Source organism: Caenorhabditis remanei, chromosome II (genome assembly GCF_010183535.1).
Source record: "Caenorhabditis remanei strain PX506 chromosome II, whole genome shotgun sequence".
NCBI classification, from domain to species: domain Eukaryota; kingdom Metazoa; phylum Nematoda; class Chromadorea; order Rhabditida; family Rhabditidae; genus Caenorhabditis; species Caenorhabditis remanei.
Genome location: NC_071329.1, coordinates 14,805,692 through 15,019,624, shown reverse-complemented (window position 1 = coordinate 15,019,624; position 213,933 = coordinate 14,805,692). Strand labels below are relative to the sequence as shown.

At 38.2% G+C, this 213,933-nt stretch overlaps 51 protein-coding genes across 51 annotated transcripts; 22 read left to right on the top strand and 29 right to left on the bottom strand.

Annotated features, from left to right (window-relative positions):
- Positions 1-2,340: 2,340 nt before the first annotated feature.
- GCK72_007052 (uncharacterized protein) lies at positions 2,341-5,762 on the bottom strand (the record flags this gene model as incomplete). Its single annotated transcript, XM_003110055.2, has 14 exons — positions 2,341-2,484; positions 2,801-2,886; positions 2,935-3,048; positions 3,098-3,622; positions 3,910-3,987; positions 4,081-4,164; positions 4,271-4,354; positions 4,446-4,547; positions 4,721-4,822; positions 4,876-4,935; positions 4,985-5,140; positions 5,198-5,287; positions 5,568-5,681; positions 5,729-5,762. The coding sequence occupies 14 exons, from the start codon at positions 5,760-5,762 to the stop codon at positions 2,341-2,343; spliced, it is 1,773 nt and encodes a 590-aa protein (XP_003110103.2).
- Positions 5,763-13,519: 7,757 nt separating this feature from the next.
- On the top strand, positions 13,520-14,083 carry GCK72_007051 (uncharacterized protein; the record flags this gene model as incomplete). The annotated part of the gene is made up of 4 exons (XM_003109946.2): positions 13,520-13,583; positions 13,764-13,814; positions 13,863-13,959; positions 14,017-14,083. The coding sequence occupies 4 exons, from the start codon at positions 13,520-13,522 to the stop codon at positions 14,081-14,083; spliced, it is 279 nt and encodes a 92-aa protein (XP_003109994.2).
- Positions 14,084-16,117: 2,034 nt separating this feature from the next.
- Positions 16,118-17,588, top strand: GCK72_007050 (uncharacterized protein; the record flags this gene model as incomplete). The annotated part of the gene is made up of 7 exons (XM_003110161.2): positions 16,118-16,178; positions 16,223-16,312; positions 16,360-16,548; positions 16,805-16,897; positions 16,950-17,204; positions 17,262-17,381; positions 17,428-17,588. The coding sequence occupies 7 exons, from the start codon at positions 16,118-16,120 to the stop codon at positions 17,586-17,588; spliced, it is 969 nt and encodes a 322-aa protein (XP_003110209.2).
- Positions 17,589-18,730: 1,142 nt separating this feature from the next.
- GCK72_007049 (uncharacterized protein) lies at positions 18,731-20,690 on the bottom strand (the record flags this gene model as incomplete). The annotated part of the gene is made up of 5 exons (XM_053725956.1): positions 18,731-18,963; positions 19,011-19,139; positions 19,185-19,433; positions 19,511-20,533; positions 20,591-20,690. 5 exons carry the CDS (start codon positions 20,688-20,690, stop codon positions 18,731-18,733), a joined length of 1,734 nt encoding a protein of 577 aa, XP_053590150.1.
- A 3,264-nt stretch (positions 20,691-23,954) lies between these two features.
- On the bottom strand, positions 23,955-25,115 carry GCK72_007048 (uncharacterized protein; the record flags this gene model as incomplete). Its single annotated transcript, XM_053725955.1, has 6 exons — positions 23,955-24,088; positions 24,154-24,291; positions 24,342-24,494; positions 24,546-24,686; positions 24,734-24,886; positions 25,046-25,115. The coding sequence occupies 6 exons, from the start codon at positions 25,113-25,115 to the stop codon at positions 23,955-23,957; spliced, it is 789 nt and encodes a 262-aa protein (XP_053590149.1).
- A 2,174-nt stretch (positions 25,116-27,289) lies between these two features.
- On the bottom strand, positions 27,290-28,084 carry GCK72_007047 (uncharacterized protein; the record flags this gene model as incomplete). The annotated part of the gene is made up of 4 exons (XM_053725954.1): positions 27,290-27,420; positions 27,473-27,601; positions 27,647-27,940; positions 27,985-28,084. The coding sequence occupies 4 exons, from the start codon at positions 28,082-28,084 to the stop codon at positions 27,290-27,292; spliced, it is 654 nt and encodes a 217-aa protein (XP_053590148.1).
- A 5,131-nt stretch (positions 28,085-33,215) lies between these two features.
- GCK72_007046 (uncharacterized protein) lies at positions 33,216-37,515 on the top strand (the record flags this gene model as incomplete). Its single annotated transcript, XM_053725953.1, has 21 exons — positions 33,216-33,297; positions 33,341-33,445; positions 33,493-33,633; positions 33,693-33,788; positions 33,837-33,908; positions 33,962-34,027; positions 34,075-34,179; positions 34,317-34,481; positions 34,594-34,689; positions 34,749-34,844; positions 35,143-35,238; positions 35,293-35,388; positions 35,455-35,547; positions 35,636-35,707; positions 35,820-35,912; positions 36,004-36,132; positions 36,464-36,577; positions 36,671-36,748; positions 36,799-36,987; positions 37,037-37,168; positions 37,220-37,515. The coding sequence occupies 21 exons, from the start codon at positions 33,216-33,218 to the stop codon at positions 37,513-37,515; spliced, it is 2,412 nt and encodes an 803-aa protein (XP_053590147.1).
- A 2,277-nt stretch (positions 37,516-39,792) lies between these two features.
- GCK72_007045 (uncharacterized protein) lies at positions 39,793-41,311 on the top strand (the record flags this gene model as incomplete). Its single annotated transcript, XM_003109995.2, has 8 exons — positions 39,793-39,859; positions 39,903-40,106; positions 40,164-40,256; positions 40,316-40,447; positions 40,492-40,626; positions 40,679-40,903; positions 40,955-41,092; positions 41,145-41,311. 8 exons carry the CDS (start codon positions 39,793-39,795, stop codon positions 41,309-41,311), a joined length of 1,161 nt encoding a protein of 386 aa, XP_003110043.2.
- Positions 41,312-52,814: 11,503 nt separating this feature from the next.
- On the top strand, positions 52,815-55,100 carry GCK72_007044 (uncharacterized protein; the record flags this gene model as incomplete). Its single annotated transcript, XM_053725952.1, has 11 exons — positions 52,815-52,890; positions 53,058-53,159; positions 53,212-53,295; positions 53,344-53,493; positions 53,543-53,644; positions 53,692-53,835; positions 54,158-54,298; positions 54,347-54,412; positions 54,489-54,701; positions 54,748-54,873; positions 54,922-55,100. 11 exons carry the CDS (start codon positions 52,815-52,817, stop codon positions 55,098-55,100), a joined length of 1,383 nt encoding a protein of 460 aa, XP_053590146.1.
- Positions 55,101-56,708: 1,608 nt separating this feature from the next.
- Positions 56,709-58,125, top strand: GCK72_007043 (uncharacterized protein; the record flags this gene model as incomplete). The annotated part of the gene is made up of 3 exons (XM_003109844.2): positions 56,709-56,772; positions 56,820-56,930; positions 57,950-58,125. 3 exons carry the CDS (start codon positions 56,709-56,711, stop codon positions 58,123-58,125), a joined length of 351 nt encoding a protein of 116 aa, XP_003109892.2.
- An 82-nt stretch (positions 58,126-58,207) lies between these two features.
- On the bottom strand, positions 58,208-59,493 carry GCK72_007042 (uncharacterized protein; the record flags this gene model as incomplete). Its single annotated transcript, XM_053725951.1, has 7 exons — positions 58,208-58,365; positions 58,422-58,535; positions 58,584-58,847; positions 58,891-59,004; positions 59,050-59,250; positions 59,300-59,377; positions 59,427-59,493. 7 exons carry the CDS (start codon positions 59,491-59,493, stop codon positions 58,208-58,210), a joined length of 996 nt encoding a protein of 331 aa, XP_053590145.1.
- A 2,651-nt stretch (positions 59,494-62,144) lies between these two features.
- Positions 62,145-63,083, bottom strand: GCK72_007041 (uncharacterized protein; the record flags this gene model as incomplete). Its single annotated transcript, XM_003110167.2, has 5 exons — positions 62,145-62,341; positions 62,388-62,501; positions 62,548-62,715; positions 62,766-62,951; positions 62,996-63,083. 5 exons carry the CDS (start codon positions 63,081-63,083, stop codon positions 62,145-62,147), a joined length of 753 nt encoding a protein of 250 aa, XP_003110215.2.
- A 4,640-nt stretch (positions 63,084-67,723) lies between these two features.
- Positions 67,724-68,084, bottom strand: GCK72_007040 (uncharacterized protein; the record flags this gene model as incomplete). Its single annotated transcript, XM_003109989.2, has 3 exons — positions 67,724-67,846; positions 67,889-67,963; positions 68,016-68,084. The coding sequence occupies 3 exons, from the start codon at positions 68,082-68,084 to the stop codon at positions 67,724-67,726; spliced, it is 267 nt and encodes an 88-aa protein (XP_003110037.2).
- A 3,751-nt stretch (positions 68,085-71,835) lies between these two features.
- Positions 71,836-72,610, top strand: GCK72_007039 (uncharacterized protein; the record flags this gene model as incomplete). Its single annotated transcript, XM_003110024.1, has 5 exons — positions 71,836-71,950; positions 71,999-72,094; positions 72,147-72,275; positions 72,320-72,400; positions 72,459-72,610. 5 exons carry the CDS (start codon positions 71,836-71,838, stop codon positions 72,608-72,610), a joined length of 573 nt encoding a protein of 190 aa, XP_003110072.1.
- A 2,381-nt stretch (positions 72,611-74,991) lies between these two features.
- GCK72_007038 (uncharacterized protein) lies at positions 74,992-75,785 on the bottom strand (the record flags this gene model as incomplete). Its single annotated transcript, XM_053725950.1, has 5 exons — positions 74,992-75,004; positions 75,056-75,272; positions 75,323-75,454; positions 75,518-75,679; positions 75,728-75,785. The coding sequence occupies 5 exons, from the start codon at positions 75,783-75,785 to the stop codon at positions 74,992-74,994; spliced, it is 582 nt and encodes a 193-aa protein (XP_053590144.1).
- Positions 75,786-77,083: 1,298 nt separating this feature from the next.
- GCK72_007037 (uncharacterized protein) lies at positions 77,084-77,401 on the top strand (the record flags this gene model as incomplete). Its single annotated transcript, XM_003110154.2, has 2 exons — positions 77,084-77,137; positions 77,216-77,401. 2 exons carry the CDS (start codon positions 77,084-77,086, stop codon positions 77,399-77,401), a joined length of 240 nt encoding a protein of 79 aa, XP_003110202.2.
- A 2,425-nt stretch (positions 77,402-79,826) lies between these two features.
- On the bottom strand, positions 79,827-80,166 carry GCK72_007036 (uncharacterized protein; the record flags this gene model as incomplete). The annotated part of the gene is made up of 2 exons (XM_053725949.1): positions 79,827-80,005; positions 80,052-80,166. 2 exons carry the CDS (start codon positions 80,164-80,166, stop codon positions 79,827-79,829), a joined length of 294 nt encoding a protein of 97 aa, XP_053590143.1.
- Positions 80,167-83,610: 3,444 nt separating this feature from the next.
- GCK72_007035 (uncharacterized protein) lies at positions 83,611-86,594 on the top strand (the record flags this gene model as incomplete). Its single annotated transcript, XM_003109931.2, has 8 exons — positions 83,611-83,749; positions 83,802-83,924; positions 83,978-84,091; positions 84,738-85,241; positions 85,287-85,361; positions 85,853-86,101; positions 86,148-86,282; positions 86,329-86,594. 8 exons carry the CDS (start codon positions 83,611-83,613, stop codon positions 86,592-86,594), a joined length of 1,605 nt encoding a protein of 534 aa, XP_003109979.2.
- Positions 86,595-88,353: 1,759 nt separating this feature from the next.
- On the top strand, positions 88,354-90,083 carry GCK72_007034 (uncharacterized protein; the record flags this gene model as incomplete). Its single annotated transcript, XM_003109962.2, has 6 exons — positions 88,354-88,447; positions 88,710-88,766; positions 88,814-89,146; positions 89,196-89,693; positions 89,742-89,879; positions 89,935-90,083. The coding sequence occupies 6 exons, from the start codon at positions 88,354-88,356 to the stop codon at positions 90,081-90,083; spliced, it is 1,269 nt and encodes a 422-aa protein (XP_003110010.2).
- Positions 90,084-91,240: 1,157 nt separating this feature from the next.
- Positions 91,241-92,499, top strand: GCK72_007033 (uncharacterized protein; the record flags this gene model as incomplete). The annotated part of the gene is made up of 7 exons (XM_053725948.1): positions 91,241-91,378; positions 91,428-91,526; positions 91,574-91,684; positions 91,866-91,952; positions 92,005-92,085; positions 92,133-92,360; positions 92,407-92,499. The coding sequence occupies 7 exons, from the start codon at positions 91,241-91,243 to the stop codon at positions 92,497-92,499; spliced, it is 837 nt and encodes a 278-aa protein (XP_053590142.1).
- Positions 92,500-92,585: 86 nt separating this feature from the next.
- GCK72_007032 (uncharacterized protein) lies at positions 92,586-95,015 on the bottom strand (the record flags this gene model as incomplete). The annotated part of the gene is made up of 5 exons (XM_003110138.2): positions 92,586-92,960; positions 93,009-93,123; positions 93,174-93,613; positions 94,494-94,889; positions 94,944-95,015. 5 exons carry the CDS (start codon positions 95,013-95,015, stop codon positions 92,586-92,588), a joined length of 1,398 nt encoding a protein of 465 aa, XP_003110186.2.
- Positions 94,608-95,027, top strand: GCK72_007031 (uncharacterized protein; the record flags this gene model as incomplete). The annotated part of the gene is made up of 2 exons (XM_053725947.1): positions 94,608-94,792; positions 94,958-95,027. The coding sequence occupies 2 exons, from the start codon at positions 94,608-94,610 to the stop codon at positions 95,025-95,027; spliced, it is 255 nt and encodes an 84-aa protein (XP_053590141.1).
- A 776-nt stretch (positions 95,028-95,803) lies between these two features.
- GCK72_007030 (uncharacterized protein) lies at positions 95,804-97,309 on the top strand (the record flags this gene model as incomplete). Its single annotated transcript, XM_053725946.1, has 6 exons — positions 95,804-95,860; positions 95,911-96,065; positions 96,110-96,183; positions 96,666-96,821; positions 96,887-97,056; positions 97,106-97,309. The coding sequence occupies 6 exons, from the start codon at positions 95,804-95,806 to the stop codon at positions 97,307-97,309; spliced, it is 816 nt and encodes a 271-aa protein (XP_053590140.1).
- A 1,841-nt stretch (positions 97,310-99,150) lies between these two features.
- GCK72_007029 (uncharacterized protein) lies at positions 99,151-99,713 on the top strand (the record flags this gene model as incomplete). The annotated part of the gene is made up of 4 exons (XM_003109959.2): positions 99,151-99,216; positions 99,268-99,366; positions 99,412-99,480; positions 99,525-99,713. The coding sequence occupies 4 exons, from the start codon at positions 99,151-99,153 to the stop codon at positions 99,711-99,713; spliced, it is 423 nt and encodes a 140-aa protein (XP_003110007.2).
- A 2,420-nt stretch (positions 99,714-102,133) lies between these two features.
- GCK72_007028 (uncharacterized protein) lies at positions 102,134-103,746 on the bottom strand (the record flags this gene model as incomplete). Its single annotated transcript, XM_053725945.1, has 9 exons — positions 102,134-102,327; positions 102,375-102,653; positions 102,702-102,779; positions 102,835-103,128; positions 103,178-103,264; positions 103,315-103,407; positions 103,461-103,532; positions 103,581-103,676; positions 103,722-103,746. 9 exons carry the CDS (start codon positions 103,744-103,746, stop codon positions 102,134-102,136), a joined length of 1,218 nt encoding a protein of 405 aa, XP_053590139.1.
- Positions 103,747-103,988: 242 nt separating this feature from the next.
- Positions 103,989-107,685, bottom strand: GCK72_007027 (uncharacterized protein; the record flags this gene model as incomplete). The annotated part of the gene is made up of 16 exons (XM_053725944.1): positions 103,989-104,030; positions 104,099-104,289; positions 104,338-104,481; positions 104,747-104,905; positions 105,045-105,233; positions 105,278-105,412; positions 105,458-105,574; positions 105,625-105,711; positions 105,966-106,061; positions 106,112-106,141; positions 106,617-106,775; positions 106,820-106,960; positions 107,013-107,153; positions 107,204-107,254; positions 107,515-107,580; positions 107,631-107,685. The coding sequence occupies 16 exons, from the start codon at positions 107,683-107,685 to the stop codon at positions 103,989-103,991; spliced, it is 1,803 nt and encodes a 600-aa protein (XP_053590138.1).
- Positions 107,686-110,617: 2,932 nt separating this feature from the next.
- On the top strand, positions 110,618-110,976 carry GCK72_007026 (uncharacterized protein; the record flags this gene model as incomplete). Its single annotated transcript, XM_053725943.1, has 2 exons — positions 110,618-110,741; positions 110,804-110,976. 2 exons carry the CDS (start codon positions 110,618-110,620, stop codon positions 110,974-110,976), a joined length of 297 nt encoding a protein of 98 aa, XP_053590137.1.
- Positions 110,977-112,672: 1,696 nt separating this feature from the next.
- GCK72_007025 (uncharacterized protein) lies at positions 112,673-113,379 on the top strand (the record flags this gene model as incomplete). The annotated part of the gene is made up of 4 exons (XM_053725942.1): positions 112,673-112,763; positions 112,818-112,940; positions 112,989-113,138; positions 113,195-113,379. 4 exons carry the CDS (start codon positions 112,673-112,675, stop codon positions 113,377-113,379), a joined length of 549 nt encoding a protein of 182 aa, XP_053590136.1.
- A 407-nt stretch (positions 113,380-113,786) lies between these two features.
- Positions 113,787-115,413, bottom strand: GCK72_007024 (uncharacterized protein; the record flags this gene model as incomplete). Its single annotated transcript, XM_053725941.1, has 8 exons — positions 113,787-113,997; positions 114,049-114,128; positions 114,225-114,327; positions 114,385-114,526; positions 114,595-114,697; positions 114,925-115,089; positions 115,139-115,291; positions 115,336-115,413. The coding sequence occupies 8 exons, from the start codon at positions 115,411-115,413 to the stop codon at positions 113,787-113,789; spliced, it is 1,035 nt and encodes a 344-aa protein (XP_053590135.1).
- Positions 115,414-118,306: 2,893 nt separating this feature from the next.
- Positions 118,307-121,024, top strand: GCK72_007023 (uncharacterized protein; the record flags this gene model as incomplete). The annotated part of the gene is made up of 5 exons (XM_003109833.2): positions 118,307-118,406; positions 118,504-120,393; positions 120,441-120,626; positions 120,671-120,844; positions 120,888-121,024. 5 exons carry the CDS (start codon positions 118,307-118,309, stop codon positions 121,022-121,024), a joined length of 2,487 nt encoding a protein of 828 aa, XP_003109881.2.
- A 1,648-nt stretch (positions 121,025-122,672) lies between these two features.
- GCK72_007022 (uncharacterized protein) lies at positions 122,673-123,892 on the top strand (the record flags this gene model as incomplete). The annotated part of the gene is made up of 6 exons (XM_003110020.2): positions 122,673-122,723; positions 122,773-122,927; positions 123,163-123,236; positions 123,282-123,437; positions 123,482-123,639; positions 123,686-123,892. 6 exons carry the CDS (start codon positions 122,673-122,675, stop codon positions 123,890-123,892), a joined length of 801 nt encoding a protein of 266 aa, XP_003110068.2.
- A 1,152-nt stretch (positions 123,893-125,044) lies between these two features.
- Positions 125,045-127,345, bottom strand: GCK72_007021 (uncharacterized protein; the record flags this gene model as incomplete). The annotated part of the gene is made up of 6 exons (XM_003109799.2): positions 125,045-125,156; positions 125,202-125,401; positions 125,456-125,613; positions 126,166-126,392; positions 127,114-127,268; positions 127,325-127,345. The coding sequence occupies 6 exons, from the start codon at positions 127,343-127,345 to the stop codon at positions 125,045-125,047; spliced, it is 873 nt and encodes a 290-aa protein (XP_003109847.2).
- Positions 127,346-132,478: 5,133 nt separating this feature from the next.
- GCK72_007020 (uncharacterized protein) lies at positions 132,479-132,904 on the bottom strand (the record flags this gene model as incomplete). Its single annotated transcript, XM_053725940.1, has 1 exon — positions 132,479-132,904. The coding sequence occupies one exon, from the start codon at positions 132,902-132,904 to the stop codon at positions 132,479-132,481; it is 426 nt and encodes a 141-aa protein (XP_053590134.1).
- A 7,621-nt stretch (positions 132,905-140,525) lies between these two features.
- On the top strand, positions 140,526-141,177 carry GCK72_007019 (uncharacterized protein; the record flags this gene model as incomplete). The annotated part of the gene is made up of 2 exons (XM_053725939.1): positions 140,526-141,010; positions 141,054-141,177. 2 exons carry the CDS (start codon positions 140,526-140,528, stop codon positions 141,175-141,177), a joined length of 609 nt encoding a protein of 202 aa, XP_053590133.1.
- A 2,040-nt stretch (positions 141,178-143,217) lies between these two features.
- On the bottom strand, positions 143,218-143,977 carry GCK72_007018 (uncharacterized protein; the record flags this gene model as incomplete). Its single annotated transcript, XM_003110096.2, has 4 exons — positions 143,218-143,348; positions 143,397-143,564; positions 143,789-143,848; positions 143,902-143,977. 4 exons carry the CDS (start codon positions 143,975-143,977, stop codon positions 143,218-143,220), a joined length of 435 nt encoding a protein of 144 aa, XP_003110144.2.
- Positions 143,978-144,791: 814 nt separating this feature from the next.
- GCK72_007017 (uncharacterized protein) lies at positions 144,792-147,517 on the bottom strand (the record flags this gene model as incomplete). The annotated part of the gene is made up of 5 exons (XM_003109874.2): positions 144,792-144,928; positions 144,979-145,152; positions 145,197-145,382; positions 145,430-147,322; positions 147,418-147,517. 5 exons carry the CDS (start codon positions 147,515-147,517, stop codon positions 144,792-144,794), a joined length of 2,490 nt encoding a protein of 829 aa, XP_003109922.2.
- A 1,378-nt stretch (positions 147,518-148,895) lies between these two features.
- GCK72_007016 (uncharacterized protein) lies at positions 148,896-150,101 on the top strand (the record flags this gene model as incomplete). The annotated part of the gene is made up of 3 exons (XM_053725938.1): positions 148,896-149,315; positions 149,535-149,737; positions 149,993-150,101. 3 exons carry the CDS (start codon positions 148,896-148,898, stop codon positions 150,099-150,101), a joined length of 732 nt encoding a protein of 243 aa, XP_053590132.1.
- Positions 150,102-159,684: 9,583 nt separating this feature from the next.
- GCK72_007015 (uncharacterized protein) lies at positions 159,685-161,413 on the top strand (the record flags this gene model as incomplete). Its single annotated transcript, XM_003109919.2, has 8 exons — positions 159,685-159,792; positions 159,835-159,863; positions 160,045-160,118; positions 160,615-160,709; positions 160,762-160,819; positions 160,867-161,027; positions 161,071-161,270; positions 161,320-161,413. The coding sequence occupies 8 exons, from the start codon at positions 159,685-159,687 to the stop codon at positions 161,411-161,413; spliced, it is 819 nt and encodes a 272-aa protein (XP_003109967.2).
- A 1,189-nt stretch (positions 161,414-162,602) lies between these two features.
- On the bottom strand, positions 162,603-162,944 carry GCK72_007014 (uncharacterized protein; the record flags this gene model as incomplete). Its single annotated transcript, XM_003110185.2, has 1 exon — positions 162,603-162,944. The coding sequence occupies one exon, from the start codon at positions 162,942-162,944 to the stop codon at positions 162,603-162,605; it is 342 nt and encodes a 113-aa protein (XP_003110233.2).
- Positions 162,945-163,910: 966 nt separating this feature from the next.
- Positions 163,911-165,396, bottom strand: GCK72_007013 (uncharacterized protein; the record flags this gene model as incomplete). Its single annotated transcript, XM_053725937.1, has 6 exons — positions 163,911-164,071; positions 164,133-164,264; positions 164,313-164,486; positions 164,852-165,055; positions 165,109-165,273; positions 165,327-165,396. The coding sequence occupies 6 exons, from the start codon at positions 165,394-165,396 to the stop codon at positions 163,911-163,913; spliced, it is 906 nt and encodes a 301-aa protein (XP_053590131.1).
- A 2,885-nt stretch (positions 165,397-168,281) lies between these two features.
- Positions 168,282-170,937, bottom strand: GCK72_007012 (uncharacterized protein; the record flags this gene model as incomplete). Its single annotated transcript, XM_053725936.1, has 9 exons — positions 168,282-168,487; positions 168,545-168,658; positions 168,797-168,985; positions 169,042-169,116; positions 169,725-169,874; positions 169,917-170,003; positions 170,056-170,118; positions 170,569-170,679; positions 170,835-170,937. 9 exons carry the CDS (start codon positions 170,935-170,937, stop codon positions 168,282-168,284), a joined length of 1,098 nt encoding a protein of 365 aa, XP_053590130.1.
- A 1,689-nt stretch (positions 170,938-172,626) lies between these two features.
- On the bottom strand, positions 172,627-173,571 carry GCK72_007011 (uncharacterized protein; the record flags this gene model as incomplete). Its single annotated transcript, XM_003109957.2, has 5 exons — positions 172,627-172,742; positions 172,787-172,897; positions 172,946-173,284; positions 173,332-173,454; positions 173,502-173,571. 5 exons carry the CDS (start codon positions 173,569-173,571, stop codon positions 172,627-172,629), a joined length of 759 nt encoding a protein of 252 aa, XP_003110005.2.
- A 2,230-nt stretch (positions 173,572-175,801) lies between these two features.
- GCK72_007010 (uncharacterized protein) lies at positions 175,802-177,076 on the bottom strand (the record flags this gene model as incomplete). The annotated part of the gene is made up of 5 exons (XM_003109817.2): positions 175,802-175,953; positions 176,003-176,128; positions 176,462-176,599; positions 176,646-176,810; positions 176,860-177,076. The coding sequence occupies 5 exons, from the start codon at positions 177,074-177,076 to the stop codon at positions 175,802-175,804; spliced, it is 798 nt and encodes a 265-aa protein (XP_003109865.2).
- Positions 177,077-178,211: 1,135 nt separating this feature from the next.
- On the bottom strand, positions 178,212-179,350 carry GCK72_007009 (uncharacterized protein; the record flags this gene model as incomplete). The annotated part of the gene is made up of 6 exons (XM_053725935.1): positions 178,212-178,423; positions 178,495-178,626; positions 178,674-178,820; positions 178,865-179,098; positions 179,149-179,223; positions 179,278-179,350. The coding sequence occupies 6 exons, from the start codon at positions 179,348-179,350 to the stop codon at positions 178,212-178,214; spliced, it is 873 nt and encodes a 290-aa protein (XP_053590129.1).
- Positions 179,351-180,680: 1,330 nt separating this feature from the next.
- On the top strand, positions 180,681-181,849 carry GCK72_007008 (uncharacterized protein; the record flags this gene model as incomplete). Its single annotated transcript, XM_003109810.2, has 4 exons — positions 180,681-180,846; positions 180,897-181,412; positions 181,458-181,571; positions 181,617-181,849. 4 exons carry the CDS (start codon positions 180,681-180,683, stop codon positions 181,847-181,849), a joined length of 1,029 nt encoding a protein of 342 aa, XP_003109858.2.
- A 656-nt stretch (positions 181,850-182,505) lies between these two features.
- On the bottom strand, positions 182,506-183,863 carry GCK72_007007 (uncharacterized protein; the record flags this gene model as incomplete). Its single annotated transcript, XM_003110051.2, has 6 exons — positions 182,506-182,592; positions 182,636-182,853; positions 182,908-183,018; positions 183,072-183,587; positions 183,637-183,777; positions 183,824-183,863. The coding sequence occupies 6 exons, from the start codon at positions 183,861-183,863 to the stop codon at positions 182,506-182,508; spliced, it is 1,113 nt and encodes a 370-aa protein (XP_003110099.2).
- Positions 183,864-184,865: 1,002 nt separating this feature from the next.
- Positions 184,866-185,207, bottom strand: GCK72_007006 (uncharacterized protein; the record flags this gene model as incomplete). Its single annotated transcript, XM_053725934.1, has 2 exons — positions 184,866-185,065; positions 185,108-185,207. The coding sequence occupies 2 exons, from the start codon at positions 185,205-185,207 to the stop codon at positions 184,866-184,868; spliced, it is 300 nt and encodes a 99-aa protein (XP_053590128.1).
- A 611-nt stretch (positions 185,208-185,818) lies between these two features.
- On the bottom strand, positions 185,819-187,345 carry GCK72_007005 (uncharacterized protein; the record flags this gene model as incomplete). Its single annotated transcript, XM_003109797.2, has 3 exons — positions 185,819-185,972; positions 186,022-186,564; positions 187,308-187,345. The coding sequence occupies 3 exons, from the start codon at positions 187,343-187,345 to the stop codon at positions 185,819-185,821; spliced, it is 735 nt and encodes a 244-aa protein (XP_003109845.2).
- A 2,938-nt stretch (positions 187,346-190,283) lies between these two features.
- On the bottom strand, positions 190,284-193,061 carry GCK72_007004 (uncharacterized protein; the record flags this gene model as incomplete). Its single annotated transcript, XM_053725933.1, has 5 exons — positions 190,284-190,295; positions 190,982-191,112; positions 191,173-192,003; positions 192,351-192,662; positions 192,713-193,061. 5 exons carry the CDS (start codon positions 193,059-193,061, stop codon positions 190,284-190,286), a joined length of 1,635 nt encoding a protein of 544 aa, XP_053590127.1.
- Positions 193,062-196,199: 3,138 nt separating this feature from the next.
- GCK72_007003 (uncharacterized protein) lies at positions 196,200-199,841 on the bottom strand (the record flags this gene model as incomplete). Its single annotated transcript, XM_053725932.1, has 12 exons — positions 196,200-196,211; positions 196,260-196,390; positions 196,442-197,440; positions 197,492-197,548; positions 198,208-198,342; positions 198,390-198,491; positions 198,952-199,113; positions 199,159-199,317; positions 199,364-199,414; positions 199,460-199,564; positions 199,612-199,707; positions 199,760-199,841. 12 exons carry the CDS (start codon positions 199,839-199,841, stop codon positions 196,200-196,202), a joined length of 2,091 nt encoding a protein of 696 aa, XP_053590126.1.
- An 8,083-nt stretch (positions 199,842-207,924) lies between these two features.
- GCK72_007002 (uncharacterized protein) lies at positions 207,925-213,575 on the bottom strand (the record flags this gene model as incomplete). Its single annotated transcript, XM_053725931.1, has 17 exons — positions 207,925-207,942; positions 208,001-208,125; positions 208,171-208,272; positions 208,319-209,404; positions 209,493-210,341; positions 210,389-210,454; positions 210,917-210,989; positions 211,660-211,856; positions 211,904-212,134; positions 212,181-212,237; positions 212,288-212,365; positions 212,783-212,932; positions 212,980-213,063; positions 213,114-213,245; positions 213,294-213,341; positions 213,386-213,481; positions 213,530-213,575. 17 exons carry the CDS (start codon positions 213,573-213,575, stop codon positions 207,925-207,927), a joined length of 3,438 nt encoding a protein of 1,145 aa, XP_053590125.1.
- Between the last annotated feature and the right edge of the window lie 358 nt (positions 213,576-213,933).

Below are 213,933 nucleotides of genomic sequence, written 5' to 3'. Positions count from 1 at the left end.
TATATAGTGTGCGAAAATCTGGAGACAAGATGAGTACAGGTTGTAAACATTTTGAGACGGAACAAAATTTGGAAACGTAAAAGAGTTATGAAAACTTTGCCACATTGGAAATTATTGTTATACGTCACCAATAGTATACTACAGAATTAGGCTGAGGTTGTTGAAAAGCAACACGTATATTTACATTCTCAATTCGGAAATTGAGTATGCCACCGGAAGATGAGATTGTTTATGAGTTTCTGATTGTGACTCATAGTTTCGAAATGTTATGAAACAATTTCGTTTGAATGAAAAGGTTTATCTGGCAAACGCTTTTTATTAAAAACAATATTGGAGGTTTAAGGAAAACTAAAAATATTCCAATATAAAATACAAATGGAACTACATATTTCGTCAAACAGCATGTTGAAGAATGAAAGAACGAAAAAGACGAAAAAGAACATAAATTTTTTGGAGTAAGGCTTAGCGACGCCTAGAAACAGAGACATAAATCTTTAGTTTTTTGAATTTAGGAATTGGAAAAAGAGATTTCGCTCCAAAAGGGCTCTCATATAATTAATGAGCCACAATTCCCTGCTCCCCGTGACTACATAAAACACGTTGTCGACAGAGAAAATGACTCCAATTCAAATTTATGTCTTTTCTCCTTTTTCGAGGAAAGGAGTCGGCGGTAAAAAAAAGAACGAAATAAGAAAATGGAAAAGAAAAAGGGAATGTGGCAGGAAATAGCATGAACCCGCTTATTACCTCTTTGATGAATACTCCTTCTCCTTTTTCGTTTAACGGAAATGAATTCTCGTGGGCCGCTAGCGATTCAGAGAACGAAATCATATGTTTCTATGATTATATGTTGCTGTTTGGGAGTAGGTGATGAAAGGATTATGAAACAAGGAAATGGGAAAAATGAGTTTGTATAAATGTATGAAATGTTAGAGTCAAAAACTAAAAATGGAAGCCGTGATATCCGGGAAATGTGGTTGAACAAGAAAACTACTTCTGTGCTGAAGTTTGACAATGAATATACACAAAAAATAAAAACAAAAATTGTATAATAATATTTGACATATGGAACGGGCACACAAAGATAACCTCAAAAAATTTGCATCATTTATCTTTTACAAAATTTGTTTTGAGAGCGCGTCACGAAGCTCAAACTGTTTTCAGCAAATAAAAAATAATATGACTGTATAGAACATGTCCAGAGCTCCATTTTTTTAGTTGACAACTTTTTGATAGCTCCGCCCACTTTTGAGGTATGCTCTTTAAACTCCATTGCTCCTCTGCGCTCTCTTTCCCTCTCACACGCCTAAAGGGGCATGCCTCAAAAGTGGGCGGAGCTATCTGAAAACTGTCAACTACAAAAATGGAGACCTTGACTTGCTAAACACGGATATGACAAAATGTGAGAAAAAAAGTTCCTGAAACTTTGTTTGCAGCTCAAGTATATGCTGTAATTCAAAATACCACTTTTTTTGAGAATTCAAGTCAGAATCTGAAAACAAATTGAAATACTAATATTCACTATTCATCTCGAGTTTTTGCCTGATTTGTATATATCCATTTCACGAGTGGAAAAGTATGACCAGAACATTAATTTTCCACTCAAATGTACATTCTTTTTTATTCCCATTTTTAATAGTATATTTTTAGTTATCCCATTTCATAGTATCTCCACGCTCTAGCACGAAGGAACCACGTGCATTACGTGACCAGTGATTATCGAATACAATCGTGAGTACATTCTTGGCCGTTCTGCTATTTTAGTGTCTACGTACACCATGTGCTTACTTCGTTTGTAATTCCGCAAAAGAGCATCAGAACACCTTTGGAATGGTCAGTCTAAGACTTGTGCCTATGTCTCGCTGTCTCGTTGCGTTGTCTTCTGGCAGTTTGCCAAGTGAATGACGAGATAGATGAGACGCGGAAAAGACTCGGGTAATATAGAGCGAACAAACAGTTTTGGTGTTCAGAAAGTGTTTAATGATGAATGATCCCCCTTCTTTTGTATTCAAAGAGACATGTATTGGGTTACTGTAGGCTATTGGAATTTTTCGAATGTTATAGTCTAGAAAGAATTTTTGACTGAAAAAAACCGAAAATAACCTGACATTGACCATTTTGGAGCTGAAATTGCCCTAAAATCGGCTAAAATAGCGTTAGAGTACTGATTACGGTAGATTGGGTTACTGCAACTTATGTTAGTTGTTTTTCAGTCTGAAAATCGCCCCGAAATTCTTTCAAAAAAGGACAGAAAATAAGCGATTTTTTGGATTTTGGCGTAGAATAATTGCTGAAATTGGCCTAAAATCCTCTAAAAACGCGCTCAAATCCATTTCTGGACTACTGCAGTTTTGGTGTAGGTTGGGTTACTGTAGCCTCTTGAAACTGTAGGATTACTGTAGGCTTTTCCGCCAAACTTCTGTTTGGGAGGGCAGTCGAGGCGTTCTGCATAACATCAAGTCTTTCAAATAGATCTTTTAGTAGCTGAATCCAAAATCGTGGTGATTCTGAAGTATAGAAATCACCTGAAATATCTGAAACATTGCTCTTCTTTTTTGTTGTGCTAGAAAGTTAAAAAATAGTTTTCGAAAAAAAAAACCATTCATTCGAAACGAATAAAAAACCAACAAAAAACATAACAAGAACAAAAGCCCGTAATATTCAATAGAAATAAAAAGAAAACTATTTAACAACTACAAAAATATGTACATAACCCGTAATTTAATTAATTCGCTACCTGCTCCATTTTGACCCGTCCTGCCTCCACGTCCGCCCGAAAGACGATGAGGCCGCTCCTCACCTGGAGGTCTTGCTGCTTTCGGACCTCCATCCACATCTCTAACCACCTTTTCTTGGATCTTGTTGACTTGGTCGTCCAGTTTGGGTCTGAAATTAAAGTAATTAGATACAATTGTTTTTCATTTTGACACTTACATCCTCTCCTTGCCGGCCTTTGATTCTGGTAAAAATTGGCCGAATTACAAGGTTTTTTCACCACCTGCGGCGTGGCCTCTCCTCCTTCCGGGTTGAACAGATATTCATTTAAGTCTGAAAATTAAAACAAAAGATGAAATTACTTTTCTTGAATGAAACTTACTCAGTGCCCTGTTCCTCTCCACTCCTGGGTTCTGCCACCCGCCAAAGTTGGCCTCCCAAAATTGGACGGCTTCGCGGTGGCTTACGAAGCGCCGACGTTCCTCTGGGAGCACCACGGCACATCCGACGACCACCACTTCCATCGTGTCCTTGTCTGGCGGAGGGAGGATCCTGTCGACGATGATCTCCCCTTCTTCGATGACCACCTCTGGCTCCTCTTGTTTGATATGAATCGGAGAGCGGGGCGGTGGTGGTGGTGAGACGGAAGAGGTTGATGGGAGGAATGTGGAGGGAGGTGGCGAGGTGGTTTGGGTCGGCGTCGACGTGGAGAGAAGAGTTGGTGGTGGTGACATTTCGGTGCCGACGGTATTGGTGGCAGGTGGGATGATCCTCGCGTGTTCCATTTTGAGCCTTCCCACTTCTGCAGACAACTCCTTGATGTATTCATCCTTTCTTTTCATTATTTGGTCCGAAATTAGTTTATCCGCCTCATATTTGACCAGTTTGTTACTCATTTCTCTCATCTCTGAAAAAAGTTTCTATAACCTCGAGAGTTTCATGGGGGAGACGAAATTCCAATACTAAACCTATTATCTTATACAAAATACTAGTGTGAATCTATAAACTCTAAGCCGGCATTAACTCAAAAAGTTTAAAATTAAAGCTAAAAATAGTTCTCGGAGCATGAAAAGGAGCCTTATGATGGCCGGTTAGATAGGACTGCAGTGTTTCGGTTAAACTTTAGTATGAGACTATCAGAAACCCATTCTATTAACAGAGAATCTTAGCTTGCCGTTTTCCAAAACAACTTACCGGCATTCATTATTTGGAGTCTCTTGAGCAGGTCATCGTCGATGGCGTTCTGCGGGGACGGCGTGTGGGATGGGAGGGCTGAAAAGTTATTTTGATTAAGGTGTAATTAAACGCCAATAAAGATATCCTTACTACTCTGGAAGAAACCCCAACGATTTCTAAGAAACGTACCAGGTTGATGAGGGGTAAGAGGCTGTGGTTGCTGTTGTTGTGGGAGCGGTTGGTTCTGTTGTGGGTGGTGGAAGACAGCATGATCTGAAATAACTATTTATAGACTCTAGTTCAATTTTTGAGTGTGCATAGATTCTATAATTGCTTAGCTACTTTGACCTCAGCTCAAAAGTAAGTGTGAAGAACATACCCAAATCGTTTCTTGCCATTGCTTGGGCGTGTGGAAGCGGTTGTTGTTGTTGCTGTTGTTGGTTGAAGTATTGCGGGAAGGGAGCTGAAAAAACTTTTTTGAATATTTCAGGTTCCGGTCAGACTACAAAAGGGATAGAGCGGGAATTGTCTGAAAGTGCAACTAAAAAAAGTACTTTGTTGGTGTTGGCGGATATCTGGCTGCTGGTGTTGTGGTTGATAACGCTGGGGATGATGTTGTTGATTGAAGACAAAGCCGGCTTGAGGAGGGTAGTGAGCTGAAAAAGTTCATGAGAGGTCGTACTTTCAGAAGACATAAAGTATTCAAAACTAAAATGTTTTAAATTTTCCGATCTATTTTATCATGTTAACTAATCAGATGTTTTTAAAAACCAAACTTAACTGACCAATATTCAGAAGTTTTTTATAAAATCTATTTTAAAGAACGTACGTTGAGGAACTTGTTGCTGAATTTGTTGCTGCTGCCGATGATGTTGTTGTTGTTGCTGTTGGGGTGGCTGCTGTGGAGCACCGGCCTGAGGCGGGAGTTGAACTGTAATAACAATTGAGTATGTTTCTGATGATAGTTCTCTGGTACAAAATTACCTTCTCTCTCCCCGACAAGCGCATGGCGGAGCAGTGGAGCAGCGAGTTGCCCTGCACCGGCTGAAAAAATATGATTAGAGAACTTGCTGGTACAAATGTTAGAAATTACCTTCTTGGCCTTGTGCTCCCTGGCGGGGAAAGATTTGCTCCTCTCTTTGATTCATCTGAGGGTTTCCAATTCGAGCCATCTGCTCTTGATGTTGCCGAGCAATGGCGCGGTGCTGGGCCTCCCTCTCACGCATAATGCGGTTGTTTTGGCGCCAGACTGGAAAAAAGATATCCAATCACTTAATATGAGAAAAAGAGTTTATTTGAAACTCACTTGCGAAATCTTCAGCCGTTGGTTGATGAGGTGGTTGGTATGGAGCCCAGGCCCGTCCAGCTTGAAGTCTTCCACCATGGTCGTTGCGAGCTGGAAAATGAAAAATTAAGTGATGAAAGAAGTAATGACTCATCAGGATTATAATTTGGTGCTAAGGATAAAGACCACAACGGTGACGAAATGATACATTTTAGTTTCAACAGTACCAAGACAATTTCAAATTTACATGTAGCCACAAAAACGCTGTCCTATACTACAGATATGAAGAGAGTTCTGAATGAATATCACTGAGTACGAAATACGACTTAATTGAGCATTTCGTACACCATTACTAGAGTCATTACAATCCTTGTAGACCCAAAAAACATACCATGACCTCCTCCTTCATGGCGAACGGCGCCTTGATCTGGAATCGCTCCTTGAGCTGGCATGGCTTGCCAATCCATTCCATTGACTCCAGCCTGGCCCTGGTGAACCTGGTTGGCTGAAAACACTGTTTGAAAACTGATAGATCAACGAAATTAAGCTCACCTTCACCATATCCTTCCTGAGCGAAATGTTGCATAATGTTGCGCGCTGAGAGATAAAGTATCGATCTGGAATCTATTTTGTTTAGAGGAGAAAAATGACCGGTGTGTGAAAAAGATAGAAGCGATAAAAGTAATGATAGTTTAGAATCATACGAGGAATCAAACAACTGAAGTATTCTTCCTTGTTTACAGATTTCGAAAAAGTAAAGCAGGAACTAAATACTACTAATTGAGGGTGACAGACAACGTGAGGTAAAGAGAGCTATGGAAAGGAGAGGGGATTAGTAGAACGAACTTGTTGGCACGGGATTTCAATACTCAAAAATCGGAATGAATTCGAAAAGATGATTTGAAAGGAGTAGAGTAAGCTCGTATGTATGTAGCATCAGAACACTAGAGTTCAAGGTTTTTTGAAAGAAAACAGATGTTGTGATAGCTTAGAGTTCTAAAAATAGATATGCACATATACAATGCCATTGAAACATAGCGGGATTGGTTTCACGGTCATAATTTTGGTAGTTTATTATGTTTTTCTAATTTCATGTGTACAGTAGCGATCATAGGTGAGTACACCTGCATACTTTCATGTGTAACTCAGCTGAATCGTGTCCGTTTTGGATAAACTTTTTTTTGAAAGATAGCTGAAATATCCAGTAACAAGAAAACAAGTTTTTTGATTTTCAGTTCTGATTTTTTTCAATAATTGATTTTTCCAGATCGTAATTTGAAAATTTAAAAAAAAACTTTTTATTTTTCTCTTGGAGTTATTGAGTTTTTGATGTCAAAATGATGGAAAACACTCAAATAAACAAAAAAAAAGTTGAATCAACATTCTACTTTCTGAGCATCGTGCCACAGCTCCAGAAGTCAAAAGTGGCGCTCTCGGGAAAATCATCATAACTCATCACAAAATGTTCCAAATTAGTTAAAAAATGTACCAAACGATGTATCTTGAGCTTTTCTACAAACAAAAATAAAAAAGTTAAAATTTTAGACAAATTAATTTTTCAAACTTTTTCACTCAAAAATTTTTTGATTCCCATTTTTTCCTAATTTCCGATATTTTTTGGCTGTAAAACAAAGAAAGAATGCAGAAATGTGTTTGAATATGTGTGAAAAAAAAACACTTTATATCCAATTTGTGAGAGGCATGCTCGTTTTACAGCCAGAAAACATCGAAAATTAGGAAAAATGGGAATTAAAAAAAGTTGAGTGAAAAAAATTAGAAAAATAATTTTTTCTAAAATTGAAACTTTTTGATTTTTTTTGTAGAAAAGCTCAACACACATTGTTTGGTACATTTTTGACTAATTTGGAGCATTTTTTGATGAGTTATGATGATTTTCCCGAGAGCGCCACTTTTGACTTCTGGAGCTGTGGCACGGTGCTCAGAAAGTAGAATGCCAATTCAACATATTTTTTTGTTTATTTGAGTGTTTTCCATCATTTTGACATCAAAAACTCAATAACTCCAAGAGAAAAATAAAAAGTTTTTTTTCGAATTTTCAAATCACCATCTGGAAAAATCAATTATTGAAAAAAATCAGAATTGAAACTGTTTCAAAAAACTTGTTTTCTTGTTACTGGATATTTCAGCTATCTTTCAAAAAAAGTTTATGCAAAACGGACTCATTTCAGCTGAGATACAAATGAAAGTATGCAGGTGTACTCACCTATGATCGCTACTGTATTTGTAGCATAAAATAAGACGCACTGGAGTTCAAGGACTTTTGAAAGACAACAGATGTTGTGATAGCTTAGATTTCTAAAAATAGATATATACTAATACAATGTCATTGAAATAAAGCGGGAGAGTATCTGCTAAAACTGAAAATAAAATTGAATTTCTTAGATTTTATACTCTCATCCAGACCACTTCCAAAGTCAGAAACGACTACTCTGTCTGATTTTACTTCTAGAAAAGCTGGAGTGATTTGTATTTTGAAAAGTCAGAAGAGTTTTCTGCCTGATATTAGCAAAACGAGTGACGACTGCCAAATGTCAGTCGAGATTCAAAAAAATGTTATCCAAACTCACAAAAACTGAAACCTAAGTAGCGCATCTATATGGTTTTTTCTTTCATTATCTAATAAAAAAAATCTAATTGTAATTGGGAGTCCAGACTCTCCCATAACCTTTCGCTAGATTCAAAAAAACTCATTCGATGATTATTGCGTCATAAAATGTGGTTGGGAACCAAGTTTGAAAAGTGTGCAAAAAGTGCAAATGACTGTGTCGACCACCCTGTCGGTCGCCCTTTATGTCTTTGTACCTCCCTTGATCATTTGAAAATTGAGAAGAGGACGTCCTGCCAGCAAAAAGTAGAAATATTTGAATATTGTCAGGGCGGAAAGTTCTATGTGGGGGGTATGTTTTCATTTTCGATAGGGAATAAGTTTCTCTGTGTCTCGCTGTTTTTGACACAGGCGGGAAGATAAAGAGAGACATGTGGTTAGAAAAAGTCTTGTTGATTTGAAATGTATTTGAGAAAGTTGATTGAGAAATGGGGGAGTAATGAAAGAGAGACTTTAGCAAGGTGGACAAACAGGTGCACAGACAGAAATCGGATTGGAGTGTCGGTTTTGAGGATACATTTGAAGAATTCAAAATGAACACAACATGGAAAAAAAGGTTCTATGTTGTTGCTCAATCTGACCGAGTCCGGTTACGAAGTTGAAAATCTTAATAGTTAGAACATAAGCGGTCTATCAAAATAAAATCTTTCGAAATAAGTAGTGGGTAATGGCGGAGAAGTTGAAAAGGTCGTCGTTTTTAGAAAGGTGTGTCTCACCTCTCACTAGACCCGAGCATAAAATTGATGATCAAAGTCTTTGTTGAGTTTGCTCACATTCCTTCCTCAGACAAAAAATGGGTTTCTCAGTTCTTGTGTGGCGGTTGTAAACTGTTAGTCAGTCTGCCAAAGTCAGGTTACGAAAAAAACGCTTGAATGATCATTCAACTAAAATGAATTTATAACATGTTGGGAATGGCGGTGAAATTGAAAAGGTGGCCGCTTTTGAGCAAGGTGTGATAGAGGCAATCTCACCCTAAAATATCGCTATAAGACCCAAGCATAAAATTGATGATGACTACGCGCACATCTCTTCATCACATTTTTTGTGTTGACTTTAAGTTTGATTAGATATTCCTTTTCTTTTCCCTAGGCGAAGTTTATTAAAGGAGGACTGAAGTCATATTTTTTTATTTCAGATTCTGATACTTCAGAAAATTCTGAACAACTTTCATCATTGGACCATGTGCTAAAAATCGCTCTAAATGCCCTAAAATCACGTTTTCCCGGCTCAAATTGAGCTTTCGTGGAAGAGTTTTCCCACGCGAATTTTTGCCCGTGTAGTCCTCTCGGACAAAATTATTTCTTTTTATTTCTCGATTTCTCCTTTTCTTGCTTTTTTCAACAAAATTCCGTGTTTTTTTCAATTTATATCGTAAAAAAAGAAGAAAAAACACGGAATTTTGTTAAAAAAAAGCAAGAAAACGAAAAATCGAGAAATAAAAAGATATAATTTTGTCCGAGAGGACTACACGGGGGCAAAAATTCGCGTGGGAAAACTCTTCCACGAAAGCTCAATTTGAGCCGGGAAAACGTGATTTTAGGGCATTTAGAGCGATTTTTAGCACATGCTCCAATGATGAAAGTTGTTCAGAATTTTCTGAAGTATCAGAATCTGAAATAAAAAATATGACTTCAGTCCTCCTTTAAGTAGGTTTTATGAGACTCCCGTTAGTACGATCATCGTTGGGCAAACAACAACATTGGATAGGAGGCGTTAACCATTGAACGTCTTCTTTTGAGGTCTGTACTGAGGAGAAACGAGCGGTTGAGAGTTGGGCAAAGTGCGGAGTGGTTTGCTCAGATATGGTCTTTCTTTCCCATAGACTAAAATTGCTAAGATGTTCACTATCTTCCCCCTAAGGTTTTCTAGTTCTTGGGTATATTGAGGTGTTTTATAAGATTGACACACACAAGGAGGTGAATGACTCCCGTTAGTAACTGACCATTGTTACACAAACAACAACATTGGATGGGGGGCGTTAGCCATTGAACGTCTTCTTTTGAGGTCTGTACGAAGGAGAGAGCAGTGCGGAATGGTTTCTATTTTTTTGATGTGTGAGGATTAGAGCTGGTAATGAAATTCGAACGACCTGCCATCAAAGTGTGTGCAGAAACTCATACATAATAACTCTAATCAACTAATGATAAATTCAAATTTTATGCAGTAGTGCAGCCTAATTTTTGGTTAATTAGGTGGTCAGAACGATTGTCTATTAGAAATTGGTGTGTGATTACGACGCTCACGCTTTATACTGTTAAAACTTTGCTGTTGAAGTTCCGTTTTGTAGAAAAAATATAAAATAGATTTTCCTTGGTTTCCGTAAATATATCGAGAAGATGGGGGCAGCGATCGAACATAAAATGTACATATGAAGTGCGACTTTTACGAGGAGGCGACCGTTTCGATAAAGCTGATGGGGGAAGCTTTTTCTGTACACCAAAATAGTTGCCTACGTCAAAGTGCTCGTCGTGACTGATGAAAAGGGAACACGGACCATTCGATGTCTTCTGATGGACGTGATGAAAGGTGGCGGGGCGTATACACAAACGGTAGGATATGGGTGAGCAGTATTTAGAAACGACGGATTAGGCGGGTCCAAAGAGCCATCATTTGATAATTAGAACATCATAACAAGATTCTTGATAACTCAGTTCCCACATTGATGCAGTGACAACACCGAGTCAACTAAGAAGAAAAGGAAAATAAAAATGATTTGAAATATCAAAAGATTGTATAGAAACTAGCGAGAATGTTTTCAGACAAGACTAGAAATCTTCCAGACAGGTTGTATGGTTACGAAAGAATACAAGCATGTGTTTGAAAGATTCAAGGCGACAAAAAGTAAAAATTTTAGACGAAATTTGTGTGTTTATTTAAAACCTGGTTCAACACTGCAAAAAATCTAAAAATACACTTTTAAAAGGTTGGTTTATCAGCAGAGCGCACTTGTACTTTTTGGACCTCTCGGTTAACTTATATAGCAACATACTTATGATGAAATAAATTAAATACGCTAACATTTTAAAAAAAAGTGACACAAACTAAAAAAATGAGGAGGAAAATAAAAAGAAGAAAAACCAAATGAAGGCTCAAAAACATGTAATAAAAATGGGAAAGAGTTTGACCTCGTTATGTGAGAAAAGACATCGAAGTACATGAGTTCAAAAAAGGAAAGTATATGAGATGGGTTAAAAAGTATAAACGAGCAGGTGGTGGTTTGGGTCGAATAACAACGAGGCGTTGAAAAAAGTTTATAAAAAGTGAAAGTGACCTTGGAGAATAGTGACAGGTGCAGGAGGGAAAACTAAAAAAGTATGAAAAGGAAACATGTATGGGTTTGAACTCACTCATTTTGTTAGATAATCTAATGCTAAAAGTTAAAAAAAAACCAATTCGTATCATTCATTCCTGTACTTTAATGTATGCAAAAACCGTACAATATTGTTCGAAAATTCCGGAGCGAGCACTATTGAATGCTAGATGAGATTCCCACGTTTTATCATGCACTCGTGTTCGATGCCCCTCGCTGCTTCCCCAACCACCGTGTTGGGAGGTGAGTTGTCAAATAACACTTTCATTTTTCATGAATGTGAAAAATATATGAATGTTGGGGGTGTATACTGTATTTCTGAAAAAACTGCAAATTTGAATGCCGTAGGTGGCCCGCCAGGAAAAAGTAACAATGGAGACAAAGTTTCTAGTCCACTTTTGACTCAAATGAGTTTGATGTGAAATCAGCTACGACCAATTCTGTCTTCTTGAGTTGGCAATGACCTCTGCCCCGCGTCATTTGTTGTGGAGTCTCCTTCTCTGGCACTTTGCCGAAAAGGAAAAGCGATTTTAGAAGCAAAGGGAATACTTTTCGATGGGTCGGTGTGTATATCCGGAGTGATACAATGTGAACGGGATATACCGTACTGTATTATGACGGCACCTCCTACATGCTCAATATTCGTCATTAGCATTCTCCTGGGTATGTATTACCATGATTCTGATTGAAATCACCGTGTTAGCATAGCAATAGCAAACAGAATTTCCAAAAACGTTTTTTTAGTGAACTTTTAAGAATCTCAATAAACCCCCAAACTTCTCTGGAAGGCAGTTGAAAAATATAATTGCATGCCGTTATAATAAAGATTTTATGTAGTTCGTAGACTTGAACGGACTGGAATTTATGGTTGCTTCTCTGGAACACAGTGATTTCTATTTAATCCCCATGATAGCCTAATGTTGGAAATTCCCTCCACATAAATCTTTTGAATATCCATGACATCACGGACAAAACCAGAGATCATCTTTTTCACGTCTGTTGGCCTGCATATGTATATTCTGGCAGAAGAAAGATTGCGCAACACCATCATCAGTACATCTTTTAGAAAGGTCACTTCGCACCTGGGCTGCCGAGTTGTCTGTTTTGGCAGCGTGCCAGCAGGCGACGAATCGAATGTGTGAGGAGGTAACATGATACATATGTATTGGTGTTTATAAAACAAAATGCAACGTGTGGAACAGAAGAATTGGGAGGAGGAAAAAGTAAGACACAGAAAATACAGATGAACAGACTTTCCATAAGAATGATATTTCGTTCGAGAGCACGTTGAACAAGAACGGAAATGTTCGGTTAAGTGTCCTCTAGAAACAACATGGCCTTTTTTCGATGTTGAAATAGGAAATTGTTCACTTTCATTGTTTCGTTCCAAAATGTCAAGCTGGTTCTCATAAAATAAAGGAGCCTCGATTTCTTGCTTCCTGAGACTACATACAACACGTTCTCGACAAAGATAATGACTCGAATTCAAATTTATGTTTTTTTTCCATTTTCGAAGAATGAATTCGGTAAAAATGAACAAGTGTGGCAGGACATTACCCCTTTGATGAGTATTCCTTCTCCTCGTTCGTTTAACAGAAATGAATTCTCGTGTGCCGGTTGCAATTCATAGAACGAAATCATATGTTTCAAATACATACCCAGGAGAATGCTAATGGTGAATTTTGAGCATGTAGGAGGTGCCGTTATATCACAATTTTCATGGTATATGGGAAATGTGGTTACTGTTTTCTGAAACTTTGACTGCAGTTTCATTTGCTGGAAATCAAAATGTAAATTTTCTTTTGAAGATTCCAGCCAGAGACTGATTCTAGTTTCGAACACTAATCGTCACTACTTATTCTTTTCAGAAGTTTTGAAACGTGTGCTCGAGGATTCGTCAGATTTGTATTTTTGTTCATTTTACGAGTTTTTTTTCGACTAAATTTTACATTCTTTATCACATTTTTAAACCCGGAACTAGTCTCTTTTTCAGAAGTTCCTCAAGTCTTTGTCAATCAAACCTATCTTCCCATCTTTTCCATTTTGGTATCTCAGACCCCTTCCTTCTCTATGCCCCCACGAAGGAACCCGTTGGTGTGTTTACCCGAGACCTACCATCCTTTTCTGTGTATCTCTTCTTCTTCCTCAATGCATCGGCACCTCCAAAAAGAGTGAAACGATCATAACTCTGATTTGATGGACATAAAACGCGAGTTATCACCTTTGTGTGTCATCCGACTAAGAAAGCTGGAGACCGAGCTTATCAGTGCCCACTTTGACACACAAGATGATTTTAAGCACATCCTCGTTTTCTTTTATAATACGTTTGAATGCCTGATTCAGTTGTGTCGGTCTTTAAAACACTATTGGATTTCAGAAACTAATTACAAAAGAAGCATCAGCTACCATGTCCACTCTCCAGAAAGAAGCCGCCACCCAGACTTCTGGAAAAGGAATGGAAGAGATAATCAGTGAGTTCTAACTTACATATTAATTTGTTGGGTCTGAAATACGCGGTGGATTCTGAAAAACCGCAGAAAAAAAGTTTTTAATTTTTAGTGGACAAACACTTCTCAAAATAAGGACGTAGACTATGTGTATTATTTTTGTACATTAAAATGTGTGTAATTTCTAATTTTACCAAATTTCAGAACGAATGAAATCGATGGCTCCGTACAAATGCTTGGAAAAAGCTGTTCCCGGTAATATGCTCCAAGATTCATTCTTATCAAAACTGATTCATTTTTCAGGAAGAAGCAAACAACCAAAGATGCCACCAAAGCCCCTTCCGAAACAGCCTTCAAATGCAGCTTCCGTCACCAAAATTTTGGGAAATAGAGATAAAAAGTATGTTGTTTAAAAAAAAAATAAAATCGTGGATAAACTTGAAAATTTTCATTTCAGAATGAAAACGCTCAAGAGGAAAAAAGTAACCTTTCAAGAAGACAAAGGGAAGATAGTCAACGAATGAAAGGTTGTATCCTGGTGCACATCAAAAAACCGTTATGTGGTTACTCAGGTCATGTAAAAATGTGTTTTACTACACAACTTACCTTATTCACGAGCGGTGGAAAATTTACATTTTCACCCTTTTTTTAAACAGTTTTTCTACATAAGCATGACGAAAAATGCTGTTAGACCAATGCTAAACTGATATTTGTAAAAATGGTTTCTCGACGCTCTTGAATAAGGAAAAAATGTATTAAAATACACTTTTACATGTCAGGAATAATCCCATTACTAAAGTTCATCTGTTTCTCTACCACTTTCACTTTCTCCTCCCAAAATTGTTCTCTTTTTTTTTGTATCGTTTTTGTATTTGGTTTAGCTTTTTAATAAGCTATAATATTTACCTGTTAAAAATTCCTTCCATTTTATTATTCTACCGATTATCCTGTTTTTCCGTCACTATTTATACCATGTATTCTATACCATATGACCAGAGATTACAATCGTTCCTAGCCATGCTGCTCGTTTAGTGTCTTTCTGCTCGTTTAGTATACTACGTGACCAGACGGCAAAAGTTGCTTCCTTCGTTTGTTATTGCGCAACAGATCATCAGAATATCTTTTGGAATGGTGCATATGACTCGCCGTCTCGTTGCGTTGTCTTCTGGCAGTTTGCCAAGTGAATGAAGAGACTCGGCGGGATAGAAGAGACGCGGAAAAGACTCGGGTAATATAGAGGGGGAAAAGATTCTTGGTGTTGAGGAAGAAACTCAGAACAGAATGTTTTTTGAGAAATAGAAAATATGTGTGTTGAAATGTGTAAGCTAAGAATAAGTTAAGAATGTCAGCCCACCTCTCGGTAGACCTTTTTCTTCCAAAAATTTAGAGTTCGAGTTCTCACACCGTTACATTACTAGTTTACATGTGTTTTTACCCGTATACATGACTGCCTACACTGACAAACCATAGTTGTACAGCATACACTGTGTACCGACATTTTTCGACTTCCGCCGTTCACTATGTTGAGAGTGGGCGATGGCGCGGGGGGCACCGACTTCTTATAGGTGTTTGCTTGAGAAAGGAAGAGGGGAAGAATGATGAAGAAGAATCACGATTTCAAAAAAAAATCTTGTCGAACACTTGTTTGTGAGAGATCCGTTATGTGCATCCAAATGTTACTTTTTCCTCACATCACCACCTGCTATTTTTCGATAATCCGTTTTGAAATTCGCTACAATCCACACTACCCAAATGTCTGCGCACATGACAAGGGAAAACAGACAGACAAACTCAATTTGGCACTGAAGCAGAAGAAAATGCGCAGGTGGAGGTGTGCAAGGAGACTTCTCTTGAAATTGTTGTCATTTTTTGGAACGCAGAAAAAAATGTGCATGTAGCCCTGGATGTCCAAATGTCCGATTCATTACAATTTATATATGTTTAAAAGTCTGACGTCATGTCGATTCTAAATCTATTTTCAGATGTTCAGTATGCCAAAAATGAACTGAGATATGTACACATATTTTAGTGTGGGGAACGCTTGTATCTTGATTAATCTTTTACCTACCAAAAATTCAAAATTTTTAGATTCGGAATGCTCATTGTTCTAGTCATATAAAGTTTGAGCACCCTGGACATCCGGACAAACGGAGACACAGAAAGACAGACTTGAGAGCAAGTTGTCCTCTAGATATGATAGAAAAATATTGAGGTTTCGATTTTCTCGAAAATTGAAAATTTCAGAAAGGTGAACACAAATTTTCTTTATAAATCCAGAATCCAGAATAAAATAATTTTTCTCGGCCATTTCTACAGTATCCTTGAACATTTTATAGAATGATAGAAAATGATAGTTTTTAGACCTGCAATATACATGTTTTGATGAGAAGAGTTATTTTCTCTCTAGTAGATCACAGGGTTGTCTTTCGTTTTGCACTCTCCCGCGCGATGATCTTTCTCGTCTTTTTCGTCATGCAATATTTCCGATTTCTCACTTTTTCTTTCGCCTTTTCATAATTTAAAGTTTTCAGCTATTATCAAAACATATTTGTTTCAGAATGAATCATCCAAACAACGACTACAATTTCTTCCGGTTCCCGCCAAACACACAACAAGACGGTAAGAGAATTTTCCAAAGACTTTTCCATAGAGTTTTTTTTCAGATTCTCGACTAGCTGCACTTGAGAAAAGAGCCGACAGTCTCACCACCACCTACTATGTTCAAGTGATAAAGATCCACGATTTGACCGAAGGTATGCACCCAAAACGTGTCTCTATACAAAAAAATCCAATTTTCCAGAGAATCACAAACTGAAAACATACATCCATTCTCTACGAGCTCATTGCGAGACAACGCAGTCTCAAAAAACGGAATTGGAGAAAAAGGTGGAAGATTGTGAGTCCAAGTGCACGATTCTTGAATGTGAGGCTCGGGGGAAAGATGACGAGATTCAGAAGCTCAGGGATGAAGTGAAGAAGTTGCAAGAAGGTGAGATTTTGTTGGATTAAATACTTAACACTGTTAAACCTCTAATAGAGGAGCCCTCAGAAGTTTGGAGCACAATATCTCAACTGCCTTGAGAGCTATCAAAAATTTTCCAACTAAAGAAATATTTTATAAGTATTTAGCTATATTTTGTCTGTTGAGAACTTTTTGGTATCTCTTTTGAGAAAAAAGATATACATAAATAGACTTTGCTGAGGGGCACCTCTATTAGAGGTTTTACGGTACCTTATTTATTCAGAGAATGCAGCAGCATGTCTCGATTCTCAATCCAAATCATTTTTCCACGCCGGTGCTCACCCTGGTCATGAGCCCGTACTAATGATGGAAGCTGGCGAGTGTTCACAGCTCTTCAAGTGTCCAAAAAATAATCTAAAAAATTTCAGAACAACTTCAGATCCATCTTCTTTCAACAAGCCCAGACATCCCACCTTTCAACTTCACTCCGTCTCCTCCAAATCTCACTCCACTTGTCATAGAAGACACGATTCAACATTCGGATATCGAATCCTTTGTTCCAGAAGCCATTCGAGAAGAAATCGTTGAACAAGATGAGAATATTGACGATCAAATGAAGGAATTCAGAGATGCGATCAAGTTTTGTCGCGAAAATTTCTATTCAGAGGAGCTTATGGATTATGGTATGTAGCCCTCGATTATCATATTTATTTATTGGAAATTTCAAATTTGTATCTCAGATCTCAGCTCGTACCTGTTCAATCCCGATGGAAAGAAGATGATTCCTCAACTCGTTTTGGATCTCGAAACAGGAACACACTCGGATTTCTACAAAACGGTGAATAAAGATGTGATGAATTGTGAGTCCTCATTTTTGTGACAATTGAATAAAGCTTCTTATTTCAGGCTCTAAATGGGAAGATCTCAGTTCAACGGTACAAAGAAATTGGAGGAACAAGTTGAAAAAGACGAAGGAGATGCAGAAGAAACAGGAGAAGGCTGGGATGATCAAAGTGCAAAAACAACAGCAAATCAAGACACGGACGTTGAGAAGAAGGAAGAATTAGGAGGATTATTAACTTGTTTTTAACTTATTAATTTAACATGTGTATTTGATATTTTAATTATAGTCAGTTGTATTATAATTAATAATAAAGTGAGAGTTTTAGTTTATGACATGTAACTCCGCTCAAAGTTGAAATTTTACCGTTTTGCAGCTGTAAAATAGTTCGGTGGAAATCGGCTAACTTTGAGATCCCGTCACGGCTTTTTGGGTCACTGTAGAAATTTCATTGTAACACGGTTCTACAGATCATACCTAATTCTCTTTTTTTCCAATTTACCACTTTTTGATAGGACCGCCCACTTTTAAGATATGCGCCTTTAATGGTTGGATACTGTAGTCGCGTGTGTCATAGAGGCTAACAGTGAAAGACGCATATCTCAAAAGTGGGTGGAGTTATCAAAAAGTTGTCAACTACAAAGATGTAGAGCTAGATCTAATCTACAAGATTGTATAAAGATTTTTGACAAAATATCAAATATTACATCTTTGAAGCAGAAAAAAGAGGGATCATCTACTCTTTTTTTTTCGCAATAACTCCATCTTGACTTGTTGCACCAATATCTTTCTCCCCGCTAATCCCTTACAGCATCTGCGTGTGTAGAGGTTGGCCTCGTATACGCAAGTTTGTATACTCGCCTCGATGATAACGCTTCGGCCCATCTGAATTCTAGGTGTGCCTCGGCCCCGAACAAAGCATATCTGACTCTTGTTAGTATGGACATGTTCAAGCTGAAAACGTGTTGAAGGGATATTGCTTGGTCCCAGTGAGACTTTTGGAGGGTTTTCATATTGAGTTTATTTTATCATCGAAGGAAGCAAGATAATTGGTAAGCGGGATTTAAAAAAAAACAAGAATAGAAAAACATGTAGAAGAGGGATAGAAATTCAAACCAGAAAAAAGAGAAGGAAAACAGGGTAATTAAAAACGTCACAGGTAGATATGTCAAACAGTAAATCAGAGATGTATAGGCAATATAGAAAGGGAGAAATAGTAAAAAGAGTTTCTTTGGGTAGATGTGTGAACCGATAATGAAAGGAAACTATTAAAGCGAACAGATCGAGAAGAAAGAAAGTGAGATTTGATGTGGAAGAAGGCACAATGAAATTTGAAAAAAACGGAACAATAACTTGAAAGCAGAATAATTACGAATCAAGGTCATCATCTTCCTCCTTGTCCTCTTCGTCCGATTCCTCCTTATCAGCTTCATTTCTCTTGAATCGTCTCTCAACCTTTTTCTTTTTTCCATCCACCGACTTCAGCACAATATACCCGGCCCTCAACTGGGCATAGTGCTCATTGAGGAGGTTCGATGCTCGAACGACCCACTCTTTCTTTTCCGCTCCATTTTCTCTTTTAATGACCTCCCACTCTTTTTCTGAAAGTATGCACCCAGTTTTTCAGCATTGTATTGTTTGAACTCACTGATTTCATCCAATTTGACGTTTTGACTGCGCCTCCAACTTCTATAACAGACAAATGACCCCATGGGGTACTTCACCTGTTGAGGGAGAGTTGCCGCGCTGTTCGGATCGAAGATGGACGAACGGAGTGCTGAAATAAGGAAACTGTGTTTTAGTGACAACAGAATAAACTCACTCATCTTCGGATCCTTATAAACTGCCGACTCTCCAGCATTCTTCATTGCGGCGAGGTACAATCGATAGTACTCCGGAGTACCTGGGAGCAGTGGAGCCGGGATTTGAATTTTCCCAGCTGCCCTCATCCGCTTAGTGCGGTACGTTCGGAGCTCTCTTAGGCACTTATAGTCCGGTGTTGGCTCGATGAGGGGAATGGTGTCAGGAATGCCAGATCCTGACCAGTTCATCGATGGATCCAGAGGGAAGGCTGAAAAGTTTCACTTTTAGGTCTTCAGTTTGAAAAGAGATCCGATTTCAAATGTAGCCACTGGAAACTGAACTTACCTTGGGTTACAACCGGAAGAACCATATGTCCAGTTGCAATGGCTTGAGCAGTCTGGTCTGGTCTGGAGTCAAGAGTCTGGAATGTCTGGAGTGTCTGGAGTAGTCTGGAGTGTGATATAGACCCAGCAGACAAAACGTTGATGTTGCTGGTGGATGGAGCTGGGTGTGGTGAACTGAGAGCGTTAGTAGTTGGGGGTGAAGTCTGCGGAACCGAGGATGTGCGAGATGGAGAAGAACTGCGTGCAACTTTTACTGGCAGTTGATTTGGCGGGGGAGAAGAAAACCGTTTTATTCCCGTGGCTCCAGTGTTCACTGCTGGGCTAGCTCCTGGGCTAGCTTCCGAGGGCATCGTGGTGGCCAACATGTGATGGGGTGAGGCTGTAGAATCTGCTGCTAGCGAAGGGCTCGGTGAAGTTGCAGCTGAAGATGATATTTGAGATCCCACCGGTGATTGAAGACTGGACGATTCCTTTTCTGTTGTTTGAGTATTACTCACAATTAGCCGGTTTAACATGACGGCAGACGTAAATGGAGTGGTTCTTGAGCACTCTGTTGTAGTATCTGGCTGACTTGCTGACTGGCTTCTAATTCTCGGTTCGTCTCTAGAATGCATTGGTGCAGTCATTGTCAAACCAATTTGCGATTCTTGAAATGAAATCTGTGGAGACGACAAAATGGATGAGTTCGAAAGTGTCAAAGAAGAGCTAGTCAAATGTTCTGACACCAATGAAGACGACGACAAAGGTATGAGTGGTGGAACCGGCGACTCCATTGAAGCTTCAGAAACATCTTCCGAAAATGAGCCATAACATGACTCTGGTATCCTCGCGTGTGGACGTCGGACTTCGTACGAACAGAATACTTGCTTTTGCAGGATTGCTAAAGGAGGGTCCGGAGTTGTTGGTGTTTGCACTGTCACTGTCGTTGTAGTGGCTGGCAGTGAGCTTGCAGTTCGAGTGAGAGTTAGTACTGGTCTTCTAGGTACGAGGCAACTCGGCAACGGCGCAGCGAGAGAGACAAGCGCTGAATGTTAAGAAAAAATTGACTTTTAGTTCATGAAAATTCAAATTTCAAACTCACAAGGCACCGAGTTCGATGAGTTCGCCCGTCCTCCAAGTCCCGATCCACTCAACATCTTCAAATAATCTTCCCATGATGGAAACGGCGGTGTTGAATTCATTATTCTGAAAAAATAGGCTACTTTAAGATGATAGCGTCAGTCAAAAAAGATATAAAAGATGTCATTGAGGCCAAAAGCAGAGAGTGCCAAAAAGAAAGAAAACGAAAAATGTATGATGATGAATAAAAGCGAGATACGAATCATGATAAACGTACTTTGTTTCGTATAAAGCAAGAATTCGGAAGGTGAAATGTACAAATACAAGTAGATTTGGAAAATGTAGAAACGTAAGTACACTAGTCTTTTCTATTTCTCTCTCCATCATAAAATTCTTCCTCCTTGATTTTTTCTGTTACAGACCTTGATTTCTTACATATAAACAAAATCTATATTTTCTCATACCTATCCGTTCTATTTGCGTTCTCCCTCTTCATTCACTCTCTCATTCTCAAGGCCATCTGCTCAAAAGTTAAAAAGGAACCCGCCACGATTTCCCGCTCATCGTTTTCATCACCGTAGTAATGAGGATTAGTACTTACAGTAGCCCAGGTACAATCCGGGAAATCTTAAAAGGAACATGCAGATTACAATGCACAGTGGGGTGCCATGAGAATGGTTCTGACGGAGGTTTGAAGAAAAAAGTATAACACAATTCTATTTCGAGGGACCGAGGTTATGAAATTATTATTTTAATTATTATTAATTATTAATCTCATACTTTTTTCTTATGATAATCGTGTCAAGGACAAATGAACATAAGTTTTTCGTAACATTTCGAAACTAAGCAAAAACTGCAAAGTATAAAAAAAGGACGGTTGAGAGGAAATAGAAAAAAGCGAACAGTATACCCTGGTGGTAATAGAAATAAAAAATAGACACATCGAACAACCGGTCGTGAGAAAACATATGCGATTTGCATTCAAAAGGTGGTTGGTGGTGCCAGGATGTGAGGGAGTACAAGCCACCCGTTCACAGTATTTGACATGTTTTTGCCTAGAGAGAGAGCGGACGTTTTCTGTTATGAGACCTCGTGACTGGCCCCTCCACAGGACAACTTTATAAATTTCAAGAAGAGTCATCGGAAGACTTATGTACAAAAGCTGAAGTGTTACCACAAAACTGAAAATAAATCGGTACACTTCATATTGTTGAACAGTACCTTGAAATTATAAAATATATCATTTTTACAGGTACAGTAGCGAGCATAAGTGAGTACCCCTAGGTACTTTCATGTGTAACTCAGCTGAATCATGTCCGTTTTGCCTAAACTTTTTTTTGAAAGGAAGCCAAAATATTCAGCAATACGAATATAGTTTTTTTGAAAAACTTCCATCACTGATTTTTTCGATAATCGATTTTTCCTGATCTTGTTTTGAAAATCCGAAAAAAAACTTTTTATTTTTCTCTTGGAGTTATTGAGTTTTTGATGTCAAAATGATGGAACATGTTCAGATAAACAAAAAATTATGTTGAATTGGCTTCTCAACTCCTGAGCATCGTGCTAGAGCTCCAGAAGTCAAAAGTAATGTCCACGGAAAAATCTTCATAACTCATCAAAAGAGGTTTCAAATTAGCCAAAACATGCACCAAAAGACGTGTCTTGAGTTTTTCTACAAACCAACATCAAAAAATTACAGATTTAAAAAAAATAATTTTTCTAGTTTTTTCACAAAAAATTTTTTAAATTCCTATTTTTCTCAATTTCTGGTATTTTGTGACTTCAACACGAACAAGGAACACATAAATGTGTTTTATTATGTGTGAGAAAGCATCTTGCATGCAGTATTTGAAAGTTATGTTTGTTTTTCATCCAGAAAATACCAGAAATTGAGAAAAAATAGGAATTAAAAAAAATTGTTAGTGAAAAAACTAGAAAAATTATTTTTTCTTAATTTGTAATTTTTTAATGTTGGTTTGTAGAAAAACTCAAGACACGTCTTTTGGTGCATGTTTCGGCTAATTTGAAGCCTTTTTTGAGGAGTTATGAAGATTTTTTCGAATGCATTACTTTTGACTTCTGGAGCTCTAGCACGATGCTCAGGAGTTAAGAAGTCAATTCAACATAATTTTTTGTTTATTTGAACATGTTCCATCATTTTGACATCAAAAACTCAATAACTCCAAGAGAAAAATAAAAAGTTTTTTTTCGGATTTTCAAATCAAGATCAGGAAAAATCGATTATCGAAAAAATCAGTGATGGAAGTTTTTAAAAAAACATATATTCGTATTGCTGAATATTTTGGCTTCCTTTCAAAAAAAAGTTTAGGCAAAACGGACATGATTCAGCTGAGTTACACATGAAAGTACCAAGGGGTACTCACTTATGCTCGCTACTGTAGAAATCTGATATCGATTACAAGTCAGTAGACACAATTCTCGTATTAAAACCGATAATTAATAAACCGTTCCCTGCTTCATTCTCATCCTTAATCTTATGTTACCTTGCACCTGTTGAGCAAATGGAACTCGCAGAACGCTGTTTTACAAGCAGCTTAGCGAATAGGGAGAAGATCAGTAGCTTCGAAAGGGGAAGTCACAACGAAGGGGTTGAATGCGAAATGTAGAAAATGTTCAAATTCCAATTTTAAAACAGAAGTGTTGTGTGACTAGGGAAGATCGCCAAGTGACCATGGAGTTATCGGACGTGACCTATATCATTACAAAGCTGAGAAAATCCTGATTCCAAAAATATATTCAGTTTTTGCCACCGAGGCCTGGTATTCGAGAGAAATGAGGTCAAAGTTTGGACCGACAACGTGTGTGAAAAATATCTGACTTGTCAGCGGCCCAAACGTTGACCTAATTTTTCTCGAGGGCAAAAACTGAACATATATTCGAAATCAGCGTTTTCTCAGCCTTCCAATGATATAGGTCACGTTCCATAACTCCAAGGTCACACGGTGACCTTCTCTAGTGAGTCATTGAAAGATTTGCATAAAACTGAGTGAATCTAATGTCGCAAGTACTCAGGATATGTTTTCTAATTTTTTTTGAATTTATAGGTTTATTTGTAACTGTTAAGATACATATGAATCAATTTAAAGAACAAAACATTCAGAAGAAAAATTCAGAAGATTCAGAAGAAAATTTGGGTCAACAATGCGCACAATGAAAAGAAAAACACAGACACGAGCGAATACAAGTATGAAGAAGAAAAAAAGAAGAATGAGGAGGGTGGCATAAAACACATAGTGGGGAAGGCAAGAGAAAAAGTGATTTGCAAAAAAGATGGGAAATGGAAATGGCGGCAGCAGAATTTCTGTATTGATACGGAGAAGATTGTGTTATCAGAGGGCTCCACTCAATCACCTTTCAGTCCATCCCTATTTCAGAGAATCGGCGCGGATGAATCCTTTCCGCAGTTGAACGACAAACTCATCATGGAGTTGAATCTCTCGTCCGATCCATTCCCAGTAGACGGTTCCCTTCTCTTTCTTGATATCTTCCCATTCCTTGTCTAAAACACAATTATTTTGTCAGTACGGGAAAGAAACTTATTGTGAGTAGGGAAAATAAACTCACCTAATGTTTTTCTTTCAAATCCAATTGCAGTTGATCTTCTCCAGAACCAGTACAGAGTTTTCGCATTTATCATCATCATGCCAACTTTCTGAGGGATAGAATTCGTGACCCGTGGATTGAAGAGGTTTGCCCGGTTGCCTGAAACTTTTGGGTATGCATTTGTGTTGAAAAAATTTAAATAAACTCACAGAAGAACGGATCTAAATAGACCACGCTAGTACTAAAATGTTGCTTAGCTTCCTCAAATCTTTCCTTGAACTCAGAAGTTCCCTCCGTAAGTGGAGGGAACTGTTTTACTTCATTCTTCTCGCGTGCTCGGACTTTCCTGTTTCGGCGACTTTCTGGATTTGAAGAATGTATTCAGAAGAGGTACTTTGAACTGGATCACAGACTGAAATGACAAAAAAGAATATTATTTGATTCCTCATTTGAATTACATGGAATTTCACCGGTTTCCGGGTCAGCAATGTCTAAAGTTGGGCTTGTGGATATTGTCTGCTCATTCAATGAACTAGTCGAAGCCACATTCGGCGCTGTAAAAGTAAAAATCAGCAATCCCGAGAACCTTAACAAAACCAACCTTGTTCTGAACCTTGTATTGCTTGCACCAAGTCGTTTATTGCTGATGCAATAGCCGAAGAGTCTTCAGTTACCGAAAAATTATTTGGAAACATAGCAGACAAGGGACGATTGTCTGGCGGCTTGCAAACAAATACGAATTGGTTCTGACCTTCTGTAAGAATCGGAAATTTATATGTACATACGCTTGTTCTAATAAAATCTCACCTTGGTCTTCAAAAGATTCCACTTCTCCAGATGGATGTCATGCAAGAAGTTGGTGCAGTTCTCCTGAAATTTTTTTGTTTGAAAGTGAATTTTAGTGTGAACTTACTCTGGTTGTGGTTGATCAAAGCTTGACGTAGAGTTTGGTAGAGTGGGAAGAGATTGATGGAATTCGGCATACTTGTCTTTAATGAAATTTTAAGCTTAATGGAATCAATCGTACCAATTGTAAGGGTGAGAGAATAATTGGCACACAAAAGTGTGAATAGTTAGTAATCAAAAACAAAGTAACCAAGCAATGAAGGGGTCAGTCGGCTAACCCTAAAACTATCAAGTTACAATGAGGGTGTCAGCCGATGTATATAAGTCAAAAGAGGTGTGAAAGAGAAAAAGAATAACTAGTTGGTCGTTAAGGAAGTTTGAGAGAAGGATTTGGACTTTTGTAGTTTTAAGCCGTTGTTAATAATTACTTTGTCAGAAATAATATTCAGGTATGAATCTGACGAAAAAATTGCGAAGAAGTTGGAAAACGACCTGCGTTATTTGTCAGTTCTAAATAACTTGTACCCCAATGTTTAATAATAGCTTGGTTCGATATTCAAATGACAATTATATGTAGTTAGAGAATTTTCCTGACATTTTCAGGACTCTGATGTGATAGACGGAGTCGGTTGAGCAGTTGGAGAAGAATTTGGACGACGCTTTCGATAGTCGAAATTCGGAAATTACAGCGGGGTATCTTGATGTTTCTTCATTATCTTTTTCATCGATGACATTGGATGACTGAAATTATTCGCGTTAACAGTGCCGTCCCACAACTTGATAAATTTATTCTCAAATCTGAAAATTAGCTCACACGTTCAATCAAATTCTTTTTTCAACTTGTCCGTTCTCTGCATCACACATTGTTTCATTCCCCCTTCTCTTTTTTCCTCCTAGATGTAAAAATAGTCCGAAAATTCTTTTGAGGCGCTTCTCTTGCAAGTATATAAGGGAAGCTCAATGCCTGTGCCCAGTACGACGTTCCATTATTCCGGATCCAGTACGACACTCCATTGAATCCTACGGTGAGGGACCGCTCTGCGTCTCGGGGCGTTCCGGGCAGCTTGAATAAATGAAGAAGTACTCAATTTCTTGGCGTTACTGATAAGAAAAGACAGTTTTCCAGACAATTTTATTACACCAAGAAGTGTGTTGACAATTCATTGTTGTTATAGAAAAGAAATAGAGAGGGAAAGCTTGGAAGAACCTCTAAGAGGATACACAGGTGGTTCGCGATGGATGCTATATGGGGCATATTCAAAATGGAAGCATATAACCTCCCATGTGCTCGCATAAAACGATGTGCTTCGCGCGCGGAAGTGATATGCTTCGAGGCGTGATGCTTGTGGCACGGATCCTGCGTGCTTCCATATAGCTCGCATATAGGATCCATGTTTTCACCGTAAACCTGAAACTTGCAACGACACTCCGCCATTACACCATGGCGTGTTGTTTATCGTAATTGAAACTGCATTTTTTTTCAAAGACATTTTTATAATTTTCTCCGTTTTCGAAGGTTTTCATGCACTTTTTGTCAAATTTTGCTGAAAACAAATTACGACTAAATAAAAATTAATTTTTAATTAATGTCCGAAAAGTATAATTTTAATTTTCAAGCTGAATCGCGATTTTTTAGGGAAAGCTCAATGAAATGAAATGATAAAGTTATCTTATTCCATGAAAGTAAGGGCGTCTTTATTTTTCTTACTTCGGATTGGCTATAATAATTATTTTTAGATGGAAAAAGGTAAGACGGTAAGTTTTTGTCAAGACGAAGTGAGAGAAGTAAGAAGCTCATCACTGTGTTATACGGTTTTCGGAAAACATTCATTTCGTTGATTAGGTGATTTAAACTTTTTTGATTCATTTCTGTTTTTTTGGTAAGAAATGGAATGAAAGAAAAGGAACGGGAAAATAAGTTATAGCTTTCTCTAAAACTATTTGTGTTTTTGTTACTGAAAGTATGGTCGTAATTTGTTTTCAATGAAAACTGAAAACGGAGAAAATGAATATGTTATAAAGAATAGAGCTGAACAGACTCGGAATGGAATAGCAAAGTAACAACACATTATAATGGGTGGAATTAGTGGGCGAGGGCATCGTACGAGGTGACGGTAGACATGATAAACGGCAAAAATAACATGGATCGCGCGTGGGTCATATATGCTTCCCGCTGCAGAACATGCTTCCATATACCAGGCATATAACTAGCACATAAGTTTCCTATGACTCCCATATTCGACACCGCGCGAACGCACAATGCTTCCGTCGCGAACCACCTGTGTACATGAAAGGAAAAAATTACATAAACTCATTTGCTAACAATGATGTATCCCAGCTTCACTTGGTCATCTTGCTCGACTTGGAGCATTTTGTAGCGCAGTGTCCATTCTGCGTGAAGAATTCCATGTTGATCCCTTTTCCCCTTTCTCCATTTATGAACTAAAATAGGCATAATAAAGAACTGTATTTTCACTTTCCCAAAAATACCAACCCGCATCATGACAATCTCCTTTTCCTGCCGTGACATACCAGTCAACAAATAGGGAGGGAGGGTTCCGTGGCTTTGAGACGTGTTGAGGGATTTCGGGCTTCAGTTGGTTGAAAAGACACCCGAAGTCTTCTGAAATTGAAACATCATTAACGGTTATCCGAAATCTGAACTTACTAATTTTTTGGTCTAGGTAGACCGGACGGGTGTTGCAGTACTCCATTGCTTCCAGAAGAAATGAATAGTTGACAGGTGGCGTCGGCAATGATGGAAGCGCAGCGGCGACCGGTAGGTTCAGGGGAACAATTGGAAGAGACGCAGGGATTGGTGAGTTCACAGGAACTCCAGGAAGTGATGTCGTTGAACTTTGAGGTAGACCAACTGAACTGGGAAAGTTGAAGATCAGTGGGTTGACCGCTCCAAAAGATGCAGCATTCGATTGAGACGAAGGAGCAGAATCAGCTTTTTTGGCTGTAAAATAATAATAATAAGAATTTCTGCAAATTGAAACATACCACTTTCATTTTCTTCCAGCAGCTTTTCGGTGTATTGAACAAATTGCTCTGCAGTCATTATCCAGGGAAGTGTGCTCATTCTGGAAAGCAGGTACTCCATTGCGTTTAAACAAGAAAGTACTAGCAGCAAATACGTTTCAAATACTAGAATTTGTAGTCTCCTAACCAGACATATACTAATTTTCTAATTACAAAAGACGGATAAGAGTTCAAAATAGAATGTGTAGACATGTTATTGACTAGTGTCACGTAGTCATAATTATCAATGAACATTTTGGAAATCCCAGATGGATAATGATTTCTGACAAAAGAAAGCTATTTTTAGTGAATCATTCTTCCTTACTTTCTGACCTATTTTGTACTTTATTTAGTTTTCATGATATTTCTTATGTATGGTTACTAATTAATGTCTAATGTTTGACATTGCATTCATCTTGCTCTGAACATTAGAGCTGAATTTATTTCCCATACCAAAAATCGACTAATGTGAAAAATGATGAGATTGGCCAAGACTTACGAAAACGTGAGCGCCAGGACAGTATACGGTCTCAAAACATTTGAAACAACATGAAACAACAACAACATACAAAGGTCACACCTGTCAGTAGTGTACAAGATAAAACTAAACAAAAAAATTAATTCGCTCATATCTTGGAGAAGGTCTGCAATTACTTGATATTTCGGATTTATTTTTGATTCCAGCGATGTTAAAAATAGTGGTAAACAACTGACGGTTTTGAAAGGTTAACCTTCGAATTCTTTAGAAGGGTTAATAGTTCAAGAACTGATAAAACGTTCAAACCAAGACAAATCTAAACGTATGATGATCACGTTCACTGTGAGCCGGAGGAACAAAGGAATGCGATTTTCCATTTGAATTTCCACTTACGATCAATTGCACATCGTTTTGAAATGATTTGAATCAGAATGGAAAGTTCAAACTAATATGAATTAATGCCTTTTTTAAAGATTAGTGCAGTCTACTCATTGTTCTTTCCATCTCGTTCCCTCGTTCACTCCGAACTCTTCGTTTTTTGTTCATAGCGTAAGGGGTTTTGTCTCTGGGAGCCTCCTTATGGATATTCATATTTTTATTGTTATATGTTATCTTATGCTCATGGTATACCTATAATTGCCTACGTAGCACAGGCAGTGCCGAAAGACATATCACGTATTTAATGACGATCGTACCAAAAGGATAAAATGAACTAGGCAGCTGGGTGGACTCGATTGAATAGTAAGAAAATGGATTGTAATTAATTACCTTTAGGAATTGACACACTTATTTTGAAGGTCTTAATCAAAGTTTTAACGCTGATAACTTCAAAATTGTACATATCTCTTCTTTTTATCTTGGCGTTCATTTTGAAATTTCATTCTACCGTAGGCTCCATTCTGTTCCAATTGTAATTGTATCGTCAATCCTGGTTACTCGACTCGTTTAGGAGTTATGGGACGTGACCTATATCATTGGAAAGCTGAGAAAACGCTGATTCCAAATATACTGAATATACATTTTGAATCAGAGTTTTCTCTGCTATCCTATAAAATATGTCACGTCCTATAACTCGGAACTGACTCCATGACTTTCCCTCGTCAATGTTTCTACTTTTTTTCAAGATGCATTGTATAAAATCTGTTCCGTCTCTGAAAATTGGTGGACTTCACAAACCCATAATGAAATTTGCTGGAAAATGAAACACCCTGAACACAGACTATCATATTTCATATAAACATTCAACTCATTTAATTTCAATTTGATCTTCTTTTTATATAAATTGTCTGTTACGTGTCTGCTCTTTCTTTTTTTACTCTCCAATTTATTCTCTTTCTCTTTCCCATATCAACTTGCTCATAGCTCCCCTCTCTCTCTCTATCTCTCTCTATCTCCATTCGAATCCCAGCCACCTCTAATATGTCATCATTTCGTTTTCGACCCCTTTCCACAGCGTGGTCGGTGTGTGTGTGTTTCTCGTCGCGAGAGGGCAAAAGAAGAGATAACGAAAAACGAGGAGTGTGTACAAAGACGAATAGCGTAAAGGGGAGGTGCTGAAAAGAGAAAAAGAGGCGGAAAAGAAAAAGAAAAAAAAATGGAGGGCTACGGTAGGTGTCTCGACGCCCCTCGACGCGGAGAGAACAAAATGAAATGTAGTGCAACACTTGCTGGAAATGAATGGGAATGGAAATTGGTGGTTGATAAGAAAAAAGTGGACAATGTGGGGACAGCGAGGACATGGGTAATTGCAAAGGTCCCTGAACATCTTCTCTCTCAATATCTAATGCGGGGGGGGGCTGTCGCGCCTTTGACGCACAACAACCTGAATCCGCTCGGAATGAGAATGATCTGAAAAATTTAAGATTTTTCAGGGCGTGAGAGTTACATATAATGAGAATTGCTCAAAATTGTCTGTTTTCTGCCAAACTTACTAGGGAAGGCCTCCGGTGACCGTGAACCTCGTTGTTCTCGATTACCAGACCTCGAAGACAAAAACTGAATATAAATTTGGAATCAGCGTTTTCTTAGCTTTCCACTGATATAGGTCCCATATCTCCACAGTTTTGCCCTCGCTACATTCGCTTTTTTCTGTCGTTGTGTCGTTTGTGTTTCAATTCGCAGATGAGTGACAAATTGCGAATGTGCATTGCTTTGAGTTCTCTATCTCACCTGAAACTTATCCGATTGACTTCTAATTTTGAGAGTGGCTAGCTCTTAAGTTGTTGAATCCAATGGTATAGACTTTGTTAAGAAAAATTTCAGAACTTGTCTCAAAAATTGGGTTTTCTCGTTTGGGTTTAGAATCATGGCCTAGTATTCGAAAAAACCGAGGTCAAAGTTCGGAAAAATAACAAATTATTACTTTTCTGAAAACCCTCATTCTAAATTTTCCCGAACTTTGACCTTGTTTTTCTCGACTACCATACCTTGAGGGTAAAAATTGAACATATATTTGGAATCAGTGTGTTCTCAGCTTTCCAATGATATAGGTCACGTCCTATAACTCCATGGTCACTCGGAGGCGTCCCAATAAAAACACTGTAAACTTTATCGACATACTATTTGTTTCCAAGGGCCCATAAAAAAGAAACCAATCTGAACTTCTGCATATACATAATATAGAATGCTATGTACCTCCCATAATAATTGCACACCTTTGCACCTCTGTTTCAATCCTAGACGTGCTTGAGCATCAGTTGAAACTGCCAATTATCTTTCGTTCCAAATTTTCCTTTTCTTTCGGATTTATGTTGTGATATGTATGTCTCTTCGTGCATAAGTACATATGTATATTTCAAATCTATTTTGTACCTTTTCCTGTCTAGTTGTTACTTTGATAACGCGCAGACTTACTTATTACGCTCGAAGGCTTAGGTTTTGCATTCGTTTGTTTTGAAACAACATTTTGCAACATAATCATGCTTTCGAGGTTTCGATGACTCACTTTTCTCCAAGGATCTATATTTAAATTGAAATTTACACTATTTGTTGGCGTCCTTGTCGTTTTTTCTTTGTTTTTTTTCATGTCTTTCCATTTTGTTCTTCTTTCATACTGAATTGCTTGGTGTGAATCATTGGCTTCTAGTTTTTAGGATCCCTCATCGAATAACTTCTCATTTTTGGAATTCAGAATCTCCGGTCCCTCATCCATCTAGAAAGTTCTTATTCCTATTCGCTCCCACCTCGTAAAACTCCTAGCTCCCCCTTCGCAAACATTCGTCCTCCATTTCCCCATTAGAATATTTTTTATTGCCATTCCTCTCTTTCTGTCTTCGAAATGGTTTGTACAATGTCGCTCGCTCCCATACTTTTTGGCGACATTTACTCGGTCGTCCACTCGTGCATCGAAAAAACTAATGGGAGTTTGCAATTGGAGAGCATATCATATTCATCAAGTGCTCATAATAAGTGGGATCCTGTAATAGTTTCTTATCACCATTCAACTTTTTCGACTTTTGTAAACATGTTTTTTTTGTAGATTGAACCTCAAAACAATCTACTTTGAACTGTCTTTCTGGCCAGATGGTGCAACCTTGCAACTTGCAAGGCCATTCCATACAGACATATGTTTCTCTCGTCTTCTACACCGCTTCTCCTTATATCTCTTATTTCATCATTATTACACTTTTCTGATCCTAAATGTTCTTTCACTCATATCACTCTTTTGCAATTTGCATAAGACTTGTAGTTTAGCAAGGTTTTCATTTTACAACTTTACGTTCTTAGAACTGTCTCTGCGTCAGTATACCGCGAAAACTGTAATGGCACCTGTGTTATAACGACATCCCATTTATACTCAGAATTCATGAATATGATTATCCCGGTGTTTTTTCTTGGTTATGATTAGAAGCAGCGTGATTAGTAACTTTTAGATCAACAAATAGAATGTCCAAAAAAGTTTTTTCGTTTAATTTTCAAGAGTTTCTGAAACCACATAATTTTTCATGGAGGCAGTTGAAAAGTATACCGACATGCCGTGATAATACAGTTTTTACGGTAAGTACTCCCTTTCCATTCATCTCCACCGCCTCGGTTCCTTCCAACTCTGTCCTTTCTCTCCTCCACTATTCATTACCATCTTTTTCCTATTTCTCGTGCCGACACACCGACTTTTTCCAAGCTAGATTCGCTCAAAGTTTATATCGGTGTCTTCCTAACCTAACGCGCCGCGCATCCACGGTTTACAACCTTTGCGGGTCATCGCGGAGCTCCTCTCAGTGACACACTTCATTGTCTAACACATACCGACATTAGCGTAAAATTTATGGGGTAGTTAATCAAGTAGTATTGGCCTAGAACCAACATTAACAAAAATTGACAAATAGAATTTTTCTTCGTAAAAATGGGCTCAACTAATCTTCAAACTGTTACCGTAAAACCTGAAATAAAGGCGCATCTAGAGGTAGCAAAAGTTTGGAGCATCTTATCTCGGCTGTCTTAATAGATATGAAACATTTTTCAACTGATTAAATATTCAATGATTATTATGCTATATTTTGACAGTTAGTAGTTTTTTGATATTTCCTTGGGGAATCGAGATATACCGCTGCAAACAGGCATCGCTAGATACTCCTATATTACAAGTTTTACGGTATTTTTCTTAAAACTCACCGTTCTCTTCCATTCAACACAACCTCTTCTGCAGTTTAAAAAAATATTCTTGCGCCATCCCAATCCGTTTCATATTCTCTTCAGTCTTGTCTTTTAAATCCAATATTTTCTAATTTAAGTCAACATGGACAACAACGCGTTCACCCCCACCAATGTATTCTTCCTCTTCCTAATGCTTTATCAACTGCTTGTGAATGCCAATAGAAGTGAGTTTCAAAACTATTTTCTTCAAGAAAAACTTGTTTTCAGGAAGAGAGCGTGAGGAGTTCTACCGGCTCCTCCCAAGACCAGCCGGTCGGGAACTCGGCCCAGAAGGCCCCACTGCCTTCACGAGAGTCCCCACCAGCAACCCGGGTAAGTTAAACGTGTCATTGAAGTGTTCAATAAGTTTTTATTTTTAGATCCGCCCGTCCTCTTTGTCTGTGAAGCCCCAGTCGGAACTTGGTACCCGACTAGGGAAGTCCCCGGGAGCACCGCAGCTGGGGACTCCCAGATCATCTCCCAGTTGCTGACTTACTTGAATTGCCTTCTCCCGCCACCAGGTGCATATATTTAATAGAATATTAGTTTGAATGTGAATAATAAATATTTTCTTTTTCAGGAATCGCCGTCGTTGGCGCCGAGGGAAGCGATGGTCCTGCTCCTGGCCCCTCTGGATCTGGCCCCGATACATCACTCGACGGAGAAGATGGAAACGGTATGGTCTTTTTCGTTTCGATTTACAAAAACTCAGTTTCCTTTTCAGACGATCAACCAGGGCCATCACGCCGTCGCTCCGAGCCGGACACGAGAGACGTTGGAACCGAAACAACGGAAGGTGGGCTTTAAAACCAAAAATTATATGTGTATGTGCATTTGTATTTTTTGCAGAGGACCTCCGTCTGGCTCAACTGATGGAGGAAAACGAGAAACTGAAAAAGGAGAATGAGGAGAAAGGTTAGCGAGTGGTTATTCTATTTTCCTAAAATTTCTTTCGTTTTCAGACCAAAAACTGAAAAAGGCCTGCCAAGGGGATGATCAGCTCAGCGCTCGCGTTGATTTGCTGGAAAAACGAATGGAGAAAGTAGAGAAAGAAAATAAAGATAAAGGTGAGTAAAGTCTGGGTAAAACGAAAAAAATCATACTAAAAAATTGAATACATGGCAAAAACAATTTGAAAACAATCGGTTCATTTTTTAAAGTAACACCGCACTTATTCAACAAAAAATAGAAACTATCGTTTCAGAGATTGAAATAATGAAGAAGGATATGGAAAAAATGAAGAAAGATATGGAATCGAAGTTGGAGGAGAAGGAAGCGGAAAACAATAAATTGAAGAAAGAATTGAAGAAGGCAGAGGAGGAAAAGAAGACGGCCCAGGACGCAATTAATGCTATGGGAGAAATGGATAGTGAGTAATTTTGAGATGTTGAGAAAAACGACTTTTTTTTTCTTAGAAAGAAGACGATATTAAACCTAGATAAGAAAAAAAGAAGACTTTCAAAATTCAAAATAATTTTCAGACGAGGAGATCAAGAAGTTGGACGCGGATTTGAAGAAGAAGACCGAAGAAAAGAATGATTTGGAGGCAAAAATGAAAGAGAAATTGGAGGAGGAAAGTGAGTAATGCACAAATAGTGTTAGAAATATCTAAAAATTTAATTTATCTACTTTTCAGAGAAAAAGACCGAATCTGCCAAAGCAAAAATGGAGGAAGAGAGGAAAAAGAAAGAAGCAGCAGAGAGGGAGTTGAAGGAAATTGAGAACACAGAAAGTGAGTATTGTTAGATTATCTATTTACATTTTAAAAAACCATCTAACAGAGGGGCCCCCAGTAGCAAGAGTTTGGAGAACAATATCTCAATTGCCTTGAGAACTATCAAACTTATTTCAACAAAAGAAATATTTCACAAATATTCAGCTATAATTTGTCTGTTAGCAACTTTTCGATATCTCCTTTGATGAAAAATATATACCGCGTTAAATAGACTTTGCTCTGGGGGCACTTCTATTAGAGTCTTCAATTTTAACGGTCACAAAAAGAAGGCATTCACAATTTAAAAAACTTTCAGATGAGGAGATCAACAAATTGAAGACTGCGTTGAAAAGAAGCGAGGATGCGAGGGAGAAGCAGGTCATGATGATGAAAAGGATACTAGACGAAGAAAGTGAGTAATGGACAATCCTAGAAATTAGCAGAGCATAACTGATATATTTTTCAGGGAGGAAAACCGAGTCCGCCATCGAAAAAATGGAGGAAGAAAGGAAAAAGAAAGAAGCAGCAGAGAGGGAGTTGAAGGAAGTTGAGAAGACAGAAAGTGAGTACTGTTAGACTACTTATTCCCACAAAATGACTTTCATTTGTAAACTCGACATGTTTTCAGACGAGGAAATTAAAAAACTGATGGCTGCGCTTGAAGAGGAGAGGAAAAAGAATCAATTTCTCCAGGATCAATTGGATGAAGCCCACAGAAAAAGTAAGCATGAAAAATTCTTATATAAGTTGATAGGTTTATTTGGAAATAACAGAAAAGGCAGAATTTCATAATTTTCGTCAATTTTCAGAAGTCCCAATTGGAACGAGCGACATGAAAATCCAGGCATCAGTTGAGCAATTGGATGAAGAAAGCCAGGCAGGTAAGTTATACCGAGATGAAGTTTACTTCTCGGAAAAATTCTCAGAATTCTGTTATCTTTGCGATGTTTTTCTACTCTCGCGAATTCTTGCACTTTTCACATCAATTTTCAGATATAGAAGAAGTCATCCAGCCGGTCACCTTCGCCAACTACCGGAGCCAGCCACAACTACAGCTGCAACTCCCAAGAGACTCTCCAGTGGAAGGTCTGTCGTTTTCTTTCATATATCTGAGCGAACACAAGAATTTCAATAGTCAAAGTCACAAGATGTTTACACCAAGACCATATAGTTTCAGATGTCACTCTTCCTGGAGAACCTGAGGAACGAACGGCTGAGGAGCTCATGATGGAGGAAAGCGGACCGGTGGACCCAAATCGCCCAGAAGAACAGGACACTGAAGATCTTGAGGGTGCTGAGAACACAAGTGTGTCATTTTATCCAAAAGTTGCGTGGTTTAGTTGTCAGAAATGAGTTGTCCCACATGAAATTTTCAGCTTACTTAAAGCCAGACTTGCAAAGTTTCAGCCCGGTACGGATTCAAAAATGCGCACAATTTTTTCACAAATTTACTCAAAATTTTTGAAATTTTTATCAAAAATAGTCAAAAATCTCCCGCACGCTTGGATTTTTATCGATATTCAAAAACATAGTCGAAAATTTGACTGATTCGAAAAATTCGAAAAATTTCTATTTTGTTATCTTTGAGATTTTTTTCTACTCTCACGAATTCTTTCACTTTTCACATCAAATTTCAGATACTGGAATAGTCCATCATGTCCAGCCGGACAACTTCTACAATTATAGGAACCAGTTTCAATTTCGATCTCCACCACAGGCCTCAGGACTCACTCCAGTGGATCCAGTCGAAGGTATTTATTTTTCTTTTATAGAAGCCATCATCATTCTGAGCATTCCAATAGTCAGAAGTCCCAAGACGTTTACACCAAAGCATATAATTTCAGATGCGGCTCTTCCTGGAGGTAGTGAGGAGCTCTTGGCTGAGGAGAGCGGACCACAAGAGGCACCAAAGCAACGTCGTGGTAAGTTACATACTGATTAAAGTTTTGAAATGAAAATGAATTGTTTACAGGAACATATCGGCGTAAGAAGACAGGAGCTGTGGAGCCATGGAAGCCAACTCGGACAGAATCGGACAACGTTCGGAAAATTAAACAACACACGACTCCGCTCGACCCGAACTCTTTCGAGTTTTTGCAAGCTTTTGGAGCAGCCCAAAAGAACTGCCAAGATTGTCCGCTGTACAGCGACGAATTCCTTCGTGAGTGATCAATCAGAACAATTCGATTCGACTTTTTGAACACTTTCAGCAGATCGGAGAAACCTGTTCAACCCGCAATTCACTTCCCAAATTCCCCAAAAAGTGAGCATGAAACGGGTGACTGCAAAGCGGCTCTTCTTCAATTATCGGAAATCTCAGAAGCACGACATCAAGAAGACAAGTGAGTTAATAAAATATCAGGCTTCTCAATTACCTGTTTACGTTCCTTCAGAAGAGGAGTGGAAGCAAATCGAAAGGGAGGAGGGACAAGAGTTCTTCGATTGGTGCGAAAGAGACAGGATGCTTTTTGAAGAATTCAAGCACCAATTGGAGAGAGGCTTCATCCGCACCAGAGAAACGGATGAGTTGGGTGCAGGTGAGGAAGAAGAAGATGAGGAGGAGGAGGAAAGAGAAGAGAAGAAAACGAGGAAGAGAGGAAGGCCACGCAAGGACAAGAACAATGACAATGAGGGCGAACCGGATGGAAAGAAGTCGAAGAAGGACGAAGCAGGACCATCGTCTCAATAATCGGGTACGTTTCGGTACTTGTTTTCCAATCATTTATGCTACTCTGTCTCTTTCTCTTTTCATCTGGTCTCTAAGTTGTTCTCTTCTCCTTACTGTTCCTCCTCTTTCTTGTTTCTCCCCCTCCTTGTCCCAACTTCATTGAGCCCCCTCAACTCATCTCCACCTTCCCGCTCCACTTCCAGATTGAAAATCACATCTGTAAATTCTGGCTTCTCTTCTCCTTATTTCCCCCGGTTGAATCTTCTCCATTTCTCGGTTAGTTCAACGGTCATCTGCTTCTCCTTGTTCCACAAATCTCTCCCAATCCATGACAATTTTGACTATTCTTTCTCCTTCCCCTAATCAGTTAAATTCTTCTGAATACGCCTATCATTTCATAATGTTGTCCTCCTCATACTCCTTATATTTTGTTAGAAATATGTGTCCTTCTCCTCCTCCCGCTGTGTCTCATCCACTTGTTCTTTCACCATTGTCCGTGATTCCTCATTTCCTTCATACAAATACTGACCTCAATCCAAAACGCTCACCGTCTTTTCCCATATCCACGTGTCCCTCCATGACCCATGAACCCATCATCTTTCTCTCTCACATGTACATATCGAGCCCCAACTGGTTTTTTTCTGTCTCCTCCCATATCCCATTATTTCTTTCATCTTTACGGGTTGTTTCATTATTCTGTTAAAATAAACAGTTTTTTTTTCGAAAAATCTTGTGTTCTTTTGTTATTTTTTCTTCAAAATGAAGAAGAGTCATGAAATCTAATACGCTAGTCGTGAAGAGTCATCATCGTCAAAGGAAGAAAGGAGTTAGGTCATTGCAATTTCTGGCCAATGAACAACATTAGCAGCAAAAAAGTCACAAGAATTATTAAGATCAAACGAAAGCATTGTAGAGGTTGTCTGTCGAAAATCATCAGATTGGGAGTGATTTCTAGAATTCATCGGTTGTCGTTGGGGATCGTGAAAATGGTCGAATTAGAAAGGATAATAATGAATAGCTATGATTTTAAAGGACATGAGAAGACTAGAATATTAAATGGAAGAAAATTTAAGGTTTCAGTGATTGATTAAACAAAAACAATATATACATATACTGCAAAAACATCGATTAAAACACGAATTTTTCTTAAAATTCATTGTTACTCGTTAAAAAATCAGCTGGAATTTCAATTGCCCCGCTTGCACTTTAAGCTCCGCCCATAACTCCCTGCCGATCATGCGTTTCAGCCCGCAAAATTTTTCTTGAAAATCCTAGGCCTAACTTTATTTTTTACACAGAATAAAGGTGGCTTTATTGTAAAAACAACTATCGGTTGTAAAGTGATGAAAATGGGCGGAGTCTACGGAATAAATGAATACTAGGATGAAAATGAGAGAGAAACGGAGCGCCGACGGCTTCTGATGAAAAGAACGACGATAATGAGTTACGACTGTGAAAAACATAAATCACAAAACTCACACGACCATGTATAAGTTCGCTATTAGAGATCACACTCGATATCTCCAGTATTATGTCAAATGCAGACTTTGAATACGAAACTACATTGTACCTCATTTCCTTCTAAACCTCGTCGCTCTTTCAAAGCTTTCTCCACGGTGTCCTCGCTGTTAACATTTTCATGCGCACACACGACGCACACATGCTGGGCGAGAGGAGGGTGGTTATACATGCTACCAGGGACATATTGATTACACTTGCGTTGGTCGTGAGAATTGAGACATGGAGACACTGAAATGTCATGAAAAAGATAAAGTGAGGGTAAAGAATGGAGAGGAGGTCTGTCTACGTGCAGAGATGTCGTAAAAGAAAACATGTGAAAATGAGAATTTCTGAAAGCGACGTGAACACTATATAAATAGTTTTCGAAATGAATCAGATGTAAAAAAAAAACTTTATGAAGTTGAGATAAGAAGATAAAGAGTTACTAATCAAAAAATGAAAAGAGAACTGTTTTCAGATTATTAGAACTTTCATAGAGTTTGATAATTGTATTATGCACTTCATATTCTTCTTCTCTACTCATTTTCTGACTCAACATCTGGTTTCTGACCAGATTCAGTAACACGATGAAAAGTCTCTGTGGAGTTTGTCGTGACCCGTTGTCCCTTGCGACTATTTTCGAAAAGTTGTCTGGAAAAAACTCGTGATTTATGTATAATTTTATCCCCGTTTATGATCTCATTCTCTGTTCATCCAAACGACAAGACATCTCTGAGTTGCGTCACAAAATCTGATTCTAATTTTAGTTTTCGACAAAGTTTTTTAAACGTTTTCAGAATGAACTTGTCTTCAACTGTTGACCAGTCTCTCCTTGACCTTTTGAATATGCTTCAAGGAAATTGTGGTGAGATACTAAATCAGGGAAACAATTTCTTGGAAATTTTCAGCCAATCCAGCAAATACCAGTTTTCCTATAAACCCTCCAGGAAGCCTTCTTCTTCCGCATGCAAACTCGACTGCAAGCATTCCAATCGATTTATCCATGCCAAGTTCTCCAATCAACCGGGTAATCGAAAGATTTGATATCAACCCCACCATTCCTGCTCCTACCGTACCTTTCCCAATCAATTCGGCCTCCATCACCTGGCAAAGTGAGTTTGACCGAAATTTGAAACCTGTCATTTCAGTAGCTTGATAAACTGTTTCAGACCAGTTCTTTGGAGCCAGAAGACCACTTGCTCAAACTGTCCCGAGTGCAACTTTCCTCGAAATGCCTAAATCATTTCCACCAAACCCTCTTGGTTAGTGTTTTTCTAAATCCCAATTATAACAGTGCAATTACCTCGAATACTTGTTACAGATAACTTCTTGGCGGCAAAAACTCAAATGAGTAGCACTCTTCAGAATACGGGTACTACTACCCATCTTCCAACAAGTTCGGTGCCAGGGCTCTTGCAGCCATTCAATATGCTTCCACAAGCAGATTTTCTTGGTGAGTATTTCATTGAATGCCAACTGTATCGCTCACTTTTTCAGGAGTTCAAACGCTGAATTCGAATTTTGCAGCATCTTCCCTAGGAAGTCTTTCAACTGCACTGGATTCAGTTCGTCCAGGATTATGCATGCCATCTGGAAGCACCCTTCCTTCATCACTACAAAATTCGACACGAGGTATATTAAGCCGACATGGTTCCAGTTGTTCGAAATAATAATTTCATTTCAGATTCCCCATCACCTCCATCATTGACGCCAAATCTGTCGTTTATGACAGAACGTGAAATGGAGAAAATATTGAATTCACCATTCTCGGGTGACTGCTCTCCTCAGGATTTTGCTAGACAGGCCTATGCAATTCTTGCGCGTGGATCGCCCGATGACCAAAAAAAGAAGACGCTTGAAGTCTTGGAGCACGTCATAAAGTCTCCGATTTATGAGGATTGGATTAATGGTAAGTATATAGATTTTAATAACTTTTGAAACTTTTTATCTAATATTTCAGTCCGCACAATGAACATTTACGACCCGAGTGATGTTGAAGCTATTTGGAAGCCTCAAGAAGTGAGGAAACCATCGGAGACAAAGAATATGTTTTACAGATGGTTTATAAAAACGGGCCGTGGAAATTCGGAAGAAGCACGTGAGTTTTTTGAGCTAGTTTTTTTCAATTTTTTATACGAAAATCTTTTCAGGTGAAGCATGGCTACGAATGCCTCCAGCAACAAAACAGGAAGGGATAGAGAGAAAGAAATGGTATGAAAGGAGTAAGGCAATTAAAGCAGAACACCAATTTCAACTATCTAAAGGATATATAGTTGTGAAAGAAGAAACAAGGAGACTAATGATTCGTCCATACTAATTTCTTTTCATTATCAAAAATGTTTGTTGGTTTTTTGTAATGATTTCAAATGTCAATTATATTTTTGTCCTCTGATTGTTTGCTAATGAAACTTATTATTCAGTACTAGAATAAAAACTCTTACTAGAATAAAAAATAGAGAAGATGGGATAGAATAGAATTACAGATGAACATAAACAAAAAACGATGGTTAAGATGCGCGTTACACCGGAGTCATATTAGTTCGAATACACTATCGTTTGATCATGTTTCAGAAACAAAAATTGTTGTATAAAATGAGTTCTGACCTAGTACACTGTTCATAAGCTATACATTTTTCTTTTTTCTAAACGTTTCCAGTGGATCACAAAAAAGGTATCAAAATCTGCGTGCTCAATGGCAAGAACATATGTTGCCGTCCAAATTCAAAACTCAAATGTTTCCAATTTTTCGAAAATTTTTGAGTTTGTTTCACGAAAAGCCAAAATTTCGAATCTGATACAGAATTAAAAGAAATTCTGAAAAACCATGAAAAAATTGAAAAAATGGGCTTTGAAGACAACGCATTTAATAATCCATCTTCTACTAAAGCTCTGTGAAGGACGAGGATGCAAAGATACACTCCAAAAGTCCATATTCTCTTGCAACCTTACGTATTAAATACCTCCTTTCCTTATCCGTAGCCCGCACCTGCCGTTTCCTCTCTTTGCTGCTGCGCACATCATATTAGTCTAGATACATACTAGTTTAGTATTTCGTTAGCAACCGCCGTTACGTTAAAGGGTACGCGTGTTGTTCGACAAGAGGGGACAAGAAGAACACAAGATGAAGAAGAAGAGGGCTTTCCATGGAAACAAGGCGAGGGGCGGAATTTGATTGAAAATTTATATATGGAGGGAGAAATGGGGTATTTTGAAAGCTATTTCAAAGCTGAAAACGAATCTGATAAAATTTTTTATGAAGTTATTGATAAAATAACAAAAAACTATAGTCTTATGTTTTCCGGAAAGTATCACGGGAGGTTTATTTGTTTGCAATGAACTTTTTGGGTTTTCAACACTTTCTCGCTAGATAATTTCCTATTAGAAATTCTTTCTAATCCCAAGAAATCCCAAGATATCATAATCTTCGTTATAGTTAATTATACTCATCATCCGTTACCTATGTTTAATGAGAACCAAAAATAGGTAGTACCATACCTAATTACACGGTATTACTGCTCTTTCGATAGAAAATTCTGTTCTGGTGTTATTCAGGACATGTAAAAATGTATTTTAATACAAATTTTATTTTATTCAGCAACGGTGAAACCTGTATTTTTACATACTTTTTCCCTTTTCTGCATAAGCATGTCAAAAATGCGAAAAGGGGAAATATGATGTTAGACCAACTCTAAACTGAGATGTGTAAAAAATAGATTTTTGACGGTTGTGAATAAGGAAAAAATGTATTAAAACATGACCTAAAAAACCCAAATAAAGTTAAAATGAACTTATTAGTAATCTATCAGTTCTGGAACATAAAATTAAAGAGAAAACATAAAATACAGCTCGGAAATCGTATTCAAAAAGTGACGAGGATTTTGAAAAGTGCACTTCATTTTGTACCTCCCCTTGTTGTCCTATATCGCCCATAAGATGTTTTGTAGTTCGTATTCATTTTTTATTTCTACGCATACACCCTCCTCTGTTTTTGAATTGTTATTTTTCCGTCTCCTACTTTACTCAATGTTTATCCTGAATTAGGCTTGGCTCTACTTTTTACAACTTTCCTGAATCATTGTTCATTTATCAATTTCGTCATCCCCTATTCATCTAGAAAAGTTATATTTTTTCTCAGCTCTACTACAATACTCATAAACCCATCAAAAAACATTTTCCAAACGATCGTCGCTCCTCTTTTTCTTTTTCTCTTTTTTCCCAAGCCCTTCTTTTTTCTTTTTTATTAAATGTTTTATTTCCTTTCTTTTTTGCAGCCATCTATAATGTTTCTACCCCCAAAAAAGTGCTCGTTCGCTCCCTTTTTTATGTGATTAATGACATTTGCTTGGAGAGAATTAATGTGCAGAGGAGCACATTGAATGCAATAAGTACTAATAATGAGTGGGAAAGGGTGTCGAGAATTTGATTAGGTCATGAAATTCACATCGAATGAGAGTCGTTTTTTTGTCAAAGGAAGACGGTTCATAAAAAAGGAAAAAGAAATAAAAGAACATGAAGGATTGAGACTAAATTCTTATGGCAACTCGACCTCAAGAATTATATTTTTGGATTTGGAAATCTGCTAAATTTCTGCTAAATTCTGCAAAATTTTCTCAGTGTTATATGTCAGGACTTACGTAATTTTTTGTTAAAAATGATAACATCGTATTAGATGTTCAATTTTTTCAATTAGGAAAGTTTCATTTTTTCAATAGGTGTCATCAAAATGCTCACAAATGCTAACTAGGGAAGGCCTCTGAGTCCGTGGAGTTTTGGGATGTGTCTTATATCATTGGAAAGCTGAAATCCCCCTGATTCCAAATATATATTCAGTTTTTGCCTTCGAAGCCTACTATTCGAGAAAAACGAGGTCAAAGTCGCTGCCGATATTTTCACACATCTTGAGGGTAATGTCAGTGGTCCAAACTTTTGCCTCATTTTTCTCGAATACCAGACCTCGAGAGCAAAAACTGAATTTATATTTGGAATTCGCGTGATTTCAGCTTTCCAACCATATAGGTCACCTCCCATAACTCCACGGCCTTCCCTAGTTGACTCCCTTTTTTCGTTTATGGTCTCATCTTTCCGGACCCATAACTGTGTCCTTAAGATAATTCATCTTACAGAAATTGAACCCTCAAACTAACATCTTATTAATTGTTTGCCAAAATCGATTTCGATACCTTGCAGCATTCATTTTAAGGTCACGTCTGTTTTGTCCACTAACTCTTTCATCTGTTTCATCTTCTTCTACTCTCCACAAGAATTTCATAATATCTGTCTGATTTCAAGGTCATTCCATTCCAACAGAACCTTCTACACTTTACATTCTCCTCGCATTCGTTCCATCCAACTCTCTTTCTCTCTGTCTCTCACTCTCTCTTCCTTGTTCCAAAACCGTGCCCCTTGATCAAGTTACTACATAGATTCGGTGACCAGTGACCAATCAACAGTATCCTTCCTTCTCTTCACTTTCGACAACGCCCCGCCTGTTTCGTTTGGTTTCTCTGGTACTCTCTCGTTTATATTTTCTAAGGGGGGTGTGTGCGGGACATCTGGAAAGAGAAGAGAACGATGGGAATGTGTGAATATCAGCACTTTTTCTTTTTGGAAGTTTTCTTTTGTTTTTAATCACTTTGAGGTTGAGAAATATGTGTTTCGATAAGTTCGCAATTAGAAATCAAATAGTTTTAAACTGGACGGTCATATCTTTGTACTCAAATTTACCCAAACTTTGAAACTGAATTTCTCAAAACTGGGAGGGCCACTGCAAAAACTGAATATAGATTTGGAATCAGGGAAACGTCAGCTTTCCGGCGATATATACCATGTTGTGTTTCTCCAAACATTGGGCGAGTCATTCCCTAGTGAGACTAAACGGACCTACCATAAGATATGTGCCACAACTGTGTGATCGCAATGACTTATTCAAAACACTTTTTTTCTAATCAAAAACGGGGAGTTCTGAGAATCATAAAAGTGATTACCGATTAATGAGTATACCTAATACCGATCATAGAATCCTTAAATACGAAAAAATTGATTCGAACAACATTTTGCCGCAATCCAAAACATACCCTTTTCTTTTCAAATCAAAGTTCTGATGACCTGTTGTTTGGCACCAAACCAAGTTTTCATTTTCCAATCGATCTCCATATGTCTTCCACCGTCCTCTCCCTGCTACCCCCCCCCTCTTACCAATTTCTAACTTTCTGTGCCCGCCGGTACCAGCCGCCAGGCCTTTCCTCCCCCACAATTCAAAAAGACTCGACCGCCGCCATTTTCCCATTAACACACCTTTCAAGCAAACATCCCGACTTTTTGATAGTCGTGATTCTTTCACTAGCATGATCTCATAATTTAAGTTTTTATGTGATCGGGAAAGCTTTTTGATGCTCTATTTGATAATGCAATCGTTCCAATTCCATTCGCTTTGATATTAACTCGACTTTTTTGTCTTAAAATCTGTCAAATACCACCTTTTTTTGCTTAAAATTCGTCTAATTTTGAGTTTTTTTGGTTTACAATCCATCAAACTCCACCTTTTTTGGCTGAGAATCTATTAAAATCTAAATTATTTGGCTTAAAATCCGTAAAATATCAACTGTTTTGGCTCGGAATCCGTCAGATTTCCACTTTTTCCGTCTTAAAATCCGTCACATTTCCGTTTTTCATTTAAAACCTCTCAATTCATTGTCTGCTCACCTGTAACGGTACCGGAGTGGAAGCACGTCAATAAGGCTTAAAATTGTTTTCTCTTTTTTCAAATCTCAAAACTCAAAATGTCTTCAATTACTTTGTCCACGTTCAAACGTGTTTGATTCTCGACGCTTTCTCTGTTTTAAAAACTTGTAACTTCCAGAAAACAATAATGGAGAACACCATCACCACCATAAACTTCTGGGCCATTTATGATGTGGTCCAAACGGTCTTCGCGAACTACCGGAGACGTGAGTTGAAATATGTAGAGAATAAAAACACGTTTTTTTTTGTTTAGGCGAATCGAATGAGATCGAAGCAGCCAAAGAGTTGGGAGAGAGGGGCTCGGAACCAGCCACACCTCTCCAGGATGGACGCGGATCGGCCTTCAAGCCGGTGACGACCAAGAGGCGTAAGTAACCGGCGCACTGTTTCTTTGACATATTCCGTTTTTTGCAGATGTATTCAAACTGGAGTGGAAGGCACCGGCAGCGGACCCTCCGGTCAAACCGGTGAGCGGAGTGTCGGAAGAGGAGGACATCCGGAAGCTCCTCTTGGCCGCACAATCCCTCCTGTTTCAAGTGGGACTGCCAGGTGAGTATTTTTAAAGAATAAAAAAAGTTTTGGATTCAAAAACTTTCGATAGCAAGCATACTTGTCATGGGTCGGGTCGTGCCGATTTCCAAATTTTCACCGGCTTTTTCCGAAAACATGTTTTTTCAGAAGTAATTCTGGAAAAGTAGTTTTTGGAGCATTTTGTGCAAAAACTCGAATGAATTGATGAATTTATGTAATTCTACAGTGGATTTAGTGATAAAAAGTGCTTGCTTTCCACCTGGTGCTGGCTAGCAAAAATCTTTCTCTCGGCCCGGGCCGTGAAATGAGAAGTATGATAGCAAGTAAAACCTGTAAAATCCAATTTGCAGTCATCCCAGTCGTGTTGAAGCTAGTGGAGAATCAAATGGAGGTCGTGGCTGGTGCAGCTCCTACAGCTGAAGGTATTTTCTCGTAACTTTTCTCAATGAAAATTTTAATTTTAATTTTAGGAAATGTTGAAAAGTCCACACAAACGGACAATACAGAGGAGGAGGAAATCAAAAGGCTGAAGAAGAGGAACGAGGAGTTGGAAAGGCTTCTAGAGGACCAAAGTGAGTGTCTAATGTCTCATCAATTTGGAATTTAAGTTATAAAGTTAGTCATTTTCAGAAGAAGTGAGCCAGCGCCTCAGAGAAGCGGAGTTGTCTCCAAACACGGACCGAGGTGAGATGAGCCCAGCATCAAAAGTCTCTTCGACGCCATCAGCGCCAGTCCCACAAGCCGAAGAAAGAGGAGAGGAACAAAAGGAAGAGGGCGTTGAAGGTAATGTTGCTATCCTTTCAAAATTGTTGAATATTTCTAGTTCTGGATGAGAAGAAAATAATTTTCCTGAAATCACATGTTTCTATTTCCAGACGCGGAAATGCAAGGAGAGCAGTTGTCTCCAAACTACAACCAAGGAGAGATGAGCCCAGTAGCCCCGCCCCGCCGAGCCTCTCCGATTGCATCAGGACCAGCCGCTCCATCTTCGCCATCTGCTCCACAATCTCCCACGCCAACTCCATCAGCTCCATCGGCTCCACCAGCATCGTTAACCTCTTCCGCTCCACAGTCTTCCCCTGATCCCTCCTATGCCCAGCCACCAGCTGCTCCTTCTTCGCCCGTTGCTCCGAAATGTCCCACGCCAACTGCAACCCTTCCGCCAACCTCCTCTGTCCAGCCATCGTTGGGACCATCTACCTCATCGCCACCACAATCTTGCTCTGCTCCCACGTTCCCACCTCACATTTTGGAGATTCAGAGGAAAGCAGCGGAGAAAGACGGCAGGAAGAGGGCGGAAGAAAAGCAGAAGGCCTGTAGAGCTCCGAACCCGCCACTGGTGAGAGACTCGGAGCTCTACAATAGAAGAGTCCAGGAAGTATTGGCCTACATCGATAGGAGCCTGGTCTACATTGATGACCACTTTCGTAAGTTGAAATTATTAGAAAATAGATTGAAGTTAGTATCTCCATTTTTTTCAGAAAAACGACGGAATCTCTTCGATGCCTCCAACATCGGAGAAATTCCTCAGCCGGTCTGCATCAAGGCCATCGCCGCCAAGGAGTTGTATGCTGCTTGGTTCAAAGTGAATGGAAAAGGAAAAAGTGAGTTTTCAAGTTTTTGATCACTCATAATCAAAAGTTTTGTAGGTGGCGACTGGGAGGCAATCAAAGAAGAAAATGGAGTCGACTACTGGGAGTGGATTGGAAGAGAGTTTGAGATCCACGATGAGTTCGTGCGCCAAGTGAAGATGGGATTCATTTCCGCGAAGCCGATGAAACGAAAAAGAAGAGCTCCACAACAAGATAAAGATGACGGCCTGGAGCGAGAGGACCCTGAGGATGAAGAGGAAGGGGAAGATGAGCCTGGACCCAGTACTTTAAGACCGTCAGATGGAACTGGTAACTCACTACGGAAGAAGAGAAAAGGAAAGGAAAGTGGGGACGAGCCCGAGGAAGATGAAGAATGGTCGAGGCAGAAGGAGTTGCACAAGAAGAAGAAGACCAAAGTTGGCAAGAAGCCGATGTGGAGCAAACGGCCGAAGAAGGACAGTGAGGAGGAAGATATGGATGACTCCCATCAGGATACATATATAAGAAGATGAAAGAGATCGGACAACAATCGAGTTCGGTGCTCTAGGTATGTAATTTCTTTTTTCTTACATAATTCCGAAAGTACTTGTTTGCAAATCCTTTTCTTCTATCCTTCTCAATCACACACTTTCATTTTCAGGACCATAACTTCTCACTCCACTATCACTTCTGCTCCAATCGATTGATAGCCGTTTTTTAGCCGTTTTTTTCCAACCTCCTTCTCCCTGTCTTGAATTGTCTTACAATTCCTCTGCCCCTTTCCCTATTCCCACTCAAACCTCCGTCAATATCTTTTTCTAATTTCTGATGGTCTTCTCCCCTTGTCCCAATTCATCCCGTTCCCAAAATATTCCGATTTTTCATAGAGTTCACTTCAATTGTTCTTTTCTCATGCTCTTCCCCATCATAATAATTCCAGCTAAATTCATCCAAAACTCCCTCCTCCCCCACCTCCAAATCTCCATTTGTTCCCCAGAATATATTGCTTCCTTTTTCCAGCCGGTCCTTCTCTTTTTCTACTGGTTCCTAAAAATCCCCGCATTTCATTTTTTCCGATCATCATCCCCCCTCACTTTCGGTTCTTTCTTTCTACGGGTCTCAGCCAATATTATGTATTTACTATCATCTTCTCCGATTATCTCCACCAATGCATATTGTTATCACGGGTTCTGATTATTTCAATGAAATAAACAGTTTTTTTTGGAACACTGTGTTTTTTCTTCTTTTATTTCAGACGTGTCTCAGAACAAAACATATGATATGTAGATTTGGCAAATGGCTAGAAGAAATGGAATAGACTCGATGGGTGAAAGAGAGAGAGAGAGAGAGAAAGAGTGATCAACGCAATATGATGAGGAGAAGGGATGAGTTGCATGGTATAAAGTAGCAGACACCAACAGAGGCCACAATGACGTAACATCAATTGATGCCAGGAGTGACAAAACGCGTGGAAAGGAACAGGGTCATCAAGCAGGTGTGCGTGTGCATTGCACAAAACATACCGAGGAGAACCACGGGGTATGAAGTTGAGTATTGGAATAAATGTGGGGGAAAATACTGATTCGGCTACGAGGATTTCGTTTTTGATGTCAAATTTATATGAATGCTGACAAGAACGACAGCAAAGTGTGTCGTTTTCTTAGGGTAGACGGAAAGACAAGAACATTGTGGGAATTGGAAAAACATCACAACTATGAGAAATTGTGCAGCATGCAAAATGGTATTTTCATCTTGCGTTCAGGAATTTTTCTTACGGAATGCAATACCGGTCTTTTCATTTTAATCGATGCAAGAAACTTGCAGGAAACGAAATGTTTATTCGAACAGAACAGTTTTTTCTCGTTTTAAATCAGTTCTTATATTTTTCGCACTGAATATGCAGTATTTTCAGGTTTTCAGGTTTTCAGACGTCGCAATGGATGAAAAAAGTCCCATTCATCAGAACTGTAGAAAATAAAATTCTCTAGCTTATAAGTCCAAAAACGTAAATTTTTGTCAACATTTGTGAACAGAAATTGGACAGCATGTACTTGAAAGTACTCAGAAATTGTTACAGTTTTTAGAAAATGAAATATTAGCTGAAATAGCTGAAAATTTCATCTATCAGAAAATTTGTTTTTCTGAATCAAAAAAGTCAATTTCTGACCAAAATTCATGTTTTCTGGCTCATAAGATAGAGAATTTTATATTCTACATCTTGGATGATTTCTACAGTATTTTGAATTCTTCACGTCTACTAATACTAGTTCACTTTCTTCCTGCTACTCACTTTCTTATTTTATACTCTTCAGCCCGGACACTGACACTCTGACTAGCTTGAGATCTTATTTGAAATCCGACGTCATTTGAAAAGCCATTCGTGGTCCGCCCCCTTCAACACCTTCCCGCCGTCTCCTCTTCCCATACGTTGTGTTGTTCTCAACTTAATAAAGGTCTCCTCCTGTTTCCTCGTTCTTTCCCAGTCTCTCTTCTTTTTTTTTACTATCGTTGTGACTTGTTGTTTCGCAATACAACAATTCCATAGATGCCTTCATGTTCTTCCTTTTTCGTGTGAGACGTGTCAAACACCACACATTTGAAATTCCAACTTAATTGGGTTCAGAAATATCAAAAATTCTGGGTGTGTGTCCCGCCCGCACACCAATCTATCCCTAACACTTTCGTAGAAAAATTCATAATTTTTGAAAAAAAAGAGCACATAAAAAGAAACGAGGCGTGAATGTGTTAACACACCCTACAATTTCGTGTCTACATTTTTTTCGTATCATGGAAACGAGGTATCACTTTTTTAGTAGTGTGTCGAAGGTTTTCCATCATAAGATACCTTTCTTTTCTTTTTTTGAAATTGAAAGTTCAGGTGAGATTCCGCCGTGGGAATATACTAGGAAACTAACAAATTTTGAAGGAAGAAAATACATAGTTTCTTGTAATTTCCTAAATTTTCTAGAAACCACGTAAGGCAAAAAGGCTACTGTAAGGCTACTGAAATGACCAGCGGATTTTTTTTGTTTGAGTTTGCTCTTGTCTCGACACACATTCTCAAATATTTTTGTTTTAGAATTCTTTTCATCTCAAAAATCAATTTTACATTTGATCTTTATATTGGAGCATTCATTTTGGGTGTCTGTGGCGCGGCTGGAGTGTCGGTGGCGCGTTTTTTTTTGCTTACAGTTGCGATTTTTGAGCCCAAAATCAAACTTTTATACGCTTTCTCATCGATTTTCTGTGTAATTTTTAGCAAATTGCAGCGATGGTCTGGGGTGGCGTTGGCGCGTTTTTTAGAAGAAATTTGTAACGATAATTTTTTAGCTCAAAATTTGAATTTAAGGCGTTTTCCGATTTTTTGAATGAATTGAGACAGTTATCAGCTGTTATTTGTGACAATACCAAATCGTCTGTAATGCCTTTGACGCGGAGGTGAAAAATGTGCTTTGAGATTAATTTTGGGGTTTTTGTAACTATTTTCAGCAGTTTTTTTTTTAAATTTTCAAGAAAAACGACCTACATTGGTCGTTTTCTTTCAAAGTGGGCGGCCAAAAAAGTTATTCAGAGCAAGAATTGCTACAAAAGTCAGTCAAAATCGTGCTCTTTTTTGTACTCTTCGTGATCGATAGCTCCGTGACCATAAATTTCTCTAAAATCTAAAAATTTTTGTATTCTTTTGCTTCCTAACGAACAATTTTGTGGTAGATCACTTTTCTGCACCATCCCTTCTCAGGCTGTTATAATGTTGAAAACTGAGAATCCCTTTACATATTTCTTGCGATAACATCAAAATCGTGAATTTCTTTTCTTTCTGTGGAATGTAAGATCTCATGACGCATTTCCCAACTAGGTAGTATCAAGAGCAAAAACTTTTTCAGCCCAGCACACAATTTTCCATTTCCATAATTTCGAATCAGCTTGATAAAACACGAAATCACATACCTATTCGTCCGTGTATCACAAAGAATTGGACTTGGACTTGCTACATTATGACTTTGAAATACTCGTCATCACTCTCTTCGCCCCTTTTTCCAAGAATTCTTTTGCCCTCTTCGCTCTATTTGTTTTTTCTGTCGTTGTGTCGTTTGTGTCGCAATTCGCAAAAAAGGGTGAGAAATTGCGAATGCGCATTGCTTTGCGTTCTCTATCTCTGCTGAAACTTATCTGATTGATTTGAAATTTTGAGAGTGGGTAGCTCTTAAGTTGAGGAATCCAATGATATAGATTTTGTTTTGAAAATTCAAAACAGTGGTCTCAAAACCTTTATTTTTCGTGAAACTGCATCAAGAAATCTTTTTTTGGAGTTCAGAGTGACCAGATGATATATTTTCACAAATAACTTTTCAAATTCTTATATTTTTCTTAGTGAAATCTAACTAGGGAAAGCCATGGAGTCAGTTTGGAGTTGTGGGACGTGACCTATACCATTGGAAAGCTGAAAAAACGCTGATTTCAAATATATACTCAGTTTTTGCCTCGAGGCCTGGTATTCGAAAAAAAAAAAACGTTCGGAAAAGTGACAAATCATTACTTTTCTACACGCTAATTCTCTATTTTTCCAAACTTTTACCTCATTTTTCTCGAATACCAGGCCTCGAGGACAAAAACTGAATATATGTATATATGGAATCAGCGTTTTCCCGGTTTTCCAATGATATACATCACGTCCCATAACTCGAAACTGACTCCATGACCTACCCTAGTAAATTGCAATACCATGTTCCTGTCAAAATGAAAATCATATTCTATTCAAACTTCGTATCATTTTCTTCCTCAATATTTCATCTGTCTTGTGCAAAAAAAGTGAACTCAAAACTCATTCCGGTAAGTCCAATCGAAGATACAAACGACAGAACAAAAGTGTACTCTTCGACTACATTTACATTTTCTTCCTCTTTTCCTCTTCTGACTTTTTGCTGTTTTGGTTGGATTCCCATGAGCAGTTATAACTCAACTAGTACTTTCAGAACCATGGATTCATCTATTCGTTCTGAAAATGAAATGAAGGAAGGGCTGATTAAAGAGATTATGATGGAATACGGCAAACGTAAGTTGCTTTTTCTATCGTCATGATATAAAAACGATGAGCTTTTAGGGAAACTTCTTGTATCTGCCAATGCCGGAGTGGAGTTCGACAATTTCGTATTGGAGACATCGGCAAATAAAAAAATAGGTAATATAGTTTATAAAATGTTTGTCATTGTAGTTTTCCAGCTCTAATGCAATCGTTGAATCTTCCCATGCCTGAAGCAGTAAAAGGGGAACATCATGCGATGAAAGAATTTGAAAAAGAATGGAATCGCGATTCGGTGAAACGTAAGTTATTGCTAGCAACTCTGCAGAGAAATATTCAAGAAATTTCTTTCAGAGAATGAACTCATTTCTTCGACTACCGGAGTCTCTCTGCAAATCATGAAGTTGAAAAGTTCTATTAACGAGATACTTAATTCTCGTAAGTTTATCCCATTTTAATTTTAAGCCTTGTAGTGCCATTTTCCAGGTGCACGACCATCTGATTCTCCTTCGGTCATATCGATGGAGGGCCCACTCTTCTCTCCATTTGTGAAGACTACGGATCGATTCGACACAGCCATTGAAGAAAAAATTAAGAAGCACATGATTCAAGAAATTCTAAAGGAAACGGGCAAACGTGAGTTTCATTTCATTTATTTCGAATCTCACAGAATATCATCTTTCAGAGAGCAGTCTCCTGGATACCTTCTCTCAGGTAGAGTCCGAAGTCAAAGAATTGGAAAGCAGTGTCATGGAAGCCATCATGCAAACCACAATCACAGACCCTGGTGAGTTAAGTTTAGTTTTCAAAAGTACCTGGTTATAACATTTTCAGCTCTTCTGATGGAAATCATTGTAAGCCTGAGCACTCAAACTCCGGAAAGAGAGCCAGTCTTATTGGCTCCTGGCCCCTCATCTTGTGGATCATTGTTCTTATCAGCTGAACCATCTGGAGTACAATCACAAACGTCGATACAGAGTGAGTTATTTTTTTGTTTGATTTACTAGGGACCAGTTTGGAGTTATGGGACGTGACCAATATCATTGAAAAGCTGAGAAAACTCTGATTCCGAAGATATACTCAGTTTTTGACTTTAAACCATAGTATTCGAGAAAAACGAGGTCAAAGTTTCCTAAAGTGACAAATTATTTTCTAAAAAAGTTTTGCGTGTCAAAAAGGTAATAGTTTGTCTTTTTTCCAAACTTTAACCTTTTTTCTTAAATACCAGACTTTGAGTGCAAAAACTGAATATATATTTGGAATTTGCGTATTCTCAGCTTACCAAAAATGTCTGTTACAGACTCACCAGTGATCCCTGGAATGTTGAGTGTCATCCCCGACTTCTCGCCCGGCAATTCAATGGGATCATCTTCCGGAATGTCTTCGGGTCAAGCTAGTGACGCTGGCTATTCCTCGATGGGACAAATCTCGATGGGACAAGGTAAGCACCAAAGTTTGGGAACGATATCCATTGTTTACATAGTTTCAGATGCAGTTGGACCTTCAAGACGACCAAAAGCTAGAAGACAACGAGCAGAACGTCCACTTCTTCAAGGTAAACAGTTGTATTTTTTCTGAATTCCAGATCACCTCTGAAATTCTAGTATTTACTAACTGAAACTAACTTGCAGCTGTTGGAAATCGAATCCCACCAGCATTCCCTCCCACGCCCGACTTTCAGTCAATCACGGAGCTAAGTTCGTATCGGAACTTCCGTGGAAAAGCTCTCAAAAAACTGAGGAACGCTGCTCCAGTTGCTCCGGGAACGGCGGAACACAAAGCTCGGTTGGAGATGGCGATGTGGAACGCCAAAGAGGCACCATGCTATACTGATCGGAAGCTGGGTATGTGAACTGATAAGATTACTAATTCCAAAAATAATATTTTCAGTAAAATTGACGTCTCTGTTCGACCCATCAAAGGAAGCACTACCCCAAGAGGTGCATAACCCCGTTTCCTCCCTCCACCTCTTTCGGAGCTACACCGCGCTCCTCGGCTACGATAGAGACAAGTCCCGTGAGTTGATCCGAACGAAAATTAAGTATATAAGATATGGCATTTCAGATGAGGAATGGAAAATCATCAAGAAGGAAAAATGGGAGGAATATAAAGAATGGACCACCCGGGCGTCGGAGCTCTACAATGAGCATTATGCTCAGGTGCAGGCAGGACTCATCACGGTGGTACCCGTGGCAAAAGCGAAGAAGAGGAAAATTGAGGAGGATGAAGATGAAGAGTTCTGATTTTTTTGTAATTCTCATTGTTTGATGCTGGTATTTTCATTTCTTTTCTACCTTCTCTACTCTACCCTCGACTTCTTCCCACCTCGTTTTGTTTTTGTACCCCGTGCACCGTCCCCTGCCTGTAATTTCTTGCTTTCAATGTTCATCTGGAGCCGCTACATTTCTTTCAACCTCAATTCTTATCACATTCTTCGTACTCGCCTATCTATTCCTCAGCTGAAATGTTGTAATTTCTTGTTCTCAATGTTCAAACTCAAATTCCATCACATTCTTCATGCTCGCCTATCTATTCCTCAGCTCAAAAGTTATACGTTCTGAATTTTTCCTCCCAAAAATGTTTACTATGTATCTCACAAGTTACAGTTTCTACTGAGTTTCTCTTCCGAAATTCTTTGTTTCTTGAAACTCCATAGTATGCAAATAAATGAATTTGTCTTTCAAAGCTCATTCGAGTATTTCCAGAACTACATATTAAACAACTATGTATTTGTGTTTGGCCTTGAACAACCTAAATGTGATCGAGGCTTGAAGCATTTTTCAGTTTTTTGAGAATTCAGGTATGTACACTGACCAAAATGGTCACTGTAAAACCTTCTGAGCTATGTTTCTTGGGTATTGTTTTTACTAGTTTGTGATTTTTAAAATGGTTGGAAAGGCTCCCCTGTTTTCTCTCTGATGTGTATCGAGTCCACATTTCCTGTTATCACTTGAGTCTTTGTTCCCACGTCAAACACGTAATTAGCATGCTCTGAAGTGGGTCTCGTGTGAATATGTGCACACATCAAATGTTAACTTTCTCTTTCTTCTTTCCCATGACATTTCTCACATAATGTTCATTTTTTTCTATAATAACCTTGTCAAAGATTTGTTATATTCAGTGGCAAGAATAAAAAGGAAAATGTATCAATGGAACCCTTAATCCCTTTCAATACTGGCAACATAACAATCCGGAAAACAATAAGAATTCAAATTTCTTTCTAAATACGTTGGCGCGCAAATACTCTCGAAAATACAAAAGTTATGAGTCATTCTTTTCGATATGACATTGAACACAGAACACTTCATTTGCGGAAAACGAAATAGTAATCTCTTTATACAAATTGTGTTTCTGATAAGCTCAAAATAACCTTTAGAGCGTATAGTTATTGTGACGAAAAGAACTTGTTCTTAACCTTTTTTGGATTATTCGGGTAATGGAAACAAAAAAAGTTTAAATCTCATTTCGTTCTTTTGCATTTGGATCAGTGTTTTGATCCCGTAAAACCTGTAATAGAGGTGCACCCTTGGCAAGAGTTTGGAGCATTCTGTCTCTGCTGTCTTTAAAGATATGAAAAATTTGTCAATTGAAGAAATATTCTATGAATACTAAGCTATATTTTGTAAGTCTCCATCTTTTTGATATTCCCTTTGGGAACCGAGATATACTGCTGCGAACAAGCACTGCTCGATGCGCTTCTATTTGATACGGATGCATTAAAAAATTCTCAGAATCTCAAAACCTCCTGTACTATTTTAATCACATGTTTCTTCTTTACATTCTCTTCCTTCCACTATTACTCAATTTTTCTCCCCTCCTTTCAAATATTTATTTCCAGTTTTTTGGAGACGATGAACCCAGCCAACGCCCAGGACCAAACTGCCGCCGCCGTGATCCAAAAGGAGCTTGAGAAAAGTGAGTTTGACTACAATTCAGAAAGTACCCAATTTATTTGTTTCTAGGAAGGGAGATAGAGCTCTTGTGGAGAGTTGCCCACAAAAAAAACGAGGTCGTCAAGTTGCACGACGATGGACCGTCCGCCTTCAAGCCGGTTGCCTCGAAGGAGAAACCAGGTGGGTTAGACACAAAATGTTATTGACACCTGGTTTTCGTTATGATGAATCGTTTGTGTCGAAAACAAGTTAGATAGTTAGAAAGTCTCGGGGGTAAAAAGTCATTAAGATTTGTTATGAGAGTTACTAAACAAGAATCAGAAATACCCCAAATTGTAGTTGATATGGAATAAGAGTGTAGAAATGAGGGATGAACTTACTAACTAGAGAAGGTCACAGAGCCCGTTTGAAGTTATGGGTCTTGACATACATCATTAGAAAGCTGAGAAAACGTTGATTCCAAATATATATTTAGTTTTTGCCCTCGAGACCTGATATTCGAGAAAAAAGAGGTCAAAGTTTGTCATTCCCTCAAAACAAGTGAAAAACAGGAAAGTTTGACCTCGTTTTTCTTGAACACCAGGCCTCAAAGAAAAAAACGAAGTATATAATTGGAATCAGCGATTTCTCAGCCTTTAAATGATATAGGTCACGATCCACATCTCCAGACGGACTCCATGACATTCCTTAGTCAGATTTCAATGAAAAAATTGAAGAATTTGAAAAGTTTTCGGAAAAATATATCATCTGGTCACTCTGAACTCCACAAAAAAGATTTTTTGATGAAGTTTCACGGCGAGATTGGGAAAACCCAATTTTTTAAACCAGTGTTAAAAATTTTCAAAACAAAATCTATATCATTGTATTCCTCAACTTAAGAGCTACCCACTCTTAAAATTTCAAGTCAATCGGATAAGTTTCAGCTGAGATAGAGACGGAAAAGCAATGCGCATTCGCAATTTCTCACTTCCTTTGCGAATTGTGACACAAACGACACAACGACAGAAAAAAACAAATAGAGCGAGGAGGGCAAAAGAATTCTTGGGAAAAGAGGCAAAGAGGGTGATGACGAGTATTTTGATGTCATAATGTAGCTCTCCAAATCTTCGTGATATGATATAGGTCACAGCTCATATCTCTACACTGCCTACATAACCTTCCCTAGTAAATCAATAAAAATTTATGTACCCTTATTTCAGCCGCCCAAGCCGATCTTCTCGACATGTTCGAGCTCGTAGGTTGCAACGAAAAGCCTGCTCCTTGTCCATCAACTTTTGAGGAGCCCGAGCGCCAGGAGGCGGAGCTCTCGCCTTCGTGGAGCTATTCGATTTCCTCCCCAAGCTCGGAGGACAATGGAATTAAGAAGCGAATTTGAATATAAGTTTATATATTTTTTAATTCTCAAATCTTGATATACTAGTGATTATAAATAAAGTTAATAGAATAAAAAGTTAAATTTAAAAACTGATATTGCCGGCGCTTCTCTTCCTCTTTTTAGGCGGCTCAAACCTGATCAATCCATGCCACGCCTGCTTCGTTTGAATACATCTCATCTTCCGCCATTTGCCCGCCCAACTTTCTTGCTCGGAGTGGGATAGGGCGCTCCATTGACCGGCTGAAAAAAAGAGTATATAGCAATAGTTTCAGCCAATTTATGTAGATTCAACTCACGGTTTTCGGTTCCTTTTATTTGGTTCATGTAGAAACAATAAGGGTTTCTGGAATTCATGACCACTTGAGGAGGACCATTGGGGACGAATGGATTAAAGAGGAAGGGTTTTAGGTCTGGAATTTCTGATTATTTACTTCTCGACTTCCACAATAAAAACTAACTTAATCCTTTTAGTTCTCCCAGCTCCACATTGTTTTTACTGCAAAACTCAATCGCCTCTTTCATTGTCGTGATTGGTGGCGGTCGGTTTTCAGTGTCTTCATCTTCTTCTCCTATTATTTCTTCACGGACAGCCTTTGGGACAATCTGCTCCGTTTCTGGAACATCCAAGGGTTCCGTTTTGATACGGAATGGTTGGATGAAGGGTAGACGGTTGCTGGCATTTGGTTTTGAAGGCTCAAGGAGAAGAGAGAGGCGAGATTGAGCTGTAAATAACAAATGAGTTGTTACAGTATGAAAGGGGCTTACATGGTCCTGGAGCAATTGTGGCAACTGGTGAAGAGGTGTCGTCATGTTCAAGAGGCTCTGATTTGATTTTGGCCTGTTGATGGAGCAATGGGACGAATGGGTTGCGAGGTGGGCCTGGAAATGAATTCGCTGAGTTTTCAGATTCAAAATAATAATTACCTTTCTTCAACAACTTTATTTCCATTTCAAGTTCTTTTATACGATTGTCCCTGTTTTTCAAGTCATTTGCTATCATGTTACAGCTGTTTTGATAAAAAAGAACTTTCATGTTCAACTCTGCTTTCTCAGCATTCCACGCTCTGTAGCTGTTGTCAATATAAGTTCTCAATGACAAATTTTCATTTTTCAGTTTGTGATTCTCTGAAATGCAAACGTATAGAGTAGATCAAGACAGAGATAACATACATACCCTCACTCATTTCTTGGATGGTGACAACGTGCGTATAGTAGTGATTGGTGAGATTTTCGATCTTTTTGTGAAGAGATTCTGGAAAACGTAAAAGAAACGCGTTTAGTTAAATACATTAGAGACAAACCTGCTGTAGGATTGTTGGCAGGAGGAGCCAGTGGAGATTTGAAAACGACGTCTCCGGTGTTTTGCATTTTTGAAGAAATGACTGAAGAATCTGAAAAACTATATTTGGAATTTGAGAGGTACAAGAGCCAGGTGACACAAGAGAGGAAGTTCCAAAAAAGAAACAAAGAAAGAGAACATTTTACCGGTTTTGATGACAGAAATGGACTCCCCGTAGTCGAAAGTACCTGTGACCAAATTAAAGAAGTCATATTTTTTTATTTCAGATTCTGATACTTTAGAAAATTCTGAACAACTTTCATCGTTGGAGCATGTGCTAAAAATCGCTCTAAACGCCCTAAATTCACGTTTTCCCGGCTCAAATTGAGCTTTCGTGGAAGAGTTTTCCCACACGAATTTTTGGCCCCGTGTAGTCCTCTCGGACAAAATTATTTCTTTTTATTTCTCGACCAGCCTGGCTGCCGCGCCTTCGGCGCTTCATCCGGCTGGCCTCTCCTTATTTACGTGTTCACATTCTCAGAAATGTGTCAGCGTGGCCGAGTGGTCCAAGGCGGCGGTCTCTGCGCAAAGAGCGCAAGTTCGATTTTGGGCCCGGCCGTCTTTCTTTCTCATTTCTCAAAATTTGCGGACATTGGGACAGATGGACAAACCCCACATGCGTTTTATATATAAGAATGATTTTTAGTTTTCTTGCTTTTTTCAACAAAAATTTCGTGTTTCTTCTTCATTTTTTTACGATATAAATTGAAAAAAAACACGAAATTTTGTTGAAAAATGCAAGAAAACGAAAAATTGAGAAATAAAAAGAAATAATTTTGTCCGAGAGGACTACACGGGGGCAAAAATTCGCGTGGGAAAACTCTTCCACGAAAGCTCAATTTGAGCCGGGAAAACGTAAATTTAGGGCATTTAGAGCGATTTTTAGCACATGCTCCAACGATGAAAGTTGTTCAGAATTTTCTGAAGTATCAGAATCTGAAATAAAAAAATATGACTTCAGTCCTCCTTTAATAGATAATTTGAAAGCCGCGTCACCAAAGACTTCGCTTGTGAGAGGAAGACTACTTTGGAGCCAGGTGACACACAAAAGGGCGAAAAGGGGAAGTTTCAAAAAAGAACCAGGTAGCATATCGCTAATTAAAAACCACTAATTACCCATGTACCCTTCATATTACACCTTGCCGAAAACATATGGCATATGTTCAGTCATTTCCTGCTTATCTCATCGCCAATTATCCGCTCCTCTTTTTGATGAGCCACGCTTATCTACTTCATCTTTTGTTGCGTTGATTTGTTTCATGAGCCATGCCGGCTAATTGCTCTGTATCTCTCTTCAATGAAGTCTCAATGGGATTACGTATGAAAGAAAGAGATACCAATTTGTTTTGATGAGGATAAACTTACCGCCTAAATTAGAAGGTTGCGGGGTTAATATTCCAGCAGCACGGCCTCAAGCGGAGGCCCTCTCAAAGTACTGCCCGTACAGTAAGAGTTGCTCATTAGAGCATGATGTCTTTCCAATGAGATAATCTTCAGACGAAGAAAAATGAAGAAACCTGAGTTTGTCGTGAGAAAGAGATTAAGATAGTGACAAGAGAGCACCAATTTAGCAGAAAAAACATTGGTTTCCGCATCTTGAAATACCAATTTTGCATGACATTCTTCCATTTCTCATCTTTCCCAGATCCATGTATTGCAGCCCACCTTGCGGTGAGCATTTTCCAAAAATTATGATGTTTCCAATTATATCCTCCAGATACATTTCAACCAGTTTGATCAGACCCGTAAAAGCACCGGGTTTGGAGACCCGTATTCAACTTGTTCGTTGTTTCGAACCGCATTCAAGGCGCTCAATGTCTCGACAGTTCCCGGGTTCCGCCGCTTGCTATGTTTTAGGCGTTTGGGGGCGGAGTTTCGAGGGATAAAGGAAAGTGGAGAGAGTACAATGACGAGGTTTTCAAATGGGCTTGTTGACAGGTGGACTTTCGTCGTCGGGTGTCTCGCACATTAATGGCGGAGAATCGAAAATGTAGCAAACATGGACAATTGAGAATCTAAGCTCTCAAGAAATAAGATGTTCAGACAGGGATTGAGACTTATCGGAACCGACAGAATTCCTTATCACACAAGAAAATCCCAATTTTTTAAATGATAATTTTAGGATATCGGAAATTAGAATATAATTTCTGCTTCATTCAAATGAGTTGTTTTGAAATGTCTTAGAAATCTCCCATATGTCTCCAGATGGAAAATCTACTTTTCGAATACTCATTCTTCACCAAATCAACCTTTTCTAATTTCAGTGACCAGCGTTTTCAGCGCACCTCTCGGTGAGAATTGTTCCAAAAATTAAGTCATATGTCATGTAAAGTTCATCCGATGCAATACCTTACATTCTGAATGTACTACCCGTATTCAGTGTAACCCGAAATGGTATGACTGACATATCGATAGAGACCAAGGATATTGTGATGGCCAATGTATCGACGATTCACGGGTTCCGCGCCTCGCTATGTTTTAACAAGGCTATGCGCCCCTCGCTTGGAATGGCTGGGTGCCTAAGAGGGTGCAGAGTACGATTGAAGAATTGTGAAAATAAATCAAATACGAACGAATACAATTCAAGAATAGTTTTGGATAATTACAATATTCAAGTTAAATTTAAAGGTTTCAAATTATCGGATACCACCTTAGGCTGATGACATGTTAAAATTGCAAATCAGTTATCATTTTTCATCAAATCGAACTTCATCTTCCGCGCCTTCCTCTTCTCCTTCGATCTTCTATGCTTCTCACTTATATCTCTCGTTTTGATCAATCCTAATTCCAACTGTTTCTTCTGAATATCCTTCATCTGTTTGCATGCAGTCGCCCATTCGTCCTGCTCGTCTTCACTCAATTGTGTCCATGATGGGTCTGAAAAGATATGATAGAACTTTAATTCAAGAATGTGTAAACTTACTTCCTTTGGTCACTGGGCAAACACTTTGATAGAAATCTCGTTGAGTCATTGCCTGCTTTATAATTTGTGGGGCTATTTTCTCCCCATCCGGGTTGAATAGATAGCATGTGAGATCTGAAAAACAAATGCCTTATGAACAGATTTTATAGAAGAAAAATACCCTTATCGACTCGATAACCAGGGTCAGTTGGGAAATGTTTATTCCATAATTCGAGAGCCTCTTCAAATGTTTCTGGCGGTTTCTGGTTCGAGCTACCGCTCGCGCTACCTTCCCAATCAGAATTTATGGGAGGAGGTTGACGGATTCCTTGTTGAGCACAGAAATAATCTGAAAGACAAAATTGAAATCCTGGAAACCAGACAGAAAAGTCGACTTACGTTGTTCCCATTGTTTCACCTGTGTTCCCAGATTTTCCAACATCTTCATATGGTCCTCCAAATGTTTTTCGACAATGATTGACCCGATTTTGGTGTCCACGATTTCTTTTGGGTCCGGAATGGATTCTTCATGCTTTTGTATGTGATTCTTTAGCATTGCCAAACCATTTTGGAGATGATGAACGTCTAAAAACTACAAATTATCGTTTTTGAAGAAGATTAGTACTTACATCTGCCCAAGTCGTGGATTTGAACCAGACAGTCATGGTAGAATCGAGAACCATTAGTGGCTATAGGAACCATTGGTGGCTCTGACATCTCAGGACCTTGTTTTGATTATGAAAAAACCAAAAACTAGTCACCTTCTGGTCAAAAGTGGTTCTGACCAATTGAAATGTAGTCGGGTAGCTGTGTCGAATGACTCTTTGGCCGTGTGCCAAAACAGAAATATATTTTGATGCTCACATTTGATTTAAACCAGCTTTAATTGTATGTTGCTTCACCGTTTAGTAGGATGACTGCTCGATTTTATGGTGCAGATGATATTGTTTTGTATGGTGGACTGTTTTGCAGGTGTGCGATTTGGAAGGTGACGAGAGGGGGGAGCAAAGAACCATTGTTGCAGGCAAAGGATTTTCGAACAGGAAGGAAACAACATGATGTTCTACATGTATGTCGCTGAAAATATCTGGAGAAAACATCTGAAAATGTGAAAACATCTGAAAATGTTTTCAAGACGTCACTTGTATTTCTTGAATTTGGAGTTTGTTTTCATTTCGACTCATATGAGAATCTTAGAATCTGCACAATATCTTCATTGACTACTCTGTCACGCTTCCTTTCTCTACACCCTCTCTGGCGCCCTCCCATTCCAAGCGAGGGGCGCATAGCCTTGTTAAAACATAGCGAGGTGCGGAACCCGTGAATCGTCGGGACACTGGCCATTAGAATATCCTTGGTCTCTATCGATATGTCAGTCATACCATTGCGGGTTACACGGAATACGGGTAGTACAATGCATAGTGTAATGTAACGTTGAAATGCATAAGGTTACTAGATATATGACTAAATTTTTGGAAAAATGCTCACCGAAAGGTGGGCTGAAATCGCAGGAAACTAAGATAAGGTTGATCTGGTGAACAAAACAAACATGGATTTTTCAAGCTCGATTGATTACGCAAAAAACGTTACAGAGCCGAATTATAAAATGTCGATTATTTAGAATAGGGTTAACAAAATTGGAATTTTTAAAATAATCTGGTTTTCGATGTTTCTTCTTATGCGATCCTCAATAGTTTCAAATTCTTGCACAATCCCAATCTGTAAATCACATTTCTTATTTTCCAAGCCAGGTCTTATTTTCCAAACCACGGATTTTTTAATGAGCGTGTTTGCTACATTTTGGATTCCATCCCATCATTCGTCAAACCTTCGAGAGACACCCGACGACGAAAGCCCACCTGTCAACAAGCCCATTCGAAAACCTTGTCATCGTACTCTCTCCACTTTTCTTTATCCCTCGAAACTCCGCCCCCAGATGCCTAAAACATAGCAAGCGGCGGAATCCGGGAACTGTCCAGACATTGGGCGCCTTGAATGCGGTTCGAAACAATGAACAAGTTGAATACGGGTCTCCAAACCCGGTGCTATATACGGGCGTGCTTACTGGGAGAAATGTATCTGGAGGATATTCGAGAAGATATCATAATTTTTGGAAAATGCTCACCGCAAGGTGGGCTGCAATATGTGGATATAGGAATTTGAAAAAGATGAGAAACGTCTGAAATTATCAATCGTGTGGAATACCATCATGTTGTCATGAGAAACTCTTACTGTAGGAGTACGGTAGGAATAGATTCCGCAAAAACCAGGAATAATCCTATTGCAATCAATGTATCATCTTACAATATTTTGATGTCTCTTCTCAATGGCGTTTCCTCAGAACCTTTCAAGTCTAATTGCTATTTTTGCACTTAAAACGAGTAATGGTTCTAATTGTGTTTTGTGTTTGACTATTCTCAAATACGTATCAATTTTAGTCCATTCTCCAGAAAATTAGTACTATTATCAATTTCAGCTCTCTTTTCTTGTCCTCTTTTATACAAGTCCTAAAATTTCTCCCAAGTTTTCTCAGAATCATCTCTACAAAACTGATAGTGAGACCACCCATTGGTGTGAAAGGTGAGGCATGACAGGGAGAGACATAGAGAAGTGTGCAAACACTTTCACGCAAAGTTACGTACAAATGCTTATGCCTGTGAATAAGAAGAGGAGTCCTATATTTCCAGGAACAGATTTTTTTAAAGTTACAATAAATAGATAACATTTTTTCGGAAGAGCGTTGCTCATGTTGGTGAGTTTTTGAAGTTGTTTTGTCCTTTTTCAGGATTTCCCGGAGTTTCAAGTGGGAAATATCACAGAAGATGCCCAAAGTAGGATGGTTTCGGTCATTCAGTACCGCAACGCAATCGTGCTGACTCGAGGAGCAAGATGTTACAGTTTTTGGGCAATTCTGAAAGATAGCAGAAGCAGTTTGGTTACTGGAGCTCAGTGAATTCAGAGTTTTGAAGATTGTGACTATGAATTGGATACGTTATCAAATATAGACACTGAAGCTGGACTTGGAAAAGGAATAGAAGAAATCTATTATGTGAAACTGGGGACAGAGACAGTTTTATCAAATTTTGGTGCTGATCGAGTTCACTGTTGAAAAATTATGACCAAAATAAAGAAAAGACGTTCAAAAATTGTCGTTGGAGCTGAATACCCAGTAATTATAGCAGATTTTAGCATGAGTCGATGAAAAATAGCACGGACAGAGACAGGAACAACAAAAACTGAACTTTGAACATCGAGAAGAATATTCAGAAGAACAAGACTAGTCAGAGAAAGGTTTTTCAAGTTTTTCTGCAGAATTTGGTTGTGGTTCAAACGTTCAATGGGAAACCATGCTGAAAATGATACATGAGCTGTTCAAAATGAAACTAAATAGGAGTGGAGTGTTGCGAACCACCTTTCTGTCGAAATTCTTGAAGACTTTGAGGGCATCCTGGCTCCAAGAGGTAGAGAAGAGGGGATTTCAGTAAGCTATGATCATAAATTGGGTGACTGGGCCAAGTGAAATCAAATTTGAATTCTGAAAAATGATAGAAGGAGTCTGGGTTCTGGAACTGATGAATGGTAGATTTTTTCAGATTGTCGTTTGATTTTCAACCGAGAGCGGACAATGTGAACAATGGTTTGGAAAATGTGTGAGCAATAAATAAAAAATCAAATCAACAGAGTGTTTTAGAGCCCGAAATTCAGAAAAACTCAAAATGCTATTGAAAAATCGAAAGCTTTTTGTTTTCTCAAACCGGATACTGTCTGATCATGACGCACTCTATGAGGTGGGCTGTTAAACCAGGTACAAATTTCTACGGAACAGATGGAATACGGTTTTCAATTTTGAGGTTATTCGAGACAAAAGATTGGAGTATTTATTGATTCAGTGAAAAACGTTTAGTGCAGAATTATGATAACTTAGAAGAGGGTTGACGAAATAAGAATTGTCTTAATATTCTGGTTTCCAATTTTCCTTCTTATGCGATCCTCAATATTTTAAAATTATTTCACAATTCCAATCTAAACATCGAATTTCTTATTTTCCAAGTCAGCCAGGTCACGATTCCTCTATCATTACTGTCACAAACAGATCTCCATTGTCCATGTTTACTGCATTTTGGATTCCATTCCATCATTTTTCGAACATTCGAGAGACACCCGACACCCACCAACAAGCCCATTCGAAAACCTTGTCATCGTACTCTCTCCACTCATCTTTATCCCTCGAAACTCCGCCCCCAGACGCCTAAAACATAGCAAGCGGCGGAACCCGGGAACTGTCGAGACATTGGGCGCCTTGTATGCGGTTCGAAACAATGAACAAGTTGAATACGGGTCTCCAAACCCGGTGCTTCATACGGGTATGATCAAACTGGCTGAAATGTATCTGGAGGATATAATTGGAAACATCATGTTTTTTGGAAAATGCTCACCGCAAGGTGGGCTGCAATACGTGGATACAGGAAAATATTTGTAATGGAAAAAAAAATCACCCAACATTGGTGTTCCTACACACGGACGATAATTTGAAATATATTTTAATCAGCGTAAACTCTTGTTGACGTGAAAACTTTTTCGATGATAATTTATATTTTTTGGAATTGAAAATATAATGCAGACATCTAGCTTTGTTTCAATTAAAAAATCATATCCAACCTCCTGCATAGTTTTTTTTTCTCCTTTGATCTTGAAACGGAACACCGGTATTAGAAAAATAACACTTTTTGTATATGAATCTATTCAGAATTTTGGGTTAGAAGGAAAAGTCTCTTGGAGTCGGGTCAGAAATTTTCTCCGAAACGAGTTATTAGACCTCAAAGTGTCCTCCAATCCTCCCACCCCACACATCACCGATCGCTCATCGTTCATTGGCGAAAACGTAAGCAAAGAAACAGTATGTCAAACGAGGAGGGCACATATACAACATCTTTGTAATGCTGTGTCTTTCTCAAATTCCAACATAGTTGCAACTATTTCTCTCGCGCCACCCCCAGCCGTTCGAAACATAGCAAGCGGCGGAACCCGGGGAATGTCCGATCATGGCGCCATGTATAAGGCGGGTTGTTAAACCAGAATTACGGGTTAAAAGTTCTATACGGGTCTATGGTAATGGTAAGTGAACTTGAACTTGAGAATGTATTGTCGGTTGTACCGTCGGTATTAAAATTTTTGGAATGTCCACCGCGAGGTGGGCAAGACAAGTGGATTATTATCAAAATGGATAAATGGGGTCCAGCTTGAAAAGTTTTTATTGATCATTCAAAACTTTCTGTGAAATTCCTTATAGTCATTGTTCCCAAATAAAAAAACCAGGTTAATTTAATAGAACCACTCCAAAAAATCCCAAAAAAAAATTATTTGAAGACACGAAGAGAAAATTCTCCTGGTGGCAAGTAGATTGGCTGTCCCGTGAATCTTGAATTATTGTAATTGTAGTGCTGCGGTGCGCTATTACCGATATGTAGAGAAAGGACATGCTGAAAAACTAAACTTTGAATTTTTGTTAAAATCTCAGAAACCTGTTGATAGTTGGAGAACGCAATGTATCGGAAAAAGTAGTCATTTGATGGGCGAATGATTGAACCATATTTTTGCTGAAAATCAATATTTTCATGCATTTCCAGATTCAGCCATTCAGCAACTTACATGATGCTGAACGGTAGGAGGTTTGGGCTGAGGAATGACGTGATTGAATTTCTTCACCTCCGCCGGCATCTCCTGAAAATAGAACAAATAAAACAAAGAAATATCACAACACATTTTTTTTCGAAAACTCACACTTTTCTTCTCATTTTTCCATTTCGTGAAAGGAATCTCTCGTTGCATTTTGCAGTTCGACTCGTGGGAAGAGAAATGAAGAAGACACCGTTGTTCTTCCTTCCTTTTTGTTTGCCTGGGAATCGTTTATGGACATTTGGTAGAAGAAGGAAAGCAAGTTTTTGGTTTTATGACCACGTTTTTAATCGTTTTGATATGATTTGCATACCGTTAAACCTGTAACCGTTAGCAAGAGTTTGGAGCATCCTATCTGGGCTGTCTTTAAAGATATGAAAATGTTTTCAACCGAAAAAATGTTCTATGATTATTAACCTATACTTTGTCAGTTTACAGTTTTTTGATATTTCCTTTGGGAACCGAGATATATTGCTGCGAATATGCACCGATAGGTGCGCCTCCAATACAGGTTTGACGGTATGGGAACATCAAGGCACCAACGGGAATGAAATAATAAAAGGAATTTTCCCAAAGTTATCATCCAGAGTGAATGATTATGCCACAATAGTTTGGGAACCGACTATACAAGTGGAACTCTATTCCATCTCTCCTAATCGTTTTGCTGCTGCGGCTCGTCTTCGATTGACAACTACTTGGTAGCGCGGAGGTGATGACAGATGGCGGTAGCTATTCACAAGACGGTCAGATTTTATCATATGTTTCCTTATGTATGTACATTTCCCTATTTGCACTGGTATCATACCCTTCTTCCGTCCCTCAAACTCATGATCTACCCCAAAAGAATCAATCTAGTATTACAAATCGGTGTGAAAGTACCCTACTATATTGCTTGTTACGTAACAACCCGTGCAACCGAATACGCAGAGTCGATGACAACAGGTGAGCCGTTGCGCATGCGTCCGATTACGCAACGTCGGGAGGAGACAGCGTGAAGGAAGAACAGAAGGAGGGGAGATGAGCAGATAACTATGGCGGCTAATGATGAACTAATTTGTGCTCGATCGTTTTTTTTTGGGGTATGGATAATTTGAGGACAAGAAAATAAGGTTCAATGAGGGAGAAGTCTAATTTCTGAAAAAATCTTACTGAGAGGCAGGCTCAAAAGATACAATGCGCCGACGGCTTAGCTGGTTAAAATACATTTCAAACTATGGTCAGCGCTTGGAAAACACCTATTTCGTATGATTTTTTTCATTTTCATCTTTCCCAGATCCACGTATTGCCGCTCACCTTGCGGTGAGCATTTTCCAAAAATTATGATATGCGTACTATCCCAGTACCATCCTCCAGATACATTTCCAGATTTGTCAGTATTCAGACCCGTAAAAGCACCGGGTTTGTAGACCCGTATTCAACTTGTTGATTGTTTTGAACCGCATTCAAGGCGCCCAATGTCTCGACAGTTCCCGGGTTCCGCCGCTTGCTATGTTTTAGACGTCTGGGGGCGGAGTTTCGAGGGATGAAGCCAAGTGGAGAGAGTAGATGACAAGGTTTTCGAATGGGCTTTCGCCGTCGGTGTCTCTCCAGGTTTATAACATTAATGATAAAGGAATCGTGACCTGGGCCGAAACATATTTCTTCAGATCTGAGCATCTAACTTTGTATTTCTCAAAGCATTGTCAAAAACTTTAATTCAAACACTCGCTTCAATTTCATATCAAACATTTCCTAATTTCCACAAACCTTCTTTTCCTTCTGCTCTCTCTTTTTCCTCAAATCTTGCTAGCTTTAATCCTCCTCTAATTTCTACGTGTCTCCTTCTTTTTCTTCTTCTTTTTCATGTCAGCCGACTAGACGTGCAACGTTCAGAAATAATAAGGGGCAGGTGCAAGCTATCATCGGATTATGGGAAGAAAGCGGTGTTGGAAAAGATTTTTTGGTTGGAGAAACGCTTTACTATTTTTAGATTTAATTATTGTTACGGGGGCAACTTTTTAGTCCGGATTAATCAAATGTCAACTATTGCAAAAAATCCAATTCATCATCTCACAATCACGAAATCCCGTTGCAGCAAACAAACTTCAATTTTTCTTATTTTCTCGTTTAATTTACAAACGCTTTATTGGAGAAGGCAGCTGCCGTGTGTGTCTATGTGCATCTATGTCTCCGTGTCTCAAAAAATCTGACCAAGAAAACATAATTCGGATTTGGAAAAGGGGGACATGAGGTGCTTGTTTTATTTTAAGCTTTTTTTTAGTTCGAAATGAAAAAAAAATTTAATGATTTTCTTACGGAATAGTACCTACTTTTAAATGATTTTCAAAAAAAACTCTGTATAGTTTGTGCTATAAATTCTTCACAAGTTTTCACTATTTCCCTCGTAAATTCTGATGCCGTAAATCAACACAACAATTTCTTATTTTTCTTCTCAGTTTCCCCCTCCTAAAATAGCCCTAAAACATACTCATCTTTCATCACGACTCCCCCCTTTTTCCCCTTTTCTCATAATTATAATACACATAAGAATTCATCAGTCTCCCCCTTTTTTCTCGTCTCACTACATATATTTTCATAAAACTTATTACTTATTCACGTTATGTTTCAAACATACTCTTAGGTTGAGACACGTGTTTATTAGTTTTTTGACACCATTGAGTATAGCAATTTGTCTGTTTGGTGGGAATGAGGAATTGAGAATACGTTATGTCATACTTGTCAAGGCCCCAAATTTTTGACTATGAGAATTAGAATAAATTCTGAAAAATCATAAAAATGTTTTAAAAATTGTTTTAAAAAATAGGTTCATTATTTGAAGTCGGGTATTCGGGCCTTACCGGGCCGGGTCTTATTAAGTATGCGTTATGGTACTGCCTTGTATTCTAAAATTTTTGTCTCTGAAACTATATTACTAGTAGAAACACGTTTTTCTGTTTTTAATCCAAAAACTTATAAAATTCCCTTTTCCTAACCTCCTTCACTACATTCTTGTTAATCCTGTCAGCGTTTTCTTTTTTCTTGTAACTATTTTTTTCGCTATCCAATTCATTCCAATTAATATATCAGCCCAAATATCAAGAAACTTCGAAAATCCCAAAAAATCACAATTTGCTCACTTTCTTATAAAATCCCATAGCTCCTCTCCTCTTCCCACTACCTACTGCCTGCGAGAGGGGGAAAGAATGTGTGTGCGCGTCTTTTTTTGCGTCTATATGCAAGTGTCCTCACTTCTGTTTCTATGATTGTTGCGTGTGAACATCGATAGAGAAGCGTTGGAATAGATTACGGAATGAGGACACTTTGAGCATGACTCTTTTTTGGCCTTCTCTTGACTTTTGTTGATGGAAATGATATTGTATCATGTACATATTTTGTTTTTATCAAAAGTAGTCAAAAAAGTACGCTTGCGTGAGACCCGGATACATATGTACTAATACAAGAGACCCGATGAACCGATATCCCACATAGTTCACGGCTAGAAATTCATTTCCTTTCACTGTTTGAACTCCAATTCCAAATTGTCCCCTACATCGCGATTATTTTTACATTTCGAAACACTTGTGACGTTTCACTCCCTCCTTCCCCTCATGATTAGAATCAGTCCTAAAAAAGAGGAGATAAAAGAAAAAGGCAACAAATCCCTTCTTATCACTCCATTTTTTAAATAAGATATTTCTCCTCGAAACTCCATTTCCCATACGTGTGTGAGATTTCATTCAGTGCACCTCTTATCCACTACGGATTATAGCTTCTCTTCTTTTTCATCAATTTATTTCTTATTTTCAGTATCATCATGGTTTCCCTTCCCTACAACCCGTTCCTGATTGAGAAAATGAAGGCGACACTCCCTGGAGAACCTTCTGGATTCCAGAAAATCGTCTCTCAGGAAATCAAGAGAATGGAAGAAAGTAAGTTTTATTTTTTAAACTACAAATAGAGAATTATATAAATTTCAGAGACTTTCAACGTCCCCATCCATCCATTCAGTATGGATGCGCTCCTGGGATCCCAAATCGTGGAAAATGGAAGGCTTGGCCAAGTTGTTGCCGATCGTAAGTTGGATTTTCTTCTGGATCTTCTCTTAACAAAAATAAAAGATTTCAGGGAAAATTGGCAAAATAAGAAGAATGCGAAGAGCACCAAAAAGTGAAGCTCTCCACATCCTGGCTGCCATCGCCAAGATTGGAGAGATGGAGGAGAATCCACTGGCACTGGAGGCCTCAGCCAGACTAGGTAAGTCTTATTCACAGTAGATTTTGAAAAATAAGAACTTCTAGAAATCCCTGGCCTCACACCAAGAACAGAAAGCAACAATTGGAAATCGGGAGCAAGAACAATCCCGTATGACGGACCTCCAAGTGAGTTTACTTATACACTTTGAACCAAAAATTGATCATCTGAATCCCAATTATTCAGTCAGAAGAGGATGGAACCGCCTAACTACCGACGAGAAGGATCGGCGAATCAAGAAATTTCTGGAGTCGAGGAGATTGATGAAGAAATTGGAAATGGCTGCAGGAGAAGTTGATGGTGAGAAAAAAGAGATAATTTGTATCACTTTAGAATAAATTTTGGTTCTCTAACTTATTATTCTTGTTTTCATGTCCCTTCACCCTACTTTTTGTTCCTTTTGTTGTCTGTTGCTCCTGTTTTTCTCATTTTATGCTTATTGGTTTAGATTTTTAGATTAATAAATATATAATTTTATCAAAACTATGTTGCTGACTTTTTGAGGATCCCCTAGTTGAAATCGATGCATTTCTTTAAATTTTTAAGTTTTTTTTCTAAAAACTTTCAGATTTTCCAGGTAAATCTGTCTGAATACACACCGAAACCATACCCAACAATATTTGAACTTCCCTCCGATTTGGTACTCTCGCCTATCCTGCATTGATTTACTATTTCTCTGGTCACTCACCAGACACTTGCTTCCTTCCTCTTCCGACGCAACTTTTCAATCGATGCGTCCGCTCTGTGTGTACGAGAGAGTGAGAAAAGAGAATGAGTATTATACAGTGTCTGTGGTCTTGCATCGATTTGGGCCAGTTTGTGTAAAATCCGATACGCGTGCTCTCTTTGTGATGACACCTGCTCGTTTAGTGAGATCTTCCCATGTCATTATTTGGAAAACACTACGCTCAAGATCATGTTTGTATTTTGAAGGTAAGTGTGAAATTAGAAGTTCTTTGGATCAATTGACTGCGAAAATGTTCATCAAAGAACATGGATTTTAAAATATAATAACAAAGTTATCTTTAAATTAAGAATTTCGTTTAAAACCGCCGATACATTTTTTCCAGCGCACCCCTATCAAGATGTAATCACCACATTCATCACCCCACTACATAAGCAAGTCTCGTCGTCTTAGCGCCAGGAAGTTCTCTAAAAGGTTGTTGGTTGGCATGGTAACTGCAGCAAATATGGCTTCCACGTTGCTGAGAACTCCGGATTGGATGCAGGTAAATTTTTTTGAATTTTTTAGATTTCAGAACACTTGGATGCCAATGCAGACCGTTGTCTCGAAGTTGAGTGAGAACTACACCTGGTGAATTGAAAATAGATGAAATATAGAAGGTAGTAGAATGCAATTTTTGCCGGTGGATACTACTTGCTGGTGCTGAGAAGAAAAAATAACGGATTTTGATCTACTTAAAGACAAAATGTCAGTTGAAGAAGAAAAAAGAAAAAACTCAACTCCTACAATCCGAAGCTGCCCAGATTTTACCAACTAGCAGTGTGAATTGACAGTAAGTTGGAAAAACATGTTATTTACCGTTATTTTCCACTAACATATTTTATTCCAGACGCAACTAATCGCCTATCAACTGACGAGCACTCGAGAAACGAAGAAACTGATGGGAAAAGGAAGAAAAGGAAGGAAGAAAGGGAAAAGGACAGTCGAGTGCTTCGATATGTAAGTTTTACTGATTTTTCTTGAAAAGGCCAAGAAATCGACTGCAGTTTGTCAACAAAGCAAAAAGAAAGAAGGTTCTTGAATGCTGAATCAGACTGAAATTCAAGTAGTCCATCCTTGATGGGACTGAAACACTCTCAGCAGGGACTTGAAGCTTCTTAAAGACAAAAGCCGATGTGAAAACCACTGGAAGGTCTGAAACGGATTCTCAATGGCTAAAACTCGTAGTTAAGGAAGATTCTGTTAAACCACTATCTTTTTTAAGTTATTTTATTTCAGGACACTGTGTTCCCAATGAAGAAAGTTGATTTACATTGGAGTTGACGAGGATAAAAGTTGTAATAAACGTGCAGCGATGGAGCGTAGAAGAAAGTAGAAGAAATGGTTCCAGTCCAGTATAGCCAATCCATTTTAGGGGTCACAAATTCTCGATATCAACAGGACCTGATTGAGACTTGTAAGATTTTTAATAATTTCAAGTAGGAAACCAGCTAAAAACTGGTGATTGAACAAGTGGAGAAGATAGACGTGTTCTTTATATGTTTTATTTTCAGATAGCAGAGTAAAACCAGCAACACATTCACGATAAAGACATATATAAAAGCTTGAACAAGGAAAGTAGAGACACAAGCCATGGATTTGGAAAAAAGTGAACACAGCCGGGAAACTGAGTGGAAATGAGGAAATGTTGAGGATAAAGATAAGAAAAGAGGCAGCAACATGAAACAGGGGAAGGGATAAATAAGAAGTTTTGGAAGGAATGAAGGGGAAGAGAACAGTGGAAAGTGGAATGATTTTCGGGACCATAAGGAAAAAAGATTCGGGGGGAAGAGGTACATAACAAAACGGAGGAAAACTTCATTTACCGCGACGCTGGAGGAAGAGTGAGCATTGATGACATGATTGGTTGGGTGGATGAGCATTGGATGATGATAACTGAAATAAAATTTACATTTGAATACTGATTTGTGGAACTAAACTAACCTTATGAATGGATTCAATTGGAAGCACTGCTGAACTCCAGAAGATTGATGATTATTCCTCCGTCCTGAAATTTTCTAGTTTTTATGTTATCAAATATCAAAAAGTACTCACTCACTTCATTTTCTTGGACGCTGGTTCATCCTCTTCTCCTGAGCATGTCTTCCAGCATTTTTTGAGTGCTGTCTCCAGCTTCTCATGGCGTTCGTTCGCTGCTTTTACGTCTTTCTTACTGGCCTCCAGGAGCTCGGTCCGGAGACACTGAACTCCGTTCTTAAAGTTCTCAGTGAGCTCTCTGTTTTTCTTTTCCAGGGCTTCACTCTTTTTGAAAAGATCTGGAAACTGTGAAATTCGTTTGGAATAAAATATGAAGATGGAATCTTACCCGTGTGTTTCTCCCTCAATTTTTCGTTCTCGACGAGAACCAACTTTTTCTCTTCTTCCACGACAATTGTTTTGTTGATTGCAGTGTTTACGAGGCTGCATGCCTCTTCATCGGCTTGCTGCTTGAAGACCACTAAAACATGAATACTTTGAAAAATTCTAGATCAAAGTTTCAAAAGCTTCTCCAAAAACTTACACATATTAACCAGATTCTCTTGAGTCTTCTGGACGAATTTTCTCATGTCTTCGAATGAAGACCCATTCACACAACTCTGAAGCATCTGCTTCGTCGCTTGCTTGAGAAGCGAATCGAACACCTCTTGTTTAGCTTTAAGCTGAGCCTTCAGAGACGGCAATCCTGAGAAATGGAAGTTAAGGAAATTTTCAACAAAAAAACTGGAATTACCTGGAATTTGTGGTGTTTCGGTAACTTGATCATCGATCTGTGGTTGCTCGTGACTCATTTCGAAAAGTAGTTAACTTTCTAAAAATTTTACAGATAATATCAAAAGCGAGAAAAACGAATTATTAGAGAAAATAATACGGAAATGGATGACTGTGTGGATGACTCATTTATGTCCCCCCTGCGGACAGGGTCTCGCCACGGTATTTCATACGGTAAAGTGAGAGGGGGCGGAGACAGCCGGGTGGCAGGAACTCTCTGCGAGACTTGGATGAAGTTTAGTGGTCGGGGTAAATTGACGTTTCAAAAAGCTTTGACTGTAATTTAAAAATAAGAAAAAAAGTGAAGGAAAGTTGAGATGAACTATTTCTATGAGGCAATTCATGAGGTTATTTCTAGTAATGTTTCAGATAGTTTCCGACAATCATCCGGAGAACGCAAAATCTCGGATCTATCGGTCAAAATACGCTATGCGCTATGTGTGGTACGTCTTACAAGTGAGAGGATCAGCGACCATCATACAGATGTCTGTCCCAACCGGGCGGTCTATCTAACACTTCTTTGAACACCAATGTGTTTATTACAACCCCATTTCCTGCTCTTATTCGGATAAGGCTTTTTGCAACAAGAAATGCATCTGATTCGATACTTGTAAAGCAGATGTGTGAATGGTAGAAACATTTTCGGAAAATGACCGAAGATCGATGTCATCTTTCAATACGAAAACGTCAGTGTCCTTTTGATTTTTTCTAATCGAAAATAATCCACTTTGAACCTTACTGTCAATTCATCAGCTCTAGGTTTTTCATCATCCCAATCCAGTTAAAGATGTTTATTTCTTAAATGAAACTTTTTTTGATCTGAAAAGGAGTTTTTCCATAATTTTCAAGCGTTGTTTTAGTTATAGTATAATGTTGCAATATGTAAGTCCTTCTCATCATCCAAAAGTGTCTGTTACGACTAGACAAGCCTTTGAAATCAACTATCATCACCGCCTGTATTCAAACTTCCGCCAATTTGGGTCTGCGTCTCCCTGCGACGCAGCACTATTTCTCTGATCACAGACTACGCACCTTCACTCACGAATATAGATGCGAACACCATAAAGTTGACGCGCAATCTGCAGACACACTTGACTTGACGCACAATCACACATTTAAATGTTTCTAACGAATAAGTTATTATGAAGTTTGAACAAATCTTTCTAGGTTTAGCTGTTCTTTTTTTCCTCAAACCTCTTTAATTGTTTTATGTTTTCTTTCTTTCAAAAATAATATATTTATTTCAGTATAGACGTCTGACCACATCTTGTGCCAACACTATAATTAAAATGCAGCAACACATCATGGAACAAGACACATGCTCATTTGCTCAACGTCTCCCGATTTATTTCTAATGGAAATAGAGGAGCAGGTATGTTCTCATGGCAACAACTCGTCGAAAACCCTGCATGTTGGTGAGTTTTTAGTCTCCTCTAGTTATTTTTTCCAGGTTTCATCATGGTATGCAAATGAGACGATTTGTAGAACTGCGACGCCGAAAGAAGATCGATCATATTTTATTTGTAAACAAAGTCGCAGTTTGCTAGAAGAAGGATCGGTAGAAATATGGATGAAGTCAATCGTAAATGACTGGAATCACTACGAACTCGTCATCATACCTAAGCTGAAGACGTAGAGGACGGCTATGGATATCTCACCAGCAACAAGGCTTACTTTTTTCTGAATGACAACACCGGAGGCATAATTACCTACGGTTTCAAGAAAATAATCGCGACTGGACGATGCCGGTAAGTTCCTTTGTGCGTCTTCCGTCTCTAAAATTTTGATTTCTTTCAGAACAACTCATCATCTATGACAACGACTCTTGGTGGTAATAGTGTACATTCATATTGTTTTCAGACCTTCTCGATTGTGCAAAAGGGCAAAATGAACAGAAATGTGTGCGGACATTATATTGTCCTATTGGTAAGTTTTGCAGTTAGCTTAATTTGACAGGATGATTGCAATATTCGTATTCAGAGTGTCGTATGTAGAACATTGTGACGATAAAATCAGCAGCAAGCAAACGAGAGAAGAGAATTGAAGAAAGGACACCCTGCAACAGAAAACAAAGGAACAATGTACCTGGAAGCTCTGTACTGAATTCTGAATTAACAATTGAAGGAGTTATGATGTTACCAAGATTATAGGAAATGGTGGGTCTTTGTTTTCTCCATTATGTTTTTAGAAGGCAGAAAATAAGTTTTATCTTCAAAAAAGGCATGCCAAACGACAATTTTTGCAGAACGTGAACCGCTAATGTGTGATGGTCTGCAGAATAGAGGAATAGAGGGCTGTTGTTTCGAGAAGACGAGAAATTATTGAAGAATCACAAAAAGAAGCATGTGAACCAGAAAAATAGGTTGAAAGAACGTGCAATTGTTCTGTCTTTTGGATTCATCGAATTGACATTTTGCAGAAATGCGTAGCAATACTCGGTGATGGAATTCAAACTGATGAAAGATAAAATGAAGCTGCTAAAACAAAACGAGCTCGAATATAACAATAAGGCAGAAAAGAAGCAATGTGTTCGAAGAACACATGTAAATTTCCTCTTGTTGTTGATTACAGCTGGACGTTGGTGGAAGAGAAGCTCACCTCTCCAGCAATAGAAATTTAATAGGGAATCAAGAGAAAGAAGAAGAATCGTTATTCCCGTCTCCCACAGTGGAGTTGCTGTAAATCTGCTCCCAAACGGTTGCACAGCTCACCGGAAATTCGGAATTCCAATTGAAGTGTCCGATGTGAGGAAGTTTCTAATTTCTCCAGATTCAGCAGAAGGTAAGTTTCTTTATGAAACATCAAGATTAAAACAAATTCTACTTTTTTCGGAAATCGCTTTGGCGTCTGTCGACTACGTGATCTGGGAAGAAATATCCATGTGCGACAAGAGGAGGATTGTCTAAAATACAATGACTTTCCTTTCGGAGGAATTCTGATTATTTTCGATGGAGATTGGACACAAATTCTTCCAATTGTGGAAGGCGTCAAATTGTCAAAAAAATCAAAGATCTGAGGAGGATTCTGAATACGCGAAGTTGGTTCTCAGCATTGAAAATGGAGCAAATTACGTGAACTCCAAAAGACATATGGTCGCGATTCCTGAGAAATACGTCTAGAGAGGAAAGGAAAAAGATCTAATCAACTGGGTGTTCCCTGATGTGAATGATATCAACTTGACGGAATCTTCACAACTGCTCTTCGTGTTAACAACGAAGCCATCGATCGGTTGGATGGAGAATACATAGAGTTTTTGTCAAATGACACATGTAAGTTTGCATATAGCTTTTCCTTTATCAAAATTATTTTTTTCAGATAATTTATTGTACAGGGAACAACGTCAGTGTTCTCGCATGGTCAGCTTTACGTTGCCATGCCGAGGGTGGAGAGTCCAGCATTAAAGATTCAACAGGGAATGACAGGGGAAAATGATGTTTGGAGAAAAATTATGAATGAAATGAGCAAATCAACAGACAGGGGACCTGAGAATAATGCAAAGAGTTGATCGAATCACGAGATAAAGGAAGGTAGTAAAGGGAGATGGGGATAAGTGAATGAAGTGGGAAAAGAAAACAGTTTTAAAAGGGGAAATGGTGATGATGTGAAAAAATAAAAACCAAATTTAAAAGAGAATGAGAACAATTGAAAGAAACAGGAAACGATATTTTTAGATACGGAGCGGATTCGGGTGTTTTGCTCATCTAGATCAGTTTGTAAAGCTGAAATTTGAAATGAAGATAAACTGTATATTGGCTAGAAAGGACATGAAGCAGTTTTAATTGAATTTTGCTGAAAAGGAGGGAAAAGACAATAAAGAGGAATAAAATCACAAAACAGTTTTTTGAAGTATCAGAGGCCTATTTGTGAGACAAACAAAGGACGGATAGAATAATTGGAAATTGAAGAAATTCTGGAAGATGCACGACAGTAGAAGGGAGCAAATGCTGGTTGGAGTTTTCTTCTGAAAGTAAAATAGTTAAATTTAAAAAATATTTATAAGAAAATTAAGGTTGATCTCAAAAAGAGGACATGTTTTAAAGAAAATCTCACCTTCTTCCTTTTTATTTCTTCTCTTCGACGTTGTCGCACTCTGTCTTTTTTTGGCAGATTAGTCTCACACATCCGATTTTTTTGATGATGTCTAGTGCGGACTTCTTTTTTTGGTTCTCGATGACTTTCTCCTCACCTCCTTCATGCTCTTTGTCGAGATTCAATTCAGCACGGATTTGAAGTGCCAATCCTGAAATGTTATGAGTTTTCAGAGATACAAAATCTTGATCAATTACCGTAAGGGGTTGTGTCGAATGCGGACTGCTTGGAGGCTCCAATTATGAAACTTGTGCACGTTCTTGGATACTTTTTGTTGTATTCTTCGACGGACAACTTGTCGAGGACGTCCATTTTCTGAAAGATGTTCACTTTTGGCAAAAATCGAAGAATATATTCGAAAATAACGAAAAATTTATATGTAGCAAGCACCCAAAGAAGAGAAAAGAGAAAAGAAAAGATAGGGAGAGGGAAACCGTGAGGCATACTTGGCAGCGAGCCAGGTGTTGGGAGAGAGGAAAAAGATGGAGAAGCGGAATAAGAAGATATTTTGGAATGACTTTCAAATCATTTGGAGAAGGTGTACAAGAGAGAAATGAGAAACCTTGAGTAAAGCATGCTACTTCTATTCAACTCTATGCGAAGGGTCTCACCACGATTTGGGTGTACGGTAGGTGAGGGAGGAGGAGGCATATGGGTGGCAGGAGTTTATCTCTCAAATGAAATAACGCGGATTATCATGGTGAAGCGTAAATTTGAAATTTCTTGGGGAAAAATGGAAATCTGTCAAAAAAGCCCATAGTTTTCTAGGTACCTCTAAAACTTTTTTGCGCCAAAAAAGGAATTTTCTTTTACATCACATTGTTTACATAGATTAACACCATTTTCCGTTCTCGCCGACAAACGTGTCTCCTGACATCCAATATCTTACTTTATCTGATGACCTTCGCCGACGGCTTCTGCCTGGTTCGAAACTTGTAAAACAGATGTATAGTGTAAACTTTTGAAGAGTGAGCAATGATCGGTTGAATAAGAACAGGAAAGGACGAAGAATATGCAAAGGGCGTATGATCAAAACCTGCTGAATGTCTCTGCTAGCCAAGTTATAAGCTCTCAAATTCTTCAAATGGTTAACCTTGTACATGTGAAAATTCAAATCGGCAAATTGTATACGCAAATGATGTTTTCCTTTTTTACCGTACAAACACAGGTGAACCGCTGGGGAACACAAATGAAACCGGGCGGTGGTGTATTCGGAATTCCATGTGAAAAAGCTAAACCATATGAAAAGTTTGAGAGCTCATAACTCGGTCCACAGAAGCATTTCGCCAAACTTGAAACGAACTCCGCGTAGTCGAAAGTCAAATTAGTATCTTCTCCCACATTTATTCCCAATACTCAACTCCAGTCCATTCTCTCATTTTGCTTGTATTGTGCAATGCACACGCATACCTGCTCGATGACCCTGTTCCTTTCCACGCGTTTCGTCACTCCTGACATCAATCCGATATTGATGTTACGTCATTGTGGCCTCACCGTTCTGTGGGTGTCTGCTACTTTGCACCATGCAACTCATCCCTTCTCCTCATCCTATTGCGTTGATCACTCTTTCTCACACGGAATTTCATATCGGCCGCATATACGCCACCGCACGGTTCACCACTGCTCGTACGTTGGAAAAATGAGAACAACTTTGCGTTTATACCAAGGCTGTCAAAAAGGCCGTGGGGCGATTTTATATCTCAGTTCCCAGCCATGGAAAATTTTCGCTTCTTCAGGCGGCCTTGTAGAGGACCAAAAGATTAGTCGATATGCAAAAATTCAGCCCATTTGGTTAATCCGCGGCCGCGACGGCCCTGAAAGCCGAGGGCCGCGGCCGGCCGCGGCCGGCCGTGCGACAGCCTTGGTTTATACTATTTTCCGACTCGGATTCTCACATGAAAAAAGTTAACCATTCGAAAAGTTTTAGAGCTCATAACTCGGCTCGCTGAGACATTTAGCCGGTTTTGATGGCAGAAATGGACTCCCCGTAGTCGAAAGTACCTATGACCAAATTTATGGATCGTTTGAAAGCCGAGTCTCCAAAGATCTAAAGACATTCCTTGTTAGCAGAGTGAGTGAAGACGTCCTTTACTCTTTATGAAATGTTTTCATCTGAAACTATTTATCAGAATTCATGTTCATCTTATGCACATCTTTTCTGAACCCAGGAATATCAAAAACTATCGTCATCAAGATTTTCCTTCATTTCACTGATTCACCCAATTCATGATCACTTCAAACAAAAAATTGCTAAAATTCTTCCCAAGTCAATAGTCCCACACATTTATACTTTAGTTCACGTCACATTTATATATTCTCCAAATTCATTTTCCTCCTTGTCTTCAAACCCGAAAAGCTCATACCCAGAACGATGTAGGCGCCCCCTTCCTTGTTCGTAAAAAAGTAAGACGAATGACATTTGACACGCAATAATCACCCAACAAATTGAATGTGTATATACCCATGTAGTGTACACCACTTTTATCCTTTAATTTCTTTCTGGAATTGGAATTTTAGTGCACGCGATCTAAGGGGTATATATATACAGCTCGTTTTGAGAAAGAGTACGGATTTTTGCTTTTTTCTTTTTGTGTTGGTGAATTGAACGTCATTCCTCTTTTCGTGGTTTTTCGAGTCGGTTTAAGTTCTGGCCGAGTCTTCCTTTGGCTCTGTTCGGCTTGAGTAGTCTAAGGGGAAGTTCTCAATAGTTTTAGCAGTCGATGTAAAAGAGTTTTTATAGACTTAAGCAGTTTATCTGTTCTTATATGTTTCCTGGAATGCCGGATCATTTTTCGGGTTACTGTAGTTACAGTAGTAACCACTGTATCTCGGGTACTGTATTTTAATATTTATGCGCTATGACAAAAACATCTTTACGCATTGTCCAATTTCTAGATTGGTAATATGTACAGTCGAAAAATTTCTTTTTATCGATACTAAGGTAAGTTATCAAAGTCGGCTAATAATTTTCTGAAAACGTTTGATCTTAATGTGAGAGCGACCGCTACTGTCCTGTATTTCAAAGTACAGTAATCCAAATCTATCAGATGATTTTCCTGCTTTTTGCTTCAGTGGAACTACTCTCTCAAAAAGATCATCAAGCTCATTCCCATATCCAAAAAAACTTTCCGACTTGTGATTCCATTCCTAGAAATCCCACCTCATGACTTTACATAACTGTCACGCAACATTCTCGGAAAAGGATCTCAAAAATGAACCAAATTCAGATCTAGAAAAGTAATCAGTGTGCCAGGATTATAATCACCTTGTTTATCAGTTGAGTGTGAAACGATTGGCCGTAGTTTTGATAACTTTAGAGTCACATACATCTTATGAAGTATGAAGCCTGACACTCAGTATGAGCCTGAGGGTCTAAACATAAAAATACTGGGACATATAGCCACATCTAACTAGCAACAAGGCTCTTACTAGAATTCAGATTTTAAATTTTGTTTGAATTTCCCTTTTCTTTTTTAATTGGTCCCCTCTTTTCTCATTCTTCATCCTTCCTGTTCTTTTTTCCCAATTTTCTTTCTCATTTCACACTCCATAAAAACCTTTGCCTTTTCCAATTTACCATTTGTCAATTTCGTCAGTGACGTCTCTCCTCCCCCAATTTCTTTTACATGGGCTCGTTTCATTATGCAGATTTTTTATTGGCCCCCTCTTTTCGTCTTTTTCTTTTTGGGCTCATTCACCACGTCATCAATTCAACTGAACATTTTGTCGGGACCCATAAATCCCTTTTTCAGTGGAATGGGATCCATTCAATCGTGTGACACTAGTCAACCAAATGAATCAGAACCAAGTACAAGTCTCGGTCCTCCACCACCACCACTTTCTGACCAATCGGTGGAGCAACTCATCAAATATATCGAAAAACAGTTGGAGAGAAGTGAGTTATCTGCTAGTCACTGTCATTTTGTGTTATGCATGTTCTTTTTCAGAAAAACATGTTGACTTCCTGGAGTTGGCTGAGAAATTGAAACCAAGAATGAATTCGTTTCTGGTCCCGTTAGGTGATGAGCATTGTTCAGCATTCAAGAAAGTCGAGCAAAGGCAAAGTGCTCGTAAGTTTTAATGGTGTTGTATCAGAATGTAGCCGAGTAATTTTAATTTCCAGCAGATCCACAACCACAAAGTCTTCTCATGTTCAAACCATTCACACTAGCGGATAACCCAGAAAACCTTCAGAGACCCATAACCATTGTTTCGCAATCGGTTGAGCAGATGGACGGTGAGTTGAGTTGAGAACTATAACTACTATAACAGTCAAACCGGGACGAAACGGGCCGATACTGGCGTAACTCGCTTTAAACTCAATATTATGAGCTGATAAATATACCAAAATATAGATCTCGGTGAATTCTATATCCTTGTCTTACCACGGCCGGGATGGCTGGTTGTTCATGTAACATACTCCGGCATAAAATGCTAAAATATAGATCACGAAGAGTTCTATGCCTGTGACCTACTACGGGCCGGATGGCGGATCGGTAATGTGCTGCGGGCTGGGAAAATGGCCAAAAACGCAAAAATGGTCAAAAATCTATTCTAGCCCGGCCCGGCCAAAAAACGCGAAACTAGCCTAAAAACCATTTTAGACGCTGGAAGTACAGTGACCAAGTTACACAGCACTCCGCTCAATCATGTTTGTCAGTGTAACTTTGCCAGTGTAGTTTGGGTTTAGCACTTTATGCCGGCGTGCGGTACATGAACGACTAGCCATCCTGGCCGTAGTAGGCCAAGGATATAGAATTCACCGAGATCTACATTTCGGTATATTTATCAGTTCATAATATTAGGTTTTAAACGAGCTACGCGCCTGCCCGTTTGCAAGTAGGTAATAAAGTGGGCAGTATCAAATTATCCTTATTTTTCAGCTCCACCCAAACTAACTGCCGAAGTTCTGAAAGAGGTTGACAACTTCACCTCATCGACCCAGAGTGAAATCCCCGGATGCTCAGACTCAGCCATGCCAAAACTTGTTGCCATGGTCAATAAATTCAATTTCAATTTCAATCGTATCAACAGCTCGGAGTCTTTTGTTACCACTCCAAATGGAAAAATGGTAGTTCCAAACTCTATGATCAGTAAGTCCCCTATGCGGAACTTTCCTAGTCAATTTTTAGGATCTGAAATGAAACGTTGTCAAGCTTCTTCTCCGGACGCATTCAAATTCTTGTATCCAAGTGAAGAAAACGAGAAGAAAGTTGAGCATCTTGAGAAGAAAGTTGAAGACCTCGAGAAGTTATTGGAAGAGGAGAAACTGAAGCAAGTTGGGATACTGGAGAGAACCAATGCGTGGCATGCACACAACTGTACTTATGAGTGGTTTTGGGGAAGAGAGCTTGCTCGGATGTACCATAAATATAAACATTTTGAGAGTGAGTTGAAGGGATTATGGTATAAATTGATGACTGTCTATTCAGAGGTGGCGAAAACTTTGATGGAAAAACAACAGCTAGGAGAAAGTAGTGGAGAAATGCCTCGTGATTTGCTCAAAGGTTCGTTTATTTGAAATTTGTGAACATCAGTACCGCTCAAAAGGTGTTCAACTTTAGCTGTTTTCAGTGGAAAATGACTAACTTTGACACTGCATTTTGGTGTCCCCTAAAACCCCCCGATAAACTCAATTTTGTATGAGTTGGACAGAACAAAAATAGCACATCATTTTTGTAATTGACAATTTTTTGTAGAGACAATACCTTGAAAGTTATCAAAGTGAAAGCCTTCAAAATTTCGCTAATATGCACTCAAATTAGTCGATTTCAGTGATAAATAACTTTGATGACCTATAACTTTCAAGATAGTGTCCCTACAAAAAAAGTGGTCAACTACAAAAATGATGCGCTATTTTTGCTCTCTCCAGCCCATACAAAATAAAATTTATCGGACAATCAGGTGACACCGAAATACACTGTCAAAGTTGGCCATTTTCTGAGAAACTGAAAAAGTTGATAACCTTTCGAGCGGTACTGTACACCAACTATTCCAGCACCTTCCCCAATCATCCCACTACCCCCAATGCGTCCACCTGACTTGTATGCCACCGAGACTATACCACCTCCAGTTACTCTCGTTGAGGAAAACTTCCTCAGAGCACATTATGACGCTCGTGCTAAAATCAAGAAAGATCACGGACACCCAGAAAAACTTGACCCCAAATCAGACGCATACAAGGAACTTTTGGCGAAAGCAATTGAGAACTGCGCTACTTGCTCACTGTATAAAGATCCTAAATTAAGTGAGAGCCTTTTGAAAATAATATTAGTTAATTTTTGTTGTTTCAGAGATCCGTACTGCTTTGTTCAGTGCAATTAGCACTGAGGAAATGCCACAACTTGTCAAAAATCCGCCAGGCGCCTACTTGTTGTACAGAAAATGGAGGGATACGAATAACGGATGGCTCACTAACCTGGATATCTGTAAATCAACTTCTACTCCCTGGAAATTAAAAATTGACTGTTTCAGCTAAAGACTGGACAGCAATTCGAACCGCCAAAGGACCAGAGTTCTGGGAATGGAGAAACAGGGCTAACACATTGTATGATGAACATGTGGACCAGTTGGTTAAGGGATACATAAGAGTTGAAGAACGGAGAGGAAGACGGAGAAAGAGATCGATGTGGGATACCAAGAGACGAACCAAGAAATCGAATGATGCAAGTAGCGGTGGGAAGAAGAAAGCAGTGGTGGGAAGTGAAGAAGCTTCAGAACCGATTGAGATTGATTCCTAAATAACTTTGACACTTTCAGTTTTATGATTTCTTCATCTTTCCCGTCCTATCTTAAATCTTTTTCTCCAAAATGTTTTATCGACTTTTTTTAAATGTCTTGAATATTCCACTACCTAGGTATATTAGTTCCCCCCCCCCTGGCTATTCTGATCCCAATTCTGCTACGATCTTATGAATTCATTTTTTAGAATACACCAACCAATAATTTTCCTGTTTCTGTATCCTTCCAAACTTTTATGTTTATGAATGGTCCCTTCGTGATGTACTCACTGTTGTCGTCATTATTTCATGACACTAACTGGCCCTCGAATATTTGTTCTTAGCTACATAAGCTTAATACCAAGACTCCAAATCGCCTTTTTCTTATTTATCATTGTAAGCTTGCCTGTTATTTGTAATGATCTTATGTCTCTTTATTCGCCATCCCTCTTCAATTTCCTCTTTTCTGTTTGAAACACAATGAAGCTTTTTTCTGTGTCAGTTATTGTTTAATCACCGATTAAAGCAGTGACGTTTTCAGAAAAAAACTACTTCTCGAAAAACCTGATTTAAGAAAACAATTATATTTTATAGACATGTGAAGCAAGAAAAGTAAGACCTAAAAATTCTTCATTTTTCTCTTTCAATTGTTCCCAAGTCAGTCCAAAAATGTTCAGTGCTTCCGCTCACCAACCTGCTGCGTACTCAACGCTGCCAAATACTCATGCAGCCAAAGAAAGAGCATCTGTTTCCCGACGGGTGTAGTTACCACGAGAACAAACCGAACCCTCTATTTCCACGGAAGTTGGAAGATGACCAATGTTTTGAAGTGTGCCGCCTTTTAATTAGGTCGTTGGTGAGGAATATATTCAAAACTACATACTAATTGAAATTTTTGTAGTAGGAATCTGAGAAACTTCCTAAGTTTATATCTATTAGAATTCAAAGCCACAAAGAAAGCAGCTAGAACTCATTAGAGAGAATGCACGTCAAATTCAACACAAAGAAACTTGATATCGTTTGCGTCTGTGTGTGATTTTTACCGTAAAAAACCGTAAAACCTATAATAGAGGCCCCCACTAGCAAGAGTTTGGAACGTCGTATCTCGGCTCTCTTTAAAGATATTAAAAAGTTTCAACTGAAGAAATATTCTATGAATATCAAGCTATATTTTATCATTTCACAATTTTTTGATATTTCCTTTAGGAACCGAGATATACCGCTGCGAACAGGCACGTCTAAGTGCGCCTCTATCACATTTTTTACGGTTTTTTTTTCGGAAATCTGTGAAAGTGAACGCTAGACGTTCCCAATCATACTACCTTTTAATACTTTTCGTTTTCTTTCTCCATGTACAATTTGACCTTTAAAAATATATTTTGACATTCGATTTTTAAAAAAAGTATGTACAATTGTGTCCTTCAGTTCGGTTCGCTCACTTGGATCAACTAGACCCAGGGTTTTTTGTAAAGGTTGCGTCTGAGAACTGCAACGGTTTTCTGTCCCATCTCTCTCCTCTCTCTTTCGTTGACTCTTGCTTATGGGAACACATGCAACGACACCTCCTCCCTCCGCTCACTTTCCCGTCACCCTTCTCTTTTTGTTTCTCAATTTTGATGCATTGATGCATAACCACGAAGAGAGACGCTTCCACTTTCTTTTTCTTTTTTTCTGCAGGTGTTTGGTACTTGTAACTAAGTCGAATGACTTCTATTGTAACTTGACAACTTAGGGTTGCTATAATGACTAATATATAGTTTCAGATTGAGGTGAATTCAAGATGAGCTACAATGGTTTCGATTCGCCGTTTGGATTTGTGGGAATGCATGGAACTGGAGGAGCTGGACCGTCTAGTGGAGGATATGGGAGTTCAGGTGAGCTGACTGGGAAACTTTTTTCATTTTCTGGGATAAAAACCAATAGCAAATCCTTTTCTATAATTTCGTTCCGTTAACTACATGTGTAAATGAGAAGAGGCGAGTGGTCGGTGATGGTGTGCATAATGTGTCCTTGCATGCCACCTTTCTACTTTCCTTCTTCTGTTGCATCACTTCAAAAAAGAGAACATAGAGGGGGCTAGCAGAGTAGAAATGATTTGGTGACTCAAAAAGTTTCAAGATACCGTTTCATTTTCAGCTAACCAAAATCCCTACGGCCACTCTGAAGACAACTGGCAAAAAACCTATGTGAAAGGTAAATTTCCTTCCTAGATCTTTCAAAATATAAACATCACTTTTCAGAATTCAACGCTGCGAATTTGGAGATGAGAACGGTGTCCCGTGAATACGACGACGTCTGTTCACTCGAGAGACAGTGCAAGAGAGAATTGAAGGCTCTTCCTGGGAAACAAGAAGAGAGAAGAGTTTTGAGAGAGGAATGGTTGATGACGGAGAAGGAAAAGAAGGAGAAACAGGCGGAAGAGGAGATTAAGGAGGTCAGGAGGAAGATAAAGGAGCAGGAGAAGAAGATGAGATATGGAAATAATGTGCCTGCTGGAAATGTGGACAGAGCGAGAAAGTACATCAGGGAACAAAGTGCTCAGGTCTATGCGGAAATCCTCATGTTGAGAAATCGTGAGTTTTTGAGAGGAGGAATATATTTGCAAACAAGTTGATTTTGCAGGCCAACAAACCGCCTCAGAGACTGCTCCAGTCGTCGAACCCATCCTCATTCCAGCTACCCATCAACCAGATTCCGATGAATTTCTGCTTTCATCAGAAGATTTCGTGGTAGATCACGAGGAAGTTTTGATGGTAAATGATGAATCGACGGAAATGGAGCAAGACCAAGCGGATGGATCTGGGTCAGAAGTTTCTTCAAGTTGTGAGACATCTGGAGGCCTCCACGACGAAGAGATGATTGTTGAAGAAATATCAGGAGATTCGGAAAACCAGGACAACCAGGTTGAAATGAACGTCGAGGACTCTGCTGGAACCACCAACCAGGATGATGAGGAGCCAGTTAGAGACCAAGAAATTAAGTTGGACAATCAAGAGCCTGCTTCACATCCATTGACAATCGACCAAATTCTCGCGGAGGTTGGCGACTCTGAGTTCGGAGATGCTATTCGGAAATGGCAACAACACGAAGAATGGCAGAACTTTGCTATCAGTGGGATTGGTGGGTTATCTAATTATCAATTTTTATTATATGCACAATAATTTTCAGATTTAAAGCTGCATCTCTTCAATCCCTTTGGCTGCCAAATCGAGTATCAGCCAGTAAGAAAACCAGCGTCAGGCAGAGACTTGTTCCTCTTCCAAATCGAAGCAAACAACAAAATAAAGCTCACCGAAGAAGTCAAGGGTGAGTTTCAGATTGGGAAGTAGAGTCACGTGTATAAAAACAGAATTTTCTTCAGCGTCACTGTGGGAATCAATGGGAGAGGATAGAAGGAATGAATGGAAGGGGCATAGAGCAAACATTGTCAAGTTGCAGAAGGAGCAGCAGACGCTTCGACTAGTCGAGGCACTTCAATCGAAAGACTATAAGAGTGCGATGGTGGAGTGATGAGTTTCGATGTATTGTGTGTTTTTATACTTTTTGTGTCTATCAGATATTTCAATTGTTTCACATTCCTTAATTCTAACTGTATTCCTCAAGCCTTTCATGTATATTTTCAAGAAACTTCTGATGTAGCTTCTCCCAGTTCGTTTTGTTGTAATCTCCTACTTCTCATTTCAATTGTTAGGACCGTTCCATTTCCAAATTCAGCTCAAACTAACCTGGTACACTCTTTAAATTTGGACATCTAGATCGACAGACACACAGACCGCCCGATGTTTCGTGTTTGTTTTGTGGAAAATACTCGAATTGTGCTCGAGTTGATCAGTAATTGAGTTTTGAAGCGGAAAATCATCAGTAATCGATGTTTTCATTCGTTTTTAGAAATGTTTCACTCAAAAATTGTCAAATTTGATCCGAACCAGGCTCCGTTCTTTTTCCCACTGTTTCAAAGGAAAAATAACTCAAAATTCCAGCATCTCCAGTAATTTCAACAGGAAAGTCAGTTTAGGTTGGAATGTAAATTGTTAGGACCATTCCATTTCCAATACCAAACTTATCTTGTACACTCTTTAAAGTTTACTCTCCTGATGACACATTTTTCTTCCTTTTTATGAATTTTTAAATTTTCAGCCAATTCGACTTTTCCTGATCCTCATCTTCCCATACAATCATCCGTTTCCAATTTCAAACAATTTTTTGTTCGTATTCCTTTCCTTTAGGCATCAAATGTGTACACTGAACTATTTCCCTCACAAGCCTCTCTCTTTCAAAAACGTATCACATCATAAATCGGTATGATCTCCACCATGGCACGAAACCCAACCTAATATGCACCTCCAGTCCTCCCTGGTCTATAATTTTATTCGAAATGTCTCAGGTATACTATCATAATTGCCGATGTTGTTCTTGTTTCTCCTAGGGCTCTTATTTCTATTAACTGATCTCACTCGTGTCTTTTAATCTTTTTATTTTCCTAAACACATTTGAATCATTATCATTTTCACAAAGAGTCGCTTAGCAACGACATCCGTGCATTAGATAGCTGGGCTGCTAATTAGCATATTAGCCAAGGAGTTAGAAGACAACAAATGCCCACCACATTTCTTTTTTTGCTATACAAAACGTTTTGATAGTTTTTAAGTTTTTAGCCTCTCCCTGGAATGGAGTCCAAGAATTCGAAATCTCCTGACTCAGGGAGTCCTGAGCAACTTCGTCAGCCGAAGGAGGAACCCTGCGAGTTGCCAGAATATTCTATTCCAACAGATTACGAAACTTTCAAACAACAACAGTGGGAACAGGTTCTGGTTAACTATTTCATTTGACAATTCTGAAAAAAAATTCATTCAGGAAAAGCAAAAAAGGACTAACATGTGTTTGGAGCAGTGGTCTAATTACCAAAGCTTTCCTACTCAGAGATGGGAAGGAGAGAGAGTTGAGCCACAGCTGGTAGGCAACAAAAATAGAGTTTAAATGACAAAAATGATATTTTTGAGGTTCCACAACCAACCACCCAACCGACATACTTTTTGGATCCAAATTTCGGAAATCCTCTAACTGGCTTGAGAGGATGTCTGACATCCGTCTATCAACCTCTCTTGGCATCGGTACATTCAGTATACTGTAAAATCAGTTACCTTTGATATTCTAGGAATCTCCTTTGGCTTGTCACGAGTCTTGGTTGCAATATCCCTCTCAATTCCATACTCATATTATGTCTGAAGCTGTGTATTCAGCTCGGTGGATGGTTTGTTTTTTTTTTTTTTTTAAGTGAGCTTAAAGTTTCAGAATCCAGGGGCAAATGAATTCGACCCCAGATACCCGTTTGGACAATACCTTTATTGTCCACCTCCAAGAAGTGATGCTGAAACTTCAGTGTGTTGCAAACGACATAACTTCACTTTTTTGTCTTTTTTCAAAATTTCAGACGGTTTCGATGACTGGTGAATCCTCAAATCAATATCTATGCTTCTACGAAAACCCAACTGATGAGGAGTTTGAAAAATTGGTAATCAAACTGTTCAACTGTCATCCTCTGTCGTTTTTTTTTTTCAGAAAGTCTTCAACTCACCGCTGTTCGGAGTCGACAACGATCAATTCCCGGATCGCAACCATAAGTGGAAACGTCGGAGGTTGTACAACCAATTCATGGAGAAACTCTACAAGAAGAACGCAGAAACAATTGACGTAGTATACAAAAATTGTTTGAAAAAACACCCAACACTCGATTTTTTCAAAAATGAGATCCAAGTCAAGAAAATAATTTTAAGTCAAATATTTGAGGTTTGAACTGTTGGGTTATGCTTCAAAAAACCATTTGATGTTTCAGATCGGCATCAAATTCTACGAATCTCGACAGACGCGGATACTCACCACTACTTCAGACGAAAAGGACCAGACGAAGAGTCCCCGGGTGAATTGAGAATGTTGACTAGGAATTTAAACCTATTTATAAATTTAATTTCGAAAAATAGCCAAACATCAAATATTATTAAAGTTTGCATACAATCACTCGCTAAAATCCCAAAAATCGTTCTCGACTCCTTCCTCACAATGATCCAAAAGAGCCTTGCGACGTTGATCCACGTACCGACTCAAATCCTGCACCTTCTGCCTCAATGTCTTCAAATCCTTCGTCTCCAATTCTCTCTCCAAATATCCCGAAATGTTCTCGGTGGCCATTTCGAGATCCCTCTGGTTCGATTCGAAGATTTCCGAATTGTTGTTTTTCTTGAGATAGAATGCAAACGCATATGTATACATAAGAGTACGACGACATTCGGAAAGAGCACTAACACTTTTAGAGAGAAATTGAACGTCCACCCAGGTCATCGTCGAATTTTTCTGCAGTTCTTCCTCTTTAGCGGACACTTTTACTTTCAGCTGTAAATTTCATTTGAGATTGCTGAAATCTAGAAATAGAGGACCTACCTTCTCTTCCAACTGCAAACTCTGCAAATGATTCATATATCTGTTATAATAGAAGAGCCAGCGCTCCAAAAGTGCTCGTGTCTCTGACCGACTTTTTTCCTTGGACTCATCGAATCTGAAATTTCCTACTTGAATTTCTATCACCCCGACCCTGGCACTGCTTACATATTACATTTATAACCATTTTCCTTGTGATATTGCCATGCTTTCATACACAGCCAACAAAACTCATGTTTGCATTTATTGTTCGTACATCTCATGTGATTGCATCCACCGTTCTTCTCGATTGGCACTGAGCATTTCGGACAGTCTTTCGTATTTGTATTCATCCAATTGCTCGTCTCACTATCGTCGGAACACTTTTTAAGCCATTTCTTCATCAGTCGACAGTCGATTGGATCATGAAATTCCAGACAGCAATTGAAGCAGAATCGGGTTTCACATTTACACATGATCAGACGGGTTTCTGCGTCGGGTATCTTGACAATGCGTCCACAATCGTTTCCTGGGCACCATTTCAAACGACTGCTGGCGGCCACATAACCGTTGATACTTTGGTAACGATATTTGGCGAGGATGAATGAGTTGGTGGTGTAGTTGGCGATCTGAAAGAACATAATTTGTATATGAAAGTCATGCACAGTAAGAAAATGTCATATGAGAGCGCTACGTCTGATCAGAACTGCTCGAAATAGAACCGCCCAAATCTGAACCAGTACAAAAAATTTTTGAAGTTATAGCATTCAAACTTAGATTTAACGGTTCTGATTTGTACCAATTCTAATCCAGATGGTTCTTATTAGGGGTTGACCCGTTACGGTACCCCTCAAAAGAAGATCCACTTTAGCTGTTTTCAGTGAAAAAGGGCCAACTTTGATAGTGTATTTAGGTGTCACCTGATTGTCCGACAAATTTCATTTTGTATGTGCTAAACAGAGCCAAAATAGCAGATCATTTTCGTAGTTGAACATTTTTTTGTAGGGACACTATCTTGAAAGTTATAGGTCATCAAATTAATTTATCCCTATAATCAACTAATTTCAGTGCACATTAGCGAAATATCTTAAAAGTTATAGGTTGTCAAAGTGAAAAGCTCCAAAATTTTGCTAATGTGCACTAATATTACTCGGTTTCAGAGAAAAATAACTTTGACTACCTGTAAATTTCATGGTAGTGTCCCTACAAAAAAATGATCAACTACAAAAATTATGTGCTATTTTTGCTCTGTTCAACCAATACAAAATTGAAATTATCGGATAATTAAGGGACACCGAAATACACTGTCAAAGTTGGTCATTTTCCACTGAAAACAGCCAAATTTAAAAACGTTTTGAGCGGTACTGTAGCATTTAGATCTATAATAGATTTAACGGTTCTAATTCGTGACAATTTTAATTTTGATGGCTCTGATTAAAAGCACAGCCTTTATGCGAGCAAATCTGACCACTCACTACTCAAATCTGTGCTCCCTTCACCACCCCTAACCTTGCTCTCCTCCATCAACAAATTGCAATCCGGCACCATGCACTCAATCTCACAAATCCCATTATCCACGATTTTCTCCTTCAAGTACTTATTCCAGCACTCTTTACAAGCCATATGGTTGCAGTCGAGTCCAATCAACACGCCAGACGAACAACAAATGTCACAATCGCCTTCTTTCGATTCTTCAACTTTATCATCGCATTTCGCCACGACTTGAGAATCGATCAGAAATTGTTGAGTGTCCCCACTCTCGTACATTTTGTTCAGAAGCGCCTCTTTGTTCCATTTGAATTTGTGGAGTAGGTTACGACACATTCCCGCATTCACTTCGACAATCGATTCGACATCAGATATCAATGTTTTCATCTCCAGTTCGACGTCTTCTCGATTCAGGAACTGCAAATTTTGAAAATAAGAAAATGAGAATGATGATCAAGTTTTAAAACCTACCTCTATCTTTTCAGCTTCTTCTATTTCTTCTCCAATGTCACTGTCGTACAACTCCAACTCGTCGGAACTCATTGTGCTATCTGAAAAAAACAAAAAATCATCATAAAAGAGGAAAGGGAAGGAAAAAATACACCGAATAATAAAGAGAATGAAGGGACTGAATTCTGTCGAAACGATTGTTCCCGCCTACCATGAAAATAACAATACCAATTTGATCTACGCTTATGTTGCAGGTCTGAATACATTTTTAAAAAGAATTTTTAATTTTGAAAAAGTAGGTAGATCAAAAGTTTTAAATAACTTCTCTTAAAAATCAAAACACATTCTGAGGTTTCTTGAAGCTTCCTAGATTTTAACGTCAAAAATGGAACCTTCCGGTTTTTTCGATGTTAAAGTCTCAATTTGGCTTAAAAATGACAATTACTTCATCTCTAACTTTAAAGGCGCATATCTCAAAAGTGGGTGGAGCTCTCAAAAAAGTGTCAACTGAAAACATGTAGAACGAGATGTGATCTACAAAATGAATGTATATTTGGCACGGTGGAAAAAAGGAAAAACCGTGACGAGATCTTAAAGTTGGCAGATTTTAGGCGATTTTAGCCGATTTCCACCGATTTCAGCCGATTTTAATAGTTTCCAAACTCTCAAATATAACTAGAAATAATAGAATGATAGATTTCCTGAAATCACATTTCACTTCCTTGCGGAAACATTAAAAGTCTGAAAATCAAAGAATCGTTAGATCGGTCATCATAAAGTGAGCAACACAACAATATGACTCGTTAGCCGAGTAATCTATTTAATCTGCACATGTCTGTCGCCTTCTTTTTCCTTTGCCGTTCAATTTCATTCCTTCGAAAATGTTGGCTTCTGTGGACTTCTTCACCGCTCAAATCGGAGGAGTTTTGATGATTTTTGTGAGTTTTTTGTGATTTCCAAGAAGATTCTGAATATTTTTCGGTTTCAGATGTCTCTTATCGGTTTGCTCTTCAATGTTTCTGCGTTCTACCAATATATTTCTTTGGAAAAGACAAGTTTTCATATAATGTGTATTTCGAAGACTATTTCAAATTCATTGCATCTTTTGGTCTATCTGGTTTACAATGGACCTTCAGCATTACTGTAATTAAGAAATGTAGTTAAAGTTTAAAATTACCGATTTTCAGGTATACACAAATTGGGCCAGAACTGCTGAATAGATATCTGAATCAAGCGATTGCATATGGGTTGTATTGTCAAGGTGAGATAATTTTGGAACCGGTGAAACATCAACTTTGGTTGTTTTCAGTGGAAAATGACAAACTTTGATAGTGTATTTCGGTGGCACCTGGTTTTCTGATAAACTCAATTTTGTATGGGTTGAACAGAACAAAAATAGCACATAATTTTTGTAGTTGACCATGTTTTTGTAGGTACACTATCTTGCAAGTTACAGGTCATCAAAGTCATTTCTCCCTGAAATCGACAAATTTCTGTGCAAATTAGCGAAATTTGGGAGCTTTTCACTTTGACAACCAATAACTTTCAAGATAGTGGTTCCACAGAAAAATCGTCAACTACAAAAATGATGTGCTATTTTTGTTCTGTTTAGCACATACAAAATGAAATTCGTCGGATAATCAGTCATACCGTAACACCATCTCAAAATTGATCATTTTCTACTGAAAACAGCCAAACTTTTGAGGGGTACTGTAACTACAAAACCTTCCCGTTCTTTTCCAGGACCTCTCACGCAAGCCCTTATAACAATCAACCGCTTCCTAATTGTCTACTTCTCCCCAATTATCATCCCATGGTACAGCAAATGGATCACTTTCGGATCTCTATCAGCTTGCTGGATTATTGCATTATATTTCTCGACTCTTATTGGATTTCCAGGTAAATCAGATCAAATATGAATTCAATTTAGTAAATACGTTCCTCCTTTTTTTTGCTCTTTTTAGACTCATGCCTACTCAGATTCAGTCACCAGACTCTCACTTGGATTCACGATGACTGCCCGTATTTTATACATTACATCTTGCAAAGCGACTTCCTCTACCTTATTCTTCCACTGGGAGTCTTCTCTAATTGCATGAACTTTTTCATCGCTTTCAAGCTGTTCTTGTTATCGGTCAGCGTTTATAGCTAATAGTTTCATCTCAGTATCTATTAGTTTCCAGAAAAATCAAAGTCTATCAACAGAGGCGAGTCGTCAGAGACGGAACACTACGATTCGGTTATTTATTCAAAATTGTTTTGAGGACTGGATTTACGTATTGGATACCGTGAATAGTCTGTTCATTAGAGACAAGGTCAACGATGGTTTTGTCATTTTCTTGGTCACACTGGGCTCAAATTTGATTACTCAAGTGGCAGATGGGTGAGTTGTCTCATAACTAGTTTTGTCATGATATTTTAACTGATGGGCTTGAAATTTAGCATGGATGCTTGTAGGTCTGGAATTTCAGGCCTCACATCTCTCCATTCAAGTTTTGCTCTATCTGTTTTCCAGACTATTTCATATCAGAACTGTCTAGAACTAGAATTCAGGTAGATCAGAATTGTACATAACGTTAAGGTTTGAAGCTAGACATGAGTATTGAGTAGATTCAGATTCAGGAAAGTTCTGACCAGGGTTGGGAAATTCCGGGCCGGGCCGACTGAGAAATTTTCCTCGGCCCGGCCCGACCCGGCCCGGCTCCTGTAGAAATTTGAAATTTTTTGAAAAAATCTTGAATTTTTTTTTGATTTTTTTTGCAAAAAAGTGGATTTTTCGACTGTGTTTTAGAATATCGGTAAAATCATTAGCGTAGGAGAAATTTTGAGAATTTTGACTTTTTTTAAATGAAAATTTTGCAGAAATTTGTGAAAAAATGGTGCACATTTTTTGAATCCGGGCCGACAGGGCCGGGCCGGGCCGGGCCAGCCCGGAATTTCCCAACCCTGGTTCTGACTCGATTGCACCCTGATTTCAAATTTCAATTAATTTCAGATCCGTCATGTTCATCTCCAACTACCACCACACCCGGAAGCAGCGCGTCAACTCTGCGAAAATAAGACATTTGAGTCCAATCGTACCTAATAAATTCATCAATTAATTATCATTGTATTACCAAAAGAAATCATTTTTAATGTATATACCTTCTCATCTCAAGTAAACTATGTTCGTGCTCCCCCTTTCTTTATGAAGCCTTTGTTGCATATGCCGACTATTTCGTTATTTAGAGGTCATCTTGTAGCAATATGAAATTGAGAAACGAGAGAGAAAACTCTGTTACGCCATTAATTTCATGGGAAACGAACAGCTTCGCACCATTCCATAATTTCCGTAACAGTTTAGACCTGCCCCGTCGCCATTCGCATGTGTCAACGAAGTAGCTACCATTTTTTCTTTTTCTTTTTTGTAGTTTTTAATTCTTCTTTCAACGATTTGTTCCGTCAGTTCTTTTTAAACGAAATGTATTTTTTCCAGCCAATTCAAACTTGCTGCAACTATTGATAAGTACTAATGAGTGGAATGGGCAGCCCAACTGATAGTGATGTAAACAATGAAAAAAATCATGGTAATTCTGATTATCACACCTCTCTAGGGAGTGTCCGTACAAAAAAGTTGTCAACTACAAAAATGAAGGTCTACCTTTGTTCTGTATGAATCATTAAAAACCTACTGGGTTCGACAAACAGAATTACCATGACACACTCTCAAAGTTTAACAATTTCAACTGAAAACGGCCAAAGTCCATAACCTTTTGACCTGTAAATAAAATTTAAGCAAGACATAAATTTAGGATTAACAAAACCTTATTCCGGTCATCAAACGAAAGATCACGCGTTTCACTGCCGAGCAGTTAGCAATTCTGGAGGAGGCAATCAAAATTAACCCAAAAACTTATGCCACTGACAGCCTGGTAGAGAAGACAAAACTCACTAGGGCACAGGTTTGTACCCGAATAAGAACGATTTAATATACATAAATTTTGTTTCTTTTTCAGATCTGTCGCTGGCTGGTAAGAAAAAGAGATTTGTTGAGAAAGGGTGAGGTGAACCAAAATTCCACACGCTTTACCAAAACTCAACACAACACCCTCGACCAGTTCTTTTCGAAGGATAAATATCCTTCTAAAGAAGAATATGAGAAGTTATCCGAAGAGACTGGACTCAAAGTTAAACAGGTTGTTATTATTGAATATAACAAGTATTGTACAAACAATGATTACAGCTCAGAATGTCATTCCGATACAAGAGATTCGTGATGAGGAATAAGATTAGAGATATGAATCAAACTAATCAAGTACATATGGTTCAGAACCGTAAAATCAAAAAGAAAATTTAATTATTTCAGATTCCAACAGCTTCCTCTTGTCAAGTTCTTCCATCTTCTACTCAGCCTCCTCTTCAATTTCCCATTCCCCACGTGTTGCCAACCCAGATGGTCAATCAGGTAAAAGGAACCTTGAGTTCAGATGACCTATCTAAATAATTTTAGACCGTCTCCCATCCACTTTCTTCTCTTCAACAGTCCCTTCCAATCTGCCACAGTGGTCTGGCCAATCAGGTAAAACGAAGACTGCCGAGCTCACAGAACTTACTCATTTTCAGATCCCAGTGACCGGTATGTTCCCGAAGTACCCAATGGTCCATGGAAACACTATGCCTCTGTTTCCCCTCCTCCAATTTGTCCAAATCCAGCAGCTGCAACAGGTACTGGCTTCTCATATTCCGGGACTTCCTCCGGTGGCCAACCAACTTCCAGAAGGGCTCAATGGGCAAAACCAGCAGTTGCAGTAATCAAAATTTATGAGTTTATTCCTAGTTGTTTTATTTTGTGGTTTGTTCTATTTGTTGTATTTCAATTCTGGGATAAATTCTGAATTCTTCTGTTCATTCCTAGTTATTTTACTATATTTTTTGTTGTTTCTTCTATCTGTTGTACAGTGCGTCCAATAATCTTAAGACACCCCCTTAAAATGAAGATTCCGAGAGAATGGGATATGATCTGAAAAAACTGTGAATGCAGTTCGATTCAGAATCTTTGAAAACCCCTTCAAACAAATTTCTAGAAAAAAATAGCTATTTCTGAGCACGTGACCTCAAAAAAACACTTTTTTGGTCGTCCAAAAATGATAAGACACCCTCGATTTTTTCGATTTTTCACGCATATCTCTAGTAAGAAAGAGCTCCAAAACATTATTGATTATTCAAAAACACAAAAAAACCATGCGCAATTCAATAACTGGTCTTTCCTTCATTATTCTGAACAACTTCAGTCATCCTATTTTTCAAGCTTCCAACGACACTTGCAGTTTTTTAGTGAAAATGGTCAACTTTGTGACTGTGACACTGCTTTCCTGAAAGTCTCACAATATTGATTGTTTATGGACTATACAGATCACAAGTAGAGCTTCATTTTTGTAGTTGACAACTTTTTTGTACGGGCTCATCCTGAGAAGTTACAGACAGCCTATGTAGACAGCTCAAAAATCTCCTCTTTTAGCACTGAAAAAGGGCAACAATTGCGAGCAATTGCTTTGGCGATTGATAACTTCTCAGGATGAGCCCGTACAAAAAAGTTGTCAACTACAAAAATGAAGCTCTACTTGTGATCTGTATAGTCCATAAACAATCAATATTGTGAGACTGTCAGGAAAGCAGTGTCACAGTCACAAAGTTGACCATTTTCACTAAAAAACTGCAAGTGTCGTTGGAAGCTTGAAAAATAGGATGACTGAAGTTGTTCAGAATAATGAAGGAAAGACCAATTATTGAATTGCGCATGGTTTTTTTGTGTTTTGAATAATCAATAATGTTTTGGAGCTCTTTCTTACTAGTGATATGCGTGAAAAATCGAAAAAATCGAGGGTGTCTTATCATTTTTGGACGACCAAAAAAGTGTTTTTTTGAGGTCACGTGCTCAGAAATAGGTATTTTTTTCTGAAAATTTGTTTGTAGGGGTTTTCAAAGATTCTGAATCGAACTGCATTCACAGTTTTTTCAGATCATATCCCATTCTCTCGGAATCTTCATTTTAAGGGGGTGTCTTAAGATTATTGGACGCACTGTATTCTGATTTCGGAGTTAAACATTATTACCCTTTTCTAATTTTCCTAACTTTTACTTTATCACATGAATGAAGCAAAACTAATTAATTTATTGACAGCCGTATGAAGGTTGAACTGCGATGATGTCACCATTTGCGTCCAACCATCTGGCCAGATGTCCGTGTCCATTTGATGAATACGCGATCAGCGCCGGGGTCGCACTCGCTCTCTTTCTCCTACATACAAAGTTAGAAAGTCCCACTTTCTACCAAGAGAAGCAGTGTCTGCGTCGTTTCGATCACTCTCTCGTTTCAATCGTCATTTGTTGCAAGCATATACTCGTACACAGTCAGCGCGAAAGAGCGAGAGGGATACATCACCCTCACACTCACCATAGAAATTTCGTTCACTGGTGTCTAACTGTCTGCGTTGAATCTCTCAAAGAAACACACAACAGGGCTATCGAATAGCGTGGATGTGTATAAATAGTGAATGGGTGTATGTAGAAGATTGCTGGCGGATCGCTTTGAGCATGTAAAGTTGATGGAACAGCAGATAAGAAGTTATGTATTTCAATAGTGAATTAGAGAATCAAATACAATCGAGTATAGTTCAGAATATTTTGGATAAATGTAGTATCATGACAATAAATTTACAATAGAAGAATGCTGTTGTAGTGGACCTTATAAAAATGAGATTTATGATTCCAGTAAAGTGAAAGGAGGGATGGATAAGGATAGTTGATAGAGAATATTCAGTTTTGTGAAAACTGTTCTAGAAATCTAGTTTTTAGAAATTTAAAGTAGAGTGGAATAAATTATTTGAATGGATAAAAGAATTTAGACTGACATTTGAAAGATAGGGACTGGTGCATGTAAAGGGAAAAAACAGGGAATTTAAATGTTTGTCTACAGAGAAAAATGACAAAAAAGAAATTTCGTAAAATCTGAAATAGAGGCGGACCCGCTAGCTAGAGTTTAGAGCATCCTATCTCGGCTGTCTGTAATTATATGAAATTTTTTTCAACTGAAGAAATATTCTATGAACATTAAGCTATATTTTGTCAGTTAGAAACTTTTGGATATTTCTATCGGGAACCGAGATATACCGCTGCGAACAGGCACCCCTAGCTGCGCCTCTATTACAGGTTTTACGATAAGAAGAGGTACCTCATACGGTATCCATCGTCTCCTCCTCCTCTTCTCTCATTTTCTCCGCCATTGTCTCCCCCATCTCCTTCACAACTGCACTCATTGGAAGGACCAACCCACGGACCTCCTGTTCCGCTTGGAACGCTTGGATGTAAGCTGCACGTCGGTTCCATTCACATTTGACTCGTGAGGTGAGATCGGTCCAGGGAGATTCTGTAAATAATTAGTCAGATTCTGTAATTTTTGATTTAAATACTCACTCTCTGGTCTGTCTTTTCTGAGTGTCTCATACGCCTCCTCTCCATTTTTTGGGGCAGTCATCACGATTTGTGGGATGACAGTGAGACCCTTTACGTTGAAGAGCCAAGGGGTAAGGTCTGAATTTCCAATTCCTCCAAGTCTGTGACCCAAAGAGCCACAAATCTCCACGCCTTGCTCGAAACTGGTGGCCTCCTCCACATTTTGCTCTTCAGTCTTCGAAAAAGCTGCAATGGCTTTGCGGAGTTCCTCCAAGTCTTGGGTCATTTTGGTTCCGAATCCTGAATCCGATTTCAATCATTTTTCAAATTGAAGTTTGCTCAACTCACCAAACTTGTTCATAGTTTGACGGATTTGCTTGGCATCATGAGCCTTCGAATCTGGAGCTGGTTCCTCGAAGTGTGGATCTGCAATTAGAACATTTTGGTAATTAGCGCCGTAGTTAACTCCAAATCAACTCACTTTCAGCCAGCATCTTTCTTAACTTTTGGAGGCGTTCCAACTCCTTCAACTCCCTCTTTAATCCCTCCTGGTTCTCAGCTTCAGCAATTTTTCCATCCAACTCCTTATATTCTCTCTTGATGGATTCTTCAAGTTTTTCTGAGTGAGATTTCAAGATTTTATTGTAGTTCCCGCGTAGAAATTTATCTTTTTCAATGTCCTGCACAAATTTCTCGTTGTAATCATCAACTCTTTCTTGGACCTCCACAATCTTCGGCTTGAATTTCAGAATTTCTTGTCTGCAGTGAGCCGTGTCTAATAATAAGAAGGAGAGTTTCTTTCACTGTTATGTATTTCCAGTTACCTTCTTCACATTGACGTCTCAATGCTGCCTCTTGAGTCTGGCAAGTTTGAGCAGCTTGAATAGCTGCATAGTTGTATGGTGCCATTCCTGAAAAAATGAGATTTTACGGTTTTATTATGGTTTTCTTTTTAGCCTACCAGGTGTTTGGCGATTAACAGTAGTTGATGACTTAGTTCCAATAATTTCAGGGGTTCTAAGATTCTGACTGACTGATCTATTTTGAGAACTTGCTGAAAAATATCAAATTTTTTAAGATGATCGCAATATGATCAAGAAAACTTACTGGCTCCACGAGCTCTTGGTAATGGGTAAGGGGATGGCCTACCTTGAGGAGCTGGATTAAAACGGCCTCTACCTGAAACCATCAAAATATTTTTCAATTATTTTTTAAAGTACAGTATACCGATATTAGAGCGGATGGGTCCCATAGGAACAACAAATGTTCCTTGAGCACTTGGTGCTGCTGGTACCTCGCCGATGATTATAACGTCTGTGTCGACTGAAACGATAGAGATTTTTTTCAGTTATGCAAGCTAAAACTAACCATTGGAATTTGTTGACTGGCTCATTTTAGCTGAAGTTTTTAATTTCTAAAACATGGGATTGGTACAAAGTGAAATCATTGAATGGAAAAGTCGAAATAGAGTGGAAATGAGATGAAACAACCAATGAAACAAAACAAAGTAGTTAACTTTACTATAAACATTTATTAACCACGACAAACGTATCACAATCGGTAAAGAAATCACAAAAAAAATCACAGTTAGTTTAAATATTAAGCAAAGTTATCAAAAAACCCAAAATAACTAGATTATGTCATGTCGGAAGATGTTCCAGGACTGTCCTCGTCGACCTGTAATTGAGATTATTATTGGTTTCTTTCTCGGAAAATCTCTGAAATCTCGGAATAAAATAACTCACCTCCATCGTCGAATCCGCCTCCCTTATCAACGGCTTCCGAGACTTCTGTTGCTTTTTCCGTTCAATTTTCCATTCCATCCACGGAATCGTCTCAATCCATCCCCGCTTTCTCTGTTTTCTGTGCTCGACTGCCAACTTGTGCGCGAGACTAATGAACTCGATCTTCTCTCTCCCGGTGATAGTTTCCAGGCCTAAATAAATATTTCTTGTGTGTTTCATGTGGCAAAATGAAAACTCACTATCTCCAATACTCTTTTTCCATGCTCTCAATAGTTGATAACCTTTAGGGTATCTCGGAACAAATTGGGGAAACTGTCGTGGACCCTCGATGTTGAAGAGGCAAGGATGGCTGACCCTTTTCCCAGTAGTCTTGTCGAGCAAACCTGGAAAGGCATGGCTACCGTGAAACCTGTAATAGAGGCGCATCTAGCGGTGCCTGTTCGCAGCGGTATATCTCAGTTCCCAAAAGAAACAAAAAACTGTTAACTGACAAAATATAGCTTAATTTTTATAGAATATGTTATCAGTTAAAAATTTTTTAATATCTTCAAAGAAAGCCGAGATAGGATGCTCCACACTCTTGCTAGTGGGTGCGCCTCTATTACAGGGTTTACGGTATTCGGTTTTCAATAGTTTTTGATCACTCACTTAATTTCGGGTTCAAGTAAACTTCTTCTTGTCCTGCATTGATTTTCGCCAGTTCCCAGTTTATCTCATCCTTTGTCATTACCTTCGTTGGAGGATCTACCTCATCCTTCCCCAATTTAGTCAATGGAGGCAGCGGTATATGCTCAATAAAGCTAACACCTGAAATTTATGTATGTGTAAAATTCAGTAACTTTACAGTAGCTCACCTGGTGGATAACATAGCTCGGTTAAAACTCTCTCGTTATGTTTCAGAAGATCTGAATGTTCATAATAATTTTAAGAATCTAATTAAACTTACAGCTCTGAAAGCCTTCCCAGTGCTCTTCTGGTGCTGAAGACGACTTTTCGCTTGGTTCCTGCGTTTTTATAGTTTTGACAACTTCTGGGATCGGCCTACTTTCCCTAGATACATTATCGCATCCAGGAGGGGAATCTGATGACGTTCCGTACTCTTCGAGAGTCATGAATTCCATAGACGAGGGAAGGGCTGGAATATTGTAAATTTTGAGAACTGTTTAAAAAAATACTCACTTTTCAGGAGGTCACTGAGCGATTTGACTTCAATATTTGGCACATTGATTCTCGGGATGGTGCTTGGAAAATAAAATTGGCTCTCATTGGACAGAGTTGGCTTCTGATAGTGAGAAGAACTATTTAAGTCAAAATCTACAAGTTTTACCTCTTGAATTTACAAAAAATTTTAATTCAAACCTATTAAAAAAGACTGCTCTGGTGCATTGCTCACACCGGAAAGAAGTCTTCTCAGATACTGCGGGGTCGCAAAATCAGCTGGAAAAAATGATGACACATAGCGGTCGTAGTGAAACTCTATAAACGTTCTTCGAGATTTACTTGACATTTTTTGAAAAAACACTCACGATTCTGAAAGTAATTGAAATCTAGGACACTGTCGCTTGAAGTTGGCGGAAAAGGTTCACTTGAAGTTAGTGGAAATGGCGCTTTAGCTGAAAATTGATATTTTTCAGATTGGCAAAATATCGGCGCGGCCCTGTCGGCTCAAAGTTTTTGAAATTTTTTGAAATTTTTATCAAAAATCCTATGCACTCTTGAGTTTTTATCGATATTTAAAACATAGTTGAAAATTCATCGAAAAAATTCTTATTTTCCAATTTTGTACTGTGACCCAAGCCTGGCCGGTGAAAATTCCCAAATTGGCAGCGCGTTTTATATTTTTGTGACCAGATATAGAATGGAATACCAGAATTGTTTCCAGAGCCAAGTTCTTCTGAATCCGGTGTCTTCAAATCGACCACATGTGAGGATTGCAGTATTTTGGTGTCCAAAGAGCCCGGATCTGAAATAAATTATTTCAATAACTAGTTGAAAACTGACAAATATATTTACCTTTTGGTTCATCAGCCATGTTCGGCCAGTCTGCAGATGGAAAGGATATATGAAAAAAGAGAAACTGAGATATCAACATGGTCCAGGGAAACCAATGAAGTGAAAAAGAAAAAAACATTGAAGTTTTTAAACAAGAAGAAATAACTTTATTGGGTTATACGTTGCTTGATTGAAAACAAATCGATTGAAAAAACTGGGAACCGGAATTGCTTTTCATTCAGCTATTTTGATGAGTCGTCGGTCTTTCCTAAACGATTTTTGTTTCGAAACTACAGTGAAACCTGTAATAGAGGCGTACTTGCTACCAAGAGTTTTGGATCCTCCTATCTCGGCTGTCTTTAAAGATATGAAAAATTTTTTAACTGAAGACATATTCTATGAATTCTAAGCTATATTTTGTCAGTTAGCACCTTTTTGATATTTTCTCTGGGAACCGAGATACACGTCTGTGAACAGGCGCCTCTATTACAGGTTTCACAGTAGATTAAGAACTTCTAAGACTCACTTTTTCCTGCTCTCTCCATCTTTTTCAGCTCGATTTGCTTCGTCATCGGAATGGCTTCGATGAAACCGAGTCTCGCCTGCTTCCCGAATTCTTCAATCACTTTGGTGTAGAGACGTCGTGCCTCCTCTACTTCCTCATTGCTCAGCTCATTTGCAGATACTGAAATCACTTTTTAAAAATTTGTTGTGAATCTCGCATCCCACCTCCTTGAGTTCTCTTCCATTTCCGGTAATATCGATTACCATCCGTTGGATTCAACACGGTTTGTGGAATCTTTTTGGGCTTGTTGGGGTTGAAGAGGCAGCCTGGTGGATTGAAGCGTTTTGTTTTTGGATCCCAGATATCTGATAATTATGGAATCAGTCTCTCAAAAGTTTAGGATAAAATCCAACTCACTTAACTTGGGCTCCTTGTAAACTTCCGCCACTTTAGTGTTCATCACGGCCAGTTCCCACAGGCAATCCTCTTGAGACATAAGGCGGACTGGGACTGATTCAGGAAAGAATCGGGGTGGTGGATGGAGGATGAAGGTTTCATCTGAAATATGTTTTAAAACTATAAATGAAGTGAGTAACTGCTGATCTTACTCGGCAACGCGCCTCGGGCTCGAATTAATTCATGATTGGACTGGAGAAGATCTGGAAATAGAAACATGGTACCGTAAAACCTGTAGAGGCGCACCCGCTTAAAAGATTTTGGAGCATCATATCTCGGCAGTCTTTAAAGATATGATAATTTTTTCAACTGAAGAAGAATTCTATGAATATTAAGCTATATTTTTTGTTTACAGCTTTTTGATATTTCTTTTGGGAACCGAGATATACCGCTGCGAACAAGCACGGTGCGCCTCTATTGCAGGTTTTAGTGTTGATTATGAACATTCCTAAAAAAAACTTACAGCTTTGGAATGAGGGTTGAGGCGGTGTCAAGGTACCAGAAGACGACGTAGAGTTGGTCATATCTTCTGAAATAGTCATGGCGCCGATGGAACGCCAGCGTGCAAAACCAACTCACCATCAAAAAGGCTGCCAGAGTCGTCTAGTCTTGGTTTTTTGATTTCAGAATCCATTGGAGAGTCTGAAAATAGTTTTTTCATCTTGGGGTTTATAAGAACTATGAACAAATATACCGTAAATACTGTATTATAACGGCATGCCGTTATATTTTTCAACTGCCTCCGAGAGAAATTTTGTGGTTTCAGAAACTCATTAAAATTGAACGAAAAAACTTCTTTGGACTTTCTATTTGCTGATCTAGAAGTGATCAAACACATTGCTTCTAATCAGAACCGAGAAAAAATCCCCTGATAAACATTTTAAGGGATTCTGAGTAGAGATGGGGTGCCGTTATAATACAGGTGCCGTTCTATTACAGGTGCCGTTATAATACAGTATTTACGGTATGTTATCAATGACCATTACATCGCGAAGAAGAAGTTGAGATTCTCACGCGAACAATAGAAGCGGTCAGGAGATGCGTTTTGTTATGTGGTGTAGAGCTAAACTATATAAAAAGTTATCACAAGTAAATATATTATCTTCGAAAAAACCCTAACTTCAAACAAGAGACCAGAGAAGAGTCAAAATTCGAAATCCATGCGACCGCCCGGAAAGAGAAACTGTCGGCGAAGATGAAGGAGGTTCCCATTGGAGTCGTACCGACGGAAAAATCAAAATAAAAAAGCAAAGAGAGGGCATTTGAATAATGTTTACAATAAAAGATTTTGGGGGAGGGGGGGTACAAGCAAGAAAAATGAGATTTAAATGAACAAGGGGACGGCGGGAACGAGAACATGAAATAGAGAAATGAAGGAGAGATAGAGAAAAGAAAATTTGAATCAAGGTTGATAGGTTTAGTTGGCATAGCCAACTTACTAGAGAAGTGACCGTAGAGTTATAAAACGTGGCATATATCATCGGAAAGCTGAGAAAACACTGATTCCAAATATATATTCAGTTTTTGCCCTCGTGGCTTGGTATTCAATAAAAACGAGGTCAAAGTCTCCGCCTCACTACCACCCACACCACGCTGCTGCTATTTTCCACACGTCAAGAAAGTAATGACTTGTCGGCGGTACAAAATGTGACCTCGTTTTTTTTGAATACCAGGCCTCGACCGTTGTCTCAGCATTCCAATGATATAGGCCACGTCCCATAACTCTGAGGTCACTTGAGCAGAAAACAAAAACAAAAATTTGTCTTAATGACATCTGTGGGGTCTCATAGTAAACAGTCAGGATCTACACCTACATTAGTGAAATCTCTAGAATTCAGACCCAAACTTATTCTTAAACTCTGCAAAAAGCAATCATCCTTATAACCAATGAGTCAACATGGCACTATTGTATCGAAAAGATATTGAATGCGAGCACAACAAGTACGCAACGAACAGTGTGCCGGTCAAGCGAAAGGGCGTCTGGTGAGTGAGGACAAGACATGGACACGGTAAGAGGATACTCTATGGAAGAAATGAGCAGAAGTATGAAGAAAACAGAAAACGAGGTGTGGATATAGACAGGGCAGAGTGTATGAGGTTGATGACTGACCTTTAGCTCTCTTCTGGTCTCGTTTCGTCAGGAAACATAGAAAAAGAAGGTGATGACGAAAAGATGAAAGGGAAAGAAAATGATTCGTTTGTGAACAAAACTAAAAAAGAAATGGAGATCGATGGGAGCGAAGACATAAAATGGGCTTTTTATCATCTTTATTTGCATTTTCTGTTAATATTAGGGAGCGGGGGAAGCTGGAAAAAGGAGTTTATCGCTTGTTTGAAAGATGAAAACGTTCTGTTACAGATAGCATTATTATTATCTATAAACTTGTAAGTCTGAAAACAATTCTGACTTGCCATTTTTTTCCTTATTTCACATTCCCACCGGTTCTTTCATTCTCTTCTTTTTTCTCACTTTCCCATTCCATTCCCCCATTCCCATTATACTCTACAGCTACGTGTGCCAAAAAACAAACTCATCAAATTGTGTCATTGAATATCAGGCCAGAGAGCACGAATGACTATCTCTCTCCGTTTCTTGGGTAACGATGATGAGGGTGTGGGCATGAGTGTAGGGAGGAATATCAGTCAGTGACCGGAGGCACCGTCAATCTTTTTGTGCGTTTTCTGACGATTTTAAAGTTTTGGGATCCGCCGATATTCACATGCAAATAATGACTCTTTCTTTTTGGTATTCAACTGAAAATTATGTTTTTCTTAGAGTCCGATAGCTATTCCTAGGCTCCTAGGCTGCTATCTTTAATGGCGCGTACCTCAAAAGTGGGCGGAGCTACCAAAAAGTTGTCAACTGCAAAAATGTAGCGCTATGTTTGATATACAAGAAAATGTTTTTAAATTTTAATTTTAAACTAAAAAAATGACATATTAAAAGCTGTCAAAGTTGGTCAATTTTTCAACACTTCTTCTTTTTAATCCGATTTATTTCCCCGTTAGTTCTTTTTATTCTTCTTTTTTCCCTTTAAACTTTTATCTCAAGTATCCTTGATGACACATAGCTCATGTCCCTCCCACCATCAGCAACATTAACGCAACAACTTCTTCGCCCTCTCTTTTCGTTTTCTCTCCTTCTGTGCGAAATACTGTGTGATTCGGAGAGACGTCCGAGCTAAAAGAAGTTGGTAATAAGCAGCTGGACGATCGGCAAGTGTGGTTGTGTATATGAAACAAATGGACAGGGAACCGTGATACTTAGGGACTGAGATTTTGAAACATTATAAGAATTGTGATTGATACCTTACTATAATCATGAACTCATACAGAATTTCTTTATTGTGACCTTTTTGAAGTCTAGTGTTTGAGAATTTTCATGATTTTCAGAAATTCACAGTATGCGCATAAGTTTTCTTTCTTTAACATTTCCTATTACAATGTGCTCATCTTCTTTTTACTTTTCCTCGCCCCTTTTAATTCTTCAGTCCCGTAAAAATGAATTTGTTTGAGACAGCAATCCCAACCACCCCGTTCTCAAACTAATCATTCCTTATTTCAGAATGAGCCATCGCCCCATCACGACTCTCCAAGAGAAGTACTACAGGGATCCGACGCGTCCGGAGCCGAGACGAACGCAATGTAAATGTTGCAACAAGCTTTTTGTCCGTCAAGCCGGGCAAAAACGTTAGTGGGGGAAATGGGTTATTAATTTCAATTAATAAATCATAAAATATTGTCTGTTTTAGCTGGAATCAACATCACAGCCGCCATACAATGGATCGGTGAGAGAATGGCCGAACGCGGACGTCTGGCACACATGAAGGCGAAGTTTCTCTTCAATCGAATGGAGAGAGGGAATGTTTCTGAGAACTCCAAAGAGTTGCTCCGCCTCTTGGATCGCTGCTCATTGGAGAAGTGAAGAGATATTAATTATTGTTCCCTTTTCCTTTAATTTCTTATCTTAAAATTCATATCCGGTTCAATAAAAGAAACCCATCAAAACAATTTTCGCTCCGGTCCAGTCCTACCGTAATCCTCCTTCTCCTCCTCCCTCTTTTTTCTCCGCCACCAATTCGAAGGTCGTGTTGACAGCTGGGGGTGGTCGGACTGTGTCGGGACTCTCTCGAATACTCACACTATTTTCTTTTTTGCTATGATTCACTCGGCACACAACGTTTTTGTCAGTGGAAAGAAGTGAATGAACAGAAAAAAAACGAAGAGGGTCTGGGGGTCGAACATTCAGAGAACATTATGGGGGTTTCTGTGTATATTCATTGGAGAATGGATATGCGAATAATGAGTTAAGAAATTTTATAAGGAAGGAATAAGACAAATAAGTCGTAAACAAGAAGATATGCAGTCGCTTTAATGTCTTCAATATTTTCAAAAAAGCGAATACTTGAAAAGATATAAGGATTTTTATAGAATGTGGAATATTAAGTCTATCAGGTTTCGAGTTTTTTTCAGACTTTCCAAGGTTCTGTCTGTATACTCCAATGTCCGGATGTCCAGGCTCCTGAACTTTTGCTCTTTGACCATCTATCCAGTTTACTCTTTCCGTCTTTCTCTCCGCCTAGATGGCTGTCCAAATGGAGTTCTCAAGTTCATAACCTCAGATGAGAAAAGTCCCATAGTTGGAGCAGTCTGGAAATGAAATATCAGGACTGACTAGGAAAGGTCATGGATTCAGTTTGGTGTTATGTGTCGCGACCTATATCATTGGAAAGCTGAGAACACGCTGATTTCAAATATATAGTTAGTTTTTGCTCTCGACGCCTGCTATAGGAGAAAATCGGCTCCGGGACATTTCGCCACCAGACGTTTCGCCACCAAAAAATGGTGAATTTCCAAAGCTTTATAGGGAAAAAAGCACATCACTTCAATTAGCCTAATCAATGCGTACTAGTGGTATGTTTTTTTCCCTATAAAGCTTCGGAAATTCTCGACTTTTTGGTGGCGAAACGTCTGGTTGCGAAATGTCTGGTGGCGAAATGTCCGGTGGCGAAATGTCTGGTGGCGAAACATCCGGTGGCGAAACGTCCACACATGAAGATTGCTAAATTTCCGGATTCGGTGAATTGGGCTGCCTGAAGTGCCCTCGATGCCAAAACTGGGTCTGATAATTTTCGCACTTCAAGAGGGTAATGACTTGTCAGCGGTCCAAACTTTGACCTTATTTTTCTCGTATACCAGGTCTCGAGAGCAAACACTGAATAAGAATTTCTAATCAGCGTTTTCTCAGCTTTCCAATGGTATAAGTCACGTTCCATATCTCCAAACTGACTCCATGACCTATATATCATCCAGACATTATGAATCCATCATCCCCAAGGCCGTACCCTTTCCCCTTTTTTCCTCCAGATCTCCATTTGGTTTATCAAAAAATGACTCCTCCAACTTCTGAATCACCGTTCATCACCGATTCACTCTCCAAAAACCCATTAATACACGAAAAAGCATGAGGAGAAATGCAATGATTCATCTCGTACCACAAGTCAATGACCACCAAGAATGTACAGTACCCGTTGCTCCGCCTCTTTTGATAGCTGATTCTTGATGATTTACTGTTTTATTCTATTTTGAATCTGAATATTTTATTTCTGAAATCTGAAATTATGTTTGCTCCAGCCGATCTTTTGAATGAAGTCAAGGCCACCTTCCATATGATGTTTGGAGAGGTTGTACCGTATACTGAACTGGAACAAGGTGATCATTCTACTGTAGGTATCAAATTGTTACTGTAGCAATACAAATTTATAGCATTGACTGCCGTCGACCTGGTGAATCTTGTCAACGGAATCCCACCATCCCCTCGATATCCCACATTCGATGCCAACACATTCCACCTCATGATTTTCTGCAACTTCTCGTCAAATCCTCAACGTTAGTTTAGATTTTTCTGAATATCTCTCTTCATCACTCCTATTACAGTCCCAATCGATAATTTTATCCCAAGAATCCAAGTTCCCACGTCCGTTTTCTGCTTCTTCAAATCAGTATGGAAGAAGGAGAAACAAGTCGTGAGCTACAATGTCCCTAACAGACCGGGCACCGTGGGATATAGAAAGGTCGATCCACACGGTGAGTCATACAATTTTTTCCGAAGTTTCTAGAATTCTTCATTTTCAAATTTTCAGCCGTTCTCTGGAAGTCCCTCACCGACAGCCAAAGAAACAACTGGTCGAATCGTTTCGTAGAAGAAAGAGACTTCAGAAACTTCTTGATTGCCAATGGATACTGTAAGAAGGCTCCCAGCCCGAATGAGCTGCAGAGGCAGCTGCGAAGTCAAGGAGTGAAGCGGACGTTCTCCAGTATTAATTAGTAAAATTTAATCTCTGAAACTCCCCATTTCCCGGTATCTTACCCGATTTTGTCCCCTCTTTCCTCTTCTTTTGCTCTGTTTTCACTTTTCATCCGCCACGTCATCGCGACTGCCTCGTTCCTGCAGTATAAATGACACAGACTTAGTTTGCACTCTTGTCAAGTTTCATCCAATATATTGTGATTTTGTATTTTTGTCTTATATTATTCTCTAGCGTACCCAAAAATTGTCCTTGAACCTATAATAAGCCGATTTTTCTCAGTAATAAACAATTATAATTCCTTCTGTTTTAAGCCGCAGCGTCAAAAATCTGCTGTCGTCTTTAATTTTGAAAAAAAAACTCGTGTTTTTATATTAATAAATTTATTGACATTTTTTATATTAATAAATTTATTGACATATTTATTTTAATTTTCAGTTTGTTTCGGCCGTTTTCCACTGGACAAAACGGCAGTCGAAATGTCACTTCTTCTCTTCTTCACGATTTCCCTCAAGTCGTTCTCTCCCTTTTCGTTCCTAACCGAATCCATCAAGCACCAGTCTTTAAGACACAATCCCACATGCTTTTGACAAAACGATTTTTTGAGGATGGAGCGGTAGGATCCTAGCTCACGGAACCTGAATTATAAAAATGCGAATTGTTCACGCTAAAATCACAAAAAAACTTACTTTGTGCAGTGAGGCAGCAGGCGAAGGGGTACTTCGTGCTTAACAAAATGGTAGAAGAATGGAGAAGAATTGTCTTTTATCTGGAAACAGGAGGATTAGATAAAGATAAAATATTTCAGAAAAACGTACAATCTCGCTAAATCTCCAATTTAACGCCAGGCTATCTTGTTGATTACACGTTTCAACTTGTTTTCTTCGCGTTTATCTTTGAGGTCGAAGTACTGAATGTATCGATCTTTTCCGAATGGAAGCTTGACAGTTCTCGAAACAATGACACCGCTGAAATTATAGAAATATCAGTTATTTTGAACAGTGAAACTGGCAATGTTAACGTACCACTCCAAGGCTCCTGCTAGAAGAGTCGTCGTATCATCTGGATCATTCAAAATAACGTTGACTAATGAGAAAGATTTTCCAAGTCCTCTGAGATATTCGTAGTCAGAACTGGTGGTACTGGATGGAGTTGGTGGGCACAAGCCTGAATGTGTCTCCTTTTCAGGTTTGAATGTGAGGTGTGTGTTGGAACATTCGGTGTCAAATTATCACGGAAAACAGTCGAGGACGTCGCTCCAGATGCTATCGATTCGTCATTTCCTCCGATCACAGCATCGATTCCTTCTGATAGATCTCTTCCAGATGGTTCATGCATCTGAAAAAACAAAACTCTTAGTTCGAGCAAAAGAAATTAGAATCAAAAATTCCATCTCAAAATAATTCCAAAGTTGAAAATCGAAAACAGGAATTTCGGAACTCTGATATTCAATGTTCATATGTTTCAGAATACTGACGTGGAATTTCTTGAAAACTTTTCTTTCATTTTGACCAATAATTTTAGACCAGAATGCTTGTTCTCAGCAAATACTCGAAGTCTCTCACCTCTGACACCGCACCATTCACGGCATTCGATACATTCCCGACAAGCGTTTCCGAGTTTTGTTCGTTTTGCTGCGAGTTGTCGTTTGGAATTCCAGCAGTCGGTGGAACAGCCAATCCGTTGGCAAAATCTGTTGATTGTTGTTCAGTCCCAATTTCATCCTCGTTCTGAAATAGAATAAAGATTCTTCCAGATGAAACAGATTAATGTACTTACCACTACAATTTCTGTTTCTTGCACAGGATCATGAACTCCTGGACTTCTTTCAAAGTTCGTCTCTTGATTATCACCAGCAGTCGTGCCCATTGGCATTGCATCACTTTGGGGCATCCAATTCGTTCTCTGACCATTTTGAGATGTATCCGTATTCTACAATATGTATTGATTTATTTTTATTGTGAAGAAGTTTACACCACATACTTGATCACGGTAGTTGTTTGACGAATGCTGGCTCTCGTGCGGGGGACGGGATCTGTTCGGGCCGAAGCCATTCTGAAATAATCAAAAATGATTCTTCCGAGAATAATGTGTTCGTCTTTGAAATAAATAAAAAGTGGTCAGCCACTGTCGAAGAAACACAGTACCGTGCAGTAAAAAATATTGAAAAAATAAACAAATTGTTGACCTCTGCACAGTCTCCCAGACTCCGAGTAAGAACTGCAAGGAAATTTTTGATCTACCCTCATGAAACAAAAAATTTGAGAAATTAGCAGGTCTAAAACGTTTTTTCACATTTCTATTTCTATTTTATTCAACTATTTAAATATACAGTAAGAGTCACTGGAGGTCAGGTAGAGTCCCATACGAGACTAAATCTGAGAAAGGGCAACCGGGAAAAAGGATAATTATAAAATAGGTGTTGGGCAAGGAGGGGAGGGACAATAAAAGAACAAAAGAATCAGTACTCAGAATCAGAGCTGTGCGGAAGTAAAATTTTCAAAAAAGGAAAAAGGAAGAAGGAAAAAGGAATAACATTTTCAACAAGGAAGTCGGAAGAAGGAAGAAGGAATAAAAATTTTCAAAAAAGGAAGAAGGAAGAAGGAAGAAGCAAGTGAAAAATGCCCGGAAGAAGGAAGAAGGAAATGAAAAAAGGGCAGAAGTCGGAAGTAATTTTTTCAAAACGGATGTCGAAATTTGTCAGCTTGTTTAGGAACATACAAACAACACGCGTCGGAGAATCGTTAATTGATCGGAGCATCGTAAGTTTCTGGCAATTCAAAGATTAGTATTTAAAATTTCAAATATATTACGAAAAAGACGTTGGAAGTAAAATTTCAAAAAAGGAAGAGGGAAGAAGGAAGAAGGAAGAAGGAAGTGAGGATTCCGCACAGCTCTGCTCAGAATCGTACAATATTATTCACAAGAAGAGACTTGAATTCCGATGGGCAAAGGAAATGAGGGACATTAATAGTTAAGGCATTCCAAATAGGTATTACAGTTAAGAAAAAATTAGAGCTATTAGGATTTATTTGAAGTATTATTCAATTCACCGATTTTTGACAAACTCTTTCTTACAACCTTTCGTGCGGAAACATCAACCCTATGGTCCGATGAAGGAGCAAGATCTCCAAATTTCTTATATAATTAGGATTTACACAGATAAGAGACATTGGGCGACGGGAGGAGGTGCTTAACCTGACATTGGTCTCAAGACTAGGAAAATATGAGGAGCCGATTATGAAATTGTATAAGAGAAGTAGTTGCGCTTTGAGCCTACGGTGGCGCATAGAAAAGAGGTCAAGTTGGGAGAGGCGATCAGAGTAGGATCGATAAGGTGTGTTACAGCGTTGAAGAATTTTCCGCGAAAAGCATCTGAGAGGAGTTTCAAGTTTGAGGGCTAGTTTCGAAGATGGGGGAGGCGAATAAACGACAGAGCTGTATTCAACTAGAGGGAGAACGTAAGTTTTGAACAGGAAGATATAAAATTGGGGAGAGCTGGATTTGAAAGATTTCAGTAGTAGTCTTGAACGGAGTAAGGCGAGAGCAACAGCCCGATTAATGTGTCTAGTGAACTTGCGATTAGGTTCGAATAATAAACCTAAATCCCAAACAGAATCAACGGAAACAATGAGGGAATCTCCAATAGTGTACGGGTGAGAAGAGTTTCGAGGTCTGAGACGAAGAAGGGCAGTCTCGAGTGGGCCAGAGGTAAAGAGTTGTCAGAAGCCCAAGACTCTACCAAGTCTATTCCCATTTGAAGTGCTAGAGGATCAAGAGAGTACAGCTTAATATCGTCAGCGAAAGCTGCGATACGTAGCGATGAAATGTCAACAAGTTTGAGTTTTTACTTTAATTTTTATGTTAGCGTAAAGCTCAAGGTCAGAAGTAAGAAAGTTTTAGTTTTAGAATTATTCTGAGAGCATTATCCACCCAGTCAATCCAAAAAATCCTGGTTTCAGATATTATTTCAGGTCGAAAAGGCAATTGTTCATTTTGATTTCGGAAAAATCTACTAGATTTGTTCATTTCTCAACATTATCCAACGAATGATATCTCAAAACCTGCTCCGGAGATTTGTACACATTTCTGAAATTTTTTAATTTGCTCATTAGTTTTTGAGAAATCGAATTCCGAGTTTCTTTCAATTTTTTGTTATTTTCTCGAAAACTAATGAGCAAATTGAAATACCGTCCTACAGAAATGTGTAAAAATCTCCGGAGCACGATTTGAGCTATCATTCGTTGGATAATGTTGAGAAAAGAACTAATCTAGTAAATTTTTTCGAAATCAAAATGAAAAATTGCCTTATCGACTTGAAAAAGTATCTGAAACCAGGATTTTTTGGATTGAATGGTTGGATAATGCTTTCAGAATAATTCTAAAACTGAAATTTTCTTTCTTCCGACCTTGAGCTTTACGCTAAAAATTAAAGTAATAACGTTTTAGACCTGCTAATTTCTCAAATTTTTCGTTTCATGAGGGTAGATCAAAAATTTCCTTTTTAAGAAATACTTCTTTGAAATAACCCGCTAAAGTGAACCTTTTCAGCAAAAACGACCTTCAATTTTAGCGTAACCCCGCCCCTTTTCAGTTTTGCAACCTGCGCACGGAGTTTTTGCAAGCAGCGGCAGACTTTTATTTATTTTTTAGCTTTATCTGGTTTATTGCTTGAAATGTTGTTTTCGGCCGATTTTCAGCAATTTTCTTCTCTTTTTTCATACAAACTTTCTTCAGAAACACTTGAAAAGAGTTTTATTCGAATGTTTAATTTTTGCGCTCCTCTCTATTGCTTCGTCGACTAATTTTGCTCTTTGTTTTTTTTTCCGCGAATCTCATCACTTTCGCACTTTTCGTGATATTGTTATACTTATTTATCGTTTTGTCTTACAATCATGTCATTTCTTATCCGATTTCTTCTATTTTAATAACGTTTTTACAGGTAAAATGGCCAATGTCTCTCGAGAAACGCCTGAAGTACGGCGGGAACTGAGAAGTCTCCCGGACAATTGGATCGAAACGCTTTTCGGAGAGTTATACAACGGATGTAAGTAGCGATTTCTTATTGAAAAATTTTCTCATAAAATAGAATTTCGACAGAATTACTCATTTTTCGGATTAAAAAACTGAATAATTGTTTTCAGCTCTGCAAGTCACTGACTGTCACAAGAGGTACCAAGGTGCGAATGGCTACATAGAGTCGAAAATTCCATTGAATTTGTGGGAGTTTGGCTCAGGACAGAGAGAACGTCTCAGCGAGAAAAACGATGTCACAGGAGACAATGAAGTATCGGAGAACGTTGAGGGAGATACGAACACCTCCGACAACGAGTGGAATGTTTCCGAAAATGAGCAAGGAATCACAGAAAACGCGTCACTCGATTTGGAGAAAAAGGATTCAGATGATGTGGAATTGGATAGCTTTGAAGTGAAGTCATCCGACGTTGAGGATATAAAATCAATAGATTCACTCGCTGAGTCGGATGAAGAGTGGGAAGCGAGAAAAACGAGTTTTCTCAATGCTGGAGAAGTCAAAAAGAAATCAGATGGTGTTCCGAAAGAGCCAGAAAACGTAATAGAGAACTCGTCAGAAAATTTATCGACAGTTACCGAAGACGTTGAGAAACCTGAAGATTGTCCGAAAGAGGCGTCGGGGTACATTTACGCGAAAATAAGAGACGTTCGGGAGGAGTCCCAAATCGTCGAGGAAACGCCAAACGATGGCGAGAAAGATCCAGAAAACGTGAAAGATGAGACAGAACATGTTAACAACGAGACAAAAGAAGACATTTTCCTGGAGGCCGAAGGCATCCAGACAAAGTTGGAAGACCCTGAACTGGAATCCGAAAAAAACGAGAAGAGAGCTGGGGACGTTACGAAAGTGGCGAATTCAGACGATTCGTTGACAGAGGAAGTGGAGTCGGACACACTCGACAATACAGAAAACGTCACGGTGATCGCTACAGAAGAGTCAGATGACGTTGTCGAGAAACCAGTAGATAAAAAGGAGATACCCAATGATTCGCAAAAGAAAACGACTGTGTTGGATCAAGAAGACGCTAAGCGAGAAGTAATCGATAACGTCGAGGAAGATTTGTACGACGAAGAGTCAGAAAGAATACGACGACGAAGTATCCGGTTAGAGAAAGAGACAATCGTAGAAGTTTCTGGAGTCTTTCAATCTCCAGAAAAACGTTCAGAGGATAAAGCTAAAAGTGAGACTTCGTTTGAAGAAGATACTGAAATTGAGACATCAAATGAAATCGTGATATATCAATATTTATTTCATATTTTGAACCTCCGGAAAATTGTTAAACACGAAATTCAATTTTTCAAATCGCAAAGTCTCGTTCTTCAATGTCAACAAGCATCCGAAAACGCGCAAATCAAGCAATGCAAGTATCCGGATTACGAAATGCTCAGAAAGTCTGCTTTCATCACGCCGAAAGTTGAATTCAATGAAGGAATTCCGGAGATAATCAAACAGAAGTTTATGAGTCTTCTTATCAGAATTTCACAACTTAAGTCGCAATTTTTGATCATTCAATCTCAAAATGCATCGAAAATGGCTCGTTTGTTCCTCGTAAATCAACAGAATCGAGTGGATTTGGAGATGACTGAGACTAATGGTGACATTTTGGAGGCATTTCAAGAAGTTCACGGATACCCGACAAGTATTCAGGAACTTCTGGGCGATCTCGAAGAAAATATTGCTCAGAATAAACTGCATTCTATAATTTTATCGAATCAATGGGCATCGAGAAGCACTACGAATGATTTCGAAGAACCAGTTGTTAGGAATACTGAAATTACGATTCTCCGTGCTGAAAATCTGCTGAAATCGCTTGGATTCGGAGAGTTCACACCAGAAATAATACTACTTCAAGTGATAAACTTCTTGGAACAAGTCGATCGTTACAAGGCTCAAAACCTTGTGATTCAATGCCAGAATGCTTCGAAATTTGCCCGTCTCTCGGTTATACAAGACGAATATCTCGGATTATTTACATTCTCATCGGTCCCTGAATTTGAAAGTGAGAAGTTGTCAAAAATTGCTAAATTTCAACATACATATTTTCAGATCGACAAGTTTCAAATCAATCGGAAGCCATCGATGCCCATCAATTGAAAGATATAGTATTTCCAGAGGAATATATAGCTGAATCACCGAATCCTGATGACTCATGGCTTCAATTCTTCAATATTCCGTCACCACTCGATCTCTCAACACTTCATGTTGACGAGTCGTTGTTAGTCAATTCGCTTGGTATTTCGAATCTTAAATTTTCAAGCAAAACAAATCAATTTCAGACGTGTCCGTGTCATCAATACTCTCCGAAATGCCCGACGTCAATTTGAGCGAAAAACTTATCGGACAGGATCTTGTAAGGCCTTCTGGACGTCGTCGCGTGTTGAGAATTTGTCAAAATCTCAATGCGTTGGTTAATTGCACAGAGGACTATTTTTCATTCAATGAATATGACGGTATCTCTAATAGTATATACATTCCTTTACAATAATTTTCCAGGCCCTCAAGTGCTCTCCTTGCATCTTCCGTCCACTTCACGAAACGAACAACCGGAGAGACTGATTCGGTACTCGAATCCACGTCATCGCTACAGAGAGACACCCACAGTGATCGAAGAAGAAGAAGAAAATCTGTGAATGGGAACAACATCTAAATTATTTTCTTGTGAAAGTTGAACAGATTGTATAGTTCATATTTATAGTGTATATATGTAGTCATATTATTGTATTTTTTCATGTATTTTTCTTGCATAGATTGATAGCAGTAAATAGATTTTATTATGAGATTTATAAGAAAGTCACAAAATCACATTTCACGTGTGAGACTTAAAAATATATCTCGTGCATACACTTTTCCAATGTTTTGTAGGCTTGGACACGTTTCGCATTATCAGAATAGCACTCTAGTTCGAAACGCTCGACTTCCACTCTTCGTGGTTTCAATACAATCTCCAAGTCATTCATAGCAACATCCAGAGCATTCGTGTTTTCTAATATTTTGGGCCCATACTCCCAGTGGGCATTAACTCAAAGGGATCACTAAATCTTGAATCTTGAGGAAACTGCTATAAAAGTTGAACACTAGCCTAGTTTTCAATAATTGGATGGCCAGATAAACTTGATTTGGCGTGCCCTGAGAAATTTGGCGGAAACTCATTGACTACATAGACTTATCGGCTCCACATTCTCAATGACTACACTTTTCTCATTGACTACAAAATTCGAGTATTCAGCTTTGAGCATTTGCCACAGCCTCACTGATTGTCTCACAATTAGAGTGCCGTATCGTGAGACGATACCAGTTGATTCCAGCATATTCTCGCAATCGTCTCGCTTTGCAGAAGAGTGGCTCGACTGACGATTTCCTCTTCCTTATATGCACAGCAAATGTAGGGTAGATTGTTATCAGCAGGTCACCAGGTCAAGGTCAGTGGCACGTCAGAATAGTGATGGTATCAGTTTGATAGTTCACGGGTCACATTGAATGTTGTAGTCGGAGTTCATTTCTCAGATATTGGTAAATCTGGTAAACGCCAGGGTGGCGTGAGTAAGAGTTTCTCAGTCGGGAAGGTAGATCATTCTCCTTCCGCGACAAAACTGCATGATTTAAAAACATTATTGCAATATATATAGTATCTAATCACATCAATTAACTATCAGAATTACTGCGAATCAAACTAAATAACTCACACTTTAATTCATTTCTTTCCGAGTTGGATTCAAAATATAAAACGTCCGATGTGCTCTAATTGACTCCCCTTTGTTTCCTTATTTTGATGACAGCTGAACATTCTGCAGGTGAAGATGAAATGAACAAATAGTCATAATAAATTGTTTTCCATTCTTTGAGCTTCGTTGCTCACTTCATTGTTTTATCTTGTTTTATGAAATCCTTATTTCTCTATTCAACGAAGATTTTTCATATCTGTGTAAGAGAACAATTCAGGAAATGAAGTTAGAGAATTTAGATACACTGGATATAATTTTCTTCTGATTAGTTGCAAGAACTAGGATAAAAATTAAAAATAGGGCAAGAGACTTGATTCAGTTATTTAATTTTTAAGTTTTTTAAAACTTAAAAATTTAAAAACTTTCAATAGAGATAAAATGAATTGTTGTCTTACAACAAACTTTCAATTCATTGACTCTTTTTATTTTCCCGTATTAGTCATGTGTCATTTTGTCTGATTTCCAGATTCTCCTGATTAAATGATTAATGCAATTATTAAGTTTTTTCCTGATTTTTAGACTCGCTCATCTTAAAGAACAACTGATCTTCAGCAACATGGAGTTCAATGAGATAGTAACAAGAGTTCTTGGATCGCATATGATACTGGTAAGGGAGATACATCGCTATTGTTTATACAAATAGAAAGAACTTTCAGACAGCTTCTATCGGTCTATGTATAAATGTGTTCATGTTTCATCACTTCTGGAAACTTGAAAAGACTAGTTTCTATATGCTATGTATCTCAAAAACAGTTTCAAATTGCATGACTCTTCTGATTTATTTGCTTTATGTTGGTCCAGTTAATGCTTTGTAAGTTTTCGTCTGTGATCTTTGAATTATGATAACCTTGACACCTGTTAATTTATCACGGCCACCTGATAATTGAGATTAGGTGGATGAAGTGTTTTAATTAGTCATAAGATACCAACATATGATCAAATAAGATCAAACAGGTGAAAGGTTGTTTTTCGTATAACAGCTAATATCTGCAAAAGTTTCATGAAACTTGTTTGAAAACTACAATTTGGAATTGAGTAGTTTTCAGTTACAACCCAATTGGTACATTGGAGCTCAACGCCTACCTCAACCAGGCTCTTGGATATGGTTTAATTCTACAAGGTAAACTTTTTGGTCAAGAATAGCGATATTCACGAAAACATACAGGCCCAATAACTCAATGCCTGATCACTATCAACCGACTCCTTGTGGTATGGATTTTCGAACTTTATGTTCCTCAGTACAGCGGCACAATAACCATATTTGCAATATCCCTTTCATGGGTGTTCACCATTTGGTTTTCCACGTTGTTTGGACTGCCAGGTGCTCTCTCCACCATCAATTTCATGAGGCCACACATTTTACAGATAACTGTCGCGTCCCATTTGCCTTCCCTCACGTAGGCTACACGCAAACGAACTGCAACAATCAAGTCACATGGTATATGCTCTATGGAATACTTGGGCTAGCTGCGTTTACAAATTTTATGAATATTTTGATAGCTGCTAAGCTGTTCTGTCGATCTGTAAGTTTCATTGCATTCATCCAAATCTAAACGTCTAAGTTTGTAGAGATCCCAAAAAAGACTATCCTCCGAAGCGAACCAAAGTCGTCGGAAGTTATCCATTCGTTTCTATTTTCAATCATGTTCCCAAGATTGGATTTCTGTTCTTGACTTTGCTAACAACATTGCATCTTTTACTTATTGCTTAAGCCAAGTTTGTGTTACCTCAGTCACAATGGGCTTTGACGTCTTTGTGTATGGAGCTGATGGGTAAGTCGTGAAGTGCGTCGAAGGTGCAATAGATTTTTTATTCCAGATTTGTAATGTATATGTTCAACAGGAAAATTAATACGAAGAAAATAGAAATCAAAAGTTCCAAATCATCGGCATTCATGAAACAAAACATGACTATAATAACACCGATCTCTTCTTGAATGTAATCTATTTTTCTTGAATTGTTAAGCTTTCTGAAATTCAGTTCAATTTCCTTTGTTGTCATTTTTGTTTCATGAAAGTTTTGTCAACTGATGAATCATTTTGAGAATATCGGGGTATATTTTATCAGCTGGCATCGAAAAGATGTTTTTGACATCCACCCAAGGAAAAATTCAGAAAATGAACTAAGAAAAATAAATAAAAATCTAAAGAAACCCTGAGATGTTGCTCTTATCTGAAGTTTTTCAATAATTTCTTTTCATGAATAAAGTTACAGAGTCTCAAAGTGACCCGACCAAAACAATCTGAAAAAAATGAAAAATGTTTGCCATTAGCTGGAAACGAGTTTGTTGCCACTAAAACATATAGTGTTGTTCTAGTCTCGGTAAGGCCCATCTTTGGTGAAAACATCGTTGAGAATTTCGCGTTTCACTCAGGGTCATTCCCTTGTAAGAAAAAATAAAGAAATCTAAAGAAACCCTGAGATGTTCTTGCTTTTATCTGAAGTTTTTCAATGATTTCTTTTCATCGTAATAAGAAAGAAAAGTTGTAAGTGTATTTATACAGAATAAAGCTAATGATGATTTCGATTATTGAAATATGTTGTGTTTCATCCAGGCCAAAAAGTTAATGACAACTTAATTTTTGAGTTGTTTCGGATCCATTCATTTGCATATTTCACACTTTGTTTTCCTTGAAATTCAAAAAACTCTTATTTTTGCTAATTAGAAAAACGTATTAAACAACTTGGCTTGATCAGTTTATTGTTCCAATCATTCTGTGTTATGTTGTCTTCTATGTGTATCGATGTGATGGTTTATGAAATTGATGAGATAGTTAGTGGGTTGAAGGCTTACAAATCATGAAAATGTCAAGTTCATTATTTATCTATTCAATCGAAAGCTCGTCTTTAAAACTATAGATTTTTCTAAACATCAGTGTTGCCGACATAATTAAAAGGAATGCTAATTAATAAATAGTAATTAAATCTCTAGAATCTTCCCATCGATCCGGTATTCTGAGTAGTTGTATCCTTCTTTTTCACAGATAAAATCACAGATTGTTTCTTCTCTCCGCCATGATTGAAAAACATCATCACGCATCTGAAATTCCGAAATTCAGTTCTTCACTCCCTGCTAGAAACCTACCCGTCCAACACCGGAGTCATCAAATTCGAGAAAATATCCAAAAAGAATCTAAACAATATCCCATCATAGATCAAATCGATATACGTGCTGTTGACGCTATCTATTCCGAATAACCAGTCTTGAATACAGTTCTGAATGAACAATTTCCTAGATTTCGCCTGCCTCCTTCGGACTGATTCGGAATCCAAGTGCTTCTTATTCTGAATCTTTGACAGGATACGGTATAATCTGGATTCAAATAAGTAAATACTTACCATAGACATTGCTAGCTTTATGACTACAATTAGATTACAAAGGTTGGACAGGATAGCACAAAGAATTACGAATCCCATGACAGCTTCCCCAATGTCATCGTCACATCCACCACTCCACCAATTCAGAAGTTCTGGATTGTAGATGACGTTGCAACTGTCTGGAAGTAGGACTGGTTTACAGAAATCTTGTGGCCAATATATGTACAGTACCGGTCAATAGTTTGCGGACTTTGACCGTTTCAGTTTAAATTTTCCAGCTTTGAGAGTGTGTCATGGTAATTCTGATTGTCACACTCAGTAGGTTTTCAATGAACCATACAGAACAAAGGTAGAGCTTCATTTTTGTAGTTGACGACTTTTTTGTACGGCCATGCCCTAGCGAGTTACATAACGACAAAGTTATTTCTAATTCGAATCGTCCCATTTCAGTGCAAAAAAGAGTGATTTTTTAGCTGTCTCCTTAAAATCACCATAAATTTCAAACAAAATAGTTGTACAATACAAAAATGGAGCTCTACTTTTGATCTCCATGATTCATCAAAAACCTACTAGGTGTGACAATCAGAACTACCGTAACACACTCTCAAAGTTAAGCAATTTTACCTGAGAAATCTAAAGTTTACAACCTTTTGGACGGTATTGTAGTACTGTAAATGAGGACTATTGACGGGTACTGTAATTTGATCCCTCTTCGTAAAACCACAACTTACCTCGAAGCCCCATTGCTGTAATCAGCACTGCCATAATCCAAAAAACCACTAATATGGCTACAGTAATCTTCTGATTATTCTGTGTTATTGACTTCTTCACAAACAACATAACCATTAATCGGTTGACAGAAATCATGAGTTGAGTCACCGGGCCTAATAAATATATTCCATAGCTGACCATTTGATTGACCAACATGTTGAAGAAGGTGGGTCCGGTGAAGTTGTCTCTGGAATCAGAAGAGACATCAGGGTAAAAAGACACAAGGATAGGCAGACAGATATCATCCGGACACTTGGACAAACCTATACAGTACCGTGCGGTAAGATATATAGTTTGGCCTTTTTCAGTTGAATCTGCCCAAGTTTGAAAGTGCGTCATAAAAAAACTAATGGTAAAACACAAAATAACTTTTTAGGGGATCAAACAGACTAAGAATAGAACTCCATTTTTGTAGTTGACAACTTTTTTTTTGTGGACACTCCGTAGCAAATTATTGTCGCAACAAAAAAGTTCCGACATTTTTTCCTCATCGGTGTTTGCGGACTTAGTGGAAAATTTGATAATTTTCCACTAGGTCCGCAAACACCGATGAGGAAAAAATGTCGGAACTTTTTTATTTCGATAATACATATCGGCAAAGTAATTTCTCCCTCAAACCGCCCCATTTCAGTGCTAAAATAGGGATTTTTGAGCTGTCCCCTTAAAATGATCATAACTCCCTAGGGAGTACCCGTACCAAAAAGTGGTCAACTTCAAAAATTCTGTGCTATTTTTGCTCTGTTCAACCCATACAAAATAAAATTTGTCGGACAATCAGGTGACATCGAAATACACCGTCAAAGTTGGTCATTTTCCACTGTAAACAGCCAAAGCTGATAATCTTATGAGCGGTACTGTATTCAAGAAATCTGAACATTTGGATACACCGACAGACATAGACAACTCACATTATAGTTATCGGAGCATTATGTAGAAGATAGCCAAGGATGATAATCATATTCGATAGTGTTTTTGAAGAGCACATTATATAAAAACTTGTCATTTTCTGCTTGAAAAATGTTTGAAGAACTCGTAAATTCACAGCGATTCCGATGATTGAGACCTAGAAGAGAACTTTTTGAATTTCAAATAAAAACTTCGTGATGACTTCGAACTCACTAAAAACATGAGCCATCCCATGATTCTAACGTTAAGTGGATCCGCAATTTCTCTTTGTAAAACTTTTCCATTTTGTAGCAAGCCAAAGGTGTAGTTGGACAAAACCATTCCGGATCAAAATATTTTTTTATTCGAAGAAAAAAATTGGAGATGTGGGAAAAAAAGACAAATGCAGAGAGAGGGGGGACAAGAATTCTGATAAGAATTGCTTTCTTTTCTGTTTTTTTCTTTGGTTGTTTTTTTGAGAATGTAGCATGGAGGTAAACGGAATTTAATTTAGGCAGAATTCAAGTTGCTTTGAGGAACTGGGGGATTATTAAAATGCAATTTCAGAATGAGAACGAGGAGAAGTGATCAATGGAGTTGGCACGGATTGAAGCAGAGAACCGGGATGAGGAATGAGAGGAAAACACAGGGAAATGAGAAAGAATTGGATGAGGCAATCAGTAAAGTGAAAATGAGATGATTAGACAATAATCAATGAAGAAAGAAGAAGAAAGGCGGCTTATTTTTGACTTGGAACAGCTTGGGCTGGATTCGGAGTTGGAGCAATAATTGGGTCAATTGCGTTCAGTGCTGAAAATTGAAATCAGAAGTTAGAACTCACAAGGAAAGGCCATGGAGTGAGTTTGGAGTTATGGGTCGTGATTTACACCATTGGAAAAGTTGCGGCCTCTGACAAGTAACGGGCGGTCAAGGTACAACCACTTGTTGATTCAATTCCGGCCTGCCACCAATTTTTTGGAGAATTCCGACCGTTTCTCCAGTATGCATGGAAGAAGTCTGGATACAGAAGTGTCAGACAGGTTAGATGATCAACAGTAATAATGGGTGAGAGCTGTCATATACCAAATGGTATTTCAATACAGCTAACAAGGGAAGTCCTCGAAGTGTCCTATTTCAAATGACTCAAAAATTTAGGCCCCTGGTACTTTCAAGTCCGTAGGTTTCGAATCTGAAATAAAATTCTGATAAATCCTTCTGTGAGCGGATTTATGAACTGTCAAACTTTTTCTATGGCTAAGCTTTTTTTGCGTGACATGCGGTCTGTCAGAGTGTCTACACAAATCTATCTCCCAGGTTTCTAACCAGTTTTCCAATTTGCTGACTGTCATTCTTAATCATAGAAAAAGTTTGACGGTCCCCGAAGGATTTAGCGAAATTTTATTTCAGATTCGAAATCTACGGCCTCGAAAGTATCAGGGGCCAACTTCTTTAGTCGTTTGAAAGAGGAAACTTTGAGGACTTGCCTTGTCTGTTTCCAAAGTTGAGTAGTTTCGAAATGACAACAGATGTTCGGGTGTTTATAGGTACCCTATTTGGTTTTTATTATTTCTTCTCTACCCATTCCATATAAAATATCTATCACGGCGTCCCATTTTTTCACAATAGCAGTATTTTTCTAATATTCAATCCAGGAATCTTCTATTCTGTCTGTTTTAAGTTTCATTGATTCTTCTTGATCAGATCGGAGGTCACTTCTTCTTCAAAGACATTTCTCGCACCAGATTAAATATTATAGCGTTCCCTCAAAAGGTAAAACAAACATGGTATAGTGACACCACTGGATTCTCTTTTGTCGGCTGTACTTAAAAATAGGAAAAACTGTTAAATCTCCGACGTCCCGCTGCGCATACTGTCGTCTCGATTGACAATGGATTACTGTATATAAGACGGTTGAAATTTCAAAAGTTCAGATAATTGAAGAAAAATTTCAAAAATTCAAGCATTTTTGGACCATTCCATTAATACTGTTTTCTTTTCTTTCTCGTGTTTATGCCGCTAGAAAACAGAATATAAAGCAGATTTATTCCAAATCCAACAACTTCCTTTTTATCTTAACAAACCACATATTTAAGTGAAAAAGATGGAGCAGATTTATTAAAATATAAAAATTGGACAGAAAACTTAAATATGGACGGGGGCAGATTTTCCAAGTTACAAATTCTGGACCAACATTGAAGATCTGAAAAAAAGAAAAATTTTCACGTGAAGTTTATTTCGGAGCAGATTTTTCAATTTGAAAAATTTGGACAGAAAAATTAAATTTTGTTATTTTTGCCGTGAGTTCCAACTCATCCGTTTTTCGTGGTTTTAGGGCAGAAATTGAAAAGTGAAAATTCTGGATCGGGCGGTATGTTAAGAAGGTGAAAAATGAGAATTCTGAAATATAAAATATCTCATTCAACACCGAGCTGCAAATATTATTAATGTTTCGTAAAACGAGGAAAAATAAAATTCTGAATACGCTGAAACCAACTTAAACAATTGAAACCGAATAAATATAACAGAATTTTTTACATTTGTTACGTTTGAGTATTGTTCGGTTTCAAATCATCAACACAGCCGATGCGAAGTGAGCAAATTTGGAACCAAAAAGAAAAACTAACGAAATTTCGAAGTTCCACGTGTGCGAAAATTTTGTTTTTGACACGCTAACTTCTGATTGTAGACGTAGATTTTTTTAAAATTAAACATCAAAACAACCAGAATTTTTTTCACTTTGCACCGGCTATATTCGAAATTAGAAATTGAAGCGCTCTAATTGGTAATTTTCGGAAAATTTTGTTGGTAGTGTTTAGGTTGGTTTCAGCGTATTCAGAATTTTATTTTTCCTCGTTTTACGAAAAATTAATAATATTTGCAGCTCGGTGTTGAATGAGATATTTTATATTTCAGAATTCTCATTTTTCACCTTCTTAGCATACCGCCCGATCCAGAATTTTCACTTTTCAATTTCTGCCCTAAAACCACGAAAAACGGATGAGTTGGAACTCACGGCAAAAATAACAAAATTTAATTTTTCTGTCCAAATTTTTCAAATTGAAAAATCTGCTCCAAAATAAACTTCACGTGAAAATTTTTCTTTTTTTTCAGATCTTCAATGTTGGTCCAGAATTTGTAACTTGGAAAATCTGCCCCGTCCATATTTATGTTTTCTGTCCAATTTTTATATTTTAATAAATCTGCTCCATCTTTTTTTAGTCTGACTCCATTTATTATCATGATTCTTGAAAAGTTGGCATAAATCTGCTCTAATTTGGAAATTGTAGCAGTAATTAATGATTTTTTACGAATCAAATAGATTTTCTGAATTTTCCAATTCCAGAACCATAATTTAAACCTATTTTGAAAATTTAAAAGTATCACTGCTTAAAAAAACAGATTTTTCTTAGTTTCACACTTTCAAGTAGTAAAATCGAAACTTTTGAAATATCAAGCGTCTTATATGCTGTCTTTTTGGACGGTTTGGACCCGATTTTCTGAAAACAGTTGTTTCCGATGGAAATGATAACACCTAACGAGAGTTCCATGTTTCTGATAACTTTATCCAATTCGGTTAGAGATAACTGCAAATCATAATACTCCAGTTATTACAATATTACCATTTCTTCCCAAAACCCATACCGAAGACAACCAAAGTGTCTCATTGAAGCGAGAGGGCAGTCATCTGATTTACAACTGTTTGTCTACACAAAAACATGAAAGACATTCAGAAGGTGAGATATTTAGACAGTCGACGGAAAATTTTTGAGTCGTTTGAAAGAGGAAACTTCGAGGACTTCCCTTGTAAAATCACTCCAACACTACTGTCTATTTCCAGAGTTGAGCAGTTTCGAAATGGCAATAGATGTTCGGGTGTTTATAGACAACCCATTTGGTTTTTACTCTTTCTTCTGTGTATATCCATCCCATAAAAATATCCTTCACGTCGTCTCATTTCCTTATAATTGCAAAAATTGTCCGATCTTTAACCTTGTTAGAAAACGAAATACATGTTGGAATCTTCTATTGTGTCTGTTTTAAGTCTCAATGATTCCTCCTTGATCCGGACGAAGGTCTCATCTTCTTCAAAGAAATTTCTCTCACCAGATCATATATTATAGCGTTACCCTCAAAAGACAAAACAAATAGTCTTAAACGAAAGTAGATAGGTAGGTGAAATTTACCACCATGTCGTCAAATTTACCATGAGATTTTGTGACTGATGGCATTAGCGTATGACTCAAGATTGAAGACTGACCAGAGCTTGAGCAAAAAGAGCTCAAAAATGTGTCGAAGATGCTCCAGGGGACCTAAACTATAGGGTCATATGGGTAAATTAACCGCATTTGAACCACACTCCTAATGGTGATAATTTTACCACGAGATATTATGTTGTGAGTTGACCAGTCACATACAATCAAATACTAGACTCAGTTCTCACACGCTCACTGGCTCAGAATAGGAGCTCAAAAAGACGTCGAAGGTGCGCCAGCTGGCTCTAGCTATTGGGTCATATGGTTAAATTCACACCGCCCAGCCTATCCTCAGATGTAGTTAATTTCACCATGGGGTTCTCTTCTGTGAGATCTGGGGCCAGATTCAAGGTTGCTTAGATAGACGAAACCACCCACTATCATTAAACTTTGATCCGTGACCCGTAGACCTGACTTTCCGTCATGTGAACATCAAGTGTGGGTAATGTGAGGCCCACAGAGTCCATGTTTTTGGGAGGTTCTCGTGCGTTCTAAGCACATAGGACAGATCTCCAAATTTACACGTTTTGTCAAGTTCATGGCCAGGCTTTTTATCAATTTTCACTCAATGTTTGATCTGATGATGATGATTGTAGGAAAGGCACAATCATGTAAAACCTGATGGGTAAAAAATTTTTGTTTTATCTTCTATGTTGTTAAAATTGTGAGACCCCTCGACTCACACAACCAGGCAAGGATTGTGCGAGTCGAGGGCATAAGTAAGTGTGGTTTATTCTCAGACAAGGGGATCTTTTTCATACACCGGTTGAAAATTCTCATTTGACATATGTATGACGCATTCACAGAGAAGACGCTTCCATGTTTGTGAGTCACATTCAAATGCTAGCGATTAAAACTTTATTGTTTTTCATTAATTCTCAACATTTTACCGTTTTTAAATATTGTATATACAAAAAAAAAAAAAAAAAAAAAAAAAAAGAGACATTAGAGATGATCATAGAATATTATTATTCAGACTTTCCGGGTATCCGCGGCTTCATTCGATCTGGGAAAAGATAGTTTTGGAAAAATAGTCTTGGAAAAATGGTTGTTGTGGAGTGTGGAAAGTTTTTACAGGAGGAGCACGGTGTTCTGAAAGATTTGAAGAAATGTTAACAAATATATCGATGATTACTTACGGAACTTTGGCAATAAACAGTTCAGAAATAGGATAGTATATCCTTTGCTTATCCATCACAACAAATTGTTCATCAGTAATATTCTCCTTGAGCCTGCTGTTGTAAAATTCAAGCAAGTTAACACCGTCTTGGATCGAGGGGACTTCACTTGGACATTTTGTAATCACTTCACAGTATTCAAGAATTCGACCGTCCTTATAGTAGAAAATTGCTTCATCTTTTGCCAATTGGTCAGCAATTCTGTACCGTAAAGTTTCCGAATCCTGCAGGAGTCCACATTCTATGCCCAAACCACCACGATATCTTATTTCACGAAAAGTACGAAACATCTTACATTGACTTGTATATTTTGATCGAATATTACGAAGAGGGTCCATACAGTTACATCGTTTGCCACGGTTACCGGATAGTTTTGGAGGCATTAGAAATTCTGAAAAAAAAAAAAAATTATAGAAAAGACAGAACTCAGAAACAGGTCACCTACCACTATGGTGTAATAAATCACGAATGATAATTCTGCGTGACGGTTAAAACCATAGAACGAGAGAGTATGAAAAGGAGAGACGAAGAAAACAAAATAAAAGTCAGTGATGACGTCATCAACCAAAAAGTAACAGCTGACGTTTGCAGAGAGTGATTTGAGATATTCATAATCTGTGGCTCATTTTCATCTTTTTACCGCATGGTAAATGGTGACCTATTTTTAAGCTCTCATTTCTCATTTCTTTTCTCGTTTCGTATCGTCCGTTTATTCATCCTTCTTCATCCTTTCTTTTTCAGTTATGAAACGCAAAACGCTAAACGCTCACAATTCACCAGGAGGAGCCCCTCCACCAACTAGTCTTGAACCAAAGACGAAAAAGAAAAAACCAAAAAGTATATTTCTTGGAGAAGAAGTGACCGAGGACCACACAAGAACGGACATGAAGAGAAAATATCAGCCATCAACTAGTTCAGTTCAGAATCAAGGAGGATTTTTAGAAGAAAAGAAAAGACAATCTAAGCCAGCCAGAATAGTTTCGACACAAAGACGTGAGTGATAATGAGAAACATAAAGAATTTCAATTATTCATTTTAGATGGCAAAGGACCGCAGCGAAAAATGCAATTACGAGACTTTGAAAGAAGCGAGACCTTTCCAACACCCGAGGAAGAAGAGTTCTTCACAGAAAATGTTATAACTTCTAATGAACCACATTTTCGAAGACACAATAGCCAGTTTCTGATTGCGGACACTGTCAGAATGAAATTCATCAATCTTGATAAAGTAAAAGACAACAAGATACTTCATCAACATGTGGCCAAACTCTTGGACATTTTTATTCGTAGAATGCTCAAAAAATCAGGAGGAAATCTGAAAACAACCAAATATTGGCTTCAGTAAGTTTTATCATAATTTCAAATCATAAGAAGAACGTTTACAGATTGAACCATGATGGGTATACCGATAGAGATGGTTTCTTTGTAACCCACAAAACGTATGCAGTGGCTGATGGAGGAGTGATAATGAATGAAATTGCTAAGCAGATGCAATCTAATAAAGAACTCCGTTTAGATGAGAGTTTTACTGTTGCTATGAACGTTTTCAAGGATAAACAATCACAACTACGAGGCCGGGGAACACATGCCACACGGAAAACTGAGAAAATAGAAAAAATAAGAAGAGTACTATTGGTAAGGCATACTTTCTTTTGTCAAACTATAATTTATTTCATAACAGAAACAACATTTTGGTGTTAGCCTTAGCAGGGTCACAGGGATGAGCCACTGTCTACCAAAAGCACTTGCACTAGGAAAACTGGAAAGTGATATAGAAACTACGACCAACGGAGACGAAAGGCAGAAAATGGAAAAATTTTATCGAAGCCTCGTAAGACCAGAGGTACTTTTAGACTCTTTGATTGTCCGTATATGTGCTTTTTACAGATAACCCCAAAATTCAAAAGTGAATCACAAGGAAAGCTTGCCAAGCAGCTTTTGGCCGATGCAGGGATGGATGTGAACAAAGAGGAGCATGGCCGAAAAGATCTTATAGAGCTTGCAAATTATCTTTCAAACTATCAAATAATATTGTGGACTGCAAACAAAAATCAAGCCGTCCCAACTGAAGAAAAGCGATTCAATCCCGATGGTGAGGGATTTATTGGTTTATTTTATTATGAAGGACATTATGAACATGTGAATCACACCAAAGGAAAACATGCATCAAGGTAAGTTATCAATTTATCGTTATAAGATATTTTTATTATTAGGTTTTGTTTCCAATGTTCTACTTTTGACGACAACCAGCATTATCGAAAATGCAAAGCCAAGTGCAGGAGATGTGGCACCGTGGGATGCAAACAAGAAGATGAGAACATTCATTGCCGCTTTTGTAATATTTACTTTCGAAGTAAAACGTGTTTTGACGCCCATCTCACTCCACAATCCAAGAAGGGGTTGTCACATTGCAAGAAATATAGCAGGTAACTAATCAATTAGACAAACATTAGTAATGTCTTACAGATGCGAAAAGTGCAATTTGATTGATAGATCAGAGAGGATTCGTGGAGAAACACACGTATGTGACGCAAAAGCATACTGTCCTATATGCAGGGAGAAAGCGTTGAAGGGGCATACTTGTGCTCACCACGTCCCTGACGAGAAGGAAAAGTTGAGGAAGCAAGAAAACCAAAAACAATGGGCTATTATCGTGTATGATATGGAATGCATTGTGGCAGAGTCGGGATTATTCGAAGGTAAGGACGTAAACATTCAAAGTATACACTTTCCTTTTTCCAGGACATATCGAAAGAGGTCCCAAGCACAAACCCAACTTTATTTGTGTAAGAATGATCTGCAGTGATTGCCGAGGAGAGGAAGGATGTCAATTATGCGCCCAACCATGGACCTACAGCTACAAGAATTTTCCACCATTCAAAAATAACAAACACGATTCTCCATTAGTCAGTTTTGCAGATTTCTTACTACATAACCCACGAGCAGCTGGTGCATATGTGATCGCACACAATGGTGGAAGGTATGTTTCAGTAATAAAACATTTTCAACTTCCAAGTTATTTTCAGGTATGACCATGTTATGTTGTTAGCAGAGCTCGATAGACAAGGAGGCACAAAGGCAAAAGAACCAAAAATTTTATTGAATGGGATGACAATCATAACGGCAGAGTTTGAATATGAGAAAAGAAAGCTGCACTTTCGTGATTCTTTCCAATACTTGCAAATGGGACTAGCCAAAATGCCTGGAGCTTTTGGACTGGATGGCGAGGCAAAAGGTTTCTTTCCCCACTTATACAATCATCCGGACAATTACGATAAAGAGTTGAAAACGTTGCCATCGAAGGAATACTATAGCCCGCAGTTCATGGCACCTTCTACAAAGAAAGAATTTGATAATTGGTATGAGAAGTGTTACCATGAGGGATTCAAGTTACATGATGAGCTGCTAAAGTATTGCCAATCGGATGTTCGCATTCTCACGTTAACATTGATGTCTTTCATTGAGGTGAGTAAATTGTTTCAACCTGTTAGTATTTTTATTTTACAGATGTGTGAATCGACTTTCAATGGTTGGAATCCAATTGTCAATGGATGTACTTTAGCTTCCTATGTTATGTTCGTATTGAAGCACGAATACATCAAGAAGGGAGATGTCGGATATATTCCCGAAAACGGCTATGGAGGAGGAAACAATTCAATGTTAGCGTTAAAGTATATCCAATGGCTCGAGAAAATAGACCCAACACTACATTTAAAGTACAAATTACGCGGAGGAGAAGTCAAAATCAAAGTTGATGGACATTCTTACTTTGCTGACGCTTTCAATGAGGACACAAATGAAGTTTTTGAGGTATATTTTCATTTTTGATACAAACCCATTCCATTTACACACACACACACACACAGACCCCAAGGAAGACTGACCCTCACAACAAGTGAGGTGAAGGAAACCTTTTTCTCTGTATCGAATAGTATCAATTTTATATAACTTTTCAGATTTACGGCTGTGTATGGCACGGGTGCCCAAAGTGTTATCCGGATCGTGACAAGAAATGTCCAATGAGGCCCGACAAAACAATGGAAGCTTTGTATAAGGAAACGATGAAGAGAGAAGAAGATATTCTAAATGAGGGATTTAATCTAAATTCTGTTTGGGAATGTGAAATATACGAGCAGATGGAAAAAGATAGAGAGATGCAAAAATTCTTTGAGCTAGTAAGTTTTCAAACAAATAGGCTAAATATAAAGTTTTCTTCAGAACAAGTACGATCAAAGACTCAAACCACGCGAAGCATTGTATGGAGGAAGAACACAGGCATTTCGATCAATGGCAGTTGCGATTGAAGACATACTTCTAAATTATTATGATTTCAATAGTTTATACCCATATCTCAATGCAGGAGGTACAGCTTACCCACGAGGAAACCCAATTGTGGTCGATAAGGACTTTCCCAATACTGATGAACCATTAAAACTTAAAGGTATGCATATTTTTCCTAATCTTACTAACATTTACATTTTAGGAATTGTGTTTTGTGATGTACTACCGATACAAGACGCAGCAATGGGGTATTTACCGCAGAAAATAATGAAGAAGCTTATGTTTGTTCTCTGTAGAACTTGTGCGAATAATCAGAATATCGAAGGAAAATGTACACATACCAAGGTCTCTGAAAGATTTTTGACTGGAGTATGGTGCACAGATGAGCTGAACAAGGCCGTTTCTAAAGGGTACAAGGTGCTCAAGTACCATGAAATCTGGCATTGGCCAGAAGAGGCTTGGGTCAAAGGAGGATTCTTTGCCGATTACATCAGGCCTCTATTGAAATTGAAACATGAAAGTAGTGGATGGCCAAAGGAAAATATGACGGATGAGGAAAAGAAAGCATACATCGCAAGAATATGGGAGATGGATGGAGTCAAACTGGATCCCTTGAAGATCATAAAAAACAAAGCACTGCGAAGCCTGTGCAAAATATTCCTCAATTCCGCCTGGGGTAAGTAGAAATCTATTGTCTTCTAATGTTGTTCCTTTTTCAGGAAAATTTGCACAAAACCCAATGAAAGTTGAGACAAGACTCATCTACAACAGTGATGGACTTGCAATGGCCAATTTTTTCAACGATCCCAACTTTGAACCAACTGGACTGCTTCCTTATGGCGAACACAAGCATTTCATCTCAAGAAGACCCAAGAAAGACTTTCTCAAAACATCACCATTCACAAATCTTGCTATCGCGGCGATCACAACATGTGCGGCCAGGTTAAGACTCACTGAAGCTATAGAGAGAGTTGGAATAGAGAATATGATTTATTGCGGTATGTGAGTAAATGTAACACAAATACAACTATTATTTTTAGACACTGACTCTGTGATTTTCAAACAGAAGAAAGACAGTGATCCTCTTGGGGACCTCAAGGGAGATAATTTAGGCTACTTAACAAACGAAATTCCACCAGGGAATGAGTTGGTTGAAGCCGTAGCAATGGCTCCAAAGGTTTATGCATTGAAGATAAGAGACAAGGACGGCAACTACAGCTATACAGTAAAAGCAAAAGGAATGTGTTTGAACAGTGGCAATACTGGAAGTATCAACTTTGACACTATGAAAGAAAGTGTAGGTATCAGTTCTGTTATGCTTTGGCCAACGTATTCTTTTCAGATGAATGCATTCATTCGAGATGGTGTAGCAACCCCCATGGAAGGCGAGATGTTAACGTTCAAAAGAGGAGATAATGCATTAGATGGCCTTTGGACCTTCAGATTGAAGAAGAGCCTCAATCCTCGAATGGACAAGGGACACTACGTTGATGGTGTTGTAGCACCATTCGGACAAATATCAGGAGATATACAATTAATTAATGATTATCCTTTCTAACATTGTAAATAAATATTGTAGAGACAAAACATTTGTACACATTTCATACACAATCTGCACAATCTTTGCACAAAAAATTTATTGAAAAACAATCTATGCACAATCTCAAAACCAAAATTTTGCAGAGACACAATCTATGCACAATCTCAAAATATACAGAAATCAGTGTGAAATCTTACAAAAATTGAGAAAAAACAACACTTTTATCAGATTTTCAAAGGTTTTTAGTCAGTTTTTCATGTGAGCATGTCTGATTTCACGACATATGTATGCATATATCAACGTTTTTAGTAATTTAACCTGAACATATACCCATTTTAAAGGCATAGCCATACATACAGGTCTATATTTTGATCCATATACATGCACTTTTACAATATTTCGGTGTATATGCACACGTTTTTGATATATTTCGGTGTATACGCACACGTTTTCACAATATTTCAGTGCATATGCAGACATTTTCACAATTGTTTAATGTATATGCGTACATTGCTTGCATTATTTTAGTGTATATACACCCATTTTCACAATATTTTGATACATACGCACAGATTTTTAAAATATTTTGATCCATATGCGTAGATTTTCGCAATACTTTGGTGTATATGCACCCATTTTCACAATATTTTAGTTGTATATACATACATTTCAACATTATTCTGGGGTATACGCACAGATTTTTGCAATATTTCTGTGTATATACACATGTTTTCAAGATATTTTGGTGTAAATGCACACACTATCACAATGTTTTAGGTGTATATGCACACTTTCTACATTATTTTTGGTGTATGCACACACATTTTCACGATATTTTGATGTATATGCGCAGATTTTCACGATATTTTGATACAAATCTAAACATTTTATTTTATTTTCATACGTGGACATACTACTTTTCACGTATGTCTACACATTTTTGCCTACAAGTCTACATTTTTTCGTGCACGTGCACACATTTATTAGTTATTTTTCAATTTTAATGTAAGATTGCCTGATTTCGCGACATTTGTATGCATACATACCAACGTTTTAGTAATTTATTCTGAACATATACCCATTTTTACGGTGTTTCCATACATACACACCCACTTTTTGTGTATATGCCCACACTTTCTCAGTTTTTATCCATTCTGATATAGTCATTTCACGATATTTTGATACAAAGCTAACCATTTTATTCTATTTTCATACGTTGGCACACGTTTTAGGCTATTTTCCGTGAACATACACACATTTTTTCGTGCACGTACATACATTTTACGTGTATATCTACCCTTTTTTCCGTGTATTTCTACATATTTTCGTGCATTTCCACAGATTTTTCGTAAATGCCCACAGATTTTTCGTGTATTCCTACACTTGTTTCGTATATGCACATATATTTTTCGTGCGGATACACACATTTTTATGTATGAATACAACTTTTTGTGTATGTCTTCTAGTTTTTACATATACGCCTACAAATTTTTCGTGTATTCCTATATATTTTCGTACATTTCCACATATTCTTCGGGTATGCCTACATATTCTTCGGGTATGCCTACATATTCTTCGGGTATGCCTACATATTCTTCGGGTATGCCTACAGATTTTTCTCCAAAATGATAGACTTTTCAATGTTTTGTGATGATACTTGATGAAAGTACCATACATTTTGCACAAACACCTTATAGATTCAATAGTTAATGGACTTATTTTACATAAGCATGGGAGTTTTCACCAATTTAATGATAAATCCATCATATTGTCTTTGAAGATGGCGTGTAGCTTTAATAAGAATGATGATACGGACGCGCATTTTTACATCTAGAGATGCATTCCAAGAAAGATTTCTAGATTTTGTTCAGAAATATACCCATTTCATCTACAAATGACTAAGTTCAGACTTATAAGCTTTATATTTGCTACCGTTTTTATCTATATGCATCTTTTCTTTACACTAGGAGGTCACGGTATACTACATTTTTATGGAGATATTTTCAAGGATCAGCATACTACATTCTTCTATTCTATCGACAAAAACACTCTTTTTATGACCTATGCACTTTCTCTGCGTCTCCCACTCTCACATACAGATACTCAATGACTATTTTGTGCCATTCCGTATTTTTAACGTCATTGTGATTGGTGATCTATTTTTTACGCTCTCGGCGTGCCATTATGGATTCCTGTGAAGATTTTGATATGTGTGAGGACTTGGACAGAGCAGATATGTACTTGCCAACAAAGAAAGAGGATAACTCAAAACCATGCAATCATCAAGAGATTGAAGACCGTTTTCGCGAATTCAAGCAATCAACATACAAAGAAATTCACCAGATGTCGTGTGCTTTGAAGAAAGTTGGATATTCTCCTTTGTGTCCGGACGTCAAACGACGAACAGATTTGGATTATATTCGCGAATGTTTGGATCGAATGACTGCTGACCAAGCTGTGTTTTACAGCCGAGCTGGTGAAGTATTGGTAGGGTGCTACGTCACTCCATTACGTCCGACTGAAGTTCAATGTGGCCAAGGAAATCTTAACCTTTGTCAGTATTTTACTGCTAAATGGTGCTATAACATTGATGACAACCAGTATGTAGTGATCAACGGATGTGGGGCTGCTTATCCTGTGTCAGAACTGTTCATTGTCAGAGTTCCAAGGTAACTACACTTCTTTTAATTAGAAAATATAATAGTTTTACAGACCTGAAGCTATGCAAAACGATAGAGAGGTTCGTGCTCAGAAGAAACGAGACAGCGGCATGAGATGGTCCATACCTTCATCGGATACTTCTGGTGCTCGAGGAATTCTACGTCCTACCAAGTGATATGATATTGTCAAATTGATGAATAATTGTTCTTTATGTATATGCTTTGTGTGCTTACTCCTACTTGTTAATAATGTATCAATTGTACACGAAAAATGCAACAATTTCAGTTATACAACTTCTCTATAATGCCTAAAACTGTGTTGAATAAAGAACTATACATAATGTGAAGTTGAAAGAAACAACTATAAACATGCGGTCTTTACCACAAAGTCATGAAAAATAAAAGAACTGACAGGTGTTTAAATCAAATGGGTTTGAAACATATACATACTTTATCAAAAGACAGTGGAGGTCTTCTAACCCATATGCATTATTCGTCGACATAATTATAACATATAACCCCAATAAATAATCATAGCCAGAATTTGTGTGCACTTTCGGAGATTGTTAAAGACAAAAAAGGGTAATTTTTGAAGAAAGTACAAGGAACAGTAACTCAAATAGGTGCAAAGTCAAATAGCTGCATTGCGATATAATAAGCTCTGGAGAACACACGAAACCTATGTTTCAATATAAATTTAGCAAAATATTAGTATTTAGAAAAAACTTTCATTGAAAAAAGTCATTCAATTTATGAGTTTTTGTCATGAATACTCATTTTTGCAACTCAAAACAGCACGCAAAAAGACATAGACCCCCGATATTCTTCCGCAATTGTAAGGGTGAGGAGAAGGGGTCCTGTTTTTTGGCACTGGGTGAGATAGAGTGTGTAAAGACGATGTGCCCCGGTTTTTTTGACAACGCGAATAGCGGTGAGTAGTATGGAGATATGGATGGAAGGGGGACGCCCTCCTCTTTTTTCACACTCTCTCATCCACCAAAGCGGAAGCATACCGGGCCACCCTCCTCCTCACCCTTACACCAAAAAATCGGACAACTCCCAGCGGGTCTTCTTTTTTCGGAAAATGGCCCGATATTTTTCCGCTGGTTGGTGTCCGATTTTTTGGTGTAAGGGTGAGGAGGAGGGTGGCCCGATATTCTTCCGCTGGGGTGACGAGAGAGTGTGTAAAAAGAGGAGGGTGGCCCGATATTCTTCCGCTGGGTTGGGGGGTGGGGGAGCGCCGTGAACAGCTGTTGGGAGGTGTCCCCCCCCGATATCCATATCTCCATACTACTAACGAATGGTATAGTGGCACTGTGCCCCACTGGATTCCCTTTTGTCGGCTGTATTTAAGAATAGAGAAGACTGTCAAATCTCCGATGTCCCGCTGCGAATACTGTCGTCAACGGATTACTGTATATGATGCCTTTTTGGACGGTTTGGACCCGATCTTCTGAAAATAGATGTTCTCAGTGGAAATGAGAACACCTAATGAGAGTTCCATGTTTCTGATAATTGTATCCAACTCGGTTAGAGATAACTGCAAATTATAATACTCCAGTTATTACAATGTTTTCATTTCTTCCCAAAACTCATACCGAAGACAACCAAAGTGTCTCAATGAAGCGAGAGGGCAATCATCTGTTTTACAACTATTTGTCTACACAAAAACATGAAAGACATTCGGAAGGTGAGATATTTTGACATATGACGAATGAGGGTCCTGACGTCATCAAGGTTATGAGATCCCGAGAAAGGGGACCCAGATGGAAAATATTCCCCAAATCCTTTGAACAGGCAGTTTCGTTGTTCATAGTCTATGAGTTTTTTTGCGGAAATTGGAATGTAGATCTATCTTTGACATATGTAATGTTACTTATAAGTTTTAAAAAATTTTAAGATGAAGCAAAGGAAGGACAGTAAGATAATTTGGCAGAAGGTATTAGGGGAAAAATGGGGTACCTGATGAAGTTGAGAATTGAACAATCAATTAATTAACTGAAGGAGATGAAATAACCGAAATGGGTAGAGGGGGCAAGATAGAGAACGATTTAACAGGAGGAGATCACAGTCTATTAATTGAGTTATTGAGTAGAGAAACACTTTTACCGGGAGAAAGATGCTCAGGGGTATTAGATGTGCATATAAAATTGTAAAATAAGACTAATTGACTCAACATAATACTACCAAAAACTACACTAATAAAAAGGAAGAGATTAATATTTCTTGGCTCCTTTTGTTTCTTTTTTGCCAGTTCTTCTTCCTCTCTTTCTTCTCGATTGCTTCCGTTTACTGTTCCGTTCCATTTCTTTCTCCGACTCCGTCTCGATTTTTCGAAGAATATGATCTGGAAAAGCAATGATTAAAACCTTCATTTCTCAATAAAAAAACTTACACTTTTTCAATGCATTCAATTGTTTCTCCAGTTGATCAGCCCTCTTCTTCTGTTCTTCATACTGTTTGTACACATCATTGTTGGCTTGAATCAGCACTCTCCCTATTTCACGAGACACGTGGAGACTCTGGTTGCTGGAGGTCAATTCATTGCTGAGAAGCTGGTTTTCTGAAAAAAAAAGAAGTTAAAACGACAAAACAGTTACTAGATTAGCACGGCACGCTTCTTACAACCGTGCTCTACCGAAGGAAATTTTGTGTGACATTTTTCAAGAGCATTTCGGTGGAGCGCAGTTGTAAGAACTGTGCTGAGCTAATAGATAGCGTTGAAATTGGAAAGTAATCCTTCTTAATAAGATGCGACCCAGTCTTGAGGAGTTCTAGAAATCTCACCTTCAGTTAGTTTTTGAATTTTCCTAATATAATAATTTTGGAGTTGGTATCCAGCGGTGTCTGAAACATAGATGTTCACTCTATTCCGAAATCTATAAATCCTTGTCAATTACCTTGACTCCCTGGTTCCGGAGATGATGCCAGGGAAGGAAGCTCAGATGGTGAGGTTGGGGAAGAATAGGTACTCATAGTAAGTTTATATTAATACGACTGTGAATGGAAAGTGTCTAACAAGAAGTGAATATATGTTGTATTACTCAGTAGTAATGGCACGGGACAACAGATGTTCTCCCGACAGAGAACCGCCATCTGTGTACTGCCGGGCCCCGCCCCTTTTTGAGTTATCCTATTCAGAATACAGCAAACAAGATGGGTCGTCTTCTGCTCTCGATAGTGAATGAAATGAAATCAAACGTAAGTAAAAAATTGTCGTAACGAAATTGCAATTTTTTAGCATTTCGAAGATGAATATTCTTAAAACGGATCATTCTATGTTAATTATGAAATTCGGAAAGAGCCAGGAAATTTGACTTCGCTATCACATACAGAACATGAATCCATCTTCCCCAAAACCACTGTAAGAAATCTCCAAGCCCGAATGACCTTCAGAAGCAACTGCGCAGTCAAGGAGTGAAGCGGATGTTTTCTAGTGTTAACCAGTAGAATCTCGTATGTCAATAACCTTTGAAATTTCCCCATTTTCCTCTTTTCTTCTACTAAATTCCACCGCTTGCTCTCCGCCTTCCCTTTCATTCGCCATGTCATCGCGTAGGACACCTTATCGTTTGTTGCGTTTCCTGAAACAATTGTGTAAAGGGAATAGAAGCAAAAAAAGGGTGAAAAAAAGGATACATCTCATAACAAAACCTATTTACTGCTACCAATCTATGCAAGAAAAATACATGAAAAAAATACAATAATATGACTACATATATACACTATAAATATGAACTATACAATCTTTTCAACTTTCACAAGAAAATAATTTAGATGTTGTTTCCATTCACAGATTTTCTTCTTCTTCTTCGATCACTTTGGGTGTCTCTCTGTAGCGATGACGTGGATTCGAGTACCGAATCAGTCTCTCCGGTTGTTCGTTTCGTGAAGTGGACGGGAGATGCAAGGAGAACACTTGAGGGCCTGGAAAATTATTGTAAAGTAAAATGTATATACTCTACTATTAGAGATACCGTCGTATTCATTGAATGGAAAATAGTCCTCTGTGCAATTAACCAACGCATTGAGATTTTGACAAATTCTCAACACACGACGACGTCCAGATGGACTCGCAATATCCTGTCCGATAAGTTTCTCGCTCAAATTGACGTCGGGCATTTCGGAGAGTATTGATGACACGGACACGTCTGAAATTTATTTGTTTTGCATGAAAATTTAAGATTTGACAAACCAAGCGAATTGACTAACAACGACTCGTCAACATGAAGTGTTGAGAGATCGAGTGGTGACGGAATATTGAAGAATTGAAGCCATGAGTCATCAGGATTCGGCGATTCAGCTATATATTCCTCTGGAAATACTATATCTTCCAATTGATGGGCATCAATGGCTTCCGATTGATTTGAAACTTGTCGATCTGAAATTATTTATGATGTAATTCAGCAATTATTGACAACTTCTCACTTGTAAATTCAGGGACGGATGAGAATGTAAATAATCCGAGATATTCGTCTTGTATAACCGAGATACGGGCAAATTTCGAAGCATTCTGGCATTGAATCACAAGGTTTTGAGCCTTGTATCGATCGAATTGTTCCAAGAAGTTTATCACTTGAAGTAGTATTATTTCTGGTGTGAACTCTCCGAATCCTAGCGATTTCAGCAGATTTTCAGCACGGAGAATCGTAATTTCAGTATTCCTAACAACTGGTTCTTCGAAATCATTCGTAGTGCTTCTCGATGCCCATTGATTCGATAAAATCATAGAATGCAGTTTATTCTGAGCAATATTTTCTTCGAGATCGCTCAGAAGTTCCTGAATACTTGTTGGATATCCGTGATATTCTTGAAATGCCTCCAAAATGTCACAATTCGTCTCAGTCATCACTAAACCCATTCGATTTTGTTGATTTACGAGGAACAAACGAGCCATTTTCGATGCACTTTGAGATTGAATGATCAGAAATTGTGATTTGAGTTGTGAAATTCTGACAAGAAGACTCATAAACTTCTGTTTTATTATCTCCGGAATTCCTTCATTGAATTCAACTTTCGGCGTGATGAAAGCAGCCTTTCTGAGCATCTCGTAATCCGGATACTTGCACTGCTTGATTTCCAGAAGCGCATTTTCGGATGCTTGTTGACATTGAAGAACGAGACTTTGCGATTTGAAAAATTGAATTTCGTGTTTGGCAATTTTCCGAAGGTGCAAAATATGCTCTGTTTCTGGCTTAACATCATCAAAGTAGGATTGATATATCACGATTTCATCTGATGTCTCAATTTCAGTATCTTCATCAAATGACGTCTCACTTTTAGCTTTATCTTCTGAACGTATTTCTGGAGATTGAAAGACTCCAGAAGCTTCTACACCTGCCTCTTTCTCTAACCGGATACTTCGTCGTCGTATTCTTTCTGACTCTTCGTCGTAGGAATCTTCCTCGACGTTATCGATTACTTCTCGCTTAGCGTCTTCTAGCTCCAACACAGTCGTTTTCTTTTGCGAATCATCGGGTATCTCCTTTTTATCTACTGGCTTCCCCTCAACATCATCTGACTCTTCTGTAGCGATCACCGTGACGTTTTCTGCATTTTCGAGTGTGCCCGAGTCCACTTCTTTTGTCAACGAATCGTCCGAATTCGGTACCATAGTAACGTCTCCAGCTCTCTTCTCGCTTTCTTCTGATTCCAGTTCAGGATTTTCAGACTTTTCTTGGATGCCTTCGGCCTCCAGGAAAATGTCTTCTTTTGCCTCGTTGTTAACATTTTCCGTCTCATTTTTAACGTTTTCTGGATCTTTCTCGCCATCGTTTGGCGTTTCCTCGACGATTTGGGACTCCTTCCGAACGTCTCTTATCTTTGCGTAAATGTACTCTGTCGCTTCTTTCGGACAATCTTCAGGTTTCTCAACGTCTTCGGTTATTCTCGACGAAATTTCCGGCTCTTTCTGGACATCATCTGACTTCTTTTTGACTTCTCCAGACTTGAAAAAACTCGTTTTTCTCGCTTCCCACTCTGCCTTCGACTTAGTGAATAAATCTATTAAAGTTATCCCCTCTACATCGGATGACTTCATTTCAAAGCTATCCAATTCCACATCGTCTGAATCCTCTTTCTCCAAATCGAGTGACGGATTTTCTGTGTCTGACTCATTTTCGGAAACATTCCACTCGTTGTCGGAGGTGTTCGTCTCTCCCTCAACGTTTTCCGATACTTCATTGCCGCCCGTGATATCGATTTTCTCGCTGAGACGTTCTTTCTGTCCTGAGCCAAACTCCCACAAATTCAATGGAATTTGCGACTCTATACAGCCATTTGCCCCTTGGTACCTCCTGTGACAGTCAGTGACTTGCAGAGCTGAAAAAAAATATTCAGTTTGGTTCTCCGAAATGAGTAATTCTCTCGAAATTCTATTTTATGAGAAAATTTTTCAATAAGAAATCGCTACTTACATCCGTTGTATAACTCTCCGAAAAGCGTGTCGATCCAATTCTCCGGGAGATTTCGCAGTTCCCGCCGTATTTCAGGCGTTTCTCGAGAAACACTGGTCATTTTACCTGTAAAAACGTTATTAAAATAGAAGAAAGCGGATAAGAAATGAGATTATTGTAAAAGAAAGCGAGAAACAAGGGAAACAATATCACGAAAAGTGCAAAAGTGATGAGATTCGCGAGAAAAAAACAAAGAGAAAAGCAAAATTGGTCGACGAAGCAGTCAGAGAGGAGCGCAAAAATTAAAGATTCGAATAAAACCCTTTTTCAAGTATTTCTGAAAAAAGTTTGAATGAAAAAAGAAAAAAACTGGTGAAAAATCGGCCGAAAACAACATTTCAAGCGATGCACCAGATAAAGCTGAAAAATAAAAAACGTCTGCCGCTCCTTGCAAAAACCACGTGCGCAGGTTGCAAAACTGAAAAGGGGCGGGGTTTCACTGAAATTTGAGAGGTCGTTTTTGCGGAAAACGTTCACTTTAGCGGGTTATTTTAAAGAAATTTTCTTAAAAAATAGATCGAAAGTCAACAATTTGTTCATTTTCAATATTTTCTACTTTTAAAACGTAAAAATGCTCTGGAAGCTACTTTTTTCTCGATCGCCATCATTTCTATGCTTTTAAAACACTAATTTCATTCAGTTTTGCTCGCTTTACTATATTTAACGATTAAATTACAAAATAAATAAAAATTTCTGTTTTTTCGATGACTTGAAAGGGTCCACTGCTGATGAGGCCGTGCCCGTTATTCCAGAAAACTGAATTGTTTATTTTGTCCAGTGGAAAACGGCCGAAACAAACTGAAAAAAATTAAATATTTCCAATGAATATAAAATCACAACCATAGGAATAAGTTTTTAACTCGAATCTATCAAACGACAAAAACTGATAAATACAGAACTACGGAAAGTAATTTAAAATGATAAATATTTTTCATTTCAATTTGTTCCGAGTCGGATTTGTTCCGAATGAAAGGACAACAATAAACATAAGCGGGGTGCTTTAATACACCTATTCACGAAGAGAAAGTGCAAATTAAAATGCCACATTTTGCATTTTAATGCTATTTACGAACCCATTATAATGTGCAAAAACACAAAAACACTTTACTTCGCATATTGCAAATGATTTAAAATCAAATGAGTAATTGCCGGAAATATGGTGACAAAACCCCACATCCGACATGCATGCTGTTTTTCTCCCCAATCAGCTGTTTTCAATTTTCAGAACACGGCAGAACACTCAATTATATTCCAGACATAAATGTGATATAAAAAAGCTTTCTCAAGCTATTTGTCTGTTATTTTTTGACGCAATGGCAAGCAGAACTTTCATTCAAACTGCTGGAATTTATATTATAACAGTGTCATCAGTTGGCATTCTCATTAATAGTTGTGTCTTTCTGAATTACCTGAAATTGGAATCCTCTTGTTTTCATCTCATGTGTATTTCAAAAACTTTATCAAACTTCTTGAATCTTTTGATCTATTCTGGATATATTGGAATGACTTATACACTTTATGAGTTAATCGGTTCACATTCTCTTAATGGCTACATGAATCAGGCAGCCGGCTATGGACTAATCGTAATGGGATCACTCACACAACTGATGATTACAGCAAACCGATTTCTTGTAGTCTACTTTTTCTGGAATTATAGAGGAACAGGAGGAGATTTATCCAAGTACAGTAATCCTATCACAATATTCTTTTTGTCGATTTGTTGGATGATATGTGTCTGGTTATCCGTGTTGCCAGGATTTTCAGAACAATGTTTGATGACTATAAGTCTCGAGCATATTGGATGGAGTGCAACTCATTGTTCTATCAATTTTGGGTATTTGATGTTTGCCACGTTGTTGGTAATTGGGATTTTTTCAAACTTTCTCAATTTGTTGATAGCAAGGAAGCTGATCATATCATCGGTTGGTTAAAAAAAACATCTTCTTGATTACTGTTGTTCCAGTGAGCATGCTCTCAAAAAAGTGTTAGCTGCAAAATCGAACATCTAGGTTTTAAAAGACACTGGAAAACATTCAAAAAATGAATAGAGAGCCATTTGAACCTCCCAATAATTCCAGAAAAACCAAAGTCTCAGTTGCGAAATGAGCAGAAGACGACAAAAGAACACAGTTCGGTTTTTCATTCAATCATTATGCCAGGACTGGATATATGTCCTCCAAATATTCATATGCTACTATGTTGTTCGCTGGTTTGAAAAGGACAGTCTGGGCTCATTCATGGCTGAAATGGGGTTTGATGTATTGGTTCCGGTGGTGGATGGGTGAGTGACTCTGTCGAAAATTATTAGTTACGAGTGTGTCTCTTAGTATTACTTATTACCCAATGACTATGAATTCTTTCTAGTAATGTATTATAGATTTAAAAAAAAACAGCTTTACTTTCATAGTACAAACTCTGAAAACCTTGAAATGGTGAGAGAGTTAGTAATAGCGTTCTCAAATTTGGCCATTTTCTACTGAAAAGGCAAACTGGGATATATTTTTTCCCGGTACTGTAAGCAAACACTTTCTTTCAGACTGATCATGTTATCATTCAATTTCCGTAACAAGAAAATCAATCCCATCATCAAAACATCAGGATCCAACTCGACGAAGGCATGTGAGAGACCAGATCCTGTTGTGTGATAAAACAAAATCATTTCTGAAACATTTTTACTGTATTTTTGTTCTTTTTACTGCTCTCGTTGACGATAAGAATTTTTATTGAGTTGCACGAAATGATTTGAAATTGTTTGAATGTCTGAGAAAATAATTTCAAATAATGTCGGGGCGATATTCAATAAGTCAATTTGAAATCCACACTATAAATTTGACTCGCCAACTGTCATTCTAACAGAGTCAGTTGTCTTCAATTGAGTTTGAATATGCACTCAGGGAATGTAAATGTGTCCCCTCTTCATTCCATTATTACACTGTGTGGCGGAACGTTTTTCTCTTGGTATTTGAATCAATTTTCAAACTCATAATTTATCGAGTGAAGACGTATCAATAGTTATTTTAGCAATAAAGTTAATTGTTAGGCATTGTTTGAGTGAAGTAGAACGGTGTAGAACATTTCATGACGACGAAACTGAAAAATAGCAACAATTTTAAATTGAAATGCATTACAAAAATGAATTTCCATAGCAAGAAAAAATCACTTACCAATTTATTGAACTTTTCCTTCCTTCTTTCTCTTCTCATCCTCTTCCAACCATCGCTCCACATCGGCGAATGCCTTTTTGTAGACTTCTGGATCCCAAGGAGTATTATAATCTCCAAGAGCAACCATCTCAGTTTCGAAATCCTTCATAGTAATAACCTCGAATTGGTCAGACATTGGAATAAGCTTCGGACGTTCAAGACTCCACAACGAAATAGAATGAGAGGAGCCCTCCCTTACAACAGTTGCTCACTGCGGGAGTTGTGGGCGGGGCTTAGTAAGTGGGAGTGATTGGATGAATCGAGATTCAACAGTGGCGACAATAACAGTTGTTTCTATTTATAAGAATTTATTGGTAGCTAGATTCTGTTAAAGTGAAGCAAAGGAGACCGTGTTTTTCAAATAAAAAAGATTTAAAAAAGAAAAATGCATAATAATTATAACTTTCAAGATTTTCCTTCAATATTCCAAATCAAGTGGATCACGTGGAGCGGAGCGTGGAATTCTGAAATCAGAGGGCCGATCTCGCTGCTCCTGTGTATCCGGAAAATAGTCCGGATCTGTGTCTTGGGAGAAGACGATGGACTCATCTTCCTCCTCCAGGTCCTCATCTGTCCAGACGTCTTCCGGATTCTGCAAAACGGATTATTGATAGCTAAAGTTGTAAAATCGAATAAATATAATATTGTATTTGCTCATTCTTAAAAAAGTTTACACGGAGAGGGATGACTCAATGATAGCGATGCTTATCAATTGAACGTTGAAAAACAAAAACAAGTACTGAATGATAAGAACTGAAAAAAGCAGTGTTTCAATTTGTATACTAAATGAACAACTAATAAAATATGTGCAGTGCCGGCCAAAAATATATCATAGTTTGCTTTTTTCAGTTAAAAATGTCCCACTTTGAGAGTGTTTCATAGTAAAACTAACTGTCCCACAACACAAGTTTTTAAGGGATAAAACAGACCAAAAGTAGAACTCCATTTTTGTAGTTGACAACTTTCTTGTACGGGCGGTCCCTAGAGAGTTATGATCATTTCAAGAGGACAGCTCAAAAATCGCACTATTTTGCACTGAAAAGGGTCAACTTTAGGGAGAAATTACTTCGACGATATGTAACTCTCTAGGGACCGCCCGTACAGAAAAGTTGTCAACTACAAAAATGGAGTTCTACTCTTGGTCTGTTTGATCCCCTAAAAAGTTATTTTGTGGGACAGTTAGTTTCACCATGACACACTCTCAAAGTTGGACATTTTCAACTGAAAAAGGCAAAATATGATAGATTTTTCGTCGGGACTGTGTTCTTGTCAAAATTAATAAAATGGAAATAAGGAAAGAGATACTGTGTCCGATTCTAGACAAATGTCCCTAGTTACTAATCTAGTTTTTTTTCAAACAGATAACAGAGTTCGAGTACAAATATGCCCTTCAACTAGTTGAATTTAATTTAAAAAACATACCAGATTGAGAGTTCTCATCCTCTTTGCAGGGGATGGGGTGGTGACATCCTCCATCTCCTTTGTCTTCACTGGCTCCTTCCTCATCATCGTCTTCGTCATCGGAGTCAATGACTCGGAGTCGCCTCTTCGGGGTGGTCACGCTCTAAAAAAGTCCCAGTTACGATAGGAGATCCGCTAATTCCTCCAAGTTGAGGTTACGTACTACCGTTAATTCTCCTAAAAACTCACCGATGCTTGACTGTCCGAGATGGGCTCATCGACGATAATTAGTGGCTCGTCGACTTTCTTTGGAGATTTTGTGTATTCCTAAAATTAATCTATTGATAGAAAACCAGTATTTTGAAGAATCTCACCAAAACTACTTTTCCCTCAGTCATGGTAGCCCTGACGGTACCGAGCCCCCTATTTGCAGCATCCATGAACTGGTCAAGTGTTCTGCCAAAAAACTCTGACTTGACGAGATCTTCTTGATGTACCTCGACGGCTGGGGTGACGTCAGGAGCCGGAGCCGATAGATCATTTGGCTCGCGTGGTTCGACGACTGGGGTGCTTTCTTGAGTTGGAGCCGCCAACAACACCTTTTGCTCGAAGGCATCGAATGAGTCCTGCACCGCTTTCACTCCATTTGGAGCAAAGTTATCAAATGAATCCTGAGACTCCTCTTTGATTTGATTGGAGACGATGAGGCTTGAGATTGCGGCTTGGGGATTCTTTCTGAACTGCATCCGAGCGAAGAGCTCTTCCCTGGTGTACGGAGTCGCCCCGACTGGGAACTTCTCAAAATCATCAGAATCCTCGGTTTTGAGGACGCTGGCAGTTGGAGAGTGGTTGAACAGCTTTCGAGCGGAGGACATAGCTGAAATCAGGCTGTTAGTTGGAATAACATTGAACTTAAAAGACTTCAAAGGCAGAAAAATGAAGAACGGAGACAATATCAGAGACCAAACATGAAATTTAAGATTCTAGATGGCTATTCTTAACGGATATTTGTTCAGACAGTGTCTATACTAATGTAATTCTTGGAAAAAAAAAGACGGTACAGGAGGGCGGAGCGTGTAATCAGACCCCGATTGGGAACACCGTGTAATTGGACGCCGATTAAGAGAGACAGTTGCTGTGCTCAAAAAAGTTGGTCCCGACAGCAACCTGCTATATGGAACGAGAATCATAGCGTTTTGAATAGAAGAGGATAAAAAAGGAGAAGTAGAAGGAAAATTAACTTTGTTTATAATCCGGAGGCATTATGTTAATCTTTTGAAATCAATCGATTAAGCAAATAAACAGTTCATGAGGATGACAATAATGGATAAAGAAGGGACAAGCACACTTAATTCATGTAAGAGTAGAGATTTAAAAAGAATAAAGAAAAAGACGGTACAGGAGGGAGGAGCGTGTTATCGGACCCCGATTAAGAAACCCCATTCCTGTGCTCAATGAAGTTTGTCCCGACTGCCACCAGTTACGGTTCGCAAAATGATATAGCATGAGAATCATAGCGAGTAAAGAAATGGGTTTTCTTTGAGTAGAAGAGGATAAAGAAGTAGAAGAAAAAGAAAGAAACATTATTTTGTTTATAATCCGGAGGCATAATGTTAATCTTTCCGAATCAATCGATTTAACAAATAAACAATTCAGAAGGATGACAATACGAAAATGGAAAGAGAAAGGACACTTAATTCATGTTAGTGGAGAGGTTTCTATTCGGATACCTTCCCTCCAAAATCCAACAGGTGGAAGAAAAATGAGTGCATGGCTAATACTTACATAATACAAATAATGGATTAGATCATAGATGCCAACAGTTCAGATTGGTTCAAAGTGAGTCCAGACAGAGTAACGGAAGGAGAGAGCAACGAAAGACACACGCAAATACTCTTGGAAAAATGAAAGTACAGGAGGGAGGAGCGTGTAATCGGACCCCGATTGAGAGTCCCATATTGATCATTGCTGTGCTCAAAGAGGTTCGTCCCGAATGCCACCTGTTACGGTTTGGAAAATGATTTGGAACGTGAATCATAACGGGCGAAAAACGAGTTTCCATGGAGTAGAAGTGCATAAAGAAGAAGATGAAGTAGAAGAAAAAGTAACTTTGTTTATAATCTGGAGGCATAATGTTAATCTCTCGAAATCAATCAATTAAACAAATAAACAATTCAGAATGTCGAAGTAAGAAAATTTATAGAGAAGGGACGAGAGCACTGAATTAATGTAAGAGGAGACCTTTCTATTCGAATACGTCCTCTACAAAATCCAACAAGGTACAAAATAGAGTAGCAAGGAGTACTAGAGAGACGGGGCAACGAATATTACTGTGTGGTCAGGCAATAAGTAAGAAAGATGTTTACATGACTAATAATTACATAATACAAAAAAAATCCTTAGATATCATGCAAAAAAGTACAGATTGAGCAACGAAAGGCGCTTTTCTGAACGGATACCTACTTAGACAGACGCTAATAGTGTAGTTTTTGAAAAGAAAAAAACGGTACAGGAGGCAGGAGCGTGTAATCGGACCCGATTAAGAGAGCCCATTGCTGTGCTCAAAATAGTTCGTCCCGACTGTCACCTACTAATGATAGGGAACGAGAATCATGGGTTTCCTCTGTGTAGAAGAGGATAAAGAAAAAGAAAGAAAGGTAACTTTGTTTATAATCTGGAGGCATAATGTTAACCTTTGGAAAATCAGTCGATTAAGCAAATAAACAATTCATGGCATAGTTATCGGGCCGAATCCTGTCAGAGAAATTAAGGCGATGCCCAGCCCGAAGGCTCGAAAAATTGGCGTCAAAATTCAATTTTTTTCGAATTTCGTTTTTTTTCGCAAAAAGTCTAATGTTCGACTATCGTTCAGAGTTAGGAGAAATTCTGAAAAATCATCAAAAATGTTCACATTTTCGATGAAAAATTGAATAAATGTCAAAAAATTTGTTAATCTTTTGAAGGTGAAGAAATGGGTTTCATTGAGTAGAAAAGGATAAAAGAGACGAAAAAGAAGAAGGAAAATTATAATCCGATTTTCGTTCATAATCGGATACATTCCCTCCAAAATCCAACAGGTGCCACAATGAGACACACATTGGGGTACAAAAGAGAGTACTAGAGAGACTGGGCAACGAATATTACACAGTGGGGTGGGCCAATAAGTAAGAAAGATGTGACATAATTACATAATACAAAAAATGGATTAGACCATGGATGCCAACTGCGCAGATTGGTTCAAATTGAGGCCAGACAGAGCAACGAAAACAGGGTAGTGATGTGTAGTGAAGACCGAGAGAGGGAAGGCGGACGATTATGATCGGAAACGAAGAAAAGGAAGAGGGAGTCGGGCAAAGGATCAAAGGAAACGGTGGCGGGCGGTATTGTGTTTTTCCGTGATACACCTGTCAAAAAACAGATGGATTAGAAACGGAGCAGGAAGAACATCAAAGGATGAAGTGATGCTGATGCTCAGACTTTTGGGAGATTTTGAGAAGTAATATTATATTCCATTTGGTATTCGGAACGAGCAACTGTTTCAACTGGTACTCCAAAATTATATGATATTCCTTCTACCTATTAATCATCACCTCAACCCCACAGTACCAGACGCAGAAATAAGTCGAGAAGAGAGGAGCGAGGTGTTGCGGAGACTTTGACAGTAAGGCGGAAGACATGTGTTTTTGGTTGAGAACTTTTTTTCAACCATCTGATTGAGGGAAAGAAAAATGAGGGAAATTAGAATGATGTTAATTTCGAGGAGCCAAGATGAATCGTGGGATGGATTGTTGGTTCTAGGTCCATATGGAGATTGAAATTCGAAGATATTAGGCATAAATGGATCAGAATCAAGAAAAATTGAAATGAAATTTCGTAACATCAACTGTCTGAATTCCGATCACGTCTGACTAGAATTTTAGTTTTTTCTATTTATCGATTATACACTTTCTTTCTTATTTCCTTCGCTTTATCTTTTCTTTTTCAATCTTTTTGCACTGAAAGTATCAAGAAGAAAAAAAAGGGTGCAAAAGTACGCAACATCGCGTCAGTTTAGGTGTCTTTACACACTTTTTCTTTCATCAGCCGTTGAATGCGGGAAGAAGAATAATATGAAAAAGAGGAAGAATTTCGAAATAGAAAATAGAAAAAGAGAAGCAGAGGGAAATTTAAAATCAGTAAACAACAAGATATCAGATGAAAAGGTTTGGAAAAGCGGGAATCACAAAAAGTTCAAAAATTGGACTTTAAGAAAGAACCAGAAAGAAAAATTTTGAAATTCACAATTTTTCTAAAACGTGAGAGATTGTTTGGAGAAATTATGTGTAGTTCAGAGCTGTGCGGAATTCCTTCCTTCGACTTCCTTCTTCCTTCTTTTTTCACTTTTTTATTCCTTCTTCCTTCTTCCCTTTTAAAAAGTTTACTTCCTTCTTCCTTCTTCCTTCTTCCCTTTTGAAAATGTTTTTTTTTCCTTCTTCCTTCTTCATTCTTCCGTTGAAAAGTTTACTAAAATTTTGTAATTTTCGACGGAATTTGGGGGGTTTTTGACGGAATTTTGTATGAAACAACATCAAAATTCGTTTTCAGAGGTGACTAGAAAAAAGTTTCCTCAAATTTGTCATTTTCAAAATTAACTTCCGATTTACCGGTTCGGAACCCAACTTCTTTCTTCCTTCCTTCTTCCTTCCTTCTTCCTTCTTCCGTGCTTTTTTCACTTTTTTCTTCCTTCTTCCTTCTTCCCTTTTAAAGAAGGTATTTCCTTCTTCCTTCTTCCTTCTTCCTTGTTGAAAATTTCACTTCCTTCTTCCTTCTTCCTTCTTCCTTTTCAAAAAATTTTACTTCCGCACAGCTCTGGTGTAGTTTAATCATTATGGTTTTTTATCTAGAACTGATATGATGTCAGAATTCGTCTTATCAGTAACGTTCTGAAATTTCTGTTACTTAATTTCACTTATCGGGTTCAATAGTTTCGTAAAACTAAAAGCTGGTAAAATAGTATTGTAAGTCAATTTAGAAGCATTTTCTAGAAGTTACAGTACCGGCGGTTAATTTTCGCTGTTAACCAAAAATAACCAACTTTGAGAGTGCGTAGCTCCAAAATCTCAATACTTTGCACTGAAATAATGCGATGTGAGGGAGTAATCACTTTTCCGATCTGCAACTTTTTAGGCATGTCTCGTACAAAAAAGGTGTCAATTAAAAAAGTGAACCTCTAGATTTTATCTACAATTTCTGCAAAGATTGACATCATCAGATAAGATGTGAGACCGAGACACACTCTTAAAGTTTATCCTCATCAAATTTTCGTCTGCTACTATACCAAATAGAGAGAAACATGACTATGAAAAATGAGATTTTCAAAAGGGACACACCTGAAGAACTTGAATCAAAAATAACGAACAGATTCCAAAAAAAAATCACATTTTTTCCGAAAATAACGACGATTCTCTTTCCCAGTGAAATTCAAACAAACGAAGGAAGAAACCAACTGGTTAGCCACCCTTGCGCCTTCACAATATATGAATCATAGTTTCATTCGGCCCGTTTTTTTGCTAATGGAAAAATGTTTTGACTTTCTCCAACCACCAAACTTTGTAACAATTTGGCACAAGATGTCACAAGACAAATATTGCGCTGGCTTCCTTCGAGAATGTGTCATTCACTGGGCATGTTTCTGTCAAATATGATTCTAGAAATGATTGGATTGCGACCTTAAGACAGGAATTTTCATTGAAAAAAAAAACGAACTGAAACCTCGAAATACTCGTTTTTCCAAATTGTGAGCGAAAGAAAGTGTCTTCTTCTTTTTCTTGTTCGTTTATCTAATAGGCGGGATCAACAAGGAAGGAAAAGACGGTCAACCTTGTTTCATTGCATAACTTTTCAGATAGATAAGGATCAGAAAAGAGAAGTTACATAACATAATATAGCAGTTTTGTTTTTGACCGCAATAGCGAAAAAGGGGGAAAATGCTGTTAAATCAACGTTAAACAGAGATTTGAAAAAAAATTTCTCGATTCTTGTGAATAATACCCCCAAAAGAATGATCAACGCAACATAATGAGTAGAAGAATGAGTTGCATGATATAAAGTAGCAGACACCCACAGAACGGTGAGGCCACAATGACGTAACAATAATTGATGTCAGGAGTGACAAACGCGTGGAAAGGAACAGGGTCATCGAGCAGGTGTGCGTGTGCATTGCACAAAACATGCGGAGAAGAACCACCGGGTGAGAAAATGGACTATGCGATTATGGAGTTGAGCATTGGAAGAAATGTGGGGGAAGATACTAATTTGATTACGAGGGTTTCGTTTCTGATGTCAAATTTAGATGAATGCTGAATGCAAAAACGGAGTCCGTCGTTTTCATAGGGCAGACGGGATTTTTTCATGACAAGAACATTGAGGAAATCGAAATTTATAGTTAAATACACAGAACAATTACCTCTAGAAAACAACCATTTTCTGCAAACCTTGTTACAAGAACAAAGAACAAAACAACCTGGTTAGTGACAAAAAATAAATGACATCTGATTTTCAGCTTTCTCGGTATATAGTGTTTTTGCATTGAGACGAAAAACACCGCACTTCCTCATTGGCATATTTCAGCTTTTCTTGTCTCGCCAGTTCTCGTACTCCAAGAAATTCTAGATTCTTCTTAGATAATGCCAATCTTTCAAAATGGAACTGTTGATGGCTTGAAGTTTAGAGAGAAATCTGATGGTAAGTTTTTACAATTTTTGGGTTACGGTAGTCTTGTGAGATGTATTCTCTGAATGTCCTCGGTCTGATTTGATTCAATATTTTCCAAAAGCTTTCTATCGTCCATTCAGAAAAACAAGTTTGCGCTTGTTTCAGGAAACACTTCAATAATAACAACAACAAATCCAGTAAAGTAGATTCCTATTACTTGAAGCTGCAGGTGTACATTTGAGACAAAATATCATGGACAAAATAACATTGCGATTTTTCTGGGGACACAAGAGATTTTCTGGAAAGTTCTAGACTCAGTTTTGAGGGCAGAGGCTGATTATTTCATTTCGGCCGTTCTCAGTTTTCGATACTGACTTCCGGATTGAATTCATGTCGACTAAAAATGACCATGTGCCAACGAAAACTCTTGAGAAGATAGTACAATTAACTTGTTTTGGAAACAACCACATATTTTTCAAATTTTTTTTCAAAAAACGTTGTCTTCATATCGAAAAGACATGACTCTCACCTTACCCAATTCCTTATAACCCCACACCGGAAGTGTCTTGATCAATTCCAATAAATATCCATACGTGTTCTCGGTTATAGAAATACCCCCATTGACATGAATCACCATATTTCATTTTCGTTTTGTTTTTGACCAATGACACAAATCATTTTACCCAAAATAGTCAAAAATATCAGTTTCAAAGATAAGAAATCATTGTCTAAAAGTTCAGAGTACCCAGCTATTTAAAAAGCTCCCATTGAACTAGTACTTAAACGAAATTACATAGAAATAGTTGTAGTCAATTATGAACTGCGTGGTAAACCAATCATTTCCTTCCGAGTCAGACACATGTTACGCCTAATTGAGTAGACGAAACTTGACTCTTGGTTTTTCGTACAACTCGTATTTTCAGATATTGACATGTCCTTGTCTAACTGGACGCTCGCTCAAATCTGGATAGAAGATTCTCGTCCGGAAGAAGTTGCCGAGCCATGGGTAACCATTGTGGCAGGCGTTTTCATGATTTTGGTAAGTTCTATAAGATTTAGAGTTGCTTAATTCATTATTTAGACCTCTGCATTCGGCATACTTGTAAATTTGTTCGTATTTCACAGATTTTTATCAAAAAACATGTCCAGTTTTTATATAATGTGTTCTTCGAAGACTATATCCAATTCCATGATTTTGTTTTGTTATCTTATTTTCAACGGACCAGTTTCTGTTTTGTAAGAAGCAACTTACTGATTTATTTGTTCTGAATTCTGAATTAGAAATTTCCAGAAGAATGTATTACGGTCCAGAGTCGATGAATATGCTGTTGAATCAAATGGCAGCTTATGGGATTTATGTTCAAGGTTGGTTGACTTACAGTAGTGATATACAATTGGGGCATTTTCAGTTGAAAATGACTAACTTTGACAGTGCATTTCGGTGTCACCTGATTGTCCGAAAAACTCAATTTTGTATGGATTAGACAGAACAAGAATAGCACATCATTTTTGTAGTTAATCATTTTTTTATAGGGACACTATTTTGAAAGTTACAGGTTGTCAAAGTGAAAAGCTTCAAATTTCGCATCAGTCGGTTTCAGGAAGAAATCACTTTGACAACCTGTAACTTTCATGATAGTGTCCCTACAAAAAAATGATCAACTAATAAAATTATGTGCTTCTTGTGCTCTATCTAAAACATACAAAATAAAATTTGTCGAACCATCAGGTGACATCGAAATACACTGTCAAAGTTGGTAAGTTTCCACTGAAAAATGCCAAAGTTGAGAACCCATTGAGCGGTACTGTAGGTTTTCTTAGATTCTGTTCTTCTACTTTCCAATAAAAAACCAACTTTCAGGCCCCATGACTCAAGTATGTATTTCCTTCAATCGGTTCCTCATAATCTACTTTGCCACCCTCGCAAAACGAAAGAACGGGAGGACTGCTACAGCGGTTTGTTATTTGTTTCCCTCTTTTTCTCTTTTTCTCTAAATCCATATTCTAGGTAGCTTTAATTGTATGCTGGCTGATATCGCTGTTCGTCACTGTTGTAGGAATTCCCGGTAACCACATAACTTTTTAGTTAACTTTTTTTTTAACTGTGATTCAGGAAACTGCACAAATATATTCAACTATGACATTCTGACATGGGACAACCTGGATCCATGTGTTGACACGTTGGCAGATCTTGTTATGTATTGGATTGGGTTTCTGGCAGTTATATCGAATACGTTCAACGTGGTGGTTGCCATTAAATTGATTGTGTCAGCGGTAAGTGGAAAACAAAATAGTGATTACGGTACCTGCTTTCCAGACTAAACCCCACATGGACTCTGCAGCTACCAAACGTCGGCGTCGTACCTCTCGTCGTCTATTCCTCCAATCTTGTTTTCAAGACTGGATATATCTTCTGGACACTATCAATAGTATGTACATCTACACATGGTTCGACAAAATATTGTGGCAGTTTTTCTTCACTATTTTCTCCAATCTATTTGTTCATGTTATGGATGGGTAGGTCTTGAAGAGGAAGTCATTTGAAAATAAGCATGAAATTTTAAAGATGTATTATGTTGTTCTTCAACTACGAGAAGAAACGGACCTTGTTGAGTTTACCGAGGAAGAAAGAATGTACTTTCATAAATGTGACGTTTTGATTGTTGTTATTTTTGCATGTTACGGTTGAAGTAATGATAAAGCAGGTTCTCTATTAATGATTACATGGATAATAATATCCAATGAGAAACATTTGAGATATGCAAAAATTGAACTGATTTAGATCGGGAAATAAAAGCAAAAAGAAGAAAGAACAAATTGTTGGTGCTTTTTGGGTTACACGCAGTTGAGGTTCCTGATAAAACAAAATGGAAAAAAATTGAGCAAACTGCCCTAGGTTCAATGATAACTTCTAAAATATTGAAATTTTCTAACAATTGAAAACTTCAAGGCAAAACTTTTTTGATTCCAAGCAACTCAAACTTTTCCGATTTCTTGAAAATTCGCTCGAAAGCCTTATCAATCTCATCTCGGACCTCTTCCAAACTTTGCTATGGTTTATGATCTTTGAAATTTCAAACGACGTCAGCGATATCAATTTCAGTTAGGTACCTCGGAACACTCAGATGAAGTGTCACCTTCCATAGAAACATCAGAATACGAATTGTGAAATATCCTTATTTTTTCTTTTTTTACTCCTCCCCTCCCCCAAATCACAATTCGACTATTTTCGAAAATGGTCGCGTGGTTGTTTAGCTTCCTCTCGGTGTCTTATGTCGTCTATTTCTCTTCAGAAAGTAGTATTGAATGACCAGAAACTTTTGATTAGACACTGAGGAAACAAAGTAAGGATGAGGAAATGGAGAGTGACGTCACTACAATAGAGTGTAACAAAAAAATCTGATTGAGCATCATAATTAGTGTGAAACATCATAATTAGTGTAGCTAAAGGAAAAAGTGAGCTAGAAAGTGCTATCTAGTGCCTCTGTTTTTATTGGTGTCACTATCCAATTTTATTGCTTTGATGTTATGATAATTAAAACCTGGAAGCTAATTACTTGCAAAAAAAACGAAACACATTTTTGAGATCATACATTTATTATGTAAATTGAGAGATCTGATATACATACAATAATTAATGGATTATAAAATGAAAAAAAAAAACAAAATTCAATTGGAAACATTAGAAGAAACATGAAAATACAAAGGAATGGTTTAGACTTCGACTCAATTTTTACAAGTTTTCATTTTTCTTTTTTTTCGAATATTTCAAAATTTTCTCTTATTTCGAGACTAACGAAAATTTAAAATTATATACAAACAGCATCAGGTAACAACATACTCAAAAATTCAAGCCAAAACCTCTTTGATTCCCAGCAACTCTGCATCGAAATCGTCCAATTCTTTTAAAATTCGCTCAAAATCCTTGTCAATCTCGTCTCGGATCTCTTCCAAACTTTGCTCTGATTCATCACCTTCGAAATCACAAATGACGTCATCGATATCAATTTCAGATAGCTCGGAACACTCAGATGAAGTGTCGTCTTCCATAAAAATATCAGAATAGGACGTAGATTGTTCAGAGTCTTCAGAGTCTTCAGTATCAGAATTGGAATTCCAGAAGTATTCAGTAGTAGCAGATTCAGAGGGCTTGGAGTGTTCAGAATATTTCAAAACAGTAGGATCCATCATAATTGAATTGAAAATATATATTCGAAAAGTTTTTCGAATTGTGAAATATTCCTTCCCTTCTTCTCTTTTTATACTCCTCTCCCCCTGGCAATTCGACTATTTTCGAAAGTGGTCGCGTGGTTGTTTTCCCTCCTCTCGGTGTCTTTTGCCGTCTATTTCTCTTCGAGAGTAGTATTGAATGACCATAAACTTTTGATAAGACACTGAGGAAATGTTAGCAGGTGCAAAAAATTGAGGAAATAGAAAAGTGACGTTTCGGTGGGGGTTAGTCAAGTCAAGAAAAACTCAGATTTCTTCGAAGACTGCATTTATTTCAGAAGAATCTGTAATTTTCAGATTTGCGACGGGTCGGGTCACAGTACAAAAATTTGCAATTTTTTTGATTTTTTTTGCAAAAAGTCGAATTTTTGACTGTTTTTAAATATCGAAAAAAAACTCAAGCGCACATAGTTTTTTTTGACAGTTTTTGATAAAAATTGTGTACATTTTTTGACTCCGGGCCGATATTTGGCAAGTCTGGTTATTCCCATTTTGTACCTCAAAAGCTACAGCGATCCTATTAAAATCTCAAAAGTGTTCATTTCACAATATTTATTTACAACCCAGTTTTGAAATGATACTCATTTTGACAAATAAAACAAAATTCAAGACAAATCGGACCTAGTGAGTAAATAGTAAGGTAGGACAACGTGGGAACAAATCAGAAGGAGTTTTACAACAAAAAAAAAGAAAAAAGTGATCTGGGGTTCAGATCCTTACATCACATAAAATTATTCTCAAGTGAAATAAGTAACAAGGAAAATGACGGCTTGGGAGAAGGGGAAAGACCAGATTCTGTATTATGAGGAAAAAGAAACCGAAAGAAAGGAGGGAGTCAATTAGGAATGTGGGAGTCATGATGAGTTAGGGAATGCCAAATCGAAAGAACTATTGAAAAAAAATGAAAAAACAATAAATAATTATGAATCAAGCAGGATAATCATAAGTGACCACTTCCTTCTTTACAGTCGGCCGCTTATGAACAATCCAGCCATGCTGGATCTGGTAGATCTGCCACATTTTGAGAGTCTCGCAGTGGTTCCTCCATTCCAATCTTTCCTCTTTGCTCAATTGAGCCCAAGCGTCGTCTGAAAACGAAAATTATGTTATTAATGATATTCTTTTTTTCCTTTTTTCGTGGCTACTCACCAACTCTCAATTTGTCTCCCTTGTGATTGATTTTGAACATGAAACGGTACAAGTTCAAATTACTGGAGGGCTTCTCCACTCTCTGAGGTAGCACGTTGGTTTTTCGCGGATCGAATACAAAGTGATGAACATCTGAACAATGATTTGTAAAAGTATAAGTCAGTTTCTGTTTGTTCTTACCGACTCCAGGAAGTGGTTTTTCATGTATCGACCACCATTGCCTCCATGACTGGACAACGACGTCGAATGCATTGACTGGAACGTCAATGATATCATTGTCCGATGTAGAAGGAAGGGATGGAAAAGCTCGATGGTGGTGCGGAGGGACAGACGGCAACGATGAGGAGTTTCCTTCTGGAAAAAACTATTCAGTATAGTAATTGTGAGAGTTGCCTTGTGAGTTATTGTCAGTTGGCAGTGATATGGATCAACTAGACGGGATAGGAAATGTCACGAAAATGAAAACTAATCTCATTCCCCAATGTTATCGCACAATTTCAGTTATATGACGAGTACCCACAAGTCTAGAGATTTGAGTTGGACGACCTCCATGCGTCTTTCAACATGGGTTACTGTAGTTTTCGTGGTGGGACCTTATAAAGCTCTCATCACACTAAATTTGAGTATGTAATTTTTATAAGATTCTGTTTAAAACTAGAAAAGATACTTATTGTAGAATGAAAATTCTGAAATTTTCGAAATTTTTCAAAATGCCCAACCTGTAGATTCCAAAATTCCAAATTTTTGCTCGTATGCATTGATCTTCAGATTCTGATCCGAAATTCTATGGCGAGCAACGCCAAGATCGATATTGAGGTCTGCATTTTTTCGGTGCAGTTCATCATTTTTCTTTTGCAACTCTGCTTTCTCATTGTTCTGAGTTGCAATGATGGCGTTGCTTCGAAGTCTCTGAGTTTCTGCTTCTGTAAAGTTCCTTTTTAAAAAAAAATTTTCTGTTATTCAAACAACAAGTTACCGTGGTCTTTGACACGTTGATCTTCCAGAAGTTTTCGAATTCTCTCCTCTTGACGTTGGACGTATGCGTCCATTTCTTCTTGTCTCCTTTGAGCATTAAAGTCTGGCATTGGCATTGGATCCGCCACCACTTGCATCTGGCGTTGGTGGAACGCATTCCAGTCTCCTGTAAGAGTAGGATTCGAATGAAATATGTTTGTGTTTTACTATAGTTCTCACCTTGTCCCGGTTGACGGTATTGTTGTTGCTGCTGCATGCGGTACGGGTGGAAGAAGTGCCCGTTTTGCATTATTTTCAGAAGAAGATTGCTGGAGTACAACTGAAATACAGTGGCATAGAAGTGGCAAGACGCTCAAAAACACATGAACGAAAAACGAAAAATATAGAACTATACGGAAGGTGATAAAATGAGGAGAAGGCAAAACGAAAATGGAGGAGGGCTAGCTAGCCGTGCCATAAATATCATTTGCCTAAAAAACGGAAAGCTATAAAAGTTTTTTTTTGGTTCTCTAGAATGGTATAAGAGAACATGTGACGCAACAGGGGCTTGGGAAGATTCAGAAAAGGGAAGCGGGGGAACGAAGATAAAAAGACACGTGGTATTGACAGAGGTCATGCATATGACATACAGTTGGGAATAGTGAATAAGACTGTTCTGAGTCACCAGATGATCGTTCATCCAATTAGCTGTGAGCTCGCTACTAGATGTAAACATTTGACCTTTGGCGGGAAGCCGACTGTTCTTTGAGTTGATAGAGAAGAGGTGGGAAAAGGACAGATGTAATCGGAGAAGGTGTTCGGTTAGACGTTGTGCGCGCTTTTGTTGTGTCAGAGTTCGACATCAATACCAAAAGGGATACGGTGAAAAAGATTACTGTATTATTTTTATGGCGTCACTTATAAGAACACCAGAAGAGGAAAAAAACGGGAAATGGGAATAGGAGAGAACGGCTGGCAATAAAAATAAATTTTGTGACACCAGACAGTCTTTTTCTGCCCATGTGGCTTTGAGGCATACCGGGAGTAACAGGGGGCGGAGCGACTTTTGTGTTCAATTCTCTGTGATCCGCGAAGCTTTGAATATAAAGAAGTTATGCGAGAAGAAATCAGGACGAAGAGTTTCAAAATGTGTAAGAATGAACGAAGAAGTGCCAGTTCGAGAAAACGAATGGATGTAGTAAGATTGTGCTCGATTGTACTTTGTACATCTCCCATTTTCTTTTCCCCGCTCCCATCAGATATGATTCATAGGCTTTTAGTCTTGAATCATTCTTTCTATCTGTTTTAATTGAATTCTTTCACCCACACATTTCCTGTCTGGCTCCGCCTCTGCCCAGTATAAAAGCACTGGCGAGAGCTTATCTTTTATCTTTTAATAAAGCTTCTTATGAAGTTTTATTTCCCACTGTCAGTTTGTCGATAGTGCATCCAGCTGACTGTGGGTTTGGCTGAACCTATTATTCCGAAGAAATCGATGGATGGTTCAGTTGAAGAAGATCACCTGTGGCTGTGTTCCACCCATAAGGAACAGAACAGTCAGAAGGAAGATGCAGCCAAAAAACTCATCTTCAAAACTTCACCTCTCGTCATCATGCTGCTGGGACACCGACAGATCTCCTCGAGCATTTTGGACACTCATCGACGATCCGTTCAATCAAGGACAATTGGACAAAGAAAGGACGTCATCAGAAAAACTTCTTCCAGAAGAACACCATCACCTCATCAACAGGACAACGCCGTCCATTGATGAAAACAACAATTGCGGACAACAATATCGTCGCATCACCACCACCACCAGAGACAGGACAACGTTCCGGACAACGCTTTGTTACCATCAAGGTCAGCGATATCAAGGACCAGCAACCCAATCACTCGCGAGCCGGGAGCCTCTCTCTACACAGAGAGATATTCAGTTCAATGATTCCGCCAGGACAGAAGAAAACAATTGGACAAAAGTCAACTACATCAACTTCGTCAAAGGAATAGCTCAACCACAAGATAAATTATAATTGTAACTATCTCTTTATCTTTCTTTTCTTTCTGAACGCCGGGAGTGTGCTCGATTGTACTTTGTACATCTCCCACTTTCTTTTCCCCGCTCCCATCGGATATGATTCATAGGCTTTTAGTCTTGAATCATTCTTTCTATCTGTTTTAATTGAAGTCTTTCACCTACACATTTCCTGTCTGGCTCCGCCTCTGCCCAGTATAAAAGCACTGGCGAGAGCTTAACTTTTATCTTTTAATAAAGGTTTAATTACCCAAGTTTGAGGTCCTGACTATAAAGAAGACGAGCACGTCCACCATTGAGCAACGATTCAGCGCAAAGATACTGAACATTGAACCCGGCCTTTATAAAAAAAAGAAACACAGATAATGAAAATAAAAAACCAATTTATTCAAAACGGAAACGGCATGAACTATGAATTATATACAGGATGCATGGAATGAATACAAAAATAACATCAATTTTAAAGCAAAGTAATGAAAAACCAGTGTTTGTGATCATGACTTTGTGAAACAGACAACGCGAACATGGGGACGGACTGACTAGTTACATGACGATTGACAATTAGAAAAAAAGTTAATATGATAATGGGTAAGGAAAGATGTTCAATGACACCGTTGTACGGAAAACGGACAGAAAATAATATACAATCTTTGAAGCGCCCCCTTTCAAAAGCATGAAGAGCTATCAAAAAGTTGTCAACTACAAAAATTTAGAGCACAAAATTTTACACGTTTTATTAATTGACAACTTTTTGATAGCTCTGCTTGGCTTAGAGATATTACGTTATGAACTTTGAGGAGAAAAGCAAAAGACGCAGAGAAGAAAGACACTCTCGCTTCTCTGCGTCTCTTCTCCCCCTCTACCCGTCTTCAAAAAACCGAAAAGAAAGGCGATTGAAAGAGAAAATATAATTTCGTCACATTAGGCACAGATTCTCTTCTCGAGACTTATAGTGAGAAGCACCGCGAAAAGAAGGGCGGAGTTTGAATAACCGTACACATGTTTGGAATGAAAATGGGGTAGGGGCGTGGCAAGTTTTGTCTTGAAGGGAAAATAAATATCAGGAATAATTGGAGGGAATCAGGGAGGCGGCGATGGAGTTTGGAAAATGAGTCTAGATTAAACTGATTCCGGGACAGCATTACAGCTTTAGACCTGTAAAGTTATTCTTTTTTCACACAACTTGTCAGAACTACTTTCTTGGGGGTAACATTCCAGAGCTCTTTTCCGAACTCCTTCTTCATCTCCGCCGACGTCATCAATCTGATAATTCCAGATTTCGCCATTGCTCTTTGCGTCTTCCGAAGAAACTGGCACGCCTTCATCCATTCCTTCATATCCTTTTCACTCAAGTCCTTCCATTCCGCTTCTAAAAATTATAAATTGTGTTGTGTTGAAAGTCGATTTGCGGGTTTTGTTGTCTTACGGATATTATGGTTTTCCTTGCATCTCATGAAGATGTCGTATGCATAAGTTGCCTTGTAGACAACTTGAGGCAGGGTGCGTGGTCCAAAACGATTGAACAGATACAGAGGGGCGTCTGAAAAATAAAATAAATTTTAGTTAGTGTTGGCTTGACTATTTCCTTTTTCTATATGTCATTGATATTCAGTGTGGTTTTCCTAATCAGTTAACCGACAAATTTTCGCGTGGCATGCATCAGACTCTGCAGACTCACCCTTAATCAACAACAGCAATCTTTTGTCCTCATTAGTTGTATTCAATTCCCAATTGGAATAGATACCGACGGCTTCTTCGAAGCTACGTGGTCCAGACACAGGGGAACTGACACTGACAGAAGCCGCTGACGATGAGCTAGGTCCGGGAATGTCTAGAATGGGGGAAGTCGATGCGGTGAGGAGTTCATCTGAAATTGTGGTACAATTTTTGAAAAATGTGAAAATGTGAAGTAGAATGACAAACATGATTCTTTATAGTGAACCATCAATGCGTTCTCTGCAATCAGCGCCTCGTTTTTCTCCTGGAGCCTTTTGACTTCTGAAATAAAAGAAATCAAATACTTTTTTGAAACCAAAACCGTTATAGAGTAGTGAAACTTATTTTTTTAACCACCAAACACTGAATAGAAATATTACACTAAAAGTGCCAAAAACTGAGATCCCACCGAATCCGCGTAAGAAAAATTCAAGAGATAAAATTCATGAGGAAATGGGCGGAGTTCAATTGCAACATCGTCGCGCATCTTTTCAGCGACCATGCGGCGATGTTGCAATTGAAACTCAGCCCATTTTCCCCTAAAGTTTTTCCCGTGAATTTTCTTCCGCCGAATCGGTAGGGTCTCCAAAAACTAGAGCAGAACAGGACAGTGATATGAAATAAGTAATCCTTGGTGCACCGGCGGCCTTTAATTGATGACTATTCAAATACATGACCTATATCATTAGATAGATGAGAAAACGAGGATTCCAAATATATATTCAGTTTTTGCCCTCGAGGCCTGGTATTTAAGAAAAACGAGGCCAAAGTTTGGACTATTGGCTGAAAAAAAACTGAAACATATATTTGAAATCTCCGTTTTCTCAGCTTTTCAATGATATACGTCTTATATCTCCAGACTGACTCCTTCCCTAGTAAGAGCAACTTACCGTCTTCCAATTCTCTGACTCTGAATTCCGAATTGCTTGGCGAATCTTGTTGCACATTGGTGTTCTGTGAGCTAGGAGTGTCTTGATGAACAAGTTCAACTTCTCTTCTTTCCTCTCTATTCCCCTCGTATCCACTGATCATTTCGTCACCTCAATTGTTTACATTATGGTTGTCCTTTCTTTTTTCCTCACCTTTCATCAGCCATCCCATGATTTTTCTAACGGGCGTTTGTGATGTCGATGCCGATGAACTTTCCACATTGTTATACATTATTTTCGCTGAAATGACAGAAAAATGATGGATAAGGTACACATATTTCTGCAACAATACCTTCCATTCCATAGATAGGTCCACTCTGCCCAAACTGTCCCAATGGTCCACTCGATGATCCTTCTGAAAATAATATAATTATCAAAACACCGCATTTATAGGTTATTTGACATGTAAAATCTAAAAACAACGGGAAAAAAGATTCAAAAAGTTTGGACCACCACGGGGATCGAACCCCCGATCTTTTGTACCTTTACCTTAACCACGGGGCAAGTACTCCAAATTTTTGAAAAATCCCGTTTTTTGGGGTAAAAAAGCTTGAAAACTATAAATTTTTGAGTTATTTTATATATAGAAGTCGGAAAATTTGACTTTGGAAATTTTATTCACCATGAGGAGTCGAACCCCCGACCTGGGTTACCGTAATCTTGAAAAACTAATTTTTTGTCTTTATAAATTGTCAAAAAGGACACATTTTGAGGTTTAAGAGGTAGTTTTAAGTGAAAAACTCGAAAATTCAAGTTCAAACATACATAAATAGTATGTAAAAGGAAAAAATTTGAAAAAACTCACCGCCCATTTCAAATTCCGATCGTCTCTTTCTTCTCTTCTCCATAAATTCTTTGCTATCCATCGGTTTTTCTGGGCTCTGCACCATATCCTTGTTTTGAGAAGGAAGGTTAGCTGGAAAGGAAAGGAGTAGAATCTCAGAAGGACCGAAACTCCTACCGGATGCTTTCACATTATTGAATCCAAACTGTCCCCTTTGTCCAATCTGAGTCTTACGTTCCATTCCATCTGCAAGTTTTCAATGTTTTCATTCCCATCAATTTCTATACCTCCAACTGGTGGCGACAATCCATTTCCAACCACGTTTCTCTCATCTTCTTGCTGTTTTCTTTTTTCCTGACGTTCACGGTATTCTTTGAAAAAGTTATACATTTCTGAGCTCTGAAAATGGGTTAGTTTCTGAAATGACACAAAGGGGTAACAAATAGAAAATAAAACATAAAGAGGGAAATAAATTAAAGGTATACCTAGAAAGATCGACACGGAATACCTATATGTAGTTAGTGTTAAAAAGAAAATCGGTCAAAAACTTCTGTTGGCACATACCAACAACTATCCTTATTCCACGAAACAATTTAGACAACTCTGATTACCAAACTACACTCTCGTAAAATGTTGTCAACAAAAACAACAAAAATATTATTGCCCTTGTGGAACAAAGAGAAAGGACTTTTGTGAGTCACCAGATGACCGTTCATCCTAGAAAAAAGCTGTGTCGATACTAGATGTAAACATTTGACCTTTGACGGGAAGCCGACTGTTCTTTGAGTTGATAGAGCAGAGGTGGGAAAATGACAGATGTAATCGGAGAAGGCGTTCGATTAGACGTTGTGCGAGTTGTAAACAATTCGAATGGTTTGAGAACTCGCCGATTACTAGAATATAGTTATCTTAGAAGTAGCAGCATGAAAGGGGTAGAAATGAAAAAGAGAAGGAAGGACATGTCTGCGTCTCCAACAAATAACATACTATGGTCAACCGATGGTACGGTCCCCCATTTTAACGACGTGTGTGGTAGCTGTTTGGAAAAAAAGTGAAAAGAAAGTGAATATGATTCATGTATCAGTTATGGGAAACTCTTAAATTTAATTGGGTTTTCGAAATGAGCATGAGAAAAAAGTGACCTCAGGAAACGGCGAACCCATTTTCTCACAACTTTGGGACGTAATGGTCTATCGGGTAATAGTTGAATGGTTAAAATGAGAAAGTTAGATGAGAAAGATTGAACTCACAGGAAAGAAATGTCAGAAAGTAGAAAACAAAATTCTGGCGAGGCTACAACATCCTCGAAAAAAAAAGAAGGCGTGGCCCGCGAAAGAACGAAGAATGCAAACATGAGAGACTGACTCACAGTATGTTTGTTGGAATAGAACCAATGATCACTAAAAAAACTACAGTATCAAAAAACGAAATTTGGGACGTTCCTGGCCAAAGAGCTAGCTGATTTGAGAAACGGTTTGATAGGGATTCTGAGCCTACAAGATTAGAGATACATCAATTGGAATCTAAAGTTTTGCTGACTTCAAATCAGGAATCAAAACCTAGAATAAGTTTTAAACTTTCCTGAAAACAGGAGAAACAAGAATGTAACTTTCGTAATGCTCATGTGATACATTCATGCGCTCCAGAATAAGTGACGGCACGTTGCGTGTGAGTTATTCAGTCTTTTCCAAGAAGAGGTTTTTTTATAATTTGGTGGAGTAATGAAGATTAAAAGTGTCAGATTTTGATTAAACTGGTTTATGACTCTCAGCTGCAAAAAAAACGACAAAAACTCAAAGGTAGCTAAGATAATATGAGCTGGCCAGTTTTTTTGAGAGAAAGGGATATTGATTTGACTGTTGTGAGCTGGCCAGGAGGGAAGAGGAAAGAGGGCGATAAAATAATTTTGCCTCGAAAAATGCATAGAAGATAGAAGACATACAGTAGTCAGGTCACAGGAACTTAGAAGCAACAATTTACAAAAGGAACTGCATTACAATTAAAAAAAAAGGTGTGAGAGAGTAAAGTGAGGAGCATCACATTACATACAATAATATGAAAATACTTTGAACATTCCAATTATTTTCCAGACAGCTTGATCAACCCGAGTTCCCTTTGCTGGTTCTGCCATGCCTTCAGCATAGCGACCGCTCCATTCCATAGTTCTCGTCTCTCATGAGTACACTGCCTCCAAACTGAAAAATTTAATGCTTTTTTAAAACTTAAATCGATCACTTACGCTTTGATTCTTGTTTTTCAGCTTGATAGAACTTATAACCATCGAATGCAGTTTTCTTCCACTGCGGGACTCCTACATTCCTTTTGCAGTCAAACAGATAACAGCTGAGATCTGAAAATGAAATAAGAGTTTCTTGAGTAGTTTTCATTGAAGTCTTACCAAGACTGTCCAAAATCGGGTGCTTCTGTACTGTCTTTTTCCATTCCATCCACTTTGCAATCAACGTATTCTTGTCTGGTGCCATTCCGTTCATCCTAATCAAGAATCGATCATCGACCTGAGGCTGAGCAGGATTTTCGGTCACCGATAGTGTCGCTTGGTGGTGGGCATGAAACTGCTCGAAAGGGACAACTTCATCATTTCTGCCGTGTTGGTGATAATGCTGAACAGTGTAGTTTTGACCAGGGAAATGAATAAGATCCACAGTTGATGACACTCCAACCATCTGGTTATCTTCCCAATTCTGCAGTGGATATTGTTGTTCAAATTTCAGATCCTCTGATATTAATCATAGTTTGTTTCTCGGCTAAATTTTTATTAGTTACCTGCCACCGGTTCCGAATGATCTACATGGTATTCGAATTGACCATTATCGAATGGCGGCTGGGGCATTCCGTAACTGACAGACCTTTGGTATCCTTCGTATGCTTCAAAATATTGAAGACCCTCTGAAAACCGTCACGAATCATTGAAAGTAACAGTCAAAACCGTTAACCTCCTCGCTCAACAGGAATTCCATACTGATCTCCGATGTCCTCGTAGAACGGAACTCTCAGATCAGGCATTTCTCCCTCTTCATCTCCGTTTGTACCCGAATCTGAGCCAACTACTGTCCCGATTCCGTTCTCCGACCATCTCCTGTGGACTTCTTCCCAATTGGGTGAGCTGACATGGTGATGACAAAAGTTCTGCGAAAATATGAATTTTGTAAATGATGAAGGTGATAAAGAAAAGAAAAGAAAAAGAAAGAGGTGCACGGAATGAAAAAAAAAACTATATTTGTATCGAGGTAAAGTCTTTAACAACATTTTCAAATACAGAAATCTAATTAAATATACAGGGTGCGCCATAAATAGTGATATGAATGTTTGGGTCAGCCCTGGTTCAGACACAGAACTCCAGGCGCATCCAAATATATGTTTTGTTATCAGTTTTTATTTGGTTTTCCAGTTTTTGAAATAACAAATTATTATTTTCATTTTTACGGTGGTGGCAGCATTTTTTCTACAGCTAGCTCTACCATCGACTGTATCAGTGTGTGTGAATTGCTTTTTTGTGAGTTTCAAGAAGGTGAGAGTTCCCCAAATGCAGTTCTTTAGAAAAATAAAACGTAGCGAATGTATTGTCATATTAAAGACTTTCTTGAAAAATATATTTACAGTATTTGTTCCGGCTCCGTCCTGGACATATTCCGGCAAATAGAGGATCAGGTCTAATTTGGACCGGAGCGTGAAAAAAGTAGTCTATGGCTCTGAAATTCCAACCAAAACAGTTTAATGAGATATAAAATTAAAGCTGAATATTTCCTCATTGTATTCTCAAAAAATCACCATCCTAGTTAAAAAACTCAGAATTTTATGAACGTTGATAGCTCATGAGCTCTTCCTTGGCACGCACAAAATCACTAATTTGATCCCTGTGTTTACTCATGAAAGTAACTAACCATAAAATCCGACCAGAACATTAAAAACAAAACGAATGTAGCAAAACACTTATGTACTTTTTGTTAGAACAGAAAATTTCTCGATGAGACTTCAGATCCACCTCCAATCCCGGTTTTAGTCGGAAGCGTCCCGATTAGCTACACTTTTTACATTTTGGTCCATCCAGGAACCAAAACTAATCCAAAACCCTAATTCATGTTTGGAAATCATTGCTTGGTCTTTTTTCATTTTGAAAATCATTTCTGGACATTTCAGAAAGTCGAAGCGCCGGTCCACCGTTCCAAGAATACCTAATAGTCATTCAGAGACGATTTTCCGGAGTTCACCTGGCTGTCGAAATAGGTGCATATCTCGCAAACACGTGATTTATTCAAATTTTCAAATTAGGAATATCAGACCCAGAGAGTTTCTTAACAAAAAAAGTTTGGTTCGAATTCTCTGAATTAGTTTCTGTATAAGTTATGGGACGCTGAAGTCGTCAACTACCTCCGTGCCTAGGTCGTAGCTACCCAGAGAGATGGAGAGCTGTAATTCAGGAGAAAGCAGGACGGATCAAAAATCATCATTGAATATCTTTTCTGTAGCGAATGAATAATTTTTTGTCAAAAGGAAACGATGTTTGGATGTTTTTGAAAAGAGTTATAACGTTTTTTGCGTATATCACTATTTATGGCGCACCCTGTATGTTTAGTGCCTCTATTTTGATGTGATTCTTCATATTTTGAGTTGAGTTATGTTTAAAATCATTAAAACACCTTTTCTTGATGCAATTGCCTGCTAACTGGTAAAAACTATGTTTACTTAAGAAGGGGAGAAAGGGCGGAGCTAGTAAGCAGAAATGGACGAGCCACAATACAGAAAGTAATCTTAAAATCTAGAGAAAGAGAAATCCAGGCTTTTTGGAATTAGATTCAGTTTTTTTTTCCAAAAAAGTTTGAACAAAATATCATAACCATAACAACCGATTTTATTAAGCAACAAGAAATTCCAATAGCAGGTCAAGATTTCAAATTGAAACATTTGATGATGAAAGAGGAAATAAAAAGGTAAAAAAAACAAACAAAAGAGAGACAGAAAAGTGGAGGAAAAACATCCGAGAATGACCGTCAAAGTCGAAATTCGAATGAGAAACACCTAATGAAACACACGATGAAGCATAACCTTGAAAACAGAAATAGAGTTGAGAGAAGAAGGAAAAAGAACATGAGATGTCACAAGAAATTTTGGATTGTAATATTCTATTTGCACAGGAGAGTCGAGAAAGGGCAACGAAAGTGAAAGGATGGGGATAGGAGGAGAAGAAAACAGAGCAAGGTGACGAACAGAGAAAAAGAAAGTAGAAATTGTAAACTTATTTCTCTTTAGCAGTTCTGGGATGCGATCCCACCGTTATGAGCTGAATCAACCCTAACTTCTCTTGCTCCTCTTGCCAAGTTCCGATGATGTACGCCATTCTTCCCCATTCATCTTTTCCAGCATCATTCAAAAAGTTCCAGGCATTTACTGAAAATTAAGGCATGTTTAAGGACTAAGAATACAAAAGACAACTAACATGAATTGTCATTGATGTCCATTGACTTTCGGTGGAGCTGAAACAGGCGGAATCGATTGGACACCTTACGGACGGATTGTGGAATCTGCTTATTTCCATCCGGATTGAATAGAAAGACGGAGAGGTCTGAAATGAATGAGAGTGGATGGTAAGGTTGTTTCGAGTTGAAGTTACAGGTCGAGACATATATCACTTGAAAGCTGAAAAAACGCTGATTCCAAATATGTATTCAGTTTTTGATATCGAGGCCTGGTATTCGAGAAAAACGAGGTCAAAGGTTGGACCGCTGACAAGTCATTACCCTCAAGACGTGTGAAAATTATCGGCAGAGTGGTGTCGGTGGTAGTGAGGAGGCAACGCTCTAAACCTTGACCTCGTTTTTCTCGAATACCAGACGTCGAGGGCAAAAACAGAATATAAATTTGAAACACCAATTATAAAATTTAAATAAAAACACACCAAGTGGTGGTAGTTGCTCGTACTTGTGCTCCCACGCACTCCAAACTTTCATTGCTATCTCGAAGTGGGAGAGACCAGATGGGCTGAATTGAGTCGAAACCGGAGTGGGAAGGAATAGTGAGTTGATGGGAAAAGTGTCTGAAAATTGTTTTGCGTCACGGAAGGCTATTATGTTGGTGATTACTTTGGTTTCCCTTTTCTCCGTTCCTCTCGCTCATTAGTTTCTTCACCGTCTCCAACAGAGCATTGTTGGCATTAATGACGGCTAGGTTGAGACGATTCTGTTCTGTGATCAGATCGAGGAATGGCTGAGCGTAGGCGACAACATCTTGGAGTGGTATCATGGGATCTGATAAGAAATTGAGTAATGAAATAGAAAGATTTTTCAAGGAACATACCTGGATATTCAAGTGCACTTTCTCCCAGAACTGTCGCATCGTGAGCAGTGGAGTTCAAAACTGGAGCTCCTTGACCGCCCATATCCGGAGAAGAAGAATGAGCTCCATGATGTCCCCCCTGCACCTCAATTAAAATCTGGGCTGGAATTGCTTCTGGCATCACAGGTAGAGGAGAGTCTCCCTCAGCTTCAAGATTCAAAGAATTCTTGTCCTCCATTCAAACTAAGTCGCTTTCAAGTTGTTCTGGAAATAATATTTACGGTATACGTGACTGATAAGGGAAGAAACGGATGCCACCATTAGACGAAATAAAAATGACAGCCATGCTAACGTTTATTATTAAAAAACAAGAAGTTCGGAACAGAAAAGCGGTAAAGGTGAACACGAAGGATAGCGGTCAATCAAGAAAGAAAGGACGAAAAAGAGACTTCGATTCTATTTAGGACGGAAGAAAATGAAAAGAGAGAGAGAGAGAGACTGACGGGGGTACGGTAGGTACATAAACATAAGCGGGGGGTGGTTGAAAAAAAAGAGTATGGTAGAAAGAGAGAGGGGGAGAGAATTGTGTCTGGTGAAAACCAGGGGCACTATGCGGTTAACTAGGGGGTAGTAATAGAAATGGGAAATTTGATTTTCAGAAATATTAAAGCATGGGATATAGACCGGTTTAGAGCATTAATTTTGTACGAAGATGAACTTTGTCAGTAGCAAATCCTGCGTCATTCTAGAGTTCTCAAAAGTTCTAAAACGGAGGGTTCCTATTTTGATTAGCGGAGCGGCGGGGTCGCCCTCTAGTCGTTCTGATTAAAAACAAAAATAAAAAGGGGCGACGTACACATCACAGCAGGCAGTGGTGATCACGATACGTAGCCTTCACCTTGTGAAAAGCGCGGGAAATTGAATTTTTGAAATTTTCGAATATGTTTCACGCTTCTGGGACTCAGGAATAGCGTGACCAAAGCACGAAAGATTGTTTTAAACGAACATTGCTTGACCTAAAATGATTAAAATTATAAAAAGATGGTCACATATATCGGTGACCTGGTACAGTGACACATATACAGTGACCAATACACTGACCCCATAATGACCAAATTTCGAGACACTTTCTGTAGGCATGGTGGACGACATGACTCCACCATCCCGTAACTACACGAAACGTCAACAGAGTGGGGAGGTAAGAAAAATGGTTAGCGAGAGAAAAAGAAAATGGCATCGACGCGAGAGAAAAAACGAGTGTTAAATGTGGGAAACACGGGACTTAATGGGTTTTTTTTATTGAACTATTATACGGTAACTGGATAAACATTAGGAAGAAGGAACGGAGTGGAAAAGGGCGACAGAGGAACAAACTACTTGATCTCCTTCTTTATCTTCTTTTTCATCTTCTTTTCTTTTGGCTCGTTGTTGCCGTCTTCTTTCTTAACGGCCTTGCGCTTCTTCTCGAGTTCCACAATCTTGACCATTCCTTGCTTGATTTGATCATCCTGCCAGATCTTCAGGATGTTCGCCTTACGGTACCACTCGTCCATGTCGTCTTTGGAGAGGTTTTTGTAGGCGGTTTCTGAAATGAATTTGTGATTGTGATGGACGGATTCTCGTCCTAGCTCCATGGAGCTATTAGGATTGTCTTACCAGCAGAAACGTCACTGCCCTGGTGCGCGGTGTTGTAGTAGATACCAAACATCTGTCGGAGGTTCGGCGCCTTACGAACCACCTGTGGGACTGTCTTCTCCTTATCCGGGTGGAACAAATAGTCGTTAAGGTCTGGAATTTCTAATCACAGTTACCTATTATCACATCTAGACACAAACCAATCCCCTCAATCTTCTCATCCTTTCCTGTCCAAACCAACCATCTTCCAATAGCCGATGCGAAGTATTTCACTGGTTGACTTCTTTCCTCGAGGCGCGGGATAGTAGAAGTATTTGGAGCAGATGGTGTAGTATTGGCGTAAATACCTAAGAATTATTTTGAATAAGGTTTCAGTCAAAGAAAAGCTTACCGATTCTCTTATTGAGTTCCTCCTTTTTTACAATCGCATCGAGTTTCGCTTGAAGATCCTCAGCTTTCCTCTTTTCATCGCTCCAACAATCCTTCCAGAAAGTCTTCTCAATATCCGAGTGATCGGCTCTCTTGGTCAACTCTTCAATTTTCGACTTCATCGACGCAAACACTCGATTCTGACACGCGAGTGCTTCGTTGTTCAACGCGATGGTCATTTCAAGCCCAGCGATTTCTGAAAAATGAGATTTCAGCTTGTTTGTCTCGCTTAATTTTAAAACTCACGATTTTTAAGATTATTGGTTTGCATTTGGTCTTGAACCGTTTGCATTTGCTGATTATTTTGAGTGTTGTCGACAGCTGGAAACCGGGATTTGATAGGATTTCTTGTAAACTATCAAATAGTAAACTAACCAATCACATCCACAACATTCGACACTACCAGGTCATTCGCATCGAATCCATACCAACTTTTAGGATGAACCATGCTAAAAATCGCAAAACTCAAAAAACGAGAAACGATGATATTTAAAAACAAAAATCCAATCGATTCTGGATGAAAAAACGAGAGAAAAAGACAAAATGTAGATGTGAACGGCTGCCGGCTTCTCTCAGTGTGTGGAGTCTATTTCCGTCAAAATGACTCACTTTTGTACAGGCGGTCGAACACCAATCGCGAAATTTGTTTATATTATAGAGAAACATTTTATGATTTCTGCGTTTCCTGAAATAACTCGGGTCTGAGGGATTGCAGAAGATGACGAAGCAGAGAAGGCGGATGTGGTGTAGTGGGGAATTCGAAGGACAGGAAAAAAGGGACGGAGGTTCGAATCCGGGTGGGAGATTTTGTGTTTTTTCTATTGGTATCAAAAAAGCGATCATCAATGTAAGCAATTAAAACTAAATTCAATAATGCAGAATTTTGAAAAAAAAAACTGTACTACAGTAGTCGGGGTCGATTGGAGAACCAGGAGCTCCAGCTGATGGTCCTCGTGAAGTATCTGTAACAGATTTAAATAGATATAATTTTCCAAAAACCAATTCGACTTACTGTCTCGAAATTTTTGTAAGCTTTCTCAGTTTCTTCAAACGATGGAGCAATCTGACGGCTCACTTTTCACGAATCCAACTGGTTGACTTGCGTTAAAAAGATTGAAGAACTTTCTGAGAAATGGACTGTTTTATCTTCTTACACTTCTTTTTGGAGATATTTGGAGCAAAATTCTGAAATTTATTGTGAGTGTAGTTTGTCACTGAAGAAACGGTGGTCAGTGTAAAATCGGCACTTTGAGAGCTCGCCATGATATTCTTTTTCATCCGATTTTGACAAATTTACATTTTTCTTGTAGATCGAAACCAGGGCTTCATTTTTGTAGTTGACAACTTTTTGATAGCTCCGCCCACTTTTGAGATATAAACCTTCAAAGATAGCATTTCTGCGTCTCCGCCTCGAAAGAAGTCTTGGCTTCCTGAGTCTATCCCGGGATTGGTTGGAAAGGTTCAGGAGTAGTTGGGGAAACATTTCAGAGAAAATTTGATACTGTATCCTTTCGACAAATTTCAGATTCTGCACACTTTTTAAAAACTTCATCACACACTTTCAGTATTACGAAATCCTGACAGATCAAAATTTCAGAGCAGGAAAAGACAAAAACCGAAACAATAAAACTTTGGTATAATCGAATTAACACATTTTCCCAGATACAGTTTTATTATCAGCTGACGATGCATAGCTGGGAAAAAAAGAAGAAGTCACACGCCATAAAATATTGCGCTTTATAAGGATGGTGAAAGTGTCATTTTTCACAAAACTGTAAATGCAGCAGAACAATATTCTTGCTCCCTATCTTGCCTCTTTTCTTGCTCCAATCGCTGCTCCTGGCCTAGCACAAATACCAATTGGAGGAGTGCCTGGAACTGGAGATTCAAATTATTATCCAGCTCTCCAGAACCAGCAACAATCTAACAATCGGCTACCTAATGGTGAGTAAATTGGTGATTTTTACAGAAATATTTGAGTTTTTCTTTTTTAGGACCATCAATCTCAATGAAACAGACTGAAGGTCAGATAACATTTTTGAAAGAAATGCAGGAATTCATTGACCAAGAAATGAAAAAAGACAGAGTTTCGTGGCAGAAGAGTCTGAGGATTGAAGAACTGGAAGCAATCAACGCGAATTTGCTCAATCAGTTCAACATTCTGAAGCAAGACTTCGATAAATTGAAAATCGAAAATATTCAACAGAAGAAGTATATTAAAGTCAAGAATGTTGAAGACAGCAATCAGAAGTTCAAAATTAGAGAGCTGGAAGAAGAAGTCGCAAAGAAACAAAGGAAAATTGAAAAGCAATATGAAAAGATAGAAGAATTGAGAAAACCAGAGAATGAAAGGAAAGAAAAACTGAAAGTCAAAGCAAGAGAAAAAGAAGAAGCTCTGAGGGAAGAATCAAGAGGGAATCCCAGCTCTTCAGGGAGCTCAACGCATGTTCTCACTGAGATTGGCTTAGTGGAGAGAGAGGTAGCCAACTACTTCCCGCCGGAGATGTTCAGTAAGTCTATTAATCGAAATTAAGTTCTAAACGATTCAATTCCAGAATATTGCTTGAATTTCATCAAGAGGCCAATTCAAGAAGTATATCGGATCCCTCAAACAAGGGAATTTTTCAATATTTGTAATCGATTGTTGCCAATCGAAGATCAGAAAACAGGTGAGCCATTTCATCCACTCTCTATATTTATTGTTCAATTTTCAGAATATGGCAGTGAGGACATCTATAAATGCTCAAAGCTCCGACACTTCATCAAAGAAAAGCAAAAGAAGGAATTGGACCAGAACATGGTGATGATCCGCGAACCAGTGGTACGAAGACATTTTCGAAGAAAGCGGTCAGTTCAAGAGTGTGCTCCATCATATGATGAAAGTGAGCAAGCTCATACGGAGTTTCAAAAAGTGAGTTGGATCACAGGTGGTTTAGAATGTAACTAAAAAATTCAGAAATTCCACGGAAGGAGTACCTAACTTCGATTCTACGGCTCCGCGACACTTTGCAACATCGACACTTTGCAACTACGACGTTTCGCAACCACGACGTTTCGCAACCACGACGTTTCGCAACCACGACGTTTCGCAACCACGACGTTTCGCAACCACGACGTTTCGCAACTACATTGCATTTGCATATTTGAGTCAGCTAAAAATGTCTTGTTATTTCAATAAATTCTTCACAAAAACTGATTTCTTTCTTTTCCCATCCTTCCGCCGAGCAGACATGTGTACCATTACCACAACACCAAACCACTAGAACGTCATCATTGCGACGCCCAACTAGCCACACCTCGTGGAGCGGCGAGATAGTACTGTATTCTTGGAGAATTATACACACCACTTCGATTGGACAGGCGGCCTGTATACGAGTGACTCATGACATGGACCACACACGCAGACACCACAAGTGTGCTACTTCTTTTCGTTTTTTTTGTTCTTTCCAGAAATTTCGAAAACACAATTGATTTTTGATGATTATGGTTCATTGGGATAGTAAAAAGGGGAACATTTGATAAAATACGGAAGAGAAGCGGACAAGTTGAGCAAAATAAAGGGTAAAAATTAGGAAATACAATTAAAACCGGATGAAAAAATTATTAGAAAGGAACAGTAGATAGTTGAGTGGTGTCCAAAGAAGAAGATGATGATTGGCGATTCATTTCCTCATTTTTCTGACGGCGTTTCTGAAATTCAAAACTTAAAACTTGAAACTCTACACAGTCTTACCTTTGCAAAAAGCTCATGGGCATCCAGAGTAGCTTGATAGCTAGGCGATGGATCCTCAGGCATCTTGAACTCAGCATTTATCTTCCTCTTCCCAATCGAAATACTGGGACAATTATAGTGTCTCACAGTGATCCAACCCTTGTCGATCTGCTTTTTCTGCTCCTCCAACAAAATGTCCCGGAGTTTTGCGCACTGATATCTCTCGACAGCTCCATACACTGAAATTATAATTGCTTGTGAGTTAAAACTCATAAATTTAAAAAAATACACACCTTTTCTCTGTCCAACTGGAAGATTCGCATTGAAAATATCGAACAGCTGCTTTGAATACGGAATTCTGCTGACAACTTGAACTTTGCGTCTGAGATATTTGGAGCAGAATTCTGAAATTTAAAAATTTCTTGAAAAGAAGTTTTGGAATCAAAGAAAAACTTACCAAGGTTTTCTCTGGTGAACATCTTCTGAACCTCCCTAGGAATCACTTCAGGCTCTTTTGGCTTTCCTGAAGAAGTTGAAGCATCATCTGAATTCATTTTTGGCGCGAGAGTTGTAGAGTCTTGATCCAAATACCGAATTTTCTCCTTCATCTTTCCAATAGTTGCCTCTCTTTTCCTCAATCTTCCTTCCAGTCTCTCGATTGTGAATTTTTGTGAATTCACAGTTTTTTTCAAGTCGAACAGCTCCTTTCCTTTCAAATGTTGCACTTCTTCCATCTCCTTTAAGAATTCCTCGAATCCGTTCTGCCCAGCTGATGCCTGCAGCTCCATGCAGAGCTTCGCAGTTGCATCATAATGCTTTGAGAAACAGAAAATATTGTTCTTGAGCTCCTCAATTTTGCGATCCTTCTCTTCAACTGCTCGTCGGGATTCCTCAAGTTCTTTCTTCAGACGTTCATTTTCCTGCGTGGTTGGACTGTCTTTTGAGGGCGCCTGATATCCGAAATCGTCCGAATCTGAAATCAGAATATAGAGAAAACAACCGATCGGTTAGGAAAATAATACCATTGGTTTGTCCATAACTCCTTGCAAAGTTTGTCGTTGGCACTAACTGATTCCAAAAATTCTGGAGGACCTCTTGGCTGGGAAAAATTCCAGAGCTCATATTCAACTGGTTGTTTGGGAGCTTATTGGGAACTTGATTCACTGAAAATTGAAGACTTTTTCATATGAAAAGAGAAAAACACTGTACCTCCAGTCGCCGTCTTGTCTTCTGAAGCAGACATCATCATCTTCAAGATTTTACAGTTGATTAGAAAACTGAAACTATAAGAAACTGGGGCACATTTTGGTAAGAAATGATTTCTCCTATTAGCAGGACACGCATCTTACAACCGCGCTCTACCGAAATCAAAAAAACTGTGGGCGAAATTGAGCGACTCAGAGAAAAAAAATACATTTTTCAAGGGGATTTGGTGGAGCGCAGTTGTAAGAACTGTGCCGAGCTAATAAAAGGAACAAAAAAACAACAAAAAAAAGCAAAGCTGGTCAGAATGATTCTGTCGAATGTGACTATGAGTAAACGTAAATTGATTGATAAAGGGGAGTGGGCGGAGAGTGGGAACAGAAATTTTGCAAAGAGGGGAACATTTACAAAAGTGTTTTGTATGAAGAGGGTACTGTTGCGAAATGATTCAGGAGTACAAAACATCAACATAGTAAAATGTTTCATGAATCATTGTTGGTAAAGATGAGTTTGAAATGCCTGCATAGATTTCAGGGTACCACGTGGTTTCCATGTTTGGTTCAGATGGAAGTCAAGTACTCATTGAAAAACATGCAGACAGATATTTCGAACATCTGCGGACATGGTCACAGGAATTCGCGGTCTTTCTGACTCTGATTCGGACGATAGGATGACGAATCTAAACAAATGAAAGAAATGGAACAGAATATCTTTATTGGGAACAAGTTATTTTGAGAAAACAGAAAAATTAATCGGGATAAAAAAGGAAATAAAATAAACAATAAACAATAAGGAAAGATTGTGGACGAAATGTTAGAAATCGAGAAAAGGAAAGATGAAACAAAAGATAAAGAAGATAACAAGTATTTTGAGAAGTTTTATAGAGACTATTTTATGAAACAGATGAGTTGGTTTCCTTCATTTGTTGAACAGCCAGTTGAGATTGCAAGTCTTTGATGGTCTCATCTTGAAGATCCATCCTTTTCGACATGAAATGAATCGTTTTCTCCATTGTTTCAACATCGTGTTGAGTTGCGTGGCCCTCGGCTTACAAATTCCAATTTGCTTCTTTCAATTCTCCATTTTCTTTCAGCGCTTGTTGGAGCCTATTATTGAGATTGTCATGATCACCTGCCAGCACCATAAACGCATTCCACAGTGCTTGATATTGATTTTCTTGAGCGTATACTTCACGAGCCAGATTCATTTGAGCAAAAGTGCTATTCATCATGCTCTCCCTTAAACTGCCTGTAATATATAATTTTTTTTAACTCTTCATAGTAAAATAACTATACTGATACACATAGGCATTCATATTCTGATGTTCTCTGACAAATCCTGGATTCGACTCATCAATAGAACCCACAGCAGCGTTGTTTTGGAAGTTCATCCTCAGGACCTCTGTTTCGTTTCCTGGAAGATTTTTTTTAGAATTGAACGAAATTATTTTCGGAAAGAGAAAACGGTACATTTTGAAGAGATTTGTCCCTCTGGGAATGTAGTTATGAATGGTTGCTCACAAAAACCTTCCCAGAGAGACAAACCTCTTCAAAAGATTCAGTGCCAAGTTGTAAACGTCCCACATGTTGCATATTTCTTTGTTCATAATTTATTTCTTATGAATCATAAATTGACAGTTTTGCTCAATCGAAATAAACAATGTGTAGTACCGCCAAACGAGTTTATGGTCTGTAGAGGAGTATGTGTAGAACAAATGTTGATAGAATAAATGTTGAGACAGATGGGCAAGCATGAGATATTATGAAGGGTCAGGAGATTCTAGAAGTTTTTGGAACTTTGAATTTCAGTAGGAACATGTTTGGAAGCTTAATTGATTGATTATTTCAGAAGCTAGTTGGGATCGAATATGAATTGTAAACAAAGAAGAAAAATTTGAGAGCCATTCAAAGAATTCTGATGTTTCATTATTGGAAAAAAATGAATGAGAAATTACAAATATGTATACAACATTAATTAGGAAATTGCATCGCGGAAAAATCCTCAAATATCGAAATTGACGTGACCTCCAGTTTGACCAAAAACTGCAAGGTGAACAGACATTTGTGAAATAGTTAGATATCCTTTCTGTCCATCACTTTCTCGTATCAAATATTGACCAGTAGTAGTAGCAACAGTGTTTTCTTTATTACCATGGCTGAAATTCAGATAAATATATTATATGTCAGGTGAGAAAAAAAACAGACCGTTTGTTGAACTTGATGTGATCAACTTTCCCCATTATTTCGTCTTCGTTCAAGTCAAAATTAGTATGGATACCGAGAAGTTTCGATTTTTTTAACATTTGGCCGGATTTCCATGCATTCAGAAATTCGATGACTTGAGAATTAGAGAAAGACGTGTTCATACAACGAAGACGTTTTCCCTTAAAATGACGCAAAATTTCGCTTTCTTTGCGATTTCTTAAACAATCAACATCCAAGAAATCGGCTTTGTAGATCACAGAATCTGAGCATATGTTGCCTGCCAAAGGACCTTCAAGATGAATAGTAGTTTTTTGGTTTGGAGAATTCTGAAAGCAAGCTTCCAGCTCTTCTGGTTTTGTGTTTTCAGGACATTTTATGGAACTGCTCTCGACGTTTTCAAGACTAATGGGTAACACGTTTTTGCTATTGACTTGATACATGATTGACGGTCCGAAGAATTGTTGAATATAGGAGTGAACTCCTCGGATGATGTAATCTTTTTCCTTCTTGTCGTATTCATATGTTGAGTGCAACGGGTTCCAACTGAAATATTAAATTTCTGGAAATCGAAGATACGTTTGTATCACAAAAACTAACTAGGGGATGATTTAGACGTACGTTGGAGTTGAGACGGGGCCTATACGGTATGTAAAAGTTGATTATCGGAAAAACTAGGTTTTTGTCACGAAACGTTGAACTGGTAACGGTGGGAATCATCTAGACCTAAGTTGCAACGGTATCAGCCGACTGTCCGACAAATATTATTTTGTATGGGTCAGACAGAACAAAAATAACTCATAATTTGTGTAGTTGACCATTTTTTTGTAGGGACACTACCAGAAAAGTTACAGGTTTTCAAAGTACAAAGCTCCAAAATTTCGCTAATCTCCACTGAAATTAGTCGATTTTAGTGTTAAATTACTTTGACGACCTATAAATTTTAAGATAGTGGCTCTTCAAAAAAGATGGTCAACTACAAAAATTATATGCTATTTTTGCTCTGTCCAATCCATACAAAATAAAATTAGTCGGACAATCAGATGACACCGAAACACACTGTCAAAGTTGGTAATTTCCCACTGAAAACAGCCAGAGATGATAACCTTTTAAGCGGTACTGTAACTACATTTTGGTAGTTTTTGTAGTGCTATCTTTACGTGAATGAACATATTGATTTTGTCAGTTTCCGAATGATTTGCAATTTAGATCATTCCCCAGTAATAACGTGAGAACAAACACATGAACAAAATATAACAAGAAGTTCGAATCTTTAACTAAATACTTACCAGCATGGAGTCTCAATGCTCATTCCAAACACTCCCATTTGTGTTAAACCATAGTTGACCTCACTTAATGTCAAACTAAACAGCGTTTCTGCACTAATACAGACATTTCCAACGGAGAAATTATATGTGATAATTTTAATCTGCTTAAACCGACGTCCTTGAAGTGATTGGATAAGATATTTGAATCTTTTTGAGCAGAAAGATAAAAATAATAGTTCTTCAAGTTTGAAATTTGCAAATATTTCTCTTATAACCACGAATGGCAAACTAAGAATTTGCATTTCTCGTTCTGAAAATTTATTATATTTCTTATGGCTTATTTGCAAATTACTATAATAAAAAAAGAAAACGCGAAAAGGTAATTGTTGTGTCCTGTGGATGACGAGGAGACAGACTACAAGAAAATCAATAAACCGGCTACTCATAATCTCTGTTTGCACATCTCAATGAACCAATGAGATATACATACCGTAAAAACTGTATTAGAGCGACACCTCTAATAGAACGACACCCATCTATACTCAGGATTCATGAATATAAGACAGGCCAAATTTGAAATTTTTTTTTCCTCGACAGTTTTCTCTTTGTATTTGGCAAAAAATGGGAAACTCATAATTGTTAAAATCTGGCGGATTTTTGAAAAGTATGTGATTTTTAACAGAGTTTTATGAATTCTCAGCTAGTCGAATTTTTCTGAAAAAGTTTACTCATACTTGAAACTTTCTCTTTATTAGGATTTGATTAACGACAAGTTGGTGAGACTGGAACAATGTTCACAAAAAATTTTATTGAAGGAATTTTAAAAAGACGACAAACACAGAAACGTAACAGTTACACTTTTGTGAAAAACAGAAAAAAAAAGTACGTGAAAATTAGAATAAATTTGATTTCACGTGACGAACTCGGGCCTCCCCAAAATCGAAACTGTTACAACTCTGGAAATTATCCACGTATCGTTGTGTATGAGTTTCAGAGAGCTACCTGAAATTAAAAACGAATTGAACGTATTGACACAAAAAAGAAAACGACAAACCTCATTGTGACTTAGAAGAGCATTTTGTAAGATATCAACATAAACCAATAACAACGATAGATTGATATAAATAAAATTTTGCTCCAAACACAATATAATATATCTGAAAATCTGAAAGGGTTATTCTTGAAACCGTAATCGTTAAGTTACCTTCTAAACACTATTGAGAAGTCCAATTAGCATTAAAAACCCAAGTAGAATTGGGAATTGAAAATTAGATGAAAAATCTGCAAATTTGTGGTTGTTTCTTACCTGGATTCAATAATTTTCTCTGGAATAGGCATATTTCAATGTATAGAGCTATATCTCATGTCACATCAAGCAGCAAATTTACCAGCAGGAAGGAATAAAACAAATCATCAAAACGTGGTTTTCTTTCCAAAATTTTTTATAAACGTGGCAGAATTTCAAATAACAAGCCACGTTGAAAAACGTCCTTTGTTTTTTGAGTGACACGTCATTTGTTTTGATGATTTGTTTTATTCCTTCCTGCTGGTAAATTTGCTGCTTGATGTGACATGAGATATAGCTCTATACATTTAAATATGCCTATTCCAGAGAAAATTATTGAATCCAGGTAAGAAAAAACCACAAATTTGCAGATTTTTCATCTAATTTTCAATTCCCAATTCTACTTGGGTTTTTAATGCTAATTGGACTTCTCAATAGTGTTTAGAAGGTAACTTAACGATTACGGTTTCAAGAATAATCCTTTCAGATTTTCAGATATATTATATTGTGTTTGGAGCAAAATTTTATTTATATCAATCTATCGTTGTTATTGGTTTATGTTGATATCTTACAAAATGCTCTTCTAAGTCACAATGAGGTTTGTCGTTTTCTTTTTTGTGTCAATACGTTCAATTCGTTTTTAATTTCAGGTAGCTCTCTGAAACTCATACACAACGATACGTGGATAATTCCCAGAGTTGTAACAGTTTCGGTTTTGGGGAGGCCCGAGTTCGTCACGTGAAATCAAATTTATTCTAATTTTCACGTACTTTTTTTTCTGTTTTTCACAAAAGTGTAACTGTTACGTTTCTGTGTTTGTCTTTTTCAATAAAAACTGGTCGAATTTTTTCGCAACTCTTTTTGAAACTGTTTCAAAAAATCAAATTGACAGCTGACCTTAATCAGTTTCTACAAACCAGTTGAGGAAAAACTGTAATTTCGTAGAAATCCTGTTGAATTTCCCAGAAGTTCTAAAATTTTTCCGTTTTCTAACAATTTTGGGAGATTCATTCTATTTCCACATCAATTCTTGGAATTTCGCAACACTCAATTTTTTCTGTGAAAACTCACAGGAAAGTTGAAAATTTGTGAAAAAACTGACGACGAAAAAAATTTTTCAAATTTGGCCTGTCTTATATGGTTATCCCAGTGTATTTTCTTGGTTCTGATTAAAAGCAGCGTGAATAGTAGCCTCTAGATCAACAAATAGAACTTTCAAAATGTGTTTTTCCGTTTAACTTTAGTGAGTTTCTGAAACCACAAAATTGTTCTCAGAGGCGGTTGAAAAATAGAGCGACATGTCGCTCTAATACAGTTTTTACGGTAATCTACCATTTTTAATTTGAAAAATAGAACATAGTGTTGAAACAATCCGACAAGCATTCTTCTCGTAAGCAAACGTTGTGTTTACTAGAGGTTTACCTTGAAAAACATGAAACAGTGCGAAAATTAGACATGAGAACCTTGGAATTGTTGTTTAAAAAGTGAAGAACGGAAAGAAGTGTAGCAAAAACATATGAGAAAGAAATATGTGTTATGATACCGTTAATAAATAAAAAGAACCATTAATAAGATTCATAATAATTCATAATAATTAAGATTCATAATAATTAATAACTTCAACAAAGATTATTCTGGGAAATTATGAGAACAATCGGTTGGAGTGTGTAGAAGGAATGCTGGGATGTTGAAAAAACGCTGCGATCACATTCTCACAATTTTACCTGAACAATATTAATTTTTTTTTTCATACGGTCTCCCACACTCTGAAAAAGAACTGCAAGAAACGTGAATCCGGTTTTTTCACGTTTCAATTCAATTCTTTTATTTTTTGCACCGAAAATGCAGTATTTTCAGGTTTTTAGAAATCGCAATGGATGAAAAAAGGTCCCATCGATCAGAATTGTGTAAAATTAAACTCTCTATCGAATGAGCCAAAAAAGGTGAATTTTGGTCAAAAATTGACTTTTTCGATACAGAAAAACTTATTTTCAGAAAAATGAGATTTTCAGCCGTTTTATCGAATATTTCATTTTCTAAGAATTTTAACAGTTTCAGAGCATCTTCAATACATTGCGTGCAATTTTTTTTTCAGAAAATCTTTTCTGCCGAAAAAGTTATATTCAATTTTCTGAAAATCTGTTTTTCTGTATCAAAAAAGTCGATTTTCGACCAAAATTCACGTTTTCTGGTTCATTTGATAGAATTTCATTTTCTACAATTCTGATGGAATTGTAGATTCCATTTTTCTACAATTGCGGCGTCTGAAAATCTGAAGATGCTGCATTTTCAGTACAAAAAATTAAAGAATTGAATTAAACCGAGAAAAATTCGGCTTCACGTTTCTTGCAGTTCTTTTTCGGAGTTTGGGAAACCGTCCCCTTTCAATCGTTTCGAAACAAAAACTCACTTTCTTCTCTTTATTCCATCCTTGATCATCATCATTTTCATTTTCAAGACTCCGTTTGGTCGCTTCCACTTTTACAACTCTTTTTGTGCTCTCCAGATCGGTTTTTTCCTCATTTTCACACTGAGCACCATCTGAAATAACCAATAGTTGAAAAATAAGTTAGTTGTTGTAACTTTGATTTCTTTTCTTACCGATAATGGATTTACCAAAGAATCTGGAGAATTGCCTTGACAACTCTTGACCTTCCGCCTGTTTTCTTGCTTCTTTTTCTCGAAGAATCTCAAAATCGACTTCGAGAATATCGTTCCTCGAGATAGCGTCTTTGAGATCCTCCATTAACTTCCTTTTTTCTTCATTCCATTTGTTCCTCTCCGCTTGATGATTACGGTTTTGAGCCGAAATGTTATTTTCAAGAACTCTTTTTTCAAGATTCTTTTCCTTTTCCCACACACTCTCTTTATTCTTGTGAATTTTTTCTTGCGTCATAATGGTTGTTTCTTTCATTTCGATAGTCTTCTGAGCAGCCGCCAACTCATCCTTCAGACTGGTCACTTGTTCGTCCATTTCTTTCTCCTTATCAATTATTTCTTTTTTTTTAAACTCAGCATTCGCTTTGTGATCTTTTATTTCTTGCTTTAACTTTCCAATTTCTTGATTTTTTGATTTAATTATATTTCCTGCTTCTTCCAATACTTTCTTTAATGTCTCAGTTTCCGAATTCTTCTCCAATTCTTGTTCTTGTTGTCTCTTCATTCTGTCATCCATCTGAGCAATTAAAATAGCTTTCCCTTGAACGAGTACATTCTGATCGCTCAATCGCTTTTTCAGATTGTTTATTTCTGCCGCAGTGATCACTTTTTTAGCTTCGGATTCCCGATGCTTTTGATTCATTTTTCCATTCAACATTACTATTAGTTGGTGTTGCTCATTGCACTTGTTAAGAAGATTTATATGACCTTCAATCGTCACTGGGAACGGAAATAGCAGTTGCCTTTGGTGCTGAGGATCATGGTTGCCGAACACTGGAATAATTGAGGTTTTTGGGAATTCATACATACCGTAAAACCTGCGATGGAGGAGCACCCGCTAGCAAAAGTTAGGAGCATCCTATCTCGGCTGTCTTTAAAGTTATAAAAATATTTTTAACTGAAAAATATTCTATGAATATTAATCTATATTTTGTCAGCTAAAAGTTTTTCGATATTTCCTTTGAGAACCGAGATATACCACTTCGAACAAGCAGGTGCGCCTTTATTATAGGTTTTACGGTAATTCATAAAAAGTAATAACTCCTTCTATTTAAAGAGAGAAATCATCTTCTTCTGGGTCATAATAACTCAATATAACGTATTTTGAGAAAAAAACTCACTAATGTTTTGTGGGAAGATACTTGGGGGCGCAGCTTGTTTTTCGAATACACCGAGGTTTCCTCCTGCAACCGCACTGGGATTTCGCGAAAAACGATAGTTTGAGTGAAGTTCTGGAGTTATCAGAGTCTGTTGACCAGCCATTTGAACATTGATTCCATTGAAGTTCTGATGATTTGAAGAGAATCCAGCTTGAACTTTGGGATCTTTGTGAAGACCACCCGCTTTTTGAATGACATGTTTCTGGTCTATCACGGTTTCTAGACTATTTCCTCCATTGATTGACGGGCGGATTGGGTTTGAAATCTGTGCTCCTGTAAAACAGTTTACTGATTGAAAAAAATAATTATTTTGACAAACTTACCAAAATTTTGTTGTGGTGCGGGGAAGTTGTTTCCTGGTGCAGACATAAGATGTGTCATATTAAAAGGGTTCTGCGAACCCTGTGAATTCACGGGGTCATGAGCCATCAATCCAGTCTTGAGACCAATGTCTTGATCACTGATTCTCTTGAAGTTCCAAACGTTGGTATTTTTCCTTGGAGTGATTCCGGGGCCCATGGTCGCAGCGACATCATCAACAGCCTTATTCTGAAGATCCTTCTTATTGTCCGTGTGAATTCCGTGTGGTGGTCCAGCTTGGTCTCCTAAACCATCGTCCAAAATAATAACTTCTGGAGCCGATGACGCAGTTGGAGTTCCGTTGACGTTCATGATGAAAGCTGAAATAAAGTACTTTACTTTTTGCAAACAAAAAAGAGGCAACTGTCTTTGAGAAGTAAACTGAAGAGTGTGAGGTGTCAAATGACGTTCAGATAGTAAACATAGAAAAGGAGAAAAAATTTGATAAATAAAATTGACAAATGACCTAAAAGTAGAATTGGCAGAACTCCTTTGAAATCCCATTTTCATTCGCTATTTTATATTTAATGTCCATGAATACTACCTAGAAACAAATGTTCTCGCACTATGGTCATTCATTCTCACATTCTATTTTTTTTGCCTTCATGACCTTGCCAACTTTCTCTCTCCTTCTTTTGGCCACCTGTTCAAAACTTGAAAAAGAAACCGCAACGATCTCCCGCTCTGTGGATTATAATGCACAGCGGGGTGCCATGAGAATGATCTGTGGGAATATGTCTAAAGGGTTCTAATGGGCATCAAAGAAAGTACAAATTGGAAATTTATTATCGGTTTGCAAACACCAGTCGGCTCGAGTTAAAAGCGCATGAATATTTTTCGGATGGGCAAGCGTTGTAAAATACTATATTTCGTCTATGTCTACTATGAGACCCATGAGTATAAATTTCATGAGTTTTGACAAAAAACTGGAAAAATTGACAAAACTTGATTGCAGATCGAATTACTCGAAATTCAAAAAAAGAGAAAGCAAGACAAAAATTAAATCAGTTTCTGAGTAGTATCTACATACTCCACAATTTTCAATTCTTTCCAGTAACAGAAAAAAATTGCAAGTATTCGAATGAACGAAAGAAAAAAATGAAAACAAATAGAAGAAGGTCCTCATCGTAGTTTACAACGTTTTCTGGCAACACTGCACTTTAGAGACTGATGGTACAGGACCTCCATTTATTACACTATAAAGTAAATATAATGGAAATAGGATGACAGAGAAGTACTATTATTATAAACAGAAATCTAATACTACTCAACTCAAATTTTAGTGATGTAGTATTTTAGTATTGCTTTTTTAGTGATGCAACCTAAATTTTGGTAATGCAACCTAAATTTTGGTAATGAAACTCAAGTCTATCAAGTAAAAACTACATAATACGAAAAAAATTGTATTTTTCCACCAGAAAATTAACAGTGAGGAAAAAGATGTTGCCTTGAGGGCAGGTGACTGCCTGGCCCCTTCGGCAAAAGTTTAACGGGAGGAAGAGAGAAAGAGCGAACATTAATATCATACGAATAATGTGTGACATTTAGAAGACAAGGGAGGAAAAGAATAAGGGATAGAAAGGTAAATAGAAAAGTATCAAGAAATGAGAATTGAATTCAATTTTCACAAGAATAGTTCGAATGTGAGGAAGCATACGGAGAAGAAGAAAAGTTGTGATTTCAGGTTAGTACTCCGAATGGATCGCGTCAAGATTTTAGTTTTACCGAAGACAAATATAGTTGTGTAACTAGAACGTCGTCTGGAAGAAGAGTAAATTGAAAAAAAAAGAATTCAGCGATGCTGAATTGCGTTTCGCGTTGACAACAAAAAAGTGAAATTTAAAAAAAAATTCCATGTTTTTCTTATAAAGGAATATGTATATTCGTATTCCTTAGGCGTTTCTGTACTACCACCTAGTGACGTCATTCATACCGTGAGCTATGCCACCAGACGTCCTTTGAGCCCGAGCCGCCAATCACCCGACATTTACCGTCATGGCCGCTCTAACGCCCCTGCGGCCCCCCCCCCCCCCCCGATCAACGACAGCCTCGCCCCTCTCGATCTCTACAGTATACGCCTCCAGTCTTGGACTATAAATACTGTAATTCTCGGAATCTGGGCTTCCCCTCCATCATCAAATCCCCTCTGATCTCCATTTATATGGCTCAATAAACCTATTCTGCTGGACTTTATTGTAGGCAAAAGGTCAAAATGATCAAACTTTTGTTTTGGTGATTCATAGTAATCTATATTTCCAAAATTCTCTCATCTTCTAGAATAATTATTCTGACAGTCCTGTGTATATCATGAGCTCAATTTCAGGTTTCGTTCATTCAAGGTGGAATTTTTTTTAATCGAACTGAAAAGGTGAGAACTGAATTTTCTTTTCTCCTGCTAATTCGTGAATACGCGATGTCTTTTCCCCAAGAACATGTGTTCCTGTTATTGTTAAATTTCGGTTCTATTTCTTGTCCAGTTCACCTCATCATCACTCGAAGGCCATTTGTTACACCACAGGGGTACTCATACACGCGCACACATACACACAGAACGTACCAGGCAGCATATTCATTGGTGTGGTAGTCGGAGGGACTCATACATACAACACGAGGAGAGCCTCGTCCTCTTTGTGGAGAGTGACGTATATGCGAATTCCGTGGTCGGTAGCTCAATTGTATCAGGAACACCTCAAACTTGGGTAATTGAACTTATTTATTAAAAAAAGGAAAAAGAACATAAGAAATACAATAGTATAACAACGTTATTAACTGAGAAATAAGAACAGAAAGACATTTAACAATTTCCACATGAAATAGGAAAAACTGTAAGGGGCTGATCTAGTTACCCTTTTTATACGAGCCCCGACCGGATGTGGCGGGGCCGATGTGGGAAGAGGAGAAAGGAATTCAATTAAATATATTTCTGATAAACACACATGTTTTGATAAAAATAGAGCTGATGGAGAAAACTGTTGGGAGAAAGAGAAAACTGATCAAAGTGCGAATCCGTTGGATGATTCAGCACAACACGACTCAGCACGACTGATTCAGTACGACAAAGAACAAGCGGAACATTTTTGGAATACAATTTTGCGAGTAAAAAAGAATGGGGTGTTGTCTCTGACATCAGGAGAACCAAGGAATACATTGAAACATGGAGGAGAAAAAGTCGACACAGAAAAATAGATGAAGATACGATTAGGGAACATCAGATAAGTAAAAATTAGTCATAATTTTGGAGAGGAATAAGAAAAATATATTTGATGAGGTGAGAATTTTGATTGATGACGGGAGAGTCGAAAGAGGAAACATGCAGAAAATTGACAAAAGAATAGTTTAGAAAGCGATGAAATAGGGAAAATCAGAAAAAAAAGTGAAACGGGTAGCTGACGACTCTTTGAGCAATTGTTTCGAGATTGTAGGACGCTGGGGGAGACTTCTAGCTTCGATTCAGAGCTTTTGCTGAAAATTAACATGGTAATCAATAATGGTATTTCTCCTAAAACTCACTTTCTTCTCGCTCGGTCCTGGCTCGTCCTCCTTATTGCTTCTCTTGATAGAGTCCTTCTTATGAGATGAATCCGCCACTTCTTCTTCTTCTTTTTCCACTTCTTGATGTCCTGGCACACGATTTCCCGAATCTGAAAAAAACACAACTAGTTGTTATAGTTTATCTAAAATAAATCTCTTACCGCCAACTTCAGTTATGGCAAAGTTGTTCTCGGCCATGAACTTCAAAATCTTTTTCGTTGCAGGATTGATGGCCTCACTCTCATTTTTCAGATCTTGAAGTTCAGCTCTCATTTTCTCCAGTTTTCCAGACAGCTCCGAAATTTCTGAAGATTTCTTTATGATCTCGGCTTCCATTTCAGCCTTTTTCGTGCTCCATCCAGCTTCTTTCTCACTGAAAATCCGCTTTTCCGTCGCCGACTTCGTGATGAGATTTTTGACTGCATCTTGCTGATTCTTCATTTTCTCGTTAGCTTTTTCTCGTTGTAGCTTAATTCGATCTTCCAGATCAATAATCGCTCCACGGGAGCTAGCCTTATCTTCTTTCTCAGCTGCGAGTTCATTTTTAGTGATCTTTAAGTCGCTTTCCAACTCCTCGAACTTCCTTTCAGTCTCGATTTTGAGCTCTTTGGCTTTGATGGATTCGTTTTTTGCCAAGTCCAGATCATTCTTGAGCATCGAGATTTCGGAATTTTTCTGGTTTTCCACTACCTTCACTCTGGCTTCCATTTTTTTCTCGAAGTCGACGCACATTTTATTTTTCAAGTCTTCCTTTTCCTTTTCAGCCTTCTCCCTTTCTTCCTCCAATCTTTTCTTGAGAGTTTTGATAGTGTCTTCCTGTGTATTCCATGCTTCCTTCAATTGTTCTTCCACATTCCGTGCTTCTTCCAATCCTCCTTTCAGTTGTACATTTTCAGCCTGCATGTTTTCGTATGCTCTCAGAAATGATAGCATACCATCAGCTACTGAAGCTGCGTTTGGGGCTGGTTGAGGAAGCATTTGGTTGATTGCTGGAGCAGGAGGAGCCGCATTCACATTCGACGGCTGCTGGTCGACTGCAACTCCCTGATCGCTTGTCACTGAAGCTCCTCGGTTTCCAACGCCGAGAAGATTTCCGGAGACGGAATTCTGCGCTTGGATGAGAGCCATAGCTTCAGTATCCACTTCAGGTTTTGGTTTTCCTGCAAATTAGACAAATATTTCAGTGATAATATAAATATATGCAAACTTACTTTCCGCAACTTCCGGACATTGTGGCACACCCGCGTTCTGCTTGGTGAACAGAGAAGCTGTAACACAGTTATTATTATCTTCTTATTTGTCAAAGCACGGATAATTGGCGCCAAAATTCAAATTCTAAATGTTTTGTAGTGTTTGAACTTTTTCGAGAAAAAGTCAAATTTTGACTATTATTCAGAAGAATTAGAAGAAATTCAGAAATATCATCAGAAAATGTTTACATTTTCTATAAAAAATTGAAAAAATGTCAAAAAATATGATGATTTTTCTATTTTCCGACACCTGATAGTGAGTAATAAAAACGTACTATAGATTCCATCGGGGCCCATCATTTTTTTAAATCGGGTTTGGAAACTGAAGATTGTCTGAAATTGAAGATTACATAAGTACATAAGTGAAAGGGTAATAGATAATAATGGGTTAAAAACCACATAAATTGAAAATGAAAACACAGAAATGTTATAAGTTTCAGTATTTATTCAGTTGGATGACTAAAAAAATGAGAAATGTTGAACTACAAACAAAAAGCAAAGCACCGAGATAATTGAACCAGGTCACTATTCCAATTCACATGTCATCGAGAAGTTCCTGAAATTTCATTCATACTTTTCAATTTTCAGAAGTTGTCAATCTAAACGTACCTCTTGGTCATCTTCTGACTCATCACGGTCAAATTTTGGTTTCTTCTGACTGGGCTCTCCAATCCCACCTGACGATGCAATCCGCTTCGTTCTCTTCTTCTTCTCTTTCAACGTGACCTGTCCAGTGGCCAATTGCTTGTTCTGCTCATCCTTGAGAGTCGCACGAAATCTATGAAAGACACCTTGCGCCTCTTCATCGTAGCCTGAAAACGTTTTTACAACATTCCGCTATTAATCGTTCATTACTTACAAATGTCGGTTCTCTTTCCTTTGAAGGCGTTGAACAGCTCACTTGGCATGGGCACCGCTCTCACTTCTTGGCAGGGCAACGCCACAAAATTCTTGCAGAACTCTGTAAGGAATCAAATGTTAGATTATTATGTAAGGAATATACATATCCATATTCCTTAGGCACTCCTGTACTCGGTCTCAATGGGCTCAGATATTGCCTTTACCCCCTCTCTGAATCTCACAAAGGTATTTCTTAGAGGAAGTTACATCGATCCAAAGTCCATTAGAAACAATCCACACACAGTATGTCTCACTAACCATTCTACTTCCAGATCATCCCACTACGCCTGCGTCTCCGTTGGCTCGCACACTATCTCTTCGGAATGCTCGCCTCTCTTCGAGCCCAGCTGGCAGCAAGGACACTTTCCGATCTAGGACTATAAAAACCGTCGTTCCCGACCTCTGGGATTCCCCTCGATCCTCAATTCTCCCTGATCTCTATTCTAATTGCCTCCATAAGCCTATTCCTACTGTATCCACGTCCTATGTTTTTTATTAACAGAAAACTATCAAAAACTTACGGATGTTGCCTCCATGTTTTTGAAGATATTCTTCGATTTCGGGAGAGAATGAGATTGGCGTCGGCGAGATCACTTGAGATGAGCTGGTGGCGACATGTGAGGGAAGGTGTGGAGTGCTGCGTGCTGAGCTGTCCGTCGATGACGAAGCAGCAACTGGTAGGTCTGAAATTTAACTCATTTCAAAATCCGAAATCCCTAATTGCTCACCTTGATCTGCCTCTTTCGGCTGTTCCTTCAATTTTTTATTTTCCTCTTCCAACTTTTTGATTTTCTTCTTCTGCTTCTTGTCACGCTTATCCATCAATTCATTTTTCGCTCTCCAGTCTTCATCGTGTTGATTTTTCATAGTTTCCACGAAAAGGCGTACTGAAACACGAGAAACCATCAGTTTTTTTCAACTGTTAGAACCTACGAGTTTCGTGTTCTTTCCTGAGAGCGAAGTTGGCCTTTCCGAGTTCTTTGTCTGAAATTTTTTCTTATAAATGTCTCTACACAAGTGAAAACTTACTGGCATGAAGAGCTTTGTCGTACTTCTCTCGGCTCATTTCCTCGACGTTCTGTTCTGGTTCTTCGATAACGCCTTTCTCGAATCCGCGCCCACTTTCAATTATTTCTTCAAAAACAAAATTCTTGTTTCCTTGAAATTTAAACAAAACTTACTGTAGGTTTCGAGTTCTTTCTGGGTCATCATATTTGGGCTGATGTTGGGCATTACAATCGTGGATTTTTGGTCCGGAGACACCCAAATCTCCAACTCTGAAAAAAAACTTATAGAGTTATTATCCGGCAAGAAATTTGTAAATTTAACCTTTGTTCTTGATGTAGGCGAATTTGATGTCATTGTCTTCAGATGATGAAGAAGCGGTAGACGGGAGTTGTTGGGTGGACATTCTTCTGAAATTTCTAAATATGAAGTTTCCATGAAAAAATAAACGAAACCGTTTTGAAAACAGAAGGACTTTAACTATAGAAAAGGAGCTAATAAATACCAACCAGTTGATAATAAAAAGTGAAAAAGAGGGGGAGAGACAAGAAAACAGTGTTCGACCGGAAAAATTCGTCAGTTCGTACAAAGAAATGCACAAAAGTATCACTTAGAACTCAATAAAATGATCGACACCGGAAAAGTGCAAGTTTTGCGGTCAATGAGTTTTACGGTCAGTGAGGTCAATGAGTCATAAAACTCTCATTCTCGTTTTCGTTTTGTTTTTGAATTTTCGTATCATTTCATCATACATAACAGATGTTTGATGATTTAATGGAGTCGTTCAGAAGAAAAGAGAGGAAAAGAGTGAGAAGATATTGTCAAGAATGGGAGAGGAGGTGCAAGAGATCACGGAAGAGCAAGCGGATACTAAAAGAACACGGTCTGTCGGGGAGATTGTTGCTTAAGGTCAATTTGGGAGGGGAGATGATATTCTAACGACAGTGATCACACGGAGAAGCCAATATGTTCTCTTGCCTGGGCAATTGGGCAAGCAGACGTCGCCAGATTCAAAAAAGTCATATGATCGGTTCACAAACACGTGCCAGGAGGTGTTAAAGGCGCATCTAATTTTTATGAAATGGTCTAGACGCGGAAAACATGATTTGCAGTTCTTTTCAGACCTGCAAAGCTCAAAAACACGGCGTTTGATATCGTTCAACAACGATACCCATCCGCGAAATTTCCAATAACATCGATGAGCCTTTAACAGCCCTCGGAACGAGTTCGTAAACCGATAATAACAGATATTTGATGATTTAGTCGAGTAGTTCAGAAGAAAAAAGAAGGAAAAGTAAGAAGAAAGTGTCAGGATTGGGAGAGACGGTGCAAAAAGGGGGAGGGGGATAGTGTTCTCACGACAGAGATCACTCGTAGAAGCCAATACACATGTTCTCGTGAGTCCGTGCAATTGCGCAAGCAGACGCCACTATATTCACAAAAGTCGTATAAAAGAAGAAATATGCCTGGAGAACGCTAGTATAAGAATATAAAGAGGAGAGAAGATGACTGGAAAGTAAAAAATAGACCATCAAAATCTGGATTACAGTATCTTATTACCATAAATATTGTATAATAACGGCATGCTGTTACATTTTTCAACTGCGTCCGAGAGAAATTTCGTGATTTCAGAAACTCATTAAAATTAAACAGAAACACTTTTTTGTGCGTTCTATTCGCTGATCAAGACGTTACTAATAACGCTGCTTCTAATCAGAACCAAGAAAATCACTGGGATAATCATATTCATGAATTCTGACTATTGATGGGGTGCCGTTATAATACAAGTGCCATTATAATACAGTATTTACGACTGAAAACCAAGAAAGAACAAATCTTGACTGTATCAAGGCTAAACGAGAAAGGAAGAATGAAAGTTTTCGATTCCTCTCCTCCTCGAAAAAACTATGAGACCTAATCGTTATGCAAACAATCATAAACAATAAAACTGTGTATGCGGTCCTCTGGGAAAACTGAATTTTTTGGTTTATCTGATAATAAAATTGAATTTTATGGGAAAATTGAGAAAAAACTGAAAATTCTTGCCCACTGAATTACGAAATACACTTCAGGAGTCTTCTGTGTCCTGTCTGTTGGCGCGTTCCCCCATTCCTCGTTGACGCTTTTTCCGGCACTATTTCTGTTGTATCTCATAAATTGACTAGCTACTAACCGACGAAACTTTGTTCTGGTGTTCATATGCTTGTTTGAAAAATCGTCTGAGTGTGAACCTTTTCATCTCAGGCTTAGAATACGGGTACCTAATTTTATGAGTGAAGGAAGTGGTAGATGCGGCTTGTTGCTTCTAAGTTAATAGTCTATTTAAGCTAAAAACTGATCATCAAGAAGAGCCGATAGTATAAAACAATTAAAGAATGATAATACATTTAATTATACTATACAGGGAGACGTATCTTTCTCCTGGATAGATTTTCGCTAACGATATTTGCAAAAATCAAGTGCTTCGAATTAAAATTTCGAAAAAAAAAAACAGGTAAAACACATATGGTGTGATTAGTAATAAAGACGAAGTGATAGAAAGATGGCAAGATGAGAAAATCAAACAAGTTGCCCAAATTTGGCGGAGACGAACGTGAATGACTTGACAAAAGTCAGGATGTTGATTATTTTCAAACCAAGACGATTCCGAGAAGTGTGAATGAATTTTCCGCTCAACCGCATTTTATAGATGTTTGCTGAAAAAATTATAATAAAATCATCGGAATCAAGGAGTTTTTCTTGTTTATGATCCTTGATCGTAGTGAATCATAAAATACAAATGATCGGAAACCAAAGAATGGTCCATTGTTTCGAAATTTTATAGTTTAGAATGGTCAAAATAGTCATCAAAAATGTGAGAAATTGTGAGACATTTCTACAATTGACAGATGAAAGTCCATCGAGGTTTTGAAGGTTATGGTGAGCTGCATGTAAATAAGCAAATATGAGTAAGCAAAGGGGAGTGATCACCACAACATTACAGTAATCGTTAAAATACAACCAACAGTAACTTTTAAGCTTCTAGATCCAGGATCCTGAATCACCTCTACAGTACGTCTTCCATCATTGATTGAAACCTAGGTCTACAGTAACCCATATTACCCTTTAGTACTCCAGAATCTTATGGATCCAAGATCCAACCTACAGTAACCCGTTTAGGCACACATTCTCCAAAATTTCGACACAAAATATGCTCATTTGAAACAGCAACGTAATCTCAAACTTTTCTTGGTATTTTTAGAGATCAGTCTATATGAATAGGAATAGAAATCCCTCTTTTTTCATTTATATCAGTTGCGATTGCACCGGATACTGTAGTCGTCGTTCTGATTTCTAGAGTAGCCTTGTAGTTTTCAGCGTTTTGATTGGGATCTGGAGCAACCCTGAGATTCAGATTCACCATCCACTTCAGAAGTCTGACAATAGTCTTGTGTGTTTCTCCAACTTTTTATCTCCAAGGCTACAAAAATTAGAAATTGTCCGATATATTTCCAAACCAATTTTTTTCATGCAAAGCAAGTTTCTCTGGTTCTAGAATTTTTTTGTCTTCAATTTTCTGAAAATTTACTTTTAATTAGCTCGAAATCTCTATTTTTTCCTCCATTTTATAAGCGAAATCCACTTTTGCGCCTTAGTTTTACTGGCGCACTTCCGGATTTATTTTCTTGCGCGTTTCTCGATAACACTTACATACAAAGCGACCACAACAGAGAGAAGGAAAGAGAGCGGGACAGCGCACACATTTCTTCTCATGAAGGGCAGCTGTTGGTGCTTTGTGTAGTTCGGTTTTGGAAAAACTTTCATAGTAGTCAGGTTAAGAAAACTAAATGAATGAATGTATGAATACAAGAAATGAGGGATAAGACAATTAATCGGATTACTGGACTAGAAGTTAGACCGTGCAATTATAATGATATGACAATAGATGTGTTAAGCCTTTCAAAAGAAGAGCATAAAAACTGGTCTAGAGATTTATTAATAATAATAATGATAATTTAGTCTTGGTCTCAATAACGGAAAATGGGTAAAATGAAAGAATTGATACGAAGGAAATAGGGAGTTCGGCTGAAGATCATCTGATTTTAATCCGATTTTTTGATCTGAAATGAAAAAATTTTAGATGACAATTAACATTTATCTTTTTTCATGGTAACTTACCTTCTTTTCCTTGTGATCTCCTGAAGACGTCATGTGACGTTTCTGAGTTCCGCTTGTTCCTGGTTCCGTCGTAGTCTTCCTCTCACTTTTCTTATCCGAAACAACTTCTTTTGACCTGATTGATTTCTCTGAAATGAATAGGTTTTGAGATTTTCGTGATTTTTTTAAAAATGGAAAACCTGTGTATAGTTTCATGTGAACTCATTAGAACTTCGAGTGTTCAATAAGTACAGTACCGGTCTAAAGGTAATGAACTTTGGCCGTTTTCAGTTGAAAATGCCCAATTTTGAGGGTGTGTCATGATAATACTGATTGCCCCATCAAGTGGATTTTTAATGAATGATACAGATTAATAGTAGAGATCCATTTTTGTTGTTGACAACTTTTTTGTACGCCCACTCCCTAGCAAGTTATAGTCATTTTGAGGGGACACCTCAAAAATCACTCTATTTTGCTCTGAAATGTGTTGCTTTTGTCGATGCGTAACTTGCTAGGGAGTGCTCGTATAAAACTACAAAAATGAAGCTCTACTTTTGATCTGTAAGATTCATTAAAAATCTACTTGGTGTAACAATCAGAATCACCATGACACTCTCTCAAAGTTCAACTGAAACCGGTCAAAGTTGATACTCTTTTGAGCGGTACTGTATACAACGTGGAGTGCTCACCTTTCTTATCCTCAACTTTCAATTGCTTCGAGCTTCCCGGGTTTGCTTCTTTGACAAGCACGTGGGTCAAATCTTTAAAAAATTCTTACATTCTGATAAGTTACACAAATAACTAAATGCTACATACCTTTCACATCACCCTTGTAATCTTCCACTTCTTCAATATCGTCCCCTTGTTTCGTCGCTTTTTCGTACTCCTCCAGAACTAAAAAAAGTTATTAATATCAATTCATATTCTCTGATTCAGATTCAGAACTAACTTTTCTTCTCCGACTCATACATTCTCTTCGTTCTCAACAAATTCTTGCGATGACGGTCTGCAAGAGCCGCATCACGTTCTTTGTACGCCGCGAGTTGCCCATCTTGTTTCAGAATCTTCGCTTCCAACTCGCCAACCTTTGCTTCAAGAGCCACCAGTCCCAGAGCATGTTTATCTTCTGAATCCTTAATCACTCCCCTCCACATCTCATCCCAACTCAATTGATCTGTTTTGCGAGCTGCAGTTTCTTCTTGTAAAGATTGAGTGAGCTTCAGATTCTCAACTTTTGCGGTTTCCAAGTTATCGCTTAGAGTTGCGATTTCAAGATCTTTATCATCTATCGAGTTCGTGAACTCTTGCTGCATAAGCTTCTTCAATTCTTCGAAACTTGACTTCAAATCTTCAATCTCTTTTTCCTTCTGTGCTGTCATCTGACTCAATTTCACTTCCACCTCTGCATTCAGCTTCTTCGCCATCTCGTGTATACTTTTAATGTACTCATCCTTCGCCCTCTCGTTCTCCTTTCTCAATTCATCCACATTCCCAGAAAGTCTCACCAACTCTGCCTTATTCTCCGAGTTCTTGGCTCTTGCCTTCTCCAACTCAACTGTTTGCAACGTCATCTTGATTTCATTCTCGTTGATTTCCGTTTGACACTCAAATCTTACAAGCAAGTTCTCATCCACCAATGCATTCGTTTTCTGTTTGAATGTTGCACTCATTTCTCGAATTTCTTGCTGCTTCCTCTCAATCTCCAACTTCAGCTTCTTCTCATTCTCAGCTCGTCTTGCTATTTCATTCCGGAGTTTTGGTGCTTCCATTGAGAGAACTGCATTATTCACGTAGAGCATCGAATTCAAATCAAAACATGTCTTGTAATGTTTCGCCCAGTTTTCCAGTTCCTTATTCTTCTTCTCCAGTTCCTGGTTCTTCTCATCAACCGCCTTTTGAATACGCTTCTTGATTATCTTGTTGATCTCATCCGAGTCATCTTCCGGCTCTTGCTTCCCCCCGGTAATAGCACGTTGATGAGTGGGCTGATGGAAACTAGAGGTATCTGCAAAAACTTAATCTTAAAACCTACAATCAAATAAAAAAACCTACTCTGAATAGCATGTCGTGCTGGCAGATGAAACTTCCGTATTAGTTGATCATGTTTGAATTGAACGTTTTTGAAGAATTGAGTTTGTTCGGGATCTGAAACTTAATCATCCAAAATTCAAGATTTTTGAAATGAATCGATTCAGAAAACCAGGGAAATGAGAAAATTCTCTTGGAGGTATGTCCGAAAACAGCATTGTAAGCAGATTTTAGTTTTAAAAACGTCTTATATCAGTTTTTAGCCTCCGCCCAATAGTTACATGGTGCATCGGCTGGGTTTATGGGTATTTGGGTGATTTTTTGGTTTCAAATGGGAAAAATTGGTATTCAGGCCGCTAAAAACGCTAAAAATCGATTTCTAACATAAAAATTTTAGAATTCCTACTTTTAGACCAGAAATATGGTGCATCAGCGAGTTTTTGCCGTTTTTAATAATTTTTACATTCGAAAACAGCATTTTGAGCGGATTTTTACGTTAAAAACATCAAAAAATCAGTTTTTAGACTCCGCCCACCAGCTACATAATGAATGCATCAGTTGGGTTTATATTAATTTCAACGAATAATTTCAGTGATTCTTACAACAAAATGTGCATAATAACTAGTGGGCGGAGCCTAAAAACTGTTTTTTTAATGTTTTTAACATTGAAATCCACTTAAAATTATATTGTCGGATGTAGAAATCGCTAAAAGTCTGTTATTTTCAGACCTAGCTCTAAGTTAACTTTCTCTTTTCTTTCCGAGTCGATCAAAAAATCTTAAATTTTGGAATAGTCGTGTCTCCCTTTTTAGACAAATACATACCTGGCTGTTTCATATACTGTTGTCTCAGTTGGTGCGGCAAAAAACGAATCAAACGAATCGGGTATGTACTCGGAGCAGGGTGAAGAACCAATTGGTTTTCTTGAGCCAGGGTGTTATAAGAGGCTGCCATGTGTTGTTGAGCGATGGTAGTTGATTGAGGATTCGATTGTCCTAGAATTTGATTGAGCATTGGTGTTGGTTTTTGAAAAAGCGTTGGTGCATTTGGAGCAGTGGGAGAGGGAGTTGGATGACGTGGCTGTGCATGACCAGGCTTTGAAATCAAGACGTTCGGTGGAGTGTTAGGCGGTGCAGTGACAACTTTTGGAACTTCATCTGCCGCTGAAACAGCATTGGGAACAGCTTCTGAATTCTTCGCAGTCTTCCCATTAGGTTCCACTATTGGAAGTTGTGAATCACTTGGTCCCTGTTCTGGCATTCCAGTCACTTCAAGATTTTGAGATTTCGGAGCTGAAATGATGAAAAAAATAATTTTTATATATAGAAGACAAGTGGTCGTTGTTTGGAGTTTTTGAACTCGAGTGGCGTGGCCGCGAAAAAACAAACGCGCCGACGGCGCGCCAGATTTGAGAATATTTAACAGAAAACAAACTCACTTGTTTCTTTTTTCTTGTTAACTTCAACAATTTCTTGCTTTTTCAGTTCTTTGTTTGTTGACGTCATCTTATACAACTAACCTGAAAATTCAATGGAATCGTTTTTGTTTTAAACTTTCAGGTACGCAAAATTTGAAGCAAACCACTCACAAAGCCAAAAAAAGTAGACGCATTTCCGCCATCAAAAACTTTATTTTTCAAAAAAAAGAACTCACAGAGAATATGACGAACAAATCGATAAGTTGAGTAGATTGATGAGAAATAATAAATTTTCACGGACTGTCCGTATTTTTATCGGCCTCAGGTCTTCACAACGGGAATAAAATTATATTTTTTTATTTGACAATAATTATAAACGTGAAATGTAATTATACAATTTTGCAGATATATGGGGTAACACGTTATAACAGTAAAAAACAAAAAAGTAAAAAGGAGAAGGGAGAAAGGACTACAGAAGAAGTTAGAAAATATGTGTATAATTAAAATGACATGTTTTAGGGAGGTTGACCAAGAAATGTAGAAATCGAAGGAATATGTAAACGAAAAAACGATGGGTAGAAAAAAAAGACTTAATGGCAGGGGGATTGAAGGAAGAGAATACCGGAAAGAGAGCTAATTATAGGAAAAAAGAAAAAAATATATGACAAAATGAGTGATGAAGTAATAATTAGAAATGGGTGATGGTGGAGTCAAGAAAAGTTTCAAATTGGGAGGGAGAGAGCAAACTATTAACATTGGCAACAATGGAATTCCAAATAGGAAGAATGAAGGAGAAACAGTTATCGGATAGGGGGGAGAGATAAATGAGGGAGAACTTGACAGTCTGATAAAAGAATTGAATTGAGTTGAATTGAACCAAGAAGAGAATAGTGTCGTTGTCCCCCAATCATTCCATCTTTTTCATCTTAAAAAAATATTTGAAATTCAAGTCAAAACCTGTTATCTATTCTAATTCTACCCACCTTCGTTTCTCTTCCCTGCTTAGATGATGAACAGTGTCTTTTCTGAGGTCCAGTTGCTCCTCGTTGACCCTCTTCCTCAGCGATTTGTGTCTCGGAAACGAGCTCTTCATCCTTGTTTGGTTGATCTGTAATACATAGGTGATAAAAAATCTAAAATTGAGCCAGCTCACCTTTCTCAATGCTTTTTGGCACCATATTGCATTCTTTGCCTCCAAGGCTTTCCGATTTTTCATCGACATTCGCTATTCTCGGTTTCACCAACTCATCGTAGGCTGAAATTATCAATAATAAATTTGTTGTATCAATAATGTCACCCACCTTTCTTTTGATCTGCGAAATATTGTTGAGATTTCAGAAAGCTTTCTGAGAATGCCAATCTAAATGGTTCCAGCAGTTTCTCTCTATTTTTTCCAGCTTCAATTTCTCTTTCCTTTTCTTGAATCCTTTTTTCGAAGTCTTCTTTTAGAGTTTTTTGAGCCAAAAGGTGCTTCCGGTCTTGTTCTGCTATTTCTCTCTCATTTTGCTCGTTTTCTTCTTTCATCTTGTCTTCTCTTTCCTGAATCTTTTGTCGAAAATCAGCAATTTGGAAGCTATGATCCGCATTGAGTTTCTTCTTTTCTTTCTGATGCGCCTCTTCCATCTCCTTGATCTCCTTTCCTTTTGCTTCTTTCCATTCCTTTCGTTCTTTCTCACTATTCTCATTCAACTCTCTAATCTTGGTATCTCTACCATCCATCTGCTTTTGAAGTTCAGCAACTTGATCTTTATGGTCCTTCTTCAGTTTTTCAGTTTTCTTTTGATGCCTCTCTTCCATTTTCTTCTTTTCATCTGCTCTGGCGGCGCTCCAATTCAACCAATCTGAATTACGAGATGTGGTCTCTCTATTCAATTTCTCAGTGAGATCTTGATTTTTTGCTATCTCACTTTTGATTTCTTCCTCTGACGTCTGCAGACTCTTTTCCAAATTTTCGATTTTCTTGTCCTTTTCTGCCAATTTTCTTCCATTGTCTTCCGCAGACATCTCGAATTCGGTTATTTTCTCTTCGTATTCTTCCTTCTGAGTCCTATTTACTGCTTGCAATGATCGAACCTCGTCGGATAATTCTTTTATCTTTTCATATTTTTCCACATTACTCCTTTTTGCTTTGTCTAGTTCATCTTCTTGCAATTTCACCCTTTTTTCTAGAGCCTCATTGTCTCCATGATACTGCACATTGGATTCAATACACTTTCTTAACTTTTCCTGTTCGGTTTGCAGCTCCATCTTCAATTTCAGAATTTCTTCATCTTTTTTTTCGATCTCTGACTGTCGTTGATTTACAATTTTAGTTGCACTTTCCAATCCTTCTTTCATGTGCTTTTCAAACATTATTGCCAGTTCCTGCTTGCCGTTGTTAGTGAGATCTGAAAGAAAACAAAACAACTATTGGAAATGTTCGTGTTTCATAGAATTTAATAACTTTTTACTCCTAATTTTATAAAAATGACTTACCTGGCATAGAAGGCTGAGCTGTACTTTGATTGGTAGGGGCCGTTTGGACACCAGTTCGATTTCCGTGGGCAGCAGTGTTTTGAAAATGGGGAATGGATGTATGCTGCAGTTGTTGCAGTAGTTGCAGTTGTTGAAATTGTTGTTGCAGGTAGGCATTAGGAAAAGACGCTGAATTGGTGGAATTGATGAGTGTTGGATGGAAATGATGAGGCATTCTTGACGGATCAAAGTTTGGTATTTGTTGAGGAGGAATGAGTGGAGCCAATGGTTGAGAGATACCAGGTCCCGAGTTGGACATATTCAAATTTGGCGGTTGAGTCGTTCGTGGAGCTCGAGGAGTTGAAACTATTTGACAGTTCATAGAAGGAGTGGTATTGGTTGGTGGAGGACCAGGACGACGAGAATTCGAGGGTGGAACCATCGGAAATGGTGGGTATGTCAGGCGTGGAGCGGGTGTAAAAGCATACATTGAATCACGGCTCGGTGCCAATTGAGGATTCCAATTTGGAGCTCTAATCGCTTGGAAAAACTCTGTTGGAGCAAGTTGACTTGAAGGCTGGGGAGCATTTGGCTGGTAGTTCGAGCTCATGACCAGTGGAGTGGGTACAGTGGCTACTGCAGCTACTGTTGGAGTAGCTACTATTGGAGCATTCAGACCAATTCCACTAGTTGGCTTTAGAGCAAATCCGGTTTGTGACTTGGTTATCGGAACTTGGTGTCCTTGCAATGAAACTGACGCAGATGGTGCATCAGTGAGAGCAACAACATCTTCTGTAGCCACAATTGGTGTTTCATTTCTGGTCCCACCAACAGACACGACTTGGGAAACTTCTGGGTCTTGTATCTCATCTAAAAGAGGTAAATGTCAGAAGTTCATAAATTCAAAGTCAACTTACTCTTAACTCTGGTATCTAATTGTGGTGTTTGTGGCTCGATAACACGACGGGTCTGGATCACTGGTCCTGGAATTATCGAGATTGGGGAGGAGTTGTTTATTCAATAGTTGCACTGCACCTTAGGGATTGCTGACGCTTTAGCAGTGCAAATTCTTACTGTAGCTTTAAAGGCGCATAGCAAAAAGTTTTCATACAGTATACATAAATAACTACTGTGAAAAAAATTAAGTTTGGCGAAGGATTTTCAAAAAAGTTTCAAAAAAGCTCCTTAGTCAAACCTTTTTTCCACGTAAATCAGCCGTTTTCTACCGAATTCAGTGAAGTTTTGATGTTTCATAGCAATACAATTTCAAAAATTCCCCTCAACTTAATTTTAATATCCAAAAAGTTGGTTTTTTCGGTGAAAACATTTCCAAAACATTTTTATCGCGTTATTCTCACAGTAGCCTTCTGACGCTTTTCCCGTCGCACTGACGCATCAAAAGTAGATTTTTGAGTGATACGGTGCCGTGAGTTGTAATAACTTACTGTGCCAGATTTTCTTGTTGACTTTAACGCCTTGTTGCTCCGCCATTCTCACTATCAGAAATTCAGAAATTCGCTGCAAACCAGTTTTAGAAGAGCAGGGAACATTAGGTAAAGATAGGTAAAATATGGTATTAACCAATGATAATAACCGCAAGAAAATTGTTTTTAAAATACGAACATCTTCATTCAAACTTACATAGTAAGATACAAACGAAAAAGGAAAAAATCGTTTTCAGGAAACAAATATTATGGAAGAGGGGGGAGAACGGTTGTAAAATTAGTTAATGACAGTAGAAAATTCAATCATATACAAACAAAACTTATCTTGAAGCCTGACCGATTTTTCAAAATAATTGAAGCTAGAAGAAAAGCAAACAGGGAAAAGGGCGGCACAGGGAAATAAGAAGAAGGGAACCGAGAAAGCACTGGAGAAAATAGGTAATAAACAAGGAGATCTGAGCAATGATATTCTTTGAACACAGGGAAATATTGAGGAGCATCACGAGCAGTTATAACTTGATTCCATGGAATTGCAAAAATTTCTGAAATACATTTCATAAGTTTTCGTGTTTTTGCTTTTTAAAGTGTGCGGTTTGGAAGAAAATTAGAAAAAACGCGTCAAAGCCGCCCCAGGCGCTTTTGACTTAAAATTATCATGAAATTGATTTTGAAAATGTTAGAAAACCGCCTGTATTTTTCAAACTTTCTCTAAACTCTAAGCGTTTTTTTTTCGTGAAGCTAACCTTGGCGTTCTCTTCGTGCGTCAGCTCCACTGCAGTGAAAGATTGGTTTCTCGCCATTTTACTTTGAAACTCCGTGCGAGATTCTTTGCTTCGTCTGGTTGCCCTTGGTTTCGTTTCTATTGCCCTGGGCTTTCGAGGCGCCCTTGGTTTTTGAGGTCCCCTTTTTCTAGACATAGGCGGCTCAGTGGGCACTACATCTGAAAACAACAACGTATTTCTATTGAACTGTTTGAAATTAACTTACTGGGTCCTGCAGGGTTTGCCACCATGAATTGAAGCCGGCTCAATGCTTGGAGACTTGACTCCTGGGTTCCCACAGCTGGCATTTGTAGTTCTTGAGAGGTCCCTTGATGAGCATTGTCGTCGAATATTGTCAGCTTATCCGGTTGATTCAAAATGGCATCAATCGAATATTGAGGGCGTTTTTGAATTACAACAACGTCTGGTGTAGTGCTCGTCGAGAGTTGAGAAGTAGCTGAAAAATCAGAATAATTATTTTGATTAGATGATTGAAAACTTACGAGTAAGGGTTTGGATGGAGCACATATTTCCTGAAGAAGATTCCATTGGAACAACATCTGAAAATACTGTAATTGAATAAAGTGTCTCACGGGAATTCGAAACATACGCATTCCACGGGATCTCATCTCGGAAGAAATCATCTGGAAGAGGTGCTGGAGATGATCATCACTCATTGATTTGAAGTCTGAAAATTAAACGTGTCAGAATTGCCTAAAACTGATGCAAATACATATTGATATTCATCAATATACAGTACTGGCCACAAAGAACGCGACCATAGCAGTTTTTGTTGAAAATGGACAACTCTGTGAGTGTAAGACGGTCAGCTTGATGGTATCACAATATCGGTTGTTTATGGAGTGTATAGATCACAAGTAAAGCTCCATTTTTGTGATTCACAACTTTTTTGTACGGACACATCTTATGAAGTTACAGGAAGTCAAAAATCTCTCCATTTAGCACTGAAAAAGGTCAACAAATGCGAGAAATTACTTTGACGATTGATAACTTTTTTGGATGTTCCCGTACAAAACGGCAGAAGTTCTTTTTTTTGCGCGGTACTGTATATGAAAATTGGGACCATCTAAAAAAAATAACCCACTTTGTGCAGCAAAAAGTTCATTGCTCTTCCTCTCAGCTCTCAGTTTCTCTTGAGCTCTTTTCTTTGCCATCTCTTGTTTTTCGATGTTTGCATCCTTTGCGGCCATGTCGGCTTTGTGCTGACCTACGTAGAATTCTTGAATACTTTTATCTGAAATCAGTCATCATTAGAGAATTTCTAAAATTTGAATCTCTTACTTTCCAGTTTCAATTTCTCAATGTATCTCGACAGTTCTCTATTATTTATTCGCAACGCCGTTGACTCTCTTCCAATTTCGGTGTCTAAAGTCATAAATTAAAATTGTTGCATCAGTTCTAATTGAGTATCTTACTAATTTGTTCCAGCTCAATCAAATTTGTCACTTTGACCAACGCCTCCGGGTCATATCCTTGCCAGACTTCTTCCGGAACAGTCACCACAGCGACTTCCTCCAAAACAGGGGAATCACATCGAGGCTGGGCTTCTAGAAAAATACAGATTTCATACTTAAAAAATCTAGTTGTTCACTTACCAGGAACACGATCTGGCTCCGAAATTCCATGTTTTCTTCTCAATTCCGCTGAAAAAAAACATTTGTAAATATAGTAAACAAATGAATATTACCCATTTTTTCTCTTTCCTCAGCTGTCAGAAAACTTGGGTCAATATTCTGACATATAGTTCCGCCGATTCCGGTTTCATCATAGAACGTTTCTTGATCTGTAACTTTGAAAAAGGGAGTAGCTTTTGTGCTAATCTAGAACTCACTTCTTTCACTTGCATATGTTGGGACACAGTCTGGATGTGCACTCATGTTCTAAAAGTTATAGAATTTTGAGAAGTTTTTAAGATAACAAAATAAGGCACAATGAAATTAAAGAAGATTGAAGATACGTGATAAATAGAGAGGGAGAGAAAAAAGGTAACGAAATTTGATGAGGAGAAAGGATGAGTTGCATTGTATAAAGCAACAGATACTAACAGAACAGACAAGAACGGCGGGAAGAGAGAAGACATTAATGAGTGAGAGGGGGAGTTTCGGCAGATATATGAATCAATGTTCCAAGGGGTACAATTGTCAAGGGGACATTTACTTTTTTGGGGTACATAGTTAATGCTCAAAGGGGCAAAGTCTCAGGGAGACACTGGCTCAAAGGGACACTAAGTTGTTG